General features: G+C 35.7%; 3 protein-coding genes across 11 annotated transcripts; 1 reads left to right on the plus strand and 2 right to left on the minus strand.

The window, feature by feature from the left end:
* Positions 1–20,319: 20,319 nt before the first annotated feature.
* CALCRL (calcitonin receptor like receptor) lies at positions 20,320–128,144 on the minus strand. Of its 7 annotated transcripts, XM_036924881.2 has the most exons (17): positions 127,890–128,142; positions 113,038–113,105; positions 77,659–77,740; positions 70,218–70,308; positions 69,955–70,044; positions 68,763–68,850; positions 66,403–66,541; positions 53,551–53,661; positions 53,342–53,454; positions 51,862–51,953; positions 39,390–39,516; positions 35,503–35,656; positions 34,215–34,275; positions 34,066–34,132; positions 29,447–29,665; positions 29,250–29,291; positions 20,320–23,454 (listed from the first exon to the last, which is right to left on the minus strand). In XM_036924881.2, exons 6-17 carry the CDS (start codon positions 68,814–68,816, stop codon positions 23,239–23,241), a joined length of 1,395 nt encoding a protein of 464 aa, XP_036780776.1. In that variant the 5' UTR covers positions 68,817–68,850; positions 69,955–70,044; positions 70,218–70,308; positions 77,659–77,740; positions 113,038–113,105; positions 127,890–128,142; the 3' UTR covers positions 20,320–23,238. The 7 variants fall into 7 exon arrangements, with proteins under 7 accessions (XP_036780776.1, XP_057359787.1, XP_057359785.1 ...); XM_057503804.1 differs by lacking the exon at positions 69,955–70,044 and having other exon boundaries at positions 127,890–128,144; XM_057503802.1 differs by lacking the exon at positions 113,038–113,105.
* A 12,572-nt stretch (positions 128,145–140,716) lies between these two features.
* On the minus strand, positions 140,717–235,836 carry TFPI (tissue factor pathway inhibitor). Of its 3 annotated transcripts, none has more exons than XM_057503806.1 (8): positions 235,584–235,836; positions 201,004–201,126; positions 194,302–194,499; positions 174,116–174,163; positions 168,876–169,052; positions 168,138–168,248; positions 146,087–146,266; positions 140,717–145,393 (listed from the first exon to the last, which is right to left on the minus strand). In XM_057503806.1, exons 2-8 carry the CDS (start codon positions 201,122–201,124, stop codon positions 145,239–145,241), a joined length of 990 nt encoding a protein of 329 aa, XP_057359789.1. In that variant the 5' UTR covers positions 201,125–201,126; positions 235,584–235,836; the 3' UTR covers positions 140,717–145,238. The 3 variants fall into 3 exon arrangements, with proteins under 3 accessions (XP_057359789.1, XP_036780772.2, XP_057359790.1); XM_036924877.2 differs by having other exon boundaries at positions 168,138–168,233; positions 235,584–235,833; XM_057503807.1 differs by lacking the exon at positions 168,876–169,052 and having other exon boundaries at positions 168,138–168,233.
* A 25,340-nt stretch (positions 235,837–261,176) lies between these two features.
* Positions 261,177–281,920, plus strand: LOC130684171 (uncharacterized). Its single transcript, XM_057504322.1, has 3 exons — positions 261,177–261,278; positions 261,315–261,818; positions 280,064–281,920. Exons 1-3 carry the CDS (start codon positions 261,177–261,179, stop codon positions 280,343–280,345), a joined length of 888 nt encoding a protein of 295 aa, XP_057360305.1. The 3' UTR covers positions 280,346–281,920.
* Positions 281,921–288,358: the final 6,438 nt, after the last annotated feature.

The raw sequence follows: 288,358 nt of genomic DNA on the forward strand, positions 1-288,358 counted from the left end.
CACTGCTGTCAGACATTAGGGTGAGTCATCATCCCCCACCACTGCAGCCACTGGGGCCTCCCTGCCATCCACAGTGGGGTTTCTGGGTATCTCCCCACCATCTCTAGGGACAATCATCCTGTGGGTAAAATTGCAGTATTTCCAGAATTTCTTGCCTGACCTTAGGGTATATCAATATTTCCATATCAATAGGTTTTTCCAAGGGGTGGAGAGAAGTAGTCCATCTGCGTATCAGTAGGCAATCACAATGGAAGTGAGGGCATATCTGGACTGGAGAGGTTAGGTGGGGCCCCTTTTTGCAACCAGGTCATGAGAAACATGGGCAAGGAGAAGTGGACGACTGCTTGTAGGCAATAAACCAGTTTCTCCCACTTTCTATCTCCCATTGACTGATTTTGCCTTCAAAGGTAATATGCCCTGGGCTGGGAACAAATTTTCCCCCAGAATTCCACTGCCCAAGCATCGCACCCATGAAGACAGATTTGGGGTTCAGAGGGCCTGCCATCTACCACCAAGTGTAACTCTGGGGGGAACATATGTTCCTGCCTGAGGGCAAATATCCTTTGAAGCTGGAATTTGTCAAAGGGAGAAATAAAGTGGGAGAAATCCATTTATTGCCTACAAGCAGTCATCTACATCTGTTTGCCCATGTCTTTCACCATCCAGCTGCCAAAGAGGATCCCAACAAACCTCTCCAGTCTGGTGTGCGCTTGCTGCCGCCTGCTTTGTAATCTCCTATTGATATGGCGATGAAGTACTTCTCTCCACCACTTGGTAACACCTATTGGAATGGAGATACAAGATGGGCAGGGGAGAGATTCTGGAAATACTGCAGTTTTACCCACAGGTAGTTAAAGGTCTTTTGAAGGGCTTTCTTATGCAATGTTTTCTCTTAGGTTGTCTCCTGTGGGTATAAACACTTTGATAGTGTTTCCACTACTGACACTGATTTGTACTCTTCACATTATGATTTGGAAACAGTGTGACATTGACATAAACTGTCAAGTCCTCAGTTTTACTAACCAGTGGAGAATATGTTTGCCCTACTGCTTCAAATATATTTTTTAAAGCTGAGAGAAGAGGAACAGATATGTATTATGTGCCAAGCTGTCACAATATAGAGGAAGCATTGTGATTTTGAAAAGAAAGTAATACATCCAATTGGGTAGGTAGAGTAGAGGAAAGAAAGTGAGAGTCTGCAGATGTTACAGCTTTCAGGGAGCCAAAGGCCAGGAGTGAGGAGGCACAGAACAAGAAGACAACTTTTCAGCAAGGACTCATGAACATCTTAGTGGAACACAACTGATCAATAGTAGCAGGAATCAACCAAAGTATTTTGGTTTTGCAGAGGGCTGAGTTTTTCCTTAGCTCTTGTCAGGCTTATAGAAATGTTTCAGACAGCTACAGATGGAAAATTTAAGAAAGATGGAAGACAAGGCAAATCTGTCTAATGTGGAACAGAACTTACTACAGTTTTATAGGAGAAAATAGAGGGAAAGGAGTATTTTCTCTTAGTTTCTATTTATCAAACAAAGTATCTACATTTGGAGAGTTGAGCAAAAGCAGAGAGAATACAAACATACACAGCTTCTGTGCAGGAGAGAGTGGGGAGATCCTTGAAGCAAGAGGCTTCGTCATGAGAACTAGTGTTTCCAGACTAAAACAACTCTCCCACAATCCCTGATGCTTAATTCAAGGCTTAGGAATGCAGAAGATATTTCTTATTATGTTAATGACAGGAAATGAAGATTTAAGTGATCTTTTACAACAGTAGTGAAGCTGGTTTTAAAAATGTATTAGTGGAAGAAGTTTTTACTGCTATTCTACTTAGCAGGTCAAAGGTAACATGTTGTTCGTTACTTTCAGAAATGGCTCATGCTTCACAGGACCATGCAATATTTGATCGATAGAGTTAGTAGAATAACCCTGGCAAAACGAGGTGTTTTCATGGTTATTGTCAAGAAATATTTAATTATGACTGATTGAAAATAGTAGGTTAATGTGGGTTTCGTATGCATAATAAAAGCATGAAATTGTTTTCTTGAAAAAAGAAAAATAAAAGAAATGAAAGGCTCAACCATTTAGGTACTTTTCAGTTGTGGTTCGGGAAGTTTTATAGTAGAATTGATTAAGGGAACATATAATTAATTATGCAACACAAGAAATGTTTATCTAGGATAGTTGCTCAGGCTCTTCCCTAGTATCTGTGGAACCTGAGACAAGAGTACAAATTGGAGCCCATTTATTTTTCATTTTTCAAATATATAAAATCACAAAAAAGTAACTTTCTGTTTTTATCTTAAAATAAATATTCCAAACACCCAGGAAGATTAGTTTAAAATTCAGATTTCTCAGAATTCTCAGTCTCCTTGGATTTTTGTGCAGGAACGTGTCCCCAGAAGACCCTTTTTTCTCCACCTCCAGTTCCTTCTGCACTGGTGGGGCCTCTCATGGATTAAGTGTGCACTTTAGTCTGTCCACTTCTCAGGTAAACATTCCATGGCCACTCCTTGAGACTAGGGATAGACATAAAAGAGGGACAGTCCATCATTAGAAAGGGCAATCCAGCCAAAAGACTCATGCAGTTCCTAGATACGAGCAAAAGTCATTTGCACTGGAAGCTCTGGGGTCCCAAGGTGCCCAGAATGTGGTTAGAAAGGGGAATTATGATCTGAGTGGTTCTGTTTCCTTAGCTCAGATAACTCCTCATCACATAAGAGGCCACCCTAAGGGTTAAGGCTAGTACTGGGGTCTCTGAATGGCCAGGACAAGAACGTAGCCCCTTTCTCATGGATGGGCGGCTGCTACTGAAGATGCTAAGCTGTGATTGCTGTCAGGACAGGGGCAACAGACCTAGACTCTTGAGCAAACTGGAGTATATAGTTGCCCTAAATTTATGGAGTGTACGCTGGAGTGTAAACTGCAGACTCGACAAGTATTCTGGGTGTGAAGACCTGGATCAAACAGTTTTTTTTTTTTAAAAAGAGCTCTTTGTATACTCCTGGAGATGAAAAGCATTCTTATACAAACTGAGTAACAGTAACAAGAGACAGCTACAGCCGGATGAGCTTCCTGGACGCAGAATCAAAGGGAAAAAAAATACTCTGGCTGCATTTGTTACACGAAAATGAAGAAATAAAAATTTAAAGACCAAAGTGACCTTTAGGGAGGGAGAATTTTGAAACTTGTGAGAAAACTGCCATGAAGAAAGAAGAAAAAAGACCAAGGCAGCCATCAGCAACTGTCTGGAAATAGACTTAAACAAGATCATTTTTGTAGAACTTTTATTTCAGAAAAGGGGGCACTATCTGGTTTATAGAAGGAATGTAAACTTTAGTTTTATTAGTAAGTTTTGTTTGCTTGGCTTTAGTATAAGGTAATGGATAACACACAGAGAGCTTGCAGTGAATAATGGAGTGTTGTGCATGCTTGTGCCCCCTGTCCCACAAATGCATATGTTAAAGTCCTAATCCTGAGTTTGGCTCCATTTGGGGATGGGGCCTCTAAGGAAGTAATTACCGTTAAATTAGGTCATAAAGGTAGGACCCTGATCCAATAAGATTAGTGTCCTTAAAAGAAGAGGTACCACATAGCTCACTCACTGTCCATGACCCAAAGAAGAGATCATGTGAGCACACAGCAAGATAGCACTGCCTACAAGCCTAGAGAAGAGGCTGCTTGATCTTGGCACCTTGATGGTACCTTATTCTTGGACTTTCCAGCCTCCAGAACTGTGAGAAATAAATTTCTGCTGATTAAACCACCCAGTCTATGGTATTTTGTTATTGGGCCTGAGCAGAATAAGGGAGTAAAAAAGAAACTAGGCATTAAGTATATAAATGTGTCTCCAGAAATTTAATATAGTAATGGGGTGGAAGATAATATATAGCCTGAGATAAGATAGAGAGAAAGAAGTCAAAGGAAAGTTACAAAGAAGTTATGAAGGACAAATTGAAATAGCAAAAATAAATAAGAAACACCTTAAAATATAAATATGATAATTTTTGTGCTTTCAGGAGGTCAGAGAAATGCCTTCTAGCTGGGATCTTGGAAAAAAGAACATAGATGCATTTATTAACAACAGAATAGCTATTCAACTTTGCTGTAGGCTAAAGCATTTTGTTTGGGGTTTAAGTCATCCTAATTATCCACAGGTGTGGTTTGGCATCTGTGAATCTATTAAATTACTGAAATTTTATCCAAAATCTTACAGGCTTATAATTGTAATTTGAAAAAACAAACAACTGTCATGTCCACTCCTTTCTCAGGCAAAAATTAATGAAGAAAGTGGCTTTTTTCTACAGACTTCTATACTTAACAGGTGGTGGTTTCAATGCATTTGCCCTTTTAAAGCCAAGAGAACAACCATTACCAGTTACTTGGTTTGTCAGTAAGCCCATTTCTTACACCTAGCATTCCAAAGGTGGCACATTTTTAAAAAGAGAAAATGAGAAAGGAAAATATTAATGATTCTCTGGGTGACAATGTCATTCCACTCCCCATTCTGATCACCATTTTCTGCTCCATTTATAGCAAAATACTTCAAAAGAGTGGGCTACACACTTCCTTTCCCCTCTTCTCTGTCCTATTCATGTGCTATCACTATTGTTTTGATTGTTGTGTTATGTAATATCTGTCAGGACTTATCTCCTACCCCTGTTGTTTATAGCCTTCCTGACTATTTTTTATTCCATATAAAATTTAGAATCAGTTTGTCTGTTTCAAAATTATTGTCAATTATTGCTTTTATTTGGATTATACATATGTTATATAATTTATTTAGGGGAAAATTAAAATATTTATGATAGTCTTCCTATTCAAGAACATGGTGTGTCTCTCCATAAACTGGTGTCCTCTGTTCTGACCATTAGTAGTGTTTAAAATGTATTTCATTCATTCCTTTAATTTGTGCCTATATATTTTATCCTTTCTTGATGCCATTTCAATTTGCTCCCTTTTCCCCTGCTGGATTTTCTATGTGGTTGCTATATGAATATATGGAAAATATTGATGTGTACATTTACTTTGTATGTTGCTGCATTTCTGAATTCTCCTACTGCTTAGATTAGTATTCTAGCTGTTAAGTATATCTATCAGAAAACCTTGGTAGTTTTCTCCTCTCCAAATTTTATACTTCTGTTTTGTTTAATTTTATTTTGTTTTGCATTGTTGAATTACATTGGCTGCTTCATCTAGTTGGATATTAAATAGTGGCGATATGTAACGATTCACATCTTGGTCATGATTTTAGGGACAAAGCTTCTAGTATTATTCTGTTGAAATGATGTTGACTTTGGGGCTGAGGCATTTTTTTATCATGCTTTTAGCAAAATGTCTGTAAATTTCTTATTTATTTTTTCTTAAAAATTAAGTATGTAATTGAATTTTGTCAAAAGCTTCTGCACTATCTTTGGATATGATTATTTTATTTTTTTCTCCTTAATTCTATTAACTTAATGTATTAAGTCAATAGACATCTAAATATTGATTCATTCTTGCATTGCAGAAATATACCTTGCTTGGTCATGAAATACCTTTTAATAAACATTAAATTCTGTTTGCTAATATTTTACTTTAGTTTTTGTAAATATTCATGATATTAATTGTACTTTTTTGTACAATATCAGATTTTGAATTCAATGATATTTTCACTTCATAAAAATAATTTGGAAAGTTTACTCTTTTAAATATGTTAATTATGTCTCTGTCTTTTCTGCTGTTTTTGTCCAGTTTATCATTGTTGAGAGGGGTAAATTTAAATTTCCTATTGCTTTTGTGTCTTTTTCTAGTTCTCTTTATGTGTCCTACAATTTCTGCTATTTATTCATAAGTCACAGATATTTATAAGTGTTCTGCTTTCTTTGGGACTTACATCCTTTAGCATTGAAAAATGTACTGCTTTTTCTCAATTAATGGCTTTTTAAAAAACCTAAATTACTTCCTGATGTTAAGATCAAAACCACTGCTTTTGCATTTGTTTGTTTGAATTTGCCTGGTATCCTCCCCTTGCCTGTCCTTGTGTTTTTCATTCCTGAATACCATTTTAAGGTTTGTCTTTTGTCTATCCAAAGAGATGGTTTTGCTTGTGACCCAGTTTGAAATCTGTTAATATGTAAGTGAGGCCCTAAGCTTATATATATCAGATGCACTGACTGTAACTCTGCCATATTATTTTTACATCATTTCCTATTTTCTATAGTTGTTCAAAAAAGTGTTTTATGATTATCCATTTCTCTGGAAACCACTCTGATCAGGATTTTGTCTCAACAACCTCATTCATTCTTTCCTCTTTTAGCTACATGCGAGAGAATGAAACTGAATTACTGTCTAACTACATACACGAAAGTCAAGTCAAAATGGATCAAAGACCTGAATGTTAGTCATGAAACCATAAATCTCTTAGTAGAAAAGATAGGCAAAAATCTCTTGAACATAACTATGAGCAATTTTTTCCTGGACACATGTCCTCAGGCAAGGGGAGCAAAGTCAAAAATGAGCAAGTGGGACTACATCAAACTAAAAAGCTTCTGTACAGCAAAGGATACCATCAAGAGAACAAAAATAATTCACCTGATAAGAGGTTATATCAAAAATGTATAAAGAACTCAGGTATCTCAACACCCTAAAAGCAAATAACCCTATTAAAAAATGGGTGGAGGATCTGAACAGACATTTCTTCAAGGAAGAAATACAGATGGCTAATAGGTACATGAAAAGTGCTCCATGTAGCTGATCATCAGGGAAATGCAAATTAAAACCACAAAGAGATATGACCTCACACCAGTTAGAATGGCCAATATCCAAGTGATAAGAAATAAGTGTTGATGAGAATGTGGAGAAATGGGAACCCTCCTACACTGTTAGTGGGAATGTAAATTGGTATAACAGCTGTAGAAAGCAGTATGGGGGTTTCTCAAAAAATTAAAAATAGAAATACCATTTAACCCAATAACTCCACTTTGAGGAATTTACCCAAAGAAAACAAAGTCCCTGATTTAAAAAGACATATGCTCCCCCATGTTTATCACCACATTATTTACAATAGCCAACATATAGAAGCAACCTAAGTGTCCATCAATAGATGAATGGATAAGGAAGAGGTGGTACATATACATAATGGAATATTATTCAGCCATAAAAGAAAAAATGAAATACTGCTATTTGCAACAACATGGATGGATCTAGAGTGTATTATGTTCAGTGAAATAAGCCAAGTGGAGAAAGACAAGTACCGTATTATTTCACATAAGTATGGAATATAAAAACAAAGCAAAAGAGAATGAAAAAAACAGCAGTAGACTCATAGACACTGAGAATTGACAGGTGGTTACCATGGAGGAGGGGTTGGAATGGCTTAGTGGGGAAGGTGAGGAGGACAAAGGGGCACAAAAATCTCAGTCATATAAGTTGGCCACAGGGATAGTAGTACAGCAAGGAGAATATAGTCAGTAATTCTGTAACATTGCATCTTTCTAGCTGACAGATAATAACTGCACTAGTGGAGGTGAGGACTTAATAATATGGGTAACTGTTGAATCACTGTGTTATATATTTGAAACCAATATAAGATTGTATATCAAACATACTTCAATAAAAAAAGCAAATATGCACAATGTAAAAGATTTATTCAGAAATGTCTATTTGAACATAAGTGGAAATGTATCAGATTTCCAAATACCACTGGGTTGTAAATAACTATGGAGGAATTACATTTTATACTGCAATGTTCTTACATTTTGCTTTTTTTTTTACTCTTTTTATTTTGGTATCATTAATATACAATTATATGAGCAACATTGTGGTTACTATATTTTGCTTTTTAAATAGTAGATGCTTGATACACTTTTTCAATTTAAATTTATTTAATAATCTGATCTCTGTCTTAAGACAACATTACCTCAATATTGTGAGTTCAATAGCATTTCTTAATATATATCATATTTAGTGACTTTTCACCAATGATATACTTTCAGAGCTTATAGAGAATACACAATAGGTGGCATCTGTTGTGATATTTCAAATTTATAACTGTAAACTACATCTCATAGGAATGTGTTTTTCTTAATCTGAATGTGATATGTTAGATATATTTAAACTTTAAGATATAAAGCATTTTTGTATATACATCATCAATAATTACATGAAAGTCAATGTAAAGTAAGAAGAAGAAGAGAAATAAAACTGCAGATGAGAAAGTTGTGCTGCATGTTATAATAATGCTGTCAATGCTGTTATAATGCAGATGTCTGTAGATAGATAATATTCATTTTGTAGAGGATTTAAAAAATAGTTGTTTAACAAATCTTTGCCCTTACTATCTATATCTGGCCTTCATATCCATACCTGGTTCTCCTTTTTCTCCACTTAAAGTTCTGTGAGTAAAAATTGTGAAAGATTTTAAAATGGTTAACAATTTGAAAAGGTTGAGAGTATCATTTCTAGAGCAACCTGCCAGGTTACCTCTACTTTGTTATTTTGTTTTGCTTTGTTTTTGAGATAGTTTACAACCAGGTAAGCTGTAGAAACAGATAATGCAAATAATTCCTTCCATAGAAATGCAAATCCCTTATGTCCAGTGGAATGCAATTGATTATTGCCTTTGGATAAAGCCCTGTTTGTGAATTTATTAAAGCATTTATCTGCCTGTATTTGTGCAGCATTTTGAATTGTCCTATGAATGGTTGTAACATCTTGCTGGTTTCCTGATTAACTAATGAGTTAAAGTTTTTGAAAGAACATTTTCACTTCATATTTGTATAATTTTTAAAAGATAATTTCTTTTCCTTGGTTTCTTTCTGCCATTTTATATAAAAAATGTGCAGTGGAATCTATAATGGTGAATGAAGAGTTGTATTTTTTCATGTTTCTGGGCTCCTGCTCTTTTTTTGGAATAAAAAGGTATTTGGAATTTATTTGGAATTTAAGAGATTTTGGAATTCCAAATTTGGAATTTGAAGATTTTTTAGTAAGATGTCCAGTAGATTCACCTGTGAACTGCTTTGCCAAAGATGTGTACTTTGTGAATGACTTAAGCCTAGGCATGTACTTATCTTGGCTTTTAAAAATGAATTCTGAGAGGCAATCAGAATTTACTCACTCTGTTTCTCTTTTTAATTACTTTTTCCCCTTAAGTGATTCTGAGATTGTTTTGGGTTTCAGTTTGTTTGCAGGTGATAACTTTGTCAACATTTGGGGCAACAGTGATTGGGTATCTGGTTTTGTTTTCTGATAATTTGGTGATCACTGTTAAGTGGATTATACTTAGTCTCTGTTAGGTGAGTGATGAAGAGAATATGGTTTGCCAGTCTATTTTAAGATCAAATTAATTAATATTTTTATGCTCATCTGGAAGGAGAACAGTTCTTTGATATTTGGACCAATGTGCTTCTGTATTTCTATGTTTCTTATGTCTTTTGAGCTGTGACTAAAATTTTAGAATGTACATAATTTATGTCTATATGTTTCTGTGTCTGTAAGTCAGAATGGCATTTTTTGTGTAATGTCTTTGGAGGTTTAAATAAGTTATAAAGTCTCTTAAGTTAAAAGTCTCTGTTCTCATTGGCTTACAAAGATAAATACATAAATTGACTATCCCATAAAATAAGGAAAACTGCCAGACAATAGAGAAATTAAATTTCTAGTACTTTAAATGTGCTCCTTTTTAGATATATACATAGATTTAGACATAGATCTAGACAGATATACATACACTCTTACAGAAACTAATTCAGAAACATTTTAAGAATCTAAGCTCTTGCTGTTAAGGTAAATCTCTGGCATATGAGAGTAGTTTAATAATTTTGATTCAGTAAACACAGTTATCTGTTGTCTCACTTAATAATAATAACAAAACTTATTTATAACTGGGTTTATTTTCATAAACTTATTTATATTTGCTGATCCAGTAAGATAATATTACTACTGCATGTTTAAGATTATGAAAAATGTACATCTATGTTCTATTAAATCAGATCATTTTTCATGACACACTTTTTGTTTCAACAGTAATTAAGTTTTGTAGTATGTCAACTTGAAGATATTTTCCAAGATCTTTAAGTAATTTAAAATCTTGGACTGATATTAAAATGAGTTAATTAATAGATAATCATGGGAAATGTATGGATTATTTCTATGTAAGAAAATATTGAACAATTTATTACTAAGCATGACTTTAAGTTCATATTGTTTTGCTTTTGATGTTATAGAAACACTGTATTTTTGAGTCATTCTCATTTTTGCCATTTTGTAAAAATGTAAAAGGATATGTGTAGCTATAGAAAGTTTCCGTCAAGCTGTTAAGTCCCTGTCCCTTTAAGACTTTCAAAAAGCCCCCGCTTTTCTTTGTCACAGGGGCATCAGCTTCAGCACCCGCTCAGAGGTCTTACTCCCTGTTCCCCCAGTATCCAGGGCCCCCTGGGCATATACTGTGTCTGCGCTCTGGCCCGGATGGCTGGGGCTGGGTGTTCGGCAGTCCTGGGCTCCGTCTCCCTCCCGCTCTGCCTATTGTTCTCCCGCCGGGAGCTGGGGGGAGGGGTGCTCGGGTCCCGCCGGGCCGGGGCTTGTATCTTACCCCTTTCACCAGTCGCTGGGTTCTCGCTGGTGTAGCTGCAGTCTGGCCACTGTCCTGCGTCTTCTGGTCTCTCTTTTAGGGCTAGTTGTGTTTGTTGTATTTTCAAAAGTATATATGTTTTTGGGAGGAGATTCCCACTGTCCTACTCACGCCGCCATGTTGGCTCCGCCTCATAGAAAGTTATTTTGTGTTCACAAGCTTTGCTTATCTGCTAAATTGCTTGTGTGTGGCAATTCTCAATTTCTATCCCATAATTTTCTCTGAAATATAAATTAGTTACTTTTGTTAAAAGTTTTAATTAAGAAAAGTGACTGAAATTACATTTAGGAGCAATAGTGAGGATTATTCATTATAGCCAAAAGAGGAAAACAACACAAATGCTCATCAGCAGACAAATGGATAAATTAAAGGTGATAATATCCATACAGGGGAATAATTCAGGCATAAAAAGGAATGAAATTTCTGATGTTAGACCATGGATGAAGCCTGAAAATATTATAAGTGAAAGAATTCAGTCACAAAAGATGATGTTCTGTATGATTTCATTCATATGAAAGTCCAGAATAGGGAAGCCTATTGACACAGAAAGCAGATTAGTGTGGTTCTTAGGGCTGGAGTGGGAGTAGAGATGGGAGGATAGAGTAGTTGAAAGCTAAAGAATCTGGAGGTCATGAAAATGTAATGAAACTGACTGTGGTCATGAAAATGTAATGAAACTGTCTTTGAATATAGTAAAATATACTAAAAACTATTTTCAATGTGTAAATTATATAATATGTGGAGTATAAAAATGCAATATGGTTGTAGTTTTGTAAAAAAAATATGGTGATCTATATTATACATTAATACTCTTGTGCACCTATGTAAATAATCAGGACATAACTAAGCTTATTTATGATCAGGTATATTCATGTTTGAGATTATAATCACATGAAGGGCAGATTGTAAGAAAAAAATGTAAAGGCCTTTGAAATATATATACTTCTCTCCAATATATATATATATATACTCATACTCTTCATACATGTATTAGGTTATATGTATGTGTATATCATATCTTTACATATGTATATACATGTATACAAGTGTATTGTATGCATTATATATTGTTCTCTCATACATAAGACATATGTTAATTATTAAGTGTCTTTTCTAGTGCTTTCTAGTATGTCCTTCTGGGTTATCTCCTCCTTTGATTATTTTGAGCTATTTTACAGATATCTTAGTTGCAGAAAGCTGATAATAATAATGTATTTTCTTGACCATAGAAGTACAAATTAATCATCCAATGAAATGCAACTGATTATTTCCCTAAGGATAAAGCTGTTTTGCATCTATTTCTAAACTCATTTCTGCAATTCTTACAGTCTTCTATACATGTGATATTTGGTAATCTCCTTTGTATGGCTGTAACATCTTATGAGTTTCCTCATTAATGAATTAATTAAACAAAATCTTTGACACATTTTAATGTTATGTTTATGTGAATCGTGATTATGCCCTCTTCTTAAAATTATCTTCAACAGCAGGAGGGCGGAGCCAACATGGCGGCATGAGTAGGACAGTGGAAATCTCCTCCCCAAAACATATATATTTTTGAAAATACAACAAATACAACTAATCCTAAAAGAGAGACCAGAAGACACAGGACAACAGCCTGACTACATTCACACATGCGAGAGCCCAGAGCCTGGTGAAAGGGGTAAGATACAACCCCCGGCACGGCGGGACCCGAGCACACCTCCCCCCAGCTCCCGGTGGGAGGGAGAGGGAGCCCAGGACTGCTAAACACCCAGCCCCAGCCACCCGCACCAGAGCACAGACACAGTGCATGTGTGGAGGGCTGGAAACTAGAGAAACAGGGTAGCAAGACCTCTGAGCGAGTGCCAAAGCTGATGACCCCGGGACAAAGAAAAGCCAGTACTTTTTGAAAATCTTAAAGGGACAGGGATTTAACACCTAGATGGAAAAAACAGAGGTCACAGCCCAGTGGCTGGAAATTACAGGGAAAACCGGGCACACTAACCCCCTGGGCAACATCTCTGAGACCCCTCATGGAGGTAAACAGCCAAACAGCCCCCCCCACCCCCGTCCATTACCTCTCCGGGCGCTGCGAAAACAGAGAAACAGCCTAAGGCAAAACGCCCACAGAAATGAAAATTCCTACACTTCGGTCGGGCAAGACACAAAGACCCAGCCTACACGCAATTACCCAACACAAGCCACTAGGGGTCGCAGTTGTCCCAGTAAAGAAAGGCCAGTAGCAAGTGAAAATTTTGGCCCTCCCAGCTGACAATCAATAGCACCTGTCAACATGAAAAGGCAAAAAAATATGATCCAGACAAGACTAACCCAGACAGCTTCAACACCTTCTACATCTTCCCCTGAGAAGGAACCTGGGGAGAAATACTTTGCCAGTCTTCCTGAAAAAGAATTCAAAACAAAAGTCATAACCATGTTGATGGACTTGCAGAGAAATATGCAAGAACTAAGGAAGGAGAATACAGAAATAAAACAAGCTCTGGAAGGACTTCAAAACAGAATGGATGAGATGCAAGAGACCATTAATGGACTAGAAAACAGAGAACAGGAATGCAGAGAAGCTGATGCAGAGAGAGATAAAAGGATCTCCAGGAATGAAAGAATTTTAAGAGAGCTGAGTGACCAAACTAAAAGGAACAATATACGCATTATAGGGATACCAGAAGAAGAAGAGAAAGAAAAAGGGATAGAAAGTGTCTTTGAAGAAATAATTGCTGAAACCTTCCCCAAACTAGGGGAAGAAATGGCCTCTCAGACCACAGAGGTACACAGAACTCCCATGACAAGGGATCCAAGGAGGGCAACACCAAGACACATAATAATTAAAATGGCAAAGATCAAAGACAAGGACAAAGTATTAAAGGCAGCCAGAGAGAAAAAAAAGGTCACCTACAAAGGAAAACCCATCAGGCTATCATCAGACTTCTCAACAGAAACCCTACAGGCCAGAAGAGAATGACGTGATATACTTAATGCAATGAAACAGAAGGGCCTCGAACCAAGACTACTGTATCCAGCACAATATCATTTAAATATGAAGGAGGGATTAAACAATTCCCAGACAAGCAAAACTTGAGGAAATTTGCCTCCCACAAATCACCTCTTCAGGGCATCCTACAGGGACTCCTCTAGATGGGAGCACTCCTAAAAAGAGCACAGAACAAAACACCCAACATATGAAGGGAGGAGGAGTAATAAGAAGGGAGAGAAATAAAGAATCATTAGACCACGTTTATAATAGCTCAACAAGCGAGTTAAGGTAGACAGTAAGATAGTAAAGAAGCAAACCCTGAACCTTTGGTAACCACAAACTTAAAGCCTGCAATGGCAATAAGTTCATACCTTTCAATAATCACCCTAAATGTAAATGGACTTAATGCACCAATCAAAAGACACAGAGTAATAGAATGGATAAAAAGCAAGATCCATCCATATGCTGCTTACAAGAGACTCACCTCAAACCCAAAGATGTGCACAGACTTAAAGTCAAGGGATGGAAAAAGATATTTCAAGCAAACAACAGAGAGAAGAAAGCAGGTGTTGCAATTCTGGTATCAGACAAAACAGACTTCAAAATAAAGAAAGTAACAAAAGACAAAGAAGGACATTACATAATGATAAAGGGCTCCTTCCAACAAGAGGATATAACCATTATAAATATATATGCACCCAATACAGGAGCACCAACATACCTGAAACAAATATTAACAGAACTAAAGGAGGAAATAGAATGCAATGCATTCATTCTAGGAGACTTCAACACACCACTCAATCCAAAGGACAGAACCACCAGACAGAAAAGAAGTAAGGCAACAAGGCACTGAACAACACACTAGAACAGATGGATCTAATAGACATCTACAGAACTCTACATCCAAAAGCAACAGGATACACATTCTTCTCAAGTGCACATGGAACATTCTCCAGAATAGACCACATAATAGGCCAAAAAAGGAGCCTCAGTAAATTCCAAAAGATTGAAATCCTACCAACCGACTTTTCAGAACCCAAAGGCATAAAACTAGAAATAAACTCTACAAAGAAAGCAAAAAGGCTCACAAACACATGGAAGCTTAACAACACGCTCCTAAATAATCAATGGATCAATGACCAAATCAAAATGGAGATCCAGCAATATATGGAAACAAACGACAACAAAAACACTAAGCCCCAACTTCTGTGGGACACAGCAAAAGCAGTCTTAAGAGGAAAGTATATAGCAATCCAAGCATATTTAAAAAAGGAAGAACAATCCCAAATGAATGGTCTAATGTCACAATTATCGAAATTGGAAAAAGAACAAATGAGGCCTAAGGTCAGCAGAAGGAGGGACATAATAAAGATCAGAGAAGAAATAAATAAAATTGAGAAGAATAAAACAATAGCAAAAATCAATGAAACCAAGAGCTGGTTCTTTGAGAAAATAAACAAAATAGATAAGCCTCTAGCCAGACTTATTAAGAGGAAAAGAGAGTCAACACAAATCAACAGTATCAGAAACGAGAAAGGAAAAATCACAATGGACCTCACAGAAATACAAAGAATTATTAGAGAATACTATGAAAACCTATATGCTAACAAGCTGGGAAACCCAGGAGAAATTGACAACTTCCTAGAAAAATACAACCTTCCAAGACTGACCAAGAAAGAAACAGAAAATCTAAACAGACCAATTACCAGCAACGAAATTGAAGCGGTAATCAAAAAACTACCAAAGAACAAAACCCCCGGGCCAGATGGATTTACCTCAGAATTTTATCAGACATACAGGGAAGACATAAAACCCATTCTCCTTAAAGTTTTCCAAAAAATAGAAGAGGAGGGTATACTCCCAAACTCATTCTATGAAGCTAACATCACCCTAATACCAAAACCAGGCAAAGACCCCACCAAAAAGCAAAACTGCAGACCAATATCCCTGATGAAAGTAGATGCAAAAATACTCAATAAAATATTAGCAAACCGAATTAAAAAATACATCAAAAGGATCGTACACCATGACCAAGTGGGATTCATCTCAGGGATGCAAGGATGGCACAACATTCGAAAGTCCATCAACATCATCCACCACATCAACAAAAAGAAAGACAAAAACCACATGATCATCTCCATAGATGCTGAAAAAGCATTTGACAAAGTTCAACATCCATTCATGATAAAAACTCTCAGCAAAATTGGGAATACAGGGCAAGTACCTGAACATAATAAAGGCCATCTATGAAAAACCCACAGCCAACATTATATTGAACAGCGAGAAGCTGAAAGCTTTTCCTCTGAGATCAGGAACTAGACAAGGATGCTCACTCTCCCCACTGTTATTTAACATAGTAATGGAGGTCCTAGCCACGGCAATCAGACAAAACAAAAAAATACAAGGAATCCAGATTGGTAAAGAGGAAGTTAAACTGTCACTATTTGCAGATGACATGATATTGTACATAAAAAACCCTAAAGACCACCCCAAAACTACTAGAACTGATATCGGAATACAACAAAGTTGCAGGATACAAAATCAACACACAGAAATCTGTGGCTTTCCTATACACTACCAATGAACCAACAGAAAGAGAAATCAGGAAAACAACTCCATTCACAATTGCATTAAAAAAAAAAAAATACCTAGGAATAAACCTAAACAAAGAAGTGAAAGACTTATACTCTGAAAACTACAAGTCACTCTTAAGAGAAATTAAAGGGGACACTAACAGATGGAAATGCATCCCATGCTCGTGGCTAGGAAGAATTAATATCGTCAAAATGGCCATCCTGCCAAAAGCAATATACAGATTTGATGCAATCCCTATGAAACTACCAGCAACATTCTTCAATGAACTGGAACAAATAATTCAAAAATTCATATGGAAACACCAAAAACCCCGAATAGCCAAAGCAATCCTGAGAAAGAAGAATAAAGTAAGGGGGATCTCACTCCCCAACTTCAAGCTCTATTATAAAGCCATAGTAATCAAGACAATTTGGTACTGGCACAAGAACAGAGCCACAGACCAATGGAACAGACTAGAGAATTCAGACATTAACACAGACATATATGGTCAATTAATATTCGATAAAGGAGCCATGGACATACAATGGCGAAATGAGCATCTCTTCAACAGATGGTGCTGGCAAAACTGGACAGCTACATGTAGGAGAATGAAACTGGACCATTGTCTAACCCCATATACAAAAGTAAACTCAAAATGGATCAAAGACCTGAATGTAATTCATGAAACCATTAAACTCTTGGAAGAAAACATAGGCAAAAACCTCTTAGACATAAACATGAGTGACCTCTTCTTGAACGTATCTCCCCGGGCAAGGAAAACAACAGCAAAAATGAACAAGTGGGACTATATTAAGCTGAAAAGCTTCTGTACAGCAAAAGACACCATCAATAGAACAAAAAGGAACCCTACAATATGGGATAATATATTTGAAAATGACACATCCGATAAAGGCTTGACGTCCAGAATATATAAAGAGCTCACAAGCCTCAACAAACAAAAACAAATAACCCAATTAAAAAATGGGCAGAGGAACTGAACAGACGGTTTTCCAAAAAAGAAATACAGATGGCCAACAGACACATGAAAAGATGCTCCACATCGCTAATTATCAGAGAAATGCAAATTAAAACTACAATGAGGTATCACCTCACACCAGTAAGGATGGCTGCCATCCAAAAGACAAACAACAACAAATGTTGGCGAGGCTGTGGAGAAAGGGGAACCCTCCTATACTGCTGGTGGGAATGTAAATTATTTCAACCATTGTGGAAAGCAGTATGGAGGTACATCAAAATGCTCAAAACAGATTTACCATTTGACCCAGGAATTGCACTCCTAGGAATTTACCCTAAGAATGCAGCAATCAAGTATGAGAAAGACCAATGCACCCCTATGTTTATCGCAGCACTATTTACAATAGCCAAGAATTGGAAGCAACCTAAATGTTCATCGATAGATGAATGGATAAAGAAGATGTGGCACATATACACAATGGAATACTACTCAGCCATATGAAAAGGGCAAATCCAACCATTTGCAGCAACATGGATGGAGCTGGAGGGTATTATGCTCAGTGAAACAAGCCAAGCGGAGAAAGAGAAATACCAAATGATTTCACTCATCTGTGGAGTATAAGAACAAAGGAAAAACTGAAGGAACAAAACAGCAGCAGAATCATAGAACTCAAGAATGGACTAACAGGTACCAAAGGGAAAGGGACTGGGGAGGATGGGTGGGTAGGGAGGGTTAAGGGGAGGGTTGAAAAAGGGGGGTATTAAGTTTAGCATGCATGGGGGGGTGGGAGAAAGGGGAGGGTTGTACAACACAGAGAAGACAAGTAGTGATTCTACAACATTTTGCTATGCTAATGGACAGTGACTGTAAAGGGGTATATAGGGGGGACCTGATATAGGGGAGAGCCTAGTAAACAAAATATTCGTCATGTAAGTGTAGATTAATGATTAAAAAAAAAAAAAAGAAGCAGCTCCTGTGTGGTGACCTCCAATGAGTTCTACACAATGATATAATGGTCATATAAAACTGTAGGCAAAGGGTCTGTTTGTGTTTATACAGAGGATCAAAGCCTAATTTGGCTACCCCGAAAACGAACTAAGATATGATATGAAAAAGAACTTCCAACATCAGCACTCTCGGGAAGACTCATGCCAGAAGTTGATCATCAAAAAACCCCACCAAAATCCACGCACTGCTACAGGTGTAGATGCACTCATCCCACCAGTTCCTGGACTTGCCATGGAAATGAAGAAGGAGATATCTAAGCTGGCCTGTGCATACAGTAAAACAACAAATTTGACTGGATCTATACTGTTGGAACTCAACCAAGAATTTGGAGAAGTGCAAATTGTAGCACTCCAAACTCTTACAACTACAGACTATTTACTGTTAAAAGAACATATGGCATGTGAACAGTCCCCAGGAATGGGTTGTTTTAATTTGTCTGATTTCTCTCAGACTGTTCAAGTTCAGTTGGACAATATCCACCATATCATAGATAAGTTTTCACAAATGCCTAAGTTGCCTTAATGGTTTTCTTGGTTTCACTGGAGATGGCTGGTAATTACAGATATGCTTTGGTTATGTAACTGTACTCCTATTATGTTAATGTGTGTGCGCAATTTAAGTAGTAGTTTAAAACCTATACATGCTGAATTTACTCTACAAGAAGATATGTCAAAGAAATAATCAATCTTCCCATGTTCATTTCCGCCTGCTACTTCTATAGCTTTTCTTCTTCCTTCCTAATTACAGCCCTTTAGTAGAATTCGTGCCTCATATCGAATTTACTGAGTATCATAATTCTTCCAAGTGGTAAAGACACCTCAAGAAAAATGCTGGGCATAGAAGCCACAGGGCATAAATATGCAAAGAAGTAAAAAGCTAATCTTTTCAAACAATAAGGCTTCTCTCTCACTTACCAACTTTACATTTCCCTGTATGGCCCCGGAAGATGACTGGTTAGCCAGAGATGGGTAAGATTCCTCAAGGGAGGAACAACCTAAGACAGGCACAGTCGCAGGGGGGCCATCAGGTGAGAAAAAGGGGGATCAACAGAGGTGAGGCTTAGAACCTCCCCCACCCCGTTCTGAGAGAAATCTTCTGCATACGTGGATGTTTTATGGCCCTTGTCTAGCTTGGATTAACACATAGTCTACAGGCACACACCTGATCATCTACATTTGCTCTCTTACAACACTAAACTATGTTTTCTACCTTTATCTTATATCTACCTACCACTTCAGCATTTTATTAAAAACAATAATAATAGAGAAATATGGTATCCACATATAAATCAAGTATAAAAATCAATTGAGTATTCATATTTGAACTGTTTATAGTTCATAATGCATAAGCAAAACCGAAAGCTTCTGTGATGACTGCCCTTGTAATGTTCACCATGTAACTTATTCACTATGTAAGAATTTGTTCTCCATGTAAGAACTTGTTCGTTATGCTTCAGAAGATTGGAGACTGATGAAAATTAGGCTTGGGGTGGATTAATGATTGTGCATTGAGCATTGACCCCCCTATACAGAATTTTATTGTTGTTAACAACCATTTGATCAATAAATATGAGAGTTGCCCTCACAAAAAAATATATATATATATACACACTTCCAATTGTAAAATAAATAAGTAACCAGGATGTGATTTATAGCATAAGGAATATAGTCAAAATATTGTAACAACTTGGTATGGTGATAGCTGGTACCTAGAATTATCATGTATATAAATGTTGAATCACTGTGTTGTACACCTGAAACTAATGTAATACTGTGTGTTAACTACCCTTCAATAAAAAATAATTATCTAAAAAAAAAAAATTATCTTCAAATAGTTATTTTCCTTCTTTTTTGTCCCTTTGTTCAATACAAAGCTACACAATGAAATAAAATAATGAAAGGTTAAAATCCCTATACATTTTTGTATTTCTGGGCATCCTTTCTCTTCTTTCAACCTAGGAAGGAATTTTCATATGTGGTAGTTTATTTGGAGTTTTCTAGTTTGAAAAACAAGTTCATAGCCTTAAAAAAAATTGGTTTATAGAATGATTTAATGGCTTAATTGAAGATTTTAAAAAGGATAATATGGATATAGTCATTGATTTTAAGTAGTAGTCCACTGATTGCTGTAAAGAATTATAAATTAGATTATTTGGCATTCCAGTAAATGAGTGAAAAATCAATTTTAGCTCATAACTTTAATATTTTTATACAATCAAAAAATAGAGATATATATCAAGTAGGAATAACAAGAGTTGTTTGAATTGATGGAAAATTTTAGGGTATATCTTTCTGATTTAAAAAATGGTGGTTTCTATTAGCAGATTAAAACGAAGAAAATTAAAATAAGTTCACACTTCAAAAAATTATTAAGCATTAAATACAGTACTACAGCTACTAGTAATTCTATGTACACTGGATTACATTTGAGCAAACACTAAATTCCAGAATAGATATTTTATGAATAAATGCACTAGAAAATAACTAAAAAATAAAAAATGACAGGTTAGAATTTTTAAAATTTTAAATGTGACTTCCACAAATACTTGCAGAAAAACAGCAGATCTATATTTTAAAAGGTAGAAATTCCCAAATTAATTTTTAGATACAAAGAAGTTTGCCTTTAAAAAGTATTGATTTTACATTTTTTTTCATGAGTCAGATACAAAGGAAAACTTCATTAGCACTTCAGCTTTACAAAAGTCTAATATTTGAAAATATTACTCCTAAAAAAATAGGGGTATGAAACTAACGCTGATTAATTATGGACTGCATACAACTGAAGACTGTATAACAGATGATTCCTGGTCAAAGGAAATATGTTCTAAAGTTAAAATGATAAAAGTACAATAAAAAATACTTGAAAATTACAATATAATTTTAATATAGTGCATACTGATAATTTAACATTTTCTACTGCCATCATGGTTGAGACTTGACAGTTTGTCTGGAAGAATGTTGAAACATGTGAATAGTGTCAGTAAAGGATTTGAACCTGTGTCTTTGTATAATGAATAGCTAAAAAATGAGTTTATTTTAAGGAAGTTTAGCATAATTTAGACAGTAGAAAGTCCAAAACAGCCTGCATTCCTTTTTATGATAGCTTGCTATTAAATTCATAAATTTGAAATCAACAATAAAACCTTTACATGTATAGATAAATTATAAATGTATTGATCAGGTCATTTAATATGTTAATTCTTAATAATTTAGATAATTTTCCTGGAGAATTTTAAGTGCCTTCTCAAGTCACTATCTATTGACAGTTTAAGAAACAGTCTATGATAACTTAGTCATTAATTTAATCCATTTTAAGAAGATTGACACACTGGAAAAACACATACACATAATGATTGTGTCCAAACTGACTTTTACTAATTGAAGTCATTTCTGTTTTTCAGAAATTCCAGTGGAAAATAACATTACAGAAACTGAGTTGCATTTAAATGTCACTTTAATTCATTAGCAATGCTTTCTTCCATCTTAATGTAATTATTCCATAAACGTTCTGACCACAGTTCTTCCTCATTGATATATTCAAGTCTTTCACTGATTTCTATTATCATATGATCATAATCACTCTATTAAAATATTGTATATGATATATATTGTATTCCTCAAGTTTTTAAAAAATAGCCTGGAACAATTCCAAACCTATATATCTTCATACAGTAAAAGTCAGAAAAGCAATATTTTTAGTTGGGTAAAGATCATAAGAGTAGCAGTTTGGAACTTAGTATATAGTAGGAGTCTTTTAAAATTTCTGGATTAGAATACAAGTTCATCTTCAAAATAAAAGTAGAAATATGTCAAACACACCTATTATTAAAGTATGAATCACCAAAGCTAAAATATTCAATAAAATAATGGCCTTAACTTTTTTAATAAATATTTTTCATCTTATCATAGATACTTTTGTTCTCTTAGTTCTCAAACTAACTTCTGATGCTGGCATCTGGTTGTCTTTAAAATATTTAGCAAACATAGAATTCCAGACTCTATTTTATTATAAAACCAGCCCAGACACAGTATCAGATATTAATATGCATACATTGTTCATTATGTTTTTTTTTTTAAATTTACCTGAATTGTATGTATTTGATTTGAGACTATACAACAGATTAACAGGATATTTACAAGCTAATTCTTAGCAACAATTTTTTTTACAAACTTCCAAGAAAATAAGATCCTTCATTGATTCCTTTCATGTAAAATAACTGCTAATTTGTCTACACAGTAGAAATGGAAGGGGCAAAAGTTTTTATTTACAGATACAGGGAAACTGATTCCCTCCCATTTGTGTCGTAAGATAGGGAAGTGGCAGACAAGGTGTTCTGTAGTATCAACCAATATGTCTCCCTAACAGCATCAAAGTAGACTGCATATCATACATCCTATTCATCAAGTCTCAGAAATGGATATGACACAAGGTATAACTATGATGTATCAGTAAATGAGTAGCCAATAGCATTCTGCTCAGTTGCATTTCTTGGGGAGAAGAGGAAAAGCCAACAGGAAAATTAACTCTCTGTCTGGTCCATTTGAAAGAGTAAATATAAAAAGGGCTAGAATACTTTCTGAGCAAAAAAAAATCAACTGCACCAATGAATATGGGATAAAAGATTTTAAAAACAAAGAAATGAAAAGGCAATTTCCTCTCCAAGTCTATAGGCCTTAGCCAGGTCTCTTGAGCCAACAAGAGTAGAATCATGCCCAATGTGTGTGAACTTTCACAGTCTTACTCTTTTGTGAGTTCATGCAGTGGTGTGCTGGAGCTCGCTCACATCAGTCTACAAATGGACTGTGCTCATCTTTTCCCAATTCTCCATTCAGTGATGTCAAGGTGATAGCTTGAAATCAGCTATGGTGAGAGAATTTACTCCATAGAAACTGGCAAATAGTACAAATTAGGGCTTTTTTTTCTCCCACAGAACTAGTTGTTAAACCTTTATCAACACACTACTGAATTCATGTGAGGGTTTTTCTTTGTGGCATTTAAGAAATACACGTAATATTGAAGTCCTCTGGTTGTTTAATCATGGATCCAAGTCCTTGAGTTAGGAGTGGCAAAAATGCTTAAGCAATACTCCCTCTATTATCAATCATATAACTTTTCCTGTTTTAAGAGAACATTTTCAATATCATGAATGCTTTTTCCATTTAAATGTTCACTAGGACAGTCATGACTATAACCTGTACCATCACTGATTGTTGACACTGTGTAAGATGCACTACGGAGAGCATCTGAATGGGAAAAGCTGTTTCCAAACTGGATTTTATATTGATTCCAGTTTCTTCTCAGAATTGCTTGAACCTATCAGTCAAAAAAGAAACAGAAAGGAAAAAAGCATACATTATTTGAAATGAAGATCACATGTTTAATAGTATAATAAAATAAATTACGGAGAAAAGCTTTTAAATAAAATAAAAGCATGATATGAATTAAATTGAATAAACTAGTTTTGTTAGGAAATTGCAATTATTCTGCACTTCTAGATCCCATTAATATTTTTCCATCTTGTCTTTGGTGCTTTAATAATAAATATGAATATATTGTCAAACTAATAGCTAATCCAGATTCCCACTTACAAACTTGCATGTGCAAAATTTAGTTTTATATCAATATCTTCCTTAATACATAAGCACATAATTAATGAGAGTATAAAAGAAGTGCGAAGATAGAGAAAAGAAGTTAGGGTTACAGGGAATATAAATCATCATCATTATTAGCAGCCGCAACCTTTTACTGAGTGATTACCACATGCCAGGTCTTGTGCTATGTTTTGAAGGAAAAAAAAAGCAGGGTTTTTGTCCTCATGGAGCTTACTATCCAGAGACAAGAAAGTGTAGAAAAGTCACCACTCTATTTTTTAAATATTTGTATCCCCCTATTCTGGATAAATCTGAAGTTGAATAACTCTTCCTTCTTCTCTGTTTGGGACTATAGGTCAGGACTAGGTAGGCTTTATATAGTGACTTTGGTTTTAATTGAACCTAGGACACTAAGGTGATTTTCTTCATACATAGTGAGCACAAATGAGAATATTTATATATATCACAACTCAAAACCTGGACATTTCTAGGTGTCTGATGAGTGAACAGACAGCTTGGGACCATTTGTTTGTAGGTTACAAGGAGATTAGCCACATCCCTGTGACCTAACCTATGTCTTTCCAAAGTGTGTGTAGCTTTGAATTGTCTTCCCAAGCTGTCTACTGCTCTTTGACCTTATGATTGTTTCCTCAAAGGGAATCTGAGCATCTAAAAGCAATTTTGCAATAATTCATGTGCTACAAACATACTCATGGAATAACTGTTTAACTTTCAACTAATTATATTGAATCCCTCAACTTTTTATTCACTGTATTCATGTGAATACTTAATATTGATATCAAGCTTTAAAATAGGATTGGCTTATTTAAATCTTTATTTTCTTGTCTAACAGATCAAGAAAAGAAACAAATATAAAGTCAATGAGTTTTGTTAGTTAGAATTCAAAATTAGCTACTAGAATTTCAGGCAGCTTTTCTCTAGAATTTAAAAATTATGATTTATAAATGCAATAAATTGGCTTTGAAAATTATGTTATGAAATTCAGAATTTCAAGACTTTCAAGCTTATTTGTTTGTATATGTTAACTCTAAAGGAAATAATTTACATTCATGTAAATTTTCTTTAGAAAAAGCATTTATAGGACAATAAATATATATATATTACAAAAAATTATACTTAGTTTCCCTCATTGTTTTATGATACATTTCTAAGTTCTCTGAATAATATATTCAGGTAATTTAAAAATAATGTCTGCATATGTATAATATCTTCAAGAACATAGCCACTGACTATTAGAATGGCTTTATATTATGACTTTTAAATAAATATTCAGAGATTTAATACAAAAATAACTTTTAGCCAGTTATCCAGATATATTTCTGATGGGAATTGTTTTTGATGCTGATTTCTATGCAGAATTTATTTCTCCTTACTTTGTTACTATATGCTGAACTGATTGAGTACATATACCATAGAGTTTCTGGTTGACAGGAAGTGGAATGTAGCTTTGTACAAAAGATTCCACATAAATGTTGTGAAGAAAGCTGACAGGAAGAAATATCTTAGCTGTGAATGTAATACTGATAGTCTTAAAAAGGAAAGCTTAAATTCAATTCCAACAGTCAAAATGGGTTTTGAAATACCTGTTTACTCTTGTATTATCTACTTTGATTTCAGTCATCATCCTATTTCTTCTCTTCAGCTAAATATCAGAAAAAACATGGAAAGCTAAATTCCTGAAATATGGGGTTTTATTTACTGAAATTAAAAAGGAACACAGACCTTGTAGACATCTGATTGTTTATATCATTCTCTATAAAGATGTTACATTTTTTATGTGCTCCTTTAGTATAGTATCGCATCTGTTCAACAGAACATTAAAGGCACCAATTTTTATAAATTTTTAATGAGAGAAAATTAAGGTAAAGATAACAAGGAAAATTACCATGGTAAGGGAAGACAGCCTGGTGTTATTACAGAAATGAAATGTTTTTCATTGTTTTACATGTGTTGTAAATAGTAAGGCTAACTATTTAGAATATAACATTACAACTTTATATGCCCATTAACACCTGATAAGGAACCAACTCTATACTTTTTTTTTCTAACTCTTTACTTTTTAACCTAAATCAATTAGAAGATATTTAATAGAGCTTCCTATAAAATCTCTACCTAGTTCTTATTACAGAATATGGGTTCAGTTATTTTCAATAACCCTTTTTGTTCCCATTATAAAAATATCTATAATCAGGTGTGTTAAACATACCCATGAGATTATGGAGGGCACTTCTGAGGGCTTAGTTTATGTTAACTAGTTCATGACTAGAGTCCCTAGTTTATGTTAACATGAACTTTTGTGTCTGAGTGGGATAGAGATGAGATGAATGTGCCTGAGCACTTGTCAAGTCACAGTTCTTTAACTAGTGAGAAATACAAATAGAAATATTTTGGCTAAGAAATAAAATAAATAAAATGTGAAAGTAAAAAAAGAGAAAGAGATTCAGCTAAAGGCAAGCTATTTGATCTAATGTGGAAAGCAAGAAGGAAACTGAAGCCTAAGCAAATGATTTTAAGTACGTGACAGTTGGAACCACACAAAATTAATTTGGCAGCTGTGTCTTCTTATTATGACACTGGGAAAAACTAAGAGGCAAAGAGACAAAAAAGGAGGGATTATAGTATTTCTTAAGATGAGAAATGAATCATCCAAAATAGGGATTGTATTTTGAAAGATGAGGGGACAGATATTGGAGATGCTGTGAAGAACTGAAGAATTTGGCAACAACTTGGCTCAGAGATTTTGTAATTTTCTACTGCCAAAATTTTCTCAGTTTCAGAACATGGCAGATCAAAGTCTATGTCTCTTTTGCTTATACACATGGAGTGCAACAAGAGTGTTAGGCGTGCGTTAGATATTCCCAGGGGACCCTTTTTAACTAAAAGGGCCAATTTGAGATTTGATTCCAATATGTTTAATGTTCCCATTTGTATGTGAATTTTTGAAATTGAGTGATTTGACAAATCTAATAAGGAATCTATAATGTACTGAGTATCTTTGGAGGGTGAAGCATGGCACTAAACACTTTAGATTCCTAGCTAATGTTAATTCTTGTGAGACTTGTGTAAGGAACTTGCATTTATTTCCCTTTAATAAAAGCAGGCACTGAGGCTCTGGCAAGTTCAGAGTATTTCCCAAGGTATTATAGACAGGAACAAAATGACATCTTTGGGGTTGAAATGCATTGCTCTGTCAGTGACTGTCTTTTACACTGCCTCCAATCACAAAATATTTTGGTAGTGATCATATTTTCTGCATTTGAAAATTACCCTTTATGAAAAAACAAATTTGTTCCTGAAGATGCAGAGATGTACTGTTCATATTTCAGGCATTTTTTGGCATGTTTTTCATATCTCTCTATAAATTTAGTTACAAAATCCTACATAGGCAGTAAATAGTATTGTCTAATTCATTTTATACAATAGTACTTTACATAATAAATGTTATTTAAATTTTATTATCAAAACAAATGATTTATGTGTTCTTCCTAATTGCATTCTCTGTCTATACTTCTCATTGATGTAAAAAAATAAAAATAACAGTGACTCTTAAAATTGCATAGAAAAATAAAATACTTAGGAATAAACTTAACCAAGGGGGTAAAAGACCTATTCTATAAAACACTGATGAAAGAAATTGAAGAAGACACAAAGAAATCTATCCCATGCTAATGGTTAGGAGGAATTAATATTGTCAAAATGGCTATCCTGACCAAAGCCATATGCAGATTCAATGCATTCCCTATCAAAATACTTATGGCACTCTTCAACAAACTAGAGCAAATAATCCTAAAATTTATATCAGTCCACAAAAGACCACAAACAGCCAAAGCAATCTTAAGAAAGAAGAACAAAGCTAGGGGTATTACACTCCCTGACTTCAAGCTCTACTACAAGCTATAATAATCAAAACAGTATGGTACTGGCATAAGAAGAGACACATGGATCGAAGGGACAGAATAGAGGGCACAGAAATAAACCTGCATATGTAGTCAATTAATGTATGACAAAGGAGCCATGAATACATGATGTGGAAAAAACAGTCTCTTCAATAACTGGCTCTGGGAAAACTGGACAGCTTTATGCATGAGAATAAAACTGAATTACTAACTCCATACACAAAAGTAAACTCTAAATGGATTAAAGACTTTGTCCTTTGTATGGTAGAAGAATCATGGAAGCACCACTTAAAGATATGAAACATAGTCCACAATATTTCACAGTTCTGTGCCCCATTATAAATAAACAAATATATAAAATAAATACCTATATTTTAAAAACTAAAATGTTTTAATTGTAATAAAAAAATCAAACATGAAATTTTATTTTATGATTAAGAGAAAGAATTAAAATATTACTTAAGCTAATGAAAGCAATATTTTATAGTTTTTCATGACATTTACATGATTTCCAATGTGGATTTGTTTAATAGTTCTCATAAAATTATGCCAACTGTTTCCCATCTGAAGTAGTGTGGTGAGCTTTACAGTTGCCAAGTGTTTGAATTTCACTCAATTACTGTCTGGTTTCTCAGACAATTTTGTCCAAATTCTCTAACAGGTTAAATTTGTGAAGTAGATCAAAAACATATAAAGAGCTAAACCAATATTGCTCAAACCACTGAACTATAACACTATTCATATGCATAAGAAATATGGCACCAGTTTCTAAAATACACAAAACTTTCTAATTAGGAAAGCCTTGGATAAAAATCTTGAAATATTCAAGAGCACATTGCTATGTTACAAATTAGAGCATTCTGTTATCCCTCCATTTCCTATTCCTAACCCACTGCATCTCCTCCCTGTATAACTGAAAGCTTAATTTTTAAAAATGTATTTGTATTCACTACAAAACAGGTTTTAAAGACCACATTGTGGGACAGGCAAAAAAAAAAAAAGAAAGAGAAAGAAAAGGAAGGAAGAAAGGGAAGGAGGGAAGGAAAGAGGAGAGAGAGAAAAAAAAAAGAAGGAGGGAGGGAAGGAAGGAAAGATGGGGAAAAGGAGAGAAAGAAAGAGATAAAGAGAAAGATAAGAAAAAAACAAGAAAGAAAGAAAGAGAGAGAGGGGGCAGGGGGAGGAAGGAAAGGAAGAAAGAAAGAAAGTTAAAATGAGAAAAGCAAAATGCCAATTCCTATTAGAGCGTATATTCTATGAGGTTAACAATTTCCTAGCACTGTACCTAGGCTAAAATCCAGACTTAATAGGATTAGTTTAAAAGGTAGGTAAAAGATTAGATGAATAAAAGTCATTGATGGAATATTTCAGTGAGTTTGAATTTCTCATTGATGTAATAGATAGCCTTGAGCTCCAATATCACCCAAGCTTTTGGGAAGGAAAGTTACATCCATGAAAGGGGTTCTATGATTCTTTTTTCTGATAAAAATGGAATTAGAAATAGTTATTCCTAGGGAATTTATAATTCTGTCTCAATTTTTTTAAAGAACAAAATATATTGCAAATATAAAATGATAAAAAAAAGTAAAGTCAATCGCCATACCTCTCCATTAAAGAAGCAGAAAATTGTAGAAACCAAAAGACCCTGTAAAAGAAAAATAGAGTTACCTGATTCCAAATGGAAAAAAATTCATTATTTGTAACCAACTTCCTGCACATGTAGTCAAAAATAAAACCAAAACTATATGTAAATTTAATACCAGATTTTGCAAGCTGCCTTCCTGATTCAAAGACACCAACCTGAAAGTGCATAAGGATATGCATGGTGTAGTCATATATCTCCTCTGCAATCTTTCCTTCTGGTCGCCATGGAATCAGCACAAATTCGATGCCCAGTAATGGCACCAGGATAAGTGTAGCTCTCACGGCTTTCATGTAGAGATTGGATTCTGCTTGATGGGTAACTTTTAATTTGGTGATGAGAACACGTACAATATTTAATAGGAAAAAAAGATTCACCTAAAAGAAAAATGATGTATGAAAATTATTTCATATTTAATATTAAGAAGCATTATTGAAGGATCTTTGATTTTATAAATCTTAGAATATTCTCAATGTAAAAGAATCTGTTCTACTTAGAGAATATTTGCTTTAGATATTAATTTGTATTTCTAGAATTGTGATTTATTTATTTAACAAATACTTCAATTTTAATGTACTTAGGGTTTAGAAAAATAAAATTATGGTAGAGTTATTGTGGAACACATACAGTTAAGGAATACCTGAGGGGTTTTCTCAGTTCATTTTCTTATGCAGTTTTTAAGATTTTTTCTATGGCCCCAAACTAAAGCTTTTGAACATTTTCAGCTCAAAGGAAAGAACTGTTTACAAGAACTGCTAATTTTTTTAAGTATCTCGTTTGTATCGGTGACTATAACTAGGTACTTTCCAAATGTATATTATACCAGAATAGCCATTTTCACCTTTTGGCTTATCTTTCCTGTGTTTCTTTTTGTAACAATAATCCACACAACTCCCCAAGACAGTAATGTAATCATCTTTATCTTCATGAGGAGACTGAATCATACAATTAAGCCAGTTTATATTTAACCTAGATAATCCTACAGATAAAAAATTTTGGCACTGATAGGGCTTTCTTTTAATTACTTTCTGTAGTTACATATTTGCCATGTGTTAACAGCTTTCTCCAAGAGAAAACGTTCTCTTTGAAAGGGAGACATAAAACTTCAAATATATAGTGTGGATAACTAAGTTAGTTGGGAAACTGACAGAATTCTGATGAAATACATCTCTCTCTCTGTTTTTCGTTCTTTCTCTCTCTTCTCTCTTTATTACCCTGAATACCACTGTCTCTCTTATCTTCATCCAGTTAAGTATCTCTTTTGTCTATTTACTCTGTGCCCATTCCTTATGCCTTCCATAGGATTATGGACACTAACTCCAGGAAAGCCCCTTAGAGCTCTTATGCTATTCTCTTTCCTTTTTCTCACCCTGACTACTGACTTTAAACTACATATTGATACATAATTTATATTCACATACTTTAATAAATTGAAAAAATAATGGTAGCATCTCCTTTAATATAGAAAACAATGAACAAATAACATACATTTGCTGGTTTAAGGCAAGTATTATAAAAATGACTGGGCATAAAAATATCAACTACTATTCTTAGAGAATTCAGTAGAACATATGCTTCAAAAATATGAAGCTCACTATAATCCTGATGGAAACACATCTATGAAAAGCAGCATGGTTACAGACACAGCAATGTCTCTGCTAAAGACAAAAGCAGAGTAAGCCATTTCAACAGCTGTGAGAATGAAACATGACAAGCCAACACATCAGCTGTTATTCTACCCATCTTACTATATTCCCTTCCTAAGTATTCACTGCTGTTTTAAAAGCTTTGACTAAATGGAAATTAATAGAAGCCCATTGAAGTAAGAGAATAATGACCTTTTATCTGCTTATAAACTTAGAATATAGAAAATTTTATAATCTTTATAATTGTTTCAAAAATCATAAATGATTAAAATCAGTAGAAATGTTGCAATTTACAATACCCATTATATAAACATTTCTAAATACAAAGTACTTCTCCCAAAATAGCAAGTCTGATTTAAAATGTGAAACTGGAAATTAGAAAGTCATCCTACTTTATTTTCTGCAAATACTTCCATTTATTTTCAATAAAAACAGAACAATATTAAATTTCAGATGTACTGTATCTGAATCTCAGATGTCTTAGAGGAAACCTAGCTAAGGAGAAGAGAAGAAACTTGTTTTACTTCAACATCCATGAAGTTCACATGGCTGGTAGGCACAAGAGGGAGTTTTCATATCACGATACCATCCTAGGGTCATGGCAGGAAGCAGTGTGACTCAGCACAGTGGCAGGAGGAAGATTCCTCAAAGCTAATCCCATTCCAGCAATCACTTAACTCTTCACTAAAGACCTGACTATCTCTCACTAAACACAAATTAAATGTATTCCCTCAACTTCCCCTTAGTAGGATCTCAAAAATGCTGTAGCCACTCCACTACCACCCTGCTCAAGGGGAAATGTGACAGAGGAAATCTGAGTAGAAAGAAACTGATTGCAGTAGAAATATCTTTATAAAAATTATACTAAAATATGTGACCATATAAACAATTGCTAGAGCCCCTCCCAAGACCTTGGAAATGGCCAGGGTCAGAGAGGAGCCTTAAAGCTTAAACAAAACAAGAACAGAACCATTTTTCCTGGTAGAAGAATAGGCTCCTAATCTTTTAGGTCAAGAAAATAGAAAAAGTTTTATATCAATAAGGTGGATTTTCACTTCCTTTCTTACAGAGCAGCTTGATGTGGTGTGTTCCTTTGCGATATTTTACCCTTCTCTCTGTACCATCTACCCTTCTCTCCCAAAGATGATGTGAACAGGCTCTTCCACAGATTGCGTTAGTTGCTGTTATGTTTTCCATGTGCTACATGATTTTGCTAATTTCCTGAGCCTCTCTGACTGAAGTATTTGAATCACATACCCCTCTACAGAGTCAGATCTCTTGTTTTTGCCTTGTGTTTTTTCTGTCAGCTCCTGAGTGGTCAAGAAATGCATCTTAATTTACTTGAATTGTTCTCAGAACAGAATCATGATATGTAGAAACTATAAGAGAAGAAACTTTTTAAAGCATTTTTTCTAGAATGTCTTATAGTCTGGGCACTGTTGCTTGACAGGATACCTTTAATTTAATCCTTACAACACCCTGTGAGGTATTTATTCTTATTATTCCATAAACACAGATGAGAAAACAAAGGCATACGAGGCTAAAAACAGAACTTGGCCTGAGATACACAGCAGTAGTTGTCCAGCTAGGTTTCAATGCTGGCTCTTTCAAAGAATACAAAACTAAGACTTCTCAGGTTACAGCTTAAACACAGTCTGCCACACATGTGGCTAGTATGTGCAGAGAGCAAGTGAAGGAAACACTCTGCCTCTGAACTTTTCACTTAAGTCCACATTAAGATATATTAAAATTCCATAAGAGATAAAATAAATTCCTTATGTTGATTTTTTTAACTGGCTGTCTTGTGTGGCCAGGGACAAATCAGAAACTTGACACTTTCTATGTGCTTTATACCAATGAGCTACCCACTTTTTTTGTATTATCTCATATAATTCCTTGTTAAAAAATTAAGTTTCTATTATTACATCCTACTTTAAAAAATGAGGTCTATGAGGCACAGAGTGGTTAAAGTGACCCAGCAAGTAGGAGATGGAAGAAAAGTTCAAGCATAGGCGACCAGCCCCCAGAATTTACCCACTTCATTATTGCACACTTTTAAGAATGGCTCAAAAATGATACACTTGAGAATGGCTTGAACAGTGTTCTAAAATAACCAAATACAAAGTTGCAGTCAGCAAATATATTAAAATAATAGAGGAATATTTCTCTAAAAAAAAGTTTCAAAACAAGGGTTAGGAAGATTTGAATTTTGGCTGAGAAACATACCACCTTTCTCTTTTTAAATATGATTAAATATCAGCTGTAATTGCAGTCTGAGAGACTGTAATTGCATTCAGGTCTTTAATGCTCCATAAGAGGAAGCATGTTAATTTGGATTAATTTATTTTCCCATTGAAAGAAAGTAATGAAACACTGAATGTGACTTTTGTTTTCCTGCTACTACATTTAAAAATGTTCAATTTGTACACCTGTGTTAGTGATGATCATTATAATAATAAAAAAATAGTTTAAGCAATACTCTTTTTTAATCCAAATTGAATGAAGTCTTTTCTTTATTGGAATATTACTCTTATTGCCAACATTAGGTGTGTAGGTTTTCCCTGTGCCCCATTCCCACTCACAAGATCCACCCTGTGCCCTTCTGTGTTCTGCTCTGTGCTCCAGAAGGCTCTCAGGTGCTCTGAGAACTGCACCATCACCCTGGCTTTCTTGCCTTCTGACATTTGCTGCATTTGGCCAATGGGAGGAACCAAGAAATCAGAGCAGAGAAATAGAGAAGTTGAGTATTTCTTTCTCCTTTTCTGCTGCCAGGCTGTGGTTTTGGCAGTGGCTCTGTTCCTCTACCCAAGGCACCAGAGCTTCTGTTAGGCCACCCCTCCCCATACCTGCCCAACTCCAGTAACACTGTTCTTGTCCCCTGCTCAGGTCCAGCACTGACAACAGCTTCCCACGGTTGGCCCCTGGTGCCTCACCATCCCTTATTAATTAGTTCCTTTATTCTTCCTGCCAACACCTCAAATAAACACCTTCATTTAACCCTCTTCAATTAAACACTGTGAGCACATTGTCTGTGACCACTGGTTTCCTGAAAGATACCCTAGTACAGCTGATTCAGGAAATAAAGTTGAAATATGTACAATAAGGAAAAAAGGAGAATTTTAATTACATACCAGTAAAGCAGCACAAATTGGGCCGTGGATAATGTAGAGGAGATGGGTTTCAGAACTGATCCAGCAGCTATGGGAAAAAGCAGGGAAATTATGTCGAAAATTTTGTTTTAATTAGTTCCAATAGAAATCAGAAAGAGAAATTTTCTTACTTGTCATTGTAATATAAGCTTCTGGCAACAGCATGTATACAAGCGGGAATTAGTGGAAATCCTGTAACAAAAAGAAAATAAATAGGCAACTTTCTCCATAGATGGAACTCCTAAGATATGCCACGAAATGTGAAACTCAGATATACTCTAGGAGCAAAAATAGCTGGTCACTATATGTTGACTAAGTAAATATTATCTGTATAGACAAACAATAAATATGGTAAAGTATTAAGCAATTTATAGTTTCAGGTTTATGTGTATGTATGTATGTTTTCTTCCAGTACAAGGCATTTTGAATCAGTGGGATCCAGAGCCAAAGTCCACAAATGTGCTGCCTAAGGCCCAAGACTTAGAAGAAATTCAGTATTCATGTATTTTCTGTGAGAGAGAATTGGTCAATACTTGGTAGATGGTCAGATGTGGGAAGAAGTTGAGGCTGACTTTGTGAAGAAGCGAGGAATAGAATGTTGGTTTATATATCAGAAATTTTCCATGTTTTTTCATTTGAAAACATCTTTCAAACATGAAATTAGTATTTTATAAAGGTAACCTGAATGTTCTAAAGATTGTGTGTGTGCATATGCCTCTACATGTCTATATTATCTGACTGGATAGATAGGTAGATAGATAGGTGAAGATAGATGATACACAGATAATAGATAAATAGACAGATGATAAAGTATAATTTCAGATATATTTTTAGGAACTATTGAATTAATTTTCAGCATTTTGTATTTTGTATTATTCCAGTTATTTTTTTAATACATGCTAGAAGCGTATATCATTGTTTGCTTTGTGAATAATGCCCTGTCAGGAGATGTTGTGAGAAGTATTAATTTTTTGTATACTTTTATTCTATTACTGATACCTCTACTATTATGATAAAGCGACTTTTTTTTAAACAAACATTTTTATAATGTAATTTTAAGGCTGGTTTGGCCTTAATATACTCTCATTTTTGCACATGAGGAAAAAGATTCAGAAGAGTGCCAAGACTGGATCCATAATTCATGATTGTACTTCTATTGTTTTAGTCACTACATGTTCAGCAAGAAACATATTGGAATATTAAATAGGAAAAAATTGATTTATTAATTAACCTATGACTACTGAAAACAATAAGCTAGTAGTACTTTGTTTAAATATTTTCATTTACAGCAATATGCAAAGGTTAATCACCTGATTTGTTTAAAATTATCAATATGTATATTTTTATTACAAAGAAACTGTTCATCTTCCAAAAGCTTTCTTAAAAGGTGAGTCAGCAGATATGTGTAATGGTGCTTACCCCAGCCAAGAAAATAATACCACATCAAGTGTTGCTTCTCTGCAAACACAGCCACCACAATAAGTGTGTGTAGGTAAATGCCTTCACAAAGCATCCAAAAGTAGTTACAGCCTATCAGGTAAAGATGAATGAACTGAGACACTTTACAACTAACCTGTGAGAAAAAAAGAGAAAGCAATCAATATTTAATTTTTTATGAACTGACAGGTGAAACAATAGTTTAGCTTTGTCATATAGAAACATGGAATTTTCTCTCTTCCACAGAAAATCTTTAACACTAATGATTTAGATTTGTAAAACACCAGTCTTCATCCTCATCTAATGGTGCCTCTAAAGCTTTTAGCTATTGATTCCAAAGACTGATAATAGTATACCTCCTAGGAAATGTGTAAATTCCAAATTTACTACAATTTAGTGGATATGTATTTTCCAAATACACTTTTTCATGAAAATGTCAAATACTTTAAAAGTCTTGCATATTAACCTGCTACCAGTGCAAATACTTATTAAGTAATAATCTAATGAGCCAATGCTTTACCTTATTCAAATATGGGGTTTGAGGGTTTTTTTGTGTTGGTAAAAAGGAGAAAAAGTTATGGCTTTACTTCCTCTTTTCCTGAGGTCTCCATATTCTCTTTCTTTACTCTTAAAGAGACAGGCAAAGGGAAGTTCAAATACGGGGTAAAGAAAACAGAAGAAGAAATATGGTTTATTCCCTTAACAAGGGGAATAAATTTAAAGCTCTCCCAGAAACACATGGCTAATTACTCCCATTACCTCTAATTTCCATACTGGGACTCTATGAATATTTAGTGGCAGTTGTCATTTTTTTAAAAAAAAAATTTTTTCACTAAAAAGGTAATTGGAAATAAATGTACTGGAAATAAATATTGGGTTGTCATAGAATAGTAATAACACTTGCATATGAGATAGTTTAAAATATTTTAATATACAGTTTCACTTAATCCATAAAATAATTCTGTGAGGCATGATTCATCACTAGTGACATATTTCATAGATAAAAAGCTGAATACTACAGAAGTTAAATAATTTGTTAATATTTGAACATCATAACCACACCTTGAAACACGTCCTGTAATTTATAATTTTGTTTTCATGACTATTCACAACACCTTCTTACTGAAGGACATTTATAAAATCTATTTTTTCATTAAATATGTATGCAGAATTCATGACATTAAATTTCAAATAATGTACCTTGATGTCAAACACATTATATTAACAATGTCTTCTCAAAGGTAAAAATGAGTTATTTAACTATACTGTAGAATGATATACTTCTTCAAATTTTTATCTGTATGCTTTTTATATATACATATCTAATTCAGCTTCTAACTCCTGATTCATTAAAAAATAAACCATAATGAAATTATAAATGTATAATGAAATTAAAATTTCCATTTAAATATTAATCTATTATGATAAAAGGAACTTATTTTCCAAGAGTATATTAAAAATTACTATATTTTTACAATTTGTATGTTAAATACAATCTCCTTGCATCTAAGTGTAAGATTTAGAATCTCTTGCTCTGCAACTTCATGATAAAACTATAAATTTCCTTGCTGTACAGAAATTCACTCTAAAATAGAGCATTGGCCAGTTTTTATAGTGCTAATTATAACCCAGTGTATTTCCTCCCAGTGACTTTAGAGTGGAACATGTACAAGACTAAGATATCAGGATGCACATATTCAAACAATGCAGAGAATTTTAGAGTTTTGGAAATTACCCTAAAAACACAGATAAAACACATATGAGAACATTGTTTATTGACCCACTGTGTGAAAATTCCTTCCCTTCCCTGATTTCAGTAACTAGATAGCTGAAATCTTTAAAAAAATCACTTTATATATGCACATATCATATATATATATATATATATATATCCAAAACTGTAGTATATGTACTCCAAACATTATGAAAGCAAATGATTTTAAAAACTTGAATATGTATTTGCTGAGTACACAGATGTTTTTGTTTAAATACAACTTACATATGCATATAGCTTGCATAAAATATATACACACTTTTATAAGAAAACTTCAGTTTGTTTTAAAAGTATAGCTTTTATATTATGACAGTCTCTGTGCTTTTTTTTTTACATAGAGAAAAATAAACTTTTATTCTTGTTTTAAGCTATGACATTTGAAGTTTCTAAATTATATGCAGTCACACCTATTCTTGACATAGGTAAGAATTCCAAAAGTAATTCAGAGATTGAGATACTTATTTCTTATTTCATTTCAAGGTAATTGTCGTGTGAAGTGTACTTTTTTTGTTTGTTATCATTAATCTATAATTACATGAAGAACATTATGTTTACTAGGCTCCCCCCTTCACTAAGTCCCCCACACACACCCCATTACAGTCACTGTCCATCAGCGTAGTAAGATGCTGTAGAATCACTACTTGTTGTCACTGTGTTGCACAGCACTCCCCGTGCCCCCCCAATATTATACATGCTAATCATAAGGCCCCCTTTCTTTTTTGCCGCCCTTATCTTCCCTAGTCCCTTTCCCTTTGGTAACTGTTAGTTCATTCTTGAGTTCTGTGATTCTGCTACTGTTTGGTTCCTTCAGTTTTTCTTTGTTCTTATGCTCCACATACGAGTGAAATCATTTGATACTTGCCTTTCTCCACCTGACTTATTTCACTGAGCATAATACCCTCTAGCTCCATCCATGTTGTTGCAAAAGGTAGGATTTGTTTTCTTCTTATGGCTGAATAATATTCCACTGTGTATATGTACCACACCTTTATCCATTCATCTACTGATGGACACTTAGGTTGCTTCCATTTCTTGGCTATTGTAAATAGTGCTGCAATACACATAGGGGTACATCTGTCTTTTTCAAACTGGGCTGCTGCATTCTTAGGGTAAATTCCTAGAAGTGGAATTCCTGGGTCAAATGGTATGTCTATTTTGAGCTTTTTGAGGAACCTCCATACTGCTTTCCACAATGGTTGAACTAATTTACATTCCCACCAGCAGTGTAGGAGGGTTCCCCTTTCTACACAACCTCACCAACATTTGTTGTTGTTTGTCTTTTGGATGGTGGTGATCCTTACTGGTGTGAGATGATATCTCATTGTGTTTTTAATTTGCATTTCTCTGATGACTAGCAATGTGGAACATCTTTTCATGTGTCTATTGGCCATCTGAATTTCTTCTTTGGAGAATTGTCTGTTCAGCTCATCTGCCCATTTTTTAATCGGCTTATTTGCTTTTTGTTTGTTGAGGTGCATGAGCTCTTTATATATTTTGGATGTCAACCCTTTATTGGATCTGTCATTTATAAATATATTCTCCCATACTATAGGGTACCTTTTTGTTCTATTGATGATATTCTTTGCTGTACAAAAGTTTTTAGCTTGATATAGTCCCACTTATTTATTTTTGCTTTTGTTTCCCTTGCCTGGGGAGATATGTTCATGAAGAAGTCACTCATGTTTATGTCCAAGAGATTTTTGCCTATGTTTTTTTCTGAGAGTTTTACTGGTGTTTCTAACTATACAGAGTTAGTTGCTTTGATTGATTTTGTAGTTCAATTAAATAAATGTTATGTAGTCATAAACCCTCATGTGAACCAGCAACAAAATTCTAGTCAAAAAATAAAGTGAAGATATGAATAACAGAAATGTATTCCTCCTTTTGATATCCAATCCTTATAGCCTGAAGAATATTGAGATATATTTACCTTTATAGGTTGGAATATAGCTACATATATTCTCTATGTGTCAGGCCTTAAATTACATATATGAGTACTTAACTACACATGTATACATATATCAGGATGTGCCACCTCTCCCATTTCTTCCCTACAAACTCCTTGAACATGAGGGAACAACCACATTTTACTTACAGGATTTGTGGCCACTAAGGCCTGGTTGTTGGCCACTGCTGTGAGATGAATTATTGTTACAATAGAGTTACAAACGAAAGAGAAGAACAGATTTTTGTGCAAGGTGATCCTTTGACAACTTAGACTCCTAAAAGGCAAGAGAAACCAAAGTGTGTTGACATCATAAAATGTTTCCACATTGTTTATTAATAATCATTCAAATAGTATACATTCACTATTCATAGCAGCTGCTCCAAATTTTGGAAGAATTTTTTTTCCTCCAAGGTTTACTCACAATAAAAGTCTTAATTAGAGAAAACTTATAATTCTTTAAAACACAGAAACCAACGAATTGCTTCAGTATACAAAGACATAAATAGGAATAGGAAATTTGCACAAGGCCTCTACATAAATTTCTTCTGTTAATCTTTCAGTATGATTCATATTTAATTAATTCTGAAGATTTAGAAACTGAGGTTCAGTGAAGTTAGTTAATTGGTCAAAAAATCATGTAGCTAATTAATTTGAAAACTTTGGATTTGTCAGATTCTCACACAAATAATACTTTTTTCATTCCATCATATAAGTTGTCCTGTTTATGTAGCCTGTTTATGGTTATTCTGTTAAGATAACCACTGTGTGGTGGTGGTGTTTATGCAGAGCAACCATGAAAGCCATCACGATACTCAAAGTAGATGAATTAATAAGAATATAAATGTAATAATCAATGAGGTTTGTTCAGCTTTATTGAATTTTTTCTAATTGGCCTAGCCATACATAAGATAAAAAAAAATTACCACTTTTTACTGGCATTCTCATGTATAAAGCAAAATAAAAGAACTGGCCATATCGAGTTCATGTAGAAATAGATTCCAGGAAAAGTTGTCATTCATGACAAGTAATGCCACTCTTCAGATTGAATCCACATCTACTCTACCAGATTGTCCACATATGACTGCCTTTCCTGCTCAAAGACCAATTCAAGTACTAACTCCTTCAAGAAGCATTTATTTGAAGGCTTATTATAGGTAAAGTTTTAAAATTATAGAAAGGAAGCCATTTGACACTGAATACTTAATATCAAAACAAAACATATATGTAGGAAACGTGAGGAATCATTTCATTATGGAAGCTTAAAAGCTCATTTTGTGGTTTCACAAAATTATGCAATTAAATCATCAACCTGGATGATCTTCCCTAGATAGCTCAAACCAATGACTTCTACTTTGGAAACTTAAAGGAGATTTTAACCTAATTTTATCATTACATCACCTTATCCTAATTAGACTATGTGCCCAAGATATTATCGTTAGCTGGGATGCTAAGGTTTTCTATATTACAAAATGCAAAGTTAATATTGTCTCTTCAATTTCTTCCAAGTATAGATCTGTGATTCTATATATACAGCTCTAGTATTTTAGAGGATCTGGAAGTGAATCCAATCCAAATAAATATTTATGGATTTTTAATATATGCCTTCCCACTAATGTTGTGACAAGCTTCATGAATAAGATGGCTCTTGGATCAATCATTGCATGTAAGACAGTCACATACTGACAAGTATGTGAATTCCAGCTGGAGCCCATCATAATAGAAACAGTTAAGAAAGGCTACTATTTTCATATTAGAGAGTTTTTAATTTGATGTGGTTTTATAGTGCATGAGAGTAGTGAGAGGCAGCCAAGGATCAAGCTACTGAGTATAGATGATATTGTATAGAAAATACTCTGAAAGTTTTTGAGCAAAGGAGTGGCATAATTCTGCTTATTATTTAAGCAAAGTTAACACTGAGGCACAGTTAGCTCTATTTCTGATAAAATGCCACACAGTGACATGAGTACTTTGTGTTCACTGAGAGTGAGAAGAAAGTAAAGAATATTCTTTTCAAGTCATTTATATTATGTGTGGTTTATTTCTCATAATTTAACACTCTTCTGTGATGAACATTATGAACATATAAAATTTGTCCACATGGTCTTATTTTAAAAAGCCTTCCTTGAATTTACCTTGTGTCTATACAGTGCCAACTATTGTTTAGGGAAAAACTATCCATGCAAATATGCATGTTTTTAGTAACAGAATTTAAGTAACTCAGCTACCATCATGGGAAAAATAAAATGTTTCCCTTAACTGAGCTATTTTGCCCTTTTCTGCTGAACACAATTATATCCAGATACATTGGTTAAGACATATACATAAATAACAAAATGTCATAGTTTTCAAGTTATGACCAAAAGATGGGAAGGATTGCTGACACAGCAAAGCAGAAATATTTGTGAAGAGAAAATGGAAATGAAGGAAAATAAACATTAAAGAAAGCTTTCAAAAGAGCAATTCATGATAGAAGTAAAGCTGAAAGATATGACCTGAATAATATAAAATGAACAGGATTTATATTATAACTTGATATTTGTAAGATTCCTATGTGAAAAGACTGGAAATGAGTAAAATAAAATGGTAACTGTACTTAGTTGAAAAATAATTTTAATTTTCCTTGTGTACACTTAAATTTCCTTCTCTACTTTTTGATGGTCTGTATTTCTGTTCTCTCAGAATTCCCTCTGTTCTGATGACTGCTTCCACCTCAGTCAGGCTTGAAAGTAAGGACTTGAAAATGAGCTGCTGGTATCTACTGTCTTCTAAAGATGTGATTATTTTTAGTACTGTCACACACACACACACACACACACACACACACACAAAATGGCTTCTTACTCTGTAACTATGTGATAGAAGGATATATTGCATTTCCTTCTCTTAGACCCAAAAAATGCCATATTATGGGCAAAATTTTGAAATGATAGCATAAAATCCTACTGTAAATGAATTGTTTTAATTTCAAAATCAAAGAAATACTTATGAGACACATGAAATCATTTGAGTACAGCGACATAAAGCTCATTTTGAGTGTTTTACAAAATTATCCTAATAGTATCGTCAACATAGATCATTCAACTATTTATGACTATATAAACACTATAGAACTCAACCAAATACTTCTGCTTTGGAAACCCTGATATCCAATATAGCTGTCCATGTTGTTGTAATGAACTGGACTGTTGCCAAATCATTTCACTTTGTGTTGTATAAATACAGCCTGTTGCTATTGCTTTAGTCCATTGCTATTCCATCTCTTCCCCCAGGTTCAGGGCGGCTTCAGTGCAGACAGGAGGCTGTCTCACATATGCTTTCTATCGATGTCCAGTAGTTAAAATGGCTCAGGTTTTTCTAGTGATGTATATTGTTTCTTTCTAAACATTCATTAACACATTTAAGTACATTAGTATAAATAAAATCAACTTGTAATGAAAACCAAAACAAATACCTGGTAAACACAGTGACTTGTTTAAATGAAACCCTAAAAATATTTGGGTACTTTTCAAATGTTAACCTCCAACCAATTTCACTTACTCTAAATTTTATATGTTCTTATTTTACTCAAAATATTAAAGCAATTGTTTTATAGGCTTAGGGAATGTTTTGAAAAACTCTCTCTGCTTTCTTTAAATGTTACAATACCCCTCTATCCTAGCATAACCACAGAATAGAAACGTGGTCTGCTGGTCTGGATTGTTGCCATTTCCTATTCTCTACATGTAATTATTTAGAACACTATTTCAATATGCAGTTTTGACAAGCACAGTTATAGAGGCAGTTGGTGTAAGTGTGCCAACAAAACCATTAAACTTCATGTGTAATATAACTATGCCTTTTAATTCTCTTTTGGAACAATTAGAAGGTAGCATCAAGTCAAAGTGGGTTTTGAAACCTAACTTGAGAGTGACTCTGGACTGTGCCAGCTACTGACAGTATGACTTTGGGCAATTTATTAAAAACGTTAATCCTTAGTTTCCTCACCTATAATAGAGCTTTGACATTAGTACTTCACAGGATTGACTGGAAGATTATATGTGGTAAATCATGTCTAGTGCTTATCATAATATCTGACTCATGGTGAGCATTCAATGTTAAGTTAGCTATTGTGTTTTCAACATAGTTATCATGTGGCTGATTTTAAGCAACTTCTGTAATGGTTTTCTCTCACAAATAAAATAGCATCAAGGTTCCCTTCAGTAATACAAAAATGCCCATATTTAAGTAATACAGTGAAACAGTAAATTATCATCTTTTTGTTACAAAACACAAGATTTTACCATTAGAAAGACAATTTCCATGTGATGAAGGTCAGTAGATCAGACGATCTAAATTATCTTTCCAAAGAATTTCATCCCTTGCAGAACTGTCTCCAATTACCACTCTCACTATCATGCTGACCCCCAAGTATTATGCTGCTCCACAGTCAGAGTTCTCCACAGCATGCAATGACACCTGCTTTTGTTTCCCATTCAGTTTAGACATGAGGTAGAAATTCAAATTACTTTCCTTAATACTAATCCTGAACAAAAGTAATGATAGAAGGAGGAAATACAAGAAGTACAAGAACAGCCCAGCCTGTGAAGTAAGGCTTTCTTATGCTAGCTTATCTAATATTCCGAATGCTCAACACTTTTCCTAAGAAAAGGCTAACCAAGTGACTGAGAGGAAAGATCATTTCAATCTGAATACTGTCAAAAATAACAAGCAGAAAATAAAAGAATAAAATGTATTAAAGGAATAAACATATGGTTGTCTTTTGTCTGGCGAATGTAATCTTGAGTTATGGAATCACCTGATTATGTATACACAAAGTGGACATAAACCTCTATCATTAGCTCTCTTTGGGAGGCTGCTGGTGCTCCATTTGGCCAGATTAGAAATAATAAAAAGGTAGTTTCAACAAAGATGCCCAATGACAGTCCCTCTGGAGGAGGAAAGGTTGCTCTTGCTCCATCATGCTCCCTCTTCTCCTGCCCCTGCCCCTGCCTATCAGTACGGGCTGCTGTGTTAAATATTACGGTAAGCACTAGACATGAGTTATCACATATAATCTTCCAGCCAGTCCTGTAAAGTACTAACGTCATAAGGCACAGACATGCTCATTTTGTGTGACCAATTGGTTTTTTCTCATATGTGAACTGTTCCACTTTGAGTGCTCTTCCTGGTCTTCTAAAGGGCAGGAAACCAAGAGAAGAAACAGTCAACTTTTGACTGCCTGATTCTTACAGTCTAGAAAATCCCCTTTTGGAGATGAAATTCATAATAATAGCAACCACCATTTATACCCCAGGTACAGAGATAAATACTTTACATTCTTATCTCATTTAACAACCCCTTGAAGTATCATTATCCTTTAATAAAATTGAGGTAAACTGGTCGAGGTCACAATCTTATTAATTGATCTGTTGAATTTAAATATTGAAGTTTTTAAGAAACTAAGGTGATTGTCTTTTTAAATGTTAGTCACTTAAAACTTTATTGATGCATAAGTAATATATTTTACACTGTTTCTGATACTGGGAAAACCATTGTGAATAATACAGATCAAGACTCTGATCTCATGTTGCTCATATGGCAGTGGAGTATTAATAGACACATAATTACATAATGTAATTCCAAAGAGTGTTATTTTTTTCTTTTAGAAATTAAAATAGGATTAAGACAAAGATAAAGACTGTGTCCAGAGTGAGAGGAATATGCAGGATGGAACTGAAACAGGAGAATATAAGGGAGAAAAGCATTCTAAACAGAGAAGTCACCTTGAGTCAAAGTTTAAAAAAAAGTTAAAGCTTAATGTTTTTCAGGGGCAGAAAGGACACATAATATGAATAGAATATAAGGTAAAAAGCCATGTTGTTTTTTCCCAGTCTAAAATGAAGAAAATTAAATTAAAAGAGCATAATTTACTGACTCTTTGATTCTGAAGCTCATACTCTTTTGTATTATATCTTAATGTTCCATCAGCAAAACCTTAGCAGAATAACATCCAGTCATCCTTGGTTTTTTTTCCTAACTCTTAAAAAGATGCTACACTTGGAGGGCTTACTTGTATATATAGTGTATATATATATATATATATATATATATATATATATATATATAGTAATATCTTCTCATATATAGTAATATCTATGAGTGTGATCTAGAAAAGTAAACCAAGTCTGCAAGAGTAGAAAACCAGATTGCAGAATGTATTATGACTTTAGGGAGCACAATGGTATATTATTTATGCTCTCTATTTCAAATTACAGAGTTTTAATCCATTCAAATGACTGTATAATTTTTATATCAAGCAATAGATGATTAGCTTTCTTCAAATGATTTGTCACTCTATTCCCATGCAAATTTAGTTATGTTTAAATAGGACTTATATTTCAACTTGCTCAAGCAGAATATTTGAAATACACTTATAGACATTAAATATATATAAAAAATATCCACAGAAATATGTGGTCTTTACCATTCAGTATAGCTTTAAATAATAAATTTACTGTTTATGATAAATCCAAATTATTTTATTCTGTTATTTACTTTATATTTCCATACCTGGCATTCTTCTCCATAAAACATTAATAGCAATTACATTATAGTGGAGCTGGTTTTTGTTAGAGTAAATCCATTACTTCTTGTACCACTCTGTCCTTATTGAAATATGATACTCTAATGTGGAAATGCAATGCTATTATTATATAATTACAGTGGACATATTTAAAAAGCTTTCCAACCAAGACTGTCATTACTGAATAGAAATGTTTTCAGCTCTCACCATGTTCGGTTTGGGGGGATGGATTTTTCAGCACATTGATTAAAATTTTTTGATTTGGAAATAGCCTCAGTAAGTCTGATATAATAAAACATTGAAAAACTACAGTTAATTAAACAATATCCAGTGTTAAGCTGAAGGAAGCTTGGGATGCATACAGCAGAATAGGATATATCTCAGAACCACATGTAACATAACAAACTAACAATGAAATGTACCGCAAGAATTGAGAAAGCAAGGATGATCCTGGGTAGGCATGAGAGAGATGTTATTCAGGGGACCACTAGATGACTATTCTGATCCCAGCCATTGTCAGACCTCTGACTGCAGGTTTGCCAGGTTTTAAGCATTTTAAATGAAAGTTCTAATTTGCAAAAACAGGTATATCAGGTGATTTGTACAATAAAACTCTTTGTTTTCAATGTTTCAATGTAAATTCTCTTTAAGTAACTTTACTTAAAATTGATTAAAGATTGAACCATGAGCAATTTCAGGAGAAACATTATAGCTTAAAGAAGAAAATTACACTTGTTCTAGTTCATTAGTTATATGAAGAAACTAGAAGTGAGATAAAATTCACAATAATGACTGAATATATTTAGATAAGTTCTAAGAAAAAAGGTAAGAATTTGGGTCACTTGTCCTCAAAAGGAGAAATAAGCATGTAGGATTATTTTATTAAGTTGAGAAGGTTTTGATCTACCAACTAGATAGATTTTTTTTGCCAAATTTTATTTAGAAACTTATCTCAGCTACTTAGAGATTGTATAATTGTCCATATAATTGCAAATTTAGCTTTAAAATTATTTGGAATCAGTGTCTGAAATGTCAGCAAAATTAAGATATTTATAAAGAATTTTTTTCCCATGTGAGTCAGATGTTATATGTGTTCTTTGATGTGCAAGATGGAGCCCTTTGGGCTGAAACTAAAAGCAGGATTTGCTATGCTCTCAGATGTTAAACAGTAATTAAAATATAGTTTATAACTAATTCCAGTAAAATTTATTTATATTTTTATCTAAAGGGGTCTGATTAATTTTTCCAAGGATCATTATGAGTAAGAGCATTGCCTCTTAGAGCTTGGCAAGTCCCAAAGTTCTGTCTCTTCCTCTTCCCTTTCTTTTTATCTCCAACTCTGACTCTTCCCTTTAATTGGCTCTAATATAAAACTGAAGTATATTTGGTGAATAGTGTTTTATGTTCTCTGTTTCTAATTTAAAGCGTGGATGAGTAGTAGACTTTTCTCTCTCTAAATAAAAAATAACAAACAGTACTCTAAATCAACTTTTTGTATGGTTCTTGGTTTTGATTAGGATGGATCAGTGACCCTCATGATTGAAAAAGTTATCTCTATAAAAGACTGCACAAGAATGACTGCAGTTTGCAGACTCACAGACTCCAAGAAGGGACCAGTGGTTACCAAAGGGAAGGGACTGGGGAGGGTGGGTGAGGAGGGAGGGAGAAGAGGATTAAGGGGCATTATAATTAGCACATATAATACAGGTAGGTCACAGGGAAGACAGTGTAGCACGGAAAAGAGAAGTAATGACTCTATAGGATCTTACTATGCTGATGAATAATGATTGCAATGGGGTGTGTGGGGGGACTTGATAATATGGGTGAATGTTGAAACCACAATGTTGCTCATGTGAAACCTTCATAAGATTGTATATCAATGATACCTTAATAAGAAAAAAAAGAATGACTGCAGTTTGGGGAATTGGTTAAGGAGCAGAAAGGAGATATTGATAGAGTTTTTTTTACACCATGATTTTATGTAAAATATTAGTTCCTCTAGGAATTATTTCCAAGTTAGTTGCAAGAAAGCTAAAATTTCTATTACTCCTGACTATATGAATATGCTTTATTAGCCATTCAATTCATTATTTTCTGAGGTGGACTTGGTGTTCCTTTGAGCTGCAGAGTATCCTATCTTGTTTTACACAGATGCTTCTACTGATTAGAATTTTAAGGAGCCTTAGTCTAATGCCTTTCTTTGTTGATGGAGACAACAAAGGCCAGACAAACTCAAGGGACTTGTCTAAGGTCACTAAGAAGTCATGGGAAAGTCGGTCCTAGATATAAGCTTCCTAGTTACTTTGGGTCTTCATTCCTCAAAAAGGTATTAAGTGCCTACTATGTGCAAGGTCCTGCGCTAAGCCCCAGAATGTGTAAAGAAACAAAGCAGAGCTGATTCTTACTCTCATGGAGCTAACTTCATGATGTTCTTTCCATTAATTCCTTTTTTAGTGGGTGGTTCTGGGGAGTGTATGTTAGAAGAGTCTTAAAATCAGACTACAAATTCTTTAATATGGATTCAAGTATTTAGTAAGCTATGTATCTTGTGGACATAAAAGAAGATTTATTATTTTTGACTTGTTTACTTAACCACAAGTTTTCCTGATATAATTATATTACAAATTTGGTCTATAAAATTTTTCATTCATTATTATTTTCCTACATGAACATTATAACAATTTCTTTTTAAATATGGTACATATGAAACTAGAAATCGTGCTCTTTAACTTTGTTTTTAAAGAGTATACTGGTATAATATGCCTATCAGCGCTAAATATTTATATAAAACTCTTGATGGACTACTAAAAAAGACTGATAACTATGTCAATAGTAGACACTGTTTTCTGAACTAGACACTCTGCTTAACACTGCGTATATATTATCCCTTATACCAAATCTATGATATGGATACTAATTGAATCTGTATCTTAAAAGATGTGTAATTGAGGATTAGAGAAACAAAGATCCTGCTCCATGCTACACAGCAAGTAAATGACAAAGGTGGGACTGAGGCCTGATGTACCTGTTTAGAACATACTCATAATCATTCTCCTGTAATGAAGAACATCTAGGCATATAACAAAGTATTTAGAATGATATACCTGGGTCTTACTTGAAAAGGGTTTGGCATGTTTAAAGCCTGATAATGTATAATAAGAAAGAAAAATTAATTTGTAGCTTTGTTTTTTTCTGTTCAAATTCTCTATTTTTATAAAACAACTAAAATAAATAAAATTTCTAAGCCAGACAGAAAGAACATAGGTCAGGAGGAAGTACGGGTAATGCAGTTAACTACTTAGAACATGAGTAAAATTAGGTGTTGGGTTAGATAATCTCTTCATTTCTTTCAGTTTACTATTTGTATCTTGAAATTTCACCCATCATTTAACACTTATTTCAGTGATATCACTTCAGATATCTTCTAATTCTGGGAGTCAAAGTGACTCTTTCCTTCCTCTATCTTCCTATAGATCTTTGAAGCTCCACAATAACTTGTTTTTCAAATTTGTATTACTATTATGTAAGGGAAATGTTAGATGACTGTTATGTGTTGTCTATATGCCTATGTGATTGACTAATGACAGTCTAATGACAAAAATCAAAACCTCTTACATTTATTGAGAGATTTCTACATGCCAGGTACTACGTGTCTTTACCCGGTATTTTAAACATTTTGACTCATTATAAAGAGACTGAGCTTTATTGAAAAGCAGAATCAGGCCAAGTCCATATTATTAGTAAGTGATGACGGTAAGATTTGAATATATCCCATGTTTTTAATTACTCTCTGATACTGTTGACTAAAATATACCTGAAATTAAGTACATACATGTCATGTTAACTAACTGCTAAAGGTATTTTTTCAGTTCACTATAGAGAATGAACAGTTAATTGGACTTTCAGTATAAATTTTAAGTATAAGCAATGTAATTAGTTGAAAACTTAAATTTTTCTTTAATGTAGAGCCCAAGAACCAAATCCATATATTAGCAAAACCCTCATTTTCTTTGACAAGGATTTTCCTATATAGCATGCTATACATCATATTTAAAATGATCTATCATGAGAATTTTAGCATGATACATGTATTTATTGTGTACAGTGATCTTGATTTAAAAAGAAAACAAACTTGCTCTTTTTCTGGGAAAAAAAGTGTATTTATATGTGAAATATGAGGACAACATTTGGGGCAACATGAAACTTCTAGCCTCTCTTTTAGAATGAGAAATGAGTCTACAGATTGAATCTTTAAAGCTAAAGTACTTAGGATGTATATACTCAATTTCATTTTTAAAAAGTGTTTTTCCTTAGATAAAATAAATTCTGAAGTTCTAAATTTCAAGCCTTCAATTAGAAATTAAAATTACTTGTATTTGTTTAATAGTATTTGCTTTTTAATTGCAACATACATTTGTAAATATAGATATAAAAATATTGAACCAAATTTTCTTTCAATTGCTAATCAATAATAAATATAGTTTTTCTGTGTAGATTGTTTTTAGCTTGCAAAATACTTTTTAAAAAATGGTAGGAATTCACCCATTTCAAAATTCCTAATAGACTAATATCTAATTTCTGTCTGAAAATCTTGAATGACAGGAAACTCATTTGGTCAATGGTGGTACATTCTATTTTGTTTAGCTGTTGGAATTTTGACTTTTTTTAATTAAGCCAAATATTCTTTCTTACTAAATTATTATACAAACTCTAATCCCAATTACAGTCATTTGGATTCTTGAAGTCGTCTGTTGTAACCCTATATTTTGTCTTTTTCTGGCTTAACATTCTTGGTACCTTGACTCCCTTATTCATAGGCATTATTTTCTTAAATTTCTTCACCATCCTGATAAACCAATTCTTACGATATCCCCTTTTTCTCTCATGAAGTCGTTCCATAGTGAACAGAGTTAATGAAGGGTCTGGATTTGGGTACTTTACATTTATTGGTATAGTGTGGTTTGTAGCATTGTTTACATTTGATAATCCCACTATTGCCTCATCAGGTCACAGCAAACATTATTTCTGTGAAATCATAAGCTTTTTCATGAAGAAGCTTTGTTAATTTTGCATTTGACTTTATGCAATTAGTGCAGGACTATATTTATATCCTTGCCAAATTCAAACTTGTTTGGGGCCATAAGATTTGGACTGTTGTTCTCTATTTGACTACTGATTTTGGCATGCAGTATAATTGCTATCCCAATAGGATATTAGAATTACAGGTGTATATATTTCTTTAGTGAAAATTAGTAACATGCTTAAATTGTTTTTTTATTTTTTTAATGTTACAAATTTAATTGCAAATCTCATTTCTCAAGATTATAGTTTGTTTTTAACTAAGGGCTGCATTTTTTTTTTAATTAAGGGTTAGAAATATTTAAAACATACCTTTTTTTCCCAAGAAAGTCTTTAAGACTGTCTTAAATAATTCTTTGATGAGTTTATCTTATGATAAAGTAACTATTTTATACCTTTACAGTAGAGGCTGATTTACTTTATATGGAGTTGTAGTTGCTGGAGTCTTCATGTTAAAAAAAGAACCCTAACTAATATTAGCTACTTTGAAACTAATTATCTGTGTGTACTTGTTTGTATGTAGGGTAGATATGCAGTTTTTGTAAAGTAAAAGTTTAATGATATTATTAAATACTGTTGCTATCATTTGTACAAAATACTGGTTCTTATACTGTACCTACTCTTCCATGTATACTGATACTAAACTGACCAACAAGTTAAAAAGTCAACTAAAAAGGCCTGTAATATTTAAGTGTCCAAAGCAACTACAGACAGGTTTACATACTGATTTTGGCTCCCTTCTTCCCACATGATTTCATCTTTACATTGACTAATTTTGTGAAGATATTTCATCAAGTTCCTCTTTATAAAGTCAGGATAAGGTCAACATATTTCAAATTATTTTAAACCTTTAATTATTTTAAACATTATAAATCATATATTTCATATAAATTATCAGCATGTGACATAAACATGCACATAACACTGCATTCACCAAAGACAACTGGTAAATTAGAAAAATATTTTACATGTACTTACTTGAAATAAAAGAATATGCCAAGCGAGAGAAGCAGTGATACAATAGATAATCCGTGTCCAATTATAGTCAAGTAAAACAAATTCAGTGCAGTCTATAATTTATATGAATAAAAAAAAGAGGGCTCATATCAATACTATAATCCTACATGTGCATAAGCTCAAATTCAATAGAATGTATTATATTGTTAAAAATAGTGTGATTGATAGCTTTACCATTTAGCTTACATACCAATAAATACTGTACTATATCTGGAATGAAGAATATCTATGCAAATTTATTAAGGACATCAAATTTATAAGTTGTATGCCCTTTTTATTTAAATAAGTAGAAGTCATATATTCAATAAATGAATAATTTTATTGATCTGGGTTATAAAATATATGAAACTAATATTTTATATTTTGGGGGATAGTGACAATTTTCACTCACTTTGTGCACCTTAAATCAAATACTATTTGATGACTTTTCTTTGTTTGTTTGTTTAGTCTTAAATGCTAGATTAGGCTTTCTTTTCCAACAGGGTTTTTCTTTTTACTTTGACAAATTTAATGCTCCAAGACAAATCTCAATACAGTAATTTATAGGAGCCTCTGATCTGTACAAATACTTTCTTTCTTCTGGTTTTGACTTTTTCTCTTTGATTTTTATTTGTTTGTATTCTATTTACTTTTAACCATTTTATTGTGTGTTTTTATAATTTTCTTCAAATTCTTCTTTGAATTAAAAAAGAATACATGATTTAAAATTATAAGGATACCTGACAGTTACCAAGGGCTTAATATATGCTTCTTAGTCTTTAGTATATTCCTCATATTCAGTTAATCCTTATGAAAACCCTGAGGGTACATTTATTGTTATTTTATATACAAGGGGGACTGAGGCAGAGAGAGGTTACAGCTTGCCTAAGGTCACATAGCTGGTAAGGGTGACCAGGAAACAGGACGTCAAGTATCAGGACTCAGTTTTAAAACAAACTGCCTCTCTATAGACACATATGTGAAAATATATGCATGTACTTTGTATCAAAGTTTTATTGTTGTTGCAAACTGTGACTAACCTTGATTTTAATGTGTGTTGTTAAAAGTGGGAATGTGAAAGAGAGTGACCTAACTACCAGTCAGAATGAAAGCCTTCTATGTGTGCACAATTCCTGAAAATAATTCAGGAAATTCCACCACAAATGAAAATTTTCCCCTTTCTTATACTATTAAAGTGTTTTCTTTGGAAAATTCGAAGCTAATACAGAGACACTGACTTGTAAATTACACTGTGACCTAGCAGGATTGCTTTCTCACTATAATGACAGAATAAATAATAATTTCTATAAAGACATTTTTCTTCATTTTGTTTCTCAAGTATACTATGAAAAGGCTTTACAATGGAATGGAACACTAGCTAAATATTCTCCAATACTGTACTGGAAACTAACTTTTTAAATAGAAGGTGTAAATTCAATTTCAGTTTATAAGTATTATGTACCTTAACTTTCTCGTGTGTGTTAACATTACACTGGGTATAATTTGTCCATGTTCTATTGCTTGCTGGATGTCTAAACCAGTTTCCATCTTGGTCACAGATCTTTGTAACTTTTTCTTTAAATATAAAAAGAAAAAAGAAAATATTAATTAATTAAGCTAGGGTTTATTAAATAGATGTTAAGAAGATTTGTATATAAATTTTGCTTTTACCGGAAGGATCAAAATCCTGAAAGTAATCGGGGCAGTGTTGCATTGATTCGGTTCCTGCAGCAACGTCATTCCAGCACAGCCATCCATCCCAGGTTCTGTTGCAGTAAATGCCTTAAGAACAAAAATTAGGATTAACAATCCCTCTAGTTATAAATGAAGACACAAAGTATTAATAGTGAGCTAACATTGACAGGGAATAAAGTCTGTCTACTGGAAATGAAGACATCATAATCTATAGTAATTACTTGGATTTTCACAAATGGCTAAATTAAATTTAGAAATATCTTAAAATATATATAAAATGTTTAGCTTTAATTCTAATTATTAAAGGTAGTTCTTTGTTCAATAGTAATGTGGTTTTTCCTGGTTGTCTTTAACTGTAGAGTAGTGGTCAATTAGTGTCCCTAAGCTTGAAATTAAAAAAAATATAGGAAATGGGAAGCATGTTATATTTAGAAATATAACTCTTGCTCTTCAGACAAGATATTAGTATTTTCTGAAATGGACAAATGACTATTCCAATATTTCCTACTTCATCATATAAACTCTGACGCACTCATTTAAGTCCCTCCACCAAATTCTCTTTTTTTCAAATGGGCTACATTTTTCTCTTACCAACATTTTACATGAAAATATACAAAGTTTTTATAAAAGGCATAGAAAAATAAAATAACCAATGTTCCAATATTATCACACTCTGTAATTAAATAATTTTCCACCTTGTTAGATAAACATGGATAGGAACCTGAATGCTGCATGAAACGTTTATTAATTTTAACAGAGAAATACAGCAATCTCAGAATCAATCTAGCCTTCACAGAAATAGAAAAATTTGTATTGGTCTGAAAATCAAAAATAATTATAATTTTTTAAAAACTTCAGGTAATCTCACTTTTCTTTCCAGTAATTTCCTAACACTTATTTAAAAGTTTATCCATATATTATTAATGCATTTTGTGGCCTATCAAAAATTTCCTGATATCATTTTAGAAAGCATCCCAAAAAGTCCTTATCACTGCTCCAAAAGATTCCACTTGATAAACAGCAACACTGGCAGCATGACTACAAGGTCCAGAATCTTTCAAACTGCGTTGTATTGCATTTGAGTGAGACATGAATAGATATTCCATTAAAAGAGTTTCTGTGCTTAAATACACTCTGGGCACTTGAAGTTAAAGACAGGTCTTCATTGCAAGACCTTCTAGATTATTTAAAATTACAAAGTGCATTATGAAGCCCCAAGATGAAGATTTATTATGCAGTGATCCTAAACTTACTTTATCACAATTTACTGTATTATGAAACTCACATTAAGATATTCCTATTGTTCAGCAATTAGATTTGAAGATTACTTTTACATATATCAACATGATTTGGAAGGGGTTAATTCAATAATTTTAAACTAACCACACTTATATTTTAATGGAATAAAGTGAGAGCCAAATTATTAACACAAAATTTGTACACAAATTTTTAATTACTTGATAATTCAACCCCTAATGACCTAATAACAGATAAGTTTTCATTGTCTAGCATATTTTAAAGATATTTTTCAACTGGCAAAATATAATAAAAAAATATTTGAACAGGTATATCTAAATACTTCTTCAAAAATGAACAAATTATATCATTCAGTTAAATTAAGATTCTAAAAGTTGACCAATATGGAAAAAAATCACTTTCTTCTTTTTTCTCACAAGCAAGTTGATTTGACATTACAAATACTACTAATAATCTACTTTTAACATTTCTTTTTTGTTGGGAGCCACACAAAGACAACAAGATGGCCACAGTTCATGAGGTTCCTGCTTCACTTCCTGGAGATTAGCTGCGAGCCCGCGCGCGCCAACAAGAAAGCCCGCGCGCGCCAAGAGATACTCTTCTCCCCCTCCTTCCCCATTATCATATGCCAATCAGAATAACTCGCTGCGCCATCCCTGCTGTGCAGCCAATCCCCTGCTTACAAGTATCCTATGGCCCACTCTGCCCCTGAACATTAGTATATATGTACCCCCGTCTTACAATAAAATTTGAGGGCTTGATCAGAATACTGTCTTGCCTTCGCTCTTCTCTCGCCCCCATTTTCTTTCAGGTCGGATCCCCCTCGTCCCCACAAATAACTAGGTCCCGCTGGACGGGACAAGTGGCGCCCAACGTGGGGCTCGAGGCGCGGATCCTTCGCAGGCGGACCCCCGAGTAAGATATCGTCTGGCCAGACCCCTTCTTGATGAAACAATAGGAGACGCCTTTCGCCGCTCACGGAGGTCGTCGTCCCTGGTGAGTACCGGCCGCCTTACAAGAAAATGGGAACTAAATTAAGTAAAGAAGCGGTCTTCATAAGAGACCTAAAAAGTTCACTTAGGGAGAGAGGAGTTCGAGTTAAAAAGAAAGACTTGGTAAAGTTTTTTATTTTTGTTGATGAAGTCTGTCCGTGGTTTATCATTAATGGCCCCGAAATTCATCCTAAAAAATGGCAGAAAGTAGGTAGAGATTTAAATGATTATCTTATCAAAAACGGCCCTGACTCTGTTCCTGTTTCAGTATTTTCCTATTGGGGTCTTATCAGAGATATTGTTGAAAATACTGACCCTGATAAACGTCAACTCTTGTCAGTGGCAGAATATTGCCTCCGCCCCCTATCTCGGGCGGCCTCAAAATCGTCTCTTTCGAGTGATCCCCCTGCCCCAAAATCAGCTAAATCCCCCTCCCCTAGCCCGACACCATCTTTGCTCGGTGCCCTCCATGATACCCCTCCCAAATGTTGCATTTATCCGCCTCTCCCTCGAGATTCGGACTTTGTCGATACACAAAAGGTTTTTCCAGTCGTGACTAAGAGCCAAAATGGCGAGCCTTTAGATCCGAAAGACGCGGCTGAACTAGAAGACGAAGCGGCCAAGTATCACAACCCAGATTGGCCTCTTGCCGCCCCGTCGCTTAACCCCCCTTCTTACACACCCCCAGTTTTGAAAAGAGCCTCTTACACTCCCTCTATTCAGCCTCCCAATGTTTGCGCCCCGGCCTTTTTGCCCCCGTCGGCCCCTCCGCTACCCCCTCCGGCTCCCGGTCCTGTTAGCCCCCCTACCAGCACTGAAGACCTAATAGCACAGATAGTAGAACAAAGAATAACTTGCCATCTCCAAAAATTAGTTGTCTCCCAACCAGTTCGTCCCGCATTATATTCGCAAAGGGGCCTCTCTAAGAAACCGCTTACAGCCACAAAACCTAAAAAACAACCTAAAAAACTGCTCTTTCCTGTTCTTACCCGGGCCTCCGCCCGCTCTGGCCCCACCTCCACAACACATAGCCCGGAGGAGGGCGATCTTGAAAGCGACGGCGAAGACGCCCCTGCTGCTCAGGAAATAGAAAGTGAGGGAGAGGAGCAGGCTGAGCCAGAGCCGGCCGAGCCTGCTGATGGCCCTAGAGAATTTCACAAAATCCATTTCAAAAGCTTAAAAGAGCTGAACGCGGCCGTTAAAGCTTATGGCCCCAATGCCCCTTTTACCCTTTCTGTTCTTGATTCGCTGTCTCGAAGAGGACATTTACTCCCAGGTGAATGGCTGCGTATAGTCCAGGCTGTGCTTACCCGTGGTCAGTTTTTAACTTGGAAGGCAGATTTTGCTGACCGCTGTCAGACCATCGCTGCTGCCAATGTAAAAGACCCTCATTCCCCAACAGCGTCCTAGACTTTTGATAAGCTTACGGGACAGGGCAGATATATCTCTGAAACCAGGCAGCAGCGCCTTCCCCTTGGTCTTTTATCTCAAGTGAAAGATGCCGCTTTGGGCGCTTGGATATCACTTCCTGCTTCCAGGACTGCTAACACTCCTCTAACTAAGATCACTCAAAGCTCGCAAGAAGACTATAGCGAATTTGTTAGCAGACTGTTAGAGGCTGCCGAAAGGACCCTTGGTTCCGCGGCTGCCAATGATAAGATTGTAAAACAGCTAGCCTATGAAAACGCCAATTCGGCATGTCGAGCCGTCCTCCGCGGTAAGACTCGAGACAAAACTCTTGATGAAATGCTGAGAATGTGTAGAGATGTCGATCCTTTTACATCTAAAGTCCAAGCCCTTTTAGCTGTAGGTGCCGCTGTTCAAACTCCCCCGGTTTCTTATCCTCCTTCCTTCCCCAGGGGCGCACCGCCTATGCGTAACTGCTTTAAATGTGGACAGCCAGGCCATTTCGCTCGCCAATGCCCTACCACAGCTCCTCCTCCTAGAGTTGGGTCAGTCCCCGGTATTTGCCCTCGCTGCCATAAGGGGCGGCACTGGGCCAAAGAGTGCCGTAACAATCCAACAAATCCTTTTTACAGTACCACAAATCCTTTCACCCCCCCTTTTCAGGGAAACGGGCTGAGGGGCCAGCCCCGGGCCCCCCAGCCAATTCCATTTCAGCCGGCCTCGGGGAACAGCCTAGCTGTAGCACTCCCGCCCTCTATCGGGCCACACCCGGGAGTGCAGGACTTGACCTCTGTGCCTCCTCCTCAACAATATTAACGCCTGAAGAGGGAATTACAATTATTTCCACAGGAATTTATGGCCCACCTCCCAAAGATACTTATTTTCTAATTTTAGGGCGAGCTTCCACCACAATAAACGGCCTTATTGTCCACCCTTCCTTAGTTGACAATGACTATACTGGAGAAATAAAAATTCTTGCTAGTGCCCCCCAGTGCCCTGTCAGCATTATGAAAGGTCAGCGCCTTGCGCAGGCGCTCCCCCTCCCTTTAAGTACATCTCACCCTGCTATTCATAAGCAGCGAGGCTCCTCTACCCCAGGTTCTTCAGACTTATATTGGATCCAAGCTATTACTAAAGAACGCCCCACTCTTAAACTTAAGATCCAAGGAAAAGTATTTGAAGGAATTTTAGATTCGGGGGCCGACTCTACGGTCATATCTCAGGCTTCATGGCCCTCCAGCTGGCCCTTACACGCTTCCTTGACCCATCTACAAGGAATTGGGCAGTCAAGAAACACCTTACAGAGCTCACAGTTATTAAACTGGGAAGATGAAGAAGGAAATACCGGATTCATTCAACCCTTCGTAGTTCCTGGGTTGCCGGTAAATCTTTGGGGAAGAGATATCCTCTCTCAAATGAAGGTCATCATGTGTAGCCCTAATGAAGTTGTAACACAGCAGATGCTTTCACAGGGTTACCTCCCTGGTCAGGGGTTGGGCAAACTAAAACAGGGAGATCCCAACCCGATACTGGCCACGCCTAAGATAGACCGCTCAGGTTTAGGGTTTGAAAAACATTTTTCGTAAGGGCCGTTGCTCCTCCTGCACTCCAGGCAGACAAGATTACTTGGAAAAGTGATGTTCCTGTCTGGATCGATCAATGGCCCCTTACCACTACAAAATTAAATGCAGCCATAGAGTTAGTGCAGGAACAGCTGGCTGCTGGACATATTGAACCTTCTACATCCCCTTGGAACACCCCAATCTTTGTAATCCAAAAGAAATCAGGCAAGTGGAGGCTCCTACAAGACCTCAGGGCGGTTAATAAGACTATGGTCTCTATGGGCGCATTACAACCGGGAATTCCCTCTCCAATAGCCATCCCTAAAGGGTATGTCAAATTAGTAATTGATCTAAAAGATTGCTTTTTCTCCATACCTTTGCATCCTGATGATTGCAAACGTTTTGCCTTTAGTATACCCATTACCAATTGTGTAGGGCCTTCTCCCCGGTTTCAGTGGAGAGTTCTCCCACAAGGAATGGCCAACAGTCCCACTCTGTGCCAAAAGTTTGTAGCCCAGACTATAGACCCCTTTAGGTTGCTCTTCCCCACTTTGTATATTATCCATTATATGGATGATATTCTTCTTGCCGGTCCTGACCAGCAACAGCTCTATGCGGCCAGTCAACAGCTAGTCACTGCCCTCCGAGATCGAGGACTACAAATTTCCCCAGAAAAAGTCCAGGTCCACCCCCCCCAACTTTTTTTAGGCTTTGAATTATTTTCTAATAAAATCCTCACTCAAAAAATTCAGTTAAAGAGAAGCTCCTTAAACACTCTTAATGATTTTCAGCGTCTGCTAGGAGACATCAACTGGCTCAGGCCTTATCTAAAGCTGACCACCGGAGAGTTAAAGCCCTTGTTTGATGTCCTACGTGGAGACCCTGATCCTTCCTCCCCCCGCTCGCTTTCATCAGAAGCACAAAGGGCATTAACCATTGTAGAGCGGGCTATTTCTGAACAGACCATTAGCTACTTCTCTCCACATCTAAGTTTGTGGCTGCTCATTTTCCCTACCCCCTTCTCCCCTACAGGAGTCCTTTGGCAAAACCATCCACTATTTTGGGTTCATTTGCCAGCCTCCCCCCCTAGAGTCTTAGCTACCTATCCTCAATTAGTTGCTGCCCTCTTACGTTTAGGCCGAGAGGCAGCTCTCAAGTTGTTTGGGAGAGACCCTGAAGTTATAACCCTCCCATACAATACATCTCAATTACAATGGCTTATTCAACATGATGATGATTGGGCAATTAGCTGCACCTCCTTCCAAGGGACAATAGACAATCATTACCCTGCAGACAGATTAGTCCAGTTCCTTCAAAAGACCCCGGTTGTCTTTCCCAAGAGGACTAAAACCACGCCAATTGCTGGGGCCGTAATGGTGTTCTCTGATGGGTCCTCCTCCGGTATAGCCGCTTTCAGTATTAATGGGCAAGTTACTCGAATACAGACAGACCTCTCTTCTGCACAACTTGTTGAACTAACTGCAATAATCAAAGTTTTTGAGCTTTTAATAGATGCCCCCTTTAACCTTTACACTGACAGTGCCTATGTAGCAACCTCTGTTCCCCTATTAGAGACAGTGCCTTACATACGTCCCTCTACAAATGCTTCCCCCCTATTCGCAAAATTGCAAAAATTAATTCTAAACCGCGATGCCCCTTTTTTCATCGGGCACATACGCGCTCACACTGGCCTTCCAGGGCCGCTTGCCAAAGGCAATGACAGAGTTGATCTGGCGACTCAATTAGTAGCCTCTGTCACGTCAGACTCACCCTTGGCTGCAGCCCAACGGGCTCATGAACTACATCATCTCAATGCTCATACTCTTAGACTCAAATTTTCAATCACCCGAGAACAGGCCCGCCAAATAGTTCGGCAATGTCAAGGATGTCTAACTCTCCTCCCAGAGCCTCATAACGGAATCAACCCCCGGGGGTTGGTTCCAGGAGAGATATGGCAAATGGATGTCACTCATTACCCTCCCTTTGGTAAATTAAAATATATCCATGTGTCTATTGACACATGTAGTGGTTTCCTATGTGCATCCTTGCAAACGGGAGAGGCAACTAAAAATGTTATTACCCATGTTCTCTCATGCCTGGCATATCTACCACCACCTAAAATCTTAAAAACTGACAATGGGCCTGGATACGCCAGCTCTAGCTTTAAACAGTTCTGTGCGCAGTTAGGTATTAAGCACATAACAGGAATTCCCTATAATCCCCAAGGCCAAGGCATTGTTGAAAGAGCCCACTTAACCCTTAAAAACATGTTATTCAAACTTCAGTCGGGGGGAGAAGTACTCTATCCGAAAACAGGTAATGCAAAGACACTCCTAAATCATGCACTGTTTGTTCTTAATTTCCTTACTTATGACTCCGCGGGTAAAACCGCTGCTGATCGCCTTTGGCATCCCTCCACGGCAGATAATTATGCACAGGCTATGTGGAGAGATCCGATGACCAACACATGGCACGGGCCTGACCCTGTGCTCATATGGGGGAAAGGACATGCTTGTATATATGATGCTAAGGCACAAAATGCCCGATGGCTCCCAGATAGGCTCATTAAACTCCTAGACACAAATAGAGGCAAAAACAATAATAATTCCAGTCCAGGGCATATTAACCCCTGAGAAGCCTTCCCTTTCTGTTTAATTTCAGGAAGCAAGGCCAAAAGACCTCTCAGTGTCTCACCAGTTCCAAGCAAGAGACCTAGTCTCTGTGAAGAAGCACCAGGCAAGAAACCTTGAGCCACAGTAGAAGAGACCTTTCACTATCCTCCTGACCACTCCCACAGATATAGAAGAAAACGACATCTCTTCCTAGAGATACGCTCCACATCTAGAGGAAAAACCCCCCGTCAGACGCAGACTGGCGATTAACTCAGACTAATAATCCTCTTAAAGGTTCGCTTGTATAGTATTGATCATGTCACTAACAATTCTCATTCTCCTGACCCAGTTACGTCCCACCTTCCAGAACCCTAACCCCCATGAACCCAAAGTGCTGACATGGCAAGTTTTTTCTCAGACAGGAGAGGCAGTGTGGTCTGTTTCTAAGACTGCCCCCCCCAAGACCTGGTGGCCGTCCCTGCACCCTGATGTTTGCGCCCTAGTTGCTGGATTAGAGACCTGGGACATACCTAATATACCTTGGAGACAGGCCCACATAATTCGACCACCCGACCACGATTATTCTGCAGCCCAGAGCCAAGTTTCCTATGGTGACAGCGGGTGTAGTTATCCTCGAGCACGCAATAGAATAAAAACCACTACCTTCTATGTCTGCCCCCGTGACGGACGAACCCGTCAACAAGCCCGGCAGTGTGGGGGCTTAGAATCCTTTTACTGTAGCTCTTGGGGCTGTGAAACTACGGGTAATGTTTATTGGAACCCCGTGTCCAGTTGGGACCTCCTTACCGTAGTCCGGAACCACACATCCCCCAACTGTGAGCAGACAGGGCTATGTAACCCCTTAAATATCACATTCAGTGATAAAGGGCGCCAATATGATTGGGGGGCTTGGGTCACCGGACGACAGTGGGGGCTCAGATACTATCAATATGGATATGATAAAGGCCTCATATTTACTATCAAGCTCAAAGTCGAGACCCTTCCAGCTGCCCCAGTAGGACCCAACGCTGTCTTGCGAGACCAGCCGCGTCTCCCAGCCCCACCTGCGCCGACCCTAGCCCCACCTGCAGACGCTGCCACCCCTTCCCTCGTCTCCACTCTTAACCAAACCGCCTTCCTTCCTAGCACCGGACAGCGCCTTCTCAACCTCCTTGAAGGAGCTTTCCGAGTTCTAAATACCACCAACCCAAATACTACCAAATCCTGTTGGTTATGCTTTTCCTCTTCACCTCCTTACTATGAAGGACTAGGATTGTTAGGCAATTTTAACAATACGACCAGCCACGAAGCCTGTAGCTGGGGCATGCAGAAGTTAACCCTGACTGAGGTAACTGGAAAAGCTACATGTTTAGGAACAATTCCCTCAACCCATAAGAGTCTGTGTAATAACACCATACCCATAGTTACCTCGAGTGAATCTAGATATCTAGTCCCTCCCCGTCAAGGATGGTGGGCTTGTAACACTGGACTAACACCGTGTGTTTCCACCTCTGTTTTCAATTTCTCCCATGATTTCTGTGTTATGGTTCAACTAGTGCCGAGACTTATATATCATGATGATCCCTCATTTGTCACTGAGTTCGACCCTAAAAATAGGTACAAGAGAGAATTAGTCTCGTTGACCCTAGCCACATTAGTGGGAGTAGGAATTGCAGCAGGAGTAGGAACAGGGACAGCTGCCATCATCCAGGGGAACCAAAACTATGAAGGGCTGAGAACCGCCATTGACGACGATCTAAAAACCATAGAACAATCTATTACCAAACTTGAAGAATCTCTGACTTCCCTTTCTGAAGTCGTCTTGCAGAATAGACGGGGGCTAGATCTACTGCTCCTAAAAGATGGAGGACTGTGTGCAGCTTTAAGAGAAGAATGCTGTTTTTATGCAGACCACTCCGGAATAATAAGAGATTCAATGTCAAAGCTTAGAGAAAAGCTAGACCAGAGAGAGAGCGAGAAGCTAGCCAAGGTCCCTTTGAGTCCTGGTTCACTAAGTCCCCATGGCTCACAACTCTGATCCCCACCATCCTTGGACCCTTGGCAGGACTCCTCCTTTTAGTGTCTCTTGGCCCTTGGGCCTTAAGAAAACTAACAGCCTTTATTCGAGAGCAGGTTGACCAGCTCGTCAAGCCAGCGGTTGCTGTTCATTATCACAGACTTACAGCCTGTGATGAAGAGTCTGACACCGAACCAACCAGTGCTCCCGGCCTCCAGTTCTCAACCTTACAGACGCCTCAACCATGGTACCATCAATTCTGGCATCGTAATTAATGTGGCCCATATGCTGGTCGGCCAGAACCAGACAGACCCCTAACTATGAGGGTATGGGCATCGAGATGAGTGCGAGACAAAGTACCGCAAGGGAGGGTTCTTCCTAGAACCTCTCTGGTCCTCCCTGAGAATATGCCTGGCTTGCATAGAGGTTGGTATCCATATGTACATAAAGCCTTGATACATTAAGATCAATTTGGCTTTCAGCTCTGCCTCTCCTCCCTAAAAGATACCGAGAGCATTTGCGAAATGTTACCCTGCTGGAGGAGCCAGGCCTCTATTCCCTCACTCGATTAAGGCCCACCTTTCTGAAATAAATAGAAAGGGAGGAGATGTTGGGAGCCACACAAAGACAACAAGATGGCCACAGTTCATGAGGTTCCTGCTTCACTTCCTGGAGATTAGCTGCGAGCCCGCGCGCGCCAACAAGAAAGCCCGCGCGCGCCAAGAGATACTCTTCTCCCCCTCCTTCCCCATTATCATATGCCAATCAGAATAACTCGCTGCGCCATCCCTGCTGTGCAGCCAATCCCCTGCTTACAAGTATCCTATGGCCCACTCTGCCCCTGAACATTAGTATATATGTACCCCCGTCTTACAATAAAATTTGAGGGCTTGATCAGAATACTGTCTTGCCTTCGCTCTTCTCTCGCCCCCATTTTCTTTCAGGTCGGATCCCCCTCGTCCCCACAAATAACTAGGTCCCGCTGGACGGGACACTTTTTATAAGAAACATTGTATATTATACTATCAAATGTCTTTTTCCAAAATGTTAAGATCTGTTTGCACTGATAGTTTCAAAATTTAGAAAATCTAAAGTCTTTACTTGCTTTGTTTCACTCTGAGTTTTGCATTTTATATTTTGAAGACAATCCTATCTTTAGGGTTGCCAGATAAAGTGCAGGACCTGTTTTTAATTTTTGTTTTTTCTAAACCTGGCAACTCTTCTCATGCTGCTCATCTTTATATCTTTAGAATCAAGGCAAATACTCAGCACTTAGTTAGGCCCTCAGTAAATGCTACAAGAATATCTAAGTAATAACTTAGTGGAAATAAAACCACTAAGACTGCATTAATTTTGCTACAAATATAATATTCAAAGTATGTGTTATGCCAAAAAATTGTCATTTTATTATGCAAGCCTCTTAGCAAGCAGATTGTGAGGAAAAGAAATACAAATTACATAAAATAAAGATCAACTATCACTGATTTAAGACACATACTTGATATTTTTATTTTTATACCATTAAAAGTGTTGTTAAAATTATCTCTGTTGCAGTTCCCAGGAATGTGTTGTTTCAATTTGTCTGATTTTTCTCAAACTATTCAAATTCAGTTAGACAATATCCATCATATCATTGATAAGTTTTCACAAATGCCTAGGGTGCCTAACTGGTTTTCCTGGTTTCACTGGATATGGCTGGTAATTGTAGGTCTGCTTTGGTTATGTAGCTGTATTCCTATTATGTTAATGTGTGTACGCAATTTAATTAGTAGTTTAAAACCTATACATGCTCATGTTACTCTACAAGAAGATATGTCAAAGAAATAATCAATCTTCCCATGTCTTCTTCCATCTGCTACTTCTATAGCTTTTCTTCTTCCTTCCTAATTACAACCCTTAAGTAGAATTCGTGCCACATATCGAAATTACCGAGTATCGTAATTCTTCCAAGTGGTAAAGATACCTCAAGACAAATGCTGGGCATAGAAGCCACAGGGCATAAATCTGCAAAGAAGTAAAAAGCTAACCTTTTCAAACAATATTGCTCCTCTCTCACTTACCAGCTTTACATTTCCCTGTATGGCCCCAGAAGATGACTGGTTAGCCAGAGACGGGTAAGATTCCTCAAGGGAGGAACAACCTAAGACAGGCACAGTTGCAGGGGGGCCATCAGGTGAGAAATAGGGGATCAACAGAGGTGAGGCTTAGAACCTCACCCCCCCTGTTTTGAGAGAAATTTTCTGCATCCGTGGATGTTTTGTTGCCCTTGTCTAGCTTGGATTAATGCTTAGTCTATAGGTACACACCTGATCATCTACATTTGCCCTCTTACAGCACTAAACTATGTTTTCTACCTTTATCTTGCATCTACCTACCACTTCAGCATTTTATTAAAAAAAAAAAAAACAATAATAATAGTAAGGGAGAAATGTGGGATTCACATATAAATCAAGTATAAAAATCAAACGAATAATATTTGACCTGATTGTTTATAGTTCATGATGCATGATCAAAACCGAAAGTTTCTGTGATGACTGCCCTTGCACTGTTCACCATGTAAGAACTTACTCACTGTGTAAGAACTTGTTCACCATGTAAGAACTTGTTCGTTATGCTTCGGAAGATTGGAAACTGTTGAGAATTAGGCTTGGGGTTGCTTAATGATTGTGCATTGAGTACCCTATACAGTATTTTATTGTTGTTAACAACCATTTGGTCAATAAATATGAGAGATGCCCTCTCAAAAAAAAAATATCCCTGTTGCACATATTTTTTGTTAGGATTTTTTTTAAAGGAGCAAGACAAACTATGTCATAAAATGTTCTTCATAAATAAATAATTAAAACTGCACATACGCCAGAGAAATCAGCGACTAGTTTCCATTTGTAGTAATGGACCTAGGGAACCCAAAATGATGGAATGGGCTAATTTTCTTTTAAAAATATATCAAGTACATTTAAAAACTAAATAGTCATGTTTACCTTCTGTTTGTTGAATAGGGTCTTGCATAATTTTTTGGTAACATTCATATTGAGCTGTCATGACTTTATTTCTAGTAACACCCAACTGAATTAAGTGATCAGAGCTCTCCTCTTCTTTCGATTCTGCTATGACAAGAATCTAAGGGATTAAAAAATAATAAAACTTCAGAATTGTGAGAGTGTCCGCTGTAGGCAATCTGTCGCAGTGGAAAAGAATAAGTGCATGGTCAACTGGCTCTGGAGGGAAAAGTCCCTGATTTGTAGTGTTTGTCAGTTTCCATGGTATAAGTATCCTTACCATGTCCAATTCCCAGCAACCACAAGAAGTTGCCAGTGGCAGCGCTGGGAAGCGCAGTGGGCGTTCAGCTTAGAAGCCTGTGGGAGCTGGCTTCAGGACGTGTGCTCTAGAATACAGAGCCATGTTTTTTCACCTGCTCTGTGAATGTAGGCGACATATTTAACCTCCCTAAGCCTCTGTAGTCTTATTGTAAAGTGGGATGAAACGGTATTAAGATAACAGAAAGGAAAAATATGTAGCACACAGTCAATGCTCAAAAGTGTTGCCATTTTTATCATTTTATTTTGGTAATTAAAATATTGACAAGTTCATTTCTGCTGTTGGTAAATAGAGAGTAGTTATTGTATGCAGATCAATAAAAGTTTAGAACAAAGTATATATTTATGTTCTTCCAATTTAGTAGCACTATTTTAAGCTTCAGTTCCACTTCGATTTCTACTTTTTTTTTGTAAATGAAGCTTGTATAAAACTCTCTTCAGTCTTATTTCTTCTTCACTTTTGCATTATTTCTATTAACTATATTTCATAAGCAATTATATTTCTACTCGTGTTTCCTTATTCTCAGTTTTCTGGTTCTCTAGCAGGAAGTTGAATTTAGTAAGGTCTAAACACTAAGGTTCTCAGCATGTGGCACCAGTTTCAGGATCACCTGACCACCATTAAACATTAATGGTCTTTCATTCTTTGATTGGTTTTAATTTCCTAATTAAGATTCATGCAGTGGTTGTGCTGCACAAGTAATAAATGGAAATTAACAACATCAAGAAAATTAACATTTTTTTTCCTCCTGTTCTCAGGATGTTTATAGAATTGCATAAAATCATATCATTTTTATTCTTATTTGAAATAAAAACTCAGTTTTGCACACTTCCTGAATGAAGTCAAGAGAAATGGTCACAATTCCTTAAATTACAATAATCAGATTAATAATTTGTTACAGGGAAGCAATGTTGGCCTCTGCAGCTCATTGGCACATTGAGTGGAGGGTGTGAGTTGAAGAAACAGGAGTCCTGTTTCTTGGATTGTAGTTTATTTACCTAAGATAACATCTAAGAAGTACAGAATTCGGACTGCTTCTAGACTTGAGAATGTTTTCGAATACAAATGTTGACAGGAATATAGTCTTGCTTGTTTCCCATTTAGGGTTTCTATATTTTTCTTGAGTTCCTTTTGGATCTTTGTGGGGTTCTTGGAAATACCACAGGAAAATTATTTGCTGACATGGAATTAGATGAGATTATGTCTCTCAATTTTTCATACATATAATGAGATGAAGTGTGGTCATTGTTTTAATGTGGGACAGAAACAAATATGAGCAAAATATTTATGTAAATAAAAATAAAATTCAAAGTATAAGGCATATGACCCCTCCCACATAGCAACTACTTTTTAGCCATTTTAGTCTACCTTCCACCTCCAGCCCTACATCCCTGACATATACACGCAGAAGCTGCACGAATGCACACACTCACCTACACAACTGACACAAACTTAGTTTAGCATCAGTGTCTGTCAGAAAAAGGACACTTAATATTTATTTGAATGAATTAATGAGAAAATTAATTTAAAACACTACATAATTATGAATTGCTTTTCAATCAATATAAGTCAGTCAGTTGGCAGAATGGGAGAAAAATCAGCAGGTTGGAATCTCTACTTTTTTAATGTATCTAATGAGGAGTCAAGTATTAAAATATTTGATCTACTATGAAAATATTTGATTTACTCTCTACAACTGTACTATAAAGCCATTCCATTTTTTCCCCCCTCAAACTCTGGTAACTACTTCCATCTGGTGTCTTTCACATCTGTATCTTTTCATCTTCTCCACTTTCACTTTCCCCACTACTACTCTACCATCCTGGAGAGCCTGCCACAGGATTAAAAGCCTAAATGTATACACTGAAAAGAAATAAATTACTGCTGCATTGATTGGATATAAAAATGTACTTAATTTATGCATCAAATAACTGAATGTCACTTTGTTGTTATTAACCTTTATCAATTACATGTATATTGGAAGTTAAAACAGAAATAATCATGGATAGGAATTTATGCTTACCGTACAAAAAGGCAAGAGAAACAGAAAATACAGGATACACTTTTTCTCCATCATTAAAGTCAAAATGTGCAATATAATATAAATCAAACTGCAGTAGAAAAATGAAGGAAATATAATTCATCAGTATTTATGAAATTAATACATATGATTCTCAACAGAAAATTTATTTTAAAACCACACAACAATTTTTCTTGAAGGATTATGTATTACAAATATTGAGAGCATCATAGCTTAACATACTAAAGAGCTTAATTAAACCCATTTTAATTTTATTTAATTAGTTTGCGAACAGGAAAAATTCTTACATATATAAGTAATTAGACAACATCTTGCTTTATTTGCCTTACCAAAATTGTGATAAAATGATTAAGATTATTAAAACAGTTTCACAAGAACATGAAAGTACAAATTTTGATAGCATACTTTACTATAAAGCTTATCTTTATTTCCTGTAAATATTTTTATGCTTTATAAATATATTCTTTATTTCCTATAAGTATTCATCTTATTTTCAATTGTTTGACTTTTTTAATTTAAAAGGGAAAATTGTTCTTGGGCCAATTTCTTGAGAATCAACATCCATATGGTCATAAAAATGGCCATATAATTTAGTAGAAACTATTCATCATTGTAGGATTTAATTTTCTTTGGCCAAGAAATAAAGGATTTTCCAAGTCATCTACATTATTAAAATAAAGTTAGAGGAGATGGACAATACCAAATTAAGTATTTCTGTTAATATTCTAATGGTATATACAATTCTGAGCTAATGAAAAATAGACTCTAAAACACCACCCCTTAACTTCTTAATTCTAGGAGACAAACATTGCTGGGGTAAAGTGTATGATGCTTACTCCTTATAAGGTTCATGAGCAATCTACTCTGATTGTATTTTTATGAGATCTAGATTACTATGGTGTAGTCATAAAATACATTTACTTAACTGAATGTGTAAAAAATATTTTTCAATGAAGATAAAAATTTCCAACCTATAGATATTTGCCAGAGAACTCTGAACTTAGACTTAATCTTGTTAGGAAATTTGTCATGATTTTTGTTGTAGGTCAAATGTTAGAATAAGAATTATAAAAAATTTTTCCACGTGTTTTATTATTTTTATTACCACATGCAATAAGAGCACACCATTAACTAGTACATAGAATCTGTGCCATTGCTGGCTCTCCTGACTCACCTACAAGCAGCCTTTCTTTTTAATTGTAGCAATCTTCTGAATAATGTTTTCTCTTCTATCAATTATAATGGATTTTTATTTTTAGTTGATCTTAAAAAAAATACAACCAAAAAATCAGGAAGCATTGTAGTAATTTTAGATATAAAAAATTGTAACAGAAGGAAAACAATCAATCAAAGATTTTATAATTCAGTAATTAATGAGTTGATATTTTAGTTTTTATTACATCTTGTCATGAGAAAATGTAATTTTCCAATACTTACATGCACAATTGTCTCCAGACTCAAATCACATTTTCTCTTGAATCATATTTGACATTGTCTTAAATAATTTCTTAAATCCAGGCATCATGACCTGAAATATTGATTGATGTAATAATTTAATATTTTTAATGAGCTAAAATAATTCCATGATAAATTGAACTTTTCAAAGAAAAACCACTATACACAATTTTATTAAGCTCTTTCAATTAAAAAAAATTTCTTTTGCTTACAATATATTTTTGTTTTGTGACAAATCCTTGTTGTTTTACATTTCATGGAGAAATTTACATCAATTTTTATTTATGCAGAATGGCTGAGACACGGAGCAGTTAATATTTTATTTAAGTAAAATTCAAAGAACTAGAACATGATAAAAATAATCTCTGATCTGAAACCATTGTTTAACCTTCCTTTGAATAACTCTTTAATCATTTATTGGAATGTTTTATTGGTCTTGGTTACATATATCTATTTCCCTTGCTGGTATGGCTTCTCAAAGCCAGAATCTTTTTATCTATTGTGACTGGCAGTTAATTTACATTTGCTGTGTAAATGAATGAATAAATGAATGAAAAAAAATGAACCAGTAAAGTACTCTAGGATTTTAAACCTTTGATCAAGAGCACTAATCATAACTATTAATTATCATTTCTTCTATTAAAAGGCTTCAGATAGTGTTTGAATATATACTGACAATGATGATTGGGAAAGTTCTTGTTATCATTGTGTTTACTTTATTACAAAATAAGGACCTGAAAACTATTCAGTTTTTTAGTTCTGTGGCTGTTTGGGTATTGAATAAACAGTAGTTTACTGACTATGAAAATTATAAAGATTAAGCTACTTTTAAAATATTGATTGTTCATATTTTTCTATATTAAATATATGTATAGAAATATACAGATTGGAATGTAAAGAAGTATTATTCTATTTGGAATTCAGACAGTTTTTTTTTTGAAACAGTGCTTTGGTGATTTAATATGAGTCAGGATCAAATTAGCTTTAATATATACATGGCTTCAAAAATTGAAGGGGAAAGTGCTTCAAAAAACATGTTTGGAGTTTTCCCAAACCCAACTATTTGAAAAACATTTCATCCAACACTGGCAGTTATTTTTGTTGCTTATCTAATAGGCTTCAAAATCAGAGTTCCACAAAGTATTCTAGTGAAATATATCTTAGTGTTCACTAAGGTCATCCTGGCACCAATAATTTAAGAGTATTCTGTTCAACTCACAAAATATTTATCAGTGGAAATAATTCCACTTTTTATAGCTTTCCTTCTTCAACCTAATCCCTGGTAATCTGGAAAATGTGTTACTAGGAGCAAGTTTGTATTTTGCACTGTGTAAACCTGTAGCTCCTAAACAAGGGGGCAGTTCTGTGGCCCTGGTTTTTATCAAGGATGCAGCAGCAAGATGGCATGGCAGTCTTTCAAACACATGGTGGACAGCTGCACTCTCCTTGAGACCTGACAATGCCCATTTTATGTGGTGACCAATTCACTTGAGACATCTACTCTCCAAAGAACCTATCAAATTTTCCTGCCAGCAGATGCATGTGGTTAATAGCAATTATGAAGGAATCACCCCTTTTATCAAGGGTCTGTAGGTCAGTAATGGAGGGGTTATGACTGGGCATGTAGATAATGTCATTGCATGTACATCTGAAGGTCAGTTTAGACTAAGTCTCATATTGGTAGATGTAATGGAAAGATTGCTGTGAGGAGAATTATGTCTAATTCTATTCCTCTGGTTTAGCTCATTGGTTCTTTGCATACTGCCTCTAATGTATTAATTCAGCAAGTGGTTCTCTCTTCTATACTTCGCTTATTTCAAATTGATCTTTGCTAGAATGCATTTGATATTAACTGACCAAAGCTGTTGAGCAAATCATTGTAAATCTTTTTAGATTCTGTTAAATTATTTACTGACAACTGAGTTGCTTGTTGCCTTGTAAAATAGAGTGGTTTACATTTAATTTTGAGGAGAAATCAAGGACATAATTAAAGTCAAGTTAAATGACTAAATCTGCCATTGGATTTTTTTCTAAGTGTTGTTATGTTTGTTTAGTAGGAAAAGAACTTCTCTAAAACTGAGAAAACTCTAAACTCTTATGTGAATTTGTAATTGCAAGAGTACTATTAGTAGTTACTGGCATTTTCTCTTTCTAACTACTGGCTTCATGGACCCTATCAGTACTATTTCATTTTCACTTCTCAAAATTAAAGTGGAAGATTTGTTCTACTACTAGAAATAAAATTCCTTTGCTGATACACTTGGAATAAAAAATACCTTATTTCTAAAAAGTCTCCAAGCTTCTTCCCTAATGAATCACCAATATAAAATAAAAATGATTATTTCATCAAAGAAAGAACTTTGAGAAATGAAGAATGTCTTAAAACTTCAAATAACTTTTGAAATATAGCTTCCTAGTAGTTATTCAGGGCTTTAAGTAACATCATTCTGGTTTCATTTCTCAAAATTACCATAGATCCACATCACAAGACATTTTTCATTTCCAAGACCAAATTTTTAACCAATCTTCTTACATTACTTCAGAATAAAACGTGTTATGTTCTATGTAAATAATTAAGATCAGACTTAATCAATACTAACTTATCAGAACACAAAACTATAAATCCTATAAATACATACCAGTGCCTTACAAACCTGCTTCTTCTTTTCTAAAATTTTATTATTCTTATACACACTTTCCATTAATTTCTTTTTCTTTACTATAATTCTCATTCTTTGTTGAGTCACCTAACCCTAATATTAAAAGTTAATGCTAACTTCAAGATTTTAAAAAACAAACAACTTTCACCTTCTAATCCTGTTTTCAAGATATCTTGATTTCTACAGGCTCTAAACCATATTCTCTTCATTTATTTATCTAGTCGCTATAAAGTTGGCTAACAGAAGCATTTCCCACACATATCTAATTTTCCATTAAGTATTCTGACCATTTGTGTGAACAAAGTGAAGCTGTTTCCTGTCTAAGTACACGCCTTCCTTTATGGCATATTAACCTACCTACATTTCTCCTGAGTTGAAATAAGAATTAAGTGCTCTCCTCTAATGCCAAATTCAACACCTGTATGACAAATGGAAGCTTTTTTCTGTCATTCTATACTATGTGGAATAGATTGTGCCACTGAAAAATGTCAAAGTACCAAATCTTAGTTACCTTTTATTTTCTCCTCAATGCTTATTTTTTGGCAAAACCTGTCTCTGTGTTAGAATTATTCTTGCAAAATAGTGTCTTTCCTTCCAACAGAGTTTTTGAAAAAGAGATGTCAGTACAAGGTTTTAATTCCCCACTTCATCCATGTCTGGAATGTTTCTAACACTTTCAATATACAAAGCAGTAACAAAATTTAAATATAAAGAGACTTTTACTGAAAGATCTGTGACTGATGTAAGAAACTCAAACTATGAGCCTTTTTGATAATATTGCCTGGGACTTGCATTATTTTTTAGACTGCTGAATGAACAACTACCAAGTCACTGATGTAGCATAAACTCATGTTCTTTAAAGTGTGGGTTCATGCATCACCAGTTTCAAAATCACCACCAGAATTTATTGAATGTATTAAAATGTCTAAGCACTACCACAGACTCCCTGTATCAGAGTCTTTGAGAGAGGAACCTGGGAATCTGCATTTTTGTAAACATCCAAGGAAATTCTTGGCCTGTTAAATTTTGGGAAGCACAATATACGTATAGTATCTTCATTGGGCCATGCCGAAACCTGGACACACTTATATTACTCTGGCTCTAGGTACTAGTCAGACACTCTTAGAAAGAACTATTTTAAGTATAAATCAAGCAAAATATTCTGCAATGTTCCCAAGCACAATTAATGTCTCAGAACTCCCTGAGCAAGTTATTCAAACATGTATTTTAAGACATATCAGGTAATGTAATTATTCCTTTTTTTGTCTGTTTGTGCCACTGGCTGTGAAACACAGTAAGAATAGGACATGCATCCTGCCATCTCTGTGACTCCAAACCTTAGCAGAATGGGGGCATAAAGAGGGTATACAGCAAGTGTGTTTATAATGGATTACTTGCAAAATGAATTTAATCAAGTTGGAGAAACCTGGTGTTTGGGGGTATTCTTAACCCTATCAAGCATATTATAATTTTCTGGTTCTTTTAAAAAAGGATCATTCCTTGGATTCTTCTCCAAGAAATTCAGATTCAGTTCATTTCAAAGGGGCCCAGTATAAGCATTTCGTCAAGTTCCCGGGTGATTCTAATACAAAGCTAGAGTTGAGAACCAGTATAGACAGAAAAATTAGGTATACACAAAATCAGCTATAATCAGCTATAAACAGAAGAATCCTATGATGTGCAGGATAATGAGATCCCAAATATTTCCATGTCCTAGTCCCTAGCATCTGTGATTTTAAGGTTATGGACCTTAAAATGGAAAGATTATTCTGGTTTAGCGTGCGTAATCCTGGATGATCTAAACTGACAATCTGAGCTCTCCGAAGTGGAAGCTGAAGGTTGAAGAGCCAGAAAAATGCACCAGAAGCAAAGGAAGCAGGAGAGAGATGGCAACCTTTATAAGGTGCTGGTGCACTGTGCCTGGCTCTGCTGTGCAGGAGCCCACATGCAAGGACCAGAAAGAGGCCTCCAGGAGATAAAAGTGGCCCTCAAACTCACAGCCAGCAAGGAAATGGGGACTTCAGCTATACAGCCTCAAGAAATTGAATTCTGCCATCAACCTGAATGAGTCTGGAAGTAGATTCTCTCCCAGAACCTCCAAAAGAAAACAGTACTACTAACACCTTGATTCTGTCATTATGAGACTTGAAATAGAGACACTAGCCAGCCCATGGGACCTATGGCTTATACAACTGTGGGATAATAGATGTGTGCTGTTTTAAGTTATTAAATTTGCGGCAATTTCATATAGCCATTATAGAAAACTAACTACAAATCCTCACCTGATCAAAATTACATTTTCTCGTCAAACCTAAGTGGTAACTTTCTGCTTCCCAACTGGCTAGTCATACCCCCTAACCTTAGAATACACTTATTATAGAGTGAGGCAATCTCATTTGCTAGAAGAATTCTTTCCAGCTGCTCCTAAATTGCTGTGATTTTAAGAAAATGAACTCTTTTCTGCTTGGTTTACCAAACTAGGAAATGAGTACTGAACTTGATCTTTAGTTCCCTGTTTTCTATTGAATACTTGTTAGAAATGTGCAGGGGTCTGAGAGACATAACTTCAAATTCCAGTTCTGACAACGTTTATACCACTATGCCTTTTTCCTGACCTGAAAATGGATGTGCAACTAGAGTCTCAATCAATGTTGCCTAGAATTTTTATCATGACTCATCTTGTCAGGTTGTTTTAAGTGTTCAGTTACATGATGGGTATAAAGAACTTGTCTCATAATAAACACCCAATAGGCATTAGCCATTGCTATTATCTTTATTACTCTCATTTGAATTAGTTGTGCAATGATAATATCAACTGAATAAACCAGAGAAGTCCCCATATATATTTTAGTGATTTGGACAAGGTCAGCATATTTTATTATATATATTATAATACTTCACATATTTTAGATGCTTAGGGCTGACCCCAAGTTAAGAACTCAGATTATCTGACCCTAAATCCAGGACCTTTTTCTCCTTACCATCCTAACTCAGAATTGAGTCACTTGCTTGGAAAATTAAGGTTTAAAAGGTACAGAGAGTATTCTGTATATTTCTATTTCACTTATTCAGTTACTTCCCTTAACCATCCAATTTCACATTTCATTTCATTTTTACCCATCAAACACATTTATATTTTCTTCCCACACAATTTCTTCTTTAAATCCTTTTCTTATTAATGTGATACTTGATTTTTTTTAAAACTTACATTAGTAAACAGCTTAACAACTCAGACTGGTCATTCTAGTAAGGTACCAAAATAAAAACCACATGTATTGTCTCTCTTTCCAGTACTTTGAAATGCATTTTAAATTAAGAAATACTTGTAGAAATTCAATTAGTCCTGTTACCCCAATTATTGAGCACCTGCTTTCACTTAGTTGTGTAGGGAAGTGTAAGTGAATGTAAGTTAAGATTTCTGCCCTTAATGAAAATATATAAATCAAGTTGGAGAGCAATAATCTTATGCTTATTTTAGAGTGTTACTTCATTACTTTTAAATACTGTCCATAGGATTCATTCATGAGGCTGTGAAAGATAATTTCACCTGTATTTAAGACAGGAAGTTAGTCCTACTGTGTCATTCAATGAGCTTGAGCAAGTTACATATCTTCCAGGTGACTCATTTATAAAATGGAGTAGGATAAAATAAATGTCAGCCTTTGGGAGGGGTTAAAAATTGATATATATATGTGTGTGTGTGTGTGTGAATATATACACATGTGTGTGTGTGTGTGTGCATATATATATAAAACAGTTAGTATATAGGGACAGCTTTGTTCAATGTAACCAAAATCCAGAATATCCATGAAACCAAGTCAATCCTGACAGTTTTTTTTTTTTGGCCCACAAAGATGTTCTCTAGGTCTCTTTCCACCAATTGCCCAAAGGAGTTTGAGTTTGAATCTAAAACAAAGAAAGTGGACCATTTGGCTAGATGATTTTTCTTTTGTTACATGGGAAGTAGGGGAAAGATTTCAAGGCCAAAAAAAATCACATCTTGATTCCACCTCCTCATAGACTGTCTCTTTTTAGAGTTATTCTTACTTTTGAGAGGCCTTTTGGGGAAAGTCTAGTTCTCTCTTCTCCACTGCAAAAAAATCAAAATTAGAAAAAGCAAACATATGCTTTCATAAGACCCTTGCCAGACTCCTCAGAATGGAATCTGATCAGTTCATTGAGGCCAAACTAAACTCTTTACCATCGTCACTGGAATAGTCTTAATGCTCCTAGGACTGGATTTTTTGAATTTTGTCTACTTTGGGTTTTTATCTATTTTGCATTTAACAGAAAATGATCCAGGCAAAAATTTTTAAATTATAGAGTGTCAAAAATTACAGAATATGTTAAGAAATGATTCAATAATGCATAAACTCTACAAGGTAGTCAGTGAAATAGTAAAAAAGATTTTCACATTTAATTCACCACAATCCTATGAATAACCTAGTATAAAACCCATCTAATAGTCAATTTAAAAAGTCAATAAAAGCTGTCTTAAAAATCTCCAGGAAGTATTTTGTTTTTGCAGAGACACCTGAGTTTAATTGTAACTATTATGTTTCACATGCTAAGAAAACATATATTGTCAATATTATTCCATTGACTAAGGATAGTTTGTCTTTTTCCAGGGAGATATTGAAATAAATAAAGTAACACCCAACTGATATTTAATGATTATTGTCTAGAGGGACGATGTATAATACCAGTTACAAGTAGAGGCAGTATTTGTACTGGTTACAAGTACGAGTCAAACTTCTACCCACCTCATTCTCAACACTTGCAAGTTCAACAACTTCTGTAATAGTTTTGTCCTTTTCAAAGTAGTTCCTATACTAGAAGGCTATTCTGAAAATAAAATGAGATAATGTACATAAGTATTTTAGAATTTAGTAAATGTTAGCTATTCCTATTATCATTATATCACATTAAAATTTTGTTGAAACATAAGTGAGCTTATACTTGTTTTGAGTTATTTGCCACAGTTTCAATAGCATTAGAGATGAAAACAACCCTGTATTTCAAGGTGGTGACCATATGCATTTTGAATTATTTTATCGTATGCAGAAATAATATTTTTTATTCTATCATTTAAATCAGTTATGTAAATATCAAATAAAGTGAATGATTGCAAATGTATTCTCAAATATGATGTCCATCTAGTTAATATAACTGAAATTTGGAAAATTTAGCTTATAAAAACTAAAACTCTAGTGAATTATTTGTGCACATTGTAATCAAATAATTACATCTGAAAGACTGTAACATGCTTATCCAATTAAAAATGATATAAAACCTTCCAAATTTGACTTTAATTTTAGGTCGTCTATAATAGTCTTTACTAATATTGAATTGGAACAAAAAAAATATTGACTCTATGCTTACTTGCTTATCTAATGAACATTCCAGGTTGAACAGTTGAATAACAGTTAAAGAGAGATAATATTGTGATTAGATTTGGGTCTGCATTTTACACTCCAAAGTACTTACTCACGGGAATAATTTTCCCATTGTGGGCATAATTAGCTATTTTCCGGTGATCTTGGTCACCCTCTTTTTATTTGAAAAAGGCAAGTGGCCAAATTTCAGCCCAATTAGTAAAAGATAGGAGGGAGCCTGAAAAAAATGCTTTGTACTTCATGGAAAGGTCTACCTCCAGGAGATCTAATATGGAAAGAATTGCTTGCTCAAAGAGCATAGAACAAAGCACATCTTTCCAGCTATTTGCACTAAGAGTTTTATATGTATTTTCCATCCACAAAGTCAGGAGTCAAGTTTTATGTGAAAACATGTTTTCTTCCACAGACAACAAAATCAGAAAATATATTATTCTGCTGGAATTTTAAGTTAACATAGTAGTCTGTCATCAAAACTATGTTATTTTTGTTATTTGGAGTTTTAAATCTTTCCCAGAAAAAAATTTATACAGAGCCTTCTAGAATATGTCAGCATTTGGGAAACACTGGAACTGTGTTGATAACTATCAGTCCAGCACGCCTTCTTTTCTTTCCCTATTTCTTTCCAATAGCCCTCTGGTTTAAATGAGGCTACCTTGCTGGTCACTGAAACAAGAAGTGACAGAAATCTGGCCAGCCTAGCACAATCCTCTGATTTTGATTGGCATGGAAATGTGGTCCAGCTGCACCAACAGAATACTCTCTGTGACATTTCTATTAGTGTTATCAGGGAAGATGTTCTCTTTCATGGGGTTGCAAAGCAAGGATGGTATGATTATGAGGCTATCCTCACACATCCTTCCTACTGTATGAAGAAAGCCTATTAAAAAAAACCTTAAAACCTATTAAAAAACCTTAAAGCCATTGCCAAGCAGAGGCAATCAACTGAGACTGGGGAATTGGTAGAGAATTGTATGACATTATTAAAGCCCTTGAATCTGGTGACATCTGAAATCAGCTACAGTAATGGACTTCCTCATCAATGTAACCAGTAAGTTACCTTTTATGCCTAAATAGAACTGATTTGGAGTTTGATCTCCTGCAGCCAACACATTTCTAATATTTTGAGAAATGCTGGTGTAGTGGAAAGATTACTAAAATGGGTCCATTTTTCATTTTGCCTAATTTACAGGGCCTGAATAGTCTTAGATTAGTCACTTTGCCAGGCGTTTCCTAACCTTTTAAATAAGGTGACTTCAAACTCTTTTCCATCTTGTAATCTAAATATCTACAGATTATTTTGTTTTTCACCAAAACAGGGCATCATTTTTCATTCCCAAAGCATATTACAAGCCCAGCCAATCAGAATTCACAAGCTAACATTTTTTCCCCAAATATATCTACGAAGTGATTGTTTTTTCTAAATCTGAAATAGACTTAACAGTATATGCCCTTGGATAATCCATAGCTAATATGTGCCTGTCATGAGATATTTATAGCCAGTCAAAAAATAAATACAACTCTTACATGAAAACATATGAATAAATTTCCATGACCTTGAGTTAGGCAATATTATTTTAGATATGATACCAAAAGCACAAGTGACAAAAAAAGTAGGCAAATTGGACTACATAAAAATCAAAACTTTTGTGCTATAAATGATACCATAAGAAAAATGAAGAGACAAGTCACAGAATGGGAGAAAAGATTTGAAAATATTTTTTTTACTACTCAATAGTAAAAAGACAAATAATCCAATTTAAAAAATGGGCAAAGGATCTGAATAAACATTTCTTTACAAAAAATACACAAATGATAGTAAGCATATTAAAAAATGTTCAATGTCATTAGTCATAGGGAAATGTAATTCAAAACCATGATAAGATACCACCTCATTCACACTAAGATAGCTATAGTAAAAAAGATAGACATTAACAAGAACTGGAAAGATAAAGAGAAATTCAAACCCTTATATATAGAGGGTGGGAATGAATGTAAAATGATGCAGCCACTTTGGAAAACAGTTTATCAGTTCTTTAAAACATTAAACATAAAATTACCACATGGCACAATGATTCCACTCTTAGGTATATACATGAGAGAAATGAAAACATATGTCCAAAAAACACTTGTACATGAATGTTCATAACAGCATTATTTTTAGTAACCAAAAAGTGTAAACAACTTCAATGTCCATCAGTTGATGAATGGATAAACCAAAGTGGTATATCCATACAACAGAATATTATTTGGCAAAAAAAAGAAAGATGTACTAATAAATGCTACAGCATGGATAAACCTTATTAACATTATACTAAATAAAAGAAACAAATCACAAAAGATACATATTGCATGATTCCATTTATATGAAATGTCCATACAGACATATCTGTTGAGACCGAGTCATGTTACTGGTTACTTCTGTCTGGGAGAGAGTAGTGATGGGGAACGATTGCTAATGGGTACAAGGATCCTTTTTAGGGTGACAAAAATATTCTAACATTAGACCATGGTGATAATTGCACAACCCTGTGAATATACTAAAACCATTGAATTATACACTTTAGGCTGATGGACTATTTGGCAAGTTATTCATATCTTAATGAAGCTGTTTTTAAAAAGTAAATATAAAAAAATGGTGTGTATATCTAAGGCAAGATTTATGCTGAGCAGAACATCTAGTTTTCCTTTCTAAGAAGTGGTATCTTATCATGGTTTTAAATTGCATTTCCCTATGACTAATGACATTGAACATTTTTTCATATGTTTACTATCATTTGTCAATATATAAATAATATACACATTATAAAACAAAACACACTCACCAAACAACCTGCCTTGTTCACAGAGCATCCTATGGGTGTAAACTCTTGAATTGTTCTGTCAATTTGAGGCATCATCTCATGTTCAACATCAATCCAAATATTAACTCTATTTTACATGTTTAGAACTGTTTTGATTTGTAAGTATATTTTCTTTGAAACTTGCTTTCAAAGCCTATTTTACAACTCATACACAAAAATATCCTACTTCCTTTGAGAAATTTTAGTTAATAAAAAATAACCATTATATATAATTGAGGCAAAAGATATAGTGATAAACTTAGAAAATTTCCCTTAGGTTTAAATAAGATCTATAATTGTTCATCTCTTTTCTCTTGTCAGTTATTTCTTTTGTTACATTTCTACAGTCTTACTTCATTTTCTTAGATGAGTGGAAAACTGACAATTTATATACCAAAAAAGTAGATATTTTTATTTCATTTGTGACATATTTTAATTGTTATAAAAAATGAACAATATACAGGGATATTAAGAAAGCAAGAAAGAGAAATTATTGAACTTTAGTTCATTCTTAGAAATTAAACTAGGTTAAAATCTTTATCCTGACTATTTCCCTTCTATGAAGTTACTATTAGGTAAAAGAAAAGTAATGAAAGGGTGGATAGAAGGAAGGGTGGATGGAAGGAAGGAAGAAAAGAAGGAAGGACGGAGGGAGGTAGGGAAGAGGGAAGGAAAGAAGGAAGAGGGAGGGAGGGAAAAAGGAAAGAGAAAAATCAATCTGTGTGTCTCTGGTAAATGCACACTTTATTTACAATTAACTGTTTTTTCCATTATTTTTATAAAGAAGCAAACAGAATGTCGATAACACTGAAATTTGTTCCTTTACAGGCTATTTCTTACAACCACTAGACATAATTCCATTTTAGTAATTTAAATATTTTCATTTATTTACTCATTCACTCAAATCTTTATTTAGAACCCAATGTATTCTAAAGCTATGTTAAGTACTGGGAATCCAGAAAAGCTACCATTTTTACTCTTAGAGAAATAGTCAGAACCTTGTAGTGTTTTGGAAGGAAGACATGTGCAGATATGGATAATAAAGTATTATAGGTAGTCAATAAATATTTTTGGTGTTTGATCAGATAGCAATGATGCATGTTACCTGGGTGAGGTGTATTATGAGTGTATGTGTGTGTATGCATATGGAGAAAAACATTGAGAATATGACATTTAAGTGGAGTTTCAAAAATCTATTATTTGGAAGCATGAGGGGTTTAAAAGATGCATGTTCATAAGACATAAGAGTTTGCAGTGAGACAAGGATGTAAATTGTAAAGATGGTATCTTCTGTCATATTAAGGAGTTTTGATTTAATGCTCTGGGCTGGTGATTTTCATGTAGAAAGCCTACTCTGATTTTACAGTGGTGGCAGGCATGACTGCTGTGCTGAGAAGTGAGGTTGAGTCTAGCCTCAGTGGGAGTCACTGATGCCTCAGTGCCACCTGCCATGGGCACCATCCTGAGAAGAAATGGCATGCATACCAAGCATTTGCTAACACAGCTGCAAAAAGTAAATAATAATAATAACTGTACAGGAATTAAGAGGTAAACTATGATAAGATTTTCCTTTTAGAAAGTTAGAGGATTATTTCCAAGATGGTGACAAGGGCAGTTGTAGAGAGACAGATTAAAGTACTGCAGTGATTTCTGATCGAGGCAAGAAAATCATGAAGGCTGGAACTGAAAACAATAGTGAAGATAGAGAGGAATATTTTAAAGTCAGACATATTAAAAAGGTTTAATCAATGAGGATATAAGAACTTAGTGAGTTTAAGAACCTGAACAGATTTCCCAAATTCTAATGAGTATCTGGACAGGTTCCAATCACTAATATAGGGGATACAACATAGGAAAGTGGGTGGTGGGAAAATATGACTACAAATCAGACGTTTTGAAGAAGAAAGTGCCTGGGAATGTTTGTCAAGATAGATCTTCTGGAAATCCGTAAGGAAAGACCTGGAAATAGAAAGTTCACACCCATCAGCATATAATAGAAAACTGACATTTTGTCCAAAAAGACTGTCATAAGAGGAAGGGAGTGGACAGTATATTCTACGAGATGTGCATGTGAATAGAATTACAGCACATTTAAAAATATTAGTGTTAAAGGAATTCAAAGTAAGAAAGAATGTATGTTGATAGAGGACAGAGGTAGAGCTTTCCAGGGACAAGGAACTAGGAACATAAAGGCATGGGTACAAAAACGAGCAAGGCTTGTGAGTGTGAAAATTAAGGTGTGGGCCTGTGAGGTTCTTTGGGGAATTAGTGAGTGGAAACCTGGATCTGTGACCTGAGACACTTACTTGGCACACCATCCCACTGTACACTCTACAAACTGCTGCGATTTTGCACATACCCAAACACGGCTTATTTTTAATTATTTACTCCTGTGACTAAGTCTGGGTTGTAATTTAAAAATAGATTTTCCAGTGCAAAAGAAGTTGCACAGGAGGAAGCTCCTTGCTGAATTAAGCAGTGCTTAAGTGAGAATTGCTGCTTAAGAACAACACGTTCCCCGTGAGTAAAGATGGCAAACCCACTTCAGGGAGTGTAACCTTTATGGAGTGCTATTATCAACTCAATTGTATGTTTTTTCCTGTTTCACAAACATGTTCCCAAAAGACTTTTAAAATAGCTTTCTTTCCTGCTAAATTGTTGTGCCAAGCACTTTTTCTGAATCTCAGCCTTAAATGGACCAGGATGTGTTAAAGAAAAAAATGCCCTGTCACGCTTGACATGGTGTAATAAGCCTTAACAACACAGTAAAACATTTTCTAAACCTGACTGCCCCCTGATTCACCGAATCTTAAGACAGTATATTTTCATGAAAATGCAAAATACCTGGCAGACACATAAGAAGACTTTCAAAAGAAGTCACCATTTCAAATCAAGTGATAAAGTCTGTCCACTAAACTAGGATTTTTTTTTGTAATAGAAAAAAATAAGTCTGTTTTTTGTAAAAGTTAAAATAGCCCAAAAGAAAATAAATTAATCACATGGAATTGTTCCGTAGGTACCTATTAAGTTGATTTTTCCCCCTTTTTTTGGAGGAAAAGAAAAAAATCACAACACCCTGGGGTCTGAGTTAGTCAGTTCAAAAAGAATCCTAAGCATTGTTGGGGCCCATTTCTCAAACTGCAACTTGGGTTGTAGCACTGAGTGTGTTTGTCTTTCCAGTGAGAAGTGTTTCCCCAACAAAAGTGTTTCTGAGCAGCAATAACATGGCAATCTCAGAAAAAAGAAAAAGAAGATGACAGTAAGTAAAAGGTAGATTCAGCCTGCTGGACACTTTGGGGGAGGCTATGGCTGGAAGACTCACATTTGGCTTTCTGGGGCAGGAGTCAGTATATCCATCTGAACAGTGTACGGCTGTTGGCAACAGATAACAACAATTTTAAAAAAAGACAAGAACAAAAGGGGAGTTGTATTGGGGGATGAAAAAAGACAGGAAAAGAGTAGAAAGCAAGATGCAGGTCAGAGAGCACAGATTTTTGCATTGATGTGCTCTGGTTTTGAATACTATCTGCTGTATTTACTGAGAATGTAAGCAAAACCTGACCTGCAGCCTTTACCTGGGTTTCTGTAGCTCTCAGATGGGTATAATATATATATCTTAAATGTATTTTAGGTTAAATGAAATCACACACATAATCACCCTTCACAATCTGCAAAGTGGTAAGTATACAAAGCGTAGTGGTCTCTATCCTGTGATGCAGAAAGGGAATGGTGTGGTTGACTTTAACTGGCATGGTCCCATTGAACTGACAATATTTGTAATTTTGAGTAAAATTATATATGGATATTTAGCAATGCCAACAAAAGCTTGGGGTTTAACATATGAAGAGGGAATGACAATGGGCATTGTCTCCAAAATCACAAGTCTTATCAAAACTACTTTGTGTATAACATTGCTGACCCTTGCTCTGCTAAGAGGCACCATGTATATAGGTATATATATATATATATCCTTTCCTCTAAGAATGGTAAGAAACAGCAGTTCTCAAGTCTCTCTTATCTTTTTATCTTTTCTAAGATCCCCAGGACAATATTTATTAAGGAGGTGAAGTCTTTTATGCTTTGTCACAAACACATACCTTAAGAAGACTTCTAAACTTGCATTATCAATTGTTGGTTTTTACTTGCTTAAAATCAGTCCTGAGTAAAGACAATACATGAAACCAAAGGTATCAAAGACATTATCTGGAAATGGCAGTGGTTTATTAGTGGGAGATGAAATGGTGCAAGGATGTAAAATGTAAATGGTTCAAAGAGAAGGAAAAGCCTGCAGCAGTCCTGAATTAGGCTATTATTATTGTGCAAATTAAATAAACATAAACATACATAATGGAAATTATTAAAACATAATTAATATTTGGTTATTAATTAATGAAATAAAAATTATTATTTATGTTTTGAAACATAATGTTGCTTTTTAATATCAAGTAGTACCAATATGGGGCTGTGAAGTACCTGTGCTTTAACACCTTATTTGTATTCTAAGACTTTACTCTGAGCATCCTGCCACCATCGCCAGCAAAGAAAACAAAACAAAACAAAACAAAACAACCTGATATGTTATGTGTGGCAAAGAAACAGTGAGAACAACAATTTGTCATCCAAGATGATTTTTTAAGGTCAAAAATAATTTCTTGTCCTGTAAAATTGCACATATTTTGATTTATTGCTTACTATTTTATAAAAATTATTTGTAAGAAACCATGTATATTTTTAAATTAGAGATAAAATCTTTACTGAATCTGTGTAGAATATTCAATTCACAATTCAATGTTACATTTTCTGCTAAATGTCTTCATCATGAAGAAAATCTTAGAATTCTATCTGTACATGACAGAGGGTACAAGTTGGTAAGAAAAGAAGGAGAAAAAAAAAGTTATTGGGGAACCAACATTATTTGTTTGGTTGTTTATATGATCTTTTTAACTAACCACTGCTTGTCATGCTATGATTGCCACTTTCAAACAATAAGTGTTTAAAAAAAGTAGTTTGGTCCCCTTTTGCTGGTGTACATGTGTGTGTTTATATAAGAGAGAGGAAGAGAGAGGGGGAGCTAAAGTGGAAATCAGGAGAAGTTTTCCTGTTTTATTTCCTACTCATGGAAGGAGGGATGGAATCAACACCCTTAAATACACACATTAACTAGTTAACTGGAAAATTTGTATTCAGATGTAAGAGCAGAATTTTGAAAAAAAAATAGAACTATTTTGTACAATAATGGTAATGATGCTTTGTGAAGGATATAATTATTGCCTTTTCATTACTTAACTTTGTCTCTACCTTCTTCAAAAACCCTCTCTAAAATCTTTATTTCCTTAGTTTTCCCTTCAAGTTATGCCTACACCATAGGCAGGCTGAATTCTCCCTTTTTCTGTACCCTTTAACTGCACATTATCACACTAGACTTAGGTCTTTTTTTTCACCTTTCCCACCAAATGAGAGTGCTATTTAAAGGAATTTGAGGGCATTGCCTAACTAATCTTTAGGTATCCAGGCACTGCCTGGTGTGTAGTAACCTTTAATAAGATTTTTAGTGAATAAGCAAGTGAAATAATTATCCTTTAGAAAATATGTGTCCATATTTATAATTAAAATTTTTATGATTTACAAGACTAATCAAGGTAAAATTCATGTGTATTTAGGGAGATGGTTTGTCTCACTAATTTGTAAAATAAAAAGAACAGTTAAGCCAGTTAAAGAAAGTGTTCTCTCATACTTTTGAAGAAAATATTTTAAAATTGGTAGGTTATACTATCATAGCGATCAAAATGGGGAAATGTGGCATTTTCAAACCCTTTTTATTCTTAAATAGTGCATATTCAAAACTTCAGTAGTACACTTTTGTCTCTTAATTCTAGAAATTTGTACTGACACTGACTTTTATATTCTAAGAGAAAAAAACCCTAAATTTAAAAATAAAAGAATGTGAAGTTTTGGGGCATAAGATGAGGACTGAAATACAGTGAGATATAAATATATACTATTTGATATTAAAGCTTTCTTTAGCAATGAGCATGTATTTATGTAAAATGTTGCATTTTTAAAATTCAAATAGCATCAGATTGAACAGGAAGAAACCCAGGGCTCTAATTTTAACCAAACCAGGGTAAAGTAGGGCAGGGACATAGGACAAGCATCATGTAACTTTTCCTGGCTATGATGAAAGATGCTAAAATATAAACCATATAGTAAGAAAAGGAGGGACTCCCTCTCAGGGGCTAACATTCCATTTGAAAAACCAGGGAGTTAGGAAGTAAGATTCCTAACATATTCTTTGGTAATCAGCCAACAACCTATCTTAAGGCAGAACAAGTAGTCCTAACTTATTTGTCCCCATGGCTTGAGGGTAACCACTATCTTGGAGAAGAACAGGATAAAGAAATTCTTTGTGTTAAGCTTATCTTACAGAATATCTAGAGGACTGACTGTGGATGGTGACATAATAAAGGGATTTGCCCTATGCTGAGCAGGAGTTCAATGAGCTATCCTTTCCTCCCTCTGTTCTCTCTTGCTTTCTGCTGCCTGCAAGGCAGCAGCCATTCCCTGCTATTCCAATAGCAGAAGCCACTCTCTGCCCTTCTCACTGTAATGAATTCCTTCCTTACCTACCCTTGTCTGACCTGCTCAAGAATTTTTTCACATTCAGAGTCAAGAAACCTCCCCCCATCCAGGTTGAGGCTTCATCTAGTATGCAGGGGGAGACCTTCCCAGCTGCAGCTACCTGACAAGGGGATCACAAAGGGCACTGGGTAGAATCAAGGTTCCCGCGACAACAGATGTGTCCTAAGTCTTCTTGTGCATAGTACATTAAGATTTCCAATTGTTATTCTCATCCCTGTGTGTTGTCTTGTTTTATGGCACTAAAGAAGCTTTATATAACTGAGCAAAAGCATTTATCTGTAATAATTTATAGATAGGTCTGTGATATATTAATATATAATAATGTATAAGTCTGAGTTTTGTTTTAATTTATAAAATAAGAGTATTGGACTAGATTCTTAAGGCCCTTTTTCTGTTCTTTAATTCTATTGTCCTGAGGGAAAATATTATTATTATTAGATCCAAGACATATATATTAATGCATATACATAAAGTATCAAGGGCCAAACTAAAAAAGGGAACTTTTTGTTGATATACATGCAACAAAATATTAGTTTGCAAAATAATTCTATTTTGATATTTATTTATTTACTTAGAAAACTTATTTTGGATTTTTCTTTTTTAGCTATTAGGGGGTAAAATTTCAATATTTCCAGAATCTCTTTCCTGGCCTTAGTCCATTTCCATATTAATAGATGTTTCTTCCTACAGCCTCTGGGGACCAGGGGTGGAGAGAAGCTGTTCTTTCCTCCCTTCTGTTGTGTAATTGGTGTGGTGCTTGTCAGTTGCCGCCAGGACTCTGCCCATGGAGTTCTTCCCAGAAGGGGTGGGGGAAGAGGCAAATGCACCTGGATGGGAGAGAAACAGAGAGAGGAGAAAGCAGATGCCAGAGAGAGGCAAATGGAGCCGGCCTTTTGTGAGCAACAAACAGGTTGCTCCCACTTTACCCTTTCCCTAGACTTTTTTCGGCTTCACCAGTTTCATTAGTTTATTCAATCCAGGTTGGGAACACGCTTCCCCCAGAACTACACCAGGCATAGCTGGCAGGATTGGCGAATCCGAAATCTGTTTTTATGGGTTCAATATTTGGGCGAGCTGTCCCTGGAGATGGTGGAAAAGATACCTGGAAACCCCCTGTGGATGGTGCGGCTTCACCTGGGAACCCCCTATCCATGGAGCTTCCACTCAGGGAGCCCCCATTGGGGACTTGGTCTAGGGTAAAGTGCCTCCTAGATGAGCGGGCCCCTTCCCAGAATTGGGGGAGGGTGGAGACACTGGAAGCTGTGGAATTAGCCCTCTGTGAAGTAGGGGACTGCTTAGGGGGCCTGAGTGGCCATGGGGGCATCAGGAATTCTGGGGTGGTTGTTTCTCAAGGTATTGGAAAGGGTTTCCAGGGAGAGAGACACACTTTGGCATTGCTTGGATGAGCTGAGCGATGAGTTATGGGATGCCCTTAAGAAGGAGAGACAGCTATTGAGAACAGAGGTTGTGCCACTGAAAGACATGCTAGCAGCAAGAGAGGAGGCAGCAGGAGAATCTGAGCTGCAGGAGGCGATGGGGGGGGGGAGGAAGAGCACTGCCTGCAGTCCCGGAGATGGTAGAGGAGGTGTCAGGAGAGGATGAGGGGGTGTGACCAAGGGCCAATCTGCTGCTGAGGCCACCACGGAGGCCCCAGCCTCTCCCGTAATAAAGGCCCACCCTATTGTAAACAAGAAAATAAAAACCCAACAACCGAGAGCTCCTCAGGGGAAGTAGCCACCCCCTCCCCAGATTGTGGAGCACTCCATGCTCCACCCCTATGCCCAGGATGAGCTGGTGGACATGAGCGTCCAGTTTTGGCAGAAGCCATTGGAACCTCTGCCTAATGGCTTTTGCATCTTTGGGACTAGCAGTGGAAAGCATTGTTCTTTCTGGGTCATAAATGGGCAAACTGGATTTCCTGATTCTGGCACCTTCCTCTGGCAGCAGTTCCAAAGTGCCCATCACACCCCAGGGAATCAGGCACTTCTAGATTGGCTAATAGCAGCCTTCAGGGCAGTTTGACCTAATCATGGTGATTTACCAAACTTCCTGGCTGGTTGGAAAATGGATGCAGAGCTGTTACAGGAGTTGGGTGTGAAATATATCATCTATAATATGGACTCTTAGGGCCCTAATGAAGAGTTGTTTACCATGGGAATGAGAAATCTGGTGCTCCATACAGCTCCCCATCCCTTTTTGGATCCTTAATGACTATTCTTGCCCCACACATTAGGCAACCTATAAGTGAGGCTACTCATACTATAGCAGATCTTGGGAGGTTGAAGCAATAAGAGCATGGAAGGAAGTATGGACTACGACTGAAAGGAGAGGTGCAGAGGGCCCTGTGAAGGTCTCAAGGACCCAGATGTGGGTTGATTTGTTAAAGATGGGGGCAGTAAAAGAAAAACTTGATGGGCAGCCCAATAGAATATTGTTAGAATTGTTGGCACCAATTAAAGCCAGAGCAGTGGTTCCAGGACATAAAAGCTGGAGGCAAACCCCCATGTCTAGCCTGTGTGCCTGTAGGACTTCCTGGGGGAAAGTACTCAGACTCCGCCTAGGCCCCTGCCCCCACAAGCAGATTACTGGGCATTACTGTTTGACTGAGGGGAGGGTTAAGGCACCTGCCTTTAGGGGCTGGCTGGGGAATCTTGTGACAGAGGCCCCATGTTGAATGAATGATCAGTCCCCAGTGAATGTGTAGTGTGTCCTGGCTTTGGTGGACACAGGAACTGGATACTCCTTGATTTGTAGTGACTCTGAGTGGTATCCTGGTGCCCCCACTGGTGTACAGGAGTGGGGCTGTTAGAGTGGAGTGAGCCTGAATTCCCTTGGGAAGAGGAAAGTCTACTGTTGTGTATGATTTTATACTCACCTCTGATTCTCTTACAGATAACTATGGCATTATTGCAAGAGGTTTTGGGTCTTGTAGGCTACTGGAGAGTGTTTATCCCAGACTTTGCAAAAGTAAAGGGCATCAGTTGGGGTTGGGATGTAATGTGTGCAGTTACCTGCACTATTACAAATGGAAAAACTAGATGTCAATTTGACTGGGGCCTCTAGCAGCAACTTGTTGGCCATTTGTCTTGGCATCCCCAGGGAATGATGGACTTGGTTCAAGGCAGAAGACAGTGTGGGCTGTAGTCCATTATTGAGGCCTGCCTCTACCTGGCAGGAATGCATTATGTGACTGAGTCATACAGCAACCTGGAAACTTCTTGGCACTGGACATTTTGAACACAGACCAGCAATGGCTGGCCCTTCTGGCACTTTGGGGACAAGGCCTGGAAGCTGACCTCCTGTGTGTTCTTGGAGTAACAGCAGAGTGGTCCCCAAAAGTCAGAGTAGTGTGCCCAAACATCTAGAAGGTAAAAGCACTTCAGGGGGTAGGTTGTATCTTATGATTGTGTACAGTGCCTGTGCTTCCAGTAGTGCTATATATACCCCATTCCTGCCTTGTCCCATCACAGGACCACTCTCTGCGTGCATCCTACCAGATGGACAGCAGTTGCCTATGCTGGTGTTCTTCTACAGTCCTTGCTGCTTGGACCCACCTCGTGGCTACAGCTGCTGCTTGCTGAGCATGCACAGAGTTCCCTACCAGTTCAGCTGCTGGCCTCTAGTGAAATGGACGTGCTATGGATTTAATCTGAGTAGGCCTTTGCACCTAGCTGTATCCTTAGGCTTGAGAATTATCATGACTTTATTGCTCTGTTGTTGTTGTATGTTAGTAGTTTGGTTACAGTGCTCCAGCTTTCTCACATGGGGCCCATTGAAGAAGATGGAGAGCAAGTAGATTGTGAGGCATGGATTCTGGGAGGGGTGTGTTTGGGGGTAAAATTGCAATATTTTCAAAATCTCTCGCCTGGCCTTAGTCCATTTCCATATTAAGGTGTTTCTTCCTGCAGCCTCTGGGGACCAGGGGTGGAGAGAAGCTGTTCTTGCCTCCTCTCTTTTGCAGGGACTCAGCCCATGGAGTTCCTCCTGGAAGGGGAGGGGGAAGAAGCAAGCACACACAGGGATGGAAAATAGACAAGAGAGTGGCTTCCAGAGCTACAAACTGAGCTAGGGCTCTTGTGAGCAATATACAGGTTTCTCCCACTTTATCCTTTCCCTAGACATTTTTTGGCTTCACCAGTTTCACTAGTTTATTTGTTCTGGGCTGGGAACACAATTCCCCCAGAGCTGCAGCTATAGTGAGAGTTTTTTTTTCTGTCTTTTTTCTTTCTCTTCCCAATGTCTTAATTAATAAATGAGTAAGGCACTAATCTTAAGAAGCATGAGAGTATATTTTAAAGTTTATTTGATACATTATTAAGAAATAAGAAATCCAGAAATAAACCCCACAGATGTCTAATGTGATATTCATAAAATTATATTATGTTCTATGTATCTCTCTTTTAAAAAGTTAGGATGACACTGTTAAAAAACAAAATTCATCCAAGTAAACTTGAAGATCTAATTGACTTTATTAAGTGGTTCATGAGTGGGGCAGCATTCCCCCTAGCAAGCAGAGATGATCTGAGGAATTGTACAAAATGAGAGGTTTTTATAGACAGGAAGGTAAGGGAAGTTATTAGCAAAAAGGAAGGGATTGTTTCAGTCAAGATCACTTTCTGTTAGGGGCAAGGGTAGGTGGTTTTATAATGCAGATTACCCCATCTTTGTTTAGGGAAGTTGGAGAAGGTTCATCTGACAGATGATCTTACTAATGATGTTGACCAGAAAATTTCTTGGGGAGGTTGGAACTGTAATCAGGTTTAAGTATTGGGCCCTGGTTTGGTGACTTGGCCTAGCAGAAGTGACCCCATGTTGGGCCTGTATCTTTCTTTTTAACTACAGAAGCCCAAATACTTACTGCAGAAATAATAAATGAGTTCACTGTAACTTTGCACTAAAGTCCTCTGTTCTGTAGAAATGAACATTTTAAGACTCCCTTCTGTAGCTGGTTTTGTTTATGCTCTTGTGACAATCTAGAATGGCTTTTGTATTTTATTGTCACTAATATACAAATACTCTCATCTCAGAAAAGCTACCAACAAAATTTTAGTAAAAGATATTAAATAATTCAATCATTATTAGAGTGAAATAATTATACTCTAGTGATAGCTGAAGAATAGCTAGACTAAGGAAACAAAAAAAAAAGGATTTATAAATGCAGGGCTTTTTTAAAACATTTTTTATTCTATTCTCTCTTCATGCTTTATATAGTTGGAAATTTTTAAAAAGTTTCATGGAAACTTAATCTTTTTCCTAAAAATTTAGTAGCAATTACACTTTAAAGAAAGCACAAATAAATTAATTCAGAGCACATAAAACATTTACAATTACTCTTGGTTAAAGAAAGGCCTAAAGTGTTTCCTTCTTCCCTTTTTTTCTTCCTCCCCCAAGTTTACTCCAGGCTTACAACAGTCACTGTAAACTCTTTGTAAAGGAATGTTTTACATGTAAATGCCTGTAATTGACTCTGTTTACCATATAATGATGTGGATAATAGCCCTGAAATCCCTGGGAGACTGTTTTAAACATTAAAGTCTTTTTTCTCCCTTCAGTAGGATCAGCTTTTCAAACTTGTTTATTCTGAGTCAGAAAATAACCTACTGGGTGTCAGGAGTTTTCTCTGGACAAATAAAGGAGATATTTGTGATCTAAGCATCTGTCTGAGAGAGGCAAGTGTGAGGGAGAGAGAGACAGAGACAGAGACACAGGGAGAATATTCCAGATGGAGGAAATAACACAAGGGAAGAAAGCATTAATATCAAATGGGCATAGTATTTTCATCTCAGAATATCAGATTTCAAAAAGATTTAATCATTCATCCTGTCTGCCTTGACATTATATAATATTATATATGATTTTTGTCAGCTGCTATATTTTAAAGCTTATAGGTAATTACTCTCTCTCATGCTGATATCTGCTCTTCCTATAATTGTTATATCATATTTTTACTATTTATTAACATTTTACCTGCCCACCTCCAATATGAAGAAAGCAAGAGGATGTTACAGGACTATAATATTATTTAAGACACCATTTTTCACACATGATAAATGACAAATATATGTTTGGGGCAGACTAAGTTTCCAGAAAATAATAGAAATTATTCTTCCCTTCAACATTTCTGATAGAAAAATTCTACAAGTAATTGTTACTGCCTGACCTTGAAATAATCTTCTTCTTTATTCAATCTATAACTTGTCTGTTGACAGACCAGGGCTGACAGAGAAAAACTAGGATTTATCTGTCAATGATATAAAATACCAGAGAGGGCAACCCAGAGTTGCTTGTTCATCTTTACATCTTGGGGGGAAGTGAGAAAGATTATTTTTATGAAGCTAGTCACTGACTGAGTCTGTATATCCTATTTAGGGCTGATGTGAATATTACATGAAAAATTAGTATACAGTGAGCTAAGAATATTTTCTGGTACATTCACAATAACTGTTATATTAGTTATTATTATGTACTATCATGATGCAAATTTAATACTGGATATCATTAACTGTCACCCAGCAGGAGGAATAGATAGCACCAGGTTTAAATTAGGATATCAATGTAGTAAATATTTTATTTATGCAAAAATTTCATTTATTAGACTCAAGTTCTCTTTTCTAGTATTTTTTATTATGATGTGAGTATGTGAAAGTCATTTCATTGTAGTTGCCAGAGAAAGACAATTAGCATATTTTTATCCAAGGAGGTTAATTCAAAGGGAGTCTTAGTCAAAAGTACTTCATTTTTAAATATAAAAGAAACTTTAAAAAATAAAGTTATAAATACATGACCACCTTTCAGACCCACTGCTCACATATCATTGTAGGCAGCAGCATGTAATAATGGATTCATTTAAAAGCTACTTGGCAATATTAGAGAAGTCATTATTATTAGCAGCCAAATCTGTAGGAGATTTAAAACACAGTCTTTCTTTTATCATAATAGAATAAATAATTCCAAAAATCAAAGCACATGTGTGAATATTGGCTAAAAATAGTATCTGACTGGCAACCTATCCATTTTATATCATTTGCCATCTTTATGCTAACTACATACTGAATGAAGACATAGAAGTTAAAGAAAAAACCCTGGTAGCACTAACATTTAAGAGAGATTTTCCCAGGACTTTGGAGGCCTTCCAATTTAATGCAGAGCTAGACCCAGAAACATGTAGTGCCAACCCAACAGACATATAAATTGACACACGCCTCATCCCAAATTCATTATCTTCATTGAAACCCAGCAGATTGAGCGTTGTGCTCACCAAGAAATTAGTAAATGTAAATGTTTGTTTCTGTTTTTTTTTAAGGCGGCTAGAGAAATGTGTCTATTCTTTTTGTACTTTTTTCCAATGCATGCATGAATTTCATTTTTCAGAAAAGAAGACATACATTTTGTTGATTGATTAATTGAACTGGTTAGGAGTAGACACTGGTGCTGTCTCAATAATCTGTGGTAAAGGGTTAAAGCCACATGCCAAGCCCTATAGGGAAGGGATGAAGTAGCAAAAGCCCTAAGAGCAATTTACTGAAGTTCATGGAGAAGAGGTTCTTATGCATTCTCTTGATCAAAGCATGAGTGCTCCAGATGATAGGATATAGAATATAAGATATAAGGCAATTCCACACTAGAAAATCTAGATAAAAGCTTAAATGAATGATTCCCAAATGTTGGAACTTTGGCTAAAAGCTGTGCTTGCATGCTTTCCTCTGAACTGACATGAAAGGCTTTGATGATACCCTAGAGAACTGTGAGCACAGCCAAGGCTAGTTCTCAAAATGGGTCTGTAGGCAAGCAGATCTGTCTCCAGGCCATGATCAGCAAAGGAAATAAAATAAGCAGATTTTTCTTTAAAAGGGGCATGCTCAAAAAATATTGAAGCACATAGGAAAGAGAAACAAATCCTTTTGAAGAATCTGAGGAAGAATATAGATCTGAAAAGTATACTTACCAATATAGAAGAATTTTTACAAACTATTCTGACATCTAATAATATGTATGACAGGAAAATAGTAGTGTTTCTGACATCAATTTGATACCAGCCATGAAAGGGTTTTTTATTATTAATGGTTCATAACATATTTGGCTGAAAAATTCTTATTGTAGGGCAGACATGTAAGAAGCTCTTACATAATACAGTTTAAATTTGGGAGAAATTGGCATATAAAAGATATGGATGACTATTTTTTTACTTAGGGAATCAAGTCAGTTATTACCTGGAAAACTTTAAATTTTCAAATAACTCATCTATTTAAACTCCATCCTCTTCTTTGAAGTAATTCCTTGGAAATTATTGGCATTTGGACTACATTGTTTCCCCCAAATATTCATATACTGAACCCCTAGTCCCCAATGTAATTGTATTTGGAAATAGGGCCCTTAAGGAGTAATTAAAGTTAAATGAGGTCATTAAGTGTGGGGCCCTCATCTAATAGATCCGATGCCCTTATAAGAAGAAAAGACAACAGGGATGCTCACAAACAGAAAAAAGCCATGTGGTGATGTGAGAAGGCAGCTCCTGCAAGCCAAGAGGAGAGCCCTCAGGAGAAACCAGACCTGTCAACACCTTGATCTTGGGCTGTAAAGCATCCAGGACTGTGAGAAAATTAATTTATGCTGTTTAAGCCTATGAAATGCTTTGTGGCAGGTCTAGTAGACATATAGTTTGGTAAGTTCTCAGAGCTCGACTCGAAAGTGAAATCTAAAGAAAAATTTCCAAGAATTTTATAAATGGTATTTTAAAAATGATCTCATTTTAAACACTTTTATATTAATGAATAGGCCATTTCACTTATTCAAAATTAAAACAAAAATATATTCTAATTTCCAAAAGAGCAGTTTATGTTAAAGAAAATATTTCCTATATGTGAAGTTAACTTAAAATGCATTAAAAAGCCTTTCCTTAGATTATTTTAACTAGAGGTATATATATCTGCTTAAAAAAAGAAAAAACTATCTGCATGAAGACATATGAAGATGAATAGTATAATATTAAGCCATTAAATATAGCAGTTTAAAATATGCTATGATTAATAACTTTTAGTTCTAGAGCCACATGCTAATCTTTTTGGAAGCAGAGACTGGCTCATATGCTGACTTTTGCCCTGCTGTTCATCAATTTGCCCATTGATCATTGAAACTTGAGTTGCTACTGTTATACTGACCTATACATTCCTAATAAAATTACTCCAAATTCTACAAAATAAAATAGAGGCTAACATTTCTAAAAGCCTTCAGAATAAGAACATTAAAAATTAATCTTCATTTAGTGTTTGAGGTTAATCAAATCTGTTGCTATGTCCTATGTTTAAAAGATCATATCTTAGGTTGCTTCTATATCTTGTAAATAATGCAGCAGTAAACATAGAGGTGCATATATCTTTTAGAATCAGGTTTTCTGTTTTCTTCAGGTAAATTTTCTAGAAGTGGAATTACTGGGTTGAATGGTATTTCTATTTTCAGTTTTTGAGGAACCTCCAGACTGCTTTCTGTAATGGCTACACCAATTTGCATTCCCACCAGCAGTGTAGGAGAGTTCCAGTTTCTCCACAGGCTCACCAGCACTTGTTATTTCTTGTCTTTTGGATAGTGGCATAATATAAGTTGGTCACAGGGATAATTGTACAGCATGGAGAATATAGTCAATGATTCTGTAACATCTTTCTAGTAACTCCACTGGAGGGGGTGAGGACTTAATAATATGGGTAACTGTTGACTCATTGATTGTGTATTTGAAACTAACATAAGACTGTATATCAAAGATACTTTGATAAAAATAAAAAGTAAAAAATCATTTTAAGAATCATATTTATGAAGAAAAAATCATATCTTTCCTAGATAGTGAATACAGGAGAGAATTTTCTGTCTTTTGTATCAAAAATCAGTTTAATCAAGAGAATCATTTAGTGAACTCGTTCTCTTCCAGAGCTCCATTTCATGAGATTATACCATACTATTCAAATGCATATCTTGGAAAAATCTCTTATTTATTGAACCACTGTTTTTCCAAAATGTAAAAGTAACATTATAATGAAACTTAATGAAGGTATAGCTCAAGTAAGATAATAAACATCTTTCCTCTTATTTTGAAATATTTTAAAAGTAAAGAAGTAGACTACAATGAGATATCACCTTAAAACAGTTAGAATGGCCACCATCCAAAAGACAAGAAATAATGTATTGGAGAGGATATGGAGAAAAGGGAACCCTCCTACACTATCGGTGGGAGTGTAAATTGGTGTAGCCACTGTGGAAAGCAGTATTGAGGTTCTTCAAAAAACTAAAAACAGAAATACATATGACCCAATAATTCCACTTCTAGGAATTTACCCAAAGAAAACAAAATCCCTGATACAAAAAGATATATACACCTCTATTTATTGTCACATTATTTACAATAGCCAAGATATGGAAGCAGTGTAAATGTACATCAATAGGTGAATGGATAAAGAAGATGTGGCACATATACACAATGGAATATTATTCAGCCATAAAAAGAAATAAATCCTGCCATTTGCAACAATATGGATGGACCTGAGAGTATTACACTAAGTGAAATAAGCCAGGGGGAAAAAGGCAAATACCATATAATTTCACTTATTTGTGGAATGTAAAAATAAAGCAAAATGAACAAAATAGCAGTAGACTTATAGACACTGAAAAATGACTGGTGGTTACCATGGGGGAGGGGTTGGGATGGGTGAGTGAGGACGGTGAGGGTATAAAAGGGCAGAAAAATTCTCAATCATAATATAAGTTGGTCACAGGGATGGTAATACAGCATGGAGAATATAGCCAATGATTCTGTAACATCTTCCTAAGTTGACAGATAGTAGTTGCACTAGTAGGGGTGAGAATTTAATAATATGGGTAACTGTTGAACTACTATGCTGTGTAACTGAAACCAATATCAAGTTGTATAGCATTGATACTTATGTAAAAAAAGATTACATTAACACAACAGAAATTTAAATTATAAAAAAAATGGACTGAAAGGGAGAGGCAGCTGTCCTTGTGGTGAAGACCACTGTAGAGCATAATGTCCTTGCCAAGTTTCACCTAGTTGCCTATAGCTACAGTAAAATTCAGGGCAAGCCAAAAATTCTTTTTAAGTCTATTAAAAAAACACATTGAAACTGGCTCTAAATTCTTGTCATATACTGCCAGAAGGAAAACAAATCATTAAGGACCTCATGCAACTTAACTGAGAATCTAAATTTAACTGGGAAATAATACAGATTTACATTTCAGAGGTTTATATGTTTGATGTCTTGAGTGGAAAGAAAAAAAATTGAAATGTGTATAAGGGATAATGGGAGAGTAGAGGTTTGGGGTAAGGCTAGTGTTCAGAAAAGAAGATGAAAGAAAGAAAATTTCTAATATCTAGTATTAGATTATTTACACATAAATACAGTAACATGTGTCTAGGAGTTCATTTTTAAAAGTAGACTTAACATATGAGAATATTGAGTGCTTTGTATATGTTTTGAGAAAGGATTGAGTTAAGGGTTTCCAAGTCATTTGAGAATTCCCTCTGGACACACTAACGGGCATCTGTGAGTGCTGACTTAAAGAACTTACTTGCCTTTTTAGGTAGAACTGTCTAAGCCATGAATAGATTCATCCTAGAGTTATATAGATCAGCAGCAAGACCTCCCATGTAGAAGTAGCTATAGTCATTTTTTCCCATCTGAAAATAACTTTATTAGGAAACAACACATACCTTCTCATTGCCAGGTGACTCATGTGAAAGCACAGGATACCTTAAATCAACTAGGTAATCCCATAGCTCACTTATCATTAAACACTTTGAAACCTACTCTTGGTTCCATACTATTTAAATATTAAATCTTAATTATACTAAATAAACTTTTTCATAATTATTCTTGTGACTGAACTCTTATTAGGCCCCAGAAGCTTCTGGATATCAAGTCATATTATCATTAATAACCTCAAAATTCCTGATTTTCTCTGCACCTTAGGACTTCCAGCATTCTGCCAAGACCCGAGTGTCTCCTGCAATCTCTAAGGGATGCTTCCCTATGATAGGACCAATACACACCTTTCTTTCTTGAACACTCTGACCTCTTTTGTCTAGGCCTCTGCCCTTAGAATAATTGGAAGTGACCTTACTCTTGCCATTTCTTACTACATCATCCTGAAAATGATAACACAAAGGCACTATCTCCTCATCCTCTTGGTTTTCAACCCTCGGGTGCCTAAGCCCTGCTGTGTTCTGTACAGAATTGGTGGAAAGGGGCCCTTGGCCTTTGACTTTATCCTCGGCAGCATTGGCACCTGGGCCCTAAGACAGAACAATTCCCATCCAGAGTTTTACTATTTCTTTCATGAAAATATCTCCTTCATCTCCAGCTCTCTAACAGCTCCAAACCAGTTCTAATGGCCAGTAAAGCAGAGGTGCCATGACACCCTTTTAGTCTTTACGTCCTCATCATCATAGGTTAGGTCCCACAGAAAAACAAAATACGCAAAAAATAAACCTCCTCTTTCCTTCTTCGGCGACATTCAAAGCTCCTTTGCATATTCAAGCATACAGATGCTGGTGGAAGGGTGATGGGAAGTGGGGGAAAGCGGGTTATTTGAACCAAGCATCCCATGATGATTCCACTAACTAATAAAAGGATAGCAAAAATTGTCAGAAATTCATTGGCATAACATTCAGAAATCTATTACCAAAAGATAAAAAATACATACGAAATAAGTTATTTTAAATGGAGGTTTAATTTCATGTTATTTATAACAATCGAAATCAGATTTATAAGATAATTTAAATAGTCATAGCTACTATTTATAGAGTGTTTACTGTGTGATGAGTACTGTCTTAGGCACTATTTGCATACTATCACATTTAATTCTAAGAGTAACAAATTATTACACTCTTCCTTTTAGTTTTCGAGATAAGGAAACTAAACTTCAAAGTCATCTCACAAGGGAAATGAGCAAACTACGACTCCAACCTGAGCCTTTCTAACCCCTCCACATATATTCTTCTCTAGAAACTACCTCTGCACCCTGATGCATTTCATTCCCCCAAATAGTCTCTGGCTATACAGATATTTATCAGTGGCATTTTGAAGTCTATATGAAGCACATTTATTAGTGGTATTTTGAAGTTTATTGTGAAGCATGTTGGTGCTGGCCAATGAAAAGGTGAAATCGAACCACCTACTCCCCAGAACCACCTTCTCATCCCCAGCAATTTCATATCAGGAAATGGAGAGTAATTTCAGAAAAATTATTAGATAGGGCCAATTTAAAAAAAAAAAAAAGGAATATCAATCACACTGCTTCTTCCATTAGGGGTTACATCAAAACTGCATGAGACGTCTTGTGGCAACAACTATCCTGAAATGCCACATCAGTAGGTTATGTGATCCCAGTTAGAAAATAACTTTGCAATTCAATGGACAATAGATTGGACATGAATCTAAAATGGGATGGTTTCAGTGTAAGATTGGATGTCAACTCTACTTTAATAAAAAAATATAAACTGTATATTAGATAAAACTATTTTATCAGTGTTAAATGTCCTGAATTTGATAATTGTGCTTTGGTAAGAAAATGCATTTAAGAAATATATACTGAAGTGTATAATAAAAAGACTATGATGGAAGTATATAATAAAAAGATTGTAGGAAAAAATAAAAAATAAAATAAAATGGTATGGTTTCTTGATGTCCAGATTTAACAGTATGTGACAATTTGTTTGGGGGCATCATGAAAGAGATTCATCAAATCTGTCTAACAGTAGTGAAGACCTTAGAGTAAATATCAGTGGATGCTTTGTTAAGTTCCAAAGTCAACATATTAAAGTCCAGAAAAACATGGGGAAAATTAAATTTATGTGAAGAATGGAGTGTTGCTTATAAATAACTTCTAAGAGACATGATTGGATAGTGTGTAGATATTTTATAGAAATCAATGCAAGCGTTTTGAAGACAAATGGATTCTAATTCTGGTTGTGACATCAGGTTATGATTTTATTTCTTTTATCCAGTCTTCTTATTTGCCTGCTTCTCAGTTATTCATTTAAAATATGTGGGGTTCTTTCAAAAAACTGTATGGATCCTTCTAGTCCTACAAAGCTATTAAGCTAGTAGATTAAAAGATTGAATATAGATAGAACTTTTTAAGGCTCTGTGCCCAGAATGCCACCAAAGACTTAGAAGTAGTACAGTTGTAATAGAAAGAATAAATATTACAATTAACAGTACAATATTTACGTAGAGCTATAAGAGAAAAAAATGGTTCTTCTCTGTTCACCAGTAAAAATGTTCAAAGATAAATTTCACCTTCAAAGACAGTAACAGACAATAATAGAATGTATTAGAAGAAATTTTCAGGCTACAAAGATATAGATTTTTCCAAACTAATCACTGTAAAATGTGAACCCAAAAATAGTCTTATTTTTTTAAATTTAATATATCTATGTGAAAAAACACTCTTCTTTCTCTTCATTTTCATTAAATGATTTTTTTCTCAGAATGCATTTGAAGTTCAGTTAATGTGCTTCAAGTTACATGTACGTATGTATGTTTGTGTGTATTATTTTCTGCCAAATATTCTGTCAAATGCAGTATGGAATCTGAGATGTTACCAAATAATTCAGTATGACTTTTTTCCCCTGTATACAAAACTCAAAACCCATTTTAACAGGGTATTGTTGAAGAATATTATAATGATCAGGTTGCAGGATAAATTCTAAGGTCTCCTGTAATGGGAAAACTCAATCTAAAGTATTTTGTGATTTTATGTGTATGTATGCTCAGTATTTCCAATGATACAGGAGCCTATGTGTCACGACATTGCTGTCTGGGTCTCTTATTGCATGTCCAAAGACTTTGAAAACAAATTGAGAGTGAGTAGGGATATAAAGAAGTAAGTAACTAAGATTAATAAGATCAGCATGCTCTAAAAAATGGAATCCCAAATGATTTGAAATTAGAGTTTGTTACTTATTATTCAGTAAATGTGAAAAGCAAGTTTGCTCTATATGGGAAATAAAAAATAATAACTTTAGCATGGCCATAATTTTTTATTTTATAGATAGGAATGCTCCTGCTTAAAGCCTAATTAACAAAATGCCAAATTTGATTTTTAAAATGTGGATACACCAATGAAGTAATTCTTTACAATGGAAATTGATAGTTATTGATTACTCAAATTTCTCTTACTAAAGGTGATCTTTGGTGTCAGGTAGACAAAACATTTGACAGAAGTACTGAATTTTCATCTGGAGGTTTCTTTGTCATGTAAAACAGCCTAAAAAAATAAGAGTGGGCCTAAAGGCTTGCTTGAGTTAACTAATTGTTGCCAGGTCTGTTTGCCAAGTTTATTGAATCATAGCTTTAGCTTCCTTTCAATCCAAGGTCGGTTTGTCATTAGCAGCCATGCTTTAGATTATTTAGATATTAAAAGCTACAAGCATTTGTGTGGGGTTTCTTTTGTCTTACATCCACAGCAGTCTCAGAGAGCAAAGAACTTTTAGCCACAGCAGGAATTTCCTGTAAAATACCGTAAATGATGGTGCTTTCCTCATATGTCACTCCCTTTCTTTCTTCCCAAGTCTTAGGTATTTCTCAACAACTTTAAGTAGAAACTTGCTCACTTTAACAGGAATCAATAAATGTAAATGTGTTTTCATTTGTTTTTAATAACTAGTAGACATATAAATAATATATCATTAAATGTATTAGCAGGACTCTGTACATTAATGGAATAAGCCACAAGGTACAAAGCCTTGCCCATTTGACCAGTTACAAGTATACTGTGACTAATGGAATAGCATAGACGTAAAATTAGATAATCTCAGAAAGCTATAAATATGGGCAGTTTAAGGAGAGTCTATTGGGAGTTAAGAACTAGTGTATTTATAACCCTTTAGGTATAAATGAATTGTAGCACAGCTTGAATGATAATGTCACTTTGTCACATTCATGCCAGTGTGCTTCATATTTTGGAAAGAAGGAAGATTTTTGTCAAAATTGAAATATTCCATAGAAAGTTAACTAATTTGCTTTGAAAGAAAGCTTAAGGGAGGCCTAAGAGATAGGATGGAAGAAAAATGAAGCAATAATAAAATATGTAAGTGAAACAAAGTTTTTTTGTACATGTGGGAAGTGCTTTTTTGTTATTGAGGGGTTTTCCTACATAGGGGAAATCCATACTCCAGTGACAATTAGAATTCTTCTGAAGTCTAATGGAATCTGGCAGATATTTGGCCTGAGGGATCTGATTCTTAACCAGAAGTATGGGTCTATTCCACTGTACAAGATTTTTAAGTAAAGCTCATTCAAGATAGGTACTCTCTGTTCAATTGATTGCATGTTTTATGGTCAATGCACCTTGGAAAAAGACTGTGGAGTTTTCCCTCATTTAATACAGCCTAAGATGTTTTTGCAAATGGATAATGTTTTTCATTATCAAAAATAAAACTTCATCATCAAAAAATAAGAGGAATTTTTTAATAATCATAAGTTACAAATATAAATTATTACACATAGAATTATAAGACACAGTTGCAAAGTATCTTTCTTAACCTCCTGTAATTTATCATCCTTAATAACAAAAGAGAAGTCCTTTTCATATCTTCCAACTCCTTGCTTGCAAAGCCTTATATTTATTTACCTCATATTAGTAGCAACAGCTCACTTCTATGCAATACGTGTAGTAGCTAGACACATTATCCCAGATCCAACTTATCCTACTGTAACTGAGCCAGGTTAAGAACATGAGGTCAGTTGCTCTGGTTATAAATGCACTGTACAATAAAATATATGATGTAAATCATTATATTTTTATGATAAGAAGATATATGCATATTTATTAAGGAACTTGTTTTAATGTACTGTACTCCTTATATGGGAGGGAGTGCAAAGATTAATTAAACACCTCAATCTAGAGCAGTGTTTTTCTAGCTTTTCTGTTGAAATCATCTCTAATGTAATTTGAAAAAACTTCACTCATTTAAGTTGACAGACATTTGCAAAACATGTAATTTTGACACATTTTAAATGTTGACATTTTAAACTATTACTGTTATACTATTTTTTAAATATTCTCAATATAATATAAGTGCAACAATGATTTAATGCTTACCACAATCATTTATAAATAAATGAATGCTCTTTTTGGCAGTTGGAAATTTTATTAGTTTCCTTGACCTTATATTCTACTCCACTATCCATCTACCCCTTGCAGAATTTTAGTCTATTGAAATATATTTTTATTTATCAAGTTCTCTTAAGTAATAACCTGAAACAGGGCCAGTAAAAAGCATAATACAGAAAAAGAAGGGAGTAAAGTCAGACTAGAGCCAGAAAGATAGAGGAAAGGAGAAAGATCACTGAGTAGCTGACATTTTAAAAACTGTAAGGTTAGTGATGTCTTCTTTTTCCTTTGAAGTGTTTGCATGGCTACTATGCAAACCTCTCCTAATCTTTTTGTAGGAAAATTTTCAGTGAAGTCTTCCTTGCTCAAAATCTTCTACACAACAAAATATATGCCAAGTTTGAAATTTTGGAAGGCTTACTAAATTCCAAGACCTGCTCTAAGCACTAAATACTTCTCCCTCTACTTGTATATATCAGTTCATATAGAGAACAGGCTACCAAGTCTGGAAACACAAATGATACATAATAGATGGTTTGCTAATTTATATTATAATACATAAAAAGTAATACTTAAGTTTTCAGGCTTCATGATCATATCATTAAAAACATGTAAGGTAGGTGCTGTTTTTCCCAGGTTTACTTATGAAGAAAGTGAGGCACAAGTAGGTCTATTAACTTTAACAAGTGACTAAAAAGTGGTTGATTCAGGATTTGAACCAGGAAGTTTGGCTCTAGAGTTTACACTCTAGATCAAAACATAGACTTACTACAAATTTTGATGCATAATTTTTTAACACAAAAAGTGAAACTTTATTAGAAAAATATTTAATGAGATGAAAAAAGGGGGAAATTCATGTCTTTTTGAAGGGGGGTTGGCAAATATCAGTGTATCATGGTCCCTGTCTCCCCATTTATGGCCTAGGAGATTGCTACACCCAGCAGAAATGCTTTGTAGTAAGACTCAGAAGGGTGAAAATGTGTGTGTGTGTAAACAGACTGTGAAAGGAAAGGAAGAAAAGGAGAATTGGTCTGAAACTTGGACCTCAGGACCTTTCTGAGGCAGATGGAGTTCAAATGAAAGTTAAGGACCCAGAAATTGATTTTTGTAAAATAAGCTATTTCTGCTCACCTCTTAGGGACATGTATACCATGTTTTTTAGATCACTGGTCTATCATATAAGACATTAAATAATGACATCCAGTTCCACCAAAAATAAAAACACATTGCATTTGAGAACCATTATGCTGGGCACTATAGTCAGAAAAAAAAAAAGACATATATTGTAATTTAATATAAAGCAAATGTGGAAAGGGACAAATGGTAAGTAAATAAATCTATAAAAGTTTATAGTATCTATATTGAGTATCATATGGTTCCTATTAAATTTCAATGGCAATTTATTTTTACTTATTAAAATAAACATTAAATAATTATTCTTATATTTAAAAATTATATTAAATAATTGTTATTATAACATTGGCATCAGAATTCCTCTTACAGAACAAAGTTTTTTTGGTAGAATGTGATAAAAAAATATCACTTGGAGTAAAGCAGGCACATAACCATAAATGTTAGCAGGTGCTCAGCTATAAAAAGAAGAAATACTGCTCTCCATGAATCAAGATTAGAAAATGCATTATTTTCACTCCTGGAAGGGAAACAGGAGAGAAAATGCATATGGGTCAAGAAAGATGAAGAAAGGCTGGAAATGAATGAGATATTAGGAGGACCAAGTGACATTTTTAAAACAGCTATTTGATTTGAAGTTGTTTTCATTGCCAGTAGATGAACTTCTGAATCTTCTCTAATGAAAAGCTCTATGAATTCTATTACACTAGAAAGTTTTATGTCCCATGAAATTTCTTATGTAGGTCAAAGAAAGGGCTATTTCAAGGATCAATAGAAAGTAGAACAATTTTGTTCACTAAAAGAGAATCTGGTTAAAAGTGAGTTAGCAAGGGGGCTTCATATTCATATGAAAACAGAAGCATACTCATAAGGGAGACCACCATTTTATAGGAAGCATAATAAGGTAGAACTTTTTTAGAGATTAGAAGGAATATTGGTAGATTGTTTTGGCACTGAAGATAAGGACCCCTTACCCCCACCTAAGGCTATACTGAGTTACTGAGGCAGGAAGTTATACTCAGCTTCATGCTTTATTTTACAAGTAAGTTAACATAGTAACTTGTTACAAGTAAGCAAACTAAGAATAGGCATTTTTTTTTACATTCTGACTATTAGGAAATTATATATTTTGATTCTTTAAGAATTTACATTGACTGTACAACACAGAGAAGGCAAGTAGTGATTCTACAACATTTTGCTATGCTGATGGACAGTGACTGTAAAGGGGTTTATAGGGGAGACCTGATATAGGGGAGAGCCTAGTAAACATAATATTCGTCATGTAAGTGTAGATTAGTGATACCAAAAACAAAACAAAACAAAACAAACAAAAAAAAAAAGGACCGTTCCTGTGTGGTAACCTCCAATGAGTTCTACACAAGGGTATAAAGGGCATATACAAGTGTAGGCAAAGGGTCTGTTTGCGTTTATACAGAAATCAAAGCCTAACTGGGCTACCCTGAAAATGAACTAAGATACGATATGAAAGAGAACTTCCAACATCAGCACTCTCGGGAAGACTCATGCCAGAAGATGGTCATCAAGAAATCCCAACAAAGATCCACGCACTGCTACAGCTGTAGATGCACTCATCCCACCAGCTCCTGGACTTGCCATGGGAATGAAGGAGATATTTAAGCTGGCCTGTGCATACAGTAAAACAACAAATTTGACTGGATCTATACTGTTGGAACTCAACCAAGAATTAGGAGAAGTGCAAATTGTAGCGCTCCAAAATCTTACAACTACAGACTATTTACTGTTAAAAGAACATAAGGGATGTGAACATTCCCCAGGAATGGGTTGTTTTAATTTGTCTGATTTCTCTCAGACTGTTCAAGTTCAGTTGGACAATATCCACCATATCATAGATAAGTTTTCACAAATGCCTAAGGTGCCTAACTGGTTTTCTTGGTTTCACTGGAGATGGCTGGTAATTACAGATATGCTTTGGTTATGTAACTATACTCCTATTATGTTAATGTGTGTGCGCAATTTAAGTAGTAGCTTAAAACCTATACATGCTGAAGTTACTCTACAAGAAGATATGTCAAAGAAATAATCAATCTTCCCATGTTTTCTCCCGCCTGCTACTTCTATAGCTTTTCTTCTTCCTTCCTAATTACAACAAATTCTTAAATAGAATTCGTGCCTCATATCAAATTTACCGAGTATCATAACTCCTCCAAGTGGTAAAGATACCTCAAGACAAATGCTGGGCATAGAAGCCACAGGGCATAAATATGCAAAGAAATAAAAAGCTAACCATTTCAAACAATAAGGCTTCTCTCTCACTTACCAACTTCACATTTCCCTGTATGGCCCCGGAAGATGACTGGTTAGCCAGAGACGGGTAAGATTCCTCAAGGGAGGAACAACCTAAGACAGGCACAGTCGCAGGGGGGTCATCAGGTGAGAAATTGGGGATCAACAGAGGTGAGGCTTAGAATGTCACCCCCCCGTTCTGAGAGAAATCTTCTGCATACGTGGATGTTTTATTGCCCTGGTCTAGCTTGGATTAACACATAGTCTACAGGCACACACCTGATCATCTACATTTGCTCTCTTACAACACTAAACTATGTTTTCTACCTTTATCTTGTATCTACCTACCACTTCAGCATTTTATTAAAAATAATAATAATAAAGAGAGAAATGTGGTATCCACATATAAATCAAGTATAAAAACCAAATGAGTATTCATATTTGAACTGACTGTTTATAGTTCATAATGCATGAGCAAAACCGAAAGTTTCTGTGATGACTGCCCTTGTACTGTTCACTATGTAACTTATTCATTATGTAAGAATTTGTTCTCCATGTAAGTACTTGTTTGTTATGCCTCAGAAGATTGGAGACTGATGAAAATTAGGCTTGGGGTGGATTAATGATTGTGCATTGAGCATTGACTCCCCTATACAGAATTTTATTGTCGTTAACAACCATTTGATCAATAAATATGAGAGATGCCCTCACAAAAAAAAAAAAAAAAAAAGGACAGACTTCCAATGGTAAAATAAATAAGTAACCGGGATGTAATGTATAGCATAAGGAATATAGTCAAGATATTGTAACAGCTTGGTAGGGTGATAGCTGGAACCTAGAATTATGTATATAAATGTTTTATCACTGTGTTGTACACTTGAAACTAATGTAATGTAATACTGTGCGTCAACTACCCTTCAATAAAAAATAATTATCTAAAAAAAAAAAACAAACAAAAAAAAGAATTTACATTGAAAAAATATATAGATTATTTAGAATGTTTTATAGGTATAAAAGATACATAGAATATATTTTATATGTATTTTTTATAATAGGTCATTCATTATGTCTCCTAGAAAAACTGTCTCTTAGTTTACCTATTTTTAACTCTGAACAATAGGACAGTGTGCTATAAAGTTTTCAAGGCTGGTAAGACTACCACACATGAAATTGATCTATTAAGCATAGGTCAAAACACTAAAGACATAATTTTTCTAGAGTTTTGTAATATAATTTAAAACATTGAGTTTATGTGATGTAGTAGGTAGGCACTCTGAGGCATACTATAAAGAGATTAAAATACTTCTTCACAGATGCTTCTTTAATTTAGCTCGGGGGCAAGAAACACAGGAAAAATTAAAGGACAGAGGACAGAATGTAAAATGTACTGTTCAATGACAGAGATAAAACCATGAATCAAAGTGACCAGGAACAGTTAGAATTAGGGAGGATCTTAGGGCTTACTTAGTGCAACTTTCTTTTTCTTTTTTTTTGGATTTAGATCAATTTCCTATTTTTTAGATCTGGCAACCAAACTCTAATCTATTTATGTGATAGCCTAGGCCAAAAGCTGAGATAGAAGGAGAGGTGTGCTGCATGCCAGCCAGGCCTGGGGGACCAGTCTCTTCTATTACACATCATGTCCTTTATTACACATTATTACACATTATTACATGTCCTTGCGTACCCTCCCTCTTACTAGATGAGATGCAGTTACCAAGCATGGGTGACTTGGGGAATTATATGCTATAGTCTAGGATTAGAGAAAACGAACATACTTATAGGATCCTTCTTGGAGAAAAACAATGCCAGATCCCAGAAAAAAACTGGTCTAGGGCCTTGGAAGCGTCTTATTCAAGTGAAAGTCCTGGAGCCTAAGCTTTATTAATTTAATGGAAGACCCATTCTCCCCCACCCAGATTAAATTAATTAACTTCCCACTGTTCTAATCAAACTGACTCATACCTGAATGTCTGAACTATTCATACTGTTTGCTGAGAAAACTTTCATCATGCCCTGGTGTGAAAGTCTTACCCACTGTTCAAGAATCAGGCACTCATCTTGCATGTAGAGCTATTTTGAAGAAAATATATAATTATATTATAGAATTGTTTAATAAATAAAGAGCCATTTGTATTTATAGCTGCAAAACTAAAATGTAAAAAGGTGCTTAATTGTCCCCCAAATAATCAATAAATGTCATGCAATGTATAATTTTAAAGTTCATCTGAACAAAACAAGACAAATGGGCCCTAGAACACAAAATAATTTTTCTGACATAACTTATTAAATATACCAATTTAGTTAAGTTTCAGATCAGTAGAAAAGATGACATATATAATGAAAAATATTGATACAACTGTCCATCAATTTTGGGAAAAACTTTACATCTGAGATTCAATTCAGTTGGATTAAGACTTTAATGGGGAAATGGATCTATTAAATTACTAGAAAATTAAAAGTTATTTTTTTACTATTTTGGAGTCAGAATTTTCAGTGAGATTATTAAACTTTAGTGAACTAGAAACAGATCCTTCTATTGTCAAAATTCTATCTAGTCAGAGATATTCTCATTTTTTTCTCTTTCCAACACCTCTTACCCATCTGTCAAGTTTTAGAGTCTACTAAATGATTATATAAATAAAGCAATGCAAAGATATTTGAAGTTAGAGGAATTGAGTTATTATAAATCATATTGTTACAAAGAACTTCAGATGATATTTTATTTTCAGCTCTTATTTTTAATTCATAGTAGTTACAGTCAGAGGTTTCAGAATCTCAGAGCTTGAATGGATCTGAGAAGTCTTATAATATAATCTTCTCATTTTATATATTTAGAAGTAGGAGTTCAGGAGAGTTTTTTGATTTGCCTCATATACCACAGCAGTGGTAGATGAGCTAAGATTAGGAGTAACCTTTCCTAAATTTCAGTTCTGTGCTTCATTTATTAAGTTAAAATTAAACCATGTATGAGTCAAACTGATATAATAGCAAACAGTAGTCTTGGTTCTGTTACATTTTTTATTCCTTACCGAGATAATATTTTCAATGTCTTTCTTGCTGGAATGTAAATGCACATCCACCTTAAACTGTACATGTTAGAGAAAAAAATTAATTCACAAAAAAGGCAATTAACTTCTCACAAAAAGTCTTACCGATATTCTGCAAGCCAGAGATTAATCTATTGAAGTGAAAGCAGCTTAAATTTGGGCCTTTCATTCTCAAGCCCCTTCCAATTTACATCCTTCAAACAATCCAGTGTATGTCAGAAGTTATAAGTTGGAAGAACACATAGAAAAAAAGTGTAATACTTTTAATTTCCACATGAAGATGATTGGTACACATAAATAGTGGTCAAAATCATTTTTTGCATAGTGAGTGAACTGTTTTTCACTGTATGCTCTTTCCTATGTCTTCGGTAAGCTAAATTGGGGCCTTACAAAAATTGATACTACATCACTTCACGTAAATAAGTTCAGAAAGAAAAATCCAGCTGTCAGATATAAGTAGGCATTTTGAGCATTCAAACCTTGCTCTAAGGAACAGTGAGTCATATGAAATGTAATGTGCAAAGGAAGCTGACACATAAAAGGACAGAACAACAATGATGAGTTCCCAAAGACATGCTGTGGGACAAAGAATAATTATAGAGGGTCTATTTTTGGGTCCAGTAGAATGAATGACTTGCGAATTTAAAAATCAGAAGAAGGAATTATGTCACCCAACTTTGAATTTAAGATAAAATAATTTAGTAGACTATTTTTCACTAATGCTATTAGGGTTTGTTAGGATGATACAAAATTGAATTATTAAATACTTTGCAGTCTAAAAATAAGTTAGGACAGGAAAGCTACTTTAATTGTGTCCATGGTTCTGAGGCGTAATAATAATTACATAATTAATATCTGGCATGGAAATATATTGCCAAATATACAAATAAGAAGACAACCCATCTGTAACAGCCATCTTTTTGAAAGCACCATTGCCCCTGAAGCTTGTAATTAATGACCAGGATTGAAGTGGAAACTGCTTTGCCAGGGAGTTCTAAAAATAGTATCCTGAGTAACTTCAGTCATTAAAACAGCCTGCCTCCCATTTTCCTGTTCCCTTATTATAAATGATACCCTCTTATGTTCGAATTATGGGAAGATTTACAGCCGTTTATAGTAATGTAACTGTGACTGTGTGAATCAGAAAATAAAGAACTCTATAAAGGAAAGGAATCCTTTCCTAGGAAGCAACCTAGCCCTCTTATTTTATGACGTTAAACGTAATTTGTTTCTTTATCTCAAGATATAGAAACACACACACACATATATACTTATACCAAAGTTAACCACACACATTACATACATGTATGTGTGGTGTGTGTGTGTGTGTGTGTGTGTGTGTGTGTGTGTGTGTGTGTGTGTGATGTTCGTGGCTTTTATTAGCAAATTACTAATTCAAGTTAATTTAACACTCCTAGTCCTCTGACCAAGGGTACAAGAACCAAGAACATGGGGGCTAAATCCCTACCTAAAGTTCCCAAAGAAGTGACAGATGTCCTTAAGTCCATCTTCATCATTATTTTGCTAGAGTGCCTTTCAAGTTTTCCTATATTCAGAAGTTATTGAAATTGTTATGCATTATTCTGTGTAGTCTTTCTTACTATTGTTAACATGTTCACATTATCCTTAACTTCACTGAAAATCCAACATGTTACTTTTATTAGGTCTTGAATGTTCTTTTGTGATGTACGCAATACCTGAAAGTAGGGCCATCCAAGGTTTTGATGGGTGGCAGCACAAGTGGCTGGTGTATCATCGCAGGACCCTGGATGACAAGAGAACATTCTTGTGAATTTGGTAATATTATTAGTGGATAGTGGGATTTTATACAATTTAAAGCTATATACTAGTGGCTTTGCTTTTTGTTAAAATCATAAACATACATATTTTAAATGTTGCATTTTAATGGGAAGCTGGGAGAATTTATATAGGTACATTAGGCTGCCACCATGCTAACCTGGAAGTAATCCAGAACTTTGTTCTTGTCATCTTATTTCTTAAAGTAAAGATTTTAAGAGGCACAGACATGGAAGATGGTCCCTGTTTGTTCAAGATCTTAGCACTGGGAAGAGGTGTATACCCTGAAATATTAAGGAGAAAGGCTGTTTCCAGAAGAAATGACTTGGTCAGTGGTTGTGAACAGGGAATGATGTGGCTGGTTCAAAGTACAAAAAGAGGGTCAACATATTAAAATAGGATGAATGAGGAGGAGAGAGTGAAATAGATCTTGTCTAAGACGGAGCAAGAGGCTAGTCAGTAATGTCAGTAAGGAGATTTAACTCTTCTTAAATATAGGCATTACTAAAAAGTGAGATTCGTCCACTCACTGTTCAGGAAAGACTTACTACATGTAAACATGATGTGCATGTATCTTTTAGAGTCAAACTAATTTTGAAGGCAAGATTTAGCTATAATCTTGTTTACCATGCTTTGCATTTACACAGTATTTGTAGAACTTCAAAAACATCAAATTTGTGTTTGCAATTACTTATCTCCATTAGCTCATACTGTGATTTGTGAGGCTTTTACTGAACTTATTCTTAAGTAAGATAATCAATTTGCTACTTCTAACAATAATCTGTGAATTATTGCCAAGGGTTTCTATGAAGTCAATAGGTATCATTACATGAAAATGCAAAAGTTTTGAGAAAGCTTATGCTAAGAACAATCTCTGTAATCAAATTTTTGGAAATCAAAAAATATTTTTGGATTATTTATAAAGTTACTTTGTCAATTTTTACAACTTCACATTTTTAACAATTTAATATATGCTACAATTAGGGTCATGATTCGGTCATATTAAAGAAATGTGTATTTTTACATCAGCAGACATTCTACATATATTTAGAATCTGGTTTTTCTACAAGTTATTTTGGGAAAAATAAAAATTCTTGTCAGTCTCAGCCTTTAATGGCATGCACAGGGAATTCCAAAGGTTCAAAGTTGAAGTTTATTTTGAGTATTTTCCCAACTTGGCAGAAAATGTCACATGAAATAGAAATGACCATGGAGTGTTACCATTTTTTTTTCTTCATGGTTCTAGAGATTTTATTTTTCATCTCAGCTGAAAAATGCTATGAAAGAATCTTTCTACCTTTTGGGTGATTTGGAATAAATAGAAAATAAACATGTCAGTGGTTACTTCTGGCTATTAGAAAATTTATATTAGTAAATTTGGGTTGGTAAATGTGTTGCATGATTAATAAATTAATGTGTATATCAACATCATCTTACTTCTACTTTACCCTGAAAAATATCAGTGTCTGTAGTACCAAAATTTAATTAATATCTAAGAAGAAAGGATATAAAGAAAATAATATAAAGCCTTAATAAAAAATGATAAGGATACCTTGGGAAAACTCAAAAGAAAGCTAATTTCTTTCAAGTAGCACCATTGGCTGAAGTCATTAGACCATGAAATAAAAATCACTTAAACCCTAAACACACAGAAAAGAAACACAGCAAATAAGAATACTAAACCTGAGTGATGTAATGTTACCAGGATGAAGCACAACAAGTAAGCTAAAAGAAAAAAATGCAAACCGAAGTATTTTTATTAAGAAGAAACCAAAACCTTGAAGAAATACTTGGTTAAGTTCAGCTGATGGGTGTAAGGGCAATCAAGTGGTTTCCAAAATGAGGGATTATGTGAAAGACACAAACTCTAATGCCTATCTGTGGTTTCTATATATAAGAAATAACCTTTACCACAGTAGAAAGACACTATCTCTTTCAAAAAATTTGCAAGATCCATAAATGATTTTAAACATGCAAAAACCTGCAAGAAGCACACTATACGTGTCATTATATATTTGTCCAAATTCATAGAATGTGCAGACACCAAGACTGAGCCCTAATCAAGCTATGGATTTTGAATGATGGTGATGTGTCAGTGTAAGACTTCATCAGTTGTTAACAAATGTACAGTCTTTTGGGGAATATTGATGAGGGGTACACATGAGTGGGGATGGGGAGTGTATGGGAAATCTGTTCTTTCCATTTAATTTTGCTGTGAACCTAAAACTGCTCTAAAAAGCAGTCTATTAAAAAAAAAACACACACACTCATCTGAATGGAACTGTTTGTGTTTTTCCTGTCTATATTTTTAAAGGATATTTTAATGTGTATTTGATGGGGTTTTTGAATAAAGGGAAATGAAAAGTTAGGGATATGATTCTAGGCATTATCAATTTGTGTTCTTGTTCATGGTAAGAAACACTATTCATACATTCCCACTTTTAATAACAATAAAATATATTCTCTCCTTTCTCTGAACCACCTAACCAAAAAGAGAGTTTGCCTCGTCTTAAATAATTTTAAGAGCAAGCAACTTAAGTGTAATTGTACAACATCAAGTCACTGCTCCCCAGTAAAAAAACAAAGGTTTCAGAGGAAGATTTTAATTTGTTTTACAAACAAATTTGCTGTGATTCATAATCAAGGCAATGCAAATTAAAACTACAATGAGATACTACGTTATGCTCACAAGACTGGCAAAAATTTTAAAGTTTGACAATAATACAAAGTATTGAAAAGGAAGTGGTGCAATGGTAATACACTATTGGAGGGAGAATAATTTGGTACAAGAACTTTGAAGTGCTAGGATTCTGACATCCCCCTCATAAATATATTCCCTAAAGAAATTCAGACACATGTGTACCAAGAGATATGTAGAAAAATAAATCCATTGCTTCATTGTTTGTAATAGCAACATGGTGGAAGCAATCCAAATGTCTCTCGGCAGGAGAAAGGATACATGCACTGTGCTACATTCATACTATGGCATGCTGAAACAGTGAAAAGAAAGAGCCACAGCTACATACTTTAACACTGATGCATCTCCAAAACTTATTACTGAATGAAAGAAGCAAGTCTCTGAAGACTATATTCAGAATGATTCCACTTTCATCAAAGCAAAAATAAAAACTGCAAAACTAAATAATGGATTGCTTAGGAACACATATATGTGGTAAAGCCTTAAAATAAAGCAAGGGAATGATTGGTACAAGTTTTGGGTGAAGGCTTACTTCTGGGTAATGTATGTGTGACTTAATCAGGGAGGAACATGGTTCTAGGTATACAAGCATTTACTTATTTAAATAGTACATGTATACTATACATAATCTTCTCTATGTACACGATTTTAAAAATTATAAAACTTTTTGTGTAATCTATAAAGAGTATGATTCTTTACTCTGTAATTATCAAAATACAATGTATTTGGGATAGGTTAGGGGGTTGCATAGGAGGTACAGCTGCCTCATATAGTACAAATCCAACTTGTAATTACTTCCTTCTTTCAGAATATTATTAAGATTAGAATGCTTTTAATATTTTATGAGACTGACGCGCTGCCCACTGCGCCAAGAGGGCCCCGAATGCTTTTAATATTTTAGAGTTAAATCATAGTCATACAATTTAAACACTTAAAGTTGTATATATATTCCTTAGGTGTGTGAATTCTATTTGACTTTAGGTTACTTTTCTAGTTATATGAAAGACATTCTGGAACACCAATGATGAACAACCTGTGAATTAATGTATATTTGCATGCCTTATTTTGTGTGTGTGCGTGTGTGTGTGTCTTTATTTACCTCTGAGTCCAATGAAAGAGAAAGGAATCAGTAAAGTCGTATTTTGGATTATTATTATTACCAAGTTCCTAAGACTTTTAAGTTAGGATGATTCAGACAGGGAAATTGTACTCCCTAATCACAAAACTAAGAATTCGCGAACCTAGAATTAGAAGAGCAAGTATTATATGTGTCTTACTAGTCAATGTAAATTTTTGCTAATTATTTCATTATTTAGAATGAGAATCATGTGATTTAAATATGTGCCTTGTTCACACTTTCCTTTTGTTATTGTAAATCTGAACCCAATCATAGTTAGGTCTTATTCTCACTATATTCAGGATTCAGTAAAGAGAAAACTGTTTCCAGGGCACACAGGGATCGTAGAAACATCATCTCCTTCTGTGTGCTGAGCCACCCCAGACTGAATGGGTAGGTTTGGAATGAACAAAGGGATTTGCAATTTACCAAACAGCTCTGCTACTTTAAAGGTGGTATGATTAATGTAGTCCAATTTCTGGGCTACCTTTTGAGAAACTGTCCTAGACAAAGACATGCCAGTAGGTCAAACTTCATGAACCCTCTACTGAAAAGTAGAGTCATTATCCTGACCAACTGGGTCCAAGCCTTAGGGCATAATTATCACCCACGAGGTGGTGTTTGATTCCAACTTCTTCACCTCTTATCAGAAGGAATAACCCCAGCTTAACACTCAGCCTCATCCCCGAAACTAAGGGCAGATAAGGTTTTCCTATCTGAAATATTAGACCAAGCATCTGGAAGTCATTTGCATACTAATTTTTTGTCCATGGCCATGCACATCTTAATTTATATAGTTCATTGCTAGATTTTTATTTCAGTTAGAAATATGTCTCATTGAACCAATTTATCTTCTTTGATAGCCTCTCCTTTTATCTTCTCTTTCTTTTCCTCTCTTTAGTCTGTTCATCTCCCTTTTCTTTTCCCAGTTTCTCTTACTTTCAAATCCTCACTCTGGTTTTATAGTGGTCGTTTTACTCAGTAAACAATCATTACTAAGTTAATTGCATTCTTACAGCCATATGCATCTATTCTCCAGAAGAAAATTTTCTCTTCCCTGTTCTCTGTGCTACAGATTGGCCTTTCACTCCTTAATCTTGCTCCTTTCATTTATTGTTTCAACAACTTCTGGGTGAATCTCCAAACCTTTCACCTTGCCATTTATCAAAGGCACTGATGTCTGACAAAATGTGGTATTTTGGATTTACTCCAAAGAAACAAAATTTAGAGTGTGTAAATTTTTTAGTTATATGCTTTTTAAAAAACGTGCAATTAAAAAGTGTGATACATGTAAGCATTGAGAACACCTCTGCTCCTTTGGAAATATTGAGGTGAGGACTGAGTTAGAAACAGGATTTAGTTAAAATGCGACTAATCAGAGTGTTGGTTCTAGCATTTGTTTGTGGGCAACATCATGAATTATAAAATTGATTTAAGGTCTCATTTCATGCTATAAGCTAGCTAGTTATGTTTCTGGTGTTACTGTCAATCTCCACGAACAGAGGTACTTACAGTCAAGGTGATATATATACATGAGCTGAAGAACTAACAGAAAAATTAATTTTATGCTATATATTTAAATCCATTATGCAATGGAAAGCAAACTGTAATAATAATTAGTGAAACTATTTTAAATTGAAAGCAATTTTTTACACTTAATTTAGCATGAGGCAATTATTCAGACTTCAAAACAGCCTCTTTCATCCTACAAGTAAGTAGTGTTCTGTTAGAAAAGGCTCTCAAGAATATGTGGTGCCTCTGCTGAATCTAGATGAGAGAGAACAATTTTATTGTGGCATTGCCTCTTTCTGAACAGGACTACTGGGAGGTTCTGCCTGTCCTTGTAGGGACTGATACTAGCTTGAGAAAGTATGAAGTGCCTCTGTTCGGTGTGAGAAATTAGTCATTTTTGCATTCCAATTTTAAAGTGCAAAATATTTGAATTGAAAATTCTATCAAGGCTTTTATTTTTGTCAAGTTTGTTGCTAAGTGCCTTTTCCATTTCATCAAGCCCATTTAGATTAGGAATTGTCACTCTTTTGTCTGTTGGTCTCAGCTTTATCATTATATTTTTGTCTATATTAAGTTATACTTGGAACAAAGAAAATGTGTCATGGAATATTGAGTTGTCATGCCGTATGTAAACATATTGGAAATAAATTGAATGTAGACTAATTCTTAAAACAAAAAAGAGTGTTTGTTAGGGCATCATTATCATTTATGTTTTTGTAATCATGACTTTATTATAAACATGTTATGTATAATGGCCATATCAGATAAAGTCAGAAAGTTCAAGAAGAGTTAAAGAACAGGAAAGGATCGTGTTAAGAGTAAGCTGTTTTACAATTTACTTTAAAATTTTGAGCACTACTTCATTTAAGAGAAGGCTGTTTAACCCTAAATAGTTTTGTTCCTTATGGTTTAAAATCTAGTCAGTGTTTTATTTAGATAATATGTCAAAGGGCAGTAAAATTACAGATTTGACACACTTTATATACATATTTTCTTTAAATACTATGGGCATATGTTCAGAATTAGTCTTTTTCTCAAGGGAAATGATTGTTTCCCTAAATGGTATACATATCTGGGCTCAGAAGAAAAACCTCAGTTATGACATTTCTAGGTAAGTGAATGATTAGCACTCTGTTTTAAAAGAAAATAAAGTTAGCTATGTGAGTCTCAAACACACGGAAAATCTAAATTAGTAAAGTATTGTTGTAACTTGCAAGTTATGTCAATTCAGAAGACATATTTTGTGAAAATCCATCATGAGGCTCTCAAACAAATCACATCATTTATTTAATGAAAAATATGTATTTCAATTTATAAAATAGTGCTTTGGTTTTAAGGTTGGAAAACTTCTAAAACTTACAATGACGAAGGTCATTGACAGTTTGCATTCTTTTTCGAATTTAAAAACTTACAAATCAAAACCTAAAGCTTGATAAACTATTGATAAACACATGTAACTCATCAGATATATAATTTTTTAGTGATTAAACAGAATTTGTATTCTACAGTATATGCTTTTTTAAAAGACTGATTTCCTTTCTTTCAATTTCACTGTAAGTTTTTTTCTTTTCTCTTTCTATAGACTTGTTAGTGGTATTGTCCAGAAAGGCAATAAGTAATGGTGTAAGACTTTTGTTGGGAGGCAACAGTTGGCAAGTCTGCCAGTTTCAACAAGAAATTCTGCCAATTTCAGCCATTGTTTAATCATTTGGGGAAATGCTTCAACATTTTGTGTAAAAATACTGCGCAACCTTCTCACCCTAGTTTGGAAGGTCACTCCTTGGAATTCAGTGAAACCTGAATACTAACTACATTTCAGAAAACAATTTGACTAATTTATTTTATTTTACAAAGACAGTGAATAGATAAACATTAGGTTGGCCTAAGAATAGTAAAATGTTAAATAGTTTTTGAATATCTTGTCTTTGGCCATATGGCATGATTCTAACACCTTCTATATCTATAGTATACTATGTATAAAATCACATAGAGTAATTATTTAGTTTTCTGTGGAGATTGGTATAAAGAAACATATTCATTCATGTAATAATTTATTGAGCAATTTTTAAACACCTGCTATGTGCAAACATTTATTTAGGTACTTAGGACATGTTTGTGAAATCAACAGGCAGACATGCTTGCCCTTTTACAGCTTACATGTTAGTAGTAGGGACAGTAAATAACCAGCACCAAAGAAAATATGTAAGTCATAGTAGATGGGTTGTTACAAGGAATTGGATTTATAGAAAAAAGCTAGGACAAGCTAAAATAGATGAAGATGGGCAAGAGGGTTGTGGTGGTATAGGTGGAGGTTGATTTCAAATAGTAATTAGCTTAGGCCCCATAGGAAAGTTTGTATCAAGCAAAACTTACAGGGTGGAGAGGGACTTAGGTATATAGATAGATATCTGGGAGGAAAGTATTCTATGCTCTTTAAAAGAAGCCCACAGATAATTTTTAATCCTTTAAGTGATTTGTTTACCTTTCTTTAAATTTATGTCAGTTGATATCAGAAGTACTAATAAGAAATAAACTTGTCTGGGAAAAAGGACTCAGCAAAGGGAAGAAGAGACACTAAAATATGGAATCCAGAAATGATAGGCCCACAAATAAGGAAGATTAGCATTTTTTTCATATTCAGATGCTGTAATCATGCATACATAGTGAAGAGTAGAGAAAAGAAGACATGATAATCTTAGAAAGTTACTCAGTTAATTCATATATAAGCATTCTTTCATTAATTTCTATTATAATCTCATATCAATAAAGTAATAGGATGCACAAAGATCTTTGTTCTTTATTATAAATTAAAATTCCAGAGAGTTCAAATTGGAATTGATATTCTGTGATAGCTCTCCAGATAGAAAAGCTTACACACTGTATTTATAGACTGTTTCTCTTCCATGATTATAAAATTATGCAGTTATTTTTGGAAGAAAAACAAACCAAGATGTAGGACAATTCTTGAAATCTTAAGATTTTGAGTAATTAGGAGTAGAGTGTTGTCTAAGTGTAAAAATCAACTTTTTTTTAAAAATCACATGCTATCTCAAGACCTACATCATAATAACACTTAATGAAATCCTCTGAGGACACATTAAGCTGGAGTCTCCTATTTCTAAGTTAGGAACACATTAAATAGCTTTATTTAGCTTATTCAGGTCTTAACTTCAGAAACAACATATAACATTAGAAGTTTGGAATGTAGTCTTTTATGGTGCTGGAGTTGTGACCACTGAGAACTTAGTGAACAAACAACTTTCAGGGTTGATCTGAAAAATTATTTGATTAGTGGATTTTAAAGGATCTTTGAGTTATAAAAAAACTCATTTAAACTCTTGGTTAATTTTGGTATATTTATTTTGAAGGAAATAGGCTGGATCTGGTCAATTAATGAACATACATTAATTTTATGATCAAAATACTTAGTAAAACTTTTCTAATAATTTTTGAACTGATAACATGGAACAAAGCACAGGAAATCCTTTTGGAAAGTATGTAATTAAGGAAGTTAACTCATGTGAAGAATTCAATTAATTAAAATATTAAACAATGTTTAGGAAAATCATTTGTGGAGTTCAGCCCATCAGTTTGTTCTAGAAACTTAATACTTGCTCATATTTCACTTGAGGCATTCTTGTTCAAAATAATGAAACCAAACATTCTTCAAAGCTTTATTCTTTAAAGTATCACTTTCTTTAACTACATTTTTTTGTCTTAGAAAAGAATAATTTCTGATACACAATGATGACTTTTGCAATGGATTTAGATGCAAGGAAATCTTTCTGTTAAAGTATGAAAGGTCAAAGTTATATTAGAAGAAGTTGAAAAGAAGATATTTCAGAATATCTTAACCAGAGCACATACAATTGTGAGCTACATAGAATCCATTAGATTGTTCTTTATTTCAGGTTTTAATTTTTCGATTTTTCATCTACAATCCAAGATTTCCTAAGTGTGATAAATATATACAGAAAATACCTGATTTATCAGGTTTTGTCATTTTAGAAAACACCCTAGTTAAGGCATTCAGTCTTGATCTTATGACAAGATGAAAATAGAGTGGTGGCAAGCAGTATAGATTAAGAGTTATACTTTAATCAGCAGGGTCTTACACTGCACTGAGATGGAGCTGATGTCCAGAGCCAGGGTGCTGTCTTGCTTTCCTTTAACACTAGCATAGGGCTTGGCACACGGCAAATGCTCACTGAACTGAGGATCATGAGCATCACATAATAACAATAATGGGGTAATTATACAAGTTAAAATATAATTGTTCTCTGACAGGATTAAATTTCAGTGAGGACAGAAATTTCCCCAAATAAAATATACTGAAATGACAACAGATTTTAATTTGAAAAAAGGTGGAATAATTCTGTAAGGTCTTACATGGATCATCTAGAGGAAAACATACTACCTTTAAATTTTTTTTGAAATGTAGAAATCTTAATGTTATTTTATACATCTTTTCCCTCCTCCATTTATAATAATCATTCTAAATAGTTCCTCTATACACATATAGCTGTATATACATCTACCATCAGTTGACTTTAAGTAAAGGAGATTACCCTCTGTAATGTGTATGAACCTCATCCAATCAGCTGAAGGCTTTAAGAGCAAACACTGAGGTTTTCCAAGGGAGAAAGAGCTCTGCAAAAAAGTTTTTTCTATTCTACTTGACCACCTGATGCCAAAAGTAGCTACCAGGCATTTGGTTTAGAGAAAGGTGAGGATTAGGCAGGTGTAGGTGAAGGAAGGAGAGGGATCAAAAAGGAAAATGGGACATTACCAACTGCAGATTTTACCTACTGTGTGGTTTTTTCCTAGAGCCCTGCAGTATTGCCCTCTGGTTGATGGAGATCATCGTATAGGTCGTTTGTTTATGATGTTCATGCCTGTTTTTTGAGCTCAGATATTACAAAAGTATCTGAGGTGGCTAAAAATATATATACATATAATTTACCTTATTTTTAAAAGAACAATTGTCATTTGACATAATTAGCACAAGTTCATAAATGAGAGCCAAGAATTGTTTGTAGATCCATCAAACTCATTTATAGATCCCATGAAACTCATGCAACTACATGTAAAATGTGAACCATGTGAATGTGGATTAAATCATTTAGTTCTGGAGAGTTCTCATTACATTCTCAATGTGGGCCATAATTCACAAAATACTCAAAAAAGTTTTTTGAATAAATTATCTTAAATCAAACTTAAGGGAACGTTTCCCATTCCACTGCACAGATACTCTTTCATATTTTTGAAATGTAGTAAATAAGAAAATAAAAGTTTTTACCATTAGGCAGTACAACAAAATCCCTGTAATAAAGACATCTTTACAAAAACAAAAATTGAGTTTAATTTGATCATTCTTAATGTTCTTTTAATTTTGACCTTCTATAGTTATAGTAGTCAAAACTAAAAGTTTCTTGACAGACATCTAAATTTATCTGTAATGTATGACATTCCACAATATCCACAAAAGTAACATAAATATTTTTATATCTTGATTTAAAAGAGATTGAGTTTAAATTTGGTGTATCATCTTTATTTGACTTTGTGCAACATCAATAATAAGAAGTCTAACAATAGATAATACACAATAGTGCAACAAGATAGGATTTAGAGTCACAGTAGATGTAAGTTAAAATCAGATCTTTGTCAAAGATGTTTCATGTGGGGTACACCATGTACTTTTACATTTCAAGTGTACAAGAAAGAAAAACAATTTCTATTAAATACATCTTTTACAGTCGTTAATATGAAGATACTTTTTAAGTGCTCAATTACTGTAGAAATGGTGATTAACAATACCAGTTTTATTGGGTTCTAGCATATATTATAAGATGGCAAAAGTGTGATTGTCTAAAAACTGGTTACCATACTAGTTCACTCTCCCTGTCCTATGTAGAGGTTGTATTCTAATTGTCTGTATGTTGATTGGAATGAGCTTTTGCATAGAAACAAATTATGTCCTCAGTTCTATTCACAAACAATTTATGATGAGCACTAAAATTTGTTTAACATCAACTAAGTGCAAAGCACTGTGCTAAATATTTTCCATGTATTATTTTTTTATGGATTCCTCACAAACCTTATAAAGCAGTATGATTATCATTTCCATTTTACGTATGAGAAAAAGGAACTAATAAAGGGTGAATTTGGGGTTCATATGTTATTGACCTGAAGCCAAAGTCCATTAAGCTGAACTTCTGTCATATAGCTCCATTATTTCAACTGTGGTATTTTAGGTTGTTTTTTTTTTCTTTTCAGTTTTTACAATTAATAAGAAAAGAATGGAAACAAAAACATGATTTTGATTTTTTTAAAAATCCTTCCTGAGCACATAAATTTATGGACTAACCTGGGAACCTAAGATTATTTCACTGTTTCAATTGAATGGCAATTCTATATTTTAATGTAAGGTTCTGGGAACAGCACCCATTCACACTAGACATGACTAAATACCAGCCACCAATTGGAGAGAGAAGCAGAGTGGTTAAGACCATGAGGTCTGGAACCAGAGGGCCAGGATTCAAGTCTTCGTTCTCTCATTTGATGGCAGTAGACCTTGGGCACAATACTTTGGCAATCTATGCCTTGGTTTTGGAGTTTCCTATCTGCAAACAAAGATAATAATATTTCCTAGGGCTTTTGGGAAGATTAAATGAGTTTACACATGAGTAATTAATAATGTACATGGCACATGGCAAACCCTCAAAGAAATTAGCTAAATAATCTCAGCAACATCGAGCCACCCTTTAAAAGAGGGTGCTCTTGTATGAGTGCCTTGTGGAAAGACTGACCCATTGCTGACTTTGGGAGGAAGTGCTGCTGCAGGGAAGGCAGACTCTCCTGTTTTAGACAAAAGAAGTTACTTGTCCCTCAGGGTTGTTAAGATATGTGCGTCCAAGAATGCCCCCTTCATCTAACAATGTCAAGGGCCAGAGGGTAAAGTTGACATAATCCTAATTAGACATAGATAATCTGGATTTATTGAGGGCTTTTCTGTTAAATTGTAAAGACAATAGAATACATAAAAAAGATTATTATTTAAATAGTTTTGTTGATTAAATTATCATATATGTAATCATGTTTTTAAAAATTATACTAGCTGAATATTTATATTCCAAATTTTATAATTAAATGTATTTTACCTATTGTTCTCAATTTTACACTAGTTAAGATTTTATCTCTTCAAAATTAAAAGCCAATTTATAAGTAGGTGAAGTAAAAATAAGGTGTGAAAACTATTCAGATACTTTGACTGTCATAACAGCTATTGATGGAAGAATTTGGGCAGGAATGGTTGTCTATATAAATAAATGGGAAAATGATTGAAATATCTGGTTAGTATACAGACATGATCTTGTGTTTCTGGTAAATTTTTATTTTCCACCTAATTGCATCAGAACATTTTCTTATATTAAATGAGGGGATTAATTGAAATAATTAAACAATGCATTATATAGAAATACTTTTGTAGAAAAAGAGCTTTCCTAAGAAATTATAAATGTTTATAGTTCATGTAAGAACTTCAAAACTAGACATAGACAAATATTTTAAATATCTGTGTATTGCTTTACCATCTTAAGTGTATTCTCTACATTGATGCTCTGATATTCTCTTATCTTTAAAGTAAGCCAACTCTAAAATATAATTCTTATTTCAAACTTTCAATTCCTTCTCAAATAATGTCTTTGCCTAATGACCCTCAATATTCATTTCCTAGTGTTTTCAACCATATTTTTTTAAATAAAGATTATGAATCCTACTATTAGTCCAGTTACAAAAATTTAATTAAATTTTGCAAGAAAATTGTGTGGTTTTAGTTAGCAGTTAAATAAAAAATTAAAGAGAAGTTTGGGAGTTCCTTATTATAAAATTTGATATTAATTTAATATAATACCTCCCTTCTAAGAAAATAATATAAATTTAAAAATACATTATTTTTATTTTAGTTACCAACCCATGGCATTGGGTTAGACATGTAACATGTTCTACACATTTCCTTCTCTAATTACCTAAATGGCTATTTACAAAGTCACATTCTAAAAACATTTTTTCCATTTCTACACATGTGTCAGAGAACTTAATAGAATTAGTGATTGAAAGGTGGTAGGAATCAGCCACATTATTTTTAAAGAATCACAAAAATAAGACTTAATTGAAGTTTCCATTATTTGGAGTAATTTGTGGAAAAATTGAGAAAATTATGAAGGAGTTACTCAGAATGAGTTTGTAGTCTGCTGTTAATGTGCCAGATTATGGGTGATTAAGTACAGGATTTCACCACTGAAGGACATTTTGCAGAGTATAATTTCAGTAAGGTAAAATAATATATTGTAAATGATGTCAATCAATGTAATTTCAACCCAAATCTGACATCTAATTATTTTTAGCAACAAATTTGTGATATCTCTATACCAACAATTTATTAAGTAGACACTAGTTTCTTAAATTATCCAGGACAGCCTGTACTGTTGAAAGAAGCATTAACAGATGTTTCATCTCAACACTTCAGTAAATTTTATCCTGGAAATTCTTATTTTTAAATACACACTTTCATGTTTCTGCTTAATAATCTGAAAACCTTTGTTTTTGGAAAACCTTTGTTACTTTTCATTATCCAAATTACCCCTATATCATATCCTCCCCACAAAAACGTGCAGATGGGTAGCAAACATTGAAGTAACACATTCTATTAGCAAAAGAGTTTTGAAATCAGAGTTAATATAGAAATCCCAATGTTTTCTCAACGCTTAACTGTTTTGGTTTTTTTCCTTTGTAGCCCACCCCATGATCCAATACGGTGGAAACAATTCAGGATTAGCAAAAGGGAGACTTAAACAATGAAACAATGAAAATTCCTTTAGTTCAGTAGTTAGAGATACATGCGCAAATAGACGTAACAGGCAAAGAAGACAAATACAATAAATCCAAAGTGACTTTTTAAAAATTCTCCATTGTGTTCAACTACAGACTGAGTGAAACTCAGACCCCAGAAATAGTTACTCTTTCACCTTTTTCTTAGAGTACTGATCACATGGAAAGTTTAAAGACCCTTCCTAGGGGAAAAATGTTTTCCAGCTGTCAAAATTCAAGCTTAGCTAATAGTAGAGCTTATTTTAAAAGACATTGTTCATTAAGGTATTTGTTCAGAAGTATTCCTTTAATCCATTTGTATTTTTATTACATGCTAAATTTATTTTCTAGAATATCACTGTATATGATATTATCTAGTAGTAACAGATTTTGTATATATCTTGGGGTAGTATACTGTAGTTTCTCTAACATGAATAAATGAGAATATGTTTCAACATATTTCAGTGTTACCAACTAAATTCTATAGTAGAAACACTGCCAAGCTACATGAGAATGCTACTCAGAATAAATATATTTATTTTGAATAAGGCACTTACCCAACACAGCTCCTAGGGAAATTCTTAGTAAAAACAGTCTTAGGGTGGAATTTGATTTCCTGAGATTCCTCAGAAGAGATTTACCCCCAGGCAAGGTAGGGAAGGGTGAAATTCTTGCAATATGATCCTCCAGGCAGGGTGAGATCCAGTCAGCAGAGCTTGATGATCCTAAAGCAGGAGGTGACACTCTCTGCTGGAGGGAGAGGGTTGTTCTGAGTGGATTGGAAGTGTTGTCACATTGTATGTGCTCAGCAGCAGAGGGGAGACATCAGAGCTTCCTGTTACATCACTCTGACCCCGCCTGCAGTCAGTGTTAGGTTACTTTCTTTCTCAAGTGGCATACTCCAGGAAAGCAGCACTCCTTTCTCTCCCGGACAAGAGCAAGAAACAGCCTGAACAGACAGAGATCATATGCTGTACGAATACATTGTTAACAGCAAAAGCTGGCTGGATTTCACCTTGACTGAGTTCTGTTAGAACTTGCCAAACAAAGCTGCTGGTTATTTGATGGGAATCTTAATATAATATTCTGCTCAAAGAATTAAAGGAATTAAGGGAGTGTGTGTGTGTTGAATTATACTTTACAAAGCATTGAAGAAATTATTTTATCTAATATAACTTGTTCATAAATGAAGACAGGAAAATAATAACTGTGTATATCATAATTAATTCTATGATCAGCTCTTATTAATTTGGAGCTCTGGTAATCAGAGCTATTCCCTGATCTGTTTTCCACAATTAAATGATGAAACTTTATTTTGTAGGTTTTTAAATGTTTTTTTTACTTTGCTTATGATAATGTGTATATTTGTCATTAAAAAATTACATGTGTATGTGTTGGGTGTGCATTCATATACATATATATAGAATTATTTTTCATTACATACTTATATATATATGTAAGTATATATATTAGAGAAAACCTTTTAAGAACATTACATACTTATATGTATATAAGTACATATTAGAGAAAACCTTCTGGGAACATATTCAAAAATATAAAATAATTGAACATGTTTTTAAATATTTGACTTAATTATATTATCACCTATGAAATAAAAAAGTAATCTATGTGAAATTTATATGTAATTATACATAAATCAACATAGCCTCAACAAAAATACAGATAATTTATAAACATAGTATTATGAAACAATGTAAAATATGTAACATTAATTTTTTAGAAAAAGTTTTGCCACAAAACATAATTTTCTTCTACTTGTATTTAATAAATCATTGGAAATTATCAGGGGAAGAAATTTTTTAATCTGAAAAGCACTTGGCTTTTGATAACATGGTAAATGTGTGAGATACAACAATAATTGTAATTGCTGACATCTAAACAGCACTAAAAGTTAATGTATCTGGGCATCAGTTTTCTCATCTGTAAACTAGAATATTCTAGATGAATCCAATAATATCTAAAGTCCCTAATATCTACAAGACTTTGAATCATAAATTATGTAACATTTAGAAATACACAAGATATTGTGATAATCATTCAACTTTTAGTAAATTGACATCAGGGGCACTGAGAAATTGGCTCATTACTGCAATTCAGAAACAAAATGAGGTGCTCACACTCCTTGTAGACTAACAAAGGAAGGCAAGGCAACACAAGTTAAAGGGATATCATGTTTCTGTAGCAGCATACTCCTGTTGAATTTTAATTACCTCGATCCCTGGAAGCAAACCATTACACAGTCACTGATTTTAAGGTCAGTATGGTCAAGGTCAATAAAAATAAACATAAAAATAGGATACATACTAATCTCTAGCAATTAAAAACTTGTAAGAAACTGAGTTTTGTTTTACCTATTTGGTTTTTGAGAGATAGAAAATAATGAGAGGAGATAAACTGCCAAGCTATAGAATATTATATTTCTAGTTAGGGCTTGGTTTTTCTTTGTTCTAGGAGACTGGTGAGATGTACCTCATTTTGGGTTATTTCCTTCAACCCATGAGAAGAAAAGTCAGTGTTGCAGATTATGAGTGGCTCCACAACGACTCTTTACTGAGAATACTGACATGGATATTTAGGTGAAAGCTTCACTGGCCTCTGCTGTGGGGGAACCCTGAAGGAAGAAATGGAAAGCCCTGGGATTGGACCAAGAGACATAAAATTCCAGTTCTGGTTCTGATTCTTTGTAGTGTGACCTTTGACAAAATTTTAGGTCTTGGTGTTCCCACCTTGAAGTTCAGAACAATCAAATACTAGATTTTAATATGCAAATTCTTCATGTCTTCTCATCTCCCATGCTTGATATAATACTTGACTCTTAGAAAGAGATCAATAAATAGCTTTTGAATTTAAGTTATGGAAAAAAAACACAAACTTTTCCCAATAGGTTTACAGAAGTATTGATATATTTTTTCCCAAAGAGTCATTGATTTCTTTTGCCTAAAACTAGTAAAATCTAGGGAATGAAAAAAATGTATACTCTGAATTTGTCATAGACTCTTAAACCAATGCTTTCTCTCCTTTACTATTCGTCAAGTGGTATACTAAATGGGAAGGCTTAATAGAAGTTATAACATTTATATTTAAATTATTGATCAGACACCTGGTTATAGTCCATGAAGACTCTTGGAAAATTTTTATCCTATTATCTGTAAGCCTATTTAGAAATAACAGGCAAGATGCATCCCACTGATCAGATAGATCCTTAAGAGTTGACATTTTATAAATTTCAAATGAAATAAATGGCATGAGGACTTCCAGGGAGACACTCTGGGTATGGAGAGATAAGTGGCAAGATGGATAATGCAAACTTCTTATGTATACACTGAAAAATTTTGACAAATATTTGGGAAAATGTGTAGAACAAAGTGAAATTTCAGTAATCACTGAGGTGATTCTTAGTCAATGTGGCATTAATCAATACATTAATTCACCCAAGCAGTGATCAAGACTGTATTTTGAACTAGATACTGTACTGGTTGTAAGGAAAAATAGAATGTGTCCTGCGATCTAGTTGTTTACAGCCACAGATTGACTAACATGTGAAGAATCAAGTGCCAAATTCTCTGCAGTTAGCAGCTAATGCTGCCAACACAGTCTACATGTAACCATGCAGAGCATTGTCAATAACGTTTTCTAGAAGAAGGAATGATGTGAAATGAAAGATGCCTATTTCAAGAATCTTATACACAGGATTGTGCCTACATTTATGGTCTTATGTAAGGCTCACAGGTGCCTTAATCCTCCAATAATGAGTACCCATTACCATCGGAAATGCACTTGGACCCACTCTCAGAAGGAGGCTAACTCAGGATCTCTGAAAACTGTTTTTTTTTTTAATTGAATTTGACCAATTCAAATTCAACCAAAAACGTGGTTTGACAAATTTAGTTCTCTACAGAACACTTATTTTGAATTAGTGCAGCTACTGCCTTGGAGCATAGTTTTGCCACAGAAACAAACAAAACACTTCTACATAAAATATATTACAGACAGACCATCTGTGGTGACAGGGCAAGAAAGAACTTTAAAAATTATTTGTATGAAGTTCTTCAGGTATTACGTTGTGAGCTAAAGTTCCTCTGTGTTCTCAACTGTCTGAAAGTCATTACTTACACTCGGGTAATTTATGCTGTCAACAAATGATGTACTTACTCCATGCTTTATTAAAAATGCACAGATAATTTGAAGAGAAGCAAATAATTTTTATAATCTTTACATAAAAAAATTCTAGTAAGGATATCAGTCAACCTGACCCTTTATTATTTTACCTACCAATTTCTAGCATTTTTCAAATTGTTTTATTACTAAATTAATTGCATTTAGTAAAAGAACCCAGATCCAATGGCTGGGCCATTGAGAATGAGTATGCTATTTTCCATTATTAAAACAAAAGAGCTGATTGATTCTTCACTCTAATTGTGAAGATATTTATCATCTTGAGGGAAACCATTGATGTTGTTTTTAAAATATTTACTATTACTATTAATTTGAAAAGAGCAGAAAAGCTTAAATTTGAAATATGTAACAGGATATCAGGTCCACATATAGATAAACAAAACTTTTACTAGCCTATTTGTAGCATTTAAAAAATTATTTTATATGTGTTTCCTCAAGAAAGTCAAACAGCATGTCGAAAACAATGGCTAAATATCTGCCTGTTCTTTCCAGTGATTCTTTTGAAGTTCCAATGATTTAGATCTTCCAAGATACTCAGTATTTTCCTATACATATCCCTGAGTGTTTTAGTATCCTCCCTCCAAAAGGGGTACTTGTTGGCAAAATAAAGAGCTAGCACTAGCAAATAAGCTATATCATGGACAAATTAAAAATGAATTTTTAAATACAACAAAATTATAAATGCTCATTTAAATGAAGGTACAAAATGAACTCCCTGAGGGTGAATACCATTAATTAGGGTGATCATATGCCCCAGTTTGCTAGGAAAGTCCCAATTTATATTTCCATGCTCAAAAGTGTCCTAGTTTGGATGAAAAATATGTATGGTCACCCTAGCCATACTTTATCCACACTGACTGACAAGTGGTACATAAACACTGAGAGTGAGTAAATAAATCTTGGGAAATGAATCTCCTTTCCCAGAAGAGTTTAAAATAGTTCTTCCTATTTCTAGGATAGTTTTAGTTGGCATTGAAAAGATGTCCTTTTCATCCCTGGGTATGTATTTATTGTGAATTTATTCTGAAATGCTTCTTATTTGCTGAATATCAGTCCTGATTGTAAAATTCCATGGTTAACATTGCCTTTTTGCATGTTGACCTAACTAGCACTTGATTAAATGGCCACACTTTATATTTTGCTTAAAAATTTAATCACTAAGTTCTAAAGATGCCAAATAGTATGTTTTCCCAGTACAGACTATTTTATCAGCTATTGTCATATTTATGTAAGTTGTAAAATTATTAGTAATTTATCTTTTTCTCTTCAATAATTTGTTCATGTTTAATATCACCCTTGTATACAGTGAAAGTCTTTAAATATGAAGAAATGTGGAACTATATACAATGTATATATTAAAGAATAATACAATACGTTGGCCTAAGATTTTGTAACATCTCTGAGAAAGTATCAGATCCTTTTTATACTTAATGTTGAGGAGTTGGGTATCTACAGTCTCATCCTGCCATCTAGTGTTAAACATTCTCAAATTGCAAAAAGTTGCTCTTAAATGTAATAATAATAAATTCTTTTTTATGTAATGAAAAATCCCAATGGCTAGGAAAGATTCCTAAGAAAACATACCTATGAACATTATAACTAGAGTTACAATGGTCAGGCACTTATTGGAGACTATACAACAAAGTATCTATATATAGTGAAAAGAATATGTACTTAATAAAATATTTAGATGTAAAAGTAAATAACCATTAAATAAATGTTAAAATATAACATACTAGCTTTTGTCTTCCAATGACTGTGCATATTATATATATATTGCATGCATGTTATATATATATATATATATGTATATATATACACACACATGCATATATATTTAAATATTTGAATGATCTAAAGCCAAACAACTGAAGTCCATAGCTAGCTAAAGTGGATTAACTCCTGCCGATCTGATCAGGAATACAAATCAGATCTTCAGAAGCTCACGACAGAGTGAATAAAAGAGGCTCTCACTAATCCAAGAAGGAAAAATATTTTTTCTATCACTGTATGTTAGAAAAAATCAATTATTAATTGGCTATTGTCTTGCCAATGGGTTTCAGCCCTGGACAAGTTCGCTATGGATTCAATGAGACCAAAGAATGCAATAGAACGTTCTTGAGCTGAAAGGGTTATACCCAAGTTTATTCGCATGGTGGCAGGTCTGTCACTAGAATCCCATCCAGTCAGAGCAAATCTGCATGCAGCAAACTGGTCTCTGCCTCTGGGCCACTGTGCCCTGCAGCCGTCTCAGTATCTGTTCTCAGCACGGCCCCCACTCCAGCCTCCGCTCTCCTGCAGCCGTGCAGCATCCCAGAACACTGGGTGGAGCTCTTTGTATAGAGTTCATAACAACACACTGCCCACACATGTGTAGTGAGCTAGCCAACCAGGGCCAGGTGAGGATCCTGGCCACAGGAACCTTCACTTTCTCCACAGCTATACTCCTGTCCTGTGTTAATACAGCTAGTATTTTAGAGAGACAGTATTTGGGGGCATATTAATTACCTCCAAGACCTATCTCAACAAATATTTGTGTCATCAGAAAGCAAGGTTTCTGAACCTCAGCCAACCATTGAACAAATATTAGCTCATCACCTATGTGGATAAAGTGAAGGTGTCTATGGCCAGGATTCTCACTTGGCCATGGTTGGCTAGATCACTACACACGTGTGGGCAATACACTGTTATTCATTCTATATAAAAAGCTCTGCCCAGTGCTCTGAGAGACACCATGGCACCGCTGCAAGGCTGCAGGAGAGCAGAGATGAGACTGGAGTGGCAGCGCTGAGGACAGAGACTGAGATGGCTGCAGGGGCAGAGAGGTCCAGAGGCAAAGACCAGCTTGCTGCATGCAGTCTTGCTCTGAGTGGACAGGATTCTAGTGATTGACCTGCCACCATGCAAATAAAGTTGGGTATAACCCTTTCAGCCCAAGAACTTAAGACTGTCATTTCTTTGGTCACATTGAAACAATAGTGAACTTGTCCAGGGCTGAAACCCACTGGCAAGACAAACTACCATAAATGCCAAGTAGTATTTGGATAGATGCTGACAGTACTAAATTTGGTACTGGGGACATGGTCCCTCTTCTCAAGAACTTACTTTCTATCAAATGGACATTAAGGAAAATAAACTTATTTTTGCTCATTATTACCAAATACTCAGATTCTTAATAAATGAAACAGATCAGAACTGAGTACATAAGAAGGTGGGATGGAGAGAAAACATTCTTCTTGTTAGAAAAGCATTTTTTCTGAATAATTCTTGCCAATGGGTTTCAGCCCCAGGCAAGTTTGCTAAGGATTCAGTGTGACCAAAGAAAATGACAGCAAACATTCTTTTGGGTGAAAGGGTTTTTTACCTGGCTTTTTCTCCCGGTGGTAGGCCGAGCATGAGCATCTCTGCCTCCGCCCAGAGCACTGGGCTGAGCTGTCTATATAGTGCAATAATAGCTTATTGCCTAAACGTGTGGAAGGGGTAGCCTAGCAACAAGCCAGTTACATCATCAGGTGGTTTAATCCAGTGAGGATCCTGGCCATAGGAACCCCAACTTCCCCACAAGGTAATATTACTCTGGAACATAAAAGGCAAGAAATATGAGGCATTCCATAGATTAGAAAGAAATCTGCTCTTCTCCCAGAAGCAGAGCTGGAGGGAAGAATTTGGGTGCCTGTGATTTACTAAAGACTTTAGGAAAAAACATTAAGGGAGGGAATATGCAGAATTGGAAGAAGAATGAGGTGAATGAATATGTGATCTCAGGCAAAATCTGGATTTGGCCTAATCCATAGGGGTAAGGCTCTGGAGTATAAATTGCATGTCAGAGTTGTTCTTCCTCAATGTAAGGGAGTCTGTTTTTAGTAGCTCCTTATTAATTAGTCTGTATATGAGCCACTATGGGAGTGGGGAACATAATTTCTATGGAAGGTAACTACCATCAGCTGAGAACAATTTGGAGAAGGTTGCAGTGGGAGCGATTAGTAGCCAATTCTCTCAGCAACTGGGAGATGAGTGCACCAGCTCAATAAAGGGTGTGTGGGACAGGTACCAAAGCAGTTTACTAGGAATTCTGTAAGTAAGCAAAACCTGTTTAAGGGCTACACTTAGATTGTTCCTAGAGTCTAGAGACCAGTGTGCAAAAAGAGAGTCCCATGTGAATAGAGCAGGACTTAAGGGATAGGGCCATGCAAATGTGGTAATTTCTATTTTACTCTGTTTGCAATGGGTCATGATATCCAAATCAAGTTTTATGTTTTGTTCTGGTGCAGCTAGGTGGTGGTGAAATGGTGGGACTGGTGTGAGAAGGAAAGAACAAAAAATGTACATAGGAAACATTTCTATGTCTTTCTAAAGTTGAGTTAACATCCAGAGCATTAACCATGGTCCCATATATACACTATCCTTCAAATTCATTTCTCCTGGTATTTGTGGATATTCAGAAAATATCTCTGTTCTATTTAGGGGAAGTTAAGGAAGAAAAGTAACATCATTAATAACTGGCATTTTTCCAGAAATATGCTACACCCTTTAGATATTTTCTTTAAGTGTGAAGATTTTATTTTTCACTTTTCAGATGAGGGAACAGAAACTTAGTAAGCTTAAACAACTGGAAATTTGTAGAACTGGAACTTGAATACTAAGTTGTTTAGTTTTTAAACCTGTCCTTACAACACGGTCAGCAAAATATTTAATCTAACAAATTACTTAAGATATCTTTGAAAGAAAATGTTATGGAATATAAGTCAGATATTAGTATTTACTAGGGCTTCTGTTAAATAATTGTACATTGAGAAAAAGAAAATAATGAGTATTAGCAAGATAGGGGAACAGCACAATGTACAGCAAGTTTACTTTGAAGCATCACCACTAGCTTGGGTGTTTCTATTTAAATATATATTTTGTTTATGGTATCCATATCATACATTTTTAGGAAGAGTTGTATTTGTTGTATTTTCAAAAATATATGTGGTTTTGGGAGGAGATTTCCACTACTCTACTCACTCTGCCATCTTGGCTCCACCCCCTCCATATCATACATTTTAAAAAATTATTCATATATGAGTGATAGTGCAAATTTCTGAATACCTGGAAGAATGACACTAGGAATAATCATAGTCATTTTTTAAACTTAAAATTTCTTAGGAATGCAAGACATACTTAAATATTTTAAAATGTGTTTTACAAAGGTTCATTCGAGAAATAAAAGGAACATTCATTGATTTTACCCTTTCTTACCCATGTTTTGGAAATTTTACCCCTGTTACAAAACCAAACATTGAATTATATACTTTAAGATGAATTTTATATGTGCATTACATTTCAAAAAAGCTGCTACTAAAAGTGAGATATGTTACCCAGGGAAAATTTTTTAAGTTTGTATATCAAAAATATTTTGAGCACCTCTTAGGCAATTATCTAAAAAACATACAATTAAGAATTTTTAAAAATTTGAAATATATAATTTTTACGCTTCTCTGTCTTGTTAACAGTAAAACCACTTACATTAATCTCATTTCTCATTTTATGTGTTACTTTAGTAAAAAAATTTACCTAAAATTTCTTATTTTAACTTTTAATTGACATTATTGTTACAGCTCAGAGACTATATACTAAAACTCTGAAATAGTCAATATTCAACAAATTGTAATACTAATAGCTATCATTTTTTATTGAAGGATTACAGAGCAGTGAACACCATGCTACGTACTTTACCTGTGTGCTCTCATTTACTCTCAAAGTCACTTCTCAAAGAAGAGAGGATTAGTGATACCAAAGTTTAAAGAGCTCAAATCCAATTTGATACTGAACCCAAAACATATTCTTTATTATTGTTTTTGATTTGGTGTTTTATTTTTTTCTTCCACAATCCTTAAAATATTCTTCATTTGCATATGACAATTTGACAGCCAATAGATATCAGAGAAGCTGTGAGATTAACTGGATTTTAAAGATTTTCTTCCTAATTAAGTGATGCTCTGTGTGTACATATGTGTAGCTTGTGAAGAAAGGAGAATATGCAAAGAGTTAAATCAAAATTTGTCCAACATACGAAGCTTTACAATTCTAAAGGCTTTCACACTGAACAGTGGCAGACACTTTTGAGTAAAAAAATGGTAATTATTTCTTCATCTCTGGAGTAACAATTTCTTGGCCAGATAGATCATTTAGGTAGTTCACAGCTGTTCACATTTTGAAACTCTCTGGCAATTTCCCTAGAGTGATTTACAATTTTGTGGAATATTCTGTTGAGAGTGGGGAAAATCTAAAAAAACAAAACTAAACAAAAGAGTATTGGAAAGTCAATTATTGTTTTCTTATTCCAAAAATTGACTAAGAAGGAAGTAGCAGTTTCCTCTGGCTTCTAACTGGAGAGCACCTGCAGTTAAAGAAAAAGTTCAGTAAATTAGAAAAATACCTTCTGTGAAAGTGTGGATTAAATATGGATTAAAATTCCAAAGACACTCAGGTTCATAATTGACTTAGCTAATGTTATCTCCTAATGAATGAAGAACAAGTCATCAGTAATGTTGGCAGCAATGAGTGAATTTTGGTTACAACTGGGTTTGCTTAAAACTTATTAGAATAAATTTTAGATTGAAATAAAATATTTGCTAGCTCTTATAGGAATGATTTTTAAAAGAGATTAAATGCTTTCAAAATTGTATCAAAACTTGTCAGGAGCTTAAAATGCCAAGATGACTTAGTGTAAATCAGAAGCACATGCATTCTTTTCTCTAGAATGCATATAGTCTTGAGGGGAAAAAAGTGAATTGTTCAGGAAAAAAATCATAGTTGTAAACAATACCCAATTATTGAGGTATTCAGAATCTCCCAAAATGAATGGGGCCTCCTGTAAACAGTAACTTAGAAACTTCTCATAAAAATTTGACATTTGGGAATCAATCAGGGACTGAAATGGGAATTCGTTACAGATGTAGTCAGTCTGGAGATGGCAAGCAGCACCAACATAGGCTAGTTTTGAAGAAATACCGCAGACGACTGCAGATGACCACCGCGTGGTAGAAGGGCTGCGGTTATTACCAAGAGAAGAGCCTGACCCTTGTTGATTTTTGTTTTTTAATCATAGAACACCTTTACATTTTTTGGCTTACTGTATAGTGGTGTTGGGTGCTTTTAAATAAAAGCATTCTCATAAAATCCTAAAATGCCCAACTGGAAGAATTCTTATAGTCAATCTAGACCAAAACATTCATTCTAAATGTGAGTAAAGTGGACCTAAGGAAATTTGACAAAAAATTCATCCACTTAGTAGTGTCAGTATTGGTACAAGAAAAAATATCTTAGTTCACATACCACAACTTTCCCCAATGCCTCTGATGGAAAGTGAAAGCATTATACAGCTTTATAATTTTTTTAATCTTTAATTTTTAATTTATTTTATTTTTTTATTTTGATATCATTAATGTACAAGTACTCGAACATTATGGTTACTAGACTCCCCCCATTATCAAGTCCCCCCCACATACCCCATTACAGTCACTGACCATCAGCGTAGTATACAGCTTTATAATTTTAAGTAACTTTTATTTTTCAGTAAAGCTCTACAGGCACAGAATTAAAAGGTCAATTAGCACTAAAGGCTTACAAGAAGTAAGCAGCTACTCCTCTTCCCTCAAACTTCCATACCCCAATTTATTCTGGCTTCCTTCCATTCTTGCCATTGAGATACACAATTCCATTGTTATTTCTACTTCTCTGTATGTGACTTATTCTTCCACATTCTTCCCTGTCCTTTAGAGATATTCTCTTTATCACTAGTATTTGAAATTTCATGTATGTATGTGTGGTGGGGTGTGTAGGGGGTGTGCTGGGTGGGTTTTCCTTTGTTGGATACAATACACCATTTCGATAAAAGAAACGTGTTGTTTAGTTCTATAAAATCTCCCTCCCTCCTCTATTTTATCTTTTTCTGAACCTTACTTCAAGGTTGGGTCCCAGAATTGACTTCCTAATTTTATTGTTTTCTATCTTGTTTTCCTTTTCTATAGGTGTTTCTTTGTATAGCTTAGAGATCTTTGCTTTTTCTTCTGTTCCTTAATTTTGAAAAAAAATGTTTATTGAATTTTAATATTTTTTCCTTCAGAATCTAGTGTTATTGTGTTATTTCTCTGAAAATACTATGAGGATTACGAAAAATAGAAAACGATTTAGCTTTTTGTATGTCCTTCAATTAAAAAAGCGAATTATCTCTTTGGGGTTTTTCTCAAAAAAAATCTCTTTATACATCTTTTGTGAAATTCACTGTTAAGTATATTAGTATTTTTGTTCTATATTGACTAGTACATATTTTCTATTTTCTTTTTAGTGTACAGAAATGCTATTGATTTCATATACTGAATTGCATATAGCAATTTTGCTGAACTCCAGTATTATTTCTAATTGTTTTAGATAGTCTTGGATTTTTACTTATGAAAATAATATTACATGAAAGTAACTGTAATATAATGTAATATTTATGCCTAATTTGTTTCTTGTCTTTTTTGGTTTAGTGAAATAAGACTGCCTAGATATGTTGAATGGTGACAGTAATGGAGAGTATCTTGGTTGTGTTCCTGAGCTTAATAGGAATGTTTCTAAAATTTTACCAATAAGTATCATGTTTTATGTTTTTTGTAGATATTTTTCATCAGATTAAGGAAGGTTACTTCTCTAGTTTACTAAGTTTTTAATGATGAAACAAGTATTTAATCAAATTATTTTTTATTGAAAATAATAAATTGGCTTAATTTTGACTGTCAATATTTTTTATTATATTAAACAATGATCAAATTTGAACTATTTTTATATTTCTTAATAAATGATTGGTATTACTGGTTTTACCTTTTATATCAGATTCTAATAAGGTTCAGCTACTAATCCTGTCTTTTGAAAATTTTTATATCTTCATGAATTTTTTTAATATTAAATACTACATTATAATATTATTTATCCTTGTTACTGAGATTTTTTATATCCCCTCAAATTTTATACCTGAGGCCAGTGCCTCACTTGCTCATTCTAGTCCCAGCCCTGCCAATCAGACCATAAATTTCAAATAGATATTATACCAACTAATTATATGGAAGTAGTCAAATCTGGTCAATCAGAAAGTCACGTTTCTCCCAATATGGTGTTTGGGTCAAGGCTGGCCGTTAGATGTTTGGGTCAGAGAGTGAGGCCAGGATTTTTAATATAGACTTAATTTTTTTAGAGCAATTTTAAGTTCACAGCAGAATTGAAGGGAAGGTACAGCTTTCCATATATCGTCTGCCATGACACATGCATGACCTCCCCGTTACCATCATTCCCCACCAGAATGGTACATTTGTTATAGATGATAAACCTACATTGACACATCACGATCATCCAAAGTCCATAGTTTACATTATGGTTTGTGCTTGGTGTTACATGTTCTATGGGTTTGGGCAAATATAAAATGACATTTCTATCATTATGGTATCATCAGAATATTTTCACTGCACAATATTTCTCTGTGCCCTGCCTATTCATCCCCCCGACAACCCCTGATAATCACTGATCTTTTTACTGTTTCCAGTTTTACCTTTTCCAGAATGCCATATATTTGGAATCATACAGTAGACAGCCTTTCTAGATTGGCTCCTTTCACTTAGTAATATGCATGTCCTTTCATGGCTTGATAGCTCATTTCTCTTTGGCAGTGAATAACATTCCACTGTCTGGGTGTAACAGTTTATCCATTCATCTACTGAAGGACATCTTGGTTGCTTCCAAGTTTTGGCAATTGTGAATAAAGTGGCTATAAACATCTGTGTGCAGATTTTTGTATGGACATTTTCAAATTCTTTGGGTAAATACCATGCATGATTACTGGATAGTATAATATGTTTTGTAAGAAACTGCCAACTGTCTTCCAAGGTGGCTCTACCATTTTGCATTCTTACCAGCAGTGAATGAGTTGCTCTTGTTCCATCCACATTTTTGTCAGCATTTGGTAGTGTCAGTGTACCTAATTTTGGCCATTCTTATAGCTATGTAGTCTTAGCTACATTATTGTTTTAATCTACATTTGTCCTGATGACATATGATATGGAGCATCTTTTCATATGCATATTTTCCATTTGTGAGGTGTCTGTTAATGTTTTTGACCCATTTTTTTTTAAAAAGTTGTTTAGTATTAAGGTTTGTATTTTTTTTTATATATTTTGGATAACAGTCCTTTATCAGATGTGTCTATTGCAAATATTTTATCCCAGTCTGTGGCTTATCTTCTAATTTCTTGATATTATTTCTTGCAGAGCAGAAGTTTTTAATTTTAATGAAGCCCAGCTTATCAATTATTTCTTTCACAGATCATTCCTGAGGCCAGAACTTTAATTCAATTCTTTGAGGTAAGAGAGTCCAAACTTCTCTAGCAAACTTACTCTGAGAGGATGTGGGTCTGAAAATCTGGATGTCATTTGGAAACCCTATGAGATTAGAAAATAAAGGCAAAAATATTGGGCAGTAGAATCACAGGCAAAGACAGACTGAGTTTTGATGACAATACAAGTCCTTGAGTACATCTATACTGAAGTCAAATAACTCTGTACTTTGTGATCAACTATATCTTTGGTTTAGACTGTTTGGGCCAGAATTTTTCTCATCTGTGAGCAAATTGAGAAAATCCTAGTCATTATTAATACCCTATTTTATCTATTGTATTTTATGATTAAATGCCTCTGTACTTCTCTCTCTCTCTCTTTGGTAAAATGAATTACTATGTATCACTTACTCTCTTTAGAAGTGGTCTGAATAATTTTAGCCAAGACACCAGCTCTGTGGTTCAAGTAGTTTGGAGACAGCCTGCGGGACTGACAAGATCAAGTTTTCCTGTTCTGCATAGCAGAATGCAGAAAAATCAGTTAAGATATGTCCACACTAAAGTCCTCAAGAAAGAACTGTAAGTCAAAGGGTAGAAAAACTAAATGAAAATACTAACTTCATAAAAACCAGACAAAAACAGGAGCAGATGATTTTTTTAAAAATTAAGAAGTCACCTACATAGTTTATTTTAGCGTCATTTTCTTCCTTCCGCTGGTATGGAAATGGACCAGGCCAACTTCAATAGTCAAGATTAGAAGTCAAGTATAAAAGTATAGTTATATGGTATATCTTTCCATATATATGCCAAATTTATACAATTATTTATGAGGTGGTTAGTAGAAATACATATGAAATGCATTGAATGTAGAATATATGGATTGTAAGATACAGTGTACTAATTTGTTTAACAAATAAGAAGTCATAATACATAGAAGCAAAATCATAACTGAAAGGAGATTATCAGATTTGAATTAAAGGAGGTAAAAGTTGACTGGAGCTTGTGTAACAATTTTTTTCTTTGTCTTAGGGCTCTAACTAAAGAGCACTAAATTTTTTTGCAATAAAAAAAACTTTGAGTCTAGCCATCATACTTGTTATTATTCAGGATAATATTTTATTTCTTACCATGTAAAAATAAAATCACTTGAGCAGTTTTCAGCATTACCTGTTAAGTTTGAACAAACAATAAACAAAGTAGGTAAATACATGCATATGCTATACAATGTAATACTATATGAAATTCAGTTAGGTGCATTTGGTTATGTAAAGCAAAACAGTACTAACAGAAGGCTTCTTATTTAAAAACACAGTAAAGATAATATTCACATGCATTAAATATTACACGCCATCTTATTGTGTCTTTCTTGACTAAGTAATGAACTCAGGAATGTTTGTTAGAGAAAATAACTAATCAACTCACTGATGAATGTGCTGTTTATATGTCCTTGGTGGCAACTTGCCACTTGACTAGATACTTTACCCTTTATTTAAAGCTATTGCTATCCACCTGTAAATAACAGCAGAGTGTATTTCAAAAGGGATTTTGATTTCCAAAAGTCTCAAAATTCTACAACAAAAACCCTCTCTAAAACAGTTACTTATATACTTAATATTTGACATGAAGTTATAACAGTTTTATTAAGTGAACAAACTGACACTATTTTGTGTAATATAATTTTATGCCACATGTAATGGTATAATTTTAATGATTTGTGACTGTATGTTAGGGCTTCACATTCTGCCTAAAAATACAATGATTTTGTAGTTCATATCAGGTGGAACCAGACTTCAGATGAATCTGGAGGGGACCAGATTTTTAAATAAGAAATCAGCATGAAAAAGCTGAGTAACTAAAGAAGCATTCAGTGAATAGTGAATACCCTTTTAACTGAATTGAAATTGTCATGAAAGAGAGTAGTGTAGAGAAGTCCAAAAAACATATATATATATATATATATATATATAAATTAAATTATGGGGGACGGGGTGGGGTTAAGTACCAACTAGTGAGTCTTTGAAGGATTTTAAGTGGTGGAGAGGTATACTGAATTATATCAATACTGATGTGAAGAATTCGGTAGGGGTAAAAAGCCGGAGAGTTGGATAAACTATGAAAAAGGAAGCAATAGTCTTTAGAGACAGATTAGATATGCTATATGAGGGAAAGTAAGAAATCAAAATTGGGTTCAAACTTTCAAACCTTAGGAACAAATATAATATTATTCCTAAAGAGATGTCATTAAGCTAAACTAAATGGATGAAGTGGTTATTATTTCTAAAAGACAAGTTCAAATTAAATGTGAAATTTGATGTGAACACTAGAGAGACTGAAATGTCTAGGAGGCGGTTGAGATTCCAGACATCACATGGTTCAGCAGAGAAGGAAAGATAGATCTGGATAAAGAGAATTAACTCCAGAGAAATGTTAATTAAGACCCTGAGAGTGAATAGCACATAGATTTTTCTAGTAGAATCTTACTTGCTGATAATTTTCTCACCCTCTTCTACAGAAACAACACGATTTTTTTTGAAGCATGACTTACTGCTGTCATTGCAAACCCTACTGATAAATGAATAGGTCACAGGAGGTTTAAATATTCCTGCTATTTTGGTAAAAGAAAATTTTGTCAATAAAAATTAGGAAGTATGTAAACAGAAATTTCCTTTTGATTGTCATTAAAAACTTCCCTTTTCTACCAAGTTTCTTCTTATCATGATCTACATTTAACACACACTGTTCAACCATCTTTACTGTTATATTAGACCATAACCAAAAAAAAAGTCAATCAAAATCATGCACATGACAGAGCTGACTCTCTTTGTTCAGATAATGGTTTGGCTCATGATCAATAGAGGTACTTGTTAGTATACAAAGAGTAAAAGTATGTCTAAGGAGGGAAGCACAAGATAGAATTTTATTACCAGCTTTTTCAAAATGCACGATTTGAGTGATCTTTATTGGAAGAAGGTACTTGTCCCCATGTTAGATATGAAACCCAAAAAATGCTTGATATGTAAGAGTTGCATTTCTTAATTTGGGCAGAGGTTTTAAAGGAGATCACTGTATACATGATCAAAACAAGTGACAACATATTCTCAAATAGATGATCACCAAATGGAAAAACTGGCTGATTTTTGTGGCCACTAGTATGATAATTTGTAGTTAAATGGCAAATAGTTAGAAAGGGATTGAGAGAATAATTCATAGTAATCAGTTCATTATAGCCCTAGAATAAGCAATTTGACTACATTATAAAAGAAACTGTGATGCAAATGTGATGCAAAGGTAATACGTATATATAAAAACTCACAAAAATATTTCATTGAAAGGAAAGAAAAAAGTACAAATATAGTGAACAGTTTCATCCAAAATATTTAGTAGAAGTGATGTTGTAATAATGCAGCAAATTTTTATCTTTTTTAACAAAAATTTTTTCATAGATTATTTTCACTGTCTGCTTCTTTCTTTTTCTTTTGGTTTTAATTAATCCTCCTTTTGATAATCTTTGGATGAAACCTACAAAAGGAAGAGAAACAAATTTATGGCTAATAAAGTGACATAATAAAACATTTTATTTAAAATTTCCTCAAATTATCTTTTAATCTTTGAAACAAAAACAAATGTGATTAGTTTAAAAGTCTTTAATTTGTCTATGTCATTGTGTAGAACAATTGTATCTAAGGAAGTCACTTTGCATATATGAGTTAAGCCAAAATGGAGAAGCATGTTCTTGATTTTTTTTATGCATCTTCAGTTACAAATTGATGTTTATTTTATTAAAGTGGACATGTGGCTGTATGTGGTTGGTGAAATTTTAGGTGATTTTTATTTACATGTTAACACTCTCCTTAGTCTGTAATTACATATGCAGAAGAAAATAAATATACTAAGATTTTGTGCACTATGGGAAAGCATAAAGGTATTTTGGTACTATCCTTTAAAATTATAGCTTGATATGTAAATATTAAAAGAATAAAATGTTTTGTTTAACTGATTCTTATGAAGACATTAAGAAGAACTGCAATTAACATTCAGCAATATTATCTAAATATATTTGGAAAGGAGACATCTGTTAGCTAAATCACAGTACTTTGTTTCTTATCATAAATAGAACTAATTTCATATTTTTCATAGATGAAAATTCATAAATAGTTTCAATATAATTATTATCCTAAACATTAGTGAATTATGGGAGAAACACCTCTGTACCTTTTTTGCAAGTCCTAAGACATGCTTTTTTAGAAGTAAAATTGTTTTCGTTTCCTCCACATCCACTGTACTTAAATGGGCGGCATTTCCCAATGGTTGAATTGTAGTAGAATCGGCTCTCGTTGGCTTGACACAGTCCTCTATCGGCTGGGGTCAGACACCAGGAGGGGCCGTAAAATTCTAAGAGCACCAAAAAACATTGTAACTCATATATTATACTTGATCTGAGACTTTCATATTTATTGTTTATAAATTAGTCCTTTGGCATACTTATGTAAAATAGTAATCTGAGTGAATAAAAGCAGGAAAACTCATGTATTTCAAATCCAGGAAAATGCTTAACCAATCTCCAAGTGTCTACTGTACTGACACCTTTCTCTAATAAATAAAAAAGTAGATACATCTGCTAAAGGAAAGTGTTATGGTTACTCTTTATATGAAAAAATAGTTGTACATAATAGAAGCAATCACTATTCAGCAATTTAACTTTTGAAAATTTGTCAGCCATATCCAGTAAAAAAAATTATCAATGTTTACATATCATTTTTTCATAAATGCTCAACTTTGGAAAAAAAAGTCCTGCTGAGCAAAATCTTTATTCATTGTCTGACAAAAACACTGAAGCTAGGGAAGAGTATCTTCTTTTAAGCAAAATTCTGAATGATGTGACATAATCACAGTTTGAAGCAAAGGATTCCAAGTGTAGCAGATTTTAACTTTCAAGCTTCAGAAAAGTAACCCAGAATGCAGTTTTCTTGTGAACTGCAGCATCAGTTCTAGATGCAAAGGAAGGAATATTGCTAAAGGAAGTAAGATAAGACATTTACAGGTTTAAACCAGACAGGCGGATTGTTGATGGGACCAACCTCTTTCAAAAACATTAGGGGAAAAAAATGCAACTAGGGTAATAAAAGGCTCACTCATTTACTCATGGCAAAGCAGATTAATAGTTTCAGCCCAATGGCTGTCTTTAGCTCCTTTGGAGTTTTCTGTCAGTGGCGGGACACTGGTACTCTTCAGTAGCAGACCCAAAGTGCTGGATATTAATAAACCAATACTGCAGGTAAACTAGTACATGGTGGAGAATCAGTATAAGAAAACTTCAGTGGCTTCTCCAAATACTGAGATGTGGTACAATAAATGCAGACAAAGAGGATTTGCTAAATTTACAACAGTGGCAGATAATTGAACTTTGAGGAATCCTGTATCCAGTGAAGACAAATGGGCTTGTGCAGAAAGCAAGAAATGGTTTGATGGAGAGCAAAACCTGGATTAATAGGCTATGAAAGAAATAAAATAAACAGTTTGAGGAAAAAAATGAAAAAAATCTAAAATTGATATACACATTTTTACCACCTCTTGCCTTCTAGGTATTTAAATAAAGATTAGAATATCTTGATAGAATGGCTCATGTAACAGAGAAATTCTGGAAAATATATGAGAAGGAGTGGTAATATTGTGAGAAGAATATATGATAAGACATTTTAGAAAGATAGTATTCTGTGTCAAAATTCAAGAACTATAATCACGTAAAGAGCATTGTATTATTTAGGTCTTTGATTAGGTCTATAGACACTGATTTTAAAAGAAACTCTTAGGAGCTGTAAAACTAAAACATTCAAAATCATGTGGTCTAATTTATGTTTTACCTAATCTAATTTGGGTGTTACAGTTATCATAAATCAAAATTAAAATGTATTTGGTGGGAATGTGTGCCTAACTTTCTAGAAAATGTTCAAGTCTCCTGTCCCCAACAATGGTTTATGTAAGAGGAATTTTCTAAGTCTAGAAGAGAGATTTTTGTAGTTGAGCAAGTTTTCTAGTGTATATGCAATTGCTTCTCATCAAGGCACAGCCTAGAATAAGAGATGGTTATTAATTGCCACTACTTTTATCTCCACTAGCTTCTGAAGTCATCACCCATGTTTAGAAAAAAAAAAAAATACCCCATAAGCAATTAGCCTGATTTCAGAAACAGAAAACAGAGGGGATTGCTGTTTTTCTTTTTTAGATTCTCAGCAAAGACTCACGTATGCTTCATAGCAGATCTATGAGTATGATGGTATGATTCAGCTATCAATTTCACTTCAGCATTTTATACACAATATGTATTAGCCCATAGTCAGTTTAGCCCAGAGTCAGTTAAAGACAATACATATGGATGCACTTCTAAGTTGTACACTTCTTCTTTACAAATGTTAATTATTATGTCTTAATAGCAATGGCCTACATAAAGCTTCTTATACCGGAAAAGAAAGAGTTGTGTGACAGGAAGCAAATTCATCCTTCTTTCTCCAAACACAGGATCTATAGTAAACCTGGCCCCATAACAAAGTTAAGGCTATTTCAAAGTTGAGAGCAAGCCTGCCTGGTATATGTAGGGCTATAGTCCCTTGACTGAAGGTTAAAAGGGAGGAGCTCCTGTTATCACAGGCCAGGTGAAAGCTAAAGCCAAAATGGTCCTCTCCACTGGGAGCTGGAACCATGGAGGATACACTACAGGTTTGGTGGGGAGATGTACCCTAGCTCCTGTCTTCCTTCGGCCACCTAGTCTTCCAACAATGTCTGCTACTGACCAGATCTACTCAGAAACCAAGGGAAAGGAGTCCCTATACTATGGGATAGGGCAGGAAGAAGACAGGAATAGTTTGAGAGCAAACAGACAGTTGACTGGGATATGTGCCATCAGAGAGAGTTTCAGTACCAGTTAAATTGTCCTAAGCATGAGATTGCCTCTACCTGAAACTTTGCTGTGACTTCTGAACCAGAAGATGTCTGGCATACCGCTTCTGACAGCCTGGGATTTGGTATGCAGACTTGAATAGTCTCTCTTAGCAGATACTGGCTCCTACTCAGGAAGTTATCTTTTGGTTACTAACCCAAAGATAGTTCATCTCTCTCACTTTGTTTGCCCTGATTTTAATCACTACCTGCACAGATCATTGAACACAACTCATCTTTGACCCAGATCAATATTGAGATTCCTAACACTAGAAATTAGATTTTGGTAGTGGGTTAAAATTGGAAATTACTAAGAATGTTGTATAGTTAACTTAAAAAGTTTTTAATAATACAATAAATTATCATCAGCTGGGGGTCTTTAACAGGCCATTACTCTTCAGAACATGAATTATGCCTGCTATGTAAACTAATCCATTTCTCCTAAAATAATTTTAACCCTAACTAGTAAGACTACTATTGGGTTACTCTAGGATAAGCAACAGTAGAATTAAAATAAGGAGGGAGATAGTTTCTCAAGGACATTGTAGCTCCAAGATTCTTTGAATCCTTGATTGTCACTGGTTCGATCTCCAAAGGTGAGAAAATTGAATTTTTTTGTACCCTGTGAGGATAAGCTTAACTGTTTTCAATTAACATATTTATTCTAGATGAACGTAGGCACTCACCTATTCAAAATCCAGAGTTTGATATCTACAATGAAAGAAAATATAAAAGTTTTGATGTAGTTGCACAATGTGAATTTTTTGGTCTATATTATAATTATTTTTAGAAATTTAAGATAATTAAAAGACACTAACCTGACTTTTGTTCATTTTCCAAGGGAATTTAATAACTCAATGCATTCTGTCTTACCTTGCTGTAAATAACAAGTTGAACAACTTCCATTTAGGGAGCCTATGATAGGTTTCAGAATTGAGGATCCACTTATATTATTGCCAGGAATTTCCAGGATCTAATAAAACTGCTAAACTGTAAGATGGCACTCTAAAGTCAGTTTTACAGATAATGTGTTTGGTATAAATTTTATTTTAAATATAATCTTTTTTTTATTGAGGTATCATAGATATACAATCTCATATTGGTTTCAAGTATCTAACACAGAGGTTCAAGAGTTACACACATTATCAAATCCTCATCCTCTCTCTACCCCAGTGCAGTTACTATCTGTCAACATAGGAAGATGTTACAGAATCATTGACATATCCTCCATGCTGTACTACCATCCCTGTGACCAACTTGTATTATGATTGATAATTTTTGTGCCCCTTTATCCACCTCACACTCCCCACTGACTCACGCCAACCCCTCCCCCATCTTAACCACCAGTCACTTCTCAGTGCCTCTGAGTCTACTGCTATTGTTCATTTTGCTTTGTTTTGTTTTTATATCTCACAAATCAGTGACATCATATGGTATTTACCTTTTTCCCCCTGGCTTATTTCACTTAGCACAGTACCCTCTAGGTCCATCCATGTTGTTGCAAATAGCAGGATTTCCTTTTCTTTTATGGTTGAAAATATTCTATTGTGCATATGTACCACCTCTTCTTTATCCATTCATCTATTGATGGACACTTAGGTTGCTTCCATATCTTGGCTATTGTAAATAGTGTGGCAAAAAGCATAGGGGTATATATGTCTTTTTGAATCAGGGGTTTTGTCTTCTGTGGGTAAATTCCTAGAAGTGAAATTACTGGAGAGAATGATATTTCTGTGTTTAGTTTTTTGAGGAATCCCCCCCCCATACTGCTTTCCACAGTGGCTGCACCAATTTATATTCAGAACAACAGTGTAAGAGAGTTCCCTTTTCTACATATCTTCACCAGCACATGTTATTTCTTGTCTTTTGGATAGTGGCCATTCTAACTAAGATGAAAAGTTAGAATTCTAACTGATCTAAGGCTATTTTAATAAGATGGTAGCTTGTTGTGGTTTTGATTTGCATTGTCTGATGATCAGCAATGTGGATCATCTTTTCATGTGCCTGTTGGTTAACTGTATGACTTCCTTAGAAAAATGTCTAGGTCATCTGCCTATTTTTAATCAGGTTATTTTTTTTTTGGTATTGAGAAATATGAGTTCTTTATATATCTTGGATGTTAACCCCTTACCAGATAAATTGTTTACAAATATATTCTCCCATACTATAGGTTGCCTTTTTGTTCTGCTGATGGTGTCCTTTGTTGTACAGAAGCTTTTTAGTTTGATGTAGTCCTACTTGTTCATTTTATATGTTGTTTCCTTTGCCCAAGGAGGTGTGTCCAGGAAAGAGTTGTCACGCTTATGTTTAAGAGATTTTTTACTATGTTTTCTTCTAAGAGTTTTATGGTTTCATTCATACATTCAGGTCTTTGATCCATTTCGAGTTTCTTTTTTGTAAGAAGTTAGACAATGTATAAGTTTCATTCTCTTGCATGTAGCTGTCTAGTTTTCCTAACACCAGTTATTAAAGAGGCTGTCTTTTTTTCATTGTATATTCATAGCTCCTTTATTGTGTATTGACTGACCATATATGCTTGGGTTTATATATAGGCTTTCTATTCTGCTTCATTGATCTATGGGTATGTTCTTGTACCAATACCATATTGTTTTCATTACTGTAGCTTTAATAGCTTGAAGTCAGGGAGCTTAACACCCCGGCATTGTTCTTTCTCAGGATTGCTTTGGATTTATTTTGTGGTTCTATATGAATTTTAGGATTATTTGCTCTAGTTCATTGAAAAATGCCTTTGGTATTTGGATAGGGATTGCATGGAATCTGTATATTGCTTTGGGCAATATGGCCATTTTGAAAATATTAATTCTTCCTATCCATGAACAATGAGCATGAGATAGAGCCCCATTGATTTGTGTCTTTAATTTCTCTCATGAGTATCTTATAGTTTTCAGAGTACAGGTCTCTTATCACCTTGGTTAGAATTATTCCTAGGTATTTTGTTCTTTTTGATGCAATTGTAAATGGAGTTGATTTCCTGATTTCTCTTTCTGCTAGTTTGTTGTTAGTATATAAGAATGCAACAGAATTTTGTATATTAATTTGTATCCTGTAACTTTGATGAATCCAGTTATTAGTTTTAATAGTTTTTTTGTGTGTGTGGAATCTTTAGAGTTTTCTATGTATAACATCATGCCATGTGCAAATAGTGGCAGTTTATTTCTACCTACCATTTGGATACCTTTTATCTCTTTATCTTGTCTGATTGCCATGGCTAGACCTACAGTACTATGTTGAATAAAAGTGGATGTGGATATCCTTGTCTTGTTCCTGATCTTAGAAGAAAAGCTTCCAGCTTTTTGCCATTGAGTATGATGTTAGCTGTGGGTTTGTTGGATATAGCCTTTATTATGTTGCTGTACACAACTTCCAAATTTTGTTGAGAGTCTTTATTATGAATGATGTTGAACTTTGTCAAATACCTTTTCAGCATCTATTGAAATGATCATGTGGTTTTTATCTATTTTGTTAATGTGGTGTATGACATTAATTGAATTCTGAATATTGTACCATCCTTAATTCCTACTTGGTCATGATGGATGATCTTTTTGATGTATTTTTGAATTTGGTTTGCTAATAATCTGTTGAGTACTTTTCCATCTATGTTCATCAGGGATATTGGTCTATAATTTTCTTTTTTGTTTTGTCTTTGTTAGGTTTTGGTATTAGAGTGATGCTGAACTCATAGGATGAGTTTGGAAGTTTTCCCTCCTTTTCTGATTTTTGTAATAGTTCTAGAAGGATGGGTATTAGTTCTTCCTTTCCTTGCAGAATTCATCTGTGAAGCCAACTGGTCCTCAACTTTGGTTTGTTGGGAGTTTTTTTATTACCAACTCAATTTCATTTCTGGTAATTGGTCTGCTCAGATTATCTATTTCTTCCAGGGTCAATCTTGAAAGGTTGTACTTTTCTAGGAATTTGTCCTTTTCTTCTAGGTTGTACAATTTGTCAGCATTTAATTTTTCATAGAATTCTCTAATAATTCTAGTGACTATGCCTTTGATCCTGTATGGGAGAGACTTGAATATAGAGACTTTTGCTTATTTGTGTCCTGTCTCTTTTATTCTTGATAAGTCTGGCTAGGGGTTTGTTTATTTTGTTTATTTTCTCAAAGAACCAGCTCTTGGTTTTGTTGATTTTTTTTCTATTGCTTTATTTTTCTCTATTTTATTTATTTCTGCTCTGATCTTTATTATGTCCCTCATTCTACTGTCTTTAGGTTTCATTTTTTCTTCTTTCTCTAGTTCTTTAATTATTAGTTTTGAATGTTTATTTGGGATTGTTCTTGTTTCTTGAGGTGGGCCTGTACTGCTATGTATTTCCCTCTTAGACTGCTTTTGCGGCATCTTACACATTTTGCACTGTTATATTTTTGTTTTCATTTGTCTCCCTATATTGCTTGATTTATTTCATTTGTTCATTGATCCATTGATTATGTAGGAGCATGTTGTTTAGCTTCCATGTGTTTGTAGGTTTTTTTGTTTTCTTTGTGTAATTTATTTCTAGTTTTATATCACTGTGGTCTGAGAAGTTGCTTGATACAATTTCAATCTTTTGAATTTATTGAGGTTCTTTTTGTGGCCTAGTATGTGATCTATTCTGGAGAAAATTCCATGTACAATTGAGAAAAATGTGTATCTTGGTGCTTTGGGGTAGAATGTTCTGTAGATATCTGTTAAGTCCATCTGATCGAATGTCTTTTTCAGTGCCTCTGTTTCCTTATTTATTTTCTGTCCGGATGATCCATTGATCTGAATACTGTGTTAAAGTGTCCTAAAATGAATGAATTGCACTCTACTTCCTCCTTTAATTCTGTTAGTGTTTATTTTAAATATATAGGTGCTCCTATGTTGGATGCATAGATATTTATACTGGTTATATCATCTTGTTCGCTGACCCCTTTATAATGTCCTTCTTTCTGTCTTGATACTTTCTTTGTTTTGAAGTCTGTCTTGTCTGATATAAGTACTGCTACTCCTGCTTTTTTCTCCCTATTACTTGCATGAAATATTTTTTTAACATCCCTTCACTTTCAGTCTGTATATGTCTCTGGGTCCAAAATGAGTGTCTTGCAGGCAGCATATAAATTGGTCTTGTTTCTTTATCCATTATGCCATTCTATGTTTTTTCATTGGTACATTCAGTCCATTTACATTTAAAGTAATTATTGATAGCTATGTACTTATTGCCACTTCATTGTTTTCTGGTTGTTTCTATAGTTCCTCTCTGTTTCTTTCTTCCTCTCTTATACTCTCCTCTTGTTATTGATGGTTTTCTTCAGTGTTGTAATTATATTATTTTTGTGGGTGTATATCTGCTATAGGCTTTAGGTATGTGGTTACCTAAGGTTCAAGGATAGCTTCCTGACTGTATAATATTCTATATTAAGTTGATGATTGCTCTATTTTAAACACAATCGAAAAGTACTTCTTTTTTTCTCTTCCTCCTTCTCCATACTTTATGTATCATATGTCATAATCTGCATTTTTTTGTGTATCCATTGACTGATTTTGTGTATAGTTGGATTTACTAATTTTGTTTCATTTTACTTTCATACTTTCTAGGTAAGTAATTGGTCTACTACCTTTACTGTGGGTTTATTTTCCCTGGTGAAAACTATTTAGCCTTAGGAACATTTACATCTACAGAAGTGTCTTTAAAATATCCTACAGTACTAGTTCAGTGGTTCTAAATTCCTTCAGCCTTTGTATTGGGAAATGTTTAATCTTTCCTACAAATGTGAATGATAATATTGTTGAATAGAGAATTCTTGGCTTAAGGTCCTTCCTTTTCAGTACATTAAATATTTCATGCCACTCCCTTCTGGTGTGTTAAGTTTCTGTTGAGAAGTCTGCTGGTAGCCTGATTGGATTTCCCTTATAAGTAATCATTTTTTCTCTCTCTAGCTGCTTTCCATACTCCTTATCTTTAATTTTTTCCTTTTAATTATTATATGTCTTGTTTTTTTCTTCCTGGGGGACCTTTTGTTTGAGGCTCTCCATGCTTCCGTGACATCTGAGTGTCTATTTCCTTCCATAGATTGGGAAGTTTTCAACAACTATTTACTCATGGAGATTTTCTGTCCCTTTGTCTCTCTCTTCTCCTTCCGGTACCCCTCTTATGCAAGTTTCATTTGGAGTTGTTACACAGCTCTCTTAACATTCTCTCTTTTCTAGAGATTCTTTTTTCTCTCTGTCCCTCAGCAGCTTAATTGTGCTCCTGTTCTCTAATTTCCACCTCATTGATTATCTCTCCTACTTGCAGCAACCTATTACTCATTCCCTCCATTTTGTGTTTCATTTCAGATACTATATTCTTCAGCTCCGAGTGGCTCTTTTTCAGCTCTTCTATCTCTTTGTTGAAGTCTTCCCTGAGATTGTCAATGCTTTTCCACAGATCACTGAGCATATTTATGACTGTTACTTTGAAATCTTTATCAAGAAGATTAGTGATCTTTGTTTCATTTAGCCCTCTTTCTAGTGTCTTATCCTTTACTTTTGTTTGGAACATATTCCTCTACCTCCTCATTTTGTCAGGGTTTCTGTGTTTTTGCCTTTGTATTACATGGATCTGCTATGCTTCCTGGTCTAGAAAGTAATGGCTTTATGAAGAAGGCATCATGTGGTGCCAGAAACTCAAGACTCTTTTCTCTTCAGTGCCTGGGTCTGGAGCCCCAGTTGCTGCTGATGGGCAATAAGTGAGGCCACTTTTCTGTCTGTCTGCTGGCAGTGGTTTAACTCCATCCACTGTGACTGGCATTTTGCCTCAGCCGGCCCTTTGTGATAAAACAGTGGCTTCTGCTGGAATTGTTGTGGGTAGGCTGCCCTCTGCCTGCCCTACAAACATGTCAGGGATATTGTGTTATGGGATAGGTAGGGCAGTCTTGTGGCTCTGGGGCAGGTGCCCAGTGGTTGGGAGTGGTGTGGCACCAGCGAATTGCCTGGTTGGGCTTCCTGGGAGGGGGAAGGAGCACTCAGCACTGGCTGCTGCAGGTACCTCTCTAATTGGACTGAGACAGGGCTGAGAAAGTTGGGAAAGCATCCCTCTACCTGCCAGGCAGCAAGGTCTGACACTGCTGGGCTAGTGGGTGGTGTACTGGTGGTACTCAGGGCTAAGCTGCCATGAAGAGGAAGGGTGCATTTGGGACTCCCAAGAATGCCCAAGCTGTTGGACTGAAGGAGGACTGGGGAAACATCCTCCACCTGTCCTTTCTTCTCCAGAGAGAGCTCTAGCCTATCCTTGCCCCTCTGCTAGTAAATCTTTCACACTGCCATTTTGGGTCTCAGTGGGACCAGTGGAGCATGCTTGTCCCCCACTGGCAGCAGAAGTTTCAGCCTCCTGAGTGCTTCAACTCTCCCTATTGTCCAGCCCCACTAATCACCAGAACCCAGTGCAGTGTGGTTGTGTTCCCAGAGCAGATCTCCAGAGCCAGGTGTGCAGAGTTCCTGAGCACCTATCCCCTCACTGCTCTGTTCCTCTTCTTTCTGCCTGTGGGCTGGGATGGGGGAAGGACTTGGGTCCCACTTGATGGTAGCTCTGCCACTTTACTCTTCTCTCTGTGGTCTTCTCTTCTTCACCTGGTGTAATGGTCTGTTTTGCAGTCTTCAGGTTGTTTTCAGGGTTAACTGTATTTGCTGTAGTGTGTGTGGGGGAGAAGGTTTCTGCCTTGCCTTCCAAGGCCATCATCATTTTTCCCACTCCTTCACTTTGAATCTTTACTGTGTTGTCTCTTTTACTGTTCCTATTTTACATGACTATTTAGGCCTTTATTTTACTAGTCTACTCAGGTTTTATGATCAACCTCATTCCTTGTTGAATAAACTATTTTTTGTCTTCTGAGATTGTTTTAGGAAATTGAATAGCAAATTTTTCCTTTGACTAACAAACCTTTTCCCCCAAATTTGTAGTGAAGAGAAATACAGATATTTTTTCTAATTGTAATTTATTATGAAATGTTGAGACAATACAAAAGTATAACTAATATAAAAGTTCTCCATAATTTGACCTGAGTCCTCTAACTATCATCAGTGGTTTAGTGTATATCTTCTCCCAAACTATTTACGTATACAATTACATATTAGTATATTGCTCTGTGTCTTTCTGTTATACTTGTTAATATTTTGTCAATATGTTTCTATATTTGTTCATAAGTATACTTCATTCTTTTCAAGGTATGCACAGTATTTCACTTTTTGAAATGATTATAATATATGTACTCAATCTATTACTCATGTACATATAGATTATTTCTATTTTTTTTCAATTCCAGTAAATGATTCATGAACTTCCTTGTAAACTGGCTCAGATATTTCTACAGGAGATAGTTATAAAATTAGAATTGTATAAAAACTACATTCAATATATACTTTGGTAGATGTTGCTAATTTTTCTACTAAAGGTTTAAATAAGTTTATATAAAAATGGTGTTTAAAAGTGCCTAAACAATCATTTAATAAACTATGGACATTACAACCATGTATTTATTTACTGTTTGTTGCTTTTATTCTCTTCTCATACCCAAAAAAGTGGAAGGGTACTATATAGAAATAGTAATTGCTTATAGTTCCTCAAATGTTCTGCAAAATATAATTTGCATAGGCCCTAAGATACCACTGATTTTAAGATGCACCATTATTTTATATAGTGCTTATAAAGAAAAAAGAAAACCTACAATGACAGTATTATACTCTATCCATTATAAACTTTATCATGCTTTCACCATGTTAAAAATGTAGAAAAATATGCATCTTAGAATTGATAAAATATGATTTATCTTTTTGTGTCAACACACCAAACTTATACACATACATACACACATATACATATACAAACCCACACAAATGGGAATGGAAAGGATATGCACTACTTACTGGGCAAAAATTTGAGAGGATGTGCAATCAGTGGGAAAGATAATTACTGTAGATAATTTTCTATTAGGTAGGGAGCTTAGCAGTTTGCTAGGTTACAATTCTGTAAAATAGATTCTGTTATGCTGAGCTTATTCTGTACTGTTGAAAATCCTCCTAAAGCTACTTCTAGTCTTGAATTTTATTTACTTCATTATGACTAGGAAAATCAAAATAGCAAAGAAATATTAAAAGGAAATATGTAGAATGTTGACAATGATTGTCTCTGGGTAGTGCAAATATGGCTCATTTTTTTCTTTTTTCTACTTTTTTTGAAGTCAACAATTATAATATTCAAATTCTGTAAGACATATAATAAATATTAGAAATACTATTATATAATAAAAATATTTCTAGGGTATCCCATTGTCCTGGGGTCATAAAGAAAAGACTGGAGATTGGACTCTGATTATGAAAGGAGAGAAAGCCTGGCACCCATAAATTTAGTATTCACAGGCAGTAAATCTATGCCACAGGAAAAGCACGTATCTCTCTATTCACTAACAAGGGGGAATTTTTTTTTAATGGCTAAAAACTAACACTCCTTATAGAAGAGAAAAGAGGGCAGGGGATGGGAAAGCAAGCACTGTGGAACACTCGTTTTTCTGTGTGCACTGGGCCACTTAGCTGGGGGTAAAATGTACAAGGTAAGCTGCCAGAGCATTTGAAACTAAAAGGTCATGGGGAATGAACTGGAAGAGACCTTCCCCAGGCAAGAAAGATGCCATAGATTAAAAAGGGAGAGGAGAAATTGGTAGATATTTATTTGGTTGGATTTCTTTGCCTACATACTGCCTCATCAGTGGGCAGGGTTCACAAAGTTGTCTTCATCCAGGGATTTTTCTAAATAAAGCCTCAACGAAAGAAAGCCATAGTAAAATTACAAATTATGAAACTATTATGAGCATAATCTATTCCAAGAAAAGTATGTCTTATAATACATTAAAAAATAAAATATAATTAGTATAAAATATAGCCATAATAGTTTCCTAATTTTGTAATTTTATCATGACTTTCTTTCACTGTGGTTTTACTTAGAAAAATCCCTGAATGAAGATGTAATTATGAACTATATCTATGGATTAACCAGCATCGAGGTAAACAAGTCCAAGATGTTAGGTAGAAGATAGAACCCAAATTTTGAAAAGAGAGAAAACTTGAACTTTGACATCCTCAATGGAAGTGAAGGATGTCACTACCATAACTCTGTCCTCCATAACATTTGTACATGTCTCTGTTTTAGCATATAACGTAGGCATTAAAGTAATCTAAACATATATTTCCTTCCCACATTTGCAGGCATACCCCTAAAGGATGAAACCATCCTCTTATTTATTATTCTCAGACTCCCAGTCCCCATGACACTTCCCATCTTGTAGGACATACTAAATATTTGTTGAACTGAACTGAAATTAAGAAGTTTAAGAGATATGTACCTCAGGTCATAATATAATTGGAAATGTAAGCTCGCAAGTTCTTTGATTAGAAGTAAGATCCAGAAGAGAAAACATTATAATCATGCTTGAATTTTACAAGTACTTTATGTTATTTCACATAATTATTATTAAGTACATTAAATGAGGATACTCAGATCAAGGTTAAAGGCTTTAGCTGTATTAAAAAACTATTACAAATGAAATGTGTACACATAACACCCCTGATTATTTTAATTGTTTCTTGCCATAAATCTCCATTGACACTGGGTAATCATCATCATCACCAAAGCCTCAAGTATTAATACTTTTAGGTTCTTACTGTGTGTTAAACACTAGTTAAGAGTTTTATATCTGTCATCACAAACTTCACAAAGATTTTATATTTTTCTCCGCGTTTAACAAATGAGAAACCTGAGGCCAAGAGTTGTGTAATTTTTTCAAGTCCATACAGAGAGTTGGCAAATTACATAACCAGAACTGAAACCCACATCTTTATCCCCAAGCCAATGCTTTCACCCTCCAAGATATGTCATCTGAAGACTAACTAACTACCAAATAAAAATAATGGAGTGAAGACATTTTAGTAATTATCAAATAAAGAGGAAGTTGTCCCAACTTCCCCTTATTTTATGTCCAACTCCTGAAGTCTCTCCTCTTTGAAGCTCAGGTTCAGAATATCTTAGATATTTTGTACCCTTGGTTACAGGCACGGAGTTGGAATTTATCAAGTTTGAACAGGAGCAAAATATCCAATCAAAATAGGTCATCAAACAAGAAGGCTGGAAACAAGTATTGGGAGCAACAGTGCTGAGCCATGCAGTATTCAGAGCTCAAACATTTGAAGGCAAGAATTGCTGGGTTGGCTGTTCAATCTGGACTGATTTTAGAAATAACAGACCAAAGTTCTAGGCATTTATGCACTCTGTGATCACACTTGCACCAGTCAATCAAATCCGTTTAATAGCATTAGGATGTGAGAGAGAACTGGAAACCTCATTCTGCTATATGCCTAGAAAAGAAAGAGTTGGGATTCTCCTAATCAACATATTTTATATCAGTGCTTCTCAAATCCACTCCTGCAAAGATTGTCCAGTATTCAAACAGAAAAAAAGGCAGTCAGAAAATCACACATAGCATACAGTAGCACAGGTTTTACTGATCTATTCTGACTTCATTCCTAATCTGCTTTACAGCAATCAATACCAAATTAATATTATAACAGGGAAATTTCCCTTCTAGCAAAAAATATGTGCCATCAAATTAGTATTGTTAGTTTTAGTTTGTAATTTGTTTTGTATCCATTTATTAATAAGTTTTTACTTACATATGTTTGATGGTCACATGTATAAGGAGTTTATTCCTTCTACTAATTTACTTTTTCATGTGAAATTAATGGCATTCAAAATAATTTAGTTTATAAATCAGAAGTTGATGATTTTTCACTTTTAAAGGTGTCTGTATTACTCAAGTTTTAGAAACACTTCTCTGGAGGAGGAATCTTATGACTAAGGGTAAAAAAAATTATCCTTGTTAAAACCAGAGATGGTCCAGGAAGAAAAGGATTAGCAAAAGTAGTCAGTGGTCACCTAGGGTGAATGTATTTGGATGGCAGCAGTCTTGGCAGAGATAAAGTACCACATTTCTGTTTCACACCAGCTCTCCTGCCAGGAAGTAGAAGGTCTGATGGATCCTCTCCACAAGTTGTTGTTTATTTTTGGAAAGGCAGCTTGTCAGCATATCAGCATATGAGGCACTAGATTCACCATGGAGGCATATTTAGAGTATGAGAGAAGTTTCTGTTTCTTGGTCTGAGAACACACTATGAAAAACAGAGTACTTTGGGACTACAGAAGTGGGCTGAAGTGGTGCTTTCCAGAATTGTCAACAATGCTAGTGATCAGCTGTGATATGCAACTAAGGTTGTAACTCTTTAATTGGTAGGGGATATTTTCTTTCAGAAAAATGTCCATGGTTGTGTCATTACTATATATGTAATCACAACTTCAATTAGCAGCTAAATAGGTGACAACATTCTCTTACAAATTTGTAATTTGATTGTATCAGTAATGGCGTTCGACTGTTAATCAGGCAATTTGTGAGCATAACACATTTTCCAGAAGGCCAATGATAGCAATTTTTTAAAAAGATGTGTATGTGCAATGGAATATTATTCAGCCATAAGAAGAAAACAAATCCTACCATTTGCAACAATGTGGATGGAGTTAGAGGGTATTATGCTCAGTGAAATAAGCCAGGTGGAGAAAGACAAGTACCAAATTATTTCACTCATCTGTGAAGTATAACAGCAAAGCAAAAACTGAAGGAACAAAACAGCAGCAGAACCCAAGAATGGACTAATGGTTACCAAAGAGAAAGGCACTGGGAAAGGGGGATGAAGGGGCATTATGATTAGCGCACATAATATAGCGGGGGCACGGGGAAGAAAGTATAACACAGAGAAGACAAGTAGTGACTGTATAGCATCTTACTATGCTGATGGACAGTGACTGTAATGGGGTATGTGGTGGGGACTTGATAATAGGGGGGAATATAGTAACCACAATGTTGCTCATGTGAAACTGAGCATAAGATTGTATATCAATGATACCTTAAAAAGAAATGTAAAAAAAAAAAGACATGTATGTGTGTTTTATTCCCATATATATGGAAGAAATATATGTATTTTCTTTTTTCATATGTATATGGAATCTGGCCACCAAGCCAGGTCATACATCAAATACAGTCAGGAGAGAGAGAAGTACCAAATGCCTTTCAGAATGACTTGCAGTCATTTTCTCTTGATCTGGAGTCTGCCAGGAAAGAAATGTGGAAATAGGTCAGGTAAATAGGTGTTCCTTTTCTCAGTCAGAGAGCAAGTACCATTCTGGGTATGCAGTAGGCTTTTGAAGTTTATCTGAAGATTTTTTTCATATAGCTTATATAGTCCCAAGGCAACTATTAAGAGTTGATATATAGAAGCAAAGGAGACTATGAGAATAAGAAAATAATTCACATTTTTCATGAATGGGTTAGGCCCACTGAAAATGCCCAGAACCAATATGAGCACCTGGGAAAATTCGTTTTCCTAATGCTAGTTAGGTGTTTACAATGAGATATATTGAGAGGAATATATTAACTCTATGTATATAAATATGAAAACCTTATTAATGGTATCTTGTCAAAAGTATCACATATACCATATAAATATTAAAGAAATGTCAAAAGTATAATATTAATGTATATATCAAATGCTGTCTAATCCTAAAATGAACATGGATACATGAATGCAGAAGGTATTCATTCAGATTTAGTATGAAATTCCAACCATCATTTACTTTCTTAGCTGTGGGTCACAAAACTACTAAATAAAAAATGTGAGCCATCAGTTCTGTGCTTGACACTGGGCTAGACAGTAGGGGAGGGGAAGTCTACAAAATGTATAATACATGATCCCTTCCTTCAAAAAACTTGTGATCTAGTCAGTGAGGCAGAGCTAACACAACATTAAATATAAGTATTAAGTAAATCAAAATAGGAAACTAGGGGAAAGTGAAAGATGGAGACTTACTTAAGGTGGCAAAATGCAGCTTAGGTATGATGAGGGGGGCTGGTGAATGTTGGGTGGGAGAAACCACAAAAAACATCACATGGAATGAGAATGAATACTTTGTATTTATTAAAAACAAAGGGATTTGATAACTCTTTAGTTATCAAATTCTGAATGGACAGAAAAATTTCATACTTAGAGGACAGTGAGACAAAATAAGTAGGGTAATAAGTAGAGGGCTAACAGATAATGCAGACAAATTTAAACCAAGTGGATGGGTCTAAATTAACAGAAAAAGAATGTATCCTTTGATTTTCTAAGTGTTTCTATAAAGCAAGAGAAATATGTAAGCTTGTTTGAGTAAAGATAGTCTGACTCTAATATAATGTACTGAAGTAAGACAATGTCAAAAAGGTCATATTTAATACATGTTATATATGACTCATTCTGTTCCGTCTTTTCTGTCTGTCTCTCTATACACACATACACACAAATATATACTATATATGCATGTGTATATGTATATACACATACATACCAAATGTTTACTTGTATTTGATATATGACCATATATATTAATAATATATGTATGCAGTGAATCTGAGTATATATGTGATTTTAAAAATTGAAATACTTCAAACAAAACTATTTTACATATCCACCAAAATAACAAACACAATTTTCTATCTATACCTATATGTGGGTAAAATTGTAGTATTTCCAGAATATCTTGCCTGGCTTTGGTACATCTGCATATCAACAGGTGTTCAGTGGTGGAAAGAAGTATGGCTTTAGTTCATTTGCATCTTTCCTCAGGGGTGGAGAAGTTCATCTCCATATCAGTGGGTGATTACCTGGGCAACAGAGGGCTTATCTGTACCTGAGAGGTGAGAGGGGGTGCTGGTGTGGTTGCTGCTTGAGCAGAGAAGAAAGATGGCCTGGGACTGCAGTTTGTGAACAGTAAATGGGTTTTAAACTTTATTTCTCCCTTTGACTGATTTTGGTTTTTAGGGGTATTTTGCCCTGGGATTTCCTTTCCCCAGACTTACACTACTTATATATTTAAAATAGATAATTTTTTTAGCATCCCCCTTTCATTTTCATTAGTGTCCTAGTTGGGATGATATATGATTGCTTAAAGATAATCTAACATGAAGGATTGATAGTCTGAACAAAACAGATAAGGTTGAAAATGGAGAAGACAGGAACGAACATTTCATCAGAAAAAGCAATAGAATTAAATGACTGACTAAAAGAATAGAAGTGATCAAAGGAGATTACCAAATGCTTAAGCTGAAGTAATTGGAAAAATGATGGCAAAACTCTGAACGTGTGCAAAGCTGGAAATATTGAAAACGATACAGAAAAGTTATACAAATAAAGGTCTTTTGGCTTTGAAGCCCTCTGATGCTTCTGCATGCCAAAATTCTCAACTTGTTTCTAGTAAATTCATTTGAACCATTTAAGTTTCTGTACATGAATTAATTTGGTTCTGTGAATTCTCTTTTAAAAGTTAATTATAATTCTGTGACTGGATGATATATTTGAATAAGTAGAGACTTTATAAGTGACTGGAGTATCATTTTCTCCTACAAATGGGAACTTATAAAGAGTTGTTTTACAAATGAGAAACCAAGGCCTGGAAAGTTAAGTGTATTGCTCTGAGTCATGTGGGCAATAATAATGAGTTGTGTTTATATAGCACTGAATACATGTCAGGCACTGTCCTAAGGAAGCCATGTATACTGACTGATTTTACCTCCCAACGAAACCTATGGGGTATGTTATTACCATCCTCATTTTACCACGGGAAACTAAGATTCAGAGAGGTTAAGAAGTATCTGAAGGTTACACAGCTAGTAAATGGAAGAATGGGGATTTGAGCCCAAATCTTCAGGTTCAGAGTCTTTTATCTACTATATTACAGTGCCAGTCACAGTGAGAATAAGGTCAAAAAGAACCAGTGTGATAGTCTTTCATCTGAAGATTACCCACAGAACTACATACGTTTAGAGAGATTGCTCAAATAATGTGTTCTTACTTGTGTACAAGGATGTGCTCACACTTTGTTAAAAAATCTCTATGGGAAGAGTAAGGCTCAATCTTTGAGATCACCTATATAGCCTATTAATATTAAAATACAGAAATAGGAGGAGAAAATCAAACCTCAGTTGTGCTTGATAAGCATTCAAATATCTTAAGTCACAAGGGCTCACTGGAAAAGATATATTTTCAAGCTTATATGCAATATATGTAGTTAAGAATAAAAACTGATTTTTTAAATTACCAAACTATTTCTACTAACATTGAACAAAACTTGAAAATGATTTTCCATTATAGTCATGAAGAGAAACATTAAAATTCTATTTATAAATACTTCACTTAATAATAATACAATCTAATGATATTTTTGGAGTATTCAAATACTCTACAGAAGGATTGTTATTTTTTGGAAACAATTTTAAATTAATTCTGTTTGTTATGGGGCATATTATTCCTATGCACTGAATTAAAACTGTAAGGGCTTTGTATTTTTTTTCAAAAGAAACTAATACCCTCAGAGAACCTTACACAGTTGCTGAAACCTTGAACACTAAAGTTGTATGTAAACAAAAAACTATTTTCTTAAATTATAATAAAATGTATTACTATAATTACAAGCAGTAATAGATGCAACTATTTTTGAGCTGGAATATCAACAGTGTTTTTATGGAGCTCAGCAAAGCCCTTTGATGGAGTGGGGAAGGGATAGCATAGGTACAGGAAAGATGGGGGGCATAATTGCCTTCCTACACTCTAGCACTTGGATGGGATGAAGAAGGGATCATCTACCTCTCAGATAGTGGAGAGGAACAGCTATATTCCTATCTGCATCTTGGATGGGGCAGACAAGGAATCATGTAGTTCTTAGGGAGAGTGGAGGAAAAGGTCTATTGTCACTTTTTATATGTGACAACATAAACCACCCTTCATATCAAACTTCTCATTGTAGTTATTGCAATACTATTTCATGTTTTAAATTAGGAATGTTAAAAAACAAAAGAAAAAATGTTCCTAGAAAAAGTAAAAGGGGTCAAATTGGCTAGAGGAATTTAGATTTTGAGGCAAATACATACAATAAAAAAATAAAATAGTCTTCTAGACAAACAAAGGAGACATTTGCCCTAATTTTAAATATAGTTACTATGAAAGAATTATCCCTTAAATGGAATAATTTTATTTTAAAAAAAAGCCCCTTAATTTGTTTCCTTTTAAATTCATGTGAATTTTTACTGCTTCCTTAGTAAATAATACTTTCATAATCATTAATTTGTTTTTTATACTTTTTAGTGTGCATCTACATAAAAATGCAGGACATTTATCAGACAGTATTTAAAATTCCATAGTTTTTTTTTTTGGAATCCATTGCAGATTCCATAGCTCCCATTTACTTCTCACACATATTTTATTTTGCCCTATTCTATTTTAATGATTTTTTCCTTCATAAAATTTCAAGACAAAACTATCCTATAACTGCTCTACTTATTTTGATGATAAATGACTGAAGATTTCTATTTGAATTAGTAAAGTAACCCAAACAAAATATATTGAAACATACTGAAAACTGATTTCATACATTTATTTATAGATATATCACATGTATCTTTAAACCCATTGATAAGTTTGTAATTCTAAACTTTAAAATCTTTCATGGTAATAGGAGTTAGCATTCTTTCAACATGTGATATTTAACTGGATAAAACAAAATGTCATTAAAGACAGGCTGGAAGGACACAAACAATGCAAGGAAATTACTTAATTTTAGTTAAAAAATCAGAACTACAAAAATACTTATCATTATTATAAATAAAGCAGTATTTAAAAATTAGACTCAGATGTATCCAACATTGAATTTATTGCTCTAATTGTAGAATCTAAGGACCTGAAGTCATTTTAAATATACCTTATTGTCCAATTCCCTCTGAAATTTTTATGCCCTTAGCGGTATTTCAAGGCATTCAAAACACTGAATGACTACCATTTCGGGAAATTTAATCACTGAGACAGCCATTGATTTTTAAGACATCTCATTAAAAATAAACACTTTATAGAAATAAATTTATACTTTAGATTTCATACATTAATCCTGATTCTTAGACTGGGTTGAGGGAGATAAAGAAGGGTGGATGTGGTAGGGTGGGGTGAGAACTGAAATGGAGAGGACTGAATGGGAGGCATGCACAGAGCTTAATTCTCCTTTCACATGATGGTGTTTCAAGTCTTGAGAGCATATGAAGTGTTTTCTGTTAGATCTCTTCTCCTTACACTTTCCAGTCCTTCTACTAATGTGTTTTTAGATCTCTTTGTGACTTAGGTATCGCATTCAGGGCTGAAGCACATCTCACAGCCATGATCAGGTCAGTGTGGGACCAACCTGCACATTTACATCCTTCATTCTAGATAAATCATACTCAATGTTTGCAATGCTTTAAATCCATCTGGGCAGAAGTTTTGTTTGCTTTTTGTTTGCTCACTGGTTTGTTGTAAAGAGAGATGATTAAAGACATTCTGATTCTGAATCTCATCTGATTTTGATACATGGCCAGGGTAGAGAACCCCAGCCCTAGACATTATGTCTCTTTTTACCCTAAGGCTACAATTTTAATAGCTACAGAATTCTTTCAACTCATGCCAACTTTACATTTAACACATTCACATGAACTGCTTCTACACAAAATCTCTAATTCCTGAATGCTCACATGTGACTTTTAAAATGTAGGTAGGACCTTACATTTATCCTGTTACCTTTCAGCTTAGGTTGTTTCTAACTGCCCAGATATTTATTGTGTCTGGTTATGTTTTCCAGCATTTTCATTATTTTACCAGCTCCACATATTTCCTGTATGTTTATTTAAATTTGATAAATGTGCTGGCAGGGTAGAACCCAGGTAAGAGTTCTTGCAGAAGTGCAAAAGAAAATTCCCTTTAGAGTGCCATAGCTTTGGGGATGGTTATTCAACAAATTCCTAATCTGTCCTGTGACTAATACCAGAGACCTTGCCCAATGCCATGCTCAATTTAAGAGCATTTTACACTGCCTTTGACACACTGGTGCCGTTATAATGACTTGTCCTCAGTCATTGAGGCTGATAATTCCAGCATTATTTTATCAGATAAATTTGGCATAGAGTTAAGTATCATATGGAAATTTTCATGTGATATGTAATCAAAAGCCTTCTTCAAAGCATACTTTAAAATTGACTAGGAGAATTATCACATTTGTGGGATTAAAGGTCCTAAATATTTTTAATCTCAGTATTTCAACACACCTATTATTAAATAAAAAAGAGGCATACATTTTTTAAAAGCATAGTTCTAATACACATTCCACTTCTATTATTACCATGATAGATTTTTGGGGAGTCAGAAAAAAAAAAGAACCTTACCCAAAAAGCTGGGAACCTTGGTGGGCTGGGGAGACAAGGAGTCATTATTCATAGCCTCAAGCTGGGTTCTATTATCTCCCACCTGGAAATCATTCACTGGATAAAACACATCTAGTTAAAATCAAGACATTATCATGAGCTCATAATTGTATACATAAAACACCAGTTGTGTTAAGACAAGTAGACTTCTAGAAATTTTATTCACACTGCTATTTAAATTAGTTAACAGTGAATGTATATATGGAGTAAGATAATATTTCCATGAGTAACTTTGTCATTCTTGGTCAAAAAATGGTGAACTGTTAATGTTTAAGTCACTGCTTTAATAAATATTATGGTCAGATAGAACTGATTGATTTTAGGTTTGATTTTAAGTGGTAGGTTGCAAAGAACTATTTCCCCCAAATTGTTATAAACCTAAGGGGATGTCAGCAGTCCTACTCTTGTAACTAAATTGTACTACAACTTTCTCCAGAAGGAAGTTTAAATAATTTAACCTAAAAAACAAAGACAAAAACAATATCAGATCTCTAGAAAGAATTTCCACTACAAATTATTTAATTCTCTGTTCTTTTTTTAAATTAACATAATAATCAGATTAGTACTGAATTTAGTGAATACAAATGTATATTTGTATGGCTGAAATAAAATCTGAGTAAATGTGAACATCCTCTAAGATGCCTTATTTTTAAGAGGATGCCTATAAATGAAGTAAAATGGGATGAGAAATAAACTTACACACATCCTCACAGGTGTTCTTGCATTCTTCCAGTGATTCAAAGTTGTTTAGATTGCCGAGACACCCACCGTACTTGAAACGTTCACACTGTTTTGATTGATTGTTATAAAAATACCTAGTAATATAACCTCGACAGATTCCAGCATCTTCTTCCAAAAAGCAGAAATCTGGCTTTTCTAGAAATTATAAAAATGTCAAGAAAAAATATTCATTTTTGTGAATAATTATCTTAATTAAGTGTATAAATAACTTGTTCAGTTGAAGTTACTGAAGGAATAAACATGAAAAATTAAAGATATAAGGTAAAAATATAACTTTATCCACAACTATACCATATGAAATTGTCTTCTATATCTACTGTAACATTTAGAATGAGTACTATGAAACTTACATCACACATTGTTGCTGTTGGATTTCAAGTTCTATATTTCTCATAGTAAATTAATAGAGCATTAACTATCAACTATTTCATGATTTAAGAGAATAAAAGATATTGAGTTATTTTGTCCTTTGGTTAGAAGTACAAAATATTCTGGCAAAAATTTGGTTTAAATATTTTTACTAAGCTTATGCACACTGTCATTTAGAAAAGATCTACAAATATTTCATATTTTTCAGGTGTGTGGGCTTTCATTAGGGAAAAAAAGTATAGTGTGTTGTTTTATTAAGAATGGTTTCAATTTTTAAAAACAAATTGGAGAAGCTATGCAGGGTATGAGAGATTTCATGGCTATTCTTGGAAGTTCCTGAATTTTTATGCTGGTATTATCTGTATTAGGTATGATACCCTCCACTACTGTGTCTCTTATTTCTTCTTCCAGGCATTGGAATGACTCCAACAGTGCTAAGGCAGAAAGGAAATACATGTTCAGGGATTGGAGACGCTTTTGAAAAAGCCTAATACCTATTCTTTCATACTGCTCCAAACCAGGCTAAACACAGCTGTCACAAAAGTAGCACTACTGTGATCTGTACTACAAGCCTTGTCTACATGCATACTCTGTAAAAAAGGGAATTGAATTTATTTTCAAAATCATTATGATCATAAGACATACTGGGCTTAAATTTTTTTGGGGGAGACTTAAATTTTTTATGGAAAACCTCCAAGTTCCAAGTTCCCCGTTTTTCTCCCTGCAACTATATTACTTAAGTGGCAAAAATTAACTGTAGTATCCTCTTATAGCTTAAAGCAGCTTGCTCTTCTATCTCTGGGAAATAATACTCTTGAGTGTTTTACTATAAAAAGAGCATGGTTAATGGTAATGATTTCTGGAGCATTTGTAGATCTGCAGAAAAGCAATCTCCTGTGAAAAATATTTTTTATTAAATGAAACATTCTCTTTTAATATAGTATACCATATACTTTTAATATAGTATGAAAAGCAATTTCCTGTGACTTCTCAAAGTACTAATTTGCAAATTATGTTATTATTGCCTTTTTCTCAAGGTGAATGTTACTATTATTTCCATAGTAACAATTTGTGGTTAAGTTTAATATATAGGGTAAAAACAAAACCAATTTTTTTAAAGTTCAATACTTTTTTATAAGAGAAAAGAAAAATACATTCAATTGCTATCATTTTTATATGTTTTGGTATTAGTATGTACACCTTAAGAAATTTTAAATCATCTTAATAGAATATAAGAATTCTATGTTTAACAAAAGAAAGTAGGTAAAAATATTGCATATAAAGACCAGAAAGCAGTAACAAGTTATGCTAAAAAGTATAATTTAAAAAATTATACAATGGACCTAACCAAGGAGGTGAAAGACTTGTACTCTGAAAACTATAAGACGTTCACGAGAGAAATTAAAGAAGACATAAATCAATAGGAATCTATCCCATGTTCATGGATAGGAAGAATCAATATTGCCAAAATGACCATCCTACCTAAAGCAATTTACAGATTCAATGCAATTCCTATCAAAACACCAACAGCATTCTTCAATGGACTAGAACAAATAGTTCTAAAATTCAATTGGAATCACAAAGAACCTGAATAGCCAAAGAAATCATTAGAAAGAATGAAGTGGTGGAAGGGGTGGTGTGGGGATTACACTCCTTGACTTTAAGCTCTATTATAAAGCTACAGTAGTCAAAACAATTTGGTGCTGGCATAAGAACAGACATATAGATCAATTGAACAGAACAGAGAGCCCAGATATAAACCCACACATAACTGGTAAATTAATATGTGATAAAGGAGCCATGAATACAATGGGGAAAAGAAAGCCTCTTCAATAACTGGTGTTTGGGAAACTGGACAACTACATGCAAGAGAATGAAACTGGAATACTGTCTAAATCCATACACAAAGTAATCTCAAAATGATCAAAGACCTGAATGTAAGCCATGAAACCACAAAACTCTTAGAAGAAAACATAGGCAAAAATCTCTTGAAAATAGGCATGACAATTTTTTTCTTGAAAAATAAGTGGGACTACATCAAAATATGCAGCTTCTGTACAGCAAAGGATACCATCAACAGAACAAAAAGGTAGATCAAACAATATTTGTAAATGATGCTTCCAATAAGAGGTTAACATACAAAATATATAAAGAACTCACCTGACTCAACACCAAAAAAACCAAAACAAAACAAATAACCTGTTTAAAAAATGGGCAGAGAACCTGAACAGACATTTTTCCAAGGAAGATATACAGATGGCAAACAGGCACATGACAAGATGTTCCACACTGCTAATCATCAGGGAAATGCAAATGAAAACTACAATGACATTACCTCACACCAGTTAGAATGGTCACTACCCAAAAGATAAGGAATAACAAGTGTTGGAAAGGATGTGGAGAAAAGGAACCCTCCTTCACTGTTGGTGGGAAGGTAAATTGGTGCAGCTGCTTGGAAAGCAATATGGAAGTTCCTCAAAAAACTTAAAATAGAAATACCACTGGACCCGGTAATTCCACTTTTAGAAATTTACCTGAAGAAAAAAACAAAATCTCTGATTTTAAAAGATATATGCATCCCTATGTTTATTGCTGCATTATTTACAATAACCAAGATACAGAAGCAATTTAAGTGTCCATCAATAGATGAATGGATAAAGAAGAAGCAGTACATATACACAATGGGATATTATTGAACCACAAAAAAAAAACAAGCCTCCCATTTTCAACAACATGGATGGACCTGGAGGGTATTAGGCTAAGAGAAATAAGCCAGGTGGAGAAAGACAAATACCATATTATTTCACTTATTTGTGGAATATAGTAACGAAACAAAGTGAACAAAAAAATAGTGCACTCATAGACACTAAACAGTAGACTCATGGTTACCATGGGGGAGGGATTGGGGTGGGTGAGTGGGGAAGGTGAGGATGATGAAGGGGCACAAAAATCTCAATCTTAATATAAGTTGGTCTTGGGGATGGAAGTGCAGTATGGACAATATTGCCAGTGGTTATGTAACATCTTCCTATGTTGTCAGTAGTAACTGTACTAGTGGGGGTGAGGATTTAATAATGTATAACCTGTTAAACCACTCTGTTGTATACTTGAAACGAATGTAAGATTGTATATCAACTGTACTTCAGTAAAAATATATACAACCAGAATTGCTGTTATTTATATGAGACCCTATTCTAGGATATAAATTAGGACAAGGTGGAAATTCCACATTTGTAAAATAATTCTGCTTGGGCATGCAGTTAAAATACATTTACAAATCAAGAAATTATTGCTTCCTAGTCCTCAGATAAAGTAGCATTCATATCAAATCTGCATACACAATCCTTGCTCTAAGTTGATGCTTAGGTCAAGCACAAAATACAGACTTAAACTACACACTAACTTCCAAAAGTCACCTGATTTTTCACTATTAACTTTTGTTTGAATCTGAATACTTGGCAATTATCTCAAAATAAACTTTCTTTAGAAGAGGTTGTTACATTGTCTTCAGAATTGTTCTGGTGCTGATGCCAGGAAGCATATCACAAAGTTAACTTCAAATGGCTATACTTAAAGATCTTATGGATTGATGTTAGCATCTGAACATTTTTCAACATATGTGAATGGTATTGATAGCTTTGTCCTCTAAATATCATGTATATTAAGAATGACTGAATTCTGAATCATTAAATATACATTAGCATAATTTTACAGCAAATTTTACCTGCATATAATTTTTTCCTAATTCTACATTTTTGACAAAAATTAACTGATATTTAAAAGCTGGTATTTTCTTTCATGAAGCTCTCATCTTTTACTTGATGAAACAAAATACCTTTTATAAATATGTTAATTCTTTGATATTGTAGATAATAAATGTTTCATTTAATTGAAGTATTGAGGATTTTTGTAGGATTAATTCCTGATTATTAGGAAGCTGTTTTAAAATGTGTGAATAATACATTTACTTATGTTGTTTTACACATTTTGCTGATGAATTTGTTTCATAAATTTTGATTGAAAATCCAGACAATAAATTAAGTCAAGTTATCAGTGAGTCACAGTTTTCAACTCCTTCCGTGCAATTAAATCATTCAGTAAAATTAAAATACACTTGTAGTTTTGTAGCTCTTTCATGTGCTGAGTTAAATAATTTAATCTCTTTGTTCAATATTTTCTCATTCACATGTAAATGCCATAAATGGTAATTGGCCCAGTCAATTTCTAGACCTTTATTTTAAAAAGCATGTCTTATTTGATCAGTTGAAAATACTTTTTCTTGTGATGATACAATATTTTCACTAGAAACTAATTATTTTTAGTTAAAACTAAATTTAAATCACAAAATAAATATATGCGCACACATGATAATAATATTGACAAAAGCATTATATATTGTTAAATATCTCTACCTACCTTTTCATATAGAGTGTTGACAACTCAAAGTCATCTATCGATTTAGGGAAGTATTGGATTAAACTTGTTAAAGACAAACAATGCTGACATTATCAAGGGATTAGAGCTCTGAGAACTAAAGTAAGACTAGTAACATCTAATTCACTATTTGAGAGATGCTAAAATAGTATGTACATGGCCCTGGATTGTGACTGATCTAACACTAAATATCATGCTGCATTAGAATGAGTAGTGTCTGAAGACTTCCCTACTAAATATCATGTATTTCTAATGTTTCATTATATTCACTGGGAATAAAAACACTATTTCAAAGATTACATGGATTTATGAAGAACCCTATATCTGAAAAACCTGAGAGTTGAATTAAGTGTCTTACAAAAATTCTAGTAATTACCACAAAAATTAATATTCACCTTTTTGTAATGTTGTCTTTGTCCTTCTAGTCTTCTTTAGATAAGATGCTAGAAAAATAATATATGTATATCAGTTACCACAGTTTATAATATAATGTTATGAACTTCAATTTAACAAAAAATCTAAGATTGTCATTACCATTAAGATTTTTCTTAAGCAGAATGTCAATAAATAAATTTTTTTATTGTCTCTAAATCACTTAAACCATTGTAACCATGAAGCCCCCTATATTTTAACAAAATAATGTCTCAAAAACTGGTCAAAGTTTCTAACACATTTATAAAAATAAGAATTCCTGGTGAACTACATTTACTATTAAAAATACCTATGATTAAAATTTTTATTAAAATAATGTGAAATATTTAAGTAACTCAAGTGGCCTATTCTGCAGATAAAAGCAAACAATTTCTATAAAGGACTGGGGGTAGGAGGGGAAGGAACCAGAAATGATCCCTTATTATTTCCAAACATAGAGGAGAAATAAAGCAAAAGGTATCAGTAATATATTTTTTTGGTTTAGCCTCATAGAATTAATGGAGCCCAAGAATAGAATGCTACTTGTCTCTGACCCACTGTATTTCAAGTATGGATTCCAAGTTTTAATTTAAGTGATGGATAATGAAATTCAAAATGATGTAATATGTGAAGTTTTAATTTGTTTCACGTAAACACTAAGAAAACTGAGTAATGTTTGTTTTATTGTATATAATCATTTACTTTAAAGAGAAATGCTTTGGTCAAGGCAGCTTCTAATTAGCTGTATGGCCAGAAAGACAGAATGAGAGAGAGAAACGGGGAAAGAGAATATGAATATGAATATGAGTTGGCTTATATGTTCCTTTCAATCAATGTTCAGTCAGGCTATTTGGAGAGTAAAATATCTATGAAAGAGAAAGTAATGAGTCTTACCTCTTTGAGTTTTACTATGTTTTGTTCAATAGCCTTTTAGAAAAAACTTTTTGGGTAGAATTCTAATTGCATTTTAAATATTAAGGAAACCTGATTTATTTTTCATTGTAAGTAACTAATTCCCAATGAATATTTTTTAATTAGTGGATTGTTATAATAAGCTTACATTAAAATATTTTAACTTACAATTAATATGTTATAGTTTTAATTGTGAGACCAGGAAAGTACATATATATATATATATATAAACAGTATATAAGACTAGAGTGCTAACTAATCATTTTTATTGTTTTACTTACTGATAATAACTAAAGGATGGGAATATAGAAATGCTTGATTTCAATGTTCACGCAATATTAAAAGAGATTTTACTATTTATTTGTTTCTGGTTTCATTCCAAGTCATATTAATTCAGCTAGTATACATGAACTAATTCAAATAATGTATTTCAGCACAGTAGAATTTTAAACATACTTATATTATTGTGGGTAAAATTGTAGCATTTCCAGAATATCTCGCCTGGCTTTAGTACATCTGCGTATCAATAGGTGTTCAGTGGTGGAAAGAAGTATGGCTTTAGTGCATTTGCATCTTTCCTCAGGGGTGGAGAAGTTCATCTCCATATCAATGGGTGATTACCTGGGCAACAGAGCGCTTATCTGTACCTGAGAGGTGAGGGGGAGGGCCAGTGTGCTGTGGCTACTGGAGCAGAGAAGAAAGACGACTGAGACTGCAGTTTGTGAGCAATAAACGGGTTTTAAACTTTATTTCTCCCTTCGACTGATTTTGGTTTTTAGGGGTATTTTGCCCCGGGATTTCCTTTCCCCGAACTTAGAATTGGCATAGTCGGCAGGATTCCTCTGAACCCGAAATCTGTCATAATGGGTGCGACCTTTGGGAGGGCCACCCCTAGAAATGATGGGGCGAAGCAGTGCTTGCGCCGAGGAACATGTGTCTACACTCGTGTGGTCGTGGAGGCACCACCACCACTACTGGCCATGCCGACCCCAGCCCATGGCCTGAGCCTAAGGCTACTGCTTCTGCCACTGCTGCTGCTCTTGCTGCCAGCTGGAGCCTGGCCACAACTATGGAAAGGAGCAGAGGTCCGGGTCATCTTGAAGCAACTGGCTGCTGTGTACCATGCCCTGCTGGCTACAGAGTCCATTGCTGGGACAGTTCCGACCAAGGTAATAACCTCCTATCCCATCGCAGGGTGGGTGTGAGATTGTACCCAAAAGCCATGGACTGGCATGGTACAGACACCTCAAAAGACAATGTGGGCCCATCGGTGTGGTTTGTCTTTCACCTTTGAAGAAGTCAGCCGAGCCCGGAAGGAGTGCCCTGCACATTGTGCAGGTCAGCAAACCACCAAGAGGGGCCTAGAGCATCTCTCTGCAACCTATGGTTGGTGGCCGGTTCCTGAGAGCGATCAAGGTACCCACTTAATTGGACATGTGTTGCAAGGATGGGTGCAGCAATTAGGCATAAAATGGACATGACCCTGGACATTTCAACACATGGATTGGTGATGGCTGGCTCTTCTGGAACCTTGGGGAAAAGGCCTGGAAGCTGGCTTTCTGTGTATTCCTGTAATAACAGCAAATTGGCCCCCGACTATCATGGTTATTTGCTTCTACGGTCTTTGTGTCCTGGATGCGCCCCCTGGCGGCAGCTGCGGTGTGATTGCTGGAATGGATGAGCTTTGGACTTAATCTGCATGGGACTTTGAACCTAGCTGAATCCTCTGGCTTGAGAATTATGATTGTTGCTGTTGTCAAGAAAATAATGTTTAAAGAGAGGCTTGACTTTGTCTAATGTTTGGTAAAAGTTTTGTGAGCAATCTAGCATGATTGTTAGGAATGAGTAAACAAGTGTAGAAATGTATTTTTGTGCTTAGTGAGAGATTGTGCTGTGAAGGAACCTGTGTACCATGCCTGCTGGCACCCTGCTGCATCCTCTGGCTTGAGGATTATCAAGATTTTATTGCTGTTGCTATTGCATGTCACTAGATTGGTCAGAAGAGGGGATTGAGTAAATTGTAAGGCGAGATTTCTGGAAGGGTGGATTGTGGGTAAAATTGTAGCATTTCAAGAATATCTCGCCTGGCTTTAGTATATCTGCATATCAATAGGTGTTAAGAGGTGGAAAGAAGTATGGCTTTAGTGCATTTGCATCTTTCCTCAGGGGTGGAGAAGTTCATCTCCGTATCAATGGGTAATTACCTGGGCAACAGAGCGCTTATCTGTACCTGAGAGGTGAGGGGGCATGTCGGTGTTGTTGCTGCTGGAGCAGAGAAGAAAGACAACCTGGGACTACAGTTTGTGAGCAATAAATGGGTTTTAAACTTTATTTCTCCCTTTGACTGATTTTGGTTTTCAGAGGTATTTTGCCCCAGGATTTCCTTTCCCCAGACTTACAATTATCAACGATTATCTTTGAGGATTTTAAAAATAGCAGCTATGGATATTCTTTCTAATTCATTTTTATGCCAATTATAATCTGAGAAAATAGAAAATGTTTATAGTAAATTATCCAAATTTTATTCCCATAGATTTTTACAGAATATAAAATTTATTAATGATTCTTAACAAGTAATGAATATTTTACTAATTCCCATTTTAGCAATTGCTTGAACTCCAACATATATGAATTCACATTTTAAATATTTCATTATTAAATATATTAAAATGTAATTAATATCTAACTCATTCATAATTATGTGATATGTAATTATAAGTTCTGCCTTCATCTTTTCTCTTTTGTTGAAGGGAAGAATAAAATCGAAATGCTAATTTTTAATGTTTCTTATTTACTTAAGTCAGCCTAGAAAATATCCTAAGCAGGTGAGAAAATGAGTTTATAGGCAGAAGATTCTTGTTACTAAATAGGTCTTCACAATTACAAACAAATAAAACATGAAATGACAAAATTAAAAATAAAAAGAATGGGAAAAAATCTTTACATGCTCATTAATTCCCTGCAGAGGAAAGTTCCAGGCAAATCCCCACCAAAAGCCACAAGTTACAATTAGCTCAAGCTATAAAATAGTAATTAATATAAAGAGCATAGTTTCTAGAACCTTTAAAGTTGTTTTAGGAATTGATCCTGCATGAATTTAAATGTAACACTTTTAACCTTGCTGTAGAGGCTGTTTGGCTAGAAAGCTAAGTGGTCATTTGATCTCACAATTCTACTTCTTTAATTTACCACATTACCTTATACCTATTTTTCAAAAATTAAAAAAGATAATGTTGCTGTACAAGGTGTGGGGAAAAAGCAACTAAACCAAAAAAACATTTTGAAAGCCATGTATCTAGAAACTGTTTTGTTTTAAAAACTACATGTTTATTTTTTTTTAACTTATTAACTGTGTTAACCATGCCTCTATTATTATATAGGTAAATACACCAGACAAAACTTTTTATGTCTGGAAACAATAAAGCAACTTTAAACACTAATTCCAAAGGCCCCACTTCCTAATCTTTGGGGGCTGTTATTTTACTGTATTAATTTTGGGGGATACAAACAATCAGACCATAGCAATATTTGTATAATAAAAATCTCCAATGAAAATGAAAACAGAAAAGCAACTTTGCATGCAAAAGGACAGGTAAGCCTACCTATCAATCTAAACACATGCATACTTCCTATTCTCTGCATATTTTCCTTGCCTTTATTCTCAGCATGTTAAGCTACAAGCAATAGCTACATTGTTCTTCCCAAATCAAACAAAGCTTTAGCTTCCAAGGCTTAATATATAAGGTATAAGTCAGATTTTGATTTTATTTCCCCTATGTTCATACCATCTTCCCTTAACCAAGAAAAAACACTTTGAAGGTGATTAGAATTTCTATCATGAAACAATTTATCTCCTTGGTTAGGTTTATTCCTAAGTATTTTATTATTATCAATGCAATTGTAAATGGAGTTGATTTCAATTTCTCTTTCGCTAGTTCATTGTTAGCATATAGGTATGCAACAGATCTTTCTGTGTATTAATTTTGTATCCTGCATCTTCACTGAATCCAGTTATTCTAATAGTTTTTTGATGGAGTCTTTAGGGTTTTCTATGCATAGTATGTCATCTACAAACAATGACAATTTAACTTCTTCATTACCAACTTGGATGCCTTTTATCTCTTCATCTTGTCTGATTGTCATGGCTAGGACTTCCAGTACTATGTTGAATAAAAGTGGTGATAGCAGACATCCTTGTTTTGTTCCTGATCTTAGAGGAAGCTTTCAGCTTTTTGCCATTATGTTAGCTGTGAGTTTGTTGTATATGGCCTTTATTATGTTGAAGTATGTTCCCTCTATACCCATTTTGTAGAGACTTTTTAATCATAAATAGAGGTTGCATTTTGTTAAATTCTTTTTCAGCACCTATTGAGATGATCATGTGTTTTTTGTCCCTTTTTAAATATGTTATATGACATTGATTTATGAATATTGTACCATCCTTGCATCCTTGGAATAAATCCCACTTGGTCATGATGGATGATCCTTTTGATGTATTTTTTAATTGGTTTGCTAACATTTTGTTGAGGTTTTGCATCTATGTTCTCTAGGGATATTGGGCAAAAATTTTTTTTGTAATATGTTTGTCTGGTTTTGGTATTAGAGTGATGCTGGCCTCATAGAATGAGTTTGGAATTATTTCCTCCTTTTCTGTTTTTTTGTAATACTTTTAGAAGGATGGATATTAGTTCTTCCTTGCTTTGCAGAATTCATCTGTGAAGCCATCTGGTCCTCTACTTTGGTTTGTCAGAAGTTTTTTGATTACCAATTCAATTTCATTTCTGGTAATTGGTCTGTTCAGATTTTCTGTTTGTTCCTGGGTCAGTCATGGCAGGTTGTATTTTTCTAGGAAGTTGTCCATTTCTTCTAGGTTGTCCAATTTGTTGGCATTTAATTTTTCATAGAGTTTTCTAATAATTCTTTGTATTTCTATTATATCCATAGTGAATATGCCTTTTCCATTTCTGATTTTGCTTGTTTGTGTTCTGTCTCTTTTTTTCTTGCTAAGTCTGGTTAGTGGTTTGTCTATTTTTTTATTTTCTCAAAGAATCAACTCTTGGTTTTGTTGATTTTTTTCTATTGCTTTATTCTTCCCTATTTTATTTATTTCTTCTCTGGTCTTTATTACATCCCTCCTTCTACAGACTTTGGATTTCATTTGTTACTCTTTTTCTAGTGTCTTTAGTCATGAGTTTAGACTGTGTATTTGGGATTATTTTTGTTTTTTTAGGTAGGCCTGTATTGCTATGTATTTCCTCCCTTTTAGAACCACTTTTGCAGCATCCCACAAATTTTAACTGTTGTATTTTTGTTCTCATTAGTCTCCCTGTATTGCTTGCTTCCTACTTTGATTTATTCACTGATCCATTAATTATTATGAAGCATGTTGCTTAGCTTACATGTGTTTTTTTAGGGGGTTTTTGTTTTATTTTTTTCATGAAATTTATTTCTAGTTTTATACCATTGTGGTATAAGAAGTTGCTTGATACAATTTCAGTCTTTTTGAACTTATTGAGGCTTTTTTTGTCATCCATTCTGGAGAATATTCCACATACACTTGAGAAAAATGTGTATCCTAGTGCTTTGGGGTGGAATGTTCTGTAGGTATCTGTTAAGTCCATCTGATCTAATGTGTTGTGCAGTGTCTGTTTCCTTATTTATTTTCCCTCTGGTTGATCTGTACATTGATTTAAGTGGCATGTTAAATTCTCCTAATATGAATGAACTGCAATCCTTTCCTCCCTTTAGTTCTGTTAGTATTTGTTTTACATATTTGGTGCATCTATGTTGGGTGTGTAGATATTTATAATGGTTATATCCTCTTGTTGGACTGACCCCTTTATCATTGCGTAATGTCCTTTGTCTCTTGTTACTTTGTTTTGAAGTCTATTTAGTCTGATGTAAGTATTGCTACTCCTCCTTTTTCCTCCCTATTATTTGTATGAAATATCTTTTTCCATCCCTTCACTTTCAGTCTGTGTATGTCTTTAGGTCTGAAAAGAGTCTCGTGTATGCAGCACATATATGAGTCTTGTTTGTTTATCCAATTTGTCACTGTATGTCTTTTGAAAGGTGCATTCAGTTCATTTACATTTAAGGTAGTTATTGATAGGTATGTAGTTATTTCCAGTTCATTAATTGTTTTCTGGTTGTTTCTATAGTTCCTCTCTGTTCCTTTCTTCCTCTCTTATACTCTTCTCTTAGTGTTGTGATTGGATTTCACTTTTTCAATTTTTTGTGTGTATCTAATAGAGGCTTTAGGTTTGTGGTTACCATAATGTTCAAAGATAGTTTCCTAAACATATAACACACAGTAAATTAAGTTGATGACTGCTTTATTTCAAACACAATCTAAAAGTACTTATTTCTTCCTCCTCCTCCTCCACACTTTATTAGATATCATAATCTGTACTTTTTGTGTATCCTTTGACTGATTTTTGTATATATTTGATTTTACTGATTTTGTTGTTTTGTTTTAATTTCATATTTGCTTGGTGAGTAATTGATCAACTATCTTTACTGTGGGTTTATTTTCCCTGGTATAAAATATTTAGGCTTAATAACAGTTCTATCTACCTTTAACATATCCTGTATGTCTGGCTTTGTGATGGTGAATTCTGTTAACTTTTGTTTATTGGGAAACATTTAAATTTACCTTTGAATTTTGAATGATAATCTTGCTGGGTAGAGGATTCTTGGTTGAAGTCCTTCCTTTTCAATACATTAAATATTTCATGCCACTTCCTCTGGCTTGTAAAGTTTCTGCTGGAAGTCTGCTGATGGCCTGGTGGGGTTTCCCTTACAAGTAACTTTTTTTCTCTTTCTGGCTACTTTCAGTAGTCTCTCCTTATCCTTAATCTTTATCATTTTAATTATTATATGTCTTGTTGTCTTCCTGGGGTTCCTATTGTTAGGTGCTCTCTTTGCTTCCATGACACCTGAGTGTCTATTTCCTTTCCCAGATTGGGGAAGTTTTCAACAATTATTTACTCAAGGAGACTTTCTATCCATTTGTTTCTCTCTTCTTCTGGTACCCCTCTTATGCAAGTTTTATTTGGAGTTGTTGCCCAGTTCTCTTAACATCCTCTCTTTTCTAGAAATACTTTTTCTCTCTGTTTCTCAGCTTAATTGTGTTCCTGTTCTCTGATTTCCACCTCACTGATTGTCTCCCCTACTTGGAGCAATCTATTACTCATTCCCTCCATTTTGTGTTTCATTTCAGGTAATATATTCTTCAGCTCTGAGTGGGTCTTTTTCAGCTCTTCAATCTCTTTGTTGAAGTCTTGCCTGAGATAGTCGATGCTTTTCCACAGATCACTGAGCATATTTTTTACTGTTACTTTGAAATCTTTATCAAGATTGGTGATCACTGCTTCATTTAGCCCTCTTTCTGGTGTCTTATCCTTCACTTTTATTTGGAACCTATTCCTCTGCCTCTTCATTTTGTTAGGGTTTCTCTGTTCTTCCTTTGTATTAGATAGATCATCTATGCTTCCTGGTCTAGAGAGTAATGGATTTATGAAGAAGGTGTCATGTGGCGCCCAGAAGCTTAAGACAGTTAACTTTTCAGTGCCTGATTCTCCTTTGTGGTGGAGCCCCAGTTGCGATTTAATGGGCTATGGTGGGGCCTCCTTTCTGCCTGTCTGCCAGCAGTGGTGATCTCAGTCTGCTGGTGAGTAGCAGCTCACCTAAGCCAGTCCTTTGCGAGCTGTGCAGCAGCACTTCTGCTGGGATCACTGTGGGTGGGTCCATCCTCTTCCTGCCCTGCAGCAATGGCAGCATTGGTAGGCTAATGGTGGGTGAGACAGGTGTGTAGTGTTGGGGGAACATAGCACCAGGACACAGTGAGGGGGAAAGAGTGCTTGGAGCTGGATTCTGCAGGTATCCCACCCGTTGGGCTGAGAGAAGGCCAAGAAAGCTGGGAAAGCCTCCTTCTGTCTGCCAGGCAACAAAGCCTCTCTCTGTTTGCCAGCAGTAAAGTCCAAATGCTGCTGGGCTGATTGGGCCTGGTGGGCAGGCTGGTGTGCAGGACGCACCCAGGGCTTAGCCACCAGTGAGGGTCATGGAGCATTTGGAGCTAGCTCCCTCAAAGCACCTGAACTGTTGGGCTGAGGGAAGGTTGAGGAAGCATTATTCACCTCCCTTTTCTCTTCCATAGAGAGCTCCCATCAACCCCTGCCCCACTGGCACCCTTCCGCTGCTGATAAATCTTTGAAACTGCTGCCTCTGTATTGGGTCTCAGTGGGGCCAATGTAGTGTGCCTGCCTTCAACAAGCAGCTGGAATCTCAGACTCTCAGAGCACTCCAACTGTCCTGGTATCCAGCCTCATCAATCACCAAAGCCCAATGCAATGTAGACTTGTGCTTCCAGAGCAGATCTCCTGGGCCAGGTGTGTGGGATACCTGATTCTTATCCTCTCCCCAGTCCATCTCTCTCCTTCCCATCTGTGGGATAAGATGGGGGAAGGGCTTGGGTCCCAATTAATCATAGTTCTGCTATTTTATCCTCTTCTGTGTGCTATTGTCTTCTTCACCAGGTATTAGTCTGTTCTGCAGTCTTCAGGTTGTTTGCGGGATTAGTTGTATTTACTGTTATTGCTTCCCTGGTATGTATATGGGAAGAAGTTTCTTCTCTGCCTTCCTACTCTGCTATAATTTTTCAACCAATCCTAAAAATGCATCTTAAGATTTCACTTTTCTAAAGTATTTATAGCAAGAGACTTTTCTCTAAGCACTGTTTTAGCTGCATCCCACAGATTTTATACCTTCTGTTTTTTCATGATTCAGCTTACAATATTTTCCATATTCAAAATATTGGGGGCTTATAAGGTATTTTTCTATTACTGATTTCTAATTTCACTCTGTTGGAGAAATTGTGTATGATTACCATAATTTTAAGTTTTGTTAAGAAAATTCAGTGTTGCATATGGTCTGTTTTGGTGGATATATCATGTGCAATCAAAAATAAGTTATATAAATTGGGGACAGAGTTATATAAATGACATCAGGTAAAGCTGGTGAACTGTAGTTCAAATCTTCTGTATCCATACTGATTTGCAGTTCCTATGTTCCATCAGTTACTAAAAAATGTGTGCTAAAATATCTAAACTGAGGAATTACTTATTTCTCATGTCACTCTGTCAATTTTTTCTTTGAAAATTTTGAAGTTTGGTAACTGAACTATACACAGAGACATTGATGATTGTTATATCTTTTTGATTAATTGGTTCTCATTCTTATAAAATATCTTCCCTTTTACCTGCCAATACTTTTTGTCCTTTAGTCTACTTTCACTAATCATTCTTATGATCAGTGTTTGCCTGGTATATCTTTCCTTATTCTTTCATTTTTAACCTGTTTGTGTCTATTTTTACAGTGCCTTTCCTATAGACAATATATAGTTAATCCTTGATTTTTTTAATATTAGATCTAATATCTGACTTTTAATTGGAGTGATTATACCATTAAATTTTAGTGTAATCATCATTATGGTTGAATATGAATCACTATTTGTTTTCTACTTTTCATCTATTCTTTCTTCCTGTTTCTCTCTTTCCCTGTCTATTTTAGGATTGGTGGAGTATTTTAATAACAGTTTTATCTTCACCATTGGCTTATTTGCTACATCTCCTTGTTTTATTTTTTTTAATGGTTGTTCTAGGGCTTTTAATATGCCTCTTTAATTCATGACAATTTGGTTTTAAGTAATTTATACCACTTTTACCTGTAGTATCACAACTTTACAACAATAATCTGACATTTCCCCCCTACATTTTTGTGTTTTGGTTTTAAATCCTTTAAGATTACTTGCAGTGTAGTCTGCTATCAATAAATTTTCTTGGGTGTTGTAATCTGAAAAAGTGTTTATCTCTACTTTAGGGGTACTTTTAATAGACCTAGATTACCAATTGGCAGGTTTTATATTTTCTTCAGCTCTTTAAATATAATGCTCCATTTTCTTCTCTTGTGAATTTTTTCTTGATGAGAAATTTGTGATTCTTTTGATCTTTGTTCTCATACCTAATACATCATTTTCAAGCTATTTTAAAATTTACTTTTTATCCCTGATTTTCAGCAGTTTGATTATTGCATTTATTTATGTGGCTCTCTTTTAATTTGTGTTTATTCTTTTTAAAATTTGTCAATGCTCTTGATTCTACAAGTCATAATTCTCATCAAATATGGATAAATTTTTGCCTTTATCTACATATTTCTTCTGCCACAACCCTAGTACTCCAATTACACATTTTCATAGACTTCTTGATACTATATCATGGATTATTGCACTATATTCTTTTATTTTTCCCCTGCTTTATTTTGAACAGTTTCTTGCTATGTCTTTAAGTTTACTGATCTTTTCTTCTGTAATGTTGAATCTGCTCTTATGTACATCTGATGTACTTAATTTATATAATGTATTTTTCAGAATTAGAGTTTCCATTTATTTCTCTTTTATATATTCCATTATTTTCCTTATTCCACTAATGTTTTTAAAACTCCTTTGGGATATTTATAATAACTGTTTTTAAGTCCTTGTCTACTAATTCCATTGCCTCTGTCATTTCTCTGTTTCAGTTGAGTAATTTTTCTCCTAATTAAGGATCACAATTTGGTTCTTCTTTGAATATTTAGTATTTTTCAGGGCAGGACAATTATAAATATTTTTGAATGTCATGCTGTTGGCTGCTGGATTTTATTGTCTTCCTTTAAAGAATATTGAAGTACCTTTTGGCAGGTATCTAATGTACATGTGGATCAGCTGGATCATTTATGGTTTGTTTTAAGCTTCGTTATGGTAAGCCTGAAGACTTGACTCAAGGTCCAGTTTAGTCCTAGTACTAAATTACATGTTAAATTTATTTCAGCCATGTAGGAGCTCTGAAAATTTTTCCACTTACAAAATTATTTCCTGAAACTCAGGGAATTTCAACAAATGCATGCATTTTTATCATTCAGTGACAAACTCAGAGGGACCTGTACCCAAATTTTTAAAATTTTTCTCTACATTTGTCCATTCTTTCCCACATATTGTTCCCCCAAATACAGCCACCTCACTCTCCTAATTTCCAGTCTCCATATCCTCCACTGGGTAGACTACCGTGCTATACTTGGGTTCCCCTCCCTGAGCTGTGGTCCAGAAGTGCCTGCATGCAGAAAGCTGGGGTGATTGGGGAACTCATGTTTCCCTTCTTTTAGAAATCACAGTCCTGCCCTGCCTTTGATCAGTGTCTTCAAATAGTTGCTCCACATATTCTGTCCAATTTTCTAAATTTTATAGTAGGAGAGAAAGTTCAGTTCCAACTGTACCATCATAGCTGAAGATGGAAGTTTGTCCTTAGGTGATTTTTAAAAAAGGTCTACCAGTATTTTTCCTATGTTCCAACTATATCCTTAAATATAGGTTACTATATAAAACACTCAGATATTCAAACAATAACAAAGTAGCCTTTGAAGAGATAAAGAGGAGATGGGGCCAATAGACATATTTATAAGCTACACAATAATGATGTTTTAGAAGATATTATAAGCCGGGCTGTCATTGAAGAACAAAATGATTTTATTACATTCATTTCTAAAGAGAAGGATAACTTTTTGTGCAATGGTGAGATAAAATATTTGTGGATTATATAAATGGAACAGACATGTACTTCATGGAAGAGGCAAGCTGATAAAAATAAGTAGGCTGCTAAATAACAAAGGGTTACAAAGAATGAGGCAGCCAGGCCTCTACCCAAGGAGCTGAACCTGAGTGATACTCAGCTCAACACAAAAGGATACTTGGCCTAGTATGGAAGACAGCAGGGTATAGAAATCCATGATGAATGGAGAATAAGCAGGCAATCACAAAAATCAAAGACACCACAGAGAACCACTGAACTGCCTAATCTGTGTTAGTAACATATCTATCACATCTATGGAAAGGAAAGAGGGAAATAAGTGCTCTGAGGTCAAAGAAATATATTCACATCAATTCTTTCCTGTCAGCTCTGGAGCATACAACAAAGCATCTCATAGAGTCAGTCACACAGAAAAGAAGTTCTCTCTTTTCACTCAGCTGAGATTTTCCCATAGGTCAAGAGCATTATGATGTCAAGACTGCTTTGTTAAAGTTGTTTCAGAAAGCACTATCAGACTGGGAACACAGAGCTGCCTGCTTTGAAAAAATAAGACACCTTTGTTACTAGAGATACCACCTCTTGAGCACCACAGTTCCAATCAGCTAGCTCTAGGAATATTATGGGAAAATTTGGCTCTAGAAACTGGGGAAATAAAGACAACTCAGATTCTTCTATCCCTCAAGTAGTTTACAATTCAGAAGAATAAAACTGAGATAAACACATTCAAAATTTTCATCAGCAATTATTTCAGTGAGAACAGATAGAAACCACGTATAAGGTTGTAATTTGAAAAATTTACAAAACAAAATGCCATTTTAGTAGGATTGAAGTAGAATGAAAGTTTTCAATAGAGTTTAAAAATGATATACTATGGGGGCAGAGCCAAGATGGCAGCGTGAGTAGAGCAGCAGAAATCTCCTCCCAAAACCATATATATTTTTGAAAATACAACAAATACAACTATTCCTAAAAGAGAGACCAGAAGACACAGGACAACATCCAGACCACATCCACACTTGCGAGAACTCAGCACCTCGCGAAGTGGGTAAGATACAAGCTGTGGCCCGGAGGAACCCGAGCGCCCCTCACCCCAGCTCCCGGTGGGAGGAGAGGAGTCAGAGTGGGGAGGGAGAGGGAGCCCAGGACTGCTAAACACCCAGCCCCAGCCATCCGCACTGGGAATGCAGACACACAGTGCGTGGGGTGCTGGATACAAGGGAAACAGGACAGTAAGACCTGTGAGCGGGTCCCCACAGCCGGCACCACTGGGACAAAGAAAAGCGAGTGCTTTTTGAAAGTCTTAAGGGACAGGAACCCCATAGCTGGACGGAAGCATCCCACGACACTTAACCCAGTAGCTGGGAATCCCAGGGAACACCGGGCACCCTAACCCCATGGGCAGCAGCGTGGTTCGGAGGCCCCTCACATCAATAAACAGCCTCCCGCCTGTCTCCCGTCCAATGCAGCTCTGCCATATTGGAGCGGCAGACTAAGGCTGGCCACGCCCATAGCAACCATGGAGCTTAACTCCACAGCAACCATGGTGCTTAACTCCACAGTGGCCAGGCAAGAATCAGAGGCCCCGGCTGCATGCAGCTGCCCAGCACAAGCCGCTAGAGGTCGCTGTTCTCCCAGCAAAGGAAGGCCACAAACCAACAAGAAGGGACGTTCTCTCAGGCAACACACAGTGCTAGCCCCACACAACTACCTCTATCGCCATGAAAAGGCAAAAGAATTTGATACAGACCAAAATCACAGAGTCAGCCCCTGAGAAGGAGATAGACCTAAGCAATCTTCCTGAAAAATAATTCAAAATAAAGGTCATAACTATGTTGATGGAGCTGCAGAGAAATATACAAGAGCTAAGGGATGATATCTGGAGGAAGATTACAGAAATGAAACAATCTCTGGAAATATTTATAAGCAGAATAGATAAGATGCAAGAGGCCATTGATGGAATAGAAACCAGAGAACAGGAACGCATAGAAACTGACATAGAGAGAGATAAAAGGATCTCAAGAAATTAAACAATATTTATAGAACTGTGCAACCAATCAAAAAGGAACAGTATCCACATTATAGGGGTACCAGAAGAAGAAGAGAGAGAAAAAGGGATAGAAAGTGTCTTTGAAGAAATAATTGCTGAAAACTTCCCCAAATGTGGGGAGGAAATAATTGCTAAGACCACAGAAGTACACAGAACTCCCAACAGAAGAGACCCAAGGAGGACAACACCAAAACACATAATAATTAAAATGGCAAAGTTCAAGGACAATGACAGAGTTTTAAAGGCAGCTAGAGAGAGGAAAAAGGTCACCTACAAAGGAAAACCCATCAGGCTATCATCAGACTTCTCAACAGAAACCTTACAGGCCAGAAGAGAATGGCATGATATATTTAATGCAATGAAACAGAAGGGCCTTGAACCAAGAATACTGTATCCAGCATGATTATCATTTAAATATGAAGGAGGGATTAAATAATTCCCAGACAAGCAAAAGTTGAGGGAATTTGTATTTTAGAGGGACTGCTCTAGATGGGAGCACTCCTAAGGCTAAATAGATGTCAAAAGAGAAAATACCAACCAAATACTAACTAAAGGCAAAAAATAAAATCAACTACCCACAAAAGCAGTTAAAGGAAACATAAAAGAGCACAGAATGAAACACCCAACATATAAAGAATGGAGGAGGAGGAATAAGAAGGGAGAGAAATAAAGAATCACCAGACAGTGTCTATAATAGTTCAATAAGCAAGTTAAGTCAGACAGTAAGATACTAAAGAAGCTAACCTTGAACCTTTGGTAACCACGAATCTAAAGCCTGCAATGGCAATAAGTACATATCTTTCAATAATCACCCTAAATGTAAATGAACTTAATGCACCAATTAAAAGACAAAGAGTAATAGAATGGATAAAAAAAGCAAGACCCATCTATATGCTGCTTACAAGAAACTCACCTCAAACCCAAAGACATGTACAGACTAAAAGTCAAGGGATGGAAAAAGATATTTCATGCAAACAACAGAGAGAAAAAAGCAGGTATTACAGTACTAGTATCAGACAAAATAGACTTCACAACAACAAAGAAAGTAACAAGAGATAAAGAAGGACATTACATAATGATAAAGGGCTCCCTCCAACAAGACGATATAACCATTCTAAATATATATGCACCCAACACAGGAGCACCAGCATATGTAAAACAAATACTAACAGAACAAAAGGGGGAAATAGAATGCAATGCATTCATTTTAGGAGACTTCAACACTCCACTCACTCCAAAGGATAGATCCACTGGACAGAAAATAAGTAAGGACACGGAGGCACTGAACAACACACTAGAACAGATGGACCTAATAGACCTCTATAGAACTCTACATCCAAAAGCAAAAGGATACACATTCTTCTCAAGTACACATGGAACATTCTCCAGAATAGACCACATACTAGGCCACAAAAAGAGCCTCAGTAAATTCCAAAAGATTGAAATCCTACCAACCAACTTTTCAGACCACAAAGCTATAAAACTAGAAATAAATTGTACAAAGAAAGCAAAAAGGCTCACAAACACATGGAGGCTTAACAACATGCTCCTAAATAATCAATGGATCAATGAACAAATTAAAATAGAGATCCAGCAATATATGGAAACAAATGACAACAACACAAAGCCCCTACTTATGTGGGATGCAGCAAAAGCAGTCTTAAGAGGAAAGTATATAGCAATCCAGGCATATTTAAAGAAGGAAGAACAATCCCAAATGAATAGTCTAATGTCACAATTATCAAAATTGGAAAAAGAAGAACAAATGAGGCCTAAGGTCAGCAGATGGAGGGACATAGTAAAGATCAGAGAAGAAATAAATAAAATTGAGAAGAACAAAACAATAGAAAAAGTCAATGAAACCAACAGCTGGTTCCTTGAGAGAATAAACAAAACAGATAAGCCTCTAGCCAGAATTATTAGGAGAAAAAGAGAGTCAACACACATCAACTGAATCAGAAACGAGAAAGGAAAAAATCACGATGGACCCCACAGAAATACAAAGAATTATTAGAGAATACTATGAAAACCTATATGCTAACAAGCTGGAAAACCTAGGAGAAATGGACAACTTCCTAGAAAAATACAACCTTCCAAGACTGACCAACGAAGAAACACAAAATTTAAACAAACCAATTGCGAGCAAAGAAATTGAAGCAGTAATCAAAAAACTACCCAAGGACAAAACCCCCGGGCCATTTGGATTTACCTCATAATTTTATCAGACATACAGAGAAGACATAAAGCCATTCTCCTTAAAGTTTTCCAAAAAATAGAAGAGGAGGGAATACTCCCAAACTCATTCTATGAAGCCAATATCACCCTAATACCAAAACCAGGCAAAGACCCCACCAAAAAAGAAAATTACAGACCAATATCCCTGATGAGCATAGATTCAAAAATACTCAACAAAATATTAGCAAACCAAATTAAAAATATTTCAAAAGGATCATACACCATGACCAAGTGGGATTCATCCCAGGGATGCAAGGATGGTACAACATTCAAAATCCATCAACAACATCCACCACATTCACAAAAAAGAAGGACAAAAACCACATGATCATCTCCATAGATGCTGAAGAAGCATTTGACAAAATTCAATATCCATTCATGATAAAAACTCTCAGCAAAATAGGTATAGAGGGCAAGTACCTCCACATAATAAAGGCCATATATGATAAATCCACAGCTAACATCATACTGAACAGCAAGAAGCTAAAAGCTTTTCCTCTGAGATCGGGAACAAGACAGGGATGCCCACTCTCCCCACTGTTATTCAACATAGTCCTGGAGGTCCTAGCCATGCAATTAGACAAAACAAAGAAATACAAGGAATTCAGATTGGTAAAGAAGAAGTTATAATGTCACAATTTGCAGATGACATGATATTGTACATAAAAAACCATAAAGACTCCACTCCAAAACTACTAGAACTGATATTGGAATACTGCAAAGTTGCAGGATACAAAATTAGCACACAAAAGTCTGTAGCTTTCCTATACACTAACAATGAACCAATAGAAAGAGAAATCAAGAAAACAATTCCATTCACAATTGCATCAAAAAGAATAAAATACCTAGGAATAAACCTAACCAAGGAAGTGAAATATCTATACCCTGAAAACTATAAGACACTCTTAAGAGAAATTAAAGAGGACACTAACAAATGGAAACTCATCCCATGCTCTTGGCTAGGAAGAATTAATATAATCAAAATGGCCATCCTGTCCAAAGCAATATACAGATTTGATGCAATCCCTATCAAATTACCAACAACATTCTTCAATGAACTGGAACAAATAGTTCAAAAATTCATATGGAAACACCAAAGACCCCAAATAGCCAAAGCAATCCTGAGAAGGAAGAAGAAAGTGGGGGGGGGGGGACCTCACTCCCCAACTTCAAGCTTTACTACAAAGCCACAGTAATCAAGACAGTTTGGTACTGGCACAAGAACAGAGCCACAGACCAGTGGAACAGATTAGAGTCTCCAGACATTAACCCAAACATATACGGTCAATTAATATACGATAAAGGAGCCATGGACATACAATGGTGAAATGACAGTCTCTTCAACAGATGGTGCTGGCAAAACTGGACAGCTACATGTAAGAGAATGAAGCTGGATCACTGTCTAACCCCATACACAAGAGTAAATTCGAAATGGATCAAAGACCTGAATGTAAATCAGGAAACCATAAAACTCTTAGAAAAAAACATAGGCAAAAATCTCTTGGACATAAACATGAGCGACTTCTTTGTGAACATATCTTCCCAGGCAAGGAAAACAAAAGCAAAAATGAACAAATGGGACTACGTCAAGCTGAAAAGCTTCTGTACAGCAAAGGTAGAACAAAAAGGTACCCTACAGTATGGGAGAATATACTCATAAATGACTGATCCGATAAAGGCTTGACATCCAAAATATATAAAGAGCTCATGCACCTCAACAAACAAAAAACAAATAATCCAGTTAAAAAATGGGCAGAGGAGATGAGCAGAGAGTTATCCAAAGAAGAAATTCAGATGACCAACAGACACATGAGAAGATGCTCCACATCGCTAGTCATCAGAGAAATTCAAATTAAAACCACAATGAGATATCACCTCACACCAGTAAGGATTGCCACCATCCAAAAGACAAACAACAACAAGTGTTGGCGAGGTTGTGGAGAAAGGGGAACCCTCCTATACTGCTGGTGGGAATGTAAATTAGTGCAACCATTGTGGAAAGCAGTATGGAGGTTCCTCAAAATGCTCAAAATAGAAATACCATTTGACCCAGGAATTCCACTTCTAGGAATTTACCCCAAGAATGCAGCACTCCAGTTTGAAAAAGACAGATGCACCCCTATGTTTATCACTGCACTATTTACAATAGCCAAGATATGGAAGCAACCTAAATGTCCATCAGTAGATGAATGGATAAAGAAGATGTGGTACATATACACAATGGAATATTATTCAGCCATAAGAAGAAAACAAATCCTACCATTTGCAACAACATGGATGGAGGTAGAGGGTATTATGCTCAGTGAAATAAGCCAGGTGGAGAAAGACAAGTACCAAATGATTTCACTCATATGTGGAGAACAAAGGAAAACTGAAGGAACAAAACAGCAGCAGAATCACAGAACCCAAGAATGGACTAACAGTTACCAAAGGGAAAGGGACTGGCCAGGATGGGTGGGAAGGGAGGTATAAGGGGGGAAAAAAAGAAAGGGGGCATTATGATTAGCATGTATAATGTGGGGGGGAGCATGGGGTGGGCTGTGCAACACAGAGAAGACAAGTAGTGATTGTACAGCATCTTATTACACTGATGGACAGTGACTGTAATGAGGTTTGCATGGGGGACTTGGTGAAGGGGGGACCCTAGTAAATATAATGTTCTTCATGTAATTGTAGATTAATGATAACAAAAAAAAATGATATACTATGGTGTACTTTTAAATCTTAAAAAAGTAAACATATGAAAAGCTGGATTCAGTAACATCTATGTGGGTCAGCTGGAATGATATTTTATTTTCTACCATATTTCAAGGTTTTAAGGAGAATGACTTAGCTTTCATATTTACATTTCTACTCTCTGATATAGCTCAGAATTTTCTAATTAGCAGTTATTGAGGGCCTCAAAGTGGATCCTCCGATTCAAAGTGGACCCTTCATCATTAGGTGTGACAGCTATGTGAACATTGTATTAATAAAGGGAAGACTAAATCAATGTAACTAACAATTTTTTCTCAGACCACTCAGAGCTGCCCAGGGAGGCTGAATTGCACTCACTGCATTGCAGATACAACCCCTGTGTGGTGGAGTAAAGGTTTTTCTTCCCTCTTTGTTATGGAGAAGAGTATAGGGCAATAAATAACCCTATATTTTATTATGATTGATTTGAAAAAACATAAAAAATAAAAAGTTGAACATAAATGCTGAAAATATGCAAAAAAAATACTTGAAATGTTAAGATAGCTTTAACATTTTTCCCTAATATTATCCAATCTATGATTAGCTCTAATAACACTGAATATTTTTTAAAACATCAAAGGAGCCCAAGGCTCCTGGGTGATAAGCGTCCCCAGAAACCTACCTCTTGTACATTTTTCTTTGCACTCTTCTAGGCTTTCAAATCGATTCTGGTTTCCTTCACAGCCCCCATATACAAATTCTTCACACTTTTGAGTATGGATATTGAAAAAAAATCTCTTTATCATTGCTTTGCACGGGCCATCATCCGCTTTTAATGCACAAAATGAGTGCACAAGCTTAAGTGGTGGTAACTCAGCATCTACAAGGTAAAAAAATGAAAGACATATAACTCTTCATCAACAGTGTACTAATGTTTTTTTATTTCCTTTTCTGTAGATACTAATTTTAAGGAAAAGTACAGCAGCCATACAACAGGCTGATACAAGAAACCATGAAAAGTTTTCAGTTGTAAAAAAGTAGATAAAGTTTATAAAACTCACCAAGTGAGACAGGTTTTATCAATTATTAAACTTTTATAGTTGATTATTAATCAATTATTAAAGCAAAATGGAGAATAACGTTTCTAGACTCTTGGTACAGATCTGGCTTAAACCCATACCAGTGGATAGATACAGAATTGAGTAGTGGTTGTAGGGTAACTGATGTGTTGACTATACAAACAAAGGGAGACCTTTTTCTAAATTCAGCAGTTTTTAAGGGCAGATATTAATGGACAGTTCTTTAAGTCGCTCTCCCTAATCCACAGTTTTATAGTTTTTTGTGTATAAACAACTTTTTAAAAGCAACAGTGTGCTCATATTCACACATATGTATATGCTGTCTATATTAAACGATTCCCTAATTGTGAAAATATAGGTGTTTGATGTTACATGTATCATGATGCATTCTTTTATGAACCATGATTGGTTTTTAACAATGTTTAAAAAACTTAATGCTTTCTATGTTTTAAAATAGAATGAGGCAATTCTTTTGACATTGAGTTTTATTTTTTTTCACAAAGATTCATTCACTTGTTTCAGTCAGTTTTGATTTAGTCACACAATTTTTGATCTTGGGAAGGGACTTGTACTTACAGGAAACTCAATTGAAATTCTTAAATTTGATTTTTATCAAGCCTAATAATACTCATAGAGGCCTAATTTTAAATAAGTTGTGTTTTTTACAGAATCTACCTCTAATTTAGACTGTAATTAAAAACTGTAGCCAGTACTACCAAGATAATGATGACCAAAGAATGCCATATAATCTTACTCTTTGAATATTGTCTATGAATTGAGCCACTGTCTTTCAGTATTCACTATGATCCCTTATGAGGGATACTGAAGCCTAAAATGACCTAAACAAATTTGCCCTTTAGAGGGCAGTAGGATTCTAGTAAATTTAAAACTGATAAGTATAGGTATCTTAAAAAAATGCAATTTAATGCCCTATAGAATAATTTACTTTGAAAAAAGAAACATAAATCAATGTCACTTTAACATTTTTACATATAATACTATATAAGCATGAAATAAGAGGATAAGTTTTTGGATGTGTGACCATCTAGAAGGAAATCAATTTTTAATGTCCTATAATTTCAAACTTCTGTAAATTTTTTTGAAACAGAATATATGCATATCATAAAAGCTGGATTTGATAATTTTATCAAGTCTCTTCTACCCTTCATATTTTTGTTATCCTAATGATCTATATTGAATTAATGTCAAGTATTAGCCATATTTCAGTAATGTTAAAGACACTTTGTGACAATGTAATTGGAATTTTTAAAAAATTTTCCCTCTGACTCATAAAATGATAAACTAGCCTTGCAATCTTGGAAGGATTAAGAATATAGCTTTCTCTACATAACTGGTGTATTGTGCTGTTTGATTCACTTGACATTATTTATGATCATGTGAATTTGATATCAATCACTAATGAAAATTCTACTCTTAAAAAAACCAGGTTTATAAAATATATCCCCATGTTGATCTCTTTGATAAGTGAATTGGATTTTTTTCAATTAAAATAAATAGAGCTGACAGAAATGATAGAATAGCAAATTTTCAGACTCAAAATTTGGTAAGGTAAAATAACATATAACAGAATTATTGTAATATATAGTCCTTTACCTACAAAAGATAGGGATACTTTCAGCACCAGTTTTCATGAAGCTGCTAATTAGCAAGTTATAATACTAGTCAAACCTTTGACTAATGCTGAATTTTAAGCACCTGTGCATTTTGTGTGTTTCATCTTTCTCTGGGGTTATGTTCAACTGACAAATTTTAGATATTTACCAATATGATATTTTTAATGATTTTTACACTGATTAGTGTCTCTAAAGCCAGTCAATTTCTGTAATATATGTGTAAATTATCAAAGCAACTATATATTGGCATATAAATTTAAATCTTGTTTCTTTTTCTAATTATTTACCTAACATTTTATGCTCATCAGTATCTGAAAATAAGTGGCTTTAAAGCATATCAAAAGTTTCTGGTGCCCAATAGTATGGATACTTTAAAATTATAATTTTCCTTAAATGTTTTTAAGACTTCCCTAAAATTCTTTACTTTTCTTAGATTATATACATAAGTACTTTTTTCCTATAGAAATTCAAAATACGTATATCTAGTAGCATTTTAGAGAGTTGATGAGAATATTTTCATAGGTAAGGCCCACAATAAGTATCATTGAACTAGCACTGTTTGTATGCTCTAGACTCATTTTTAGGGGACTGATAAATATCAGTTCTATAAATATCTGATCTTAAAATCAGATCTCAGAATCTCAGAGCCACATAAATAATTCTGAGAAATGAACATAGGGTAAAAATAGAATCTGACATTTTGAATCTTACAGCTATATATACCATTATTTCTAAAATTCCTATAGCACTCCTCATACAATATGATGGTCCTGATTCCAAAGTTAATGTTACTTTAGAACCTTACAGACACCAAGTAATTGAAGCATTCAGACAGACACCTTAATGCAGATCTCCACCCATAGGGACTTTTGTAATACCGGAGCTGTCCTATATATTCAGGAAAAACTATTTCTTATAAATAAATAATTTTATAAGATTATTTATCATTGATGATTCCTCTTTATTTGACTTTTAGTCTATTTGATAGTCCTTAATCATCATGCCAAATCTTTTATTTTACATTTTTTATAAGGATACATCTCAAACTCAACCTGCTATTTAGAATGTTACCGCCAGGTGGTAGCAGCGTACCACGAAAATGAAAGGTAGGCCATGGAAGTTACAGGCAGTAGTCCTTAGAGTAATAACAGCCGATGTTTGCTGAGTCATTACTATGCTTCAGACATTTTGTAATTAAGTTATTTGATGTAGTCACAACTTCTAAATTAAGCATTATTGTCTCCATTTTACAAATTATAAAATAGCATTGCAGAAATTAATTGTTCAATTCATACCATAAGTGATGGCTTTAAAATTGACCCCCAGATGGTATTATACCAGTATCTCACACATTCTTACTGAGTGATACAGTCACATACCTGCGTTACTGAGATTCCTAAATTGGCATTTGGATCAAGCACACTGATAACAGTTTCTACTCAATAATTTTTTTCAAAATTTGCTTTATGAAAACTGGTTTCAATGATGACAGTGCATAAAGATTCTTCAGCAATTTCCTAAAGAAAACACTAACTTTTTAAACTATACTTTGATTGTTAGCTAACTGTTCATCTTTACCATTCCCATTTTAATGTATTTCTTAAATGAATCCTGTATTCGAGTCATCTGATGTTTTGTGCAGTGAGTTTGTGACCCACACTTGAGCGCAGGATCCCTGAAGTGGAAGAGGGACCAGATGTGCTCTCCTGGACACAGTGCCATGACACTCCACTCAAAGGGGATGGAAATCTGTTTTGGGCTTCATTTCTTACTTTTGGTAGATATTTTTGGAAATTAATACTCGTGTGTTGATCATGTGTCAGGCACCGTGCTGTCATGGAAGACATGAAACTCTTTCAGGATCATGCAGATACTGAGGACTTTCTTACAGAAACATTCAAGAAGTTCAGGGTTCTGTGCAAGGGTATGATAAGATACCTAAACTTGTCTGAGAGGGTTGGGGAGAACATTCCTGAGACTTGAAACTGAGACTTGAAGAAAGTGGTTGGTGACAAGGATCTGCCCACGGTCTGAAACTGGAGAACACCTACAGTGTAATGTAACAGGCAATGTAACAGAAATTTAATGTGATACAGTCAGATCAGTAGAATTATGGTTTATATTATATCATTTTCTGTAATTGATTTCTTTAATTTCACATCTAATAACCTGAGAACTATAATTTCACTCTTCCCTCCCCCCATCCTGGAATGTTAGAAGGAAGGCTCATAATACTGGGGACATGTCTCGGCCTTGACTGTTAGAATCTTCCTTCTCCTGAAACTTGTTTGGTAACCTAGAGCTTTAAGGTGAACTTACTCTCTGAGTCTACACGCTACTTGACTGACTAAAGATTGGATTTCTCTGGCAGGGGAGCACACAGACATGTACTCTTTGCCTTCTCTGTGCCAGAAAATGTGTCGGACGCTTATATGCAGTTTATATAACAACCATATAAGAAAGTTACTTACATTACTTATTTCCAGATTAGAACCCTGGGAGTCAGAGACCTTAGATAACTCACCTAATTCTGCAAAGCTACTGTATGCAAAGCTATGCATGCAAACTTAGATCTGACTGATTCTGAATCTTAAGAAAGACACTTGTCTTTCTCTAAATGCTCCTGGCTAATCTCTCTCAGTCCAAAGGAATTTAAAAAATAAAAGCAAATCACCACTGTTTTTGTTATCATTTTGATCTTACCAAGGAGTTGATTCTACTCCATCCTCCTTGCTGGTTGGAGTGATTGAAAAAAAAAATGTCTGCTATTGACATGTGAGGGAAGCTATGAAATCATGTGTGTTTTTCTACAAAATGATAGTATGCTCTTCAGTGAAATGGTATACTCCATAAAATGATGGTATGACCCTGGCACATTGTGATAAATGGTTAACTCCAAAGCTGAATTGATTCTGACGTAGGATCATGCTATTGTAAGATTAATTAGAAATAAAGCAAAAACTGGATGAGCCTGCAGATAGTTGGTTAAGTGGTCTCCAAGTCTAGCTTTAATATCAAAATGTTATCTTATCCCCCTGGGTTTGGTCTGATTGATTCTGGTTTCTTGGCTGACAATGATGGCAGCAACAATCTCTGTAACCTGCCAGTTAGCTGGCGTGTGCTTCCTCTGCCTGACTGAGGGCGATTGGACTATGTGAATATTGGCAACACTTGGACCCCTTCTCCTCCCGCTTCCCAAGGTGGGTTGCCTGCTTTTTCCTCATTAGGACTAACTTTATCCTCCACTATCCTTTCTTTCCCCAATTTCCAGAATATTGGAACTTTGGCCATTCCTTTAGAGAAATGAGCCAAATGAAAGATTAGAGATCATCTCGTAATGTCTAAATTCCTATTTTTATAAGTCACATTATGGTTTTTTACTTTATTAAATAACATTTCACTTTCGGGAAATTAAAAAAATTGCTTTTGGTGCTGTATAACAATAAGCCTTTCTTTTTCACTCATAGCTAAGATATGATTGGCCCTGTTGATCCCAGGTGGGTTCCCTTCTCATCTACTAGTCATCCAGGGCTAATCTAGGCAGGGCCTGCCTGGGCAGCTGGGCTTCCAGCTGTGGGTCCAGCTAGCACACATTTTCAGATTTGTTCCATGTGTCATTCTTGGGTGCAGACTCAGGTGTTGTAGCAAGTACCACATGGCCTCTTCCCTGTGCCAAACGCTCAGATCACCAAACTTGGATGCGTTCCCTTCCTTTGCATCAACAGCATGCCCTATGCATGCCTCTGTCACTTCATTTACTATTTTATGCTGAAATAACTTGTCTACACTTCAGTCTCCCCTGTGAAACTGAGATTCTTGAGAATCTAGTTTCAGTCATCACTGCTTCTCTAGCACCTCCTACCATTGCAGGTGCCTAAGATGTATTTATTCAGTGTTTGTCAAAGGGAAGTGCATTGAATGAATCACTTCAAAGAGCTGTTAGAGGTATGAAATAGGAATGTATTTGTGGAAGCCTTTTATGCATGATAAACATACATACAAATAGAAGCTATCACTTTGTTCATATTCTGGGACTGTTACCAATGACTTGAGATTTCTCTCAAAATATACTAATTTTCCCCAAAATGTTACTTTTAAGGACTAAATAAATTATAGTAACAACCAGTGTATAGTCTTTTCCTTGTTCTATTGTTTGATTTTTAATATTTTATTTTTAGAACAGAGCTTTGTGGAATTAGAACTAATTACTACTACCCAGAACTAACTTGCATTACTCAGATCTGGTGTCCTGCTTAGTTAGATTCTCACTCTGCACTCATTTGGTTCTTAGTTTGGGAATCAGAGCGAGGAGACAATGACTGAAGCGTCAAGTGTCTGTAGTTTTCTTTTCCTTCTCACACTTTCTCCAGTCAAGGGAGGGTGACGTGAAGGCTCCTAGGAGTTTTTTTTTTACTTCAATTTGCTCCTTGCAATTTTCTAGAGATACTTCAATGTTTAATATTCTAGCCTATAAAAAAAAAAGAAATCTTCTTCTCTAAAATGAGTTTTTAGGGTCTAAGTTTATTTTTTTGACAAATTATATATGTTTCCTAAGAAAAGTGTCACTTTTAAAAAAACCTAATTTTCCTGTACACTGGAGAAAAATATTAAATATCTGGATTAAAATTGAGAACTGTGCCTAGCTTAACAAGAATATTTCTAACATTTCACCTGTAACGTTTCCATGTTCTTCACCTTCCTCGGGAACAGCATTAAGAGGGACAGAGGCACAACTAAGCAGCAGACATACAGAAGCCCAAAAAATCTCTTCTTTCTTCATTATATAAATCATCTCTGAAATACAGAACCCAGACATATCTAATAAATAAAACATTAATGTGGAATTATCTGTAGACTAATAGGAATGTTACACGTCTCCCAATGTAAGTTTCTATGACATTAATGTGATTTCTCACATTGTCCACAAATTTCATGAGTCATATTTATAACATAGGCATGTAACATTTAATATTATAGACACATACTTTCAGTACATATAAATAATATTCAAATATGTAGATCATAATTCAATCTTAAAATTGAAATGGCAGTAATTGAGAGACATGGGTAAATGATCAACATAACTATGAATGTATTAAGATTAATTTTTCAATGCAATTCTATTTGCCATATCTTTCTCAGGGATATTCTTTCTCGGTCAAAAGTAATTATATTTCAATTTTTTTTTTGCATTTTTTTCTATTTCATTAATGCAACTCTCAGTATCTGACTTCTCTTTCTTGCTCTGGTTCTTCTTTTAAAAAAGAAACACATTTTCTAAATTTTCATCGTTGTTTCCTTTAAAATATATTTCTGTTTTTACAACCAATTTCCTAACCTGGTTTTCTATGAAATAGCAAATAGAACTGCTGAAAAGGAAATGCCTAACATTCCAGCTAGTCCTTTACCTCAGTTCTTCCACCCTCAGTTTAGGGAGTTATCTGATTCAAGAGTTTCTCAGAAAAGTGACTTCAAGGAACAAACCAACATATTTGCATTCTGAGGGAAACGTATCAGCAAGAGAGTGAGACTTCCTGCTTCAAAATGATTTAAACATGCAAAGCAAAAAAGTAGTGAAAAAGTGCATCTAAATTTAAAAAATGGTTGTTTCTCTTTTGGATTCAAAAGTGGAAGGAAATGTGCTTTGTTCATACAGCATGGGAAGAGAAAAAGAAGGGAACTTATGCACATGTTCAGACACTGAAGCAGTCAGAGTGAGCAAGGGAAGAGAAATCTTATCAGTAAATATTCACAAATGCCGGAACAGATATTTCATGAAAAACAATTTACAGAATACTCTGTTTATGTCTATACTGAATCACAGCCGAAATCCACACTATTACAGTGCATGTAGCCTTACAATAAATAATAAAGTAATAAATGCCATTTTGCTTTAAGCTGCATTAAAATCAGTAGTGAAATGTATACCTTTCTTACAACACTTTGAGAATGTTAATGCCTATTTTTTTGTCAGTAGCAGTGTTATATACCTTCTAAACCATATCAGAAGTTGTTGAATTCATAAATAAATGTGTATGCTTATATATACGTATTATTTTCAAGAGTCTATCAGCTAAACTTCTAGTCTTTATCTCATTTTTTAAATGCATGTTTCAGTGATACTTGTATTTCCATTTGATTCTTTGAGATATACAACCCTATTATACTTTGAGAGTAGATACAGCATGTTTTTCTATCTGATAGCTTCAGGAGCAGGCTGAGGTTTGGTGTGCCTGCTGAAGAACTTGATAATTTGAGCTCTAAATCCATCGGGTTAGTTTAAAAAAATGGTGGCCTAAAGTGCTGCCCAAGTTTAGTAGTTTTAGACTTTCCTGGGATGCAAGAATCAAAAGCCATTTCAAACAGTTTAGGTTGAAAAGTCATCAGCTCATTCATTTTAGAAAAGGTAAAAGCAGATTTGTGGCTGGATCTCAGTGCATAGTATGATGCATAGCACTGTTATTTCCTGAGTTTTAAACCTTATAGATTCTTCCATCAAAATAGTATGACTCTTTTTATGGACTAGTTTCAAAAAACTTGAGAATAATACTGATAGTTTCAGTTTGGAAAAAGTGTCCCTCCTTTGGACTAATACATTTGAGGTAGGGAACTGTAGGAGACTAGCATGGATTGGTGGACCCTAAATAAGTCAGCGATCAGGAGTAGGAAAATGTAATAAAATTGCTAATCTAATGCAAGTATCTGGTTTTGGGGTGGGGTGGACAGGTGTAACTCTCAGGAAGGGATTGTTGCTTCCAGGAGAAAGGAAGAGTGTTGGATAGATAAAACTGAGTGTGCACTACAGCTATAGCTAATTAGCTAGAGCTAATCCAGAACTTGAATTCGTGCCAGCAGATTGCTGATTCAGTGCTCTTCTCCACAATGTTGCCTCTGAAAAGTGACCAAAGCACTAAATTATTCAATTTCCCAGAGCAATATAAGATTGATCTGGGCACGCCACTGAGAAAATAGTACAACTTACTATAACACTGGTGAAACTATAATTTGTGGATATCAATTAGAGTGAACTGATCTAATTACATGTTATTCTAATTAATTTCCTTTTTTAAATTTCAGAATGCATCAGATTACATGCAAAATGGCAAACAAGATGATAAACCCAAATTGAAGTTGTGTGTTTAACTCACTTCCCGCATGCCTCTGTGCCTTTCTGCATGCTACTTTCTTGAATAGCTGACCCCTTTTAAAAACATAAACTACCCCACCTGGTAGCATACAGAATAAATGATTCAAGGGAATTCAGAGATCTAAATCTGAGAGATAAAACATTAAGTCGTGTAGAAGAAACATAGGAGAATATGTTCACGATGAGGTTGGCAAAGATTTCTAAATCAGGATACATGAGCACCAATTAGAAAATAAAATACTGATAATTTGATTTCATTAAAATCAGAAACTTCTATTCATTGAGGTTCAAGCATCATTAAGACAGTGAAAAGAGAAGTTGTGAGAAAGTGTGTTTAAATTCGTAAATCTGAATATTACATATTGAAAATGTAAGATATTACAAATAACTATCCAATTAAAAATAGGATAAAGATTCAGCAGGCAAGTCTCAAAACATACATATAGTCAGTAGACATATTAAAAGATGCTCAGCATAATTAGTCATCAGGAAAATACAAATGAATACTACTGTGAGATACCACAACTAAAATTAATAAAAGCTGACAATGCAGTGTTGGTGAGGAAAAGTACCTCCATCATCATTGGTGGGATTATACTGTGGTCAGAATTGTTTGTGTTCCCACAAATTCTTACATAGAATCCTTACTCCCAAAGATGATAGTATTAGAGGGTAGGGCCTGTCAGAGATGATCAGGTTGGGAGGGGTGGGGTTAGGGTTCTTATAAGAGACCCCAAAGAGATACATCATCCATTCCACCATGTGAGGACACAGTCAGAAGGCACCAATTATGAACCAGAAACAGTATCCTTACTTTTGCTAAGTCTCCTCTTACTTCTAATGTGGCATCAGAAGTTCTTTAAGCAAGAATATTTTATATAAATGTGTTGTGTTAGTGACTAGTTGTGAATAATACGTTAGACACTAAGGGAGATTAAAAATCTAGAGAAAGCTTGACCCTTAAGGAATTAACACTCAACCAACTGAGTTTAATAAAAATCTAATATTAAGTGCCTGGATGAATTGTCAGGATATCTTTGCATAAACCAGGCACATAAGAGTGGGTGATAAATATATGCTGAATTATTTAACTTGAAGAAATAGTATGAACATATTGGGATGACAAACTTGAAATTCTAAGCTCAGCTCTGCCAGGAACCTGTTAAGTAAACTTTTGAAATAAATTCATGTTTTAAAACTGATTCATTAAATGAATGATTTAGCCTAGATTGTCCTTAAATTCCAATTCTAAAAATGTATGCATTTAAATTAACACAGTTTACACACTTTGCAGAGTAATTTATAGTTCTGTCATATAACTTACATTTTCTATTCACCTTAATGCTAATTTGCAGTGCCAGTTTTATCCCTTTAGGTCAAGGTGTACTCTCAGAATACTAGTTCAGCCAGATGTTCCTAGTTGTTATATAAAAAGATAATTCATAGGTTAATACAGATGTACATCTGAGCTAAAAATGTTATATGTTTCTCAACTCTAGATCTTTTCTAGAATCTTTATTGTAATGTGCAGTTATAGCTTCTATAGGAGAATATTGTAATGCATTTCCAAACTTGTATGACAAGGGACTATTTTCCATAAAATATTTTCAGAAAATAACTTGAGAAATAATGTCACAGGTAAGGAAAAGTCAGTTTTCTGAAAATATATGTTAAAATATTAACTAAAAGTATTTAATAAAATATTTAATAAACATTAAATTTACTACTCTATTTAATAAATATTTAATATAAACATTAAAATAAACTATTAAAAATATTTAAAGATCGTGATGTACTCTGTGCTTTAATAAAATCAAATGTGTGGAAAAATACTGGGGGGCAAAATTACAAGTGGAATTAACAGCTAGACTGTTGCAGAGGATCAGACTGAAATAATGAAAAGGGGCTATCAGTGGAACTACAGAGAGAAGTGTGAGAGACTTTTTGAGTTAAATATTGACAAAATTGAATAATTGAGTAAATATGTATATGAAGGACAGAAGATTCAAGTATATAGTGAGGGAACTGTTGTGCTAGTCAAACAAGTAGGTAAATTAGTATAAATACTGACTGGTTTGGATATTAGGGATGAATTCGTTCTGGATAGATTAAAGTTGAGGTTGTCTTCTAAGCGGAGCCTTATAAAGGGAGTTACAGACATAAGGCAGGGGCTGGAGGATGTTTTGCTATATGATTATCATTATGATCTATGAGGCAGAATCACTTCACCATGGGAAAGGACGCCCAATAAGTCATTCCCAGCTCCGCCTTCAATTTATTTCCCATCAGTCTTTCCCACAATTACATGGTAATGTGAACACTGCCTACTAATCCCTTTGTAGAGTAATTAAGGGTAAATGAGGTGATTGGGATGGGCCCAAATCCAATATGACTGGTAGCCCTATAAAAAAGAAGAGATTAGGGCACAGATACACACAAGGGAAAGACCTGAAACTTGTTTGGTAACCTAGAGCTTTAAGGTGAACTTACTCTCTGAGTCTACACGCTACTTGACTGACTAAAGATTGGATTTCTCTGGCAGGGGAGCACACAGACATGTACTCTTTGCCTTCTCTGTGCCAGAAAATGTGTCGGACGCTTATATGCAGTTTATATAACAACCATATAAGAAAGTTACTTACATTACTTATTTCCAGATTAGAACCCTGGGAGTCAGAGACCTTAGATAACTCACCTAATTCTGCAAAGCTACTGTATGCAAAGCTATACATGCAAACTTAGATCTGACTGATTCTGAATCTTAAGAAGAGAGGCCCAGAAACCAGAAGAGAGGCCCCCAAAGAAATCAGTCCTGTTGGTATCTTAATCATTTGAACTTCTAACCTTCAGGACTGTGAGGAAATACATTTCGATTGTTTAAGCAACCCAGTCTGTGTATCTTGTTATGGCAGTGCTAGCCGACTAGTTCAGACTGTAAAGCTTCAAATAGTATCAGTCTGTAACTCCCTATTTATGTGAATTTGACAACATATTTATCCTCTTTGTGTTTACTCATTTATAAAATGGGTATTTTACTTAAATCCATCTCATAGGGTATGAGGATTAAATGTAAAGGAATTATAATAGTGATTAATTCAATAAATGTTAGCTATTATAATTTGTGTAAGTAATTCTTGACATCATTTTGGCTACACTTTAAAAACTAAAGGTCAGTACTCATGGCACTTATTCTCTGTTAGGAAAAAAGTTATCTCTGATTGTTAGTAAAAATAATTCACAGTATAACACTGATTTGGAAAGAGTTTAGGGTCAAATTGAAAGATTTGTTTTTCTAATTTGGAAAGGTATGGGAGTCAAGAATTGCTGGGCTACAAGTTGTAAGGTGAGGCAGTGCAGATCTTAATATAAAGTGAGTATTTTTCTAAGGGTCTAAGTCAGTTGGAGCTAGAAATATTGGCAATTTTGCTTCAGTGACTGGAAGAGAACAACTCAAAGGGAACAGCAAAGGAAATTGATGTGGATGAGAACTTATGACAGGGTTTAAAGAGCAAAAACCTCACTGAGAATGGAAGAGACCAATAGTAGACTGGAATCAGAGCATTAGTTTAGGCACATCGTTTTGGGAAAGACATAAAACAACCTGTAGGCAGCTACTGAAGTAAATCTATCATTAGTTTTGAGGTATACTCCCTTATTTTATCATGTTCAAATTAACCTGGAAAAATCACAAATTGTATTTACATATATATTATCAGCATGGTGCTTATATAATTTGAACTTCCTAGTTCAGATTTTCTTAATCACATATCATTGAACTTTTTCTTTTTTGAAGTTTTACTATTAATTTCTAGATCAGTGAGTGCTTTGCCATGCCTAAAAGAAATTTCATTTTAGCTGCTCTTTGTGACATACCAATAGAAGACTTGAGGAGATAAAATTTGACAACCAGAAAAAGAGAAAAAATCAATAACTTGAAGAATTATTTCAATTTTCTGTTCAGCAGTGGCTAATGTTGTTATCCTTCTGGTGTTTATTACTGCCATCCACTCTATTTAGCTGATCCCCAGGTGGGCTACACTTCTGTTTTTCTCCTTAAGCCATGTGCTTTCTGGGCTGTTTCTCAGGTTGGGTGAGTTTGCAGCATGCTCACCCAAGGACGATGAATGAGGAGAGGAAAGAGAGTAACACTGCGGTGATGGGTGGAGGGGAACAAAAAACCTGTAGGGATTCTAATAGTTTTTTGTTTTCTTTCTGTTTTGAAATTGCCTTTTATAAGTAGTATTTTTAAATGAAAAATCCCAAATATTCATAATGAATGCATTCATATTAAGGTATTCAATACAATATTCATATTAGATTTTTGTTGAAAACATTTCTCACTAGGCTTCCAACTCCTGTTCCTCAGTGGAGAGTTACTGAACTTGCATAATCTAAGCGAGTGGTTTGAAAGTCAGATTTTTCTCAGCAAAACAGTGTTTTCTGAATAAATACATTGTGGGAATGCAAATATTTGGGCAGTTTCCCAAGAGAGGTCTAAGGCTGTGTAACTGCACATTTGCCACATACCAAATTCTAACAAGTCAGGACATTGTTTGTTTGTTTATTTATTTTAAATCTCTTTATTAACCTCTTCCCCTGGATCCCACATTTCTGGGACACTGAGTCATCACTATAAGCATTATATTGGCATCAGGATTATTTATCTATGACATAAGATTACAATTAAGATAAAATATCATAAGGTTCTGACTACAATATATACAACCTTTATTTTAAGAAATGATATTAGGAGTGCAAACAGATATCAGTACAAAACATTTTTTTGTAATGATTTTTTTGAAGTAGTTACTTGTCTATTAGGTTACTATATCTTGACAATAATGCTGTGCAGCTAATGGGATAGGAATACTAAATTTATGTTAGAGATACATGATTTATTTTCTAACATTGTATGCCTAGATGGCTAGTAAGTGACAGAGGCAGGACTAGATCCTGAACTTGCCCAAACTACTTAAAATAAGCAATATTTATGGAAAGAAGACCAAATCCAATTCAGAATTAAATATATTTTACTTGTGTCTTTCTATATTTAATTCTCTTTGTAATATAACCTCTATTGTGACTTGGTGAAGATAATTAGGCAGTATCACCAAAGGAAATACAGGATTAGAATTGGTTTCTCTGGTTTGCTAATCCTGCATGTACGATTAATCAGCCAATATAAGTTTTTACTGTGATTATTCTTACAATTTTTTATTTAGTGAGTTGCCCAAATGGCAACTCTATTCCTGGATTAATCTCTATATTTCATTTGTGATTATATTTATTACTATGCAAATATTCTCCCCCATACATCCCCCTGTATATATACACATACATGCACGTGCACACGAGCGCACACACACACACACACACACAAATGTATAATATGTATATATACATATATGAAGTTGATTTTTGGCCCATGTCTTAGCTAACCATATTACAGAAAGGGGTAAGCCAAAGGCCTTAAAAAACCTGGAGGTTTGCCCTTTACACCTGGGAACAGTACAGAGAAGTTCACCCAGCAGTCAGACTGAATGAATAGATTAAAATAAGCCTACACAAGGGTAGGCTTAAAGGCTTTCCTCTCATTTACCTAAAAGAGGCACTTGAAAATCTGTTAAGTATCATATTTTCTCTTTTTTCCCAAACTTTAGAGGAAATAGAAACCACATATATACACATTTTAAAAAATCTTGACTAAAGATCAAAGTTGAAAAGAGCCAATTCCTATTTTATTTGAGCCCCATTTCAAACACATAATTATAGTTAGCTCTTAAATTATCTGGGACTAATTTTCATAGTGTAGATTAAGTCTTTGTTTAGATTTTCTCCCCAGATGCCTGCTATTGAGCCACTTTCTTAACATGGGCTAGTTAAATTATAGTTTGTCATTAATAATATTAAATCGTAATGCAAATAGTTTCCATTAATGAACTCTTATTATTATTTTTCTTACTTATATCTCACATCCTAAGAGAATGTTATCTTATCCCCATTTGACAGAGAAAATAAATAATGGTTTAAAATGATAGAGTAACTTTTCCAAGAAAACAGTTTGTAAGTGACAGGGTAGGACTGAGGCAGTCACCACTTTACAATGGAATCATGTTCCAAACTATTGGTAGGATAAGTTTTTTTGAACTCTTAGCATGCAGTATTATAAAATGAAGTTGTATTGATAGGTCAGCTGGTAAAAAGAATGAATATAAGAGCCTCAATGCTTACTAAGGTAAGAAACCTTCAGTTAAGTAGGCCAGGTTTGAGGCCTAACAACAATGCTGAATTGCCTATTTCAAGGTGGCTTTCCTTTGCTATCACTACAAACCATGTAACAAAGCTTGAAATAAACCTTCCTTAGATAAGGATACAAGTGATTTTTGTGGCTAAAGTTCACAGGAGCTGTCTTACTCTACTAGGGCTGCCATAACAAAATACCACAAGCTACATAGCTTATTGCTCACGGTACGGTAGGCTGGAAAGTCCAAGACCAAGGCTCTGGCACATTCAGGGTCCTGGAGAGAGCACTCTTCCCGGCTTGCAAACGCGGCCTTCTCTCTGTGTCTTCACATGGCCTTTCTTTGCGTGTGAATAGAGGATAAGAAAGAGAGAGGGAAAGAGAGGGAGAGAGAGAGAGATCTCTTCCTCTTCTAATAAGGCCACCAGACCTATCAGATTAGGACACTACCTTATGGCCTCTTTTAACTTTAATTACCTCCTAAAGGACATAGGTACAATATAATTGGGGGTTATGGCTCTAACATATGAATTTTGGGATGACATGGTTCAATTCATAGCAGGAGCCCTCCTCCATTTTAAGAAAGTGCCTCTAAACTTGGTTAGTAAATTTGTGTCTAAAGCAAAGGGCTCTTCCCTTTGTCATAGGCTGTGGGAGATCAGCCCTAGAGTCTGCTTTTAATCTGTAAGCCAATTATTTCCTTTTGCATAATTACAAACTTTCATGTTCTATTTCTTGCTGCATTGTTAAGCCTGAGGCAGGACTAGCCATGGCCTACCACGTTCATTTAAGAAATGTTGAAATTACCATATAAGAATGCTTACTATTCAGTTCTCCCAAATTAATGTATTTTTGTTGTTGTTTACTAAGAAGGGACATCTGTTCTGAGAAAATAATTTTTCTAAGTCTCTTCTAATATCTTTTTAAGTTCATAACAAGAGGGAAAGACTTGGCAGGTCAAACAGACCCTCACTGCCTAATCCCTTCTTTACCCTCTTTCCTCAACTGTTTGCAAATCATACGTCAGAGAGCAGAAGCCACCACCCTGTATGTCAATTCTTGTAACTTGAAATTGGAGAATAATTTTCCCTCAGCCTGTTAGTTTTGTGGGCTAAATGAAATTATTCAGAAGTTTTATTGTTTTAAATGGAGATTTTTCCCATAATTTTACATAATAAAATTGGTAAAAAAAAAAAAAAATACTCTAAGGGCCAAAAAGATAAGTATGTAACATTTGCCACAAGATTTTAGGAAAATGAGTAGTCATTATAACTATCATGGAAAAAGATACAGGGACATTTCCAACTACAGCAAGAGGGAATTCTGTGTTAATCACTACTCTTGGGTCCTCCTTAACTCTCCACTCCTGGAATCGTGCCCTGACTCAATCTCATAAATGCTATGAAATATTACTTCTATATAAAATTTCAGCTCAAATACCATTCTCTAAGAGTCCCCCCTTGAGTACCTGAGACAAAATACCTCCATGATTATGTTCTATTTAACTCTATGCTTTTTTAAAAATCACCTACATAACACATTATATATTTTTTTGCTTGTCTTCTCTCTCCCTAAGCAGACAGAACATACCTCCAAGCAGGAATTATGCCTGTTCATAACCTAACAGGAGCTCAATAAATGTTTAAGGAACAAATCAATGAATTAAGGAACCCATAAAAAAATCATTTTTTACAGAAAGCTCAGTCTCTGGAGAAATTTAAAACAAATGGACAAGATCAAATTATGTAGAATTGTATAAATGAAAGTGAACACAATTAAATTAATCCTTTATTAGAGAAAACAATAATTATTTAACTGATTATTTCTTTCTGTCTCCACACTTGCTTCTCAGAAAACCTGCCCATATTGTCTGCTTGTAAAGTCTGCTCCCAGACCTTGAGTGGACAATAATAGAGTCCTACTAGCATCTGGTCACTTGAACAGAGTCAGGTTAATTTCTGATCTGTAAAGTGAGGTGTGGTGAAGACTTCCAGAGAGGGTCAAATAATGAGAGGTCACTAAGAGAGGCTTCAGTGGGGATCTTAATTGTACAACAGGGGGAAAAAATGGGAAGAGGGGGTTAAGTGTGAAAAAAAAGTCTATTTATATTTAAGTAATCATGTTTCAATCATTAACTATATTCAGAGAATTCTGATATCTTCAACTGACGGTATCACCATCCATAATCACCCTCATTTATAACCCTTAAGAATTTGAGCTGAGTTTCATACTAAACCAAACGGGCTAGACTATCACCTTCTCTGTACAAAAAATCACAGACTAAGATGGACAAGCACAATGTGTCAGATCATATCACACTATGATCGATATCTGAGTTGAACTTTATACTTAGTATTAAGTGATTAGTGCTCTAGATAATATGAAAACTGTAAACTGGAAGGAGTTAGTATCTGGAAGATATATCCTAAGTGAAGCAAAATACCAACAACTTCTAAATTTCGGAGAGAAAACTTGAAAATTGGAACAAAAAGCAAAATGTGTAAGAAAGCTGATACTTGGAAGTTGGATGGAGAATTGCTTTCATACAATTAATTTTCTTATAAGGAAAGAATAGACCTTTCATTAAAAAACTGAAATACATTAGAATGAAATAATGACAGACTGTTCAAGATGCCTCAGGTTTTGAAGCACAAAGTAACCTAACCAAACAATATTCTAGAATATATAAAATTATCAAACATCATCATGTATGTCTTCCATATTTTATGTCATAACATCAGAAATATTTATCACATACATACAAAATATAAAAATAAGCTAAAAAGCCCTTTTAACCTGTATACTTGGAAGTTTTTATGAAGTGATTTGAAGTATATTCTAGAATATCAGAAAGCCAGAAGCTTCTGGATAAGTTTTGAGAGAAGAGGTGCCTTTGATATGTAATTTTATTGGAAGTGGAGTTGTGGAGAACTGGCTTGATCTATGAGGAAACTGAAAGATAAATTCAAAAGAATTTGGTGATTAAAATGATATGGAAGATGAGAAAGAAAGGAATCTTACACAAAGGGGTCAATGGATGGTTCCAGGCAATGAAATTTAAAAAAGAACATGCTTAAGAACATGTTGCCTTAGCAATGTGATGGATGCAGCCTAAAGCAGTTTGAGTTTGAAGTATTTTTGAGACATTCATTGGAGCCATGAAATAAGCCAGTATGTATATATGGAGCTCAGAGTAGACCTGTCTGCTGGAGATAGAAATGTGAGAATCAATATATAAATGATAATTATTCTGACAAATCAAAAACCCTAGAGACCAAAAGATCTCTCAAACAAAAGTATTTTTTGAGCCTTTACAGATGCAGCCAGAAAAAGAACTGAGTCCTGGACAGGAGGTTTCTGCTTCACTAGCAACAAGGCCAGTTAACAGAAAAAAACTTGTCCGCCACTCAAGAAATGGGGCACCTTTATGAAGGGTCTCAAGAAAAGAAAGTTGTTTAAATTCACTTTGGCTACAGATACGGAAGGTGGGCTAATGGGATGTGGGAATGTCCTGGGATATGTGGTTGTCTATACTGAAGGCTTATAGATTGGTTGTTGATGACAGTCACTGGTGATGTGCAAGGGGGATACAGTGGTTGTGGGGACCTTCTAGAGATGTTGAAATGACTTCATCTAGAAACGTGGAGTCTGGGTGGCTATGGCCTACAGCTATTGACTGATCATCTTCCCTTGTCTCTCTCCCTCATTCTCAGGCTCTTATGTCACCTAATTTGGAACATTTCAGAACTCTTCTTCATCACTTTTGAGGAACGGATGAGATTTATTTAACATAATTTATGTAGTCATTTGAAATGGAGCAGGCATTCTTCTTAGTGCTTTTATAAACATTAATTCATGTGATCCACATAGTGACTCTGAGATGAATGTGAAGACTGGGAAGGAATACCCTAGAACTGAAATTGGAAGAACAGGGATGAAGAAAACAGGTCTGAGAAGAAAGACTAAAATATAGCCTGGGAAGCAGGAGGAAACCAAGGAGGTTGTTGTGACACAGACACTGAGGGAAATGAGTACTTCAAGAAATTGTCAGTCAGCAATGTCTAAAACACAGAAGGTTCAGGTAAAGCAAGAGCTAAAAAACTTGCATGGGTTTTAGTAACGATGGCATTGTCAGTACCCTTGCAAAATTCTAAAAGAAGATTTGCATAGTGATGGGTAAAGCAGCAAGTGAGCTGAAGAAGGAACTGGAACAGAAGCTGTGAAAACAGCAGTTTACAATATTGTTCTATAAATCCCTGATACAAAGTAAGAGAGAGCATTTGAAGGGAAACTTTTGTGGAAGGTATTGGAGAGGGAGAGACAAAAGCTAAAACAAAAATATAATGAGTAGAGGATGAGATCCTGGGCAGGTGAAGAGACTTTTACTTTGGCCTGAAGAAGAAAGTATCTTCCATTAAAATGAGAGGTTTTGTTTAGGGGGAGGGGAGAGGGAAATATGATATATTTTCAGGTAGGAGAATGTGTGTGTGTGTCTGTTTTATGGTGGAATTGTTGAAAAGCAGATAGAAAATTGAAGATTTTCTTGCTGTGAATCAATTTTCTATGTGAAGAAGAGGTTGAAATTGTTCAAAATGTCATGAGTAGACTTTTAAAAATGGTAAGGGTTACCATTTTCTCTAGGTAAAATAAAATGGGACATTGAAAACCTCTTATTTAAAGATTTCTGGGCAATCTCAAATTATAAATTCACAGTAATTTGTACCTTCAAAAATTAGTGCCTCTTCCCTCCAGATACAGGAATTAAACTTTTGAAGGATTCAGAGTTGAGTTTTTATCATTTGGATAGAGATTAAGGACAAATAAGGCAAGACTTTGAGGAATGTTGGCAAGAGGAAATATATAAATGATAAAAATAAGAAAATGGCTAAATGCACTTTCATGTTTATTTTAGCATAGAAAAAGTGTTACAATTTAAAATAATGCAGGTATAAATATTATGGCATTTATTAGATATGACAGCACATCTATCTACCAGATGTAATAGTACACAAAGTTAAATTCATAATGATAATAACTATAAAATAAAGTGGAGAATAGTCATAGTAAAATGAGTGCTATATACAAAAATATAAGATTGTAGGGACCAAAGGAAGGTTATCCCATTATATGCCATTGTGACATGCAGAATTGAGAAGGATCAAGGTCCAAAGGACCCAGAAAGAAACTTTGACCTCCTACCCCCACAACTGCATAAATACCCCAGGAGGAGAACTATCACAGTAGACAGCTATTTTATAATGTAAACTCAGTGTGGTGGACTGGGAGGGATGTGGCTATATGTGTTAAAATTTCTCTATGCGCTCCATTATTTCTGTGTGACCCATCAAGTATTTTGTTTACCAAATATTTAATCTTTTCATATTCTTATTATTTACTTCCCTTTTCCTTTGATGTCTCAGACCCTTACCCACTTCCTCCTGGTTCATTCTCCTTGTCTTTGAACCCACGTCTATGGCTTCCCCAAAAGTACACAATTAATCTTTAGATTTTTCTCTTGTTAATCTATCTCATATCAATTTGATTCTTAGAAGCTTGAGGGGTAGAGGAAATTTCTTCCACTCCAACATCAACTAAGCAAAAATTGGTGTCATACAGAAAGAAAAGTTTTAAAGGTTAGTGAGATTATGGATGTATTCTTGTCATTATTTTCAACTTTTTAAAGTGTTGTTTCAGTCATCTTGTTCCTTTGCTTTATGCCACCACCATTCTCTATCACTTTTCATTGATAGTAGGTGAGCTGAATGCCCATCTCATGAATAAATTTATAAATACAAAACTCTCCATTAATCCACATTAATCATGGTTATTTCATTTTCTTTACAGTGATTGGCTTTGATATTTCTGTTAGGCAGGAAGACAGACATGAGTGGGGTGGAAAAAGAATAAATCCAGTAAAGCCCACCAAAAGGGACTCAAAGAGTTAACCAGATAAAACCAGAGAGTCAGAAAGGACTCACAGAGTTAATTAGTTAATTAGTTGAAGTTTCAAAGGCCAGGAGTGACTTGGAATCACTATATATTCCCCAGATGTAAAACAATTCCCAAGATAAAGAAAAGTCAAACAAGGGTTTATCTTCCCTACCTTATGAGGTTGGGCAGGGAAATGGGACAAGGGTCCTTCCATTGTAAAATCTACTTAGCCTGCAAAAAAGGCCCATCTTATTTTTTAATTTAATCTGTATGCTGTTCTTCCTCTTCTTACAGCCCCTTAATCAATTAAGTAACTTTATAACCAGGACAGGAGATAGACCTTTGAAGTATAAATAAATATATGTGGATAGAGAATGCCAAGACCCAGATTAATAACCACCTAAATAACCCTATTCTTAAGACAAAATTTCAAAGGAATTATAAATCACCTGTATGCATCATGCCTTATGCTGACTCCTACCCACAAGGCCCTATAAACCCCAAACCCTAAACCCTTAAATGTACCTTCTCTCCAAGGTTGTCCACATCCTCCTTTCTTCAAGTGTGCTTTTCGCCTTAAATAAAGACTTGTTATTCAACTTACTATGTTTTTTCTCTGTGCTTTTCTAGTGGTAAGCTTCTTTGTAACTCTATTTCATTCTATTGTCCAGACTTAAGGACAAGTCTTCCCTCCGTCTGTCTCCATTCTCATCCAGATAAGTAGGAAGGGGCTACCAAGAGCTCAGATTTGGGCTTGCAAGTTCCCATCTCCTGGCTGACCTGGACAGCACTGTAGCTGTAAAATTGTGCTCTTCAGCAACTGCCTAAAAATCTCCTTTATTTGCCTTTGGGAAATTCTCAGAGCATAATCTCACTCCATCCAGTGCTCTGTGGCACCCCCAAATCCTGGGTGGTAGGGACTTAATTCCCACGCTGTGCAGATTCAATCAGACACTGGACACCAGGTAACCCTGGCTTTAGGAGTTGGCAAGGGATGTGCCCTAGGCCGAGCAGGAGTTCAATGAGCTTCCCTTTCCTCTCTCTGTACTTCCTTGCTCTCTGCTGCCTTCAGGGCAGCTGCCATTCCCTGCTATTCTCCCTTTAATGAATTTTTTCCACTATAACTTCCCTGTATCTCTGAATGGAATTTCTTTCCCAACATTTCTGTATGATAAATCTCTGGCCAATGAGAGGAGAGAGGATGTTTACTATCTTCCAGGGCTGGGACTTGGGTACTTTTAAGAAAGATCTTTGCTCTAAATGGAACCGCATGGGAAGGGCCACATGATGTCTCCATCCACACGCTGTATATTTATGTGATGTCTGTGACTAAAGAAGAGTCACATCTTGTAATGTTGAGAACTACCCTAAAATAAAGATGACCTGCGGTGCTAGGAACCTGGATTCATCGTGATTGGAAGCATTCTATCTATACTTTGAATAATGTAAGATAAGGAGCCTCATTATTTAAGCTAGTTGTGTTTTTATTTTGTCCTACCAGCAGCCAAGTGTAACTTAACTGACAGTTACTTTGCTGTTTTTACTGTCACAGACTGATTATTAACCATTACTTTTTCAACATTTTTGATTGGTGGGCCTAGTGTGATAGGCAAATAATATTGTACTACAAAGCTTAGGTCCAAATCCATTTTCTTACCATTAAAACTGTTTGACATTAAAACAATGCCTGATGTTTTGCTATAAAAGAATCAATTTTTTAGATTACATTAAAAAAGTATATATAGCCAGAGTAAAGATAAAATATGGGAAACAATGAAGCAAAATATTCTGTACCTGATAAGTAACTAGTATTAGAACAGCACAATGAATTAGAAATAAAACAAAGCCAAAACAACAACAAAAACCAAATTTACCAAAATAATTGCCGACTGTTGATCCTAATTCCATCTACTAAAAGATTGGCCAGTCCATTCAGGAAATGTCTTTCAGATTTGGCTTCATTACAGAAAGTCATGCTTCTGGAGAATTGTGCAATGTGAAATTCCCTGATGTTAGCTAATAGATCAAGTCATAACACTTACTGTATTTTAGATTGTGATAATTTCACTGATAAAGTTTGTTACTCTCTTTTTGATACAGAAATAGTTGTCAGATATTATTTTATAAAACAGGGGAGTTTCCTCTACGTAAAACATGTTAAAAGCTGTTCACTGAGTAGGCCTAACTTCTTGTCATTCCTAATGTGAAAAATAAAAGTAAAAAAAATAACTAAAACCCATAGAAAGGAAATAGTGATACCAGTGAGAAAGAATAAAATCTTCATGTTATTTGACATTGAAATAGCATAAAACATGTAGTAACCTAAGTTTACTTGCAAATTTTTTAAAACTGCAAGGTACAGCAAGAGCATAATTATATACTGTTGGAGATAAAAGAAACCATAGGGATATGTTTCTGGAATATCCTACTTTTTTTTAATAAGAAAACTGAAGCCCAGAAACTGCCTCATTTCTCTTTTTCCCCAAAGTCTTAATATTTGCATATAGTCAGAGCTTTAACTCAAACATAGGAATTGTGACTATTCAAGGAAAGGGCTACTACAAACCTCCAAAAGACACACTAGTCATACAAATATCTTCTTCTTCTTTTTCATCACTAAAGTGAATTTCAGATTATTCCTAATGTCTAAAAGTTAGCATTTCATCAGATCATAACTAGGGGACTTTTACTCAGTTTTGGGCCAAAATCCTTTAAGTAAAATAAGTCAAGATACTCATCAATTAAAACCATTTATAAAACATCTTTTATGTTTATATTTTTGGAATGTAATATCCAAAAATAATTTCCCTGTAAATAGTAATAAGGAATTGTAATTCTTATTGCTAGTTAAGAAAGAAGAGAGACCTGGATGTAGAGAGGGAAAATTGAGAGACATTAAGAAAGTGGAGGAGGGTAAAGAGATAATTAGAAAGTTAAGAATGGGGAAATGTAAACATCTAAACATATTTCTAAAAATTTGAATGTCCCAAGAGAATATGATATAGTATAGATTTACTGATACTAAAAATACACTAAACAAAGGGAAATAAAACAAAAACACATAATAAAGGAAATAATGCCAGATTCTTCCCTATATAGTTAGTTGCCCATAATTACCAAAACTCTTTTAGGAAAAAAGTATGGAATTATTTTGTCTAGATGTTATAGTTAAATTTGTAAGACATTTTTTCAGAAGAAGGTGGCATTCATTTCTTTGAATGAGTTCCTTTCAAAGTCACAGTGACTCATTCTCATACTAACCCAGTTTATTTAAAAGCAAAGCTCTTCATAGCATACTGTTTTCATTTCTTTTCTTTTGGGGGGATAAAAACAAATAAAAGTTGGTATTGTATATACCAAACTAAAATGGAGATTTTCAAGAATAAAATTCTGCCCAACTACTAATGCCAATAGCTCTAAATAGAAGGAAAAGCAAAAAAAACACAAATGCATGGAATAAATTCTGGTGTGAGGAGAAAGAAAGAATATAATTAACTATCTTTATTATCACTGTCATCCACATTAAGAAATAGAGTGATATAGATATGTTAAGGGTTGAGTTTCTTCCCCTCAGTTCTCATCCCTGCCAAAACAGAGAACTGAAAAGACAGAGAGAGACACAGTAGTGAAGCAGAGTGTTTTGTTTGAATACACTCCAAGGGAGGAGCGGGCCAGAGTCAATGTAGGTAAAGGCCTTGATCTGTTAGGCAGGAGGCCTACATATTGCATTCTAGCAAGGAAGTGCCTCTTTGACAAGGCGAGGTTATTTAATTGACGGGTCCATATACACAGCCATCCATCTCAGTGCACACGTCCTTTCCCACGATGAGGTATGGTTTGGGCAGTACTTAATTTTGTTCAGTTGTTCTAGGTTGGGACCAGTTTGGCCTGGTTCCAATAGGCAAGAAGTTATCTCCTAGCAAAGCCTTTGTTGTCTTCACATGAGACTCCCGACCTGGGCAGAGTTTAGGCAGTCTTTCTCTTGAGCCTTATCTTCCCCTTACCTGACTGTTCAGGTCAATTTTTTTTGCCTAATAGAAAGACCTATGGCTGCTTCTGTTTATTTTTCCTGCTTTTCGTATCTGTTTTTCTAGGTACCCATTATTAAGTAAGACAGGAAAATGTTATTTGAGGACCATTGCTTCTTTAATTATAAGTCTACCTATCTCTTGGTTATATAATTATTAATTCTGATTAATATATTGATTCAGATTGAGGGTGACATCTATGGGCAGGGGGTATATGTACTTTGGAAAGACAGTTGAGACCTTCCTAACATAGTTCAATTTAGAACTTTGATTCATAGCTAATGTCATTCAAGTTGGTATTACCTTTTTTTAAATTTCAAGGATCAATAACTAAAGTCAGGTAAGTTTCCTCATTTCCCCTCAAAGTCTGTTGCCATCGCAGATATTTCTTTCTGGTTAGACAAATACACTGGAGACTTCTCAAGTTTCTGTTTCTGATTATCTCATCTTGTATGAGAAAAGGAGAGCAAAATCTTAGCCCACATAAGGGAAATTCTCACAAAATGTGACTGTATTATTTCCTTTAGGAAAAGAGAAGTAAAAATTTTGTACTCAGTATACCTAAGGCTAATTATTTACATTTTGGTTTCAGTTACATGATGAAGCAGGTAGCTATCTGAAGAAAAGTGTTATAGTACTATATATATTAGATAAAGTTTTAAGTTTTTATCCTTAAGTACAATAAACATGATAAACCAATAATGATCAATTTTCTCACTCTAGGGAAAATAATTCTGCTAGTGAAATAAGTCCTAATGTGAAAACCTGGAATTTTTTTATTGTGTTCTAATGGTAAGTATCTGGGGAGAGGTCTGAGCTTAGTTCGAGATTGGAACTGCAGCTGTTGGTGACTATACCCATGTGTTCAGGTGATGTCCTGAGTTCAGCTGCTCGGAATCATACTGTAAAGGAACAGGGAGACCCAGGCAGCTGAGTCAGAGTCCTCCCGCAACCACTAACATGTTGATCTTCAGCCACTTCTGTTCAGACTGTAAAATATCACACCCATGAAAGGATGAAAACTATGGGCCCAGAGAATGAGAGGCAATTGGTGCCACTTCCTTTTTTATCCATAGCATCCCATAAATAGTTCTTTTTCTCTTGATTCCTCCCACTGAATGATCACTATTTTACATTTTTATAAAGACCAGTTAGTTTGTCCAAATTGGCATTTCTTTTACTCCTAACACATAATCATATAATCAGGAATGAGACATTTTCTTGTTAAATGCCCTAGTTAATTCGCTTGATTGTAATTTTCTGAGAATGGAGACCAGAGTTTTAATTTTCTGTAAGCTACTTAAAGTCCTAAAATTAAGTTTATTTATGAATGGTTAAAATTTATCACATTGTGTACTTTTTCTATCCTGCAAAGGATGTAGTATATAAAAAGCAAATTAGTTAAGGCTCAGTTTTAAATATACTAAAATTATAATCTGCCTCAAGTATAGTGATAGAAATGAAAGATTTTTAAAGGATTTAATCTCTTTCTGGGCTTCTCAAAAAGACTGTTTTTTGAAAGAATTCTTATCTGTAGGATAACTTATCTCTGTCTGCTACCCCACATGTCCACCCACCCCATTCTGTCAAGTTTATCAGACTTTGAAGTCTTTATCTTGCCTTCTTCCAGACATATTAAAACTTGCCATTCTTTTTTATCCTAACTCTGTCTATATATACTGTTTTCCTTAGATATTTAATCATGTCTCACATGATTATGTGTAAGCTTTCATGCTGATGTGTAAACTCCTGAGAGATCTGAGGAAAACTACAGACTCCTTTCTCAAGTGCAAATACACACATGCATAGATTTTTTTTCACATACATTTTCAAAGACTATCCACGGGTGCCCACTCTGTCAGGTTTTTTCAGGTGAGGCTTCCAATTTCTATTAGGAAGGATAGATGGTTACTTGTATTAACTGGGCACCTGAACGTGATGGTAATATGAAATGCAGATAAGTGGTAGCAGAGAGAGTGATGCTGACATCATAATGATTTGGCAAACACTGGTGCCTTGGAAACCTTTTTTAAGGGCTATAATTAATTAATACAAATTTAAAATGGCTTTAAAGGAGCTTCATGCAGGGATGATCACTTATAGGAAAAAAATCTCTTGCCATGTAAATTGAGACTAATCTAAATTCTCCTTGGGATTAAACATCTTTTTTCAGGTGGCACATTCCTCAGCAATTCCTTAAGAGAAAAATATATACAAAAATGTTAATCCTGGGAAGTCTGGGACTGTAATAAAATTATTGGCACTGATAGAAGGGATTGGGTGTCTCTAAGATGAATTGTTTATCTCACAATTTTTGATAACTCACTAGAAGAAAGACACGGATTCCATAATGATTTCTTTACTGTGACCTTGTTTCCTTTCCTCATAGACTGGTATGCTAAATGAGATTAAAACTGTAGAACCTAAATAAGATGTGTAGAAACTTGAATGATGTACACATGCATAATTATAAAACCAAATTCTAATGCTAAATATAAGTTTTATCTACAATGTTTGCCACTTGGGATTATCTATGTGTTTCAGTTGACATAATTAACTGAGCAGGAAGCACCTGAAACTAAGCTTCCTTTTATAAAGAGAGAAAGTTTTAACTTTTGCTGTCAATTACATTTCCCTTAGATATTTAATCATTTCTCACATGATTTTTTCATCATCACTTCTACCTACTTTCAGCAGGTAGACGTAACCAGGAAGCAGGGGGAGGAAAGATAATTATGAGAAATTGTGATAGGAATCTATATCAGTAAGAGCAGTCGTTAATTTGTAATAAACTCTGGAGACTATGTAAATAACATTGTTGAGCAAGTGACAACTCGATTGGTTTTAAGCTTGTAGAGTTCATTTGTCATCTAAATTAGGAAAGAGAGAGAATAGCTGCCCAGGCTGTTACTATTATCAGAAAAACATAATGAAACAAACTGCTTATCTGCGATAAAATTATTATATAGAAATAGTGCATTTAAGTTTTTCATTGTGCAAACATATAAATGTATTTACTCATCTAACATAGTTGCTGGGATTGCAAAAATGTGTTGATCTTATCTACTCAAAAAAAGAAAACAGTCAAAATATATGAAATGATGACTTTCAACTAGTTAAATATTGGTCACTGAAGGACAGTGACAACATATGGATTCCATGCGGATGGGAAACAAGAGCTCAGTCCTATATTCTGACATTTGTTTCAGTGTACTGATTAAAGACAGCTTCCATACCAAAGGAAAGGGAAGGGGATCTCTGGAATTGCCCAGTGGTCTCCCTGAGCTGGGGAGATGAAGCAGGGAGTCTGGGAGGCCACGGTGGCTAGAGTATGCAGGGCAGAGTACCAGAGAGTAAAGAACTGCATAGCAAGAGAGATCCAGAGATTTCAGATGACCCTCAAGTCTTCAGCTTAATGCTGATTAGTGCATGCATGAGAGAAAGGTACCCAAGTTTAGGTAAAGAACCATCTAGAAGGTCTAGAGGGATAACACTTAGAACATATGTAAAGCTGAGACTATTTCTTATCCCTAAATTGCAAAAATATTAATTCATGAAGCATCTAGTAATCAGAAGGTTAACCAAGAATAAACATTTCTCTGATCCTGCCTACAGCAAAGCTTAACAGCAAGATAGTAAAATACCATATTGTTTCCAAGTCATTACATTGCCAGAATAGAGCTCAAGAATATGTAGAGGAATACAACATATCCAGCACCTGAGAAAGTAAAATTCATAGTATCATGCATTCAAATCAAAATTACAAAGCATGTAAAAAAAAGTAAACTATAACTCATAATGAGAAGAATCAAAAAAACACAGAAATGACACAGTAAATAACAAAGATATTAAAACTATAATTTTACCTCTCTTCCATGTGTGCAAGAAGCTAGAAAGAAGAAAAAGTAGAGAAAGAACAGACAAACCCAAACCAAATACCTAGAGAAGAAAACAATTATCGAATGTACACTATATAAGATTATAAACAAATTAGTCATAACAGGAGAAAAGATATAACATGTAAATTGAAACATAAGGAGGAAAAAAAGACTAAAAATCATGAGTAGAGCATTAGTGAGCTGTGAGGTAACTTCAAGCATCCTAATTAATGTATGTGTAACTAAGATCCTGGGAACAGAGGACAGTGCCTGAAGAAGAAAATGGCACCAGATGGAAATGTGGATCTATGGACAGAATGAAGATGCCAGAGCAGGTGACTACCTGGGCAAACATAAAATACTTTTATATGTTTAAATCTCTTTGAAAGATAATTATTTCATTAATCTTGACAAATGTACCATACTGATATGTTAATAAAATGGATCTGGGGTATATGACAACTCTTTCTAGCTTCACAAGTTTTCTATACATCTGAAGGCATCCTAAATTTAAAAAAATATTTAAAAATTATAACTGCTTGAAACCAAAATAATGACACAGAGTGTTCTTTATACATACATAGAAACAAAATGTATGACAAAAATAGCACAAAGGCTAGGAGGGGGAAAGAGGAAGTACGCTGTTTGGGATGATACTGTTTGAGAAACGTGTAATATCACTTGAAGGAGACCGTGATAAATCAAAGATGTATACACTAAGCCCAAAAGCAACAACAAATAACAAAATAAAGAATGATAGCAAATAAACCAACAAAGGAGACAAAAATATTATCTTACATAAACCTAATTCCAAAAGAAGACCCCAAAGAAGTAAAAGAGGAGAGAAGAACAGATAGGACCAATAGCAAAAACAAGCAATAGACAAATTCAAACATATCAGTTATCACATCAAATTAAATGTTTTAAACACCACAATTTTTAAAAATTTTGTAATCATTAATATACAATTACATGACCAACATTGTGGTTACTAGATTCCCCCACTATCAAGTCCCCACCACATACCCCATTACAGTCACTGTCCGTCAGCATAGTGAGATGCTATAGAGTCACTACTTGTCTTCTCTGTGCTATACAGCCCTCCCTGTGTCCCCCCTACATTATGTGTAAACACCCCAATTTAAAGGAAAATATTTTCTGATTGAATAAAACAGCAAGACACAACTATACATTGCTTAAAAACTCATTTTATATATGAACACACAAATTCAAAGTATAAGGATGGAAAATATACAACTTTTGCATCAACCAGAAGAAACCTAAGGTGGTTATATTAATAGTGAATTGCATTTTACAGCAAAGAGTATTACAAAGAGGGCCATTTCATAATGATAAAGGGAGAGATTATTAAGAAGAAAATCCTAAGTGTTTATGTACCTAATACCAGAGCTTCAAATTATATGAACAAAAGCTGATGGAACAGGAAAGAGAAGTAGACAAATCCAGAGATACAGTCAGAGAGTTCAACAACTATACCCAAAATTTAACATAAAAAAATAGACAGAGGAGGAGCTAAGATGGCAGCATGAGTAGAGCAGCAGAAATCTCCTCCAAAAACCATATATATTTTTGAAAATACACCAAATACAACTATCCCTAAAAGAGAGACCAGAAGATACAGGACAACATCCAGGCTACATCCACACCTGCGAGAACCCAGCATCTCGTGAAGGGGGTAAGATAAAAGCCGCACCTGGCGGGACCCAAGCGCCCCTCACCCCAGCTCCTGATGAGAGGAGAGGAGTCGGAGCGGGGAGAGAGAGGGAGCCCAGGACTGCTAAATACCCAGCCCTAGCCATCTGCACTGGGAGCGAAGACACACAGTACGTGGGGTGCTGGATACTAGGGAAACGGGACAGTAAAAGCTGCGAGTGTGCCCTCGCAGCCGGCACCCCAGGGACAAAGAAAAGTGAGTGCTTTTTGAAAGTCTTAAAGGGACAGGGACCCCACAGCTGGATGGAAGTATCCCAGGACACTTAACCCAGCAGCTGGGAATCCCACGAAACTCCAGACACCCTAGCCCCCTGGGTGGCAGCACAGCTCTGAGGCCCCTCCTGGCGATAAAGAGCCTCCCGCCCATTCCCCTTCCGACTCAGCTCTGTCATAGTGGGGCAGCAACCTGAGGCTGGCAATGCCTATAGCAGCAGGGCAGAGTTTCCTTCACAGTGGCTGGGCAAGAATTAGAAACCCCATCTGCATGTAGCTTCCCAGCACAAGCTACTAGGGGTCGCTGTTCTTCCAGGAGAGGAAGGCCACAAACCAGCAAGAAGGGACGTTCTCCCAGCCGACACAAGTGTCAGCTCCCCATGACTACCTTTATCACCATGAAAAGGCAAAAGAATTTGATACAGACCAGACTAACCCAGACATCCTCCTCTGAGAAGGAATCTGGGGAGATAAACCTAACCAATCTCCCTGAAACAGAATTAAAAATAAAGGTCATAACCATGCTGATGGATCTTCAGAGAAAAATGCAAGAGCTAAGGGACGAAGTCCAGAGGGAGATTACAGAAATAAAACAATCTCTGGAAGGACTAAAGAGCAGACTGGATGAGGTGCAAGATGCCATTAATGGAATAGAAATCAGAGAACATGAATGCAGAGAAGCTGAGCCAGAGAGAGATAAAAGGATCTCCAGGAATGAAAGACTATTAAGAGAACTGTGTGACCAATACAAAAGGAACAATATTTGCATTATAGGGGTACCAGAAGAAGAATAGGGAGAAAAAAGGATAGAAAATGTCTTTGAAGAAATAATTGCTGAAAACTTCCCCAAACTGGGGAAGGAAATAGTTGCTCAGACCACAGAAGCACACAGAACTCCCAACAGAAGGAACACAAAAAGGACAACACCAAGACACATAATAATTAAAATGGCAAAGATCAAGGACAATGACAGAGTTTTAAAGGCAGCTAGAGAGAGGAAAAAGGTCACCTACAAAGGAAAACCCATCAGGCTATCATCAGACTCCTCAACAGAAACCTTACAGGCCAGAAGAGAATGGCATGATATATTTAATGCAATGAAATAGAAGGACCTTGAACCAAGAATACTGTATCCAGCACGATTATCATTTAAATATGAAGGAGGGATTAAACAATTCCCAGACAAGCAAAAGTTGAGGGAATTTGCCTCCCACAAACCACCTCTACAGGGTATTCTAGAGGGACTGCTACAGATGGGAGCACTCCTAAAGCTAAACAGATGTCACCAGAGAAAATAAAATCACAGCAGAGAAAGCAGACCAACCAAATACTAACTAAAGGCAAAAAATAAAATCAACTACCTACAAAAGCAATTAAAGGAAACACAAAAGAACATGGAATCAAACATCCAACATATGAAGAATGGAGGAAGAGGAATAAGAAGGGAGAGAAATAAAGAATCACCAGACAGTGTCTATAATAGTTCAATAAGCAAGTTAAGGTAGGCAGTAAGATACTAAAGAAGCTAACCTTGAACCTTTGGTAACCACGAATCTAAAGCCTGCAATGGCAATAAGTACATATCTTTCAATAATCACCCTAAATGTAAATGGACTGAATGCACCAATCAAAAGACACAGAGTAATAGAATGGATAAAAAAGCAAGACCCATCCAGATACTGCTTACCAGAGACCCACCTCAACCCAAAGACATGCACAGACTAAAAGTCAAGGGATGGAAAAACATATTTCATGCAAACAACAGGGAAAAAAAAGCAGGTGTTGCAGTACTAGTATCAGACAAAACAGACTTCAAAACAAAGAAAGTAACAAGAGATAAAGAAGGACATTACATAATGATAAAGGGGTCAGTTCAACAAGAGGTTATAACAATTATAAACATATATGCACCCAACACAGGCGCACCAGCCTATGTGAAACAAATATTAACAGAACTAAAGGAGGAAATAGAATGTAATGCATTCATTTTAGGAGACTTCAACACACCACACACTCCAAAGGATAGATCCACCAGACAGAAAATAAGTAAGGACACAGAGGCACTGAACAACACACTAGAACAGATAGACCTAATAGACATCTATAGAACTCTACACCCAAAAGAAACAGGATACACATTCTTCTCAAGTGCACATGGAACATTCTCCAGAATAGATGACATAAGGCCACAAAAAGAGCCTCAGTAAATTTAAAATGATTGAAATTCTACCAACCAAGTTGTCAGACAACAAAGGAATAAAACAAGAACTAAATTGTGCAGAGAAAGCAAAAAGACCCACAAACACTTGGAGGCTTAACAACATGCTCCTAAATAATCAATGGATCAATGACCAAATTAAAATAGAGATCAAGCAATATATGGAAACAAATGACAACAACAACAAAAAGCCCCAACTGCTATGGGATGCAGCGAAAGCAGTCTTACGAGGAAAGTATATAGCAATCCAGGCGTGTTTAAAGAAGGAAAAACAAACCCAAAGGAATAGTCTAACGTCACAGTTATCAAAATTGGAAAAAGAAGAAAAAATGAGGCCTAAAGTCAGCAGAAGGAGGACATAATAAAGATCAGAGAAGAAATAAATAAAATTGAGAAGAATAAAACAATAGAAAAAATCAATGAAACCACGAGCTGGTTCTTTGAGAGAATAAACAAAATAGATAAGCCTCTAGCCAGACTTATTCAGAGTAAAAGAGAATCAGCACACATCAACAGAATCAGAAACAAGGAAGGAGAGATAATGACGGACTCCATAGAAATATAAATTATTAGAGACTACTATGAAAACCTATATGCTAACAAGCTGGAAAACCTAGAAGAAATGGACAACTTCTTAGAAAAATACAACCCTCCAAGACTGACCAAGGAAGAAACACAAAATCAAAACAAACCAATTACCAGCAAAGAAATTGAAGTGGTAATCAAAAAACTACCCAGAAACAAAATGCCCGGGCCAGACAGATTTACCTTGGAATTTTACCAGGCATACAGAGAAGACATAATACCCATTCTCCTTAAAGTTTTCCAAAAAATAGAAGAGGAGGGAATACTCCCAAATTCATTCTATGAAGCTAACATCACCCTAATACCAAAATCTAGGCAAAGACCCCACCAAAAAAGAAAATTACAAACCAATATCCCTGTTGAACATAGATGCAAAAATACTCAACAAAATATTAGCAAACTGAATTCAAAAATATACCAAAAGGATCATACCCCATGACCAAGTGGGATTCATCCCAGGGATGCAAGGATGGTAAAACATTCGAACATCCACCAACATCATCTACCACATAAAAAAAAAGAAAGACAAAAACCACATGATCATCTCCATGGATGCTGAAAAAGCATTTGACAAAATTCAACACCCATTTGTGATAAAAACTCTCAGCAAAATGGGTATACAGGGCAAGTACCTCAACATAATAAAGGCCATATATGATATGCCCACAACCAACATCATACTGAACAGTGAGAAGCTGAAAGCTTTTCCTCTGAGATCGGGAACAAGACAGGGATGCCCACTCTCCCCACTGTTATTCAACATAGTACTGGGGGTCCTAGTCATGGCAATTAGACAAAACAAAGAAATACAAGGAATCCAGATCAGTAAAGAAGAAGTCAAACTGCCACTAGTTGCAGATGACATGATATTGTACATTAAAAACCATAAAATTCCACTCCAAAACTACTAGAACTGATTGGAATACAGCAAAGTTGCAGGATACAAAATTAACACACAGAAATCTGTGGCTTTCCTATACACTAACAATGAACTAATAGAAAGAGAAATCAGGAAAACAATTCCATTCACAATTGTAGCAAAGAGAATAAAATACCTAGGAATAAACCTAACCAAAGAAGTGAAAGACCTATACCCGAAAACTATAAGACACTCTTAAGAGAAATTAAAGAGGCCACTAGTAAATGGAAACTCATCCCAAGCTCTTGGCTAGGAATAATTAATATTGTCAAAATGGCCATCCTGCCCAAAGAAATATACAGATTTGATGCAATCCCTATCACATTACCAAAAACACTCTTCAACCAACTGGAACAAATAGTTCCAAAATTCATATGGAAACACCAAAGACCCCGAATAGCCAAAGCAATCCTGAGAAGGAAGAATAAAGTGAGGGGGGGGGATCTCGCTCCCCAACTTCAAGCTTTACTACAAAGCCATAGTAATCAAGACAATTTGGTACTGGCACAAGAACAGAGCCACAGACCAGTGGAACAGAATAAAGACTCCAGACATTAATCCAAACATATATGGTCAATTAATATTCAATAAAGGAGCCATGGACATACAATGTGGAAATGACAGTCTCTTCAGCAGATGGTGCTGGCAAAACTGGACAGCTACATGTAAGAGAATGAAACTGGATCACTGTCTAACCCCATAAACAAAAGTAAATTTGAAACGGATCAAAGACCTGAATGTAAGTCATGAAACCATAAAACTCTAGAAGAAAATGTAGGCAAAAATCTCTTAGATGTAAACATGAGTGACTTCTTCATGAACCTATCTCCCCAGGCAAGGGAAACAAAAGCAAACATGAACAAGTGGGACTATATCAAGCTGAAAACCTTCTGTACAGCAAAGAACACCATCAATAGAACAAAAACGTACCCTACAGTATGGGAGAATATGTTCATAAATGACAGATCTGATAAAGGGTTGACATCCAAAATATATAAAGAGCTCATGCACCTCAACAAACAAAGAGCATATAATCCAATTAAAAAATGGGCAGATGAGCTGAACAGACAGTTCTCCAAAGAAGAAATTCAGATGGCCAACAGACACATGAGAAGATGCTCCACATCGCTAGTCATCAGAGAAATGCAAATTAAAACCACAATGAGATATCACCTCACACCAGTAAGGATGGCTACCATCCAAAAGACAAACAACAACCAATGTTGGCGAGGTTATGGAGAAAGGGGAACCCTCCTACACTGCTGGTGGGAATGTAAATTAGTTCAACCATTGTGAAAGCAGTTTGGAGGTTCCTCAAAAAGCTCAAAATAGACATACCATTTGACCCAGGAATTCCACTCCTAAGAATTTACCCTAAGAATGCAGCAGCCCAGTTTGAAAAAGACAGATGCACCCCTATGTTTATCGCAGAACTATTTACAATAGCCAAGAAATGGAAGCACCCTACGTGCCCATCAGTAGATGAATGGATAAAGATGTGGTACATATATACAATGGAATATTATTCAGCCACAAGAAGAAAACAAATCGTACCATTTGCAACAACATGGATGGAGCTAGAGGGTATTATGCTCAGTGAAATAAGCCAGGTGGAGAAAGACAAGTGTCAAATGATTTCACTCATATGTGGAGTATAAGAAGAAAGAAAAACTGAAGGAACAAAACAGCAGCAAAATCACAGAACCCAAGAATGGACTAACAGTTACCAAAGGGAAAGGGACTAGGGAGGATGGGTGGGAAGGAAGGGATAAGGGTGGGGAAAAAGGAAGGGGGCATTACGATTAGCATGTATAATGTGGGGGGGCACGTGGAGGGCTCTGCAATACAGTGAAGACAAGTAGTGATTCTACAGCATCTTACTGCGCTGATGGACAGTGACTGTAATGGGGTGTGGGGGGGGACTTGGTTAAGGGGGGAGCCTAGTAAACATAATGTTCTTCATGTAATCGTAGATTAATGATTACAAAATTAGAAAATTAATTAATTAATTAAAAAATACACAGAAATATTTAGTAAGAATATAGAAAATTTGACAAACACTGTAAATAACTTTATCTAATTAACATAAAACATTATATTCTACATGTACTTTTCAAGAGCACACAGGACTTTTGCCAAGTTAGATTTTATTAAGGATCATAAAATATATCTCAGTAAATTACTAATTATTCTATCCATGTAAAATAGGTACTGTGACCCTAATGAAATCAAATTGGAAATAATAAAAAGAAAGACATTTGAAGAATCTACAAATATTTGGAAACTAAATAACACTCTTCTAAAAAACTCATGGGTCGATGTTGAAATCGCAGGGATATTAGAGGATATTTGAACTGAATAAAAATGAGAGCACAGCATTATCATAATATAGCCAAAGTAATATTTAGATAGAAATTCATAGCAAGAAAATAAAAAACTGAGAGAGGATATCAGTGAAATAAACCATTTTTTAAAAATGTTTAAAATTAATAAACCTCAATGTAGACTGATACGGAAAAAGAAAAGGCACAAATTACCAATGTCAAGAACTAGAGGATTCACATCATTACAAATTCTAGTATAAGAAAATACAATTAACAACTTTATGCTAATAAATTTGACAGTTTCGATGAAATGGCTGATTTCTTGAATTTACATTCACAATGTTGTACAATTACCACCACTATTTCCAGAATTTTTCATCCCAAACAGAAACTCTGCATCTATAATCAACAACTCATTCATCTCTTCCTCCTCCAGACTCAAGATGATGGCTACTTAATAACCTCTAATCTACTTTCTGTCTCTATGAATTTCACTATTCTACATGTTCCATATATGTAGAATTACAAACTATTTGCTCTTCTTTGTCTAATTTCACTTAGTATAATGTTTTCAAGGTTCATTCATGCAGCATGAATCAGAAACTCATTTTGTATTCAAGTATATTTGAAATCAGTTGCAAAAAAAAAGAGCACGTGTACACATAAGATATTTTGATATAATCATTGTGATTTATTTTCTGAGATACATTGGAGTATCCTAAATGAACTTTAAAAATAATATCAAAATTTTGCAACGTACCCTATTATTCTGGAGACTCACCCATTTACTGAAATTTACTTCATTTCTAAGTCTTTTAAGGTGATGCTTAGAGATGGGTTATTATGGGATTCAAGAATGGGATAGATGATAAGAATCACAATCAAGAGAGAGAGAAGGAGGTTTGTGGTAGGACAGTGGTGGTCCTGAGGATGTGGTACAATTGAAAGGGGTCAGTGGCACACTATGCTTGCTAATACAAACACTACATTATTAGAGCCATATTGATTGGTACTTTCACATTCCTGATGTTGAAATAGCCTCATCCACAACATTTATTCAGTCTAGATAATGCTACCCTCACATTTTGAGAGGAGACTTCCTTGTAATAACTTCATAAACCCAGAGATATATGGTCCACTAGATGGAACAACTGTGATAAGAAATATTGCAGCACTGGGACTTGCTACTATGGGCCATGGTGTCCTATTACTCTTTGGTTTTTAAAGTAATATTAAAATGTGTTTGTTCCAAATAAGAGGGAACATATTATCCCAAAGGAAGAGACATGAACATAGTAAAACTGGCTTGGGTCCAGTGTTTTTTTTTTTTATTGACTCTAGAAAGAAGAGAAGTGGAAATGATTAGTTTGCTCTTAGCCTTTTGGTAGTTCAATCTCTCTTTCTAAATGGCGCTTGCCACTTAAGAGAAACGGAGACAGGGAGAGAAGGGTAGTGGGAAAACTGAACTCCTGGAGAAAATAAGTGACACCAACAAAGCAGCTTTTGAGGATCTTAAATACCCAAGGGAAATGGTATAACATGAACAGAACTCTCTGGAATAACTTGCACCCTTTCTTCACTGTGGTAAGATTTAATATCCAGAAATAAGGACTTCAATACTCACTCCATGCCTGGAATTCAGATTTCTCCTAATGATGTGATAACAATCAGAAAGAATTAGAGTACTGGTATATTTCTAATAAAAGGTGTAATGTATTTAAAAATATTTTTGTTTTTAAAAAAGGCAACTTTGCAAGTTTAAATTCCCCCAGTTAAATGTTTTAGATGGTAAACAAAAAAGGGTGGCTAGATACAGCTTTTATTGAGAATAGACGAGTTGGCATGTAATGTACTTAGACTACATCTACCTAGCAAAAATAATTTGGTGACATAAATAAACCATTTTAATTAATAGTATCATTCAATTTATTTAATTTATACTAATACAAGTTTTTTTTAAGACCTTATCGAGTACTTCTCTTTTCATATTGTTTCTCATGCCCGACCCCTTACATTACCCCAAGGATGTATGCTTTGCATTGTTTTTTCTGCTATTAGGTAGATATCAGTTGAAATCTGTCTTAAAGTTTGTGACACTGAATTGCATAAAACAACCATTCCTAAAGAACCTGTACCACATTTACTATGCAGTGAGATTGCTGGGCATTCTGAGTATAAGCAAAGCCTTTTGAACTTGGGCTTTTCCCTTCTGTAGTTTGTCATCTTGTCCAATTATCTTTTTAGTTTGAATAAGGTAGATAACTAAGGTCAGGAAATAAATTATCAAGAAAGGAGTAAACTAGTGTTACAAAAACTATAGCTTAATACAAAAAGTTTTCTATTTCATAATTTATTATTTTTAAGTTTAGCAATAATGTTTATAATGGAAGACTCCAGTCAAAACATTTGTACAAACAACAATCAGATGTGAAGCATAGAGTTACAATCAATCACACCAGCAAGTACCAGTTGATGGCATAATCCACTTAACAGGAGCATTTTAACAAAACATTTCCCAAAGGGGTTTTGATCTAGTCACTGGCAGTAAACCAAATGCTTAAAGATACCAGACTGCACCTTTAAAACAACAACTTGTCCAATTCAGCATACCTAACTGAGAGGGAAACCAAATAGTAGTATATGTATCAGTGAAGAGTCCCAACAAGAGTCTATGTCAGTCACCTGAAGAAGATTCTTCTGGTTTCCCAATATAACTATTCAAATTATTAATAGTATTTTAAAGTTTTAATCTTATGCCTATAATGTTAATTATCTATATTTATGTAAGTATTTTTCAATGTATGTTGATCCCTATGGATATTTATATCAGTTTATTAACCCATAGTCCCAAATTAGAATTTCATATTCCCATAAATTTTTACAGACACTATTCCCCTTTAGTTTAAGGATTAGATGAGATATAGATAATATGTCTTGAAATAATCATGCAATTGAATGGTGAATTTGAAAGAATCCCAAAAGTGTTTAACGAAGTACTGTGTTAGGTTAAAAAACTTGGCAGTATCTCAAATTTAACACAATTTTTTGTCTCTAATATAAATATTATGCTTGTACCCATAAAATATGACTCTCTGGGCTGTAAGTTTCCTGCTTGGGTTCTGCCCTTTGTGTTTATCACATAATTTACAAAGTCATTTTGTGACTAATTTCTAGATCACTGAGTCACAGTGTGGCTGTTGCTTATCTTTTCTTTTCTACAAGGCACTGCTCTTTGCCCTCATTTTTTGTAGTACTCTTATACGAATGAGATTTTTCCATATTTAAATAATTATGTCATTATAATTGCATGGTTGTTTCATAACCAGCAAGTACACTATGTAGGTATGTAAGCTATTGCTTTAATTTACATAACTGCACTACAAGTAGTGCAATCATACATATCCTTATTTAAGTATCTTGGAATATGAGCTTTTGGTCTTTGGAGACTTGTAAAACATTTCATAAGAGGGATTAACTAATGCTGGCATAAAACATTTCATTTAGATTACAAGAATTCTAATGTATATACCTCATTTTAAATATCACCAATTAAGAGCAATGAAAGAAATTTCTTTAAATATAAGGCTGGCAGAGAGTCTCTTTGTTATATTTCTTAATGTTACTAAATAATATTTAAAGGTAAACCAAATCTTCAGAAAATTCTAATTAAACAGATACAATTAATAATTGTCACTACAAATTTAAAATTATAAAAAAGGCTACGTCTTACCAACTTGTTACAAAAATGTTCATGATTTTAAAAACATGAAGTAAATTCTGAGCTTTAAGAACTAAATGCTAAGTTTGCAGAACTTAAGAATTAGATGCTTAAGAACTAAATGCTAAGTTCTAAGAAATTAATTTTGCATTGCATTTTGAGTTTGTTTATAGAGAAGGGTTGATTTTCATTTTAGGGTTACAGACAGTGGTTTTCCTCTACCAGTCATTGCTACTCTGTACCCTGCTCTTCCCCCAAGTAAGAAGAAATAAAGGTTATTTCTCATGTCGAGAAAGTATATTGCCAAGTACTCACAAGTAAAATCTCTGAAGAAAGTTCTTAGAAAGATTTTTGCAAAGTGGAGCTGGAGTTGAGGTTATTTTGTTTTCTCTTCCAGGCACTGAAGAGAGAATTTATCTTTTCTCCTTCTTCTTTTAAACAGATTAAGAAACCGGAGAGAGGAGAGTCTTGAAAAAATTGCAATCTGATCCTGCAGGCAGTGAAAGGGCGAGGTAAGAATTTCACGATTTTACAGCCCAAAGTCGCTTCTGTCTATTGGAGCAAAGCGTGAGCCTCAGGGCCGGTTTCAGATCACTGGCAGCTGGGAATAGCCAGGCTTCCTGTTTAGATCACTCCAACAGTATTTAGGCTAATTTTGCCAAACTGTTCAAAAGTCTTTTTCTACAATGGAAGAAACAAAGAAAGGAAGCAGCTTACACTAAGATCTCAGAGTTACTATTTTTGAATAACTATTTATTTTACTTTCAAGGATTCTTTTTGCAATCAGTTAAAAAAACTTTTTTTTCTCAGTTCTTTCTTTTTAAAACGTTATATACTTATCATTACATTGTTACTTAATTAAATGAACTTCTTTTCCAGTTGGTTTCTTCTTCCAATTATTTCATCTACATTGTCAGTATATTTATGAAAAAAATCTGAGGGCTATTGTTCTCTCTCTCTTAAGAGAGGCAGTATATGGTATTGTGTGTTGCAGAATGTTAGGCTGTGAACCCTGCTTTAGCTTATTACTAGCTTTGCAACCTTGGCCAATTATTTAAACTCTCTGTGCCTTATTTCTTTTCCCCTAAAATAATAATAATAAAAGTTCTTAAGTTTGACATAAACAGTAAATGTATTAATACATATAATATGTGCATACTTTGTACTTCAAGTTTCCAAAAAGAAAATCTGATGGGCTGATCTTGCCTCTACTTGAGCAGAGCCTGTAAATTAGCCAAAAAAATTCATCAATGTCCATTTTAGTCAAAAAAACAGGCAATTTTCCTCAACAGTGTGAGCAAGAATGCAACACTGGAAGTGCTTGAGTTGCAGAGTGTAAGGTAATAAGGGGTAATTATTATGCAGCAAAGTTTTATTGTTAAAAAGTCCTAACACACAGCAAAGTTTTATTGTGGTATGAAATTGAGAACATGGGTGAGAAAGAAGCGTAGAAGAGTATTTAAGCATCCACATTCTGAAGTCAGACTACATGACTTGAATCAAGTTCCACAAGCTATACTGAACCTTCCTAAACCTGTGAAATTCCATTGAAAAGGACTCCCCACAAAAAAGGGAGCCAGGCCACTGCACATAGCAAACCTTCAATAAATGTTAACCATCATGTTTATTGCTGTTGTTTATGTTATTATTATATTATTATTACTCTACACACTTTGTAAATATTTAGAGATGTCACTTAGCTGGCTGTAGGTTATTATTCTTGAAGCTAGCCTTTAATATTTCCATAATGGAATTATGGTCACCAAACTAACATCACTACAGATTTCAAAATGTTAGGTAGAAACATGGACATGAGCAGCCAGGGAAGGGGAAGATAGGGTTCAAGGAAAAAAAACCTGCCCAAACTCTGTCCAGGTCAGGGGTTCCATGTGAAGACAACAAAGGCTTTGCAATGAGGTAACTTCGTGCCTATAACCTGGCCAAACTGGTGCCAACCAGGTCCCCAGCGTTGGATCCAACAAAACTAAGAAGGACCAAAACCAAACCTCCTCAATATTGCATTAAAATAAAATTGCAGTTTTGCTCCCCTTCCATTGGCTTTTCTGTGTGCATTTTGGGAAAAGACATGCCACCACGAGGAGTGGACTTTAACCAAAGCTGTCAATCAAATGACCTCACCCTGTCAATCAAAAAGAAGTGCCTCCTGGCTAGGCCTTATAAATAGGCCCTTCCCTAAAAGTTCAGGGCCTATGTCCTCTCTGGCCCTCTCGTCTCTTGGAATGTATTCAAATAAAACTTCCACTCTGCTTTGCTATTGTGTCTCTGCCTTTCAATTCTTTATTGCAGCTGGGACAAGAACCAAGAACAAACTCATCCTATAACAAAAAGATGGCAGAATCTATTTTGCCATGAAACCTGAAGTCACTTAATTATAAAATCCATGAGTTTCTTGTGTTTCCATCTTAGATTGTTTTTATGCCTTCAGCTTTTCTTGCATCTTTGACCTTTGTGTAAGGGGTAACTTCCTCTTGTGTGATTTTATTATATATTAAATAATTGTTAGGTATTTGGCACAAGATTATCTTATTTAATTCTCACAACTAGCTTATGAAGAAGGTCCTCTCTATATAAGGCATGTGAGGAAAAATAATTTCCCCTCTACTGGTCTAGGTTCTCAGATTATAATAGAGATTATATAAAAGATTAACAGAAAAAAAACAAGTTTAATGATATGTATACCTTCTGTATACCCAGTGTTTAAAAACAAAGTGCATCAAGTAAACATGAAGATCTAATCGGCTTTTTAAGTGAGTTGGGCAGCATGCCCTCTAGCAAGTAGAGACATGCTCCGAGGAATTGTGCAAACTGGTAGGTTTTTATATACGGGGGTGGGGGAGTGGGGGGAAGTTAATAGCAAAAGAAAAAAAGGGGTTGTTTCAGGCAGGGCCACTTCTGTTAGGTGGTGGGAGAGCGAAAGATCTTATAATGCATATTCTTTTACATGCATTCGTCTTTTGGAGGATGGAATGGGCTCAGAGGTAATAGATTATTTTATTGATGGTGCTGGCCAGAAAATTACCAACTGACTGTGTTTCTGGGGGAGTGTTGGGTAAATCGAACTTTCTAACCAGGATTCCCACCTGGTCTTGACTGTACCCATTGTATATACATATGAGAGCCTGTTCTGACATCAATGTGACATTTACTGGCGGCAGAACCCCTGATCACGGGATTGCCAGTAAGGGCTAAGAGGTGAAGAGCAGTAAGCCATTCTCTCCTCCCCTCTGTTCCTGGTAAGTGTAATTGGTCAGGTACCCGCCAGTCACCAGGGACCTGCCTGCGGAGTTCCTCACAGGGCAAGGGCGGCGTGGGGTGAGGGGGTGCTGTTTAAGTAGATAGAGCTCTGCAGTGGCCAGAGAGGGAGAGCTTGGTAGCAGAACCCAGCAAGAGGGGGTGGAAGGAGTGGAAAGGGAGAGAGCTGAGCAGCTGGGGTTTGGAGCGAGGAGAGACTGAGCCGTGAGGAGAATAAACCTTTAATACCCAGCTTCTTACCCTTTTTCTCCTTCATTCTCATTGGATTCATAGGGAAACTTGCCTGGGCTGGGAACCACCTTCCTCCCAGAGCTACAGGGAGGCTGAAGTTCTAATTAAGTTGAGGTATTAAGTCCTGGTCTGGTGAACTTTGCCTAGCAGAAGTGACATCATGTTGGGCCTGTGTGTTTCTTTTTAATATCAGGAAAACTGAATAACTCCCCACAAAATGGCCCAAATCACCTTAAATAACAAATCCAGCTAAAGACAAGAGATGTTTAGGGTTGGAGGAGCCAGTTATGGGAGGCTACTGGGAAAAGTACAGTAAACAAGGGTATGCAGACTTAGGTGATTGCCTTCTGCACTGATGAATTTCTAGAGATTTAATCACTCTCTTCCTGTTGCAGAGAGAATGTCACCCTTACAAAGGCAGATTTCCCTCATAAATGTAATGTCCCTTACCAAAGGGTAACTCCTTCATTTTCAGAGCTTTTACTGTGTAATATCTTAAAAATGATCAGCCTAGAACAATCCTTATGACAAAGAAGCATTTTTGGGGGTGATAAATTCTGCTCCCTTTCAATGGACATTTCACAGGTTTAGGAAGGTTCAGTATAGCTTGTGGAACTTGATTCAAGTCATGTAGTCTGACTTCAGAATGTGGATGCTTAAATACTCTTCTACGCTTCTTTCTCACCCATGTTCTCAATTTCATACCACAATAAAACTTTGCTGTGTGTTAGGACTTTTTAACAATAAAACTTTGCTGCATAATAATTACCCCTTATTACCTTACACTCTGCAACTCAAGCACTTCCAGTGTTGCATTCTTGCTCACACTGTTGAGGAAAATTGCCTGTTTTTTTGACTAAAATGGACATTGATGAATTTTTTTGGCTAATTTACAGGCTCTGCTCAAGTAGAGGCAAGATCAGCCCATCAGATTTTCTTTTTGGAAACTTGAAGTACAAGCTGTAAATAAAAATATACAGCAAATGTCAAGCTCTTAATTAAAAAGCTGAGATACAGGGCTGGTAGCCATAATAGTGTGTGCAAAATGATTACATGGAGAAAGTTGGTTGAGAGAGAATAATGGAAAGAATAAATGAAAGAGAATGTGTAACCTCTGAAAGGAAAGAAAGAAAAGGCGCAAGAAGAGCAGGAGAGATAAAGTGTAGGGACCAAGCGCAGGTCACCCCAAGATGTGCCACTTGGACATGCAGATTACACTCAGTTGAAAACAAGGCCCAAAAAGACTCAGAAAAAAGTTTGAACACTCCATTTCTAGAGGAAATAAGAAAGTGTGATGATGTGGGTTTGCTGTTAAGAAGACATCTTGACATTGGATATGCAAACTGGACTAAAAGACTGGAGAAATTAACTCCAATGTTCAAAATTCTTTGAGTCCTTCTCACTCTTTGGTAGATAAAAAGGATAACATATCTACATACAAAAAACAAGCAGAATAACAAATGTGAATGTTTATTGAAGGCTTACTTGTGCCAAGAGTATTCTGAATGCATTATATTTAAAAAGCATCCAGAAATGGCTAACATCATTTTCCCATTTAGAGATAAAGATAAATGGTTGAGTCACCTGTATATGCTATTAAACGAGTGGGATTTGAATCAGATTATTTGAATCCTGAGCATATGGTCTTTAAAATTAGGTCACACTAGCCTGTTTTAGATGTTATATTACCTTTTATGTATTTCCATAGCCATAGTAACAAATATTTATTGTTAGTAAAATAGAAAAGAAAATCCCACATCTAGTAATTTTGAAATTATTTATGATCTACCATCCAGAAATTCTACTTCTTTTATGCTAAAAAAGTATACACCAGATTGTGTACAATAGATATTTATAATGTGCAATATTTTCATAAAAATGTAAAATTGAAAACAATTTAAGTCAACATGGAATGTATAAATACATTGCAATATAATAATTTGAATGAATACTATTTGGGAAGGTAGGTGTTTATGAAAATGTATGAATGTGTCCAGAATTCAAAAACAAATGAGCAAATAAAAAGTACAAAATCAAGAACAATGTCATTTACCTAACTTTGAAAATGCACAAAAAAATTACTGCATATTAAGTAAAGATATATATGTAGTAAAAGGACAGACATTTTTGTTGATAAGGGCTTTGGAAAGGAAAAGAAGAATGGTATGCAACTGGGAAAGGCCTTAAAGAATCGTGCAGTCTTCAAATATAATTGTAACATTTTATATCTTTTATATAAAAATACTATGTAACACTATATCTTATATAAAATACTGCATAGCATAATATAAATATTTTTAATACATAGCAACCAAAAACGCAATGTTAGCATTTATTAATTATAGACCATCATTACTTGGGCTTTTGGTATTTTGTTCTTTGTACTTTTCTTGATTACAAACATTTAAATTAAAAATCAGTTAGACCATTTAACAGCAAAACATTACAGAGAGAACATTTTCATTATGCATCTCTCCAAAAGGTTTACTTTTTAAAACTCTAAAGTCTGCCTAAATGGAAGCAAAGTAAGAGTTTGGCATTGAGATGATATTAAAAAACAAGAATAAGTTCTTGAAACATTTTATTTGATTATTTTTATTGCAACTTGATTAAAAGAGCAGATAGTCTTTTGTTTTTATAAAATGAAGCTGTTATCTTTTAAAATATAGTTTTCAGTCAGTGTGCATGAAAAGCAAAAAATGTCTTTCCTGGTTAAATGCACTATCAGCTTTACAGAATCAATAACCAATAAATGCTAATATGATAACCATGCAGAATTGAAAACACTTGTCCTCTAAAAGTACTTATTTTTCTTTTAAATAGCCTTTATCACAAAAAGGGTCACCATTCTTGGCTAGACGTGTGAATTTTAACATAAAGCTCTCTTTCGTTCTGTCCCAGGCATGCAGAGCAACAAATGCTTTCAGAATTTCTTTCTTAGAGAGAGCTTCTTTTTGCCTCCATTTTCTTTTTCTCTGAGGAAAACAAACAAACTTCATTTGGGGTGGGGCTACTTTACTCTCTATAGACAAACATCAACTCTGTTAATATGAACTGTGTGACTAAATGAAAGCTGTGATAGCACTCTTGATATGTAATCTTGCTTGATACCACTTTAAGTCTTGCAACATCAGGTTTAAGTCTTGGAACAAATATTTTGCAGCACAAGAGCACGAGACCCCAGCCAATCATCCTCATTCCTTGTTTGTAATCTCAACTCTCCTCTCCACATGGCGATCAACTAAATTAAGGGAGACCCAGGTCCTAGACTCTTTGCTCATTCTCTTATATAAGGACAGAATTTCATTTTGGGAAGATTTGGGTTTCCACAAAGCAGGTAATAGCTTAGTTGACAGAAACTCATGACAGCTTTCTCCAATTTATTGCCCTTCGCAGCTGTTATATTTACCCCAGATTTCTCAACCTTGCAATTATTGACATTTTGGGACAGATAATTCTTTGTGGCAGTGGGCTTTCCTGACCTTTGTAGGATATTAACATCTTTGTTCTCTATACACCAGATGCCAATAGCAACTCTTCCTTGATGGTGACAATTAAAAATATCTCCAGACATTGTCTAATGTCTCTTGGAAGACAAATTCTTTTCTGATTGAAAGCCATCATTCAGCCATGAGCCCAACTCTGAAAAACTTAGTCACATTCTACCTGACTGCCTGTTCCTGCACTGACAGATTCCATACCCCACGTTCTTGCTCTGAGCCAATTATCCTGAAATTCCTCTTTGTGAGATTTGGAGATCTCAGGTTGCTTTTCAGCCAAGTTCATCTGGGTATAGAATATGGTCATTCTTTCATCTAATTTTCATTTCAAATAAAATAACAATGAAACAAAATACCTGATTAACTAGAAGTATCTGTTAATTAGGGAAAATAAAGAAAATATAGAAAAGACCAAACTCAAATAATACATATTACTCATATGTGTTTCTGAACTATAGGTATTATAAAAATTCTCATTCTTAATCAGAGATTGCTCTATAAAGATATGTATTTTATATGTTTCTGACTTTGTTAAAGTGGGATCATAATGTGTCTATCATGTGTAGTCGGTTTTTAAAAATTTAATACTCTTTTTCACATTACATAGTTTTCCCATGTTATTTTTAATAGTTCCATTTATTTAATTACAAATATATTTCATTATTTAGAAAACCAACATCCTGTTATTCAAAAGCTGCATCTTTTAAAATAATGTAAATCTGAATTCCACAGGCAATACAGTCTAAAAAAATCCGTAGTCTCTGCCACCATATTGGTATCAATTATGTATTTTACCTCAAAGGAATTAAGCCTGCCCACTTCTTGAAATTGGCTGTGTTGTTGCCAGATCCATGACTTTATATTTTATTAGATAAATAGCTACATCTTCCAATAATATCATGATGCTAGTTGAAACTTTATTTCTCAGGGACCAAGGTTCTTCTCTTGGAATGTGACAGGATGGAAATAAAAACTATAGAGATGCTTATCTGATAATATTTCTTTTAAGTTATTATAATATTACAAAAAAGAGTAATAAAGGCAGAGTAGGGTTGGTTGAGCATTGAATGGAAGAGCAAACATACAGCCTTTGGTGAGTCTATTTAAAAATAAGACAGATCAGAGTACAAGTTCATCTGAGTAAGGGTTAGCCTAACTACTCTATGTAGTGTGTACGTAGGTGAATTACAGTATGCTGTACTGTGTTAGAATCTGAAGATAATGTTTATGACCATATATCTCAAAAATTTTTAAATGACACTGGGTTATGAGTTCAAAAGAAATGGAATATACTTTTTGTGTTTTATCCTGATCACTTAAATTTCTAAATGTCTTCTATGTAATAACTACTTGGATAATAATTTTTCATTCAAAATATTTATTTTTATATCTCCTTATTAATTATATGCATCTGTTTTCACCAATATTTTAAAAAAGGAATCAGAAAAAATATTGTTCAGTGTCATTTGGAATTCTGAAGAAAAATGTCTAACTAATATGGTTGCTTTATGATTGGTCAATGTGTCTCTGTCTAATGATTTAGGACACAGCTACATAAGCAATGGTTGGCAGGTGAGTTTGACTAGATTTTTGGTGAGAATTATAAAAATATTGCTATCAGAAAAACTTTGTTTTAGAAATTTAAAAAGTTATTTCTCACTAGTTTATACATTTTATTGAAATAGTTTTACTTACAAATTTTTAGGAAACACTTCAAAATATATAATAAAATAGCATATAAATACACCATATGGACTACTTACTGAGCACCAACTATATGACAAACACTGTTCTAGGATCTAGGAAACCATAAGGAAAAAGACTGATTAAACACCTCTCTTCTTGGAACTTTCATTTTAGTTCAATGAACTGAATGATAGTTATATCCCAATTCTAGTTACAGTAATAATTATGATAACAATAGTAACAGTAATAATAAAGATGACAATAAACATTATTGAGCATTTATTTATATACCTAGTATTCTGTTATAGCTTTTACAAATAATTATCTGAAACAATCCTCTAAAATAGCTATTGTTACTATTTTAAATTTGAAGGAATATGAACATTGGAAATCTTATTAATTCCATTGGCCAGAGTCGAGCACTTACAGACAGTAAGTAGCCTACCCTAATTTAAAACCCATATTTGTAGTAATCTTTTGTCTGTGATCTTTCCAGTGGACACTAATGCATTAACGTCTACCAGGCAAGTGATTAGGAGGCAGAGCATAAAAGACATTCTGATTCCCACTGAGAAGACGTTGTCTATTATCAAGAAACTCAACTTCATATTCTCCTCTCTTTGATCATGTCTTAACTTTAAGTCTAAAGTTGTTTGGTTGGTTGAGGTGTTTTTTTAAACGGAGACAATTGGAATGTAATAACAATTTTCAGGAATAGCAAGAAAAATTGTGGTACTCTGCATATGATTTTCCTTCAGATTATATGAAAGTGATTCAGTTGAAGCTCATAAAGAACAAGTGGCTATTTGTGGTTAATTACTGCCCTCTGTTGATGACATGTTATATAAGTCTTAATTTATATTTTAAAGGTATTTAAGATTAGAATTACAAGAAATCTTATCTATAGAGATGAGTAATTAAATTCCAAAGAATTGAAATGCCTTGCCCAACAGCCATAGCTAGTTAATGACAAGGATAGGATAAGACCTCAGGTATCATGATCTATGATCAGCCTTGTGTTGACTAAATAAAAAATAGTAATTATTTTTTTGTTTGACAATATTTTTCATTTTCTGAGACTCAAAATTTACAACGGTTAAAGGAATTAAGGAAACTATTTTATTTTATTAAAAAGTTAAATGAAGTGTCTGTTCAGATTAAAAATAAATCACACAGTACAGAAAAGTAGGAAGTTGAAATTAAACATCTAATTGTCACTCTTCACCTTATTCCACTCCCAGAGGTAGCCATGATTAATTGTTTCTTTGTCATTCTGGAAATTATTTGCATATGTATATAATTTTTTTCAAAATTGAAGTGCTATTCTCCAATTTTTCTATAATTTAAAACATATATTTTAGATTTTATTCCATAATACCACACAGAGTTATAACATTTTTTAATATGGCTGTCTTTTATTGATACTTCTGAGGATTACAGGCAAGTTTAGAAAGTCTTTAATTTAGGCTTGCCTGTTATTTCCTTATAATTTAGGTTATACATTTCTTCTTAGACTGGGACTTGGACTTCTTGGAAGTGAGATTATTTTGTTCTTATTTTGTTTCATCAGGAGGTGCACAGTTTTGGTTTGTCCACTGAGGATGGATATTCACTTTTATCATTTAAGGTGTTATCTGCAGGCTTCTCCATTGTTAAGTGCCCCATTTTTCTGCTTCTGTGAATAGAAAGGATCTGAATAACTAAAGTGCTCAGCTAAGATACAAAATCAAAATAATTACTTTGTCAAATCCTTTCTTTCAGGTAGGAGGAATGGAGCACATCTTAGAATGCTATGTATTATTTTCCCAGTAGTGTTGAGTATCAAATGGCCTCTCTTTTGATTCTAGTTCCTATTTCTGGAACTTGCAAATTAGTGAGGTGTTTGCAACAGTTGCACATGGAGTATGAGAAATGGCTTGGTGTATTAAACAATTCATATAACCAAAATTTGTTAATATGTAGGTCTAAATAGTACATATGAAATACAATAATTATTTCATTGGCAACTAGATGAATAATGAATACAAGAACTGTTAATAGTTTCATTTTTCTTAAAACTTTGATAAGACTCAGATATTTAAAAATTATATTAAGATTTCAGTCGTGAATTTTTATTTTAAATTTTAATATTCACTAAAAATTTGTACTTCGCATTTGTATTTTAATAAATGATTTTGAATGTTCTAGAAAAAACTTCTTGAACACAGAATTTTCAAATGTTTAGACTTAAGATAATTAACATTTTGGACAAAATATTTCAAATTGCATACACACACTTAAAGTAGAACAAAATTATGTGACAATCTTGATTACAACATAACTATTTGCCAAAATGAAGGCAAGAAAGATCAATTGTATGGGATAAATATATAAATGATTATGAGTTATGTATGTATTTAATTTATTATTCATTCAAGCATCACTGACCAATTAACCAAATACCCAATTATGCACAATAAAAATTTAATTGAAATGTCTTGGTATTTTGACAACTTCCAGCCATATAAACATATGAATAACATATCTTGCAATTTCATCTTTTTGAACTATTTCTCTAATTAGGGTAAAGAATATTTTATGTAATAATTTGCTAACTTGATTAATAACTTTTAATATTTAGCATGGTCTTCATAATGCCTTGCTGCTTCCTACTTCACTGTAATGCAAGCAGAGCATTTTCTGAATCATCCATTTACCAATTACTTATTGATGACCTACAACATTCCACTACTGGGACTATGGTAGTAAACAAACCAGATAAACATTCCTGTTTTCTTGGAACTTAGTTCATTTTGGTTATCACACAGGTTAAGGGATGTATTCAGGCATGTGACATAGCTTTGCCCATGTAATGGCACACACAGATTCCTCAATTTTCTTCACTGGTATGACAAAGTTTGGCTAAATTAATATGTGGATTTTGGTAGGATGAAGTCATAACTGCAGAGATTTATCAGAAGATGTGAAGAAAAGGTCTGGCCTTGGGGGATATGTTTAGGAGGCAAAAGGCAGGAAAAAGAATATAGGAAAATGTATATGCAGCCAATAATAGTATCCTCAACATTTAATATGTAGAATTGAAAGAAGAAAGTAAGAGGAAAATCAAAATTTTAACTGAGTTTGTTGCAGGTTAGAGAGGTATTCTAGAAAGTAAGAAGAGTAAGATTGATTAATTGTACCATAACATGTAATAAGCAATCTCAAAACCACATCTTCTGTATCCTCCTGGAACACAGTGATAAACAGCTGCTGTCCATTTTGTACACACAGTAAAGCAAGGTTAGTTAGAAGTACTGTACTTGAAAATGCAGTTCCATTAACAGCTAAACAATTCAAGAAAGGGTATTTCACGGCATGATTTTTTTCTGAGTTCTATTAGGATTGTGTTGGATTCATATATTAGTGATTCATTCTACAGCTTAGAAAGTGAGGTCCTTGCCAAAAACCAGTGTATACTAAGAATATGTATTTCTACTTATTTGGCAACAGTAATTTTTCTCTCTTTTGCTGTGGATGTCATCAGAATCCAGGTGACATTCATTATACCTGCAGTCAGACTAAACAATGAAAATATAAAGATAATACTTGGTTTTTATTCTCACAAAAATTTCAGTAATGAAATGCATAAATGAAAAGATCAGTCTAGATTTTTCATGTTTATCTTAAAATCAGGGAGTGTACCTTTCACAAAAATGGGTAACAACTGAGTAATGCATTTATTTTAGTATGATATTTCAGGCTCAATTACCTATATGTTACTAAGCCTGGAAATAACATTCCATGCAATGTATTAACATTACTCTGTGGCACATGGGTTAGTGGGCTGTTTTCCATCTTGGACTTTTCTCCTGACACTTGTTCTATTCATGCGCTTTGGACAGCATTTAGAACTCAGAGTCAATAAGGACCTACATTTATTTTGCTCTGTCTGAAACCTTAACTCCAGTCCACTCCACAGACTCACTTCCTCTTCTGAAGTAGTCAATATCCAGAAGTTGGGGTAAATTTTTCTCATTTATGTTGTGACATATTGCTATACATGATATTTATATAAATAATGTATCCAATTGCTTCTTTTTCAAAACGTGCATTAATTATATTATACTCTACTTATTCTTTTACAACTTTCTTTTCTTCACATACACACAGATGTGTGTATATATATATATTTATTTATTTATTTATATGTGTAGATCTCTGTCTTTTACTTTAGCTATGGTATAGTATTCCATTTATTTAAAATTATGATAAATTTTTTTCTGTTCCTCTACTTAGAGCAGTTAGCTAGATTAGCTTTCTGTTCTATTTTTTTTGGTTTCATGAACACAGAATAGATATATAAAAGCAGTTTTTCTTTAATTTGAAAAATTTTACGTTTAAGTTTAGTTGATATATAATATTGTATAAATTTTAGGTGTACAAAATAATGATTCAACATTTATACATATTACAAAATGCTCACCACAATAAGTGTAGTTACCATCTGTCACCATACAAAATTATTACAATATTGTTGGCTATGTTCCTTATGCTTTACTTTTCATCCCTATGATAATTTATTTTAAAACTACAAGTTTTTACCTCTTAATCCCCTTTACCTATTTTGCCTGTCCCTCCCACCCTCCTTGCTCCTGGCAATCAGCAGTTTGTATCTGTGAGTCTGTTTCCATTTTTGTTTGTTCATTTGTTTTGTTTTTCTGATTCCACATGTAAGTGAAATCATATAGTGTTTGTCTTGCTTCATTGACTTATTTTACTTAGCATAATACCCTCTATGTCAGTCCATGTGAATGGCAAGATGTTAAACCCTTGTCAGATATATTATTTCACAAATATATTCTTGCATTCAGTAGGTTGCCTTTTTGTTCTGTTTATGGTTTCCTTTTCTGTGCAGAAGTTTTCAGTTTAAGGGACTCCTACTTGTTTATTTTTGCTTTTGTTTCCTTTGCCTAGGAGATCTAGTCAGAAAAAGTTGCTAAGACCAATGTCCAAATAATTTATCGCTATGTTTTCTTTTAGGAATTTTCCTCTTATATTTAAGTCTTGAATCCATTTTGAGTTTATTTTTGTGTATTGTGTAAGAAAGTAGTTGAGTTTCATTCTTTTGCATGTAGCTGTCCAGTTTTCCCAAGATCATTTATTTAAGAGACTGTCTTTTCCTTATTGTATATTCTTGCCTACTTTGTCCTATATTAATTAACCATATAAGTGTGGGTTTATTACTGGACTCTCTATTCTATTCCACTGATATACATGTCTGTTTTTATATCAATATCATACTGTTTTGATTACTGTGGCTTTGAAATATAGTTTGAAATCAGGGCATGTGATGACTCCAGATTTGTTCTTCTTTCTCAATTTTGCTTTAGCTACTGAGAGTCTTCTGTGATTCCATACAAAACTGAGGATTGTTTATCCTATTTCTGTGAAAAATGCAACTAGTATTCTGATGGATATTGCATTGAATTTGCAAATTTCTTTGTGTTGTATGGACATTTTAACAATATCAGTTCTTTGAATCTGTGAACATGGTGTATCTTTCCACCTATTTGTGTTGTCCTCAATTTCTTTTATAAGTGTCTTGTAGTTTTCAGAGTAGAGGTCTTTCACTTCCTTGGTTAAATATTTTCCTGGGTATTTTATTCTTTTGATCCAATTGTAAATGGTATGGTTTTCTTAATTTCTCTTTCTACTAACATGTGATTTGTACAAAGACAGAGAGCAGATTTATGTATGTTGATTTTGTATCCTGTGACTTTAGTGAAATCATGTATTAGTTCTAATTGTTTTTTGGTAGAAAAATTTTAGGCTTTTGTATGTATATCATGTCATCAATGATAATAACAATTTGACTACTTCCTTACCAATTTAGATTTTATTTCTTTTTCTTGTTTGATTGCTGTGGTTAGGACTTCCAGTACTATATTGAACAAAACTAGTAAGAATGGGAATTCTTGTCTTCCTCTGGATCTTAGAGGAAAATCTTTCAGCTTTTTGCCTTTGGATATGATATTAGCTGTGGGTTTGTCATATATGGTCTTTATTATGTTGAGGTATGTACCCGCTATACCTATTTTGTTGAGAGTTTTTATCATGAATGGATGTTGAATTTGTCAAATGTTTTTTGAGCATCTATTGAGATGATCATATTCTGGAAATACTACAATTTAACCACAAAGGAGCAGAGAAAGAGCACAATGTTCGTATTCTAAAGTAAATACTCTAGGAAAAGGGAGAGGAAAGGCCTTGTGTAGTTAGGCCAACTGGATTCCGTCAGAGCTGGAAATAAGAGGAAGGTCAGAAAGAAGCCTGTCTACTATTTAGCTGAAGGAAACTTTAAAGTATTTTTGAGACTGTTCAAGGGAACAGTTAAGACAAACAAGAGATGTTTGAAGGAATGTCTGCTTTTCCCTGAAACCAACGCTGAGATTAGAATCTGACTGAAGGCAGTTTACGGAAGGTATTTATTGAGAGCATCAGTCAGTTAGGACTGGGCAAGGGAGCCAAGAGGACTGGAGGCTAAATAATGGGCAGGTAGTGATCAGGTACTGTGGGTAAAATTGTAATATTTCTAGAATATCTCTCCTTAGTCCTCAGGGGTGGAGAGAAGTATGGCTTTAGTGCATCTGCATATCAACAGGTGTTCCTCAGGGATGGAGAGCAGTAGTCCATCTCCATACCAGTGGGTAATCACCTGGGCGACTGAGGGCTTATCTGAACCTGAGAAGTTAGAGGGGTGTTGGCTGGCTTCTCCCGGGGCAGGAAAGAGAAATGGCCCCTGACCGCAGTTTGTAAGCAATAAACGGGTTTTAAACTTTATTTCTTCTTTTGACTGATTTCAGTTTTAGAGTTATTTGGCCCTGGGATTTCCTTTCCCCAGAGTTACAGGTACCATTGCAGGCCCTGGCACTCAAAGCTCTGAGGACTTCCTGGGGTTGGTTTGAACATGCCTGAGTTCTCTCTCCTGACAGACAAGGTATTTGAGGTATATATTCATCAAATCCTGTTTGTTGTTGTTTAAGATTTGCTCACAAGAGCGGTAACACCCTGCTGGTTTTATTTGACCTGAATAAGGGCTGAGCAAGTTCTCTGGGCCTGAGGAAGCCCTCAGCGGCCCTGGGAAGAGTTTGCAATAAAGGTCAGGTGGGGCAAAAACAGCTGTTACTGCAAACACTAAGAGGTGGGAATTAATAAAAGAAATCTTGGGGAAAAAAATGGGCAAGAAAAGCTTTATACCAGACTTGGCCAAAGATTGATTTAATGAATTAGACATTAATACTAAGTTATCACTTATAGCACAGAGCAGAGAGATAAAAAATTTTTTGAAAACACAGTTAAGAACCTAGAGGCTACATAGAGAGGCTGCAACATTTACGTAATAGAATTTTTAGAAGAACAGGGAAGAGACGGTTGTGAAAATGTAATAGATAAAGAGGTCATTGTAGAGAATTTTCCAGAACTGTAGAAAGATATAAATCCTCAGGTTCAAAGTAAACTGGAATCTGCAACTAGACGCATTCTAACTAAACTGAAAACTAAGAGACATAAAGAAACAATCTTAAACAGTGTCAGACAAATAAGAACATTTATAAGAGCACATCAGTTACCCTGCTAGTGGACTTCTCAACAGTAATAATAGATGTTAAAAGATGATAAGTAACCTCAAACTGCTGAGAGTAAAAATGGTTAAACAAATGTGTTATATCCAGTTGGCTCTCATCCAAGAGTAAGAACAAAATAAAGACATTTTTACCCAAGCATAAATGATATACATATATTAAAAAGTGCCTAAGAACACTCACAAAATACAATAGCACATGTGATATTACGTAACTCTAAAAAGACAATGCTAAGTTTGCACATGAAAAAGGAGGCAACTCTTTTTCCCAGCCTTGTGGAGAAAACTCCCCAGCAAAACAACTGAAAAAAAGCTGAATATAGTGTTTCCAAATATATATTTTTAAAAGCATTGGTGAACTGACAAGTTAGTAAGGCCAAAAGCTAAAAGAAGGCAGCAACCCAGAGAGGGAAACGAAGACTCAAGTGAGCTTTCTCCTTGGGGGTGTTTGCCACACCGAATGAACTTATATTTTGATTATTATGGCCTCATGAGAAATGTAAATTACAGATGGGGAATGTTACAGGCTATATCCTCAGTATAAGAGTTAAGAGTGACGCATTCCCTCCCCAAACCCCTCACCACCCTCCCAGCCTTTTCTCATGTACACACCCACCAAGTTTACAAGAAACAAAGCCAACAAAATAAAAGAAACAAGAGGGAGATTAAAGATGGTGGCGTGAGAAGAGAGACAGAGGCTTCCTCCTAAAACTGGATACAATTAGAAAATTTAATTGGCACAAGTAATCCTGAGAGAGCAACAGGAAAGAGGATGGCATCAGACTGCACACACCTGGAGAAAAGAGCAGACCTCACGGAACGGGGTAACGTACCAGAGCTGTGGCTCCGTGGGACCCGAGCCCCTCCCCCACCCAAGCTCACCGGAGAGAGGAAGACAAACGGAGCGGGGAGGGAGTGGAAGGCTTGGGACTGCTGAATACCTAGCTCCGGAGATCTGCTCTGGGAGCACAAACCTACATTTCATCGTGCTTAAATGAGACTCGCATGACTACCGGGTTGGAAAGTTAATACAGGCAGAGTTCCTGGGGACACTGGGATTCCGGCCGCTTGTGGAAAGCAGGGATCCATATCTGGCTGCCCTGGGACAAAAACTTATACCTGTGTGACTGGCCCACTGGCTCAGGCAGTGGAGACAGGCACAGCAGCCAGGAGGCGGGGAACAGCTCTTTCCTCCCCCCAAGCACCAGTACCGCTCCCCTGCGACACCCAGCATTGCTTCAGGGGCTCAGCAGCTCCAGAGTAGAGCTTCTGGACACTAGAGGGCGCCATATACAAACATGAAACACCAGAGGAACCTTGTCCAGAGTAAAATTGTTAATACAATTCCCGAGAAAGATTTAAATGATATGGACCTCATGACTCTTCCTGAAAGGGAGTTCAAAATAAAAATCATCAACTTCCTAATGAAGGTACGGAAAGACATCCAAGAACTCAGGAATGAATTCAGGTCAGAGATCCAATCGTTAAAGAACACGATGGAGGGTATTAAAAGCAGGTTGGATACGGTGGAGGAGACAATAAATGAAATAGAAACTAGAGAAGAGGAATGAAAAGAAGCTGAGGCACAGAGAGAAAAAAGGATCTCTAAAAATGAAAGAATATTGAGAGAACTGTGTGACCAATCCAAGCGGAAAAATATTCACATTATAGGGATACCAGAAGAAGAAGAGAGAGAGAAAGGGATAGAAAGTGTCTTTGAGGAGGTAGTTGCTGAAAACTTCACCAATCTGGGGAAGGAGATAGTCTCTCAGGCCATGGAGATCCACAGATGCCCCAACACAAGGGACCCAAGGAAGACAACACCAAGACACATAGAAATTAAAATGGGAAAGATCAAGGATAAGGACAGACTGTTAAAAGCAGCCAGAGGCAGAAATAAGATCACATATAAAGGAAAGCCCATCAGACTAACATCAGACTTCTCAGCAGAAACCTTACAGGCCAGAAGGGAGTGGCATGATGCATTAAATGCCATGAAGCAGAAGGGCCTGGAACCAAGATTACTTTATCCAGCAAGACTATCATTTAAATTTGAAGGAGGGATTAAACAATTTCCGGATAAGCAAAAGCTGAGAGAGTTTACCTTCCACAAACCATCTCTGCAGTCTATTTTGCAGGGACTGCTATAGATGGAAGTTTTCCTAGGGTTAGATACCTGTCACCAGAGGTAGTAAAATCACAGTAGGGAGGGTGGAGCAGCTGATTGCGAGGCAAATGCAAAATTAAATCGACTATCCCCAAAGTCAAACAAGAGATAGAGAAAAAGTACAGAATTTGATACCTAATATATAAAGAGTGAAGGAGAAAGAAAAAGGAGGAGAAATAGAAAAGAACCTTTAGATTGTGTTTGTAACAGCATACTAAGTGAGTTAAGTTAGACTCTTAGTTAGTAACGAAACTGACCTGGAACCTTTGGTAACCACGAATCTAAAGCCTGGAAATGGCAATAAGTACATACCTATCGATAATCACCCTAAATGTAAATGGACTGAATGTACCAATCAAAAGACATAGAGTCACTGAATGGATAAAAAAACAAGACCCATCTATATGCTGCTTACAAGAGACTCACCTCAAACCCAAAGACATGCACAGACTAAAAGCCAAGGAATGGAAAAAGATATTTCATGCAAACAATAGGGAGAAAAAAGCAGGTGTTGCAGTACTAGTATATGACAAAATAGACTTCAAAACAAAGCAAGTAACAAGAGATAAAGAAGGACATTACATAATGATAAAGGGCTCAGTCCAAAAAGAGGATATAACCATTATAAATATATATGCACCCAACACAGGAACACCAGCATATGTGAAACAAAATACTAACAGAACTAAAGGAGGAAATAGAATGCAATGTGTTCATTCTAGGAGACTTCAACACACCACTCACTCCAAAGGACAGATCCACCAGACAGAAAATAAGTAAGGACCCAGAGGCACTGAACAACACACTAGAACAGATGGACCTAATAGACCTCTATAGAACTCTACACACAAAAGCAACAGGATACACATTCTTCTCAAGGGGACATGGAACATTCTCCAGAATAGACCACATACTAGGCCACAAAAAGAGCCTCGGTAAATTCAAAAAGATTGAAATCCTGCCAACGAACTTTTCAGACTACAAAGGTATGAAACTAGAAATAAATTGTACAAAGAAAGCAAAAAGGCTCCCAAACACATGGAGGCTTAACAACACGCTTCTAAATAGTGAATGGATCAACGACCAAATTAAAACAGAGATCCAGCAACATATGGAAATAAATGACAACAATACAAAGCCCCAACTTCTGTGGGACGCAGAGAGACCAGTCTTAAGAGGAAAGTATATAGCAATCCAGGCATATTTAAAGAAGGAAGAACAATCCCAAAGGAAGAGTCTAACGTTACAATTATCAAAATTGGAAAAAGAAGAACAAATGAGGCCTAAAGTCAGCAAAAAGAGGGACATAATAAAGATCAGAGAAGAAAAAAGCAAAATTGAGAGGAATAAAACAATAGAAAATATCAATGATATCAAGAGTTGGTTCTTTAAGAAAATAAACAAAATAGATAAGCCTCTAGCCAGACTTATTAATAGAAAAAAGAAAATCAAGACACATCAACAGAATCAGAAATGTGAAAGGAAACATCACAACGGACCCAACAGAAATACAAAGAATTATTAGAGACTACTATGAAAACCTATATGCTAAGAAGCTGGAAAACCTAAAAGAAATGGACAACTTCCTAGAAAAATACAACCTTGCAAGACTGACCAAGGAAGAAACACAAAATCTAAACAAACCAATTACCAGCAAAGAAATGGAAGCGGTAATAAAAAAACTACCCAAAAATAAAACCCCCGGGCCAGATGGATTTACCTCGGAAATTTATTAGACATACAGAGAAGATATAATACCCATTCTCCTTAAAGTTTTCCAAAAAATAGAAGAGGAGGGAATACACCAAAGCTCATTCTATGAAGCCAACATCACCCTAATACCAAAACCGGGCAAAGACCCCACCAAAAAAGAAAATTACAGACCAATATCCCTGATGAATGTAGATGCAAAAATACTCAATAAAATATTAGCAAACCAAATTCAAAAATATATCAAAAAGATCATACACCACGACCAAGTGGGATTCATCCCAGGGATGCAAGGATGGTACTACATTCGAAAATCCATCAACATCATCCACCACGTAAACAAAAAGAAAGACAAAAACCATATGATCATATCCATAGATGCTGAAAAAGCATTCGACAAAATTCAACATCCATTCATGGTAAAAACTCTTAGCAAAATGGGCATAGAGAGGAAGTACCTCAACATAATAAAGGCCATATACGATAAACCCACAGCCAACATCATACTGAACAGCGAGAAGCTGAAAGCTTTTCCTCTGAGATCGGGAACAAGACAGGGATGTCCACTCTGCCCACTGTTATTTAACATAGTACTGGAGGTCCTAGCCACGGCAATCAGACAAAACAAAGAAATACAAGGAATTCAGATTGGTAAAGAAGAAGTTAAACTGTCACTATTTGCAGATGACATGATACTGTACATAAAAAACCCTAAAGACTCCACCCCAAAACTACTAGAACTGATATCAGGATACAGCAAAGTTGCAGGATACAAAATCAACACACAGAAATCTGTGGCTTTCCTATACACTAACAATGAGCCAATAGAAAGAGAAATCAGGAAAACAATACCATTCACAATTGCATCAAAAAGAATAAAATACCTAGGAATAAACCTAACCAAGGAAGTGAAAGATCTATATCCAGAAAACTATAAGACTCTCTTAAGAGAAAATAAAGAGGACACTAACAAATGGAAACTCATTCCAAGCTCTTGGCTAGGAAGAATTAATATTGTCAAAATGGCCATCCTGCCCAAAGCAATATACAGATTTGATATAATCCCTGTCAAATTACTAACAACATTCTTCAACAAACTGCAACAAATAGTTCAAAAATTCATATGGAGACACCAAAGACCCCGAATAGCCAAAGGAATCCTGAGAAAGAAGAATAAAGTGGCGAGGATCTCCTTCCCAAATTCAAGCTCTACTACAGAGCCATGGTAATCAAGACAATTTGGTACTGGCACAAGAACAGAGCCACAGACCAGTGGAACAGATTACAGACTCCAGACATTAACCCAAACATATATGGTCAATTAGATATGATAAAGGAGCTATGGACATACAATGGGGAAATGACAGTCTCTTCAGCAGATGGTGCTGGCAAAACTGTACAGTTACATGTAAGAGAATGAAACTGGATCACTGTCTAGCCCCATACACAAAAGTATGGATCAAAAAAAAGTGGATCAAAGACCTGAATGTAAGTCATTAAACCATAAAACTCTTAGAAAAAAACATATGCAAAAATCTCTTGGACGTAAACATGAGTGACTTCTTCATGAACATATCTCCCCGGTCTAGGGAAACAAAGCAAAAATGAACAAGTGGGACTACATCAAGCTGAAAAGCTTCTGTACAGCAAAGAACACCATCAATAGAACAAAAAGGAACCCTACAGTATGGGAGAATATATTTATAAATGACAGATCCGATAAAGACTTGAAATCCAAAATATATAAAGAGCTCACACACCTCAACAAACAAAAAGCAAATAATCCAATTAAAAAATGGGCAGAGGAACTGAACAGGCAGTTATCCAAAGAAGAAATTCAGATGGCTAACAGACACATGAAAAGATGCTCCAAATCGCTAGTTATCAGAGAAATGCAAATTAAAACCACAATGAGATATCACCTCACACCAGTAAGGATGGCTACCATCCAAAAGAGAAACAAAAAGAAATGTTGGCAAGGTTGTAGAGAAAGGGGAACCCTCCTACACTGCTGGTGGAAATGTAAATTAGTTCAACCATTGTGGAAAGCACTATGGAGGTTCCTCAAAAAGCTCAAAATAGAAATTCCATTTGACCCAGGAATTCCACTTCTAGGAATTTACCCTAAGAATGCAGCAGCCCAGTTTGAAAAAGACAGATGCACCCCTATATTTGTGACAGCACTATTTACAATAGCCAAGAAATGGAAGCAACCTAAGTGTCCATCAGTAGATGAATGGATAAAGACGGTGTGGTATATATACACAATGGAATATTATTCAGCCATAAGAAGAAAACAAATCCTACCATTTGCAACAACATGGATTGAGCTAGAGGGTATTATGCTCAGTGAAGTAAGCCAGGCAGAGAAAGACAAGTACAAAATGATTTCACTCATATGTGGAGTGTAAGAACAAAGAAAAACTGAAGGAATAAAACAGCAGCAGAATCACAGAACCCACGAATGGACTAACAGTTACCAAAGGGAAAGGGACTGGGAAGAATGGGATGGAAGGGAGGGATAAGAATGGGGAAAAAGAAAGGGGGCATTATGATTAGCATTTTTAATGTGGGGAGGTGCATGGGGAGGGCTGTGCAACAGAGAGAAGACAAGTAGTGATTCTACAACATCTTACTACGCTGATGGACAGTGACTTAAAGGGGTTTGTGTGGGGGACTTGGTGAAGGGGGAGCCTAGTAAACATAATGTTCTTCATGTAATTGTAGATTAATGATAACAAAAAATATCAGAAGTGGAGACAGAAAGATTGGAGAGACAATGAAGTGATCAGAGGAATAATGTGAACAATACTTCACCTAAAGTCACACTAGAATTCTCATAATATAAACAGTGGCTGTTGATTTAAATGAACTTGAACCAAAACACTGAGATCAAAGGGACACGGGGCTGTTCAAGGTTGTGTTTAATGATGAGATAAGGATTATAAAGAAAAAAATCAAGAAATGTGATCTTGAACTATGTCACCTAGATGCTATGTAAATCTGTGTTATAGCTTATAGAGGAGTAAGTGATTTCAGCTGAGAGGTTGTTCTTGATTAGCTGGAATCAAAAGTTGGAAGTGCTAGGATGGGTATTGCTGTTTTTAGTCATAAATCTTGTGGTATTATTTGGGTTTTAAAATGTGTATATGAATTAATTTGAAAAAATTAATACTTTGGTGGTAATAAGATCTAAACATATTTTTCTTTTACTAAGAAAACTCGAATACAGAATACATGGCCTCACCCCAAATTATTATTTCTAGGTGATTATCTAAAATAATTAAAGTGACCTTACACTTCATTCTGCAAAACTGTTTACAAAATATTTTGTACCTCTGTGGCATAATGGAAAAACTGGTTTCAAAGCATTTGCATATTTAGGGCAAGTCAATTTGTATTTCAAGTAAATTGATTAAAGATACACACAGTCCACAACAAAGAACAGTGTATCTTCCCAAAAATAAAAATATTTACACTATTTTGGGTTCAATATTACAGTGTTTTAATCCTCAAATAAATATATTCTTTCAAAGGGAAAATGTTTATTTTGGAAGCAAAGATTTCAACACTAAGGAGGTCTTGAAATGACAAGTTCACAGAAACAAAGACTTGAGTCTCAAACTTGTCAACAGAAGAAAAATCTTATTTTTTGCTGCTCTCAGTGGTGGGTCTTGCCACACTGCCACTCGGGTCAGCTGGGATTAAGCCCTGTAGTTGTTTAGGAAGAAAGGGAAAGATAACTCCTTTCATTACAAGCTCACAATCTAACGTATGTCATAAATTGAGACAAGTAAAAAAATCAGCTAACAAAATGTTTGATAACATATACACACCTTAATTGTCGGTAGTAGTAATACACTATAGGGCTTCCCAGCTTGTAGGCTGTGTAACTAAATGACAATGAATGATAACAAGTGTGGGAATCAAGCCTGGTGCTTCTGCAAAGCATCACGCTGGCAATAATTTTCATTAAATCAAATTTTTTTAGAGCCATCTCAAGGCTTACCTTGGTTTGCTTTATGCTTTTGCAACGATTTTCATCAATTTTTTAAAAAGAGCTTTTATGTGTGTTGATCTTCAAATAGCAAATATTTCATAAAACATAGTTTCTTTGAAGGAAAGGCATGATTTAAACATTTAATAAGTAATAATAGCTCATGTTTAACAATTACCTATCATGTGGCATACATGATTGGAGGTGTTTTATATCCATGTTCTCATTAAATCCTCACAAGAAACTTGTGCAATGGACATTGCTCATGTTACACCTTAGCTGTGGAGAAGAGATTCTATTTCTGGGAATGCTGGTGCATAAAAGAGAGGCGATCCAGAGAATCTGGGTAGTTTCCAGTAGATGTTCCCATCTTAGACTCTAGTGAGCTGAAATGATGAATAGGTAACGCTTTCTTCTGGCAAACAGAAATTCAGTGTCTCTAAATTCTGTGCCTGTCAATGTGGATGGGCTTCACACTATGCAAATGGCACATTTCCTAATAATTATGGACAGTGTGTATTTCACTAACATTAATGAATAAAAAAATAATTGTAAAGTGAGTCATTCTGGTCTAAGTTTACTGATACCATAACATGAAATGCAGAGTCTCTAGGTCACAGTGCGGAGAAAGACTACATGGGAATTTTAAGTGTTCCTTTCGTTAGAGTGGCTAGATAGCTAGACTTAAGCAGGTAGAGGGACGGGGACTTGGTCAGATGCTTGCTTACATCCTTCGCATTCTATACAAGCTGTTCCCATGGGAGGGGAGGGAGGGTATAGATAATAGATCGGCCAAAACTGGCTGATTCCAACACGGAGGAGAAGTTGACCCTGACTTCACTTCCAAATACATTATATACTCACTAACATAGTAGAATCAAATATAGTGAAAAAACCTCCCTCGCCGGATGTGAGGGTGAAGCAAGCCTGAACTCCAGGAAGACTCCACCTGCTCCCTTTGAAACCTAACTCCACTTAATGATGTTCATCTCCCTGCAGATAAAAAGGGCGTCCTATCATTCCCTGCACCTCAACCCTCTGGGGTACTCTTATCTTTCCTGCACTCTATTCTCCAGATAAACTCTTAATGCTCAACATCCATTCTTAAAGTCTTTCTTGCAATAAGACTAGGGACCCATCTCCGGTAATACTTTCACATATTCACAAGCTTAGCAACTTCACTGATGGATTGACTGGTGGGGGAGGGGTCGAGTCAGTGGCACTCCAGGGGTGCAGGCTTGGGGTCCTATCGGAGGGGGCCCTGGCGACCCGTACGGGTCTGTGTTGGGGTGGAGGAGTCGGGCCAGCAGCACTCCAGAGGTGCAAATCCCGTCACTTGAAAATTAAGTAACTTCATAACACGTGAGTTATTTACATAGCCAAGAAATAGAAGCAACCTAAGTGTCCATCAGTAGATGAATGGATAAAGTAGAGGCGGTGCATATACAGAATATGCATAATGCAGGCGGCACGGTGAGGGCGGTGCAACACGGGGACGACAAGTAGTTACTTTACAGCGTCTCACTACGCGGAAGGACAGTGACTGTAATGGAGTGTGTGTGGAGGACTTGATAATGGGGAGAATCTAGTAACCACATTGTTGCTCATGTGATTATTAATGAAATCAAAATAAAATAAATAAAAATAACACGTGGGTCATCTCATGAATAAATTAGAAAGTACATTGAACAAAATGAAAGCCCGCGGCTGACAACACTCTTGGCCAATGAGCGTGCGTCATCGCGCTCAGAGCCGCCCCCGATTGACGGCGCCCGCGGCCAACGAGCGAGCAGCTCCGCTGAGCCGGCTGCCGTTGGGCGCGGGCGGAGTACACGTTACTCGGGCGGCTGTGTAACAGTTGTAGGCGTCCCCGCCACCATATTCAACAGTTAATAGTGTCGCGAGCGCCGTAGGAGGAAGGTGCTTTCGCGGCTCCGTCCGTGCTCCGGTCCGCCGTCCCGTCCGCGCAGCGAGCCCGCCGGATCCCAGATGGTGGACCCGCGCTGTGCTCGGCTGCGCCTTCCTTCCGGCGCGCAGGCACCGGCGGTACCGACCTCGCCCCTTGGTCTCAGATCTCCTCCTCGCGCCGGCTGGGCTCCCGGGGCCGCACTCGCCCCTTCTCCGCTCTCCCGCGGCGGATGGAGGGCGGCGATCGACCCGGACTTGGAGCCGCTGCTCCGGCCGGACCTGCGCCCGTCCAGCTCTGCCGCTTCCAGTCTGGCGCCGTCGGGCAGCGCGACCGGGTCGCGGAGGCCGCGGAGAGCCCGGCCGGGAGACGGCTCCTGCCGCCGCGGAACTGCGGCGGAGCGTCCAGAGCGGGCCCCGCTTCAGGGGTGAAGGCGACAGCGACGGCTCTGCGGGCCAGAAGGTACATGGCCGAGTGGCGCGGCGGGGCCCTGACGGGGCGTGGGGATCCCTGCCTCCGCCTGCGGGCGCGGAGGACCGGTGATAGGGTGGCCCTGCGAGGGGCTCGGCGGGCGGCGGGTGGCCCGTGGGGCCAGGGGACGACCGACGCGGGTTGGGCGCTCGCGGGGCCCGGGACGGGGCCGCAGGCGGAGGGGTTGGGCCGGGACGCGCAGACGGGAAGGTTGGCGGGCGTCTTGTGTGCAGTTTTTCGGCGGCGGCCTCGAGGGCGAGGACCGGGCGAGCTGAGGGTCGGGTGGGATCCGTGGCGGGGCGGCGGGGAGAGGCCGCCGGAGGCAGCGCCTTCAGAATTAACAATTTTTTTCAAGAGGTACCTCTCGTACTTTTTATTTGGGATTACCGATTCAATTTCCTTGCTGGTAATTGGTCTGTTTAGATTTTCTGTTTCTTCCTGCGTCAGCCTTGGAAGCTTGTATTTTTCTAGAAAGTTGACCATTTCTTCCAGGTTTGTTACCATATGATTTTTCATAGTATTCTCTAGTAAATCTTCATATTTTTATGGTGTCAGTAGTGATTTTTCCTTTCTCCTTTCTGATCCTGTTTATGTGTGTAGACTCTTTTTTTTCTTGATAAGTCTGCCTAGGGGTTTATCAATTTTGTTTTTTTCTTGAAGAACCAGCTCCTGCTTTCATTGATTCTCTCTATTGTGTTATTCTTCTCGATTTTATTTATTTCTGCTCTAATCTTTATGTCGTCCCTCCTTCTACTGACTTTGGGTCTCATTTGTTCTTCTTTTTGTAGTTTAGTTAATTGTGAGTTTAGACTGCTCATATGGGATTGTTGTTCTTTCCTGAGGTAGGCCTGTGTTGCAATATACTTCCCTCTTAGCACCGCCTTTGCTGCGTCCCACAGATTTTTTTGCGTTGTTGAATTATTGTTGTCATTTGTTTCCATATATTGCTTGATCTCTTTTTATTTGGTCATTGATCCATTGGTTATTTAGGAGTATGTTGTTTAGCCTCCATGTGATTGTAGGCTTTTTCGTCATCTTTGTGTAATTTATTTCTAGTTTCATACCCTTGTGGTCTGAGAAGCTGGTTGATACAATTTAAATGTTTTTGAATTTATTGAGGCTCTTTTTGTGCTCTAGTATATGATCTATTCTTGAAAATGTTCCATGTGCACTTGAGAAGAATGTGTAACCTGCTGCTTTTGAGTGGAGAGTTCTGTAGATGTCTGTACGGTCCATCTGTTCTAATGTGTTGTTCAACGCGTCAGTCTCCTTACTTACTTTCTCTCTGGTTCATCTGAGTGGAGTGTTGAAATTTCCTTAAACGAATGCATTGCATTCTGTTTCCCCTTTTAATTCTGTTAGTATTTGTTTCACATATGTAGGTGCTCCTGTGTTGGGTGCATAGATATTTATAATGGTTATATCCTGTTGTTGGATTGACCCCTTTATCATTATATCATGTCCGTCTTTGTCTCTTGTAACTTTCTTTGTTTTAAAGTCTGTTTTGTCCAATACAAGTACTGCAACACCTGCTTTTTTTCTCCCTATTAGTTGCGTGAAATATCTTTTTCCATCCCTTCACTAAATTAGTCTGTGTATGTGCTTGGGTTTGAAGTGAGCCTCTTGTAGGCAGCATTTAGATGGGACTTGTTTTTTTTATCCATTCAGTGACTCCATGTCTTGATTGGTGCATTCAGACCATTTACATTTAGGGCGCTTATCGATAGCTATGTACTTATTGCCGTTGCAGGCTTTAGATTCGTGGTTACCAAAGGTTAAAGGGTGCCATCCTTACTATCTAAGAATCTAACTTAACTCACTTAAAGTATGCTATTACAAACACAATTTAAAGGTTGTTTTTTTTCCTCCTCATTCTTTATATTTTAGGTATCATATTCTGTACTCGTTGTCTATCCCTTTTTGTTACCTCTGCTGACAGCTTAGTAACACTTCCATCTATAGCAGTCCCTCCAAAATACACTGTAGAGATGGTTGGTGGGAGCTAAATTCTCTCAGCTTTTGCTTATCTGGAAATTGTTTAATCCCTCCTTCAAATTTAAATGAAAATATTTTTTTAATTTTTATTAAGTTATTACTATTACTATTTTTTTGTATGATTAATCTACAATTACATGAGCAACATTATGTTTACTAGACTCTCCCCATCAACAAGTCCCCCCCACATACCCCATTATAGTCAGTGCCCATCAGCGTAGTAAGATGCTATAGAATCACTACTTGTCTTCTCTGTGTTGTACAGCCCTCCCCATATCCCCCCTATATTATGTCTGCTCATAATAGTGCCCCTTTTTTTCCCCTTATCCCTCCCCACCAATCCTCCCCAGTCCCTTTCCCTTTGGTAACTGTTAGTCTATTTTGGGTTCTGTGAGTCTGCTGCTGTTTTGTTCCTTCAGTTTTTTTTTCTTTGTTCTTATACTCCACAGATGAGTGAAATCATTTGATACTTGTCTTTCTCTGCCTGGCTTATCTCAGTGAGCATAATACCCTCTAGCTCCCTCTGTGTTGTTGCAAATAGTAGGATTTTTCTTCTTCCTATGGCTGAAAAATATTTCATTATGTATATGTACCACATCTTTATCCATTCATCTACTGATGGACACTTAGGTTACTTCTATTTCTTAGCTATTGTAAATAGTGCTGTGATAAACAGGGGTGCATCTGTCTTTTTCAAACTGGACTGCTGCATTCTCAGGGTAAATTCCTTGGAGTGGAATTCCTGGGTCAAATGGTATTTCTATTTTGAGATTTTTGAGAAACCTCCATACTGCTTTCCACAATGGTTGAACTAATTTACATTCCCACCAGCAGTGTAAGATGGTTCCCCATTCTCCACATCCTGGCCAACATTTGTTCTTCTTTGTCTTTTGGATGTTGGCCATCCTTACTGGTGTGAGGTGATATGTCGTTGTGGTTTCAACGAGCATTTCTCTGATGATTAGCGATTTGGAGCATGTTTTCATGTGCCTGTTGGAGATCTGAATTTCTTCTTTGGAGAAGTGTCTATTTAGAATTTTTAATTGGATTATTTGCTTTTTGTTTGTTGAGGTGTGTGAGCTCTTTATATATTTTGGATGTCAACCCTTTTTCAGATATGTCATTTATGAATATATTCTCCCATACTGTAGGTTGCCTTTTTGTTGTATTGATGGTGTCTTTTGCTGTACAGAAGCTTTTCAGCTTGATATAGTCCCACTTGTTCATTTTTTTTTATTTTGGTATCATTAATCTACAATTACATGAGGAACATTATGTTTACTAGACTCCCCGCATCACCAAGGCCCCCCCACAAACCCCATTACAGTCACTGTCCATCATCATAGTAAGATGCTGTAGAATCACTACTTGTCTTCTCTGTGTTGGACAACCCTCCCATGCCCCACCACCACTTTATACATGCTAATGGTAATGCCCCCTTTCTTTTACCCCACCCTTATCCCTCCCTTCCCACCCATCCTCCCCAGTCCCTTCTCCTTTGGTAACTGTTAGTACATTCTTGGGTCCTGTGATTCTGCTGCTGTTTTGTTCCTTCAGTTTTTTCTTTGTTCTTATACTACACATATGAGTGAAATCATTTGGTACTTGTCTTTCTCCACCGGGCTTATTTCACTGAGCATAATACCCTCTAGCTCCATCCATGTTGTTGAAAACAGTAAGATTTGTTTTCTTCTTTTGGCTGAATAATATTCCGTTGTATATATGTACCACATCTTCTTTATCTATTCATTTACTGATGGACACTTAGATTGCTTCCATTACTTGGCTATTGTAAATAGTGCTGTGATAAACATAGGGGTGCATATGTTTTTTTCAAACTGGGCTGCTGCATTCTTAGGGCAAATTCCTAGAAGTGGAATTCCTGGGTCAAATGGTATTTCTATTTTGAGGTTTTTGAGGAACTTCCATTCTGCTTTCCACAATGGTGGATCTAGTTTACATCCCCACCAGTTCCACTTGTTCATTTTTGCTTTTGTTTCCCTTGCCTGGGGAGATATGTTCATAAAGAAGTTGCTCCTTTTTATGTCCAAGATATTTTTTCTATGTTTTTTTCTAAGAGTTTTATGATTTCATATCTTACATTCAGGTCTTTCTTTAATCCATTTTGAGTTTGCTTTTGTATATGGGGTTAGACAATAATCCAGTTTCAATCTCTTACATGTAGCTGTCCAGTTTTGCCAACACCAGCTGTTGAAGAGGCTGTCATTTTCCCATTGTGTTTCCATGGCTCCTTTATTGTATATTGATTGACCTTACATGCTTGGGTTAATATCTGGAATGTCAGTTCTGTTCCCCTGGTCTATGGGTCTGTTCTTGTGCCAGTACCAAATTGTCTTGATTACTGTGGCTTTGTAGTAGAGCTTGACGTTGGGAAAGGAGATCCCCCCTGCTTTATTCTTCCTTCTCAGGATTGCTTTGGCTATTCTGGGTCTTTTGGTGGTTCCATATGAATTTTAGAACTATTTGTTCCAGTTCATTGAGGAATGCTGTTGGTATTTTGAAAGTGATTTCATTGAATCTGTAGATAGTTTTAGGCAGGATGGCCATTTTTACAATATTAATTCTTCCTACCCAAGAGTATGGGATGTATTTCCATTTAATAGTGTCCTCTTTAATTTCTCTTAAGAGTGTCTTGTAGTTTTCCAGGTATAGGTCTTTCACTTCCTTGGTTAGATTTATTCGTAGGTATTTTATTCTTTTTGATGCAATTGTGAATGGAATTGTTTTCCTGATTTCTCTTTCTGCCAGTTCATCGTTAGTGTACAGGAATGCAACAGATTTCTTTGTATTAATTTTGTATCCTGGAACTTTGATGAATTTAGATATTATTAATTCTGTTAGTTTTGGAGTGGATAATTTTGGGCTTTTTATGTACAGTACCATGTCATCTGTAAACAGGGAGAGTTTGACTTCTTCCTTGCCAATCTGGATGCCTTTTATTTCTTTGTTTTGTCTGTTTAAATGCAGATGGAACACCCCAGATAAAAGGGCTGATAATGCTTCCTATGTGGGATTGGCTTTGCAGTGACCGAGGTAGGCGCCCACTGAATGTTCCTGTTACACAGGTCATGGTGAACGCTGAGGTTAAAGGGCCTATTACATGGGCAGCCCGTGTAACCTGACTGCTACAAAATCGAGCAGTTTGAGGAAGCTTCTCAGATTTGTTACCTCAGCTTCCCCTTGTGGGTTCAAGAACATGAGTATACCTAGGAAGATGGGGAGGGACAAAGGGGAGAGTCAAGGGACTCGACCCAACTGAGTGGAAGTTTTCAGATGGTTATTGAAAAATTGTGTGAATCAAGCAGACACTGCTGGGGTTGAAGAAAGGTATTAATGCAGCACTACCAGAAATTGGGTGTGTTGGTGGGAACCCCTGTTGTTGCTCCAACATTACAGCAGCCTAAAAACTCCACTCTACTTACCCCAGTTTGGAGGAATTAAAAAAGCCTGAAGGCCATGATTACAATGAGAAACCTGACCAGGAATCCCCGGGAGTGGTGGTCAGGCAGGTTAATCAATTTAAAGATAGACAAAAGTGCCAGGGTCTTCTGGCCACACCCCAGCCTGGGCCCTGAGACTGTTCGCTTAAGTGTGAGAAAAGTGGCCAGGGGGAGGAGGAAAATGACCCTGGGAGTCCTTGGTACAGGAGCCCAATGCACTGTGATTCTAAAACCTGTTGGTGAAGTCTTAGCAGGGGCTAAGGTTAGATTGGGAGGATATGGAGATGCAGTGGCTGATGGTATTGAGGTGGAAGTTTGCATGAAAATTGGGTGTTAGAGCAGGTTTTACTTGAGGTGGTTGCATCCCTTTTACCTGAAAGTATTATTGGGATGGATATTATGTGTGACTGGGGTTGGCTTCCCCTGTCTAATACAGTAAAACAGAAGGAATGTAAGCCCGCCCTCAGGCCTGTTTAGTTGGACACATTAAATGGGGGAATGGCTGTAACTGTGCGAACCCACAGAGGCAGATAACTTGACAAACATATCACCGTTCTTAGGAGTGACATGCTGGAAACTGGAGTGCTGGTGTCCACAGATTTGCTGTACAGTCCTGTGTGGCCTTTGCAAAGGTGGATGGCACATAGATACTATTCAAGCCTAGATAAAGTGGGTTCCGCCCATAGTCCCAGCAGTTCCAGGCATGGTCTCAGCCATACAGAAAGTACAGCAGGTTGAAGGAGGCTGGTACTCCTGGATGGACCTTACAGATGCTCTCTTCTCCATCTCAATTCCTGAAAAGAGCCAAGTCCAGTTTGCCTTCAGGTGGGAAGGACCCCATTTTGCCTCTGCTGTGCTAGGCGGGGATCTGAGCTCCCCAGCTTATTGTCCACTACGTGGTCAGGAAGGATTTGGACTTGGTGCAATGCTCAAGTATAATAATACATGACGTTGGTGACATTATGGTAATACCAGAAACAGAGGAGCTGGCCAGGACTGAATTGAATGCAACAAGGACATACGTGACTAACCAGGGCTGGTTAATAAATCCAGCGAAGGTCCAAGGTCCTGCTCAGTGAAATTCGTAGGAATAGCGCGAGCAGAAGCCACCCAGGATAATTCCACAAGTGTGACTATCAATAAACTGCTGTCACTCCCCCACCAGGTCCAAACAAGAAGCCCTGCACTTTTTTGGTTTATTTGGATTTTGGAGGACTCATATTCCGCACCGGGGACTATTTCTAGCTCCTGTCTGTAAGACTCCATGAAAGAAAGCTGCATCTGAGTGGGGTCCTGAACAGAAGCGGGCCACATCAGAATTACACATGGCAGCTGTGCACTTGACAGCGTTGGGCCCTTGTGACCCCCACTCAGACATGATTTTGGAAGTGTCTGCCCCCCACACCCATGCAGACTGGAGCTTGTGGCAAAAAAAAAGAAAATGAGGACCTCCCAGCTGTGACCCTTGGGGTTTTGGACCAGAAAATTCCCATATGCTGCTGCCTGGTACACACCACTTGTGAGATAATTATTAACATGCTATTGGTAATTAACCAAGACTGCCTCAGCGACCGATGTACATAAAATAATTTTGAAACCTGACATACCCATAACGTGTTGGGTGATGTCAGAGAAACACCCTAGTACTGAAGGCAGAGCCCAGAAGAGTCCCATAATCAAACGGATATGGTTCATGCAGGGCAGGCTGCCAGGGGGATGCAAGGAGACCCTCACGGATCCATGAGCAGGCAGCCTCATTTCCTCTGGGACCGACGCTGGAGCCCCCGGGGAGCTGCATGGACGGTGTCCTAGGAACAGCTCTCAGCTGAACGACAAAGAGCTGCTTGGTTATACATGGTAGTTCCAGGATGCATGGACAGTATCCTGGTTGGAGAGCTGCTGCAGTAAGAACAGAGGATGGCAAGACTGGTTGGGAGGAAAGAGAAAAAAATGATCTCGGTGGGCTGAATTCCATGGCCTTTTCTGGGCAGTGATGGAAGAATGGAGCAGTGAGGAAAGCCCCTCGTGCTGGGGTTCTTATGACCTGGGACTGTGGCCACTGGCCTGGCTTTGTGGTCAGGTAGATGGGAAATGGGAAACTGGACTATGAAAGGAATTGCCCATGTGGGCGACGGCCATATGGACATTGCCCTGGGAATTTGAGGGGCACGTTAAAGCAGGCCATGTTGGTTTGCATCAGAAGAAGCCTTTCGAGGATTGGGAGGTGATTGGAGCCACCAGGTGGGCCTGCTGGTGCTGCCCTTGGAGATGGCTGCCGGGGTCCATGCGGAGCTGCAGCAGCGCACACACAGGCTGAGTCCACACATATTCCTCTTGCACCCTGTGAGGCACAGAATGCCAGCAAGACCTGTTCTGACTGTCAGCTAAAGAGACAGAGACTACATTTGGCTATGGGGAAAGTTCCCCAGTGGGCACGCCCCGCACATAGTCTGCCAGTGGGTTACATTGGATCAACGCTAATACCTCTTGGAGGCTGTAAGTGGGTCATTAGCAGAATAGACACTTATTCTGGACTACGCTTTACATACCCAGTGGTAGATGCAAATGCTGAAGATGCCATTTAAGGTTTGAAACTGAAGATTCTGTACCAGTTTGGGCAACCAAGTTACATCTCCGACCAGGGGACATGCTTTACAGACCATGGTGTTCCACGGTAGGCCAAGAAACATCCCATCAGACGGATGTACAGTGTTGCATGTCACTCTCAGAGCAATGGTTTAATAGAAAATTGGAGTGGGCTGTGGAAACATTGGCTGCCTAAAATGGGAGATAAAGGCATGAGGGGCTGGCTTACATGCCTTCAAGAGTGGGTGCTCACACTCCACATGAGGCGGGTAAGGGATTGTAGATTCCTCTGATTCTCCAGGGGATCTGGGGAAGGGGGTCTGGGAGAGGATGCTGATGCACTGTTCCGTTCTTCCCCACATGACCACAACTTTCTTTTCTCCTAACCGATTCAGTGGCTCCAGGAACAGAGCTGCTTCTGAGGGTACCAGAAGCAGTGAACTTTACTAAGCAAGAAAATGTAACCACACCCTTAAATCTTTATGCCATAATTCCTAAGCACCTGCTGAGGTGAATGGTGCCTTGACCCCAGGTAGTCAGGTCAGAGGTGATAGCACAGCTGTGCTTCCTAGTGACCGGGAACGCCTCCAGGCTCTGCTCCTGGGTATCCCTACCTTCCATGGGTGGGAGGGGGCTGAGAGGAGGCACTTGTGAGACCGGTATTACTGCCAGCCATCTGGACCAACACAGTTGCCAGACTTTATGACCTCTCCACAGGCGGAAAAATCTGGGTAAAGATAAATGGCAAATGAAGAGAGGAAGAAATTACAGCTCTGGGTACAGGGATGGTAAGTGGGTTATGCATGGAGAGAAATCCAACATTTTATTAATACCTCGATTGAGCCTCAGACCAAGAAAATAGTACCTGTCAGCCAAAGCACACCAGATGCCCCGAAGGGTGAAGCTCTGTGTTTGCCAAGACCACCACTGTGTTTGCAGCCTGGCAAGGTTGAATGGCAGCCTGCAAAACGGAGTTGCATCACTCTGGGAGAAACTCTGGTCATGAGATAACGTTGACAAACTGAACCAATATAAAATGCTTGTAATGAGTTTATAGGTCAAGTGAGTTATCACTGTAAATCTGCCCCCACCCCAAATGTCAGGCCTATTTGCACTGGTACTGTTGTTCTATCTGTTGTATGAATGCTACGCCACATGTGAGGGCTGCGACAGGCATGATCGCTTTGCTGTGAGGAATCCGTGTTTGAGACCAAGGAGCGCACTGCACGAAAATGCCCTCCTATTACTCTGCTCTCCTTCACCCGTACTGCCATCTGCCCTGATTTCTTGCTTCCCTGGGATCGTCCTCACCACTGCAACAACAGCGCAGAAGGTGTTTAGCTTTGTTCTGCACCTGAGCTGAGAGGCAGACGAGGAGGCAGAGGGAGCTGGCATTGCTGTGGGGCTGGGTAGCTGAGGACTGGTCCAGGGAGGGGGTGGCTCGTCCTCTGAGGCCTGAAGGTGTGTTACATTGAAAAGGAATGGCAGGGGCAGGGCCAGAGCTTGGAGGAGTCCTGTGTGACTGCTGCAGAGGGGGCTCGGGCAGTGACCAGCTTCACCTGCATCTGTGGCTGCCAGCACACCTCTGGGCCTGTGTTTTCAGAGGCTTTAAAAGAAAGAAAGAAAATGCTATTGTAATTCTCTTCCCTGTTTACTAAATAACCTGTGTGTAAACCATAGAGTGTAACAAAGCAAACCCACTTCTCCCTCTCCCTGAATTGGGTGGGGACTTGGCCCACCCCCACTGCTGTGTAGTTACTGCTTGCCTTACGGCTCCCCCCATGCTCGGTGGGAGAGATGGACTTCAGTCTAGGCCGTTCCCTCTCTCCTGCCTGGTTTCTGGGAGGCCTGTGTGGCTGCCCACCTGATCACAGCTGGGTTGGGCTGGGGCTTCTGGATACAGGGACAGGGATGTCTGTCCCCAGCCCTGGCCAGGACCCAGGCACTGCTGTCTTAACTTCATCTGCCGGGACTGCACATCCCTGAGGTGACCCAGCTTCCAGTTCCACTGACCAGCTTGAGGTTTCCGTATCCTATCTTCTTTTGCCCTCTACTTGCCCTGCTGGAAATAGCTCCACTTAAAACTTCAGGGTATCTGAAAAGGCAGGGTTTAATACATCCAGGTTATGGCAGAGGATCACTGGTATTTAATGACTGTGTGTGTGTGAGAGAGAGAGAGGGGTGGGGCTGAGGCGAGAGGGAGAGGAGAGAGCATAAGCTAGCAGGAGAGCTCTTTAACAGGTTTATCCAGTTTTCCCAGCATAATTTGTCAAATATTCTATCTTTCCCCATTCCTATTTATGCTTGGTTCCTTAGTAGATGATTCTATATGTTTATTTCTGGGCCCTCTCTCTTCTCTTCTGTTGAGTTACATGTGCATCATTATGCCAGTACCATACTGATTTAATTACTGTAACTTGTAATATAGTTTGCAGTCAGGAAGTGTGATTCCCCCCATTTTGTTCTTTCTCAAGATTGGTTAGCTCTTCTGGATCTTTTGTGGTTCCATCTGAATCTTAGGTTTTTTAAAAATATTTTTGTAAAATAATCATTGTGGTATTTATGAGGACAACATTGCATCTGCTGATCACTTTAGGTCAGATGCCCCAAAGCGCAAGTAACAAACAAAAACAATCAAGACGGGCTGCATAAAACTTAAATGCTCTGTATCACAAAAGAATTAATCAAATGGAAACGTAACTTACAGATTTGGGAAAATACTTGAAAATCGTGTATGTGATAAGGGGTTAATATCCAAAATATGTAGGTAATTTCTACAACTCAGAAGGGAAAAGAATTGGAAAGCAAGCCAAGAACTGGAGTAGATACTTATTTAAAGACAGAGAGATGGGAAAGATTCACATGAAGAGGTGTTCAGCATTACTCATAATCAGAGAAATGTAAATCAAAACCAAAATATATCATTCCTCATTAGGAATGGCTATTATTAAAAAGAAGTGTTGGCAAGAATGTAAAAAAATCGGAATCCTTGTACATCCTTGGTCTGTCTGCATCTGTCTGTGTCTCAACAATTGATGTGGGAGATTCTTCCTCTGTCAGTAATTATTTGTAAATCCTGATTGCTGTGTGGGGTTCCATGGGGTGCAGAGAGCACTGTGTATATCCATTCCCTGTTCGTGAGCATTTGGTTAGTTCCTAGAACAGTGATTTTGACTCTGGTTGTTGGGACCAAACAGGTGCACAATATTGGGGATATTTGTGTGTAGGGACCACTGTAGGCATGTGTACAGCCTTAGTAGATGCCGGCTGCTTTCCAAAGATGTTCTACCAATTTAAATTCTCACTAGCACCAAATGAATGGTCTGATTGTTCCAGAACCTGGGGAGCATGTATTCCTGGTATTTTTTCATTCATCTAATCTGATTTCTGTCTTAAAACAGCTCATTGCAACTTTTATTAGCATTTCCCTGAAATTAAACAGGGTAAAGCTTTTTTATAAAACTTCAGTTATTTGCTTATCCTCTTTTATCCAATGTCTATTCTAGCTTTGGCCATATTTTTCTTGTGGGCTTTCAGTACTTTATTTTATTGGATGACATTATTTACATAATTTGGCTTGTTGTCCATTACCAAATGGAGGTAATTTGAGTCTCTCCCAGGATTTCCACTGCTCTGTCTCACTTGTGAATTTTGATAAAAAACAGCTCATAATATATCTTAATATGATCCAGCTTGTCATTTTCTCCTCTCTGTGTTTCTCTAAATGAGAAGGAAAATTTTTTTTCTCCTCACTGTGAAATGAAAGAGCTCTGCTGTGTTCCAAATTAAGGCTATGTTTTGTGTTTATGTTAGAACTTAAATTAAGAAATTAAATTAAGAAGTGATTGATTCCAGCAAAGGCTGGATTCCTGAATGGCAAGACAGGTGACGAACAAATATCTCAACAAAAGTGAAGTGTGCACAATACTGGAGATGTCAGGACAGAGTGGAAGGAGAAGTAGGATGTGATTGAAAGAGGAACAGAGGGAATGAGGGGTAAGGAATTGATACCACAGGTGAAAATACACAGCATGCTCCCCGCTGATGAAGGACAGCAATCCACAGATGCAATTTACATTCCCTAAGCACAATATTTACACTCTAAACCATAGGGGGTTACAGTATGATCGAAAAACCAGAATTACATACAGACTTTAGGGAAATCAGAGGCCAAATAAGCAAGAAAAAAGCTGATAGGTGATGTCTAAACATATACACATAAGGTAAATAGATATCAACAGAGCACCATTTTTAAAATGCTTAAAGAAATTTTCATGTCAAAGCAGAATTCTACACCCATCAGCAGTATTAACAACAAAGATGTTCTAAGAAAAAGTTAAAGTGAGACACTTCATAGTTGGCAGCCTTGAATTAGAAGAACTACTAGAGTGAGTTCTTAAGTCCAAAAGAAAGTAATCCCAAGTTAAAAACCGACAATGCAGGGAGAAATGAAGATGAAAGGCAAGGCAATTTATGAAAAGAGGTGAATTTTAGTCTATGAATTCTAGAATGAACTCTCATGGAGATTAAACTATGTAGAATTAAAATTCATGATAACAGTAATAAAAGTCAGGAAGGTTAGGTGAATAGAAAGTGTTCTAAGGTATTATATTAGTTAGCATTTGGGAAAGTGGTAAAAATAATTATTTTATTAGACTATCTTTATTTTTTTGTTTATTATTTTTATTTTGGTATCGTTAATGTACAATTACTTGAACAACATTATGGTTACTAGACTCCCCCTGTTGTCAAGTCCCCACCACACCCCCATTACAGTCACTATCCATCAGCGTAGTAAGATGCCATAGAATCATTACTTGTCTTCTCTGTGTTATACTGCCTTTCCCATGTCCCCCCCCACCAACCTGTTACATTATGTGTGCTAATAGTAATGCCCCTTTTCCCCCTTATCCCTTCCCACCCATCCTCCTCTCCCACCCATCCTCCCCAGTCCCTTTCCCTTTGGTAGCTGTTATTCCATTCTTGGGTTCTGTGAGTCTGCTGCTGTTTTGGTCCTTCAGTTTTTGCTTTGTTCTTATACTGCACAGATGAGTGAATTCATTTCATACTTTTCTTTCTCCACCTGGCTTATTTCATTGAGCATAATACCCTCTAGCTCCATCCATGTTGTTGCAAATGGTAGGATTTGTTTTCTTCTTATGGCTGAAAAATAGTCCATTGTGTGTGTGTACCACATCTTCTTTATCCATTCATCTACTTATGGACACTTAGGTTGCTTCCATTTCTTGGCTATTGTAAATAGTGCTGCAATAAACATAGGGGTGCATATGTCTTTTCCAAACTGGGCTTCTGCATTCTTAGGGTAAATTCCTAGGAGTGGAATTCCTGGGTCAAATGGTATTTCTATTTTTAGTTCTTTGGGAACCTCCATAGTGCTTTCCACAATGGTTGAACTAATTTACATTTCCACCAGCAGTGTAGGAGGGTTCCCCTTTGTCCACATCCTTGCCAACATTTGTTATTGTTTATCTCTTGGGTGTTGGCCATTCTAACTGGTGTTAGGTGATATCTCATTGTGGTTTTAATTGACAAAATTGCACTTCAAATTTCTTAGGAAAAAGAAACCTACATGCATCTTAATGAGCTTTGCAGTGTTTCCTCACGTAACTGCAGCAGAGCACTATTTCCTCAGTTAAGTACCCGATGAAGCAGCTGGTTTGCTCATCCTTAAACACCAAAATCACCCTTAGCTGGAGACGACCAAAGCATGAAGAAATGAGACTAATGACATAACTGCAGAATCACATTTTCCATCTCATAGATGCTCACTGCACCCTGTTCCGTGACGTCTGCTCTTTTTCTCCAGATGTATGCAATCTGGTGCAGCCTTCTTTCCTGATACTCTTTCAGGATGAATTGTATTAATTATAATTTTGTATCATGTGGTTTTAGGAGGAGATATCTGTCTCACCTCTCACACCACCATCTTTTATCCCAACTAGGCAATTTTTCAGGGATGAGGGGAGGAAGTTGCCCAGGGGGGTCCCCTGGGAGCATGCGCTGGGGACCTGCCGTGGCCAGCCACCTCTGTATCCTCAGATGCCTCCGCTGGGCACCCAGGCAGTGGTGGTTCCATGCAGCACTGCACCGTGTCTGTGTCCATCCCAGTTCTGGGAAAGGCTGGTCCTGGTGAGGATGGCCCCACCTCTTCCTGGAACCCTGTGGCTAATACTCTGTAGCTGACAGCACCCAGGCAGCAGGTGGCATCGACAACGTGGGACGTCACCTGCACAAAGGGGTACATCTTCCACACGGTTGGGCATCTCGCCTCTGACCAGCGGGCCACAAACAGAGGGGGTGACACATTATGAAGGCGGCCACATTGACTGCAGCTACGTACGGGTACTTGAGGATGCAGCGGCAGCCTGGGGAGCTGCCCAAGTCTGAGTACGGAGGAGGTGCCACAGCACCTATCCCAGCAGAGACTCAGGATGAGCAGGGGGTGGAAGGGGAGCAGGAAGCAGACTAGTGCCCTGGGGCACAAGGTGCCGCCTGCCCAAAGGGGAAGCTCTCCTCCACACGCAGTCAGGACACCAGCAGGGCCGCGGGCCCGATGACAGCAGCTACAGGGCCACACAGGTGAACAGAAGAGGCAGATTATCCCAGGTTCCCCCCATTATCCTGCTTCCACCCCGACCGCTCTGTCCTCTGTGCCCCGGTCCCTGTGCAAAGGGTCCTGTCAGTCACCAGCACCCAGGGGTGCTGTCACGGGAAGGCTCATGGGCATCACCTACTCACAGAGGAGGAGGTTGGGTCCCAGAGGGGGAGGGGAACCACCCTTCAGTCTGACACGACTTGTTGCCAGTGAAGCTGGGGTCCCAGCCCCACCCATCTTCAGGACACCGCCACACCCAGCATGGCCCGAAGCTTCCCTGAGACTGAGCAGCCGCCCACCCCTTGCCGATCGCCCCAGCCCAGAAACTCACCTGGCCCTGGCCAGTAAGTTTAAACGTGGGACCTGAAGAACAACAGTCCCTTTCCCGGCCTCCTGTCCTGGGGGCTCCAGCTGGCAGGACAGGGTGTAGCTGTAGGGCAGAGGGCCACCTGTGAGGCCCTGGAGCCACACGTCAGGGGGCCCTTCTCCCAGAGCCTGCTGGCAGCTGCAGCCCACGCCTGGCTCCTGCCGGCCTCACCTCTGCTCCTCGTGCAGGGGCTCCCTGGCGTGGAGAAAGGATACGAAGCGCTCCTCAGGCTCCAGGTCATACAGCACAGCCAGCTCCCTCTGCATCATGATCCCACTTTGGATGATAGCGACCTGGGGCAGAGCAAGGACAGGGTACAGAGAAGGAGGGATGTGAGGAGTGGGGCACTAGGATGGTCCCGGATCTTTGCTCACGGGAATCTGCCTTCCTTCTGATGTCATCCAGCCCTGCCCATTCCCGCTGTTGGGTCTCCAGCTTCTCCTCCAGGAAGGCGGCCTTGATGGCACACCCCGTCCCCCACCAGACAAAGCCTTGAGTGTCCTCAGCTCTGCGTGTCTTAACTCTCTCAAGACACGTTAGACCCAGGGGATGGGCTGGACAGGGTCCTGCCCAGGGGTTCTTAATGGTAGGAAGGAAACCAAATGCATCAGAAACAGCCCCCTGATCCCAGAATAAGGCCGGAACGTCCCCACCCTTTCTCAAGTTGGAGGACCGCTAGGGCCCTCCAAGGGGCAGGCCTGCCCAGAAACAGCACCTGGACCTGGCCCAGGCTTGGGGCTACTGAGAAGCGAGAAGTGGGGACTGGACTGGGGAGCTGAGGCCTCAGGTGGGAAGGCACTGCCATCTCCCTGATGTGCTTTCTGCCCTGAAGGAGCAACATCCCTCCCCCTGGGCAGGGCCTGAGGGGGAGGCCAGTCCTGCTCAGAAGCTGCCCGCTGTAGCCCTCAGCCCCACCTGCCCTGGCACTCCTCTCCAAGAAGCCCAGCTCCCCGGGTGGAGTGGAGACTCTCAGGAATGGGGGGGTGGCCTGGTGCTGAGAGGTCCGGGCTCACTGGGGGCTCTCTCCTCTCTGAAACTCACCATCCTGCCCACCCCCCTGTGCCCCTCTTTTTACAGTCCTTCCAAGCCAGGCTCCTTAATGTTCAGAATCTCACTGAGGTACAACTGCCAGACTAAATACAGATGTAACAAATTGGTACCTGCAAACAGGTCTGGATTGGTGCACAATGTGTGGGGTCTTATAAATGGGACAAGATGCCTGCAAACAGGGCAGCTGTTCTCAGGTTTGCTGCATCTCCCACACATTCTAATTGCCTTTCTCTCCAGCCAATTCCTGCTTTGATACTACTTCAGACCAAAACTTATTGTTGTATTCAAAAAAACTGCAAGGAAAGCAAAAAAAAGGAATGTAAAGGCAGTATCAGGACTTCCACATTTACTTCCACCCTGCACTTTTTCCCTTTCAGAGGTTCTTCCATTGCCATGCTGCAATTTAAAAAGTGGACTAAGAACTCACAGCAAACACGAAACAAACAAAAAGCCCTTATATTCACTTTGGTAATGTTTTAAGTTACAAATGAAATTAAGTAACTCAGCTTTTTCCCCTAAAGTAATAGATATAGAAACATGACTGTAGCTTAAATTTTCCACCTTTTATATGTTAATGGCTATTATATAAGGTTGTATTTGGTCTTTACACATATGGAGAAACCTCAGTCCTTATCAATATCCTTTATAATTGGCTCTTCAATATATTGAGCTTTATAATAAAGGCCTTGAAATTTTTCCTGACTGTGGCAGTCAGAGAACACGGGGTTTCTTGCATCAGCTAAGACCCCAAGTAAAAATAACTCTTTAATCCACTATCTTTAACATCTTGAGTTTTACTTGTATTTTTTTGTTATAATTGCTTCAGTGAATCCTGGTGAAAGACTTTTCCATTTTTCTTCCTTTTTCAGATTACTGAGCTATAATAATCATAATTAATATTATCCTTTTATCCACTGAATATAACACCTTGACCTGGAAGAGGGAAGAGGAAAAAGATGAATCTTAGCATTAGCTTTTACAGTAAAGCAAACTTTCTCCCTGTTCCCTTTCTTTTCCTTTCCTCCTTTCTTCTCTGTCTCAGGGCCAGGGACTGACTGATGGAGTTCAGGGGAGGAACTCATTGAGTGAGGGTGGGCTTTTAGACTAGTTCTGCTCAGTGGGAAAAGAGGTAGGGATAAACAATTAGTGTTACTTAATCCAAATTTTTCTGTTGCTTGTTTTTCCTTCAAATTCTTCTTGCATGCTTTATTTTCAGTGAACAGTCTAGTCATTTCAATGGGTTGATATTTAAAAGTGAAATTCTAATTTTACATTTATAACAACTAATAATTACAGAACTAATTTTACATTTATAATATTTCAAAATTTGTGTTTCCATCTTTTTCAACCTTCTATGGTTTTAACCTGAATGATCCTTACTGTCAACTTTTGGAAAATGAATATAATAGTCTCCACGGTCCACATTTAAGAGCATACCATAGACGCAAAGATATCCTGGAAAGATTAAAGAAAGATGGATACATCACCAGCAATAATGAAGTGGGTTGAAGATTACTTCTCTTTAATCATTGAAAGCCTCCATATATTTCTGGGGTATAGGAGGGGTATCACCTTTAACTTGGTCAGGAGAAATGGTTAATGGGAAATACCATTAATTGCTTAGTATATGGGTCAAGGGATATCAGATAAGCAGTTGCTAAATGCACCTTTTTCCCTTCACCTTTTTTCTTTGTAATGTCAAAAGATGGCCAAATAATTTGAGGATGTCAAGTTAATTTTCCCAACTATATCATAGGCCTCTTTCTGTCTCTGATGTCATATGCTTTGTCAAGGATTATGTCCCATACACTTCTTGAAAAATTGAGATAGAATGGGAACCTAGCAAAATCAGCTTGGTAGAATCCTAACAGACTATGTTCTTATTGGGTTTGGAAGTTACTATTACATTAGTATTTTAGTAACTCCAGTTAGGTGTACTAAATTCCTTTTTGTGGCACAAATATTATTAATAATGTTGTTTGGATAAAGATTGCCTATTGATTAACAATTGTAAAGAGATATCACTTTAAAAAGTTTTAGCAATTTATATTCTTGGTACCCAAATGTCACCAAAATGATATGCTATTACTATTTTTACTCTGGAAAGTAATTGTTAGGATTTTTAAATATGTGTATTTATATATTTTTGTTGTTGTTTTAGGTTGTATGTACCTTGAGGGAGTTTGATAAATACAGACAATATCTTACGAGTTTAAAATTAGATTTTGAAAAAAACTATATAAAAGAACAGGTAAGTTACCCCGAAAATGAACTAAGATACGATATGAAAAAGAACTTCCAACATCAGCACTGTCTGGAAGACTCATGCCAGAAGATGATCATCAAAAAACCCCAACAAAGATCCACGCACTGCTACAGCTGTAGATGCACTCATCCCACCCGTTCCTGGACTTGCCATGGGAATGAGGAAGGAGATATCTAAGCTGGCCTGTGCATACAGTAAAACAACAAATTTGACTGGATCTATACTGTTGGAACTCAACCAAGAATTTGGAGAAGTGCAAATTGTAGCGCTCCAAAATCTTACAACTACAGACTATTTACAGTTAAAAGAACATATGGGATGTGAACAGTCCCCAGGAATGGGTTGTTTTAATTTGTCTGATTTCTCTCAGACTGTTCAAGTTCAGTTGGACAATATCCACCATGTCATAGATAAGTTTTCACAAATGCCTAAGGTGCCTAACTGGTTTACTTGGTTTCACTGGAGATGGCTGGTAATTACAGATATGCTTTGGTTATGTAACTATACTCCTATTATGTTAATGTGTGTGCGCAATTTAAGTAGTAGCTTAAAACCTATTCATGCTGAAGTTACTCTACAAGAAGATATGCCAAAGAAATAATCAATCTTCCCATGTTTTCTTCCGCCTGCTACTTCTATAGCTTTTCTTCTTCCTTCCTAATTACAACCCTTAAATAGAATTCGTGCCTCATATCAAATTTACCGAGTATCATAATTCTTCCAAGTGGTAAAGATACCTTGAGACAAATGCTGGGCATAGAAGCCACAGGGCATAAATATGCAAAGATGTAAAAAGCTAACCTTTTCAAACAATAAGGCTTCTCTCTCACTTACCAACTTCACATTTCCCTGTATGGCCCCGGAAGATGACTGGTTAGCCAGAGACGGGTAAGATTCCTCAAGGGAGGAACAACCTAAGACAGGCACAGTCGCAGGGGGGCCATCAGGTGAGAAATTGGGGATCAACAGAGGTGAGGCTTAGAACCTCACCCCCCCTGTTCTGAGAGAAATCTTCTGCATACGTGGATGTTTTATTGCCCTTGTCTAGCTTGGATTAACACATAGTCTACAGGCACACACCTGATCATCTACATTTGCTCTCTTACAACACTAAACTATGTTTTCTACCTTTATCTTGTATCTACCTACCACTTCAGCATTTTATTAAAAATAATAATAATAAAGAGAGAAATGTGGTATCCACACATAAATCAAGTATAAAAACCAAATGAGTATTCATATTTGAACTGACTGTTTAGAGTTCATAATGCATGAGCAAAACCGAAAGTTTCTGTGATGACTGCCCTTGTACTGTTCACCATGTAACTTATTCACTATGTAAGAGTTTGTTCTCCATGTAAGAACTTGTTTGTTATGCCTCAGAAGATTGGAGACTGACGAAAATTAGGCTTGGGGTGGATTAATGATTGTGCATTGAGCATTGACTCCCCTATACAGAATTTTATTGTCGTTAACAACCATTTGATCAATAAATATGAGAGATGCCCTCACAAAAAAAAAAAAAAAAAAGGGCAGACTTCCAATGGTAAAATAAATAAGTAACCGGGATGTAATGTATAGCATAAGGAATATAGTCAAGATATTGTAACAGCTTGGTAGGGTGATAGCTCGAACCTCGAATTATGTATATAAATGTTCTACCACTGTGTTGTACACTTGAAACTAATGTAATGTAATACTGTGCGTCAACTACCCTTCAATAAAAAATAATTATTTAAAATAAATAAAAAAAAAAAAAAAAAAAAAAGAACAGGTAAGTTAAATCTGGTTTCTTTACATAGGGTTTGAAAGAAAGGTTTGTTTGTATGCTGTAGGGGCCGGCCTACGGCCGAGGCTGAGTCCCACTATGGCTGAACACCGCCCTTCCACTCTAGTTGACCAATGCCCTAAGGTGGCGCACGCTTCCTGGGCGCCACCCTGCCTGGTTTGGTGGCATTAGCATAAGGAAGTTGCTCCTATAGGCTTGATCACCGTAGGCCAGCTTCCTTTATATAAGGCATAAGCAGGAAAGAAAAGCACTCTCTCACTCTCCCACTCTCTCACTCTGTCACTCACTCACTCTCTCAGTCTCTCACTCATTCTCTCTCAATCTCTGTCTCTCTCTCCTCTCATTCTTCCTCTCATTCGCTCCCCCCGGCTGTTGCTTCTTCTCACTCACCTTCTCCCGGCCTTCCGAGCAACAATAAACAACTGAAGTGAACCAGGTCTGTGTACGTATCGCTGTCGTCACCGCCACAAGGGGTGAACGCGGTAGTATGCAAAGTATTTTCTTATAATATTTTTTACCTTTAGTTTTGACAAACTAACTTTTCCAAATGAAAATTTAGAGCAGGGATAAATAATATTTTGAAGTTGCTCTATTGGGCCAAGAAAGGGAAAGCGATTAATATGCCAGTGGTTGCTAGCATAATTGATTAATTAAATTGCTACTCACATATGTCCCTTCTGCCTGAGCTGAGGCCAATAGGAATAGTCTATTGTGGTAGCAAGATTCGTAAGCTGGAAGCCAAACCAGCTTGAGCAACAACAACAGTATGGGTAGTTACAATGTACTACGGTGACTGAAAGAACATACACACTGTGTGTGTGCGTACCCACACATGCAGCTGTGTTTATCACCAGTAAAAAATGTTCTTCAAGATGAAGTGGAATGATTTGGTGCAGAGTGAATGGATGTAGCCTTTCAGTTGTTTGACTCAGGTTGTGTGAGACTGTGTATGAGAGTGTGTGTGTTTTTGTGTGTGTGTATGCACATGCATACTCATGTGTATGAGTGAATTCAGATTTTAGAGTTTACAGAGTTGGATAAAAATGTCAAATGTATGTATATGTACTTTTACAGATTGGTGTTCTAAAGTTAAGAGAGTTGGATAGAAATGAGAATGACGTTTAAGTGTTCCGTATTTTCCCCCATTTCCCTTTTCTGTGCCTAGAGTTTTTCCTCCATGTTTCCAAAACATTTCTTCCATGTTTTCCTTTAATTTCTTCTGAATGGGTAGCAAAATAAGATGAAATATTTATCTTTTATTTTAAGAGAGAGAAATCTTTATTTTGGGTCAGTTGTCCTGTCTGGAATGGATTCAGATTAGACTTAAGTGCAGTTAAACACAATTGACTATTAACAAAGCACAGGAATTTTACTAAACTCTAAATATAAAAGGGCATATCAAACAACAGTTTTACTTCTGGGAAATGAAAAAAATATATTTATATATGATAAATACATTTTTTTAATGGGAAATGCTTGAAAAACAAGTAAATAAACTACAGAAAAATCATCAGCTACCTGGATGTTCCAAATAGTTCCAAAATCGGTCGTTACTTGAGGGTACCCAATCTGTTAAGGACCAGGACCAATTAATAAGGCACAGGTAAGTTTCTAGTTAATACATATTTTATGTATATATTGTGGACCCAAATAAATTGGAAAATACTAGAAAGAATTGAAGGTAGGATTTCTTTTAAAAAGGCACTAGAGACTATTTCACTGCACTCTTGCCCTCAGTATGGAAAGGAAGGGAAACCAAGAGGAATAGGAGTTGGGAACTTTGGAGCCAAGGTTATGAAGAGGAATTTCTACTAGAAAAGGAGAGTTGCTGGGAATTCAAGAGGTAGTCCAAGCTGATAATTGAAGAATAAATCAGATCCCAAATCCTTCCTATAGTAGGAGATGGAGGGAAAGTATCTTCAACACATGCCTCTACCAATAGTAGCTTTTTATGATTCATCTTTATCAAGGGCTGACAGCATTCAGTTGGAGAAAGTTAGTGTAACAAAAAGGAGGTTTGATATAGCTGTTTCTAATACCAATATACATATGCATTGTCTGTAAAAACAAAAAAAACTGTGTAAACTCTTTTATCTTACCTACTAGGTTTCAATCATTACCACTCTATGGTCAAGCCCACTTCATAGAAATTGAAAGAACAGTTCCTTTTCCTCTTCTTTTATTAGGGTTAGGGTTTGGACTGCATTACCTGACTTTTATATTGTGTAGTTTCATTTCATAATAGTTCCATAATATCAACATATCAGAGACCCAAACTATAGATGGAAGATTTGTTCAAGGCTTTATAAATTACAAGGAATCCAGTACACATCTTTTTCTTAAGAAATTCAAATCTGTTTTTTCCCAGGTTTTAAGTCAATGTTTCAGGTATTTCAGCCCTCTTTTCAAACTCATAGTCCTAAACCTACTGAGTTATGAATACTTACTATGCAAAATATTTTTAATCAGTCTGCTCCACATTTTACTATTGTCTAGGCCATAATAACAGATACTTATATAGTAGGGAGACCCGAAAAAGAGTCAATTATGGTGAGTTGGTGGGTTAGGCTGGCTTAAAGTTCCATAAACAGAGCTTATAGAAAAATTTAAATTCCTGTAGTTCAAGAATTAAAATGCAGGCCAAGAGGTGGTTTGGGATTACTGGAGCAGATGATGCCATCATGAAACAAACACTCAATTCACCTTCACTTACATTTGCACTTTTATATAGATATTTGGATATGGTAAGTAGGGAATCAGAGCAACTTGAGCACACAGCAGAAGAGCAACGCCTGCTCCTGATAGATAGAGGTGAGAAACAACAAATTTAAAATATCGAGAGAAAATTATGTTCAGAAGTCTCATTTGTAAATAATTTTAGCTGTTCATCATACTTCTTAAAGTCTAATTTACCCACATTAATCTTTCTTCACGGCTATAATTTATAAATTGGTATATAAAATGAGGCTGACACCACAAACTATATACATAAGCAAAATCTGTTCTCAAAGAGATGTTCATGAAAGTTACTAGACACGATTTAACTCCCCTATAGTCCTCAGCATGGACAGGAAAAAATTAATTTAGTAAAAAGTAAGCATACCAACATTCCTAAATGTGAGTACAGTAAGGAAAGCTCATTCTAAAGCCAATGTGTGACTTTCATTATGCTTGACCTGATTTCTGTTAGGCCCTTGACTTGATCTAATTTGCTTGGTGGTGGTGGACAAAATACAAAGGTTTATTGTGAACACATACTGAGTACAGTAACATCATGCTCTCTAGGAATGGAAAACAAAAGAGATGTTACTCCTGACAAGGATCGGAGAAGATGTTAAAAGAGAAGCTAGGATAGAGGAACAATGGCATAGAAGGAGAGAAGAGAGTGACAGGAAGGTAGGGTGAATTTTAACCACTAACTTGGGCTGTTTGGGGAGAAGCTTTTGCTAGTTTTGAGTTTTCAAAGTATATTTTTTGAGATGATGATGGACCAGTTACCCCAAATGATATGCATTATACAGAACTGTAAGTTATGAAAATTTTTACTACATTTGGGCTATATAATATTCTGACTATACTCTTAAATACCTATTATTTGATAGAACTGCTTTTGACTTTATCATATATCATAAATTATACTTGTACTTCCTATAGTAAAAATGACATAAGTGTTTTTCTGAGATTTATAATTTCTAGGTGGCTCTCAGTTTTCCCCACCAGTTAATTTTTTTAGAGTAACTATTTTCAATTTCAAATAATATACAATATTTTGTGATTTAGAGTGTAAATCAATATAAAGAGGAGAAATAAATTACAATCACAGCACCCCGCATTAACTTACAGTCATTGCACAACATTTCTGCAAATAGTTATGTATTCCAGTAAATAAGTATATTCATATTATTATGCCTTACAGGATGTTTTGTAAATTGATTTTTCATTTAATAAAGTAACACTGACAACTTTCTATATCAATAAAATCTGAAATTCTAATTATTATCAGAAGTTTATTGTTGACACACCTAGATGTAGGTATAAGATTTACATAGCGTGGTTATATTGACACATACAGCTTTACAGAAATTTTTTAAATACTGGAAACAAATATGTACAATAATTTTTTATCCTACTTGGGTTAACGGGTATCTTTTAGTATTATCAGGGACTCACTGTTGATATGGCAAGATTAGCTTATTCCACTTTACTATAATTATTATTTTCTAATGCTCAGTATTACACAACTTTTTTTTCAGTAGACAGTCCCTCCAAGTTGGCCTTTCTTTTACTTCCAGAAATCTCTGAAAATATTATTATTTTTAGAGAGCAAAAAAATGCCCAGGTTCCCTTTAGTTTTTGCCTGATGCCAATTACAGTTCAAGGAGTTCTAGCCCATTATTTAGTGGCAACTAGTACAATGAAACCAATTCTGGCAGTGGGAGTGCCCACTAGACATGACCACGGATGGTAGGCATGGTAACGCCAGAGGCTGCTTGAACCATGTTAATGGGAGAGCTATTTGAATTATTGATATTTTCAGTAGAGTTATTCTGAATTGTCTTTTTTGAATCATGGTTTAGTATGTGGCGTTTTCAGTTCATTTTTGTGTGTTTTTTAATATTTTTATCTTTTTTAGATTTGACATTATATATAATTTTCTGCAAATTGTATGCTTAGAGTTCTCGAAATCATTAAAAGATTTTGCCTTTGCATCTTTGTCAAAAATCAATTGTATCACTAATTTTGGACTTTTTTCTGCTCTTTAACTTATTTGTCTATTATATTCTCTTGATTATTGTACCTTTAATTCTTTAAATCAGTGCTAGCCTTTCAAGTTTGTTCTTTTAGTTTGATGTTGTTTTGACTAATCTAAGCCATTTATGTTTCCATATAAATTTTAGAATCAGCTTGTCAATTTCTACCAAGAAATTTGCTGAGACTTTGATTGGAATTGTGTCAACTCTATTGGTCATCTTGGACACATGTGATTTCTTGATAATGTTGAGTCTTCCAACTCATGAACCAAATATCCCTCTCTGTTTATTTAGATTTCCTTTATTTTTCTTACCAGCATTATGTAGGGTGCAGTGGACAGGTCTTACACATTGCTAGGTATTTCATAATTTTTATGCTATTATAATTTGTATTTTTAATCTCAAATTCTGACTATTTGATGTTAATATATAGAAAAACATTTTATCTTGCATTATAAAATCATTTTTAGTTTATTTCTAGATGCCAATTGAAATTCTACATAAATGATCATGTTGTCTGTGAATATAGTTTTATTTCTTCTCTTCGAATATGGATGCCTTTTTCTTTTTCTTGCCTGATTACACTAACCAGAACCTCCAATATAATGTAAAATAGAAGCAGTGATGGTGGACATTACTATGAAATATTTATTTTGTCCCCTCTGTCCTCTCTACAGACATATTAGGCTGCTTGATGTCCCACTCCATGCTGATGTTTTCATTTTGTAGCTTTTTTCTCTTAGTCTTTCCATTTAAATAGCTTCTTTTTTGAATACACATTAATCTCCTCCAATGTCTACTCTACCATTAATACACTGGTATCAATGTACTACACTGCATTTCTCATTTCACACATTTAAAACAATTAATTTTGGTAATTTTTATATGATCCATGTCTCTTTTTCACCTTATAAATATATAGAATACAGTTATGTTTTAATCTTTAATTCTAAGGTGTTTCATTTCTGGGTCAATTTTGATTAATTTACTCATTTTGTGGCTCATTTTCTTCTTAATATGTTTGGCATTCTTTGATTGGATGCCAGATATGAATTTTACTTTTTGGGCACTAACTAATTTCATATTCTTTAGGCTTTTCTTTTTTTTTTGAATGTAGATAATTTATTTGGAAACAGTTTAATTGTTACAGGTCTTGCTTTTTAAGATTTGTTAGAGCCACAGCCATGTTTAATCTGGGTTTATATTTTCTTTTACCTTTTTATAATAAATATTTTTATGATATTTACATAGTTATTCCCCACTACTGAGGCAAGACTGATATTTTGTACTATACCCAGCACCCTGTGACTTATATTTTTCCACAGTGGCTAGTCAGAATAGAATGGTATGTGGGTGACAACTGTGCCAGTCCTTTACGATAGGATGGTCCCTTCTGTGGCCTTGTGTAGTTTTCCTCACATGCATGTACTGATCCATTTTATTGCTGAATACTTCAGAGAACCCTCTGAGGATGCCTGAGGTTCTTTGTGAAGTTATCTCCTTTCTAGTAATCCACAGTCAGGATTAGCCTGGAGATTCACCAAAGGAAGTCGTATTTCATGTATTGTGTTTACTTATGGTAGGCTTGAGTGATTTCTAGTTAAGTCACTCAGGAATCATTCAATTGAAGATGATTTAGAAATTGCCTAA

This window comes from Manis pentadactyla, chromosome 6 (genome assembly GCF_030020395.1).
Source record: "Manis pentadactyla isolate mManPen7 chromosome 6, mManPen7.hap1, whole genome shotgun sequence".
NCBI lineage: Eukaryota > Metazoa > Chordata > Mammalia > Pholidota > Manidae > Manis > Manis pentadactyla.

Bases quoted from the DNA above. Each gene is read 5' to 3' on its own strand.
- CALCRL (XM_057503805.1), bottom strand. From the start codon at position 68,816: ATGATGGAGAAAAAGTGTATCCTGTATTTTCTGTTTCTCTTGCCTTTT. The intron at 66,542-68,762 runs GTAAGCATAAAT...TTAATCCCTTAG, and splicing joins TTCTCTTGCCTTTTTGTACG to ATTCTTGTCATAGCAGAATC. The intron at 53,662-66,402 runs GTAAACATGACT...TTTGTTCTTAAG, and splicing joins CCCTATTCAACAAACAGAAG to GCATTTACTGCAACAGAACC.
- TFPI (XM_057503806.1), bottom strand. From the start codon at position 201,124: ATGATTTATATAATGAAGAAAGAAGAGATTTTTTGGGCTTCTGTATGT. The intron at 174,164-194,301 runs GTAGGTTTCTGG...TTATTTTTCTAG, and splicing joins CAAAGAAAAATGTACAAGAG to CATCTTATCTAAAGAAGACT. The intron at 146,267-168,137 runs GTAAGGTTCTTT...TGGTGCTCTTAG, and splicing joins CAAGGTTCCCAGCTTTTTGG to AATTTTACGGCCCCTCCTGG.
- LOC130684171 (XM_057504322.1), top strand. From the start codon at position 261,177: ATGAGCGTGCGTCATCGCGCTCAGAGCCGCCCCCGATTGACGGCGCCC. The intron at 261,279-261,314 runs GTACACGTTACT...TAACAGTTGTAG, and splicing joins TGCCGTTGGGCGCGGGCGGA to GCGTCCCCGCCACCATATTC. The intron at 261,819-280,063 runs GTACATGGCCGA...TTGTTGTTTTAG, and splicing joins ACGGCTCTGCGGGCCAGAAG to GTTGTATGTACCTTGAGGGA.